General features: G+C 35.5%; 5 protein-coding genes across 6 annotated transcripts in view; 2 read left to right on the plus strand and 3 right to left on the minus strand.

Moving 5' to 3' along the window:
• LOC145680479 (uncharacterized) overlaps positions 1–62,703 on the minus strand; it is a 76,736-nt gene extending 14,033 nt beyond the window's left edge. The window contains exons 1-11 of one of the 2 annotated variants that reach the window (XM_081751052.1): positions 62,539–62,703; positions 58,332–58,451; positions 50,503–50,639; positions 47,980–48,087; positions 46,127–46,244; positions 40,683–40,812; positions 38,967–39,204; positions 36,293–36,502; positions 34,051–34,180; positions 28,147–28,407; positions 3,553–4,904 (exon numbers count right to left, since the gene is read on the minus strand). In XM_081751052.1, the coding sequence (XP_081607178.1) occupies positions 3,553–4,904; positions 28,147–28,407; positions 34,051–34,180; positions 36,293–36,502; positions 38,967–39,204; positions 40,683–40,812; positions 46,127–46,244; positions 47,980–48,087; positions 50,503–50,639; positions 58,332–58,451; positions 62,539–62,541 (2,807 nt within the window). In that variant the 5' untranslated portion in view covers positions 62,542–62,703. Of the gene's footprint in view, positions 1–3,552; positions 4,905–28,146; positions 28,408–34,050; positions 34,181–36,292; positions 36,503–38,966; positions 39,205–40,682; positions 40,813–46,126; positions 46,245–47,979; positions 48,088–50,502; positions 50,640–58,331; positions 58,452–62,538 lie in introns of those variants that run through there. The other variant, XM_081751053.1, reaches the window with a different exon arrangement.
• A 19,706-nt stretch (positions 62,704–82,409) lies between these two features.
• LOC145681451 (uncharacterized) lies at positions 82,410–141,807 on the minus strand. The gene is made up of 5 exons (XM_081753094.1): positions 141,548–141,807; positions 133,971–134,078; positions 96,285–96,386; positions 94,565–94,663; positions 82,410–82,640 (listed from the first exon to the last, which is right to left on the minus strand). The coding sequence occupies exons 1-5, from the start codon at positions 141,647–141,649 to the stop codon at positions 82,557–82,559; spliced, it is 495 nt and encodes a 164-aa protein (XP_081609220.1). The 5' UTR covers positions 141,650–141,807; the 3' UTR covers positions 82,410–82,556.
• LOC145680480 (uncharacterized) lies at positions 106,305–123,605 on the plus strand. The gene is made up of 5 exons (XM_081751054.1): positions 106,305–106,409; positions 113,498–113,697; positions 116,669–116,834; positions 119,283–119,422; positions 123,270–123,605. Exons 1-5 carry the CDS (start codon positions 106,328–106,330, stop codon positions 123,603–123,605), a joined length of 924 nt encoding a protein of 307 aa, XP_081607180.1. The 5' UTR covers positions 106,305–106,327.
• Positions 141,808–160,661: 18,854 nt separating the features above from the next.
• On the minus strand, positions 160,662–224,315 carry LOC145680481 (uncharacterized). The gene is made up of 6 exons (XM_081751055.1): positions 224,179–224,315; positions 206,742–206,973; positions 174,210–174,311; positions 169,227–169,328; positions 166,067–166,165; positions 160,662–160,846 (listed from the first exon to the last, which is right to left on the minus strand). The coding sequence occupies exons 2-6, from the start codon at positions 206,841–206,843 to the stop codon at positions 160,754–160,756; spliced, it is 498 nt and encodes a 165-aa protein (XP_081607181.1). The 5' UTR covers positions 206,844–206,973; positions 224,179–224,315; the 3' UTR covers positions 160,662–160,753.
• Positions 224,316–228,525: 4,210 nt separating this feature from the next.
• LOC145680482 (uncharacterized) lies at positions 228,526–243,542 on the plus strand. The gene is made up of 2 exons (XM_081751056.1): positions 228,526–228,887; positions 240,979–243,542. The coding sequence occupies exon 2, from the start codon at positions 241,096–241,098 to the stop codon at positions 241,864–241,866; it is 771 nt and encodes a 256-aa protein (XP_081607182.1). The 5' UTR covers positions 228,526–228,887; positions 240,979–241,095; the 3' UTR covers positions 241,867–243,542.
• Positions 243,543–272,267: the final 28,725 nt, after the last annotated feature.

Below are 272,267 nucleotides of genomic sequence, written 5' to 3' on the forward strand. Positions count from 1 at the left end.
GTTTCGGAATGGGCGTTCAAATATTCACGACGATGAGCGTAGCGGAGGACCTAGTGTTCAGACGGAGAATCTGGTGGAACGCGTTAACGAGAGAGTGCGATCTAATCGCCAGGTCATACTGATTTCACCAAAGAGTTTCCAAAAGTATCTGTAAAAATAGTGCATTGAATTGTGACTAATAAGTTTGATCATTACAAATTGTGTGCGAGGTGAGTGCCAAAAATGCTGATAGACGCTCGGAAAGAGCAAAGAATGATAGCTGCACGTGACTTAAGTCTGCCAGTGGAGTGGCGGAGGATGAAACCTAGATATCATATGTCACTGTAGCCAATGCAATGGTGGCACTCTGGTTCTCCTCAAACGAAAAAATTCAGTTCACAAAATCATGGCAACCGTGTTTTGGGATCAAAAGGCTGTCTGTAATTCTTTTGAAATTCTTGGAACCATAACGAGGTGTTTATTGCCAAACGCTGAATAATCTGCGACTTATCATCTAAAATCGGCGGAAAGGAATGTTACATTTTGGCATTTTAATCTATGATAACGTCCACCAATACAGAGCTGCTCGTACTGTTGAGAACAGTGTCGGACTGGACAGGGTGGCGAAGCGGAGATCTCCACCTGTGCCCACCCTCTTATGGCGCCCCTTTGTCACAATAAAATATGCTTAGCTGTATTGAACTAAAAAAAAAAAGTTAAAATTCCCATTATTGTCTTTATAATCAATATTAAACCATAGAGTTATTTCAGGTTAGCGTAGATTTTTTTAAAGGCTATAAGCTGTCAAGTCACTGTGTTGTCTTCGTTGTGGGTGCCAGCACTGCCAGATATCCTAAGTGATATGCAGCAACTCGGTATGATCTAGTTTTATCACAAGTGGCCTTGTGACTGCTGATGGCTCATTCTCTAGTTGCGTTATTTGACTGTGGTAGTGTTATAGTATTAGCGTCGAATCTCACCGTAAGCGGCACCTGCGTGTTCCCAGGTAGGAAAATAGATGTTAATTAAGGCAAGAATATTGTGTGTTATTGTTTACAGGTAGTTTATTAATGTTTGGATGGAAACAAATGAAAAGAAATAAACGAGTCACGAAAAACTTAAAAGGCATCAGAAGCTTCGAGTAACACGATGGTGGGCGAAACGTAAGTCTCTTTCAGCCGTGTGCTGTAAGAACGAAGATTCTATTTATGATATCAAGAAGTACGGTTTAATAATCAGTGTACTGCAGAAAATAAGAACATCCAGTGACCTTGATGGAAATACGGCCAGAGCAAGAAGTTTACGGGACAAATGATTGAAGTTCGAAACTCTAATAGCACAAGTTCTTTACACAGAGCTAGTTGAGCTTATAACACCAACTTCAAATTGCCTAAAGTCCCCAAAACATGGACTACTTAACGGTGTGGAAAATGGTTCAAACACTAGCAATAGGTTTGAAGTCACTGAGAGAGAAATTTTCTCATAGGTATGGAAATGTTAAATTGATTTCTGAAAATCTTAACAGAGAATTTGAAGGAAACGAACGTCATCTCAGGGTAGATGTGATTTTGCAACAAAAAGGATTTGGCGTAAACAGCGCTTTTTTATGAAAACTGCTCTGATAAAGACTCGTCTTTGCAAGAAGAAGGACAGTAGAAGAAGTCCCAAGTAGAAAAATTTTACAGAATTTGTGACATCGTTTTTAACAAGTGTTGAGGAAATGATTGCTCAAAGTGAATATTTAATGAAAAATTGTGTCTGTTTGGAGCCAGAAAGATTTGAAGAAATAATGAAAAGTGGATTACCAGACGGAGACTTGTAAACATTAGCAGAAAATACAGGCGTGTGTAAAGAAACCCTGACACGCGAACTAAAATAATTTGTGACCCATTACAAAGATTACTTAAAGAAGCTGAAGGATGCTTCTACAGGGTATCTACTGAGTTAAATTTTCAAAATTTCAGTATATTTCCAGTATATTCAGTATAACTATCAGCAAAATCCCTGTACCTAATACAATGATTTTTAAAGGTTCTTTAGGAATAATCACACTCTTGATGATTTCAGGTTTGTAATTGTTTTACCATCAAAAGAATATTTTAGTTTTAATACATTTACTTAACCTTGTTTTTTTTAATTCAATGATTTTTAAACATTTTTAAAGGACATTCTAACTCCCCTCACAGCCCTCCACTCCATCCATTGCTTTAAATGTCTAATTACAAAATGTATACAACTCTTGCTTTGGAAAAAATTTACAATCTCAATGGATACAAAATTGTTTTAAGACTATTAAAACAATTACAAAAAAGTATTGTTGACAAATTACCAGTTTCATGATTTTTCCAGTATGTGGGTCAAAATTCCAGTATATTTTAAGTATTTACAGTATCATTAAATTCCAGTATAATTCAAGTGTTTCTAGTATCAGTAGACATCCTGTTCTATTAGTGTGGTTCGTGCCCAGTTGATTCTGGAAATGAAGACGAATGGAATGAAAAAAAAAAAAAAAAAAAAACGGAAAGTCTGAATCAGCTGAATCCTCACCGTTGTAGAGAGGGTTGCATATATCGTGCGTTTACACTTTTGTATGAGCTGATTTTAAATGAAGGCATTTATAGCAATTTGTGTTGTTTGTACAAATATGTTGTGGCTCTTCTAACCACCCAGGTAACGTGTGAACACTTATTTTCTAATGTGAAAATCATTAAATCAAAACTGATTTGCCTTTTGAGGCAAAATCTACTGTAAAATTTAATGCTCCTTGATGCTGAATATGTCCAGATTTTCTTGTAGATTACAATGCTATTGGAAGCGAAATAGCAGAAAGCTCAAGAGATTTTAAACGATTACTTAGGCTGTCAAATTTAATATAGTCATACAATTGTACCTAAGTTTTTTTTCCCTCGTGTTTGTGCTGAAATAGGTAGGCTACTGCTAAATTATCTATCCTATATTCATATTTTGGTTGGATGTAATATGCTAGTAGTTTTGTGTGTGTGCTTAAAACGCTGTGAATAAATTAAAAAGACATTTTAAAAGCAAAAAATGTTTACATAAATTTGTCCATGATGCACCCCTCTAAGTTTACATCTCCGCCTAGCTCTGACAGCCCCAGTCCGACACTGGTTGAGAAAATTCAAAGATTTTTATAAAAAAAAACTATTTAACGATCCCCTTTACACCCCCAACCTTGCCTCCAGTGATTTCTTTCTTTCTCTTCACCTGAAAAAGTGACTTACATCGAAGTTTCAACGACAGTGAAGTACTCAAGACATTGGTTTTGGACTGGCCGCATTCTCAGGCGACAGATGATTTTTACACAGAGTACGGAAGTTTGTGCTACGCTACCAGAAATGTCTGGTGACTACATAAAAAAATAGCCAAGGTATGTATATGTATACCAATCACTATAAATTTCTTTTCCCGACACTTTCTTGTTTTTTTTTAAAGATACTGGCCCTTTTTTGACATGTGTCTCGTATAATGGATTAGTTATTTATAGATAAAATTATAGCAATCTAATGCCTTTCCCACCTAAAATATATTTGACTTTTACGTCGAAATACTTACGATAATTCTGTCTTATCAACGGAGTTTCTTCTGGATTTTTCCACTATTGTCTCATCTTCGCTCAGATGTTTTTTTAGATCCATCTTTTCTTTTGATACTAATTTGGAAGAAGCTTGTGATTTGACTTCATTTTGCAAATCTACGCTCATTTTCGATATTTTTCTAGAAAGTACTTCAGATCTTGATTCATTTTGTATATCGATACTCATGTTTGATCCTTGTATAGATTGTATTTGAGATCTTGTTTCCTTTTCTGTCCGTAAACTCGTTGCTGACTCTCTTACGGGTAGTATTCTATTTTGTTGGTTATCTGTATTCGATAAGGAATATTGTTGAAATAACCTATTTTGAAAGTGCATCGAGAGCTGTTCACAGCTTGGCATTTTCTGATAGAGATTATTCACTGATGCTTGTTCAGTGTCATTATCCAAATCTAAAGAGGTGGCATCCGTTAAAGAGGAAACAGATTTTTTTCTTACGAAGTGATTAATTTCGCTCTCGTCGCCCGAGTTGGTTTCATCTGTTTTATGAGCTAACGCAAGTTCTTCAAAGTTTTTAGATTCAGTTGGACTAGCTGTAAAAGTTATATGTTGTTTCTTTCTGCTACTTTCTTTCACTCTACAAGAGTAGTCAGATCTAGAGCTTGGTCCTCTTGATGTCTTGATAGAAGTTGATAATCTGTCACTGTTTTCAGAAGTCAAGGAAATGTTTTTTTTAGGGGATTCTTCTCTCGATCTTCCATGACTCAGTTTCTCTTCCGATTTCAATGATTTTACAGGTGACACAGAAACTTTTCTCTGTTTTAATTCTTCAACTTTTATCAAATTGACCGTTGGATCTGGTGTTGGTGTTCTTGTGGAAATTAGATCCTGCTGATATTGTGATTGAACACTTGTTCTTGTGCGAATGACATCTTCATCATCACTTGATTCATCTACTGTTTTCCAAGTCGAAATGTTACTTGATTGAACATTGAGTTCTTTTTCTGGTCCTACTTTTTTCTCAAAGACTGAATCTTGTTCGTCTTGTACACCTAAGAATTCTTTAGATTTTATTTCCTGTACTGTAACAGGTGTTGAAGGCTTTTCCCTATGACGAGATTGTCTCCGGTGTTTGGGTGATTCTTCTGTATCAACTAAATTTTCACCCGAAGCTGAAAGTTTTATATGATCAGTTCGATTTTGTTTAGGAGTATGACGAGAGGGTAATCTGTCGTCATATTTGTAAAATACTTTAGTAACTGGGGAATAACCATATCGATCATTTAGAACACATTCTGGTTTTCGATCACAATGACATGGTTCAACTTTCCATTCATAGGTACGTGAGGGATTCTTTACGGGAAGTTTGTCCTGAAAATGAAAGTAGTAATACATGTTACATTCTGAAGTGCAGAATGAACCAAGAACATACTGAATATCACATTGAACAGAACACCTAGCTGACCATCAAACTAGTCGCAACTTTGACATGCTAACAGCTATTATATCAACTGCTTACATATTCTTTTGAGGATCAAAAGCAGAAATATAGGTTGCAAAACTACGAGATATCAAGGAGCAAAATACGCATTAGTTTATCAAAATGATAGGACAGGGATAATTTTGACCACTTAAAAGAAAAAAATAGAAATGAAATATATATAATAAGTTGCAAATATAATTTCCTATATTGTAAAATTATACTTACACTTAATCCTATACTGTATATTAGTTAGGCTATATCTTACCATTTCAAAACCATTACATCCTATAAAACCAATTGCTACATTCATTTCTATACAAGATGTTACATGTCACAAAATGATGATTAAATGAATCATAAAGAATAAGTACAATAAAAATGTAAGAATACAAGTACATATACTTGTAACATGTTTCATCTTTACAAGTACATATACTTGGTAACATGTTTCATCTTCATGTAACATCTTTCAGAGTTAACATCTTCTGAAAGATAATTCAATATACTGTATATATATATATATATATATATATATATATATATATATATATATATATATATATATATATATATATATACACCTGAGTTTAAGATTATATCTTAGTCAATCAACTTATCCTCTATACATTGTAACGAAGCTTATGAGTGGTTTAAGCGGTCTTGTAATTAAGAAGTCTATCTGGTATAAAACTTAACTATTAATACGATTTATTAATATTTAAAAACTCAATAAAGTGTGTCCATATCACTAATAACAAGTCTCCATATTAATCATGTCTTTATTCATTGTGCAGAGTGAATTTGTGTATGTTCGAATTATTTTAAATTAATACAAACGAACTAGTAGGTATATTTCAATCGGAAAACTGTTTAGAATATTTAGTTTACTGGCCAAATATAGGTAAACTATCTGATTGTAAGAAAAGAAAATTACATCCATCAACAAAAGAAAATAGTATATTCCATATACAATTTCAATATAATATGTTCTATTTTTTCCTTAAAGGTAGTTAAAAGACTATACTATAAAAATGTTTTTCGGCTGTATTTGTAAAATAAAGTGTGCACAACATACATTTATATGTAAGAAATTGAAGAAATATCTGTTACATTCAACGTTCAATAAAGCTAATTAAAATTATACTTCTGACGTGGCTCAACCCAAATTCTTCCTGTTATACATATACTGAATACGTCAAAAAATACACACACACATTGAACTTTTATAGAAAATTTATTTTCCAACCTACAAAGTTAAATTTTTAAGAAAAGTGTGGCTACATTCAAATTTTAAAAATAAGTGTACTTTATGGTCAAACTGAATGTTCAAAAGGTGGCCTTCAGCATCGACACATTATTGAATACGAGTAACGACTGCTTCTGTACATCGCACCAAAATGTTCAATGGGATTTTTGCGCACACCGTTTGAATCTCATCTCAAAGTGGATATAGGTGACATGATTTACGACGGCACACTTCATCTATTACTGTGCCGCATAAGAAAAAAATTAAGCGGCATAAGGTCTGGGGAGCGTGCAGAAAACTCGATTGGTCTCCTGCGTTCTATCAATTGGGCTGGTAAAGTTTGATCCATATGTGTTCGCACATTCCTATGATAATGCGGCGGGATACCATATTGTTGGTAATAAAACTGGTCATTATCTTATATTGTACGACTGCCAGTGAGAATGTAATCAGCAAGTATTGCTAGGTACTTTTCTCCAATTATACTACCGTCAAAATGAAAAGGTCCAATGGTTCCCCTAGCAGACAAACTACACGAGGTAACCTCGCAACTTTTCCAACAGTAATGTGGAAATTATCTTCGGCCAAGTACCCACCTATTCCTATTGACGGTTCCATTAAGTTTGAATTGTGCTCATCCAACCAAAAAATACTACCCTTAATTTCCGGTTAACGTATGACAATCGTCTGAACTTATTCACAAAAATGTATCCTGAATCTGGGTCGTCGTCATTTAGATGTTGTACCAGCGTTGAAATGTACACATGCATCTTGCAATTTACATTCTTTTCAGCATGCATAGCACACTGCTAACACTTATATCGTTCTCACGCGGCCCTTGTCTTGAAGATTTTTGTGATGAACGGTGAAACTATTCCAGCACCACAATTGAGGATTCAGCGCTTGCAACCTGTGAGGTCGCCGAAAGCGGCCTTTCTTTACATTGCACACTGTTCCATGAACCTCAAATTTGTCTTGTAGAAGAGTGATTTTTACCATTGACGGTGGATCAGTCCCATATTCACGTCTTCATTGTCTCTGAATCGCAGCAACATTCTCAGACTTTCAGTACCACTTGATAACCTGCTTCCGCTCTTCAAAGCTCAAACGTCCGTCCTCCATCTTGATGTTACTCTCTTGTCATTAACTGTTTTGCGCATCTAGACAGACGATTCTGCTGTCATCTACTGAGGAAACATAACATTACTTTTTCTCAGAAACTGAACTTTGTAGGTTGTAAAATAAATTTTCTATGACACTTAAAAGTGTGTATACATTTTTTGACGCACCCGGTGTATAAAACTTGCAGCTAATATTGTATAAGGTTATTTTATTCTACTATAAATGCACATCAAATCGCAATAGGACAACATAAACAATGAACACACATTTACTTGCTAATGGAAATAATATACATTAAAATAGATTATAAACTACTCACATTATTGACAAAGACATTTATAGCTGTTTTTTTCGTACTTTGAAATAAACAAACAAACAATAAGTGAATAAAAACATGACAATAAAGTTGATCTAAATATGTATCATATGACTCCTTTTTATTTGTATACGAATAGTTCAAAATATGTTATTAATTGAAGTTGCTATTTCCATAATTCAATCAATCAACATATTGTAACTATATTAATTTGATTTTCGAAATTTGTCGAGAACATTTTCAAAGAAGTTCGATTTTAGCACTAAGATATCAATACAGACTTTTAAGGCCCTATTGAAATAGTTTATTTGTAAATAACCACACTTAAAATTGTTCACCAAGTCAACAATGTCTATGTTTCAAAAATACTGACTTGACTTAGACTTCCTTTGTAAATTCTGCAAAAGAAAAACATCTTTATTTCATAAACTTTCAATCTTCTTAACTTATTGAACTTGAAATTCCAACAGAATTACGATAAATAAAGGTAGAAACTACTGAAAATATCAAATTGGAAATCTAATACAAATCGAAGATTCGATTCTTGGAAACTATTTGCATTTGATCAAGAAAAGGAGAATGGGACAAAGACATACATAATTAAGTAGGAACAAATATGTTTTCAGATAATGAACATATTTTCTTTGCATTTGAAGAACTGTAAGATACCACCACTAATCGATAAGTAGCATCTTTCAAGCATTTTAATTTACATTACGTCGGTATTTGCACTCACACACACACACACACACACACACACACACACACACACACACACACACACACACACACACTATATATATATATATATATATATATATATATATATATATATATATATATATAATTCCTTAAATAGCTAAATAATTTATTCATCTCAGTGACCATCCTCCATTACTCACCTACAGGTTGCCACCTGCAACTTAACTTGTACAGGTACAATGTGTTTTATGATTTTTTTTACTTTACATATTTATTTAATAAATCACGTTTATATCATTGATTATTGTCTTATATAAATTCCTACAATTCCCACGATGCAAATTAGTGGGCTCGCATAGGGTTTTCCTTTTTGCCAGGAATAACACATGTCACTATTGTATGACAGATTATTTTCTCAGCATACTAGAAGCTCTCCTATTTTCAAGTGGTACCATCTTCTATGTGGTTTTATATGTTCCATTTTCGTACATTGTTTAATTGAGCAAGTGCTTGAAAAGATTATTGTTGTCTGTGCACTGCTCCTCTTCCTCATACGTTCATCATCATCCATTTCGCTATGCGTTTTCCGTAGAAATCCATACAAATGCTATTGTGGTCGACCATCTTTCTTACTATTACTTTTGACGGGGGTGCCGACAACATCCGGGACAGGAAGTGGTAATAAAGGATCCTTGATCAGCTTCGTCACGTAGATCTGGAATCTCGAAGAAGACTGAACCTTTGGCCCAGTGGATAACGCCGCCACATGTGACTATTGCCACGGGAATTTTCAAACTGCAAGCTCTTTGTGAGATTCGAAGTGCATGAAGATGGTTATGAAAATCAGGCAGGTAACGACATCTGTTAGCTTGACTGTGTATTATTTATGAATGTTTTACTCACAGACTGACATGTTTTTGTGTTATAAATAGCATACTGCGTTTAATCTGTATTTATATACTTCATATATTGCAATTGCATATGTCCTCTAGAATAAAGAATAAATAATACTTAATTTTTGAAAGAGTAATGTAACACTCGCTGTCATAGTATTTTTTATTTCTTCTATTGATTGTACAGATATACATAAAAAAAATAGGAAAGCACTTTACCTGCGAACTTGCTCCAAATAATGTTGCAACCAGATATCTAAAGTGATTCCATGCTGTACGAATACTTGCTAGGCACTGAAAGGTAAATAAATAAGTATATACCTAATTCAGAATTAATGGCATTTCCCCCTACCAAAAAATCAAATTTTGAACCACAATATATTTGAATAGAGCTATGTTCCTTAAAAGCTCTTGTTGATTTATGATAGGTATACTTTTGGTAAGTCTGATAATGCGTCATTTATTATTATTATTGATATTTTAGCAATGTAACAGTGTTATGAAAAGTTAGAAAGACCAGAGGCAATTAGTCAGTCGCTCGCTCCGTTTTTATCTGAAGTTTCGTGCACTTAAATGTACTATATAGTAACCGCATTCAAGAGCATTGCTGGTCAACGAGTTTTGAAAGTGTTCTAAAGACATAATAAGAACACACGTGTAACTAAAAGAAAATTTTAGTTTAATAATTGGCAAATACCAAAAAGTAATATTCCAATTTGAGAATAAAGGGGGAACAGCGCGGGTGGAATTTCAAAGAACACACGAAATAGAACGGCATTCTCTTGAAAGACAGCAAAAGCGTTTTGAGCGAAACTACTATTATATCATTTATTACGGTGCTACCCTCGAATGCATTTTACATGGATTCACCTGCCAATCGCACCATACCTAAAGCCTTTTAAAGGTTTAGTTATGAACAATAGACCTAGTAATTCTGGTGCTCTTCAGTGAACACTAAAATAACAGCATCTATTTCTTTACGTTTCGTCGAATTCCAGAAGCATCTCTGGGGTAGCAGGGGAGCACCCCAAGTAGTAAATGCCGTGCCGTGGGAGGAGGGGAGGGGCGATGGCTCCCGGGCGCTGAAGTAAGGGGCGCACAATTCGAGAGGAAAAAAGAAAAGAAGGAAAGAAAAAAGAGAGGAAAAATTACTTGGAATATTTTAGATCAACAGCAGTATTTTTCAATCTAATATTTAATTTGACCAGAAATGGTCCTATAATGTTATTCATGTTAGGAATATGCATGTGCGTACATATATAAAAGGGAAGGGAAAAGTAACAAAAAGTGTTCAAAATCAAGGAAAAGCAGGGTTTATTTTTGAAAATTTTCTTACGCTTCACACTAACCATGGTGGCGCTTCGTGGCTGGTCTGTCGACCTCACTCATATGTACGGGAGCGCCGTCGTATACTATCTCCTCAGGCGCTGATTTTCCATGGCACAGCACTGCAAGTAGTGGGGGATTTATAAAGTTTGGGCTCCTAAGCCAGTCTCAATTCTAGGGCCTTACATTATTATTATTATTATTATTATTATTATTATTATATTAATAATATATATAATAATGTGAATAATGTAGCCTCTAACAACCTTAACTAATTCAAAGTGAGCTCTTTTTTTTTTTTTTTTTTTTTTTTTTTAATCTAGGACATAATCGTGCGCATTAAACTTCAAGATTTATTTTAAGCTTGATGACATGATTTTAATTACAGCCATTTCTCTCGTTTTTGAAATTGTAGTTTTCAGTTATTATATTGCATATGCTTATATTATTCAGAATTGTATTGTAGTAAATTCATGAAATGCGGTGCTGCACACATAAGTTTATTGGTTTGTTGATTTGAGTATTTCTTTTTCAACATCAAGGCCATATGAGACTGGATCTACTGTTTAAACTGCAATGCAACAGATTGGTATTCTATGTTAGTACCCCAAGTGGGAATCGAATTAAGTACCATGTATACAGAAAGCACGCGCGTTGTCCACTCAGCCATTAACGGGCTCTGTAGATAAGTTTATATTTTTATGAAAATTATAAGCATTTGCAAAAGTACGAAGAGCATATAATGATTGAGAAAAATAGGTTCCCTAGTTTCTTTTCAGTGCGTGTACTCTGTATTTTTGAAAATGGTCAAGCGTATATCTGCAAAAAATTATAGTATTAGAACACTGGGTTTCTTCTATTTTTAATAGTGTATTGGACATATAAAACTGTTCAATTGGGACATACTTTTGATATTTGTGTATTTATTTTGCGTTCAAGCGACCACAGTATTGTACAGTTGTACATGCGGTATAGAACATGTCAATATATTTCTATGTGAATAACAAATATACTTCATATACATCTTGTTACTAATAGACCATACATTTTCTTTGTAAAACAACCAGATGGTTTAATACACAGTACAAAAATTATAAGTATACACACTTAACTTATACAGGGGTAGACAAAAAACTAAAAACACTTCATACAGGACACGTAAGTTTGGCCCTCCACTGTACAACACGTGTTGCGGTTGCGATTGTTTTTTGTTTTCAATGTGTCATGTGGATCTTCCTCTTCTGTCAGCAGTAACCAGTTCACTGTGGTCGTGGTGTGAAAGTGGTGCGGTAAAATGGGCGACCTGACAGACTTCCAAAGAGGCATGATCGTTGGTGCCCGTCTGGTTGGAGCTTCAGTGGCAACAGTGGCGAACATTGTGGGGGTATCGAAAGGCACTGTGTCCAATGTCACGAGGGCATACACAATTCATGGGCAAACGATGTCTGCAAAGCACAACAGTGGTCGAAAGACAATCCTGTCAGATAGGGACCGGAGGGCATTAAAACAGATTGTAGCAGCTAAAAAGAAGACCACTGCAATGAAAATTACGTCTGAACTCAATTCCAGGCTCGAAAACAGTGCGACGGGAACTTCATAAAATGAAAACTCATGGCAGGGCCGCTATCGTCAAGCCTCTGGCCACAGCAGTAAATGCGAAGAGGCGAATCCAGTGGTGCAAGGACCACAAGGCGTGGACTCATGAGCAGTGGAAACACGTAATGTGGTCCGATGAATCGACCTTCACCTTTTTCCAACAACCGCTCGTGTTTACGTATGGAGAACACCGTCGCAGGCCTATGATACAGACTGTCTGCTCCCAACTGTAAAGCATGGGGGTGGTTCTGTTACAATATGGGCAGTGATATCGTGGTTTTCTGCAGGTCCCTTCATAGCCCTGCATGTAATGATGAATGCTAAGGCGTAAGAGGCCATTTTGGGGGACCAGGTTCTACCCATGGCCCAAATATTGTTCCCTGATGGTGATGGCATCTACAAAGATGATTTGGCACCTGTCACGCTGCAAAAAAGGTGAAATCATAGTCTGAGGAGCATGACCAGGAGCTATCACACCTCCCCTGGGTCCCACAATTACCAGATCTGAACATCATTGAGCCATTGTGGTCTGAGTTAGAAAGGCGTGTTTGGTCTCATTACCTTCCACCAGCATCCCTTAAGGAACTGGAGCATGTTTTGGAGGAACAATGGTAAAAAATCTACATGCCACGATTCAAGAGCCGTATACGTCAATTCCACGTCGGATCCAAGCTGTTTTGGACGCAAAAGGAGGCTCCACACCATACTAGGTATGATTTTCACACTTTTGCAAACGTTTTAGATTTTTCTGTCCTACCCCTGTCTATAACTGATACATAATCTTACTTACATATCTGCTTGCTGTACTATATACTGTTGTGAACTTCATTACAAAAAGGTAGTTACTAGCTTTTTATTTAATTATGGCTTTAAAAGTTTCTTGTATATGTTCAAAGTATTCAGAGAGAGAATAAAAACAATGTTTCAACAGGTATCGTGTTAGTCTTTCTTTGAAAATTTTTATCTGATTTGAAATCTTTTATATTGTTAGGTAACTTGTTGTAAATTAATATTCCTGTATACTTAAAGCCCTTTTGCTACTATGTGTAGGAATAGCAAAATTTCTTTTCTCTCTAGTATTGTACATATGTGTGTGACTATTGCTCTTAAGTGTCAGTTTGAGATGTTTATTTATGAAAATTGCAATCCGTAATATGTAAAGACAAGGTAATGGAAAAATTTATAGTTTTCTGAATATTTTTTACATGAAGCTCTTGATTTAATACCTTTTATTGTTTGTATTACTTTTTTTTGAATTTTGAATATTATCTGACTTTCGCTGCCGTGCGTTTCAAACTATGATAAATGTTGATATGTTGAATGAAGTTTTCACGCTTTTTAATGTATAGTGTACTTTTCAAAGTTTCTTTTGTAGTATGTTAATGTGCTTATCACACATCATGATGTTATTTATCCGAAGTCTTAGGAATTTAGTTTCATTTACAGCTTTTGTACTTTTATTTTTGATGTGAATGACTGGATTATTTACGTTAATGTTTCGGGAATGATGGAAGTATATTAATGTTGTTTTTTCAATGTTTAATTATAATTTGTTATCTTCAATCCATGAGTTCAATTCCTCTATAGTTTGTCTGATACTGGCTTGCATTTCCCTATCTGTATACTCAGTAAGAGCAAAACTTGTGTCATCAGCGAACATTGTTGGTTTTATAGTTTTAACATACACTGGAAAGTTGAGTTGAGTTGATTTTCAGTTTAACGTCCCTTTCAGCAGCGAGGCTATATGAGACGGGACCTACTGATTAACATGGAATCCGAACATGAGCTTCCGCCAGGAATCGAACCCGGGTCTCCCACGTCAAAGGCGCGTACGCTAACCGCTTAGCCACGAAGGAGATCTATGCTGAAAGTCATTTATAAAAATAATAAAGAGAACTGTCCCTAGAATAGAGCCTTGCTGCACTCCGCATCTTACTCGTTTAACATCCGAACAATAACTGCTGATTGCATCCTACTGATTAATATAGTCAATTACCACTCCTTGACTTCTATCTTCTAAATAACTTTGAAATCATTTAACAATTCCCCTTATATCAATATTATTTAATGAATACTGACGTGACCGCTGTTATATCATAATTTAACAAAATTCTTCCAAATAAAATCACGCGAACTAAGCGATAATAGATAAATGCTACGAAAAACCTTACGAACTTTTCTGTCTTTATGTTCAACCCAATACTGCTTTATGAAAAGAAACTGAGTTAGTTCTGCTATAAATTCTGTCACAAACATTAGTCACGATAGAAAATACAATAATTGAAATAAAAAAGTACCAATGATAGACATTTGTCACCTGAGACACAGGAAAGTGCTGAAACAAGAATTCAATTGAAGTGGCCTCCTTCGGCCTTGACCATGGAATCTATTTTACTAATGGCATCCGCTCTTTCTACCTTTAGCAACACAATTCATCATATTTTTTTTCCATCACTGGTAGACTACTTGCCGAAAAAACTAAGTTTATATATAATATGGTTCTTAGGTAATTTCTTCACCTTGACATTCCTACCAGTGAATTCCTGCTCAGTATTCTTAAACGCATTTGCAGCAGTATAGTTTTATAGTCCTTATGTATTTCGATTGTTTAGCTAACAGAATCTTAACTCTCTGAAAGAATCTTACGATGACACTTGATTTGATTGCGACTTTCGAATGTTTTATTTTCATTCTTCTTCTGTATTCTTAATGAACTCAAAAGGTATATTATCTACCTTTATGTTCTTCATTTCACTGTGTGTTTTTGAACTTGTTCAATGAACCATCCTCGATTACTTCGTTTTCTGTTTTAATGTCTAAAATGTACAGTTTATTCTTGGTGTCATCCTGCTCCTCAATGTATTCTTTCCATCTTCCTCAAACTCAAATAGTTCATTAAACACTCATTTCTATCTTTAGATTCTATATTATCATAGTAGTTGTTCTTTGCTGCCCTTCTACAGTATTCGCATGAAATTTACTCTCATATATAATATTCAAATGTCTCTATCTTTTTAAACTTCTTCTTGTCACCTTCGCTTCTATTGTATATTTCCCTTTCTTTGTAGATTTCCCTTCTTAATTCGCAGATAAACCTTCTATATATCCTTTTCTTCTCTTTTCCAGTCTCCCTTCGTCATGGAAACCAATTACTGCTGGTTAAGCAATGGAAAAATTGTTTGCTTGTAGCCGAGCCTACTTTGACTAACCAAGAAACGTAACTTAAAAAAAAAAAAAAAAAACTTCTTTGAAAGTGACACACGTCAGGCAGACATTCTATAATTACATTAACCTAATGTTTAAGACCAGACATAATTTTAATTTGTTCTGCCTATGTTTTTACTTCTTCCATATAGATCTAAATATTTTCAGCATTGATCCATTTATCTCGTACTAAAATATTTGGGAGGCCGCGTCCCCCTGTCCCCCACTAGAGATGCCCGTGATGGGATCTGTCTTGTGATGGTCCAAACTGCGGCGACGTTTACTGCAGACTTTCCTCTCAAGAACATTCCACAAGTAGTCCTCCGGACAAAGGTCCGGACTGCCAAATGGCCAATTCTCAGCAGTAACACATGCAGAACATTATCCCGTAGCTACTGCTATGTCGTCCATTCCTTGTTAGATGGAATACCCATGGCTTCCCAGCAAACAGCGTGTTGTTCAAAGACCTCACAACATCCTCCAGGATAGTCTGTTGCTAGTTTGTGCCCCAGTTTTCACCTCTTGTGGACAGAAATGAAATGGTGTCACCCCTTGGTATGAAACTTCCCACCACACCATCACTGATGCTGCATTATCTCTCTCTGGACCCAAGGTGTTCGCTCCTTTGCTTCTACCGATTTTCTGGCATAGATTTTCTCTCTCTCTGTTTATTAAATTTTTCCTGCACGATGAAAATCTTTTCATCTTTGAAAAGGATATTTCGTGTCCATTATTTGCATGCCACTGTAGCAGTCGTTTTGCTCTTTGATGCCTGATAGTTTTAAGCCTGTCATTCAAGCGATGACCTGTGGTCCGACGATAGACTCACATATGAAGATCATCCCTGATGACTAGCGACATTGTGTCGAAATCTGTAGCTCTCTGGCCATACTTTTCTGTTTCCGGAGTGGATTCCGGCGTATGCGTTCTCGCACTGTTTTCATCCCCCTGGTGTCTATGCTGACCTTGGACATCCGGATCTTGACTGGTCATTGACAGAGAAAAGTTCGCTGAATATTGTGATGTTACGATAAACAAATCATAACGTTATGTTCAGAGATTGCAGGAGATTGAATATGCCCCTTGGTTCTTTTTACCACACTTGTTTAAGGCAATTACAGTAACCTTGTTCTCCCTGTAGTAACATTCCATCTTTAATATTGAGGTTTCTTCCCCAACTGGTCCGGCTTCACTGTTAGAGAGCTCTCTTACGTCATGGACACAAGCACATGACTGTGCTTTCCTGTGTAGCAGTTGCTGGGACATTTTTTTTTCTGTGACAGAATTTGTAGCAGAACTAAGTATAATCTAATTTTTAGAAATTTCATTTGCGTTTCCGCTGTACTCTTGAATTTTGTTTTACTAGTTCACATTAAAGTTGAGTGGCACAATATTAAATATCATGATCACATGAAACATAGTTTCGACTTACAATAAAGGGAACGAAAGGTACTGTATTAAACAAAAAGAGTAATTTTTCATATGTAGACGCACTGTTATTATAAACGAAGAAAACTTGACTTTCTAGAAAACACTACATGTCCTTCTCGTTAAATTAATCCTATTTTTAATTATAAAGCTTACATCATCAGTATAACTGCCGTGATTTTGATTAGGTTTTGTCTTTCCAAAAGATTCTTCGGGACGCTTTGACATGGCCCGATAATGTCAGTAGCGGCATCGTAGTAAGCTACTACGACATAGTAATTAATTAGGAATTCATTGTTTTCTCTAATTGTTTATTATGTATATCTAAGTATCAAAATTGTTTCCATAGTTCTAAATAATTTAGTTTTCTATCTTGTCACCAAAAAACAAACAATATTTTTATTTGGTTATGTTTATTAATACTACAATCACATCAAATTTGACCTTTTATAAATGCAATAAAACTGATAAGCTTGATACAATCCAAAGACTTGATTGATCTTAAGCTCCGAATTTATCTAAAACGTCGGAATTTGTGAACAACTTGTGTAAGTTTTTATCCTGAAGGTGAATATTATTTTTGGTTGTTTTCAAGATTTTTAAATATTTATCTGCAATTGTAGTTTACATTTGTTCGAAAAAACATCTGTCCTTTATTTAATTTTCGCACAATACAATTATCTATTCTTTATGGTATCCTTGCATATTATTTCATTATTTTATTTATGAACTGAATTTCTGTGACTGATACAGAGAGCAACAAAATTCAGGTATTAGTGGACGATATCATCCAGACGTAATATGATTGTCTAAGTCCTTATGTTACTTCCAATCAAGTTCAAGTAGTTCTTTCTATTCTATATTTCACTTTATCGCACGCTTGAAGAAGCATGTAAGAAATTAAGTCGAATTGTTCTTAATCGCTCTGAAGGATAAAGTATGTTTTAAAAATATACAGTTCCTTTTTATTGGGCCGCTTTGTTAACTTGCACAGAGAAAATTACTTCTTTCGAACCTTGTTAAAATGTTTTGCTATTTTATTCAGCTTGTTATTTTGTTATAGGACTTTGGTTCGAATCTTACTAGTGCAATGATATTATATTATAAAAGTAATCTCACTTAATTCTATTTACATCATTTATTGTATTTGTTAAAATTTTATTGTCTTGCAAAAGATTTAGAAAGAAATTATGTCATGAAGTTCATTCACGCTATTTACGATTCTTAAGTTTTGTTATGAAACAAGATACTGCAAGCTAGTAAAATTACATCAAGAAAACTTACATAATGAGACTGTTAGATAACTGTTACTAAATCAGCATTTCATCCTCAAAATTGTATCAGCGAATGTTTGTAATATTGTAAAATCTCTGTATTCATCTTTCTAGTAACTTCCTGGATTGGCAAAATTCAAAATGTCTGGAATTTGTGTCCTGGAAATTTTAAAGATTTTGGGTCAGCAGAATGTCCTTTCTCAGCCGTGTTCCACTTGCCTGCTGAGGTCGGTGTTGTCTAGAAAATTCTTTGGAAATCTGCAATTTCATGTTCCCGGTTATATAAAATGTTTCCTTCAAAATTAAGGTAGTAGTATAGAAGAACGCCAGTAGTATAGAAGACATTCGCGGAGAAGAACGAGAGACGCGATCTTAAACGTTAACCGTGTAGCATTAATGGAAACACTAAGTTGCTAAATAAGTTGCTTTCCGAAGTATTACGAGCTTCAAAGTGTCGAACCTACAAATCATTATTACGCTATCTTCTAAGTTTGAGTAGTGTTCAAGTATCCGCGATAGATTTTCTGTTATGCGTTTTGATTGACAAGTTCGATACCTTCAAGGACATTTTATATCAACTGGAAGCAGAGCTGCGATGGAAGGTCTTTTGGACGACAAGGGACTAGCAGTACATCAGGCATGACGTTCTTATTTTGGCCAAATTCCTTTATTATTATTCCTCACGAATCCCGGATAGTTAAATCATGACCAATTCAAGCTTTTAAATATCTTAATCTGTACCAACCTGTTCTCAATAAACTGAGTTAACATGAATACACAGTCTTTGTCATTTCTAGAATCAGCTTCTATAATTCTCATTCTAATTAAGTAAGGTTTGCTATTCGTACGATTTTTTGCTCATGTTTCAGGAGCGTATAAGAAAGAGAAATTCCATATATTTGTCTGGTTTCGTCTGGTTTTTACTCAAACGCTACTATCCCCATACATGAATAGAAATAGAGTAAGGCCAGCGAACAATTTATTCTTATTAATTTGTTGAATAATTTCAGAAGATATTTTTCTGTTATTTAGTGTTTGTAGTTAGCGATGATGTTTCTGGTATAATCTTAAAATAAACAAATAAAATAATAAAAAAGAGTGGATTAAATTTCTTTGTAAGTAATCTTTGATTTTGCACTTGACATTTTTTATTTAATAGATCACAAATTGAAGTTCTATCGTCGCGTATTTAAGTTATTTTCTGCATAATTTAGAAAAAGGACGGAGAATTAAAATGTTTAAATAAAAGGTCGATTTTGGAAATTTGTCATATATTAGTTGTGAGTAATGCACAGCAAATACATTAAAAAGAAGACATTCAGGTAATCTTACATAACCTTCAATATTGCTGTTTCGGAGTTTTATGATGTGTATGAACCAAACCGAAATGAATTGCTAGGTATATAATTTTCTTTCGTGGAACCTTGTCTTCTGAACGACAATGCTTCTCCGACCAATTTATTTATAATCTACCAAAATACGTGAAGTAAATTAACCTAAACTTATCTTCTTTCTAGCCCCAACGAAACATCAAAAGTATTCCATGTTAATGCAAAACTATAGTCTCGACTATTTCGAGAGGTGTATATAATAGTTAATAATATTTCTGTTAGTAACTTACAGTAATGATAGTAGTATACACAGTATACAAATACAGTTTTATTAAAATCTTATTGGGCAATGTGATTGGTTTATGATGCTAGGTGATGCGATGTAGGAACGAATTATTAAGTAATGGTAAGTAAAACATTATGAAAGTTGAAGTTGGAAGTGAGTATAACATGACATGCGATAAACTAATAATATAATAAAGTAATTAAATGACGTAATGAAGTAAATGCTAATACAGTTAAATGAAAATAATGACGATACAATATTAAATAATCAACGAGCTATTTAATGATGCATATAAAGTGTTGAGTAAAAAAAATCTAAAGTATAGTTACCTTCAGTTTCGTTTTTATAGATGAACTTAACCTAACTAGCCTGTAATACTACTATCACTACTTACTTTATCACCTTCAAAACACCTTCATTTCTAAAAACTTACTGAATTTAATACACGGAGTACAGTATGTATAGAAAACTAATGATCTCACCTAATTAGCATGCTCTAACCTAATTAAGTAAACTAATGAGTTCGAATATTAACACGAATCTTCTAACTTAAGGTTAGAGGTGAAAACTGTTAATTGTCTAACAAAATACTAAATTATTTATGTATATACTTACCTTTTAAGTTTGATTACTAATTGAATGAATTATGATACTCACGTATCATGTGTAATTAGATTGTCTTACTTTCATGTTGTTTGCACATAAATATGTAAATGTCATGCTACCTAAGTTTTGTTCCAGCTTTGTTATATAGTACTAACATTTTGAATTTTCAGAAATAGTATTTTGTTTATAATGCATTTCTTGTTGTTACGAATATTTTCACGTATAACTTACCGATATGACATTTGTCACACTGTTATTATTTATCCACACACGAGTACTGTCGGGACCAACATCTCTGGATATTGTATACGAAGTCGGATATTTAACTTAATGAGATATGGTAATAAAGTCAGTTAAGATTCCGATGCCCCATTTTCGAAGACTTCTGTTAATATATCCAAGACCAACTGCACACGAAAAATGATTTCAATTGATTTGTTGACATCAGTCTTGTGGCGACAATAGATGGGCCGTAGACTCGTAAACTTTATAACACCGAAAAATCTTAATATGAAATGTACAAAATTCCCACATCGCGACGTTCATAAATATACTTGGACTTCATCAGATGGAAAAACACATAATTACATTGTTAACGTTTTAGTAGATATACGAAGACAGTCTATCATAATTGATGTTCGGTCGTTTGAAGAAGCTGATTGTGTTACTAATCACTACCTGGTAGTAGCAATAATAAGCGAGACATTATCGTTGAATAAAGGAAATATTATACACGTGAAAACGGAAAGGTTCAATTTAAAGCAATTATTGGAGACCCAGGCAAAAAGGGAATATCAAATTGAAGTGACACTCACGTTCTCGGTTTTAGAAGGTTAGGAATGTACTAGAGTTGAGAATGCTTGGGTAGAAATTAGGGATATCATTAAAATTTCAGCAAAAGAAAATTGGATCATGCAGAAATATGTAGGAACAAACCATGGTTCGATTAGAAATGCACTAAATTAACAGAGAAGAGAAAAGAGGCAAAATTGCGTTGACTACAAAATCCGAACGATATAACTACTCAAAATTCCGCTGATATCGCACGGAAAATTCCAAACTTTTGAGAACAGAGGAATGCGATGTTTTTGAAAGCTAAAATTAATTAACTTGAAGATAATAGCAAAAATAAAGAACATCCAGACATTCAAAAGAATATCAACGAATTTGAGAAAGGATATCAATCTCGTGCTTATATATTTAAAAAAAAGTCGATGGAACAATTATCAGTGATACAGATAGCATCTTGAATAGATGGAATGATTTCTTTGACGACTTGCTTAATACGCCGCCAAATATTGATATTCGTGGAGAAAGGGAACGCATACAGCAGAACCGTATATTCCAGAGCATAACGGACCAAACTAGAAATTGCTAAAAATAAATTTTAAAAAATCTCCAGATATAGAAAAATTTTTGGGTGAGTTCATTTTAGCTAGAGAGAAAATACTGTAGAACAAGATACACAAATTCATTCTCCTTATCTGGAGGTAGGAGAAATTGCCACAATAATGGAAAGAATCAATCATTTTTCCAACTCACAAGAGAGGCAACAAAACTGATTGTAACAATTATCGCGGCATCTCCCTTCTGTCAAGATCTTGTAAAATCCTCTCAAACATTCTTGTAGCAAGATTCACCCCATACACAGATGAAATTGTTTGAGATAATCAGTGCCGATTTAGGTAAAATCAATCAACTATCGACAGATATTTACCATGCGACGAATACTCAAAAAGAAATGGGAATACAATAATCTAGTACATCAATCGTTAATTGGTTTTAGAAAGGACTGCCACTCGGTTAGGAGGAAAACATTGTACAACATTCTTATAGAATTTGGAATACCTAAAACCCTAGTTAGATTAAGTAAGATGTGTTTAAATGAATCCTAAAATAAAGACCTAGTAGGCAGATACCTGTCGACGAGTTTTACGTGGAAAATGGTCTGAAACATGGAGATGCGTTGTCACCATTATTACTCAACTTGTTTTCTGGAACATGCTATGAGTAAAATTAAAGATAGCAACCAGAGAATAGAGCTGAATGGTATTTACAAAGTTATGGCGTATGCTGATGATGTAAATCTGATATGAGATGATAGAACAATAGAAAGAAATTTAGAAGTTTTATTAAACGCTTGTATGGACATAGTTTTAGGAGTAAATGCAAAGAAAACTAAATACATGGAAATTCGTCGCGATCGTAAAACTGCAAATTAGGATACGTCAAAATATCAAAACATTTCGATAAAGTGGATCCTTTCAAATATCTAGGATTAATATTAGCAGTCTAAAACCATATTCACGAAGAAATTAAATGTCGACTAAAAGCAAGGAATTCGTGTTATTATTCAGTCAAAATCTCTTGTCATCGCAAATTCTGTCGAGGAATTTGAAGCTTAAAATATATAAAACGATAATCATGCCTATTGTTCTGTATGGTTGCGAAATATGGTCACTTACTCTGAGGGAAGAACACAAATTGAAAGTTTCGAGAATAGAATCCTAATGCGAATATTCGTACTCAAGAGAAACAGGAATGGAATTTAATTGAATTGAATTGATTTTAGTTTAGCGTCTCTTTCAGCAGCGAGGCTATATGAGACGTGGACCTACTGATTAACGTGGAGTTCGAACCACATGAGCTCCCGCCGGGAACTGAACCCGGGTCTCCCACGCCAAAGGCACGTACGCTAACCGCTTTGCCACGAGGAAGCTCAAAACAGGAATGGAGAATGACGGAAACTTCATAATAAGGAACTGCATAATTTGTGCTGTTTACCAAACATTATTAGGGTCATCAAGTCTGGAAAGTTTAGGTGGACAGGTCATGTAGCCAGAATGGAAGAAAGTAGAAAGGCTTTCAAAGTTTTAACTGGAAATCCAATCGGAAAACGACAATTAGGAAGACCTAGATGCAGATGGGAGTACAATATTAAGACGGATCCCGCAGAAGTAGAAACTGGGCCCCGTTTGTGAAGGACGGAAATTAATGGAGATTTTTCGTGAACGCGGTATTAAAGCTCCAGCTTCAATGGGCCACAGAGTTAATTAGTTGTCTCCCAACAATGATGCATATACTACTTATAAGTTCTAGGAGTATCGTCTTCAATTCTCAAGAAATTTTATTATTGAGCAAATAACTTGACTCAGTCGCCAAAACAACATTGAATCTTGATTTTTTCGGAAATTCCTTTGAGATAGTCCTCATTCAACACTACGTGACGTCGAAGGGAAAACTTGATATGAAAATGTAAGTAAGAAAAAAAGAAAATGTTACATTGCAAGGAGGCGTTCTATCAGAAATACTCAAAAACCAAATTTTCCTCAAATTTCAGTTTCAACTTAATCACGTCCTTTGATATAAAAGTTAAAATACTGGATGATCTTTTCTCATCATTTGAGGGTAATAAATTAAATTTCTAGATGTTGCTCTCGATGTGATGTTTTCTTTATGATAGTAGATAGATATGAAGCTCTTTCCTTTAAAATTTTCTTTTAGCGTATAGATACACTACCAATCAATCTTAATAATCTTCCTCTTAACGTAATTGAATTACTTGTTTCCAACTAAAGAAATCATAATAGTTAATACTATGACTAATCTAAGACTTATCATTACAAGACCTCTTTTAAACCACTCAATCACTTTGTCTATCACCAATATGATAACATTTGATTTGATATATCTTTTAAATTCTTACAATGGTTCTTTCTGATTTACTTTAAACAGAACAATTCGTATATTTGTCTTCTACCATGCATATTTAGAGAACTTTTCATACAATATATCAAACATAGAAAACTAACATTATCAATTATTCATCTTCTAAACACGTAAGGAATGATCGTATTACATGTACTGGATATTATTATTATTATTATTATTAGTTCTATTACAGTATTAGGAATTCACACTATTAAAAACTTAGACTTCTTTCACGTAGCATTCAATGTTGATCAACTGCAAACTTCGTACTTTCTGTAAAAGAGTCTTATGTTTACGTCATAATAGATCACATATAATATTTACGTATGACTTGTGTGTCAATGCTGCACTAACAATATTCAGAAAATTAATGCTTCAGGTTTTTCAAATGTTCTATGTGATAATTACGTTGCTTCTCATATCATCTCGTTTAAATTCAAACAAAAGTTAAATGGTTAATTTGTTTCAATTAAACCATGCAATCGAGGATTTTAAATAAGATTTTTGAGTCGTGTCTTGTGCATTTTGTTGAGCACTGCTTTTGACATTTTTATTTTAAACTGTGATGAATATAAATATTTCCGAACATTCAGACATAAGCAGTTATTTCGGTTAATCAGTATCTCTCAACTATAAATGAATAATAAGGCACACAACTATTGCCAAATTAATACAAAATAGGAGTACTGAAATCTCTTATGTGAAATTCATTGCAAAAAATTGAAAATTCTGACATTTTGGAGAATTTTAACTAATATAATCTCAGTATTATTCCACTTAGCTTTATGTGAAAATTGCACCACTGCGCTTAACTTATTCAGCTTCCAGCAAATTCCAGTTTTCCTGCTCTCACCGTTATAGGCAGAATTTTATCGTTCCTCTGCGAATACAATTTTTCTTTCGAAATTTTACACTCAAATCTGATAAACCAATATGGAACCCTTGTGAGAATGGGCATGACATATGAAGGCTTGCAGGTATACAAGCGATATAATCTTCTACTTTATAGAATTTTAAATTTTGTTTAAACACTCATATATTGCGCAATACATTAGCTAACAGTAAATGGATATGTATAGTAGTATAAACATGTTATCAGAAACAGTATAAATATAAAAAATACGAATACTTATGGTAATTGAATAACACAATCTAAAACATCTCTCCGTATGCAGAGTGTAACATATATGCAAGGCCAAACTTTAGAGGTGGATTCCATATGGGAGAACATGTAAAACAGTTCATATGGCCATATGACTGGAAATGCATGGTTACAGAGTTACAATCATTACTCGCCTGATGCTGGGTGGGAAATTGACGAATGTGATGAAGTCACATTCTCTTCACCACTGTTTCTCCGATGATGAGTAGGGAGCCATGAGTGATACCTTAGTGGCACATTTGTGCCCATTGCTCTGAGCTATAGAAGAAACAGAAGAAAAAAAATCAAAAATCATTAACAAAAATTTATACTTTATTTCCGTGTCGTAAAGTCAATGCTACAATGACAAAGCACCCCTACGAATTCAATGACGTAGGTACTCAGACATCACCAAAAATTATTTAAAAACATCATGCAGAAACTACAACCATTTGCAGTAAATGTGCTGCCTCATCGGCACCACACAGCTGATGCACATGTTTATGTTCGAATCTAATTAAGTAGTGTCCTACAGTAAAGTTAAAAATCCCTCTCCTGCCTGAATGCAAGCTTCAACGCGCCACTATATAAAGTCATGAACGTGGTTCCACGTTTATAACGATACAGAATCACTATATGTGATTTTTTGGTTAATTGAACACTACGCCATTGTTCCGTTCTTTGCTTTAGAGACATTACTTGAATCAGTTCAGCACGCTCCCCCGTACGGAATTCACCCCTGAAGTTTGGTCGTGCATATTTTTACACCCTGTACATCGTACAAGAAGGGTTCAGTATGCTCTCTTCTCTATCGTGTAGAATCATAATTTTAATGTAAGTAGAAAGTAGACATGTTGTAATGACTTTATGCCGAAATGCAAGATTCCATACCATGTACTTTGATTTTCTTTACAGTTGGAAATAGAGCATCTGTAAGAACGTGGTAAAAATGGAAACTAGTGAAGTTCGTGCTGTCATAAAGTACTTGAAATTGAAAAACCTGTAGCCAACGGAAATTAATGAGGGCTTGGTACAAACATTAGGACAATCTACTCCATCATATCCCACGGTTATGAGATGATACCGTGAGTTCAGTTCACGCGAAAACAGTCATGCGAAGATGTTCATGCTGGTGGGCACCAGTGACGTGATCACCAAGGGAAACATTGAGAAGATTCTTGGCATGGTTATGGCAGACAGACGAGTCACCAACAGGTATTTAGCTGAGAGTATAGGGTTGCCAACCGGCACAGTTCATTAACCTATCATTTGTGTATGAAGAAAGTTTAGGTACGATGGGTCCTGCGAAACCTCAATGCTGATCAAAAGAGAAACAGAGTGGCGTGTTCAAGGTAACTTTTCGACATGTATTGCGCAGAGCCAGAGGACTTTTTGAGCAGACTTATGACAGAAGACGAACATGGGCCAACTGCTTTGATGCCAAATTCAAAGTGCGATGCAATGGAAGCACAACAGCTCCCAATCCGAAGAAATTTTGTGTTTAATCGCCAATCAGAAAGATTATGGCAACTGTAGTCTGAGATGCTAAGGGGATACTGCATTTAGATTATTTGGAACACGGAACCATAATTATGGCCCAGTATTATGCTGACTTACGGCAAAATTGGAAGCTGCAGTAAAGAGCAAGAGACGAAAAATGTTGACACGTGAAATGCAGCTGCATCAGGAAATTGCTTTCGTCCACAAGTCTGATGATGTTATGTGATGATTCATACAGATAGATTAGAATTGGTGGCTTATACTCCCTATTCACCTGACCTAGCTCCAAGTGACTTTTCAATTGTTTCTATATTTGAAGTAGCATCTCCATGAGTAGATTTTTCAGGATGATAATGTCATCATGGATATTGTGAATGTAGGGTGTCAGGGGGAAAAGGACATCTTCCAACAGAGTATAAATGCGTGGAGCGGCAATGAACAAAGTGCATTAAAAGGGCAGAGGATTGTGTTGAAAAATTATCATATTTTCATTACTGTTATATTTTATTTTCTTGGTGAGTATTAGAGCAAAGAGAACGCCCCTTATATTTCGTACAGAACATGATATGGAATTAAAATCTATCATTCATTTACCTCTTCTGGAAATTAAAAAGGATTTCCGATTATATTTCTTGAGCTCACTCACCATTCTCGGTTGGTAATTCGAAAGTTTAGAAAGATTTCCTTGCCAAACTTGTAGAACAGGAAGTCCTTCTCAGCTTTTTCTTTGCAGTGTAGAGGTGAGTGATAGATCCTTAATATTTTTTAAAATGTAATAATAATAATAATAATAATAATAATAATAATAATAATAATAATAATAATAATAATAATAATAATAATAATAATAATAATAATAATAATAATAATAATAATCGTTTGTGTAAAATCTATCTATAATTCTACATAAAAAACACAAAATATTAATTTTACTTACTTAAAATTCCGATTCCTGAAAATGTCTTACCCTTACTAGTTTTCAACTCTCCTCTGGAGCCTTTGTTACGAAGGAAAAAGATAGGAAAAAATGTAATAAAAACGAAGAAAATAAAAAAGACGGTACTTTTCAAGGTAGGAAGAAAACAAGGTCTATCCTAGTAAATACATTTCTTTTCTATTTTCTTAATGTTTTTATTATATTTTCCCCTATTTTTGTCCTCTATGAGCAAGTTTCCACATGAGAGCCCAAAACTAGAAAGAGTGAGGTATTATTTCAGAAGTCAGAATTTCAAATAAGTAAAAATTGATTGTTAAAATTCTTGAGCGTCCTAGAATTAAAAGAATATAAATTGAATGTTGGATGAAAAACAAAGCTTTCCTTCCTTTGTTTAAATCCTTTTTTGTAATTTTCGTGTTAAGAAAAATAATTGAAAATCAAAGACGAAAATCAGACGATTATTTTGTCTCAGAATTTAAAATAATTATAGGATCCATATTCGCTTACTCACTGTTTCGTCCTGTTTGCAACTTTCATAGTGACAGATTATAGATGATTTTGTGCTGACTAAAGTTGTTTCTTTGTTTTTGTACATTGTCAGGTAATCACAATCTGTAGCCATAAATGGTTCTGACGCAGCGGCAGCTAGCATTGCACAGCAGTGTTGTTCATGTAATTCTTCCTCACGCTGTCTGTTTCCTTCTCTCAATTTTTGTAATAGTTCATATCTATTTCTTGCTAAGTATTTGATAAATTCTTTATAGCAACAATACTAGAAACAAATATAAAAGAAACATTAAAAACAAAAATATACTGTCTAAAACGAATAAAAGAAAAACAGAAATAATGTCTACTACAACAGTTAATTACGAATTTGAAGAGTTACTGCAAGCAATCTTTTTCATAACTTATAAAATTGTAAAGTTCTCATTTTACATGCTCGTTTTATTGAAAAATATTTGAAATATTACTAAATACTTTGGAAAATAACACCAAAATATTATTTTTGTTGTTGACTAGGAGATGTCTCCTGCAAACAAAAGAGGTTTTATGGGTAAAAGATCACAAGTATCCAAAATATTATAAAAAATGAACCGGAATCATTCACTTGTACGTCCTACAGTTATGCCTTATAGTCTAAAGGAGACGGGTGATTAACTAAAGTGAATGTAATGTGGGGGGAAACGGGAGAACCTCTAAAAATTCACGATGCTATTATTTTATTGAGGTAACACTATGTTTGGAATGGTCAATTATGTATGAAATACCATTAAATTAAAACACAGTCACATTTTTTTCGATATGCCCATGTAACGCTCAATACAAGAAGTTTTTTATGCCCCTTGTACTAAGTATTATATAAATATAATATTTTAAAGTTATTCATTCATAGTGTTTGCCCAAGCTCGTAACCGGGAAGGAGGGGGGATGATGATTTCAATTTGTGGAATTATCCATTTTCAATAAATTTAATGTAAGCATATCTTCTGAAAATGTGCACATGTGATCTTTAAGGCAAATATTAAAAAAAAAAAAAGAGTTTCTAACAACAAAACTGTAAAATTCAATGTTCTTACACTTTTTGATCAATGTCAGGGGCGAAAAGCAGAATAGAGGTACACTCTTCGCTTTTCGCATTTTACGACGCATAAGAAGAAGAAGGAAAAGGAATCCTGCATCTTGTTCACAATAATAAACAAACGATACAAAGAGCACTTGTAACATACGTACCTTTCGATTCAATCCTAGGCAAGACGTTTCCATGGGCGGCGATTAGGGGGGCAAAGGGGGGCAGTTGCCCCCGCACTTTTTTTAAGTAACCAATTAATGTATATAGTTTCATTTGAAAATGTAACGATTTTGTATGTGTTACTGATTAATAGGAAAAAATGCTGCCATATAATATTTGCTGTTGCGTGAATACGTATTGGTTGTCTTCCCGTGGAGTAAAGAAAGCTACAGTAATTGCGTTTTAATCGCCACAGAAAATAACCCCAAAAAATAACCTATTGGAGCACAATTTCAGCATGCTTTCATTTCTTCTTACAAGGGCTCGATATGTTAGTGAGCCGCTTTGAAGCTAATCGAAAGAACATTATGCAAAAAAGTAGGGCCTATTTCACAAGTTATTCTTTAATTGCACAAAAATTGACAGTTCCTAAAATGTCTTTTCTTCTTTCTAAAGTAAGGAATATCGATTAAAAAGAGCGTGATAAGAAACAACTTCTACCTTTTCCATTGTTTTGTAGTGTAATATACGAGTGAAGTGTTGTGTTTAAGGATGTACGAGTGTATATACAATAAAATTTAGTAAATTTAACATAATTCTAGGTTTTAAGTTTATTTTGTATAACTGAAGTGTGGATTGTAAGTATTTTTGTGTTTTGATGTGTTCCAAGAAAGTGAAATCTGCACCTAATGGCAACGAACATATTTCAAGAAGTTGCAAAAGCAAATATTACTTTAAATGTCGTAGCATATGCTTGTAGTATTTACTGTCTTTCATTTTCTAAGAGGAATAACATACATTTAATATCATGTGTGGAATTAAATATTAAGTTTTTCATTAATCCTCAGTTTCAATATAACTTTTGCAAAACAAGCATCATTATTCATAACTATGATTAATATTATCCTTTCTATTTATTTGTTTTGCAAATTTATTAAATAATCTGATCACACAATTTTCCAGACAGAATTTTAAGATGTTCATGAGCAAGGAATCAAATCTCTTCTTACACTTTCGTTGTTTAAGAGTACAAAGGGCTAGTATCTACTTGCGTTGTTCTTCTCAATTTACTTAATAAACTATTATATACGATATACGGTATTTTAACTGAAAATATAGTATCCTATTAGTTATACAACCTTTCGTCAAACAAAATGTTAGAAACAACCAGGAAAACTAACATTTATATACAAATATTCATATCATGTCTTGCCCCCTCACTTTTAACGTCCAACCGCCGCCACTGGACGTTTCATATGTTTTGTAGTTGTATCCGTTTACTAAAATTGCTCAGAATAACAGCAATACCTTCTAATTACAGCCTGATATACCAATGCAAGTTCCTTCAGTTCTTTTTGGTGTTGACTAACAATTTATTTGGATAACTCTAGCACATGCTGATTAAGATCATTCTAGCACTTTTGCTGTTTATGAAACTTGCCAACTCGAATAGAGAAACAACGAAAGTGATCAGAGTTATGATGCGTCTTCAACATTTTTCAACAATGTTGTTATAGAGGATGTAATCAATTATAAAAGAGGAATAAATATTACAATGTATTCATAAGAAAGTTTACTTTAGAGTATCTGTATGGTTCAGACTGTTTTACAAAATATCACTCAAATGAACCTGTTATTTTTAAATTTCTGATCGTAATGGTTTAGTAATTAAAAATCCTATTTATTAAAACGCTTAGTACTGGCGACATGTTTTTCATTCTACTAGATCCACTTTTCAAAACAATTATGACGTCACCAATTTAGGTTTACAACTGCTTACTAAATTAAGCATTATATTTTACGAAATCATATTAGGTCTTACTATTTTCAAAGCTAGACATGAATTCAAATACTACTTGAAAATTCGGTGATATGTGACTTGTTGTTCTTGTATATATTATGTGTCATATAATAAAAGCTAGATTTCTCAAAGGAAAAGTGTAAATCGTGTATTATTCTGTCTTGTCTTTCACCATTATATAAATAAATATTATAATCAGAGCTAGGAATTTTATGTGTACACTTTTTCTTTAAGAGCAAACATAAGTTCTTTGAAACTATCTGATGTGTTGATTCCAGTTGGGAATAGAGATAATTTTCCAACACTTTCCCCTTTTATCATTTTATTCCCTTAAATCTGCTTCCGATTGCCTTTTCCCCCCTTTCGTCTTCTTTTACTGGTACTTTTTAAAAATTTGATTCCAAATTTCCCGGTCATCGTAGATTGAGTGCTGTTTCTTGCTAATATGATTGCTGTTTCTTGTGGGAGAAGTTTGACAAGTAGTTTGTGCTTTCTTCCAAAGTGCACCAACTACTTTAATCAAAGATTCATGATTTGTAGACAGATTGGTTTTAAGATTACAAATATGATTGTCTCTGGCATGTTAAAATTAAGGGGGACAATAAGAGCATACAATGATTGAAGGTGTAACTAAAAGTGTGACGTAAGAAGGGATTTAAATCAAGAGTTAATGTGTTTCTTCCTATTTTTATCTTCTAACACAATCTATTAAAATTGTCTGCCACCGAAAGTAGACCACTTGTAAAAAATTTAGAAGTTTTCAAAACTCTTATGCCCAACTAACTAGTTTTATTGTCTTAACCTATTTTTTAAGCTATCTCCAATTATGTAATTTTCTCCTGTACTATTCCGTATTGCCTATTTGTGTTTTTATTACACACTAGTTTTTATTCCATTGTTCTCAACATGCAGATTGCGCACAATTCTAATAGTTTTTCTTTTTCTAATTTTCTCATAGGTAAATGATTGGCATTATTGTTTTCGGTGCAGGAGACACGAGTTCCAGAACTAGGTTTCTTACAGCCTCAGTGCTGAGAGGGAAAGTAAAGGTCCAAAACAACCCATCTACTAATTTTCATAATCTTTTTGTGATGTCTATGTTAGTGCTCTGTACAGCATAATGTTCAATGTTTGACGATCTTTCTTATAACTTTCAATCAGCGGTATATGGCTTTCTCTTATTTTAACTTCTTTTTCTTGACAATATTTCATCATTTCTTATCTTGCTTTTTACTCTACATTCACGTGACAGATCTTTAATAACAATACTACTTTACATACCCAAACTAGTCTCTCGTTTTACTTTCTTCCCTCTGACTAACCTGTCTACCTCATACAGTCTTTCCTTCTGCTCAAATCATTCTTCACCATTCTTGTAAATGGTCTGAATCATGTCAGTGAGATGCAATACTTTGTCGAACACCTTTTCCAATTGCACTATCCTGTTATTTCTCCTACTCTAACTTTCAATTGTTGCTTCATATGCGTCTTCTGAATCTTCGTTATTTGTATACCGTCCAAAGATTCTTTAGGACCTCCCTCAAAATTACACAGTTCATACGGTTAAAATCCTTAATCACAAGAAATGGCTTTAATTGACTTTCTGTCTAAAACAGCAAGCATTCCATGTATTTCCTTCATTTGGTTTTGAAAATCTTTCATCTATTACTCCATGCAAGCTAATTGCAGCTCTAGTGCTCTTTTCCCTTATAAGTAAAAAAAATTAATAAATAAATAAAAAAATAAAAATAAATAAAAATAAAAAAAATCCTCTCGGAGACACAGTGTTCCTTAGATCAATCTCAGGCATGAGATTTTGCGATAAACAGCATCATTTTCTTGGGTTTTCTTGCAGTTTTCTCGTTTCATTTCCACCAATTATTTTACAGTCATTCACTTTTACTAATCATCTGTCTTTTCTAAAACGTAACCATGTGATGTTTAAATTTTTATTTTATTTTTAACTTTCTTATTTCTTTATCCACATTATCTTTCTTTGAATACTGGAAATAGATTCTCATATCTTTTTGTATCTTTTGTATTTCTTCTTTATTGTAAAGCTAACTTATCTACTTTATTCCTCCGTCTATATTCTTAACAGACTAGACATGTTTCTTATCTAATCCTGTTTCTTCACTTCTGATAAGAACTTTATGCTTAAAAGAACAGTGAATACGAAGTTTGCTCCATTTTATATAAATTCTTTTATATACAGGGTGGTCCAAAAGTAGGTATACACCCCTGCATTGATCAAGTATAATATTCTAGTTTACAGGTTTATTTGGTTCGGCTTTTCCGAGCTTAAGATATAAGTAAAAACACATTAAGAACAAATAATAAAGAAAATAAGTCTAACCAGACAAGACGATCACTATCACTCACTTTCATCAAAATGCGTATCCTAAGAGAGAAAGAGAGTTCAAATATTTTCCAGAAATTGATTTTCCCCGAACACTGAAAATGAGTTTCATCAGGTTCTTCCTAAAATTCACTTGGAGAATATTAATTTTGAAATTTTGAACTCGGCAGAGTTTACTCTTTGTAATGAATAGGTATATTTTTTAAAAGTAGTTAAACTGAGGGCAATAATTAGAATATCAAAAGAAATAGTAAAGAAAATGTATTTTTAATATGCTGGATGAATATGCAAAATAGTCTTAGAAATATTGATATCAGATCTAAGGAAAATTGAAATTAATTGTGGAAACTAAGATATAGTGCAAAGAAAGAATCGTCTAAGAAGCTCTTTTGGAAGTATTTTTTACTTGTACTATATATGAAATATTATTTATCAGCGTACTAAGTTAATAGTAGGGGTAACTTTACAAAAAGTAGTTCGTATCATTGTTTTAGATAATAATTTCACATTGAGGAGAAAATAATACCTCAGTTCCTTGTAATTCGGGTTCATCTATTGTATTTCTTGGTGTTGGTTCATTCAGTCCAAGCATTCGAAGGCAATGAAGAAAATCATCGGTTCTTTGAGCTCCATACCTACACTTTATAATAGAATAACTAAAACAAAAAGTTTACAAGATTATAATTTTCAAAAGTAAAAAATTAAACTATTTTCAACAGAAGTTACATAATTTAGCGTAGATAACCAGACCAAGTTACATAATTTAGCGTAGATAACCAGACCAATGTATCTTAACATTACTACAAAAGCATGGGAATAACATGGATCAATGGAAAATTTAGAGGAACTGCTCATTTTGTGTGCAGTAGAAGACGAGAGCAAATAGAATACATGCAATAAATAGAAGAAAAAGGGGTAAGAAAAGATTATAATGCAAAATACAATGAAGCAAAGATGGAACCACTAAAAGCAAAACATGTAGGTATCAATAATTACTAGTATATTTTAAGCAAGAGATAACTAAGAGACCATAACTAAAAGATAACCAAGAGATAACTGCTCGGGTGGGAGGCAGGCCATATAGCCAGAATGGAAGAAAGTAGGAATGTTTTCAAACTTTCTTCCAACTAGAAATCCAATCGGAAAACGACCATTAGGAAGACCTAGATGCAAATAATAATTGGACAAATTTAGCTAGAATTCTATAAATTCATAACAAGCAAATAATTACATATCAAAAATAAATAAATAAAATGAAGATAACATCCACATAATTTTCAGAGAACGTTCTGCACCTTCATGGTTATAATATCATCAACTATCAACATATCTATGGATTATATTACTCTTGCTAGAATTTATTTTCGAAAACGCTATATTGTGGCAATAACGGTAGGCATTAAGGTCCATATGTAAATGAAAATTTAATTAAATTTCACTAAGTTTCTTGCATTAAAAAAAATAACTGTGTACGTTCTAGGTTTGAAACAAAGTGCCTGTCACACTTTAATCATTATCAAATTAGAAACTAATGCAGATAGAAACAGATTGATTGCAATGATAGATAGATACACTCGAAGTTTTGCCTTGTATCAGCACACTTCTAATGTACTCCTTATATTGCACAGAGAATGTCAATAAGATGATTGATATATTTCCACCTTCGGGTCAGCAAGTGGCTATCGCAAGTTTTCAATTCATCAAAGTTCATAACTTTTGACTTATACAAAAAAAAAAAAAAAATCTTCATAGAAAAAGGAACTATGTCAAGTGACACTGGCAGCCAAGAAATTGGGCCACGCCCAATCTACCTCCCGGACGACGTATAAGGTATTATGATACCCCAGTGAGATGGTACTCCATCCTGTTACAAAATTATGCTGAGTTAAAGCTCTTTAATTCGTGGTAACACAAAATTTTCCAACAAATATAAATAATTAACTGATATGATAGTCCATCGTTGGAGCTTAAAAAACGAGTAGGAACAACATATTTCAAAGTGAGAAGCAGACTCATTGGAACAAATTAAAATTGAGAAAATCCTTCAATGCTCATTCTCTATGTAAGCTAGAATCAATTACAAAACAAATACAGAAATATAGTAGTCATCTACCAAGTTTTCAACTCTTAACAATTTCAGATCTCTATCAATAATTTCAAAGAATATCGACAATAACTATGTTCCATTACAAAGTAAACCGGAACTAGATTTACTGAAATAACACATTTCTAGAAGCATTATTACTAGGAGACCATCTAATAAGGGAGATTCTATCTTAAATCGTAGTGAAATGTTTAAATTTCTTTCACTGCGATTCCAGATGGAAACTTCCCTTAACCTAAATAGTTAACGTTCTCATCTGTAATGCGAGTTATCCGAATTAGATTCATGGTGAGAGGTCCTAACGGATGGATCCCACATTAAGCTCATAGAGCCTCGGTATTAAAAGAAATGTCAAGTTACAAAATTAAACAAACAAACAATTTCAGACAATAAAATCAAGTTTAGAGTTTCGATAGCTGTTCCTGCTCTCATCCTCGGTCGATCAATATACAAAGTTTTCTAGTTAGCCAACTAACTGTAATTCTATTATTTGTATTTGCGTTTTATATTCGGTTGATTATAGACAAATACTTATATGTGTTATGTGATTACATTACTTCCTGTACATTGAATGACCGAGGAGGAGAGTCTCTCGAAAACTTATCGCCGGGATAAATACAATGGTAGTGTAAGATTAGTTACCTGTAGAGAATATATTACTTACGCTAAACCATGTTCAATTAATTGTTGAACTACAGGATTTTGACAGACTTGGATAAATTCTTCGTTCTCGTGATTCCTTCTAATATCTACTAACTGCCACGGAAGGATCAGTCCAAATCGTATACATGATATAACTTTTTCTACATACTGTTGACGTCCATTCCAGTCGTAAAATAACCAACGGATAGCAGCCATGAATACCTCCATTTCACTATAAGTGGTGATATATATGTATGCATACTAAAGTTTTTAGTTGAAGTTACAGTTATGAATATTCAAATCAACTAAAGAGGTAGAGGGAATTTCGTAAATTGAAACATACACATAAATTAAACTTATAATACGAATTGCGTATTTAGTCAATTACCAAAACTGTACTAGTAAGAATAATACAATGTGTTTTTTCCTTCTGACTGTGCACAATTGTACATTATGTACATTAAGTCTTTATCTTGAACTAGTAAAATAAGTTAAGATTTTTATAATTTAATTATCCGCATCTGATATCTTTGAATCGCTTATATTTTAATAAACTAATATCTTGTATATTATACATGTGAGATTTAATATGCAGTTAAAAACATCTAGCCTAGCAAAATCTTTATCTCAAAGAAAAGAATCACGATGTGTAAAGTTATTCAAAACCAATATAATAGATACCATTATACAGGATGTAATAAAAGCTTGAGAACACTTTTAAAAAATTATTGTAGCCAAACGAGTAATATTACAAAGTACGTCATTTTAAAGAGTAAACTTGTAAGCTTTTTTTTCAATACTCACTTTTCAAATACTCTATATGGGAACCATGTGTGTGACGAGGCAAATGCCGACGTGACAATTGAACTCTTGCCACACATGGCCCAACATGTCTTCCGAGACTGTGGCTGTTACTTGTTCAATTCTCATTTTGCGTACCATATCACGTGGAAGAGGAGGGACAGACACAAAGTCCTTTACATAATCCCATATACACAATGGATGATATCCAGAGACCTAAAAGGCCATTTTAGAACACTTTGATAGGTTGCTCCACCATGACTAATCCAATGATTGGTAGATCTGCGTTCAGATATGACCTAATATCACGGTGAAAATGTGTGTGTTGGGGTAGGGGGGAGCATATAACTGAAGGACAGAGTTAAGTTCACTGATTCAATGTGCAACAATCGCATTAACCAGTTCTGCACCAAAGGAAGAACTCTTCAGTTACAGTCTGTTCTTCAAAAAAGAAAGGCCCATAAGGTTTTTGGAAAATCTTGCTCATGTTCAATAATGTTATGCGGGTTTTACGTTCCCCAAATTCTACAATTGTGCCTGTTTACTTTCACATTTGCATGAAATGTTGTCTCGCCCAATTATATATAAATAAAAGACATATATATATATATATATAAGCGTAATCATTCACCTGCAACAAAGAGCAAAACTACAATCGCTGGTCTTTATCTTTAGAATATAATTTGCACTAACTGTCATATAGTCTATATGGTTTCATGTTTAATTTTCCACGCAAAACATGCCAAACAGTCATTATTGACATTTCTAACTCACTTGAAGATCTGCGGATAGATTTTCTCGGTCTTCTTGTGGAAGCTTCTCTCACCCGTTTAATGTTATGTGCACACACAAATAACCTGTTTGAACAAACTTTGCATGCCAATTATAGATTGCCTTCCTGGTTGGTGCAGTTTTCTCGTATTTCATCCTAAATTTTCATTGGACATCCGTTACATTCTTTGTTTTGTCAAATTCTAGCATTCAGAAAGTGTCATCTTGGTGATGACATCATCTAGCGATGTTATATGGAACTACACGCATTACCTTCAATGAGAAGAAACTTACAACTTTACTCTTTTAAATGATGTACTTCGTTACTTTCTAATGCTACATGTTTGACTACAGTTTACTTTTTAAAAATGTTTCCGGACTTTTGTTACATGGTGTATTGTAAGCATAGATTCCCCACAAAAGAGAGAAATTCATATTATAGTATATTTCTGAACCAAAGACAATTTAATTTTCTCAATGCCATTCCCAAAAATACGGGGTTATCTTGAATTCGCAATACATGATGTGGAGTTTTACTTTACCGCTTTAGCTTGGAAGGTTTGCAGATTCAGTGAATCCGTTCAGTGAGGAAGACTAAAAGAGGTCTGTATCTGATTTGATTTTTAGTGTAGTTTTAATGTAAGTTCTGAAGATACACCAGTATGTGCTCTAGATATACATGTACTCGTATATAAATATATAGTAATTCTTTATTTAAAATATGGAGTCGCCTTGGATTCAGAAATATACAGTAAATCTTTCGAGAGCTTGCATATAAATAATCCACAAAAACTTCGATTTTATTATTTAGAAGTGAGTACGGGAAAGCTTTCTTCTCAGATTGAGTCTTTCAATAGATTAATTCAATATTATTGCTATATTTACACATATCTTAAAACATTTAACTTTCAAGTAATGATAGGGGAATGCAATCTTAGACAATAAATAGGTACACATGTCAATGAAAGAAAAATATATGAATTTTGATTTTACCTGATTAATTTTTAATATGGAAATATACATACTCTATTAAGCTTTACAAATTAAGTACTTTCAAGCAGGATTCACGATTTAATAGTTGCTAAATTAGAAATGAAAAAGTCTTTTCAATTAAGATATCTTACCTGTGAACAGCAATGTAACTGGATTGAAGGATGGAACAGACGTCCTCAGCTGAGAGCTCTACAAAATCTCTGGAAGTAATGAGCACCAAGAAGAAAATAGTTATTCGAGGTAACATTAATTGTCTAATATCTTTGCAAATGCTTTTAAAATTTTTAGCCTCCATATACAGAAGATAAGCCGTTTCTTCACTGAACAACTCGTTTGAATCAATGAAAATCCAGCACTGTTCCTCTAGTTCTAGAAAGATAATATTCAATAAATAATTGAAGAATATACCAAATCTTTTATTTCACAAATACATATTTTTGTGCAATAGTTTCAAATTTGTTATTTAATTAACAATATTTATATTATTATTGGTACTGGATTTTTATTTTAAAAATGAATTTTACCCTTCATTTGAAATAAAATAAAGAGGTATTATGAATTAGCATATAATTAATCATTGGGAATATTAAATATTATTTCAGTATTTATTTATTTATTTAATTTATTTATTTATTCTAATTAATAAAACCAGTTACACTATTCTTATAGTTTCGAGTCCTGAAAGTATATCCTTATTCTTCCATGAAAATTTATTAAGGTAGTTAATTAATTTCTTGATATGTTATTAGTCCAACATAATTCTTTGTTATTAAAATAAAGAGCAGTAAAAAGTAGCTTCATCTCTCTTAAGTTTTCAAATTAAGATCTTGAATAATTGCCTAAGATCTTAATTGAAGTTATTAAGAATTTAAGTATATTTCTTGTCTTTAAAGGAATTTCTATGTTTGTGGATGTGCTAATGACAATCACATAAAAATATTCTTAAAAATCGTGTAGTGTGTTATCTATCGAGTTACATCTTTTTGGTAGCAGAAAGCTTCCGGAATGTAGAATTGTTTCTTAGAAGTAGCATGCACCATGTAGTAGTACAAGTAGTCACTGTTAGGAGTATTGTGTCACTATTAGGAGTATATGTCACTGTTAGGAGTATGTGTCACTGTTAGAAGTATTGTCAATGTTAGGAGTATTGTGTCACTGTTAGGAGTATTGTGTCAATGTTAAGAGTGTTGTGTCAATGTTATAAGTATTGTTTCACTGTTAAGAGTATTGTGTCAATGTTGTGAGTATGTGTCACTGTTAGGAGTATATTGTCAATGTTAGGAGTATTGTGTCACTGTTATGAGTATTGTGTCACTGTTAGGAGTATTGTGTCAATGTTAGGAGTATGTGTCACTGTTAGGAGTATTGTGTCAATGTAAGGAGTATATTGTCAATGTTAGGAGTATATTGTCACTGTTAGGAGTATTGTGTCAATGTTAGGAGTATATTGTCACTGTTAGGATTGTTATGTCAATGTTAGGAGTATTCTGTCAATGTTAGGAGTATGTGTCACTGTTAGGAGTAGTGTGTCAATGTTAGGAATATATTGTCACTGTTAGGAGTATTGTGTTACTGTTAGGAGTATTGTGTCAATGTTAGGAGTATTGTGTCACTGTTAGAAGTATTGTGTCAATGTTTGGAGTGCGTGTGCTACCGATAGGAGAAGCAAACAAAAATTGATACAACCTGCTAGTTAACAGTGTCTTTTTTACATATATAATAAATCAATAAATAAGCGATTATTTCAGCAGTATAAAAGCTACCAAATGAGATGTGCATTTTAAAATTATCTGAATAGAAATAAGTTATTGATTTGTAAATACAATACACTCCATAAGCCTAGTTACCTTTTATTTTTAGAAATTGTGATGCAATGAGCATTTCCAGGATGTTGGAGCGAGACAGAACCTGATGTTCGTTCTCAGTACACATCATCCAGTAATAAATTGTATCAAAAGCTCGAAGTGTAACTATGTCCTTAAAAATGTAAAAAAAAAAAAAAAAAAAAAAAAAAATTAAAACATAAATTCGACTTTGATCAAATGTTTTGTTTCGCTATTATCTATTATCAAGCAATTATATTAGGTATATTCTAGTATTTAACTTGATGCCTCTTAAAGTATGTTTTCTGGAAGTCTGTCTAGTGTTCGAATTGAAAGGAGAAAGGCTAGAAATTTTCTATTCTATACATTTTGCATTCTCTTACTTTTAGTTTTAGAAAACTGTTTAATTGCGAAAATAATATTCTCACATAGGTTACGCATGTATTATATTTTAAGGACATTTCGGACAATCTTTTTATAAATTTTAATTTGAGAATTCATCTTTTGAAAACGCAGTTTATGCCAATAATGATAATAAATCACCGAAAAAATATTGGAACTCTAGTAAACAACAAACGTTGGTTATAGTGCGTAGAAAATATAATTTTATTTATTTAATGTGGAGATTTACATTCCAGGTTTGATTCTATACGTTAAAAGAGACGATGAGAAATAAACGATGACAATGAAATTAATCGTGAAAGGATAATATACAGGGGGTTTCAAAACAACACCGATAACATTTGGGAGGTGATTCCTAACACCAAGATAAGACAAAAAGTATAGACCAACCTGAGTGCAGAAATACGTCATTTCGGAGTTTTACGCTGCCGAAAACATGAAAAAAAAAAGAACTTTAAAGGTCTATAACTCCAATGTTATGGGACCTCCCGTGGTCGGGTCAAGATTTCACTTTATATGGGCCATTCAAAAATACATGTTTCAGAATCCTGCGGTGCTCACGTAACAATTTTTATAGAGTCAGTTTGGCTACGGGCATATAATTTGAAGTATTCACTAACTACCTCTATAAAAATTGTTGCAGAATGACCGCAGGATTCTGAAACATGGATATCTGGATAGGGCACATACCAGTTCCTAAGTGAAGTCTTTACCCGACTACGGTATGTTCCATAGTATGAGAGCTATGTATATTTAAAGTTAACTTTTTTTCATGTTTTCGGCAGTCTATAACTCCGAAATGACGAATTTCTTCACCCAGGTTAGTCTATATTTTTTTGTCTTATCTTTTAGTCAGGAATTATCTCCCAAACGTTGTCAATGTCGTTTTGAAACATCCTGTATAACACCCATGCGCTGGGACAGGATTCGATCTTGCGACATACCTTATAGATATTACAACTAAAAGAAAATGTAAGTAGATAAGGAATCCGTTTGTGTTTGCACAACAAAAGTATATTAAGTGCTACATCATCTAGAAAAAAGTAACCATTAGGTACACAATACATTGTTGCACTGCACATTTATTATATACATACATGGTGTCTCAAAAGTTCCCTAAGTTCCATAACATGTTATTATCAGAGATACAACAAAATGTAAGAGGGGAAACCGCCTCCAAATATGTTGTTTTCAATCTAAAGTGAAGGAGTTTTTTAAACTGTACAAGCCGTTTGGGCTGTACACTCTTTATGAGCGCAATGTTAAATGCAACGTTGCCATTTACCTGGACCCACAAATAAGTGAATGAAGTTACTGTTTTTTACGCTAACGTGTCGACGGCCAACTCTGTTTTAAACATGCCACCATTCCTGATATTCTTACAAAATTTATTCACCTCCCGGTAAATGGCAACGTTGCATTTTCACTTAACATTGGGCGCATAAAGAGTGTACAGCCTAAACGGCTTGTTCGATTTAAAAAATTCCTTCACTTTAGATTGAAAACATCATATTTGGAGACGGTTTCCCCTCTTATATTTTTGTGTAACTCTGATAATAACAGAGGTACCCTATGTCAGTGGACTTTTGAGACGCCCTATATATATATATATATATATATATATATATAGTGAGCGTGTATCCCCCCTCACTCCAATTCCATTTTAATTTTCCCAGTATATATGGCTACATGTACTGTACGTCGACCCAAACTGTGTTTTAGTTTTATCTTTTTCTATGAGTTGGCAGTCCTGTGAGTGGTGACTTGTGCTTTCTGTTCACCGAACAAAAGGGATGTAATGTGGCCGTGATGCTAAAAAAAAAAAAAAAAAAAAAAAAAAAAAAAAAAAAAAAAAAAAAAAAAATCCGACTGAATCTAAACTAATCGAAGTGCATTTTTATTATTTACAATATTTTAATCATTTTATTATAATAGAAAACACGTCTAAAACCGTTCAATGTATGTATTCTTCGTAAAGAACGTTTTTTATGGATATTTTTAAAATATTTTTCTGGCGTGACTGGCGCAAACTTGCTGACGCTTAGTCTAAAAGGCGCGGGAGTGCGCTTGCCAGTGATGCCAATTGAAGGGAAATTTCCCTTGTCGCAGGGAAATTTTGAGTAAATTTTGAAGAAAACGGAAAAAGGGAAATTGCTTCTAATCTCTCAATATTGCAGGGAAATTTGAACCTCTCTTCAATCATTTATAGATTGAATGTATTTACGTATCTGATTAATCTAATTAAAATTCAGTATAAATTCAACATCCTATTTGTTCCAAAGATAATCCGTTGTACATATTTCACATAAATTCTCACAAGTATCTTGCTTTGCATTCATTAATATTTATCAACAGTACACATCGATCAACATACTCAGTTAAATTCGAAACATTACAACAATGCTTATTTAAAATCTTTTTATCAAACTTAATCTTCCCATTGTTGAATTAAATGCAATGCAATAAGATGAAATATTTCTCAATTAAATTATCACTCCAACTATTATAACAGTTTGGTTTTCCCAATCAGATGTTTTTCCCAACCAGAAAATTGATTGTGAAGAAGATTAATCGATGTAAGAGAAGGAAACCTGCGTATCGTGAATGTAAATATGTATATATGGAAAGTGCGTTTGTGTAAGTTTACAAATTTTCTGGTGACTGCGCGTACAGAATTATAACTTCTTAAGAATTCCGCTTCTCTAAACTTTGATTTAGTTTATATTGTGCTTACGAACATTCCTCGTGTACAGCCAAAGACAGTAGCAGCTAGGTATTCGTTTCAGTAAATATGGGAGTGCTGTTCTTAAGTAAGTACATACAAAAAATATACTTAATATTTTCTTTGTACCTTAGGTTACATTAATATTAAAATCTATCATGATATCTAGGATAAAAATTAAATTTACATAATATTTATTTTATATTCTTTATTGTTTATTTAGGTTGGCCGTCCTGACCGAGGTATTTATAGAGTTTTTCCTCAGTCACACCAGGCAAATGCAGAGATTGTACCTTTAACATAGGTCCTAGCCTACACCTTTCCATATCCTTTCCCCTCCTCTATCGCGACGCCTTAGATACCTAAACAACAAATCAAGTTCAAATTCTGCGTAAGTTCAAAAGAAAACAGTCAGGTATCTGCTTGTATGTGGTTATAAGATTGGGATGAGGGGGTAGAAGCGAAAACGCTTAAAAATACAGTACTTGAGCGGTTTGGATGAAGGGAAATTTTGTCCGGAAAAGGGAAATTCTGAAGCTTGTGAAGGGAAAAATGCTCTGAAGGAATTGGCATCACTGGCGCTTGCTGATGATGGCGGTGTAAGTTGTTCTACATATCTGGTGTCCATTAAAAATATCCAAGATTTCCTTTAGCATCGTTAAATATGTTGTGAATTTGATTATGGAAAGATCCAGTAAAACTTACATAAGTGCTCAATCGTAAAAGTTTCGCAATATCTATGTGCGTGTGTTAAAACAGCGCCTAATATGCAAAATGATGGAACTCCACGATGCATAAGTAAGAAATTCATGAAGGTAAAAAGGTTAATTGTATTTACAGCAGAAAAGCAATAACTGCCACGAAGCCTAAACCATGACTATTCGACGAAAAACAAAAAGTAAGAAAAAATCTTATTGCCAAGAATAACTACATGACCCCCCCCCCCCAATTCATCAATTCACAGTGCAGTAAAGAGTGATCCGAATAAATAGCGAGTGTTAAATGATAGTGCATCGTGAAGTGTAAATTATAGCCGGCATTTACAGTGCATTTCTTCGTGTAAATTCCAAATTAATATGAATATGGGCTGACAAAATAGTAATACATGTTGAATAAATTTCTTAATAAAATGCTGTAATGTTGTAAACGTAAGTACCATACATAAGCTGTGTTGATTGAATAAAATTTATATATTGTATATATTTTGTGTGCAATTACCTTTACAGTATTATCTGCACAATTACTACCGAAATGGTGGATGTCATGTCTAATTACTTGTGTTTGTTCCGCTAATGCCAGCAGGCTTGGCAAGGACGGTGGGTACTCACAGTCGCAACCTCAACTGAAAGTCATTTTGGTTCGAGATCGAACTTGGAGGTTTGCGGGCTTTTCATTTTGGTATTGTTATTTGTGTAGCGAATGTCCTTCTCCCACCAACTGCTAAAATCCACCATAGGCAAGGCGAACTAAATAAGGATCGTATCCAGTGGAGTTATAACAATTACTTATCCTATAAGGAGAACAGGTAAGAACCGAACTAAAATAGGATACTTGGTGTTACGAAACGTCTCCCAAATAAGGACAGTCAAGGATCGAACCAATATATAATCATAAAAATGGCTAGCCCGAACAGGAATCGAACCAAACACGATCTAATCGTGTTATAATATATATATATATATATATATATATATATATATATATATATATATATATATATATAATCGTTCTCTGATTACGTATAATAGCAACAGAAAATGAAAATGGTATAAAATTGCCAAAAAAAAAAAAACATGCGATTAACTATAAAATCATGCATTTTCCTATATGCTCAATTTAGAAGATCCACATGTAGACAACATACTAAATAAAGTTAACAATAAAGATTCCACGAAAGAGGGTTAAAATTAAGCAACTATTAAGATTTAAAGGTACAACTGGAAACTAACACCTATAACATATGAAAGCAATTAAATGTATCTATTTGAATATTTCAATTGAGAATCTGATTCCCAATATTTGCTAGTTGTAACTATAGGATATACATTCAATACTGGAGACAAAAATACTTCACCTTGAATTTGAAGAGAAAAAGACTCATCTTAAGATTTCATTGCTTTCTGAAACTTCGTCCAAGTCATCAACTTCCCTGCTTATTGTTTCATGTAAGTTAGATTCCTTCTATCTTCGCTTCGAATACATAGTAAAATACATCTATCACATTATCTAGTTCTTAAATTAATTGTTTTGTAAATATAATGTCCGTATACATAATTACTGTTATCATAATGATAAATGGTAACTATAACAGTATTGTGAATATTACAAACTTAATGTTACTTACTTCTGGTAAGACGATTTGCGAGTCACGATTTTCCTCGAAATAGGAAGAATAACAGTCAAGAACTATCTTGTGACACATAATTGAGTTATTACCAATGATTACAACACAATCACATTTACTATAATGGATAAAAATTGGAAATATTATAATTTTTAAATTCATTATTAGTATCATGATTATGCTTTAGATATCTCCTTCAAGTTGCGAATACACACTAGAAATACTATAAAATGAAATATTAGTTCTATTGAAAACTAACTATTGTATCAAATACATCTTAAATTCACGTTTTATAACTATCAGGTAATACAAGAAGGAAATTATATTTATTAATGTACATGCTCTTATAATTTTCTTAATAAGTGAGTATTTTAGAGAGCTGCTCAGATTTGGACTCATCTTGTCTATTTAACGAGAACATTATCATTAAACTGTGAACAAAATTTAAAGAAAGAAACGACACAGCCAAAGCATTAAGTTTTACACGATTGACGTTTTGAGAAACAGAGTATGAGGAAGAGAAGGCGAAAAAGAATAACACGAAGTTGCAGGCAAAGATGATTCAAACTGAACTGGTGGTACAATGTTGCACTTAAAAAAAAAAAAGAAAGAAAGAACTTTGTAACTTAGTAAACGGATCTAGACATCAATTGGATAATGCAGCCCTGGATGATCCACTATACAATCTGTGTCTAATATTAAAACACACATATATTAAAGTATATAATTTTTAAAATTAAAACCAATAATACTTTACAAACACTCATTCCTGAGGAAATAATTTAGTTTGAAAATACAAGAAGTGCAAATTTAAATTTCCACGTTTTAACCAGATTTAAAAGTAATGTAGTTCTAAGATTTATTTACAGACATATAATCAGTTTGAACTACAGTAGAGCGTCGATTATCCGAACGTCGGTCAACCGAACGACCGCTTAACCGAACTGTGTACTCGCTCGCACCTGTTACTCTCCCACCCTACCGTCCATCATCCCCCTCTCTCCCAAACCAAGTTTCCCACAGTAGTCGCCGCACTGAGCCACCGCTGGCAGAACATTGCTTCTAATGGGGCCTTTATAAGGCGCTGCTGACCGGCCAAGCCGCCAGTCGCTGTGTTTCAACAATCAGCACACTTCTTTTTATGAATAAATTTACTGTACAGTACTTCTTTTTGGCAAATAAACATGTACAGTTCGATTATCCGAACAAACCAGTTTTCCGAACACCCATGTCCCCCAATTACTTCGGATAATCGACGCTCTATTGTATTTGGTTTCACTCTTTATCCTCAGTCGTCATATACTATATACTATACTTCTCATACACAGACACTATTTCTTATGAGTAATAGAATCATTCACTCGAAACTACAAATTGGGAATTGGTCTACTTGTGTTTTGGTCTACTGCGTCTTAAATTTATCATATACCATTTGCTACATTAACTTCATTCTTTCTATTTTTCATAATAACAAGAAAACATAAATTTGTATTTTTCAACTTCACGCACAAAAGAAGAATGTTAGTTTTACGTTCTCTATAAATGTAAAATGATACTTCAAACTCTTATAAGACGTCAAATGTACTTCCTTTCACGAAACGGAACTTTTCACTTCTTTCCGTTTGGACACTTCTTTTTCCGTAAAATATCTGTATTTCTCAACCTCTTCTTTACCATGAAGATGATTAATAAAATCTACATATTAATCAATTCCTTTGTGCGATTCTACACCTTGAATTACAAATTAAAAAAAAATACGTTTGTGTCGTAAATTTCACGGTTTCTTACATACATACTAAAATGAGTGATTAGTATGATAGCCAATTAGTAACTGATTATGTATTTATACTTACATGCCCTTCAAAAGTTTCTTATATAAGATGTCCAATAGATTTTTCTTTTTCTTCACAGTGACATTCTCCCATTCCCCTCTGGACTTACTATGAAAAGTGATACCTAAGCTGAAAATAAGATTAATGTTTGTTTTCACTAAAAGAAGAATAAAATCAGTTTATTTCAAATCTAACAGGAAAAACACTATAAATCGATAGTATTCTGTTTCTTAACTTATTTTTATCAACAAAGGGGAACTTATTTTTTCCAAATTTTCTAAGGTCTTAAGGTTTTTTTTTTTTTTTTTTTTTAACTACTTGTTGGATTTACGAGATCTGTCGGAAAAGTATCCGACCATGGTCTCGGAAAGCTAACATATTCACCTGACGCTTTCTTTGTCCTAATCCCCTTCAAACTAGTTCCTTCACCGAGTTTGGTAGCCTTTTTGATGTTGGAAACAGGTCTGAAGCCCCTCATCGAGAAGTGCTACGAGAGTAGGAATCGTGTTACACTAGATCTTCTCTCGAGTGCAAAAGCGAGTTTCTTTCTTATACCATTTGATTTCTGGAAAGAGACAAAGTCTTACGATGCTATACTCCGAGAGTAGGGAGCTTGACGAAACATCGAAATTTTGTACTGTGGTGAAACATAAACCCACATGAGCTGCAAGAATGGAATCATTATCGTGGTGTGGGCTTCGGGGCTTTGAAGTCCACAGGTCTGGTCATTTCGGACAAAGAGTGTCACGTAGACGACGGGAAATATCTGAAAAGAAATCCTTTGTATTTGTACGTCCTTCTTGTGCGTACTCATGTTACACATTACCTCAGCAATTGAAAAATACAATCAATATTGGTTTAATTTTGCTACGCACCTGGCAATCTTCTCCGGGTATTTGCGAGCTTTGTCAGGCCTTGGAGAGGTCGGATGTATCCACGGAATTGATTATGACTTCGTTCTTGCGTCCTGTCCGTACACCCATGTCTTTACAATTTTAGCTACGCCGAGACCACAGAAGAGTACCAAACAAAACTACTCCTCTACAGCAGAAGATATAAATGAAAGTAACACCATCTGCAGACTAAAGGCACCATGGACTCCTCTTCCATGACACAAAGCCAACGCACCATTAAATTTAATTTTACAATAATTCATTTTCATTAGTCAACCGTCTCTTTTAGCCTAAAGGGAATAATAATAATAATAATAATAATAATAATAATAATAATAATAATAATAATAATAATAATTTCTTTTGTAGATAAAACCTTCATTTCAAGGGATTGTTCACATTCCATAAGTTTGAATTTAAATGTATATCATGTTAATTTTATATTTATAAAGAAAATTATTATTTTTTGTGCTGATAGGAACCATAGTGCTGATATACGTCAAATCAGTGTAAGAGCATCGCTATACAATGCTCTGCTTTTATTACACTTAAGGTAAATGTGAAAGAGTGCCAATCTAAATAGATGGCAGCACATTTTCCTTATCTTTTGAACGTAACTTTTACGGGATGATTATTTTTAGAATATTTCAACAAATTTCAAGAAATGAATGTTTACTAAATAAGAGAACTGAACCGGTAACCAGTTGATAATCCGTTCAATTTCTGACGAACTTTTTTGTTCATTATTGAGAGATTAATATTTGGAAATATCTTGCTGAATTAAAGTGCTCTCAGCTATAAATGATACAAAATTAACAAAAAGTGCACTCATTATCCTTCATTACTGTGTGAATTTATATATTTTCAATACTGAATTCTAGAATTTGTAAATATTGTCGCTTCCTAATAATACGTTAAACACAGAAAAATGTGTTCTAGCTGATAGCAATTACCACTCCTTTATCTCACTTTATTACGAGAGCAGATTTTCGTATACCCAGCAGGGAAAGAAATTGGCAATCCTACACCAGTTATGTTGGTCTAATGGTTCATTCCAGCTCCACTAGGAAACGGACTATAACCTATCTTCTAGCAGAATGGCAGGGCATTCACACCAACTTAAAAATTGATAACTCTCCAATTAAGTACATAATTGACTGATAAGCTTCCAGTACACATTGTTCAATAAAGTATGAAGAAACAAGTGTTCGCTACCAAAACACTCGCCCGATTCAAAGCTAGGCAATGAACTACACCCACCTTCACGTACAATAGATATTGAGGCAGGGACCTACACATACACATGTACTGCAGAACTGATACAAATTGCAAATTACAATTTTGATAACTTTGTACTTGTACGAAGCAACTAATCAGGAAGAAGACAATAATAGAAAGTTATCGAAATTATACGCTGGAACTAAAGTATTGAACACTACCAAGTCAGATTAAATGCACTTTGAATAAAATGTGTACTTTGCGAATGACTGCGTGTTAGGAATTGATAATTGTCCAATTGAATTTACAATTGACCTACATGTTTAGAGTGTATGTTTTAACAGAAATAAATAGTTTGAGAAGTGACGAGTGTATTATAAAATTATTGAAACATTCGTCCGATTCAAATAAAGAAATAAATTCATGATCTTACTTGGATAAGGGCATTTCATGTCGTATTCCTTGCTCCTCCATGTCAGATGCTTTACCGCTACAGTTATCATCTTGTTTGAAATAATGATACTCTGGTAATAATTCCACATTATCACCACTGTTTGTGGGAAGAGGAAACTGTACAAGAATCATAAAGTTTATAATCACTTATTAAATATTATTGAATTAAAAGATAACTATACAACCATGAGCAATTGAATTAAAGATATCTGGCTAGTATGTAGTACTCATTTTGCTTTGATGACGGCGGCGGTGCGGCATGGTATGGACTCCACAAGAGACTGAAAACTTTGGGGAACCATACTGATCCACGATCGCTACTCAGCCTCCCATAATTCACGAAGATTGGTCGGAGCAGGGTCCAGGGCACATACTTCCCTCTTGACAGCATCTTAGATATGCTCAGTAGGATCGAGATCGGAGCTCTTCGGGGGCCGAGCAAACATCTTCACATCCGCGGAGTGCTCATCGAATCAGCCACAATTCGGAAGCGATAGGCTAAATCGTTGTCTTGTTGTAGCTACATGTTAGTAGAGCACTGGAAGCGAACAAAGCCGTGAATATGATTTGCCAACAGCCCTGTAACGTTCTCGGTAAAAAGGATGTTATCAAATGTATCAAGGGTCCATTCATCTTACATAAACAGTCTTCATACTAGGATACCACCAGAACCGACTTCAACTGTTACCTGCTGGCAAAAAGGATCCGTCTCCTTATGTGGTTATAGACGCACTCGTGCTCGGCAATCAGCATTTACAAACTGCTGCCTCGACTCATCTATCTAGGTGACCTTTTTCCATATTTAGTCATGGTTCCTTGAGACAAGTGTTGAGCAGGGGTACCTCGTGGAACGCTTGCTTATGTATCCCATGACTAAGAAATTGTTCTGGAAGAAATGGATGCTTATAGTTTTTGTTAACTAGCATTCAATTGACGAGTGATCTGTTACACTGTGGCCCATCTATTTGCTCTTGCCATCCGAGCTAGCCAACGGCGACCCCTGTCACCAATGTGTCGCACGCCACAACAGTTAATCATGGCGGCGGTGATTTTGCCTGAATCTACGTATTTACAGTACACTTTTGATAGGTGATCCTTGGAAAGCCCAGTGCCTGCACGACTTCAGAGATGGAGTGACCCTACGTCTGGCCCCTCCAATCTAGTCGCAATTAAATGCGCTGAGATCTCATGTCTTACCCATCTTGTAGTTAACTGTTCCTCATACAGCTCTCGTATGAGGTCTGAAGTCCTTGCTGTTACATGCCACGTCATCCTGTTACATACATCTGACAGAGCACAGCATCATTTCTGCAGAAAGGCAGCTTTTTCCAAATGAAATGAAATGACATCTTTGAGTTTTACGTCCCACTATTATGCCGGTTCGGCTAAAGGAGACAGTGATAAAGAAAAATTAATGAAATGGTTGAATGAAGAAAGTGGGAGGAAACGGAAGAACTCCGAAGAAACCCACACACACAGTGTTTGTCCACCACAAAGTTCACTTGGCGCGAGCTGCGATTGAACTAGGAACTCCATGCACCAGAGGTGAAAGCTCTACACTGAACCACCGCGGCCCCGCAGCTATCTCCAATTCAGTTGGTCATGAGTATATTTAAGTACGTGTATAATTGAAGATCCTATTAGAAAACATCCTTTGTTCAACCGACAATGTTTGTGGTAAATGAAAAATCAGTACTAAATGTAGAAATTTTGTATCCGTATTCTTTAGGTTTGGTAACGCTTTCGAAATAATTTTGTTTGTTCTGCTTGATAATACACACCTATGAAAGAAACTAATTTGCAAAAGGGCAATTTAAAATAAACACAAAACAAACAACGTTTTGTTCATAATCGCTACAATTATAAATAATATCATTATTTACTAGTATAAAGTGAAAACTAATTTATCTTGAATTTAACTTTTTCTGTCTTTACAGAAAACATACACTGAAGTTAGTTCCTCTTAGTTTTCTTTAGAAAAATACATGCTACTTAAAATCATATATATATCAAAATTAGTGGCGATGATTGAGTTGTGCCATGGGAATTGAACTAATGAAGAAAATAGGGGAAGGGTGTTTCTTGCCAAACTAGTTAAGAAACTTACGAACGCGAATATATTTAATATTTAGGACACATCTTTTGCATTTGTTTATTAGTTTCTTCAATCTTTCTCCTATAGTCATTACACAACTATGAACCAATATTTATTTTCTAGTAATTTTAAAATGTCTCTTAAATGTAATGTTACAAGTTATGTGCTTTTGCCATGTTTAAAATTGACTAGTTAAAAAATGTGTCTCTTTTTATTTCAGAATTTTCGAAAGGCATAACTGATTTTTGAAGATTACATTATTGCTGGAATTTTTTTATTATTCATTTTAACGTGTCTTTTTCCTTACCATTATTCATAGTGGAGAATCAATCCAAACTATAAATAACACATTCTTTGAATAGTTCCCACCTAAATAATGAATTCCTCATTACATTATTTTTTTACTAACTGAATTGTTAGCGTCATCGGTTGCAAAAGGCAGAATGTCACGAAAATGCATATATTGATCACTAATTTGTTAGCGTTATCGGGTGCAAAGGGCAGAATATCATAGACATGCATATATCGATTCCAATTGATTTGACAATAGATCACATTAAAATATTATAAATTTTGAAGAAATCATCAAATTGTTTGGAAGCTGCTTAAGTAGTAACGTGTTCCAATTTTAAGAGGCATATAGCCTTAACATAAACGTCAATGTGGTAATGAATCACATTGAGAATAATCTATTTAACTCAACCGGTTTTACGAACACAAGATATCTTTGGTACGCTGATGACAGATTTTCCATTTTTAAAGAGGGTACCTAATTCTAAGAGAAATTTAATTCCATACATCAAAAATAAAGATTACAAAGACACTAAAAATTAATTTGTTAATGGCATTAATTTTTCATAAGCATCTCTACATTTACAAAGAAAAAGATAAATTCCATAAAACAGTTCACAGAAGGATCATCACAGACATTAAATAGTCATGCTTCTTCAGCTGTCTAGTCAAAAACTGAAACAAATATTTGGAAGAATTTCCTTGGAAAGGTTTTAAAATTTTTCAAAATGAACAAGATAAAATGTTCAAATAAAGTATTTAGTTAAAATGTGTATGGACATTATTACGAATAAATAAATAAAGAAAACAATAATTCAAGCATCTCAGACTTTCTTATCAATTTATATTCCTATCAAGGTAATAATTATAAATTACATTATTTGAATAGAACTGATATTATTTCTCAAATCTATAACGATAATAATAATAATAATTGAGAACAACTGAAATACAGCAAAATATAGATTTTGTCATATTCTACCACATTACTTTAACACTATAATACAGTATAGTAAAAGAGATAAATAATGATTTACTTTTTAACATGAATTGATAATTAGATACACTGACAATGTAGATGATTTCAATTCCTAAAACACTGAGACGTCAAAAATTAAAAGTAAAGATAAAAACAACTAAGTTATGTTAAAAATTCTAAAATAAAGTCGAATTTTAAGATACACGTCTATAATAGTTTGTTAAAAGTTTAAGGATTTAAATGTGCTTCCTATTATGTGGTTGCAATAAAACATTTACACTTGCACCATATATTGGAATTTTAAAATTCACATTTTTTAAAACATATAGTCCGAGTTACATTTGTTGTCAAGTTTCTTTTCTACAAATATAGAGTCAATTAATTTTCTCCTGTCAGCCAGTGGTTCCAAATACACTTTAAAATATGTTTTACAGTATTCATACGTGGTGCATTAACTAATCCAGACCTAACTTGAAACAAAGTATTCTAAGAAATCACTTTTGAACCATTTCAAGTTTGTTCACGAGAATATTTGTTAGGCTATTCCAAATTACTGATGCATATTCTAGTTTTGATCTTGCCAGTAATTTATATAAAAGTACATAAGTATCTGACTGACAAAAAACAGACCTGATTAAACAGGTAACCAATTATTTTTCTTGCTTCATTATAAATATTCTGTATATGATCACTATACCGTTACACCTAGATCTTTCATTATGTCAACTTCCTGTATTATAATTCCTTGTATTTCGTATTGACTCACATAGTATTGTGATTTGTTACTGTAGATCATTCACTTAGTTTTTAAACAATTGATATTCATACCGTTATCTTTGCACCATATAATGATTTTTCTTAAGTCTTTTTGTAGCCTAACGTTGTCCTCAACATTGTATTCTACTCTGAAAAGCTTAATGTCATCAGCATATTGGAATGATTTAAAACTGTTGAAAGTCATTAATAAAACTTGAAAATGTAATGGACTTAGAGGAGAACCTTGAGGAACTCTGTTACTTACAGTGGATGAATCTGACAGGACATTTCCACTTTTAATTGGTAATGTTCTACCAGTCAAATAGCTTTCAAAAATTTTAGATACAATGGAGTTATATCTATGTTTGACAGTTTTTTAAAGAGTAATCTATGATCAACCGAATCGAAAGCTTTACTCATGTCAATGTATATAACATCAGTTTGTGATCTACTATTCATTGCATAGTAGGCAAAATTTGTTATTTCACAGAGACTGGTTGCAACTAATTTCCCTTCGTAAAAGCCATGCTTTGATTCTTACAGTATATTTTTACTTTGAAAAACAACTGTTTGTGAATGATAGTTTCAAAACTTTTAGTGAATATGGTCAATAAGATTATTGGCCTGTAGTTGCATGGATTTAACTTGTCATTGTTCTTGTAAATCGGTACCATATGTACATGTTTCCGTTTAGATGGGAATTACCCAGTTCTTAATGAAGTATTGTATTTTTTTAAAGTGTGCTTTAATGATTTAATTAGGAAAGATCCCAGGTCCTGAATATGCTAATGGCCTAAGTTTACCTATTATTTCAGCAACATCATTTTCACATATTACTGAAATTATGTTGTTGCTGTTCAGATTACTAACTACAGCACAATCTAGTGTATTAACTTTTATATTAAAATTATTATGAAATACACCTTTGAAGACTTCATCAATTCAGTAATAGTGGTATCTTTGAACAAAATTCTATTTGGTACATTTTTGTCTTGGAACTTTTTAAAAGTATTCCAAAAGTTCACTTTGTTGACATACTACTTTTCAACTTCTCAAAATAACATTTCTCAAGTTTATTGTACATTCTTTTAACATTTTCTCTTAAAGCAGAACATTTTTCGTAAGTGATTAAATTACCTGTTTTCTTAAATTTTACAAACATTTTTTTAAATTAATTAACATTTTAACTCTTTTTTAATTCAAGGAGCTTTATATTTTCTCTTTCGTACAAAAGCTTTTACGCTACATTTGATTTCAATACATTTTCCAAACAATCATGCAATAATACCGTACTGCTATTTACATTTCCTGAAAACCTTTCGACTTGCATCTCATTTTTAATGTCCTCGTCTAATTTATAGAAGTTTGCTCTTACATAGTCATATACCTCACTTTGAGCTTGAGTGTTATCTGTATTAAAGAAATTTAACTTTTTTGTCAACTTGCCATTCGAATATGAAAGATAGTTGAAATCTATCTACTTTAACTAATGGATTCACATTAAACCATATTGAACATTCAGTAATGTTAGTTGGAACAAGATCCAATGTATTATACGGCAACTGAGAGTCATATGGTTGGTTATACTGCTTGAAGAGAAATATAGACGGCAACTCTAACATCTTCTCAGCTTTTTCTTCTAGATGAGAATGCTTAGTTTTTACGATTTCATTACGCCAATCAATACCTACAGAATTGGAATCCTCAAGAAGCAACGTTTTCAAGTTTTTCTCAATTAAGAACTTATTCAGCCAATCACAATAATTTATAAATTCTTTGGGTGACAAGTTAGGTGAAAGATAATGCAAACCTATTAATATTAGAGGATTATTAGGTATAAATAATTTTACAATAATTACATCTAGGCTGGGAAGCGGTTCCTGTACTAAATCATACATTAATCTTTTATTTATTAACGAAATAATAATAATAATAATAATAATAATAATAATAATAATAATAATAATAATAATAATAATAATAATAATAATAATAATAAAGTAGTGATGGTGGTGGTTGTGTAGTATCAATGGAGCTTTAATTCCTTCGAAAACTATTACGAAAACTCTCGTGGTATGTAAAACATTGTTCTTCAATCTGTTGAATACTACTGAAGTTTAACAAGCCTTTTGTTGTTCTTCACAAACCTACATAGCCATGAGAAAAGACAGAATGGGAGAGACAGCTGCTAAACATAATTTATTTCCTTCTCCTTTCTTTTTCTGCTTAATTTAGTTTATTTTCCTCACTCTTACTTTCGTTTAATTTGGATAAACATTTTTCCTCCCATGTGGGTAAAGTAGGTAATAGTTCAGTTAGTGACACTATCAGAGTAACAAAGAAATATTAATTTATCGTCTAGTTTGATTTCAAGGCACAAATTGCCTACAATATCTTTTCTCCTATTTTAAATTCTGCATGTATCTATTAAATCTAGCAACGGTCTTGAATTCAGTTACCTCGTATCAATGAGTTGGAAAAGTTTCTTATTTACTTGTAATTTACTTACACAATCCTTCGTAGTTTAGGGAATGTAATGCATCAGTAATTAAAAGTATGGAAATATCGGAATACGCACAAAATTGACACTATCACAAGCGATTACAAATACGTACTAATTCAAAGAAATATTTATATTCAAAAACGTACTATAAATAACTCTTCCAACGTCAACGCCTTCTATACTGAGATTTTAGTGGATCCAAAATTATATAACTCACAAATGTTTTGTAATATTCAAAGATTAAAAATAAAATAAAATAAAATGAAATTGAATCGAAAATTGAACTTGGGTCCGAGCCCAGTCGTACATTTTTGTCTTTTTGAACATTATTGAATTCGTACCAGTAGAGGAATTGGTGTAAAAGATAGTTTGTTTCCTTCATTTACCATATCATTTGCCATATAATTTAATAGATTATTTTTGTAAATTAAATTAAAAAATTGTATTTTTGCTTTTGCGCATAGCTCTGCAAGTCATCTGATCAATCACAGAAATCACTTATTCCGTAATAGATTGTTTTATTCTTTCTAAACAAATAAACCGATTTTTCGAGCAGAAGGAACTTCGAAACTATTTATAGAAGGTAAAAATGCTTTTCTAGTTGTTAATATAAACGACATGTTATCTTTACGTAACAACAGCTAATACTATTCAAAAGCCATCATTGTTATTTATATACAACTCTTCGACAGGCAATATTAGGCCAATAGTTTCGTGAATAATGCATTTTTAAGAAAATCTTATATAAGGGCAATAAATATAATGTGAAGTACCGGTATTTGCAGATAAATCTAAACTGTTACAAGTTGTATGTTTTTGATTCAGTACAATGATGATAATATACAGGTTAAAATAAATTAGTAGAATCTGCTGCTGTCAGAAGAAATTCGAGCGAAGTAGCAAAGCGGGAACCCGTAGTTACAGAATCAGTTAGGTCGGAGTAAGTTAATTAAGATATTAAATTGATAAAAATTGTAAGAAAATAACAGTTTGTAAGGAAATTGATACAAAAGTAGCAAACTTTCTGTGGTCTGTTTTCAGAATTTTTGAAGTAATTCGTATGCACTTATACTTCTGTAGTCTATTTTCGTATACTATTACAGTTTCTAGACATCCTAGATATTAGTATAAAGTATAAAATAGTTTAAACGTAATTATTAAATAGTAACAATCGCACTAACGTACCCTTGCAAGTCGCTGTTCGTCATTATTGGGTGAATACATTTTAACAACTGCAGAAGACAATAGTTTCTCCTCACACACATTCACACGCTGATTCAGACCTTTCTCTGAATCTAAAGTTTCCTGTAAGAGAACGAATGAATCATTTGAATAAGAACTGCATGCAGAAAAAAGTATGTATTCAATTTAGTCTTATACCTTGTTACTGTATTTTAATCTGAGTCATGGTTTTTGCTTTAGAGAAAATTGAATTAAATTAGTTCGTCCTGCATCAGCTGTAATTAAACTAGAATTTCTTAAAAGAAAGTCAAGAAATTACTTAAATAATAACCAAAAAATAAAAAAATGTTTGAAACAAGTGTAAGTGAGTTAAAAATTTAAGGAAGCATAGGTCACAGTACATAATTATGAATGATTTTCACTGTCAAACTACTAACAATAATATTGGCTAATAGTAATAGTAGAAATTTCAGTGAAAACGTATACAGACACGTGGAAACATGATGGTCTGTGACATTTTCCAACTTTCTAGTAATCTATGAAATAAGGTTAAACATTCCAATGCAATGCAATGACACATACCAAACAAGCTTCCCCTACCATATGCAGGTGCATCCTCGAAATTAAACTAATTACATACTGTTCTGTGGTTTGATCTCAACCTATTCTACCTAATAACTCAATTTCACTAGAAGTATCTCTTACCATTATATTCACCTGAGCAGCTCAAATATGGCTTAAACTTAAGTGAGCTATCCCAAGTTGATACATTTTATTACAACCAGGGACATAGCCAAAGAGAAAGAACATGTCCCTCTTCGAAATTTTAGTCAAGGACAAAAGTGAAAAGGGGTTAAAAGGATTAAAAGAAAAACTGAGAAAGAGAGAATAAGAGAAATAGAATACAAAATGATAATCCTAATTAAATCTATTCTCAGTTTTAGTATGACAATAGTAGAGTGAAATTAACACCCATAGTTCGTGTTTCTTTAAAAAAAGATTAAGCTGTTACTCTGGAGTAAATAGGTACTTAATCGGGAATAGGACTTTTTTTTGCGCAATTACTCCGAGAAACTCGACTACTCTAAATTTGGGACTACTCTACTCTTAATACACTAAATTTGAGAGAGTAAATTCAAAATCCATTGGTAAAGTGTTAATTCCTGCAAGACAGGACAATAGTGAGGAGGTTGAAATATTTAGTATTTGCTAATGATTCGAGTGAAGATTATAGTTATGATGGAATTCGGCCAGTAATATGAATCAGACAAAAACAAATTTGTTTAAGGATTAACGATGATGCTAAGTTTTCGATTGAATAAAGAACTTGTACCTACTCAGTATCATTGAGCATAAGTTAGAATTTATATCTGACAAGAAATTTATTTCTTGTTTTCTTTGGTGCGATATCGGTTTTACAACAGAAACCTATAGTTCGACAATTTTTTATTGGATCTATATATTTAAGCGTGAATCTTGAATGTCGAATGAGAGTGCGTGATCTTTGATTTTTATAAGTTACTGAGAATTCATTTCCAAATATTAGCTATGATAATATTTAAGAAGGACTGCTCAGAAAAGCACCTCACATTAAGAACATACTTGTGTTCAACTTTTAAAAGCTGTACTAGACGAAGTTGTACTTAATGTTGAATGCTTTGAACGGTAAGTACATATGTTATAGCTAAAACACTTTCAGATCTAAGTGCCGATTCAATTTCACAAGTAATTTACGAGATCATTTAAAAGTACGATATACTATAACAAATAGTGTTGGATAAGGTTATTATTTCATATAGGAAAGCTAATGCAAGAAATGGCAGATAAATTTGGGACACACCTAAATTTTGCCGATACAGGTACCAATTTTTGAACAGGTTTAGCTGAATGCATGAACGATGTTGTTCAAAAATGTGCTTAAAGCATTACGTAGACAAGAAAATAACGAATTGGAATGTTCTTTTATCCTCTGTGATTTTTACATTAATGCTACATAATTATAGCAACAAAGTGCTATAATTAGACTTATAATACAAGTTGATCAAAATGCAATTCTAGAAATTACATGTGAATTCTTTACTAGGTGTAACTGACTAATAATTTTGGAGTTAGATTTCTTTAAAAAAAATTGCGAAAACTTCAATAAATAACGCTCATAGTCTGATGGTTTCCCTATTCCTGTAGAGAAAAGAAGTAAGTTTAAAATGCATGATTTACCACTAAAACTAATTCAATATTTAAAAAAAAAAACAAAACGGCTGTTTCAAATGTAGCATTTTATTTAGACAGTTATATTTTATCAGAGTCAATAAGCTTGGCTTCCTATACTTTCTAAGAGATGTCAGGAAATCAAAATGCAGTAATTATTAACATGCAAAATAGTTAAGATCAATTAACATGTGCAGTTCTCTTTCAGCACATCCATAATTTTTCGTAATGATTGAGAAATAGTACAGCCCGTAACTTTTTTCGCTGGTATTATAAAAATACATAAATTTCATTCAGAAATCAATTACCCAAGAAATAAGTAGATATCAGATATAAAATTCTATACTAATCAAAAGTACATGTATATAATTTGCAGCAGCCAATCTATACTTAAACAAACTATTTTACCTATACTTTTATCAATATATTATCATACACTGAATGAGAATGTAACTCATCTATTCAATAAATAATCAATGCATTTACACTCATTTTTAAATCAGATATATTTGCCTTACGATGAAGAGATCATATATTTACTTTCATTGTTCAAATAAATATTTCTACATAAGTAAAATAAATATAGGCCTTTCTAACTGCAAATAAGAAATCAAAATAATTGTATTACATCGGAAGATAATAGTACTTGTTTCGTAATTCTCAAAAGAATTGGTGAATAAGAAAGAAGTTGCACTTAGGATCTCGTAGGAAAAGATTGTCAAGTTTTAAACTACTGCCTTTCAGATTATCTGAAATACATCCAAATATAACAGTATTCAACATTTATTAATAAATACACTTTTCTGCAAAATCAGTTATACCTTTCCGAGTTATATCAGTTAAATTTCAACCTTTCCAAGACCTTGTTGTTTCATGTATCCAATTTAGATCAGACTAAATAATCGAAGACATTAATTTTGTTGTATTATTTCTTATTTTGCACATACTGCGAATTATACATTAACGATCGATCAGACATTTGGCATTTGCTATGGGAAATGAGAAACTGCAAAGCACTTAGCTGCTCATGGCAATATTGAGATATTGTCGTTCAAACACTGTAAATCCAAGGAACATGTTTAAATTTAGTATTTTGTTTAAATTTAGTCCAAATTCCACAATAATTACAAACTAAAGATGAGAATTCGAATCAAATTACCTTCACTATAGGTTTGGTACACTGGTTTAGGACATGTTAGAATTTGCCTTCCCACAAGAAATTGCAACCACTATATTTCGGTACTAATATATATGAAATATATAAATATTTGACACGTAACCAACTGTCAAAATTACCACTAAAACTTTATTTTCGTATTTGTATAGTCAGTCAGTGACTAAATGTCTGAATATACTAAAAAATACTAAATCTTTATTTTACTCCTAGAAAACCTACATCAAGTAGTTCGTAATGCTAAACCAAAATAGCTTCTCCTTCTCTTACTAGATGGAGTTATATGTATGTCCACTTAAAGATAGGAGATTTACTACAGATAATAATTCTAATTTTTGTTCGATTTTGATAAAAAAAAATAATTTAACTGTTGCAAATAAAAATTATTAAAATGCAGTAGAAATACTCTTTTAAAACATGACAAACTACTTATCTAAATGTAAGAAATTAAACCTAAATAACAGAAACTAACAAAAGCTGTTTAAATGAATTCTATTCTTACTCCTCTCCTCTTACGTAGGTATATGACGTCATCGTAACATGATGGCAACTACCAAATCGTATTATTTTAACTAACACGCAAGTAATGTTAAAGAAATTTGTTAATAATACCAAGCTAAATGTAAGGATAGTAATAATTAAGAAAAGTCTGATTAGACATTAACTTAGAACATCTCAAGTAATTTAAATCGTTTTTCATACATTTACATTCTTTTACTACGTTTCTTAGATTAAGAAACAGTAAGGAGATAACAATTGTTGTGTTCCTAAATTTTCTGAAACTCATTTGAGCAATTAGTCTTGTTTGTAGAATGAATAACAACTTACCATATCTACGTTTAATGTCAGGTTCTCACTCGGCGTAGTGTGAAAGGAAAAGATATTTCGCACATTTCTGCATTCGCTAGCTATGTTTTCGAAGGCTTTGTTACAACTTTTTGATTCACTGGTTGCATCCAGAGCATCGCTTTACATTTGGCAGGTGTTGCTGGGATAACCTAACCTGAAATTATATATATCTATATCTATCTATCTATCTATCTATCTATCTATCTATCTATATATATATATATATATATATATATATATATATATATATATATATATATATATATATATATATATAGATAGATAGATAGATAGATAGATAGATATATGCGACACCTACGTATATATAGTATATGCCTCTCTTATATAGTCAGTATCAGGCCCGTGCTTGGATACAAACGAGGGCGGTGGACAAGCCTAGCAAAAGAGCGCCCATGCAAACATGAATACATGTACGTATTATATATATATATATATATATATATATATATATATATATATATATATATATATATATATATATATATATATATATATATATATAGGGCCGGATTTAGGGGGTACAAAGGTGCACGCGCACCCCCTTTCGTTGTAAATATACACTACCTAAAGTGAGAAGCTAGCAGTGAGGTTTGCAAAATCAATAGTTTAAGTCAATTTTCTGAAGGTTGAAGGAAGAGAATTCATCGAGAGCATTTATAAAGGAATTCCTCATTCACATCACAGATGCCTAAAAACATTGAAACAACTCAAATTTAATTCAAATTTACTGTAGTTATTGCTGCATCCCCCAAGAGAATCCTGGATCCAGCCATATATACGTATATATGTGTTGTAACTTAATTAATGTAGTAAACGTCGAGAGGTGATTGCTGTCCCCGAGATAAAACGGAAAGTATGGACCAACCTAGGTGTAGAAATACCTCAAAGCTATGACCACTTGAACATTTTCAGAAAAAAGCAGAAACAGCCATAACTCAAGAACAAAATGTTGGATCGAAATCGGATAAAAGGAAATGCTCATTATTTTATACATGTGTGATTGATCTATTTTGTGTTTTTGTCTAGTATAGAATAAACTCTCGGAAGAAGAATTTAAATGAAACGAAGTCTTTAACGTATCACGTATCACAGTTATAACTTCTAGGCTAATGGTGATGGATGGTAAATGAATGGTTTCCTGTCCAAGTTACGAGTGTGTGAAAAAATTAACTTTGATCGAGAATAAGTTTATAACGACTGTGCATACGACAGTCAAGAGGCAAAGATCATGTATGATGAATGAGGGTACAATGATTCTTCCCACATGACAACAGTGATTCTCACAAGTTATTGAATAGAATTTGGGCAAAGTAAGCTGCATTAAAGAATTTCTCCCTCCAGTGGCGTATTTAGGAGGGGGAGGGCTTCCGGCCTTAAGATCCACCGAAATCTTACTTACTATAGTAAAGTATACGAAATATCTTGCAGAATTTTCACATTTTCAGGCAAAGCCCCCCCCCCCGAAAGATAGCAAAGCCCTCCCCGAAACAAAATCGTAAATACACCACTGTCTCCCTCGTACTATCTAATTCCGTGGAAGATAATAAAATTACGTGCACAGAAACAATGATATTTGAAACACAAGGTGTTGCGCGTATTACACAATGATACAAAGAAATATTGTTTCAAATTACCGATTTATTCTGTTTCTTACAAAGTATGATAACTGTGAAATAATCAGAGGTACCATGTACAATATTTGTGCAATGCAGTATGAGTACACGAGACAGTTGTGAGGAATAACAGTTCACAGTCTGATATTGTTAACTGTTTACTGCATTACAAATATGACATGGACGAAGCAAAATTTTCCCCGTGTGGTCAAACATACCTGAAGTTTCGGAGATGACTGCCGCAGCTATATTGAATCGAGGAACAAGTTCTTCGGCTATTATGGCTGGTGTTGCATACAAAAGACGTTTCACACACCCTTCCAAAAAATTAAGAGGCGTGAGGTAGGGTAAACGAGGAGGTCATAACACAGGTCCATCTATCCAAATCCAAATATCTGGAAATGTTTCATTTATGTAGGTCTGCATATTCTTGTCAAAATGTGGAGGTGCACTGTCATGCTGGGATCACATCTGCTGTCTTATGTTCAAGGGCACATGTTCTAAATATTTTGGAAGAACATTACGCATAAATAAAAGATACGTACTCCCACACAGGCGGGCCAGTAATAAATAAGGTCCTAACACAAAATTATCCGCACCGCATACTCACAGGAAATTTCTGCTGCTGATCATTCAGTAGAGTTGCATGTGGATTTGTACGCCCTCACATGGCTACTGGTAGTTTCAGGGCGGTCTCCGATCTTTCCCAGTACGCTGTCTTCAAATTAAACTGTCCATATGGTGCGATTTCCCCGGATTTTACGTAGGGGAAATTGAAGAGAACAATGTGTGAAGTTATTCTTCGTATTGATAAAGTTAAGCTATGAAAGAAAGAAATTATCCCACTTATTTACGAATACCACAAGAACACACAAAGCATGGATTTTTCCCCTCGTATTGAAAAGTTACACTTAAAGAAGAAATTAGGCTATCCCAGTTATTTATTTAAAAAAACACACAAAAACATACGAAGCATGAATTTTTTGTTCATGTTAAGTTATAGTAAAAGAAAAAAATAGGTCTTCCTTACTTAAGAAAAGCTCAATAGACACACAACGCATAAAACTTTTCATCAACAAAGTTAGAGTAAAAGAAGAAATTATCACACTTATTATAAAAGCACATAAACTTATGAAGTGACATAATTACAAAACCGGCTTGGGTCTAGGCATTTGTCACATACGAACTGGCCTCCTTCATAAGCTGTGCAATCATGATGCCACCATTCTTCGCACGAATTACACATTATCCAGCTATCATCTGGTGGCTCAACATACTTGCCTTTACACAATGGACATACATATTGCACTACTTTTGAAGTTGAACTTTCAGCGGATGCAAACAATTTCTTCCGTGAGGTTGACTTCTTAGAACCCTTCTCTTTTTCTTCTCGAACAGTACATAGCTCTTTTCGTAGTGTTTCTAATAGCAAAGGACAAATCTCTCTCAGGACCGATGAACAAAATGACTCCAAGAGAACTTTTCACACCTCAACAAATTGATTCAGCAATACAAACAGGTATGTGTTAGCACTATTGACTATTAATCCTAGGCTCTGTTTACACCGTTGAAACGTGAGTAGTGCCCTTGGTGCCATAGGTGCACTAATCAGTCTTGAGCGTGGCTTACCCAAATTCAAAGTTCAAACTCCATACAGGCATACATAGCTTTAGTTAAGCTAAAGAAAGCCTACGTAGCAAACGAATTTAAATAGGTCTACTGTGAAAAACTGGAATTTAAATTTAAGAATAAAATTATTTACAAATTTAAGAGCTGGGGCAAAAGTCCGCGTTCGGATTCTTACCCCACAAAAAAATCGGACTTTTGCCCCATTCGCCCTTGTTTTAATTACAATGAAATGCTGACGTAATAACTGATACCGGGAAAAGGGAAGATAGTGTATATTGTTATTCAAGAAGTGTTTTCATATGAAACAACAATAAAATAAGTCGTGACTTCTCCTACGGACTGTAGTACTATTTCCCATAAAACAAAATATTACTTCAAAGTAAGACAAAATGTAATTTACCTCATTTTATTAACAAATTTCACCACACACCTTAACAGTACACCGCTGTCGTTTAATCTTTCTGCAGCACGAGCAGTGTTGCACAACTCCAACAAGAAGTACCCCAAAACTCCAAAAAGGATTTTTGCCCCCGGACACTCTATTAGATGTGTAAAATTCCTTAGAATATATCATATAAAGTTTAAGAAATCTGTATGAATATGTATCTATAGAAAATTTGTATTCCACAGATTAAAATAATTTGCGTTCCGTAGTTGCAACCTGTAGAGATTAATCTTGTTGATAGTCATGAGTTGGTTGTAGTATGCTAATCACTGTAAATTTTTGAAGTTACTATACTGAATTCCCATATGTAACTGTGAGAGCATTTTGACTGTGATCACAAAGTAGTTCATACAATGTTAAAACTTACAAAGAAACATTTTTAACCAGAACTTGTTTTAGAGAAATTCGTTGGGAAGAATTAAATTTGAACGTGGTTGTACACATAGTCACAGGCGTGCGGAGACCCTTGCATTAGGGGGGAGGGCAAATCAATAGCGGTACTCCTGAAGATATGCAACCACCTTGTATCGTTACTTTCTTCATAATTTAATTTTTATTTTCATTTGCTCGGAGGATGTTAAAGTATATGGGAAGGTGGCGGACCCAGGAGCGACATTTACGATTTTGTTGAAATTCAGGGATTTGGCTAGTCGAGGTTTTAGAAACCTGTTAACCAATTTTAAAATTCCTCATTACAAAAATTTTGGTTGAGTATTTCAAAGTTCAAAGTGTTACTTTGTATAGCGATGATTACAGACGTCTTTCAGGGTCCGTTTTTGTGAAATGTAATCCTTATTAGCTCAAAAAATTATTTTAAAAAATCGAAAAAAAACGTAATGCCAAAACATTAGATGGGGCGAGCGCCCCCACTTACCCCCATGTGCGCACGCCTATGCATAGAGTGTACGAATGGTAACTAATTTGAAACCTAATTTCCATCATGATTGATATATTAATTCATTATGTGAGATTTTATACCTAATATAGCCTACACACTTTTAAAAATGCAGTAATTAAACTAACTTCAGTTTTTCAGTTTCAGTTACCTCCCTTACGGGAGATTTATAAAGGAAGTCCCGGCCTTAGAGCCCTGTGAACTACGTCACTGTATTTGTTTTAATTATAAATTGTTTAAAATACGTACTAAAATGGCACGTGCCAAGATGGCCGAATTTGCCGGTTTTATATATGTTTATCACACTATTAACGTAATAAAGAAGGATGAGCGGCGCATGAACATATTGAAAATGAAAAACAGTATATGAAGATTGTAACAAATAATGAAATTGTCCAAAGTAATGAATTGTAAATAGTAAAAAATTGAATAAAAAATGAGAGCAAAGCTCCCCAATACTTAGTGTTTACGACGCCATGCCATCTCTTATCCTTAATCAACTAATTTTCAGCACATACCACATTAACATATTATTATTATTATTATCTTCTTCTTTTGTACCGTACCCTTATTTCTTTCTTTCATAATCTAAATTGATATTTTATATTTTCAAGTGTAGTTCTGGTGCTAGTTACCTATATCACTAAGCAATATTAATAATTATTTTTATATACTAATAAATTCAATGTAAAAATGGTGCAAATAATTAAAGATGGCGATCTCATTGTGAAGTCTGCAACTTCTGATGAACTGAGAAGAAACTTAAAAATGTAGACGTTAAGTCCAAGATTTGCCTAGATCCTGAAATATTGTTAAATACAAAGTTGCTACTGTATAATCACTTCCGTACGAATTTCATAGCATACAGGTTTACATATGGCGCACCACTTGAAATAATTGTTGACAAACCAACATGAGCTAGGTAGACACAAAAAGGAACGATCGCTAGCTGAGTCGGGGAAGGGTGAAGCAAGTGGGTCCGCGCGACACCGCGGGGGGGGGGGGCTTCGGAAGGTAACAGGCGTATCAGCAATGGTGGGTTTACGTATAAGCGAGCGTCTACTATTAACGCTCCACTTATAAACATAAAGTACAACTTCTGTACACCGTGTACAAATGCACCGCCGGTGGAAAATAGCATCTAAGAGAGTCATCTTTCATATGCACTCGCTTATTTTATTCGTGGTAAAGCACTTGTAATGATTTTACACTAGTAACCCTACACCTGTAAACCTAAAATACAGCTGTATTACTTCGTATTTAATTCTGTCACCTGCAGAAATTTATTCCTTATAAATATGTCTTTTCATGCAAAGTATAAAATTTCACCTGTAAATCTTCCAAAATGTGGTGGATCAAATTACACAAGCACCTTTCATAGCACTAGATGAGTTCTAGTAGCAGGGAATACGCTAAGCAAATTGAGTAATTTATTTTTTGAAAGTGTGTCTAAAGTTGAGGTCGTAGCCAAGATCAACTTCCTAGCTTGATGATAGTGAAAAGATTATGGCCAATTATTGATAATGTTTGTTGATTTTTCTCATAAGTAGCTATGTTCTGTGTTTTTACCCTATAATTTGATGCCAGTTACATGAAAGAAATGGATGACTTACATTCTATTTAACTGAGATCAGTATTTGATTCGTACATCATTATTCAAAGTCAGATGTGTATATGACAATTTTATTAGTACTGCTCGTTTGTATTTGTATAATTTTCACATAAAGATGAGATGATTTAAGATACCAAGTTCCATCCATTACACCAACATAGGTTGTCATCTTCATGTTTTATTTTGTAGAGCATTATTTGAGTAGGTGTGATATTAAGGTGAATCACTAGGTGTTCTCGGTGCTATGCTAAACACTGCTTGAATAGTGCAGCGTTGCCAGGTAGTGTCGAGTGTTTACTGGTGCCATATAATAAAGGAAGTAATCATGGAATTCTGCTTGGATACTTACGGGAGAAATTAGTTTTCAACCCTTACCGCAATTCACAGCTAAGTTCCGCTTTCGAACTGCAACGCTAAAATCCAGGAATTAAACGTACAAATTTGGCAACAACGCATTATGGCGTTCTGCGCAAGTTTCTTCTCAAAATCTATTTCCTTAAATGTAAATTAACATTTAAATAAAATGTGAAACATAACACAAAAAACGGTCAAACAATATATCTATTTCGTAATAAGATCGTTACTTTAAAATACTTTACACATACAAATAAACATTTCATAAAACTGAGCACTAATAGTCAGATCTAACAGCTAGTGATACGTATCTCGTGTGTTCATTGTGAAACGAATCAAATATTTTCTTTTATTTGTTAACTTTTTCGATATCAGAAGCCGCAACCAAATATAATCAGTGTCTTGTATTGTAGCTGGAAAGTAACTCTATCTTATAGTGCAACAATTATAATATGTGACATTTCATTATGCAATAATTAAGGGAACGGGCTAAAATATGTACTGACTTCCGGTGGTGATCCACCTTAAGCCTTAGATGAAAAATTTGCTGTATTTTACAATTTCTGGGTATGCCAAGGAGAGAAGAAGTCAAATTTTCTGAAGTTCCAGTAAAATCTACAGCCGTTTTCGTTCAGTTCAGTTCAGGTAAACATACTTACATTAATGAAATATTTAGTTTTTCATTAGAAATTTAACTCTCACTAGTTTGAAAGTATTTCGTAATGCAGGAGTTTCTTTATTGGGTGCAGATTCACTTTACAAGGGCTTACGTGCTATGTGTATAAACCACTGATATCTACATGTAAAAATCGATAGTCTACATCTAAACAACACATAAGCTATGTAAAAAATGTAGACAATGAAATCTATGTAGGCAATACATAATCAATTTGATACATAATTTTAAAGATTTTTCAATAATATACAATACCTAATTGTTGGAAAAGAGTAAAAACATTTTAATGGTAGAAATTGAGATTTTAAGTTCTTTGCCACTAAATGTATAGTGAAAGAGATTCATTGTAACTTTTGTAACACTCCTGCTCGGGCAAGCATCCGATGTCTTACTTGTGTGGTGCAGACGCGCGTCAATCCGTATGGTTTTCTCTGGATCCATAACCTTTGCAACCCAATCATAAATATTTAATCTTCAGCTGCCGATATCTCATGTATGCGCAACTGTCAAAATTTAAGATGCAATGTCGTCCTTCGGGCTTAGTCTTCGTCCGCGAAGAAGTGAGCATCTGTGGCCCAGTGGATACGCCACCCCATTTTTCTAAAATGGGGAAAATTCTCGCGGTAATGACGTGAGTACATGGAAGGAAAATACAGATCACAACGCGAGGTGAGACTTATGTGTAATCCTCACGTAACATAGTTTATACTATACACATAATTGTACATATTAGTAAATAATCCTAAACAAGATTTTCATAATTTTTTTAAAAATACAAATCTAAAATAATTAATAAATACAGAAAACCTTTAATCATGATTTTCTAGAAATCTACAACTGAAAGTTTGAGTATACAATTCTTCAATTTACATTTTTTTATTCTGAGTGGTATCGAAACTAGAGAATACCACAAGTCATACATAACATAATACTCGTCGTAACATAGTAATATTGAAGACCATTTGTTAACAGGTAAGTATTGTATTTAATTTATAGTATTCTTTTGGAAAATGTTAGGCGTGAGATAAATAGTATGATTTCATACATAGATCTACTTGTGTTCTAATATTATAGTTGATATTAGATATGTTACTGTTGTTCTTTACTAAATATTTATTTTTAGAATTCCTGGATGTCTTCGTTATAGATGATTATGATGATGCCCTGCTGTCGGTAGGTACCACATTTATTTCTTTTTGTACATTAGATAGTATTATTGTTATTATCAAACTTATTTTATATTATTTTAATTATTACTATTTAAATTATTTTATATCATTTAAAATTCCGTAGTTGTACATTCGCTTCATTTCCCTTTCCATGTTTCTTTGTAGCAATGCTTATATTTCCTATATTTTCATTATTTTGCTTTAGTGCATCATATAATTGTCTAATATTTATTTTTCTTCCTTTTAATCATTAGTAATGGCAGCAGTACCGGTTATACAGAACACATCTTCAAGATATAGACACCAGGTTGATCAAATAACAGATATAGTCGATGCATATTTTGTCTTGCATTTGAATTTTTAAAATGAGTATTCTACAGCTAAAACGGCCTGAATATTGTAAATTGATTGATTAAGATGATACGTGAAATTTGGATAAGATTTGTCGAATTATTTATTATGTTCAGAAATTCATAGTGTTGCTTATTCCTGGTGACAAAAGAATATGGGAGAGAGAGAGATCTCTCCCAACCTAAAACTTTTAGAGCAGCATTGTTTTCATCTTAACCTCCTGGTTTCTAAAATCTTCTATAATTTTATGGTTACCTTAGTAATATAAAATTTCTTCTTATTCTGCAAATGCAGGAATCAACATATATGTCTAATTTCACTCCAAAGCACAAATGTTACTTAATTATTTTAAAATAGTATTTAATCGATTCGTGACCTTACCGCTTATATTCGCCAATATTTAATAACGCAAAAGGATCGTTTGATAAAATCGCAAAATAGAATCTCATAGAAGTACATATATCAATTTAATTTTTCTTCTTCGTTTTCTAATGAAAATATCTTCAATTACAGATTAGCAGACATATTACCTACATTCAATTCAAACTAAAAATATTAAACGTTAAACAGATAAAATTGAACAAATAAATAATAATATAAGAAATAAATAATATGTAATGCATCCCGAACAGATAGAGAATAGGGGCGCATTACACTTTATAATTTGCATATAACTCCAAATAAATAGCCGTATTATCTAAATAATGTAGCGCTGTTTATAGTGTCAGGTCAAGTAGGATCTGAACCCTGCAATATGGTAACCTACTGTAGAAAGAGTTTTACTTTTTATTTTCCAACGTAGGTATTGGAAATAAATTTCAGTATGTAGCAAACTGTCATGTGCTTGTTGTTACTTCTAGACTGTGTTATTGTTAATGTAATAGGCCCTACTTGATTCTTAGTTGCAATAGAGAATCTTTTCTTACTTTTCAAAAGGTCAATACAAAGGACATTCCTTTTAAATAATAAAATTGGAGCGAATATACAATAATTACATTTTTTTGCATTACATTTTCTATAAGAATTATAACCGTTTCGGTAACAAAATTTACTATTTCTGATTAACGTTATAATTTCCCCTTAAATTCTGGTGTATTTTCAGATTTTCATACAGGTTGAGAATATGAATTGTAGGGGATATACATAAAAAAAAGTAGTAAGAAAAGACATTATGAATGTGGAATGGTTTACTGTAGATGGCAGTTTTGCTTTGTCATCTGCAGAGTTTGTGGGTACTATACTATGTGCACCTCTCAAAATTTAAGAGAAAAATATCAATGTATCCATATCTTATGAAAGAGAACAGACCTCTATACTCGTCCATATAACCACATAGTTGCCTTCACACTAGGATCTTGTGAGTCGCTCATATGAATCTAGTGTGAAGGCATTGAATACTTCTGAGCCCTCAAAAAATCGTGATACCAAAACAGTAGCCATGCAAGAGCCAGAAGAAGCTGCAGCTTTAATCTTGGCGATAAATTGAAAAAAAAGGAGAAAGAAGATCAGAACAATGTGGATTCATCCTATAAATCGATCAAGACTGGAAGAATATTCATTTTATAGTCTGTTTCCTAAACTGAGAGAAGATGAAAGAAAATTTTTCAGTTACTTCAGGATGTCTATATCTTCGTTTGACAAACTGTATAGTAGTGTAAATTATGCATTTATCAGAGTAACACCAACATGAGAAAAATTTCAACACGGAATATATGTACACTTTTCTCCATTCCAACTGAGTTCACGCTCACGTGTGAAGGACTTCTCATAAGACTGCATGCCATTTTTTTCCCCCGCTAGCAGCCCGCTCGAGCCAGCTACTAGCGGAGTGATCTTCATAGCAGCTCAGAGCCGCGGCTCTTTTACCTAAGCGCATGTGTGAAGGCGTACATTTAAGACAATGTAAAGCTAGCAGCTGTAGCTCACGCGATCAGCGTACAGAATCCTAGTGTGAAGGCAATCTAAAAGTTAATAAAGCACCATCAAAGAAGATAAAATAGGTTAATAATCGACTACGTAGCCTTGCTAATATTTGACATCTTTTTATCCATAAAAGGGAACAAGATGGGCCACACAAATTTACAGTGGTACATATTCAGGTCTTACCGAACATTTATCAGATTTTTTTGCGATTTGCAAATTTAGGGAGTGGGCCAATGTACCCCTCCCAAAATTTTAAAACAGTCATCTATATACCCTAGTCTTATAAACGAGAGTGGACACATGTACACATCCATATAATCGTATAATGTAATAAACCTCACCAAAGGAAATAAATTAGGTCAAAAATCTCCAAATTTTAAATTTTTGATAATTTTATACTCATGAAAGGAAACGAGATGAACCACCCAAATTTACAATAGTATATATTAGAGTCTTAGAGAACATTTACTAATACAGTAATTGATTTTGGTAATTCCCAAATTTAAGTAGTAGTCCTGTGTACCCCCTCTCCCCCAAACTTTAAGATTATAGCATCAATGTGCCCGTCTTTGAAAGGGAATGCACTCCTGTACACACTCATATAACTATGTAAGTTAATAAGGTCTCATCAATGAGAATAAATTAGGTCAATTTACAAAGGGTGGTCCTAAGCATCCCTGGTCAGGGACCATAAATGCTGGACCAGGAAGTCAGGAGGACAAAATTTCGGTCAAGTGCTATCCGTCTTTATTACTTAGGCTCTTTTTCACTCTCTTCTTCATAGGTATTAAATATTGTTGACAAGAGACAGTCCCTGTCGAACTCCCTTTCTAATTACACTCTTTTCTTTATTTCCTCCCTTGTTCCAACACTTACTTGTTGGTTCGTATATAAGTTTCTTATGAATCTCTGATCTTTCCATTTCAACTCTACCTTCTTTAGAACTCCCAACAATAATTCGCAATCCACGCTGTCAAAAGCCTTTTCGAGATCAATAAATATCACATACACCTCCTTTCCTTTTCCCATAAACTTTTCACTTACCATTATTAATGAAATTGTATCTTTCATGCCCTTACCTCTTCTGAACTCTAACTGTTCCACCTCAACTTTTTCATTTGTTCTTCCATATAATCTATTCGAAGCAAACTTCTACTGCATGTGATATGAGACTAATAGTTCTATAATTTTCATATTTTCTGGATTTCGATTTCTTAGCAATTGGTATCTTGATCGTCTTCAGGATATTTTTTGTCCACTCTTTTGTTTCAATATTTTACTGCAGAGTAGAAACAATTCTTTCTTGCCCTTGTCTCCTATATTCTTAATGAATTATATAAGGATATTGTATATCCCGGTTGCTTTTCCATTCCTAATCTCGGATATAGCTTTTTCAAACTCATCACGAAGAAGACTAAATCCCTTATCATCCTTGTATCTATACTTCATTTTCTTCATTATTCAGAAGATGGAAGAAAAAAGGGTTTAGATTTCGAAAACCTATTTAGGGAGGATGTTATGAGAGGAACCCTACAAAAAATATCTCAAATTTACACTGTATAAACTGTATTCTAAGTCAGTTCGGAATTTATTTTCTGAGTTCGGCCTTGATAGCTTCAGATAAAATGCTTAATTTACAACTTATCGTAGATAGCCTATATGATTATTGCGAAGACATATCTATGCATGCGTTATAAATATCAAATATGATGTATAGCCTATCGAGAAGAGTTGTTACATTGGAAACACTTTAACCTACATAAATTGCGGTAAACACATACAGATTTTCATTATACGATACTGAAACAAACAACACTCATTGCACATCAATAATCAATATAATGCTACCTTTTTCAATTGGACATATTCTGCATGACATAAATCTAATCTTTACAAGGTACATTCGCGAACTGTCCCCTCGGAATTCGTGTAAAATTGATCCAAATGCAAAGTTCTCCACGGCCCAATGTGTATTGTACTAAAATTAGCGGCTTATACAGGTAATTTGCATATTTATGGGCCTTCATAAATCTAAAATTCAATCATACACTACTATAATGCTCGGATACAAAATTGATTTTAGTTTCTTTAAATGTAACTGGACATGAATGTAGGCATTTAAGAAACAAATTGAATCAAGCACTGCTTCTTTGACACATGTTATTTACCCCGGCCGCCATCTTGGATTCAACTTTCGGCTTTTCAAATGGTAATAGGTGCAAGTGTTACGTCAAATTCATATACAATTTTCTTGGAAAATTCACTAGTTTAGTGAATTTTACCGTAGCTTGTACCGTTTGGAAGATATTGCGTGTTAAATCCATCCAGGCACTTTGCCAATAAACATTGCAGAGTAATATCAGTTACACTTACGTTTTTGATGTTGACAAATCCAGGGGTGCCCACAAGGGGGGGGCTATGACGCAAACTGCGTCATTGAAATATTTGGGGGGGTAAAATCTATATAAATATGTTTGAGGGTGTAAAAATTAATCGAAAAGACTTTTTTTCATGGAAGAACACCTACGGATAGGCAATTGAGGGGGGGTGCGTCATGGACATGAGGGGGGGTGGGCACCACTGACAAATCAAAACAATATCTAATTGGAATAATACTGTAGGTATAAACAAACACTTTAGAACATTGTGTCACAATCTTATTGTGAAGATATGTGTATTTGGACACACAATGAAGCATTTTATTTCGGACTTTGGGACATTTTATTTTAAAATTCAATGCAGTAAAAAGCATAATCGTTTATTTAAAGTTGAAGCACTTTTCATTTTTTTTCTAAGTTCATTTACTTTTCTTACAAGGAAGTTTTCTTGCTGTTTGTTAATTTCTTCAACACATGTAAGTTCTTAATCAATAAAAACGACAGATTGTTTCTCTGTCAGCATTCCTATCATCACCCCACCTTTGGTTAATCTATGAGCACGCACTTTTCATCGAGATTGAAGAAATAGTCAACGATCCAGGATATTAACCCGGAAGGGACATCGAACAAAACGATTGAGAGACTTTTGGGAAGAGGTAGTCCGGATCGTAGGAGAGATGAGTCAACATGTAGGAGCACGAGCTACATTTCCGAGTTACGAGAAGTTTACCTTGCTCTAACCTTGAGAGCACCTTGTCTTAGCTAACGTTATAGCTATCATCTACGATGGATAATTCGTTAAAGAGCAATTCCGATTTTGATTAAATTTACTGTATTCGCAACGCTAGTTTTTCTGCCCGGGTTTCGTAGACCCTTAATTCACGACCATCTGGACGCCCAGCTGGCCAGAGAGAAGGATGGACGGACATCAATCCACAGGAAGAATCGTCGAGAAGAAAACGCCGAGACCTGAAAATAAGTGCGAGTAAATTAACCAATTCGAAAAGTTATTCCCTTCTCACCGTCTTAAACCGCTTCGACATTACAATCTGTTTCTTTTGTACATGCTCAATTTTATTTGTATGCAACCCAGATTAGATCCTGTGCTTTATGCTCTACCAAATTCAATGTTTACGAAATCCTGGGCGCAACTTGTTAGTTCTGATATCCCCAATTACACCATTAATTAGTGCGTTATCTGAGCTTTCAGACTGACAAGGGGCGACTGCACATTATTACATTTCTGAGTAATTGTTATTACTTCCATGTTATACTATAACAAGGAAGTATTGTTTTACGGTCAAAATGCCTAATGTAAATCCAGATACGACTAAATTTAGGTGAAGACCTATCATTTCCTTATTGACGTCTCTGTGTCTGTATGTATTTACGATCAGAGAACATTTCGTCTACAATAAATCACGTTAGAGATTACATATACACAGAGTGTCCTGCACAACTTTCTGTTTGTTCAATATTCGTAAAGTGCCTGACATTTAACATGCAATACCTTTCAAACGGTACAAGCTACGGTAAAACTCACTACACCAATGAATTTCCGAGAAAATTGTAGGCCTACAATAATTTGATATATCACTTGCAGATATTTCCATTTGAAAAAATGAAAGCTGAATCCAATATTGCGGATCCAAGATTGCGCTCGGGGTGGGTAAGATGTGCCAGAAAAGCAGTACTTGATCCAATTTATTTTGTATATGCCGACATTCATGTCCAGTGACATCTAAAGAAACTAGAAGCACTTTTTTGTCCGAGTGTTATAATGATTGAATTCCGGATACATGAAGGTCCATAAATATACCAAATTACCGGTATGGGCTGCTAAAATTAGTACAATATACATTGGGGTCGGAGAACTTTGTATTTGAATCAATTTTACACGAATCCCAAAGGGACACTTCGCGAATGTATCTTGTAAGAGTAATCACACACATTTAATAGCATGTGAGAAATTAAAAATATAAGTTGTTCATTATTCCCCAACTTCAATATAACTTTAGCAAAACAAGCCTCACTTTTCACTACTGTGATTAATATTATCCTTTTTATTTATTTGTTTTGCAAATTTGTTATTACATAATCTAATCACATAATTTTCCAGACAGAATTTTAAGATGCCGATGAGCAAGGAATCTAATCTCTTCTTACCTTCGTTGTTTAAGAGTACAACGGGCTAGTACGTATTTGTGTTGTTCTTGTCATTTTTTTCAAATAAAATATGAAATACGATATACGGCATCTTAACTGAAAAAGATAGTCTCCTATTAGTTACACAACCTTTCGTCAAAGTGTAGCATCAATCAGGGAAATTAACATTGATATACAAATTTTCAGATTGTCTTGCCCCCACTTTTGTTGAAACTCCGCCATTGCCTGCTGCCAAGGCACGATTTTTTTACCACGTGCCGATTATGCTAATTGTATTGATTGAATTATTGAAGCAAGGGCATCCCCCAGCTTCTGTAAAAATTAAAATATTACTAATCCAGCTACAAGAAGCGTAGCAAGCGTGAAACCCTTTGGAACGCCTGCCTCATTTAGGTTATTAATAGCCTAAATTAAAATTGTACCTACGGATGTTGTAACTTTGTTCTTCCATTTGGAAAAGATTATACCAATATTATGTGCCTTATAGATACGTTTTAAGCTACACTAATGTTGGAAGTGACTTCGTAATTAATGTTTTACAAAATAGTGTAACATCTGTTAGAATTTTTGAGTTAACTCCAGGTGTATATATATGCTGCCATCTATGCAGCATAAATTATACTAGTGATATTCTTTTAGTTTTTATTAACAAGGTTGAGGAAGGGTCAGTGATAAGATTAGTGATAATTTTGAAATAGCGAGTAGATGAAACGCAAGAACTCATTGTTGTGTCAAAAATACGAAGATGTTAGCTAGAACCCTCACTCGGTCTACTGGCTAGCAAGCTTGACTTCGGTTCGCATGGTCTCGGGTTCGATTCCCGGTGCGGGTACAATTGAACGACCAAAGTGGTTCGGATTCCACTATAATCAGTATGCTCACGTCTCCTTTAGTCTAGCAGGCATAATTGTGGGACGTTAAACCAAACCAAACGAAGAGGTTAGCTGAAGATTATAGTGCGTAAAGCTACTCAATTTGCGACAAGTGATCTCCAAGAATAGCAGAACACCTATGATGATGAAGATAGTAATAGTTTGATTATATTCTATGGCTGAGTCAAATATTTCTGGCTACCTAAATAATTAAGATCAATCTAAACGTTGTAATTTAGATGATGAATATAATCAGGTAGATGTACAGTATTGTCACCTTAAAGTGTTCATTTTGTTCCTAAGAGGAAATTTGATATAAATAAAAGAAAGAGTTTGTTTGTGTGTCCGTGTGTCTGCGGCCTGGGAACCAGACGAGTGAATCAAGAGTTATCCAGTCTTTGTCACGGGTACCTTGGGTCAGCCCCAGAAAAAGACGAAGCATTTTTTAAAATTTCGAATCAGGGGGTCTCGGGAGGGTCCTTTACCGGGACATGGAAAAGTAGTAGAAAATGACCGATATTAGTGTCAATTCGTAATTTTCGCTGTCGCTGAGATCAATGGTGAAACTCCGATCACATTAACTTCCAAAATTACCCCATTCGACTGCGGGCCGAGGGTCATCGGGGAAGGGATTAGAATACCGAGATATATAAAAACATTCCAAAATGACCGATATTCGTGTCAAATTCATAGTTTTCGCGATCGCTGAGATGAATGGCGATACTCCCACAGGCGGTGACTTCCAAATATAGCCCTCATCGGGTCCCAGGGAGCGTTTACTGGGATATACCACGTGTAACATAAATGCATGGCCAAAAGTAACGGGGTGAGATAAAATATATATGTAAACAAACTGAACAACGAAAGAAAAAATTTCGGTCATTTTCTACTAGTTTTATACAGGGTGTAACATAAATGCATGGCCAAAACTGACGAGATGATTGTGGACATCCAAATAAGTAAAAATGTTCCTATAAACATGGGTTCGATGCTGCTTTATTTCCAAGATACAGGGTGCTCATATGTCGAGTTCCTTCAATAGCTTACTATAGGAAAGTGAATGGGAACATTCAGCATTATAGGAACAATACAATCAAGAGGAATTATACCTGTGCAAATTATTTTACACTAACATAGAGAATGAAACTAATCAAAATTTGAGGTCATTGGTTTGTCAGTGTTGGCAACCTGGTGCAAAGTAGAATATTATGTTTTCAAATAGCACTAGACGACCACACTTTAGCATATGATTGTTGACATCAAAACTTTCCTAAACATGGGGCACTGTCTTCCGAAGTTTATGTGTGATATAAACGAACGCTGTGGCCTCCATCGAATACCTTTCTCAACTACTTATCTTTGGAAACATGCAATAGTTGTGATCTACAAAACGTTATTTACTATTGTGAGCCGTTAAACCTAATTAACTTCACACTTGGATGCTTTGTCTTTCGAAAACGAAGTGAAATCTGCCCCATGTTTAGGAACTTATTGATGTCAGCAATCATATGCTAATATGTGAATCTCTAGTGCTATTTGAAGACATAACACTTTGTACCAGGTTGACACTGGCAACCCAATGACCTCAAATGTTGATTAGTTTCATTTTATATGTTAGTGTAAATGAATTTGCACAGGCATAATTCCACTTGATTGTATCATTCCTGTAATGCTGAACATTTCCGTCCACTTTCCTATAGTGAGTTATTGGAGGGACTCGACATTTGAACAACCTGTATCTCGGAAACGAAGCAGCATCGAACCCACATTTATAGGAACATTTTTACTTATTTGGATGTCCGCAATCATCTCGTCTCTTTTAGCCATGCATTTATGTTACACCTTGTATAAAAGTAGTAGAAAATAACCGATATTTTATCTGACCTATGCGAAGAATGAGTATTTCAGATTTAAACGTAACCAAGGAAGTTCTGTCGCTTTTTGTGGAGGTCTAAGTTCAATGGGCCCTCACACCGTGAGTTGAATGCGAATGGAGATAAGACGAAGCTCAGTTGGTAGTGTAGGTATATCCAACATACTACGTGGTTGTGGCAGTTCAGTTACACCGTGAACTTGCGTAAAGACAGAGTGAACATGGGCGTCATAAGGGCGAGTATGCTGTACCAGTTCAAACTGGGGTCAACGCCGCTGCAGCGGGGCAGAAGATATGTGAGGCCTTTGGTGAGGATGTCGTGACTACAAGGACAGTGCAGCGGTGGTTTAACAACTTTAAGGACGGTGACGAAACACTCGAAGACGAACCACGTGCCAGAAGACAAACACATGTACAAAATGAAGATCTTTAGGCAGCAATTGAGGCGAACAGTGGCCAGACATGTAAGGGACTGAGACCATAATTCGGTGTGAGTAGAGAAACCATTCGGCAGCACCTCTATCAACTTGGGAAGCACTACAAGTTGGGTTGATTGGTTCCACATGATTTGACTCCGGGCCAGAAGGCAACGCGAGCAGACACCTGTTTCTTTGCTGTCTCATCTGAGGAAGGAGCCATTTCTTGACAGGGTGTTGACATGTGATGAGAAGTGGGTCGAGTACGAGGCTCCACGGCACTGTCGTCATTAGTTAGCATCCCATGAATCGGTTTCAAAAGAGCCAAAACCAGCACCAGCAGAAGAAGGTGCTCCTGTGTGTTTCGTGGATTATTCGCGGCATCGTGCATCAGAAACTGCTACCAGCTGATCAGAGCATCAACGCAACTGGTACTGTTAGCAGTTGAGCCGTGTTCAAGAAAAAACTCTAAACTCTGGAGCCAGCACTTCTGAATCGCAAAGGGGTCCTCCTGTCCATAGGACAACGCTAAGCCCCATGTGGCTAGGATAACCTGGGACACCATTCCACTCCTTGGATGAGAAACACTATTGCATTTGCCATACTCCACTGTCCGATTATCACCTGTTCCATTCCTTGGACAATCACCTTTGAAGACGCCAGTTCAAATCCCTAGTAGAGGTGCAAAATGCACTTGATACATTCTTCGGTTCATGGTCCTCCAAGTTCTAGCGCGATGGAATCCATGGCCTTCCAGAATGTTGACAGAAAGTTGTCGATGCTGATGGGGAATATTTCTGATCTTCCAGGTACGTCTTAGATGATTTATTGATGTTTGAACGTGACGGATGAAAAAGCGACACAACTTTTTTTCTTCATAAGACAAATCCCAATTCTATAAGTCTCCAACTTTAGTAGCAGATGTCCAGACAGTTTTCCACATCTTTCGCATGTAGGCTTTGGATATAAGCTAAATTTATTTACTCTCCAATATTCTTAGTAAAATTGAGGAGTTTGATGCAATAAGGACGTAAGTCTGAAACATGCAGTTGGAGAAAAACGATGTTGAAAATTTAAGTAGTGTTTTTTTTTCTTACATAAAACAGTGTAATATGCAGCACTTTATTCCGATATTGAATTGAAATTTTACCAGCAGGCTAAACAAGCATGGCAAAAGCCACAAAAGCGTTTGATGCTAAAAGGGCGTAAACTTGCTTATGCCCTTATTACACTAAACTCCTCAATTATGGGAAATTTTCTATTTTAAACTCTATTCAAGATTTATTTATGTAGTACTTCAAGGTATGCTCTTTTGCAGTTCTTTTTTATAGAGTAGAATTCAAGTATAAAATCAGTGATAGAACGCGTATCTTTTATGCCGAGATGTATTTCTTTCAAAATAATCCAAACTAACATCATAGAACATACCGTGCATGGTTTAGATTTTCTGTCATTGGATTAGTTTCCAGCTCAAATTTTTATTCAAAGTAAATATGATATTTCCAACCATTCAAAATGAATAAAGTTGCGTAGAAATTACTGTATGTGAATAAAAAGTAACATTACAAATTAATTAAAAATCTTTATTATTACATCACATAGGTTTAAACATGTATATGAGATGGATAGAAGAAATCTATTGTTTCCCATATTTGCCGCATGGCTGTTGGGATTGTTCGTAATGGCATCTGAAAAATACAGAAGAAAAGAACTATTGAGCAACTTATTTTAAAATTTTAAATTAAAAATGAATAATTTCAATCTACTCATTTGTCATTTTGTAGTATATTTTTATTATCAAAGAAGACCATATCGTACATAATTTTTAAGTTGAAAACTACCCATTAAAATGGCTGGGTACAAAAAGTGAAAAATTACCAGGTGAAATAAAATAAAATTTTGACGATCTAAATGTAAGTGTATTTTTTAAATCTTTAATATCTCCTCACTTAGCTTATCATATAGTTTTTCTTTCCCTGTAATTTTCCTGGTATAACATATAAATTAAAGTAAATTAATGAAATTTATTACGTAACAAGTATTCTACAAAGCATCATTTATTAACAGAAAATGTGTAACAACTAATTCGCTTCGCATTATAATTTAAGTTAATAGCGATTACAACAGATCCATAGATTATTGTATTGTAATTTAATGAAGAGAAATTTATTGCTCTATGAAATGCTAATATTTGTGAGAATTGCATTAGAAGATTATATAGTATTACTGTTGGTTGGTAGAAATAAATTTTGATGGAGTACAGTGAACTGGAAACCAATGGTTAAGGAACTTTCTAGTCACCATAAACTTATTTTAACTTAAACTTGTCTTTATGATATGCAAATCAAAATTAATTTCTTCTTGGTAAACAGGAAATAATTGTTTCTGAATGGTATTTGTTCATAGCGGACAACTAAAGGTCGTCTACATTAAATTGTTTAAGGAAGATGTTTATTAACTCTAATCAAGAAAGTACAGGAATAGAGTCGTGAGATTTGAACTAGTAATTTGGAAAACCAGATACTCAAAGATGGAACATCGTTCGTTTTCTATCATCATCCCAATTTGCTGTGGTTGCAATCTTTTCAAAAAGAGTCAAGAACTTTCTGCAGGGGAAAAATCTCCAGAGAAGAAGGGTTGGGGAAGAATTTAGCCAACAAAGACTAATTACTTTCCATATTTAAACGTCTACGGTGATAAGACATTAGAAAAGAAAAGAAATACTCATGTGCTCACACTATATGTTAAAGAGTGGGCACACAAGTGTGCCAAAGCACAAAACACTATACTTACGTGTAAGCATGAAAAAGTTAGTAAGTGGCCATTTATTTTATTTTATTTTAGTTTATTTATTTACTTATTTATTTATTTACCGAAACAATGCACTCATGTTATTGTCAAAAGGTGGAACATGTTAAACCAAGGGAATCACGTCATTTACTTAAAATCTGAGACAACATTAATAGTTCAAGTTCCAAAATAAGTTCTGATCGTTGATATGCATATTGAAATGATTAAATGATTTTCCAGAACACAATTATAGGCAGTTATACATCACAAACAAAATATATTGCAATATTCACCATTTAAGCACATAATGAAGATAATCATAAGAAAATCTAATTGACATTGAGTTAAATAAAATTTTTAGATAGTATAGTGTAAGTTAATTGAACCAGAACAAATGAAAACAGTGGATAAATAAAATATTTCCCTACATCAAAATTATGTTTAGTCATTTATTTGACATGCCAAAATAAGAAAAGAACTGATGATGTACTTATTCAATCACATTGTAGAAGTCACAAAATTGAACTAGCTTTGGAAAATAATCCAAGTTAGCGATGGTAATATAAGTACATTTGCAAAGTGATCAAAATAGTGACGTAAATGATCAAGGCAAACATTTGAAACTTATATTCTCGGAATTGAATTCATTCTTATTTCTGATTGTGTTAAGACCACTAATACTTTGTTAATACTTTGTTGTAAATCACCAGAGAAACAAGAAACTAGCCCCATCGTCGTGTAGGTAGATCCAAGTTTGAGATGATACCGTTAGGAAAATTTCTGTTGTTATACTTTTAGAATAGCGATAAAAACGGTTCTCTACTTTGAGCTTTATAAACATAGTTTTATAATTTTGCTCGCTGGTCTCTTTAAATTAGAAATGTTCCGTTTCTGTGTTATATTTGTACAGCCATTTACAAAAGTATCTCTCCCCTAAGTGCTCTAATTCCATTGCTTGGAGTCTAGGTCATTTGCAGTCGTGGAAACGCCTAGACAGATGCAACCCAACTTACACGTAAATTTTGTCGGCACTGCCAGCTGTTGGTAGCACTGAGGCAAGTCTGTATGCAAGTAAAATTGTGAGTAGATGACGCACGAAACATTTCTCCATTCTGAGATCAATCTCTCTGGTTCAAAGCGTGTTGTCCAATGAATATCATATGTTAATCTCAATATTGCTGTGAATGTAATGTATTATTTCATTATATACTGTAATTCAAAGAAATAAAAACACTGATCACACATGAATCACAAAATGCTTGAAAGTAGACGAAAATATCAAATCTAGAACACCTGCTTGAAAAAGTTTCAGCCTGGCCGGGATTCGAACCCGTGTCTACCGAATAGAGGTTCAATGCGCTAACCACTCACCTACAGTGCCACTTAACTTTCATCAGACTAATACCTAGTTAAAATCGTTTCATGGAAAAATATAAACAAGATACTCAAATATAACAAAAACAAATATAAATAAAAATATAAATAAGAAAATATAAACAACTTATGTGAGTGTCTTAATGACTTACTCGAGATTTCCTTGTTTAACTCAAAAACAAGTTATATAGACGTTCCTCAATGAGGAAAATATCACGAAATGTTCTTGAAGTTGAGGCTACGTCATCGGCAGAGCCGTAACTTGTGGGGGGGGGCAACTTCCCTCCAGAGAAGCTCCGCGCGTTCGAGGGGCCCATTTTGAGACCAAATTTTCTTACTCCATTTACGATACGAACATGAAATTAGAAATAAGCATCTAATAGGGTCGCTACATTACATAAACAAAACAGCACACAAAAGGTAAATAATATGAGCCTGGCAACATAGATTCCAGTGACACTTGTTAAAGAAATTTTCAATTTCGTGGCAACACTAATCCATTTCGCGGCAGGATGTTTTCACTGCCGAAGGAGATCTCTTGCTATCCTTAACGGCATTAAACGAAGACAAGAAAAAAAGAAGAAAAGACAACCGAGTTCGAAAGACCTCGGAAGACTATATTTTTTTCAATTTTTGTTATATCCTTTTACTCGAGATTTCATTTTACTGTCCTAACAAACCAATATGGGTACGTTGTCAGTAAAATAGTTTAGATTGATCGAGCCTTTTGTGGGTAACAACAATATTTCATGTCATGCCCCCCATTATAAAATCCTGGCTAACGAACCAAAATATTTTACCAGTCAAATAGTTTAGAATGACCCAGCTCCTGGTGTGATAACTTCAATATTTCGTCATGGACCCCCGCTATTACGAAATCCTGGCTACGTGCCTGTCTGCCGGCTTGCATTTTCGCGGATTCCAAGAATTTCATATGTCCTCTGATCTTATTGGCCGATACAGATAGGACATCAAGAGTCATGATCTACATATAGCGGAAATTAAGGCCAGTTGCTGTCGGCCCGCGTGGCCGAGCGTATTAGGGAAACACTCTAGTAATCGAAATATTTTTTTGCGTGGGTTCGAACCCTACCCAAGGATTTTTCGAATTTTTATTACACTTTTTTCATTAAAATAGGATTGAAAATAATACTCAAAAAAGTGATTTACTGATTATATTTTTTTAAATTTCCATAACACTTTTTGCATTAAAATAAGCTTGCAGTTTTACTATTTGGAGTAAAATAATAATAATAATAATAATAATAATAATAATAATAATAATAATAATAATAATAATAATAATAATGGTAGTAGTAGCAGCAGCAGTAGTAGTAGTAGTACAGGGATGCAAATAACCACTCGCCCGGGGCGAGTGGTTCATCGATGCGGGTGAGTTACTATTATTTATTTTAAACTGTAAAGACAGGGATGTGGGCTAGGAGCTTTTTTCTTGGGCGAGTAAAATGTTGTTTGTTTATTTGCATCCCTGTAGTAGTAGGAACGGGTTAGAAGCCCCGTTAGGTTCTGTTCTCTTGTTCAAATTTTTCTGTACATTTTACATGACCAACTTTAAACAGCTGGCTAGGGTAGTGCGCGAATACTGAAACTCTTGGGATCGGCGTAAATGCTGCCGGCCTTTCTTCTTTGGAAATTAGAAGTTACAATAAGGAAGAATAGTAGTAATGTAAATCGGGAGCAGTTAAAAACGATGAGGTAGTCTCAACTTGAAGAACGTTTCGTGATATTTTCCTCATTGACGAAGATCTACATAATTTGTTTTTGAGTTAAGGAAGGAAATCTCGAGTAAGTTATTGTGACACTCTTCTTATACGAGCATTAGTATTTTGTATAGTCTTATATGGAATGATTTTACCTAGCTAAAATTTAGATAAAAGGTGAAGTGACGCGGTAGGTAAGTGGTTAGCGTATTGATCTTCTGTTCGGCGAACCTGAGTTCGAATCCCGGCCACGTTGAAACTTTTTCAAATGTTTCGATTTCAATACATACTCATTGTGACAAGAAAGATCTTCTCTCCTCCAGAAAGAAAATGATGTTGGAATGAGGAAAATTGGGGAAGGCCTGTCAATGGAGGGAATCACTTACAAACTTATTTCCAGCAGTTGTTTTAGATTTGATATTTTCAGCTACTTTCAAGCATTTAATGATAAATGCGTGGTCAGTATTTTTATTTCTCTAAACATACAGTATATAAAGAAATAATACATTATACGTAGCAATATTGAAATTAATATATGGTGTTCTTTGGAAAACACGATCCGAACCAAAGAGATTCATCTTAGAATGGAGAACTCTTTCGTTAGTCACATACTTTACAATTTTACCTGCATAAACACCTGGATTAGGGCTACCAATTGCTGTCAGTGTCGAGAAAAGTAACGTGTAAGTTGAGTTGCATCCGTCTAGGCGTTCTCACAACTGCAAATGAACTGGACCCCAAGTAATGGAATTAGAGCACTTAGGGGAGGGAGATACTTTTGTAAGTGGCTTTACGTTAAAAAAAAAATCCTCCTTGAATACGATGAAAAAATATCTTCACCAGCTTAATTTTCAGAATTTCCTTTTTCTTCTTCTTCTTCTTCTTCTTCTTTTTTTTTGTCAGTATGTCCGCCTTTTGCACGGATAACAACGGCGACGCGTCTTGGCATGGACGCAATGATCCTTGATAGGTCGCTGGTGAGAGTTGGAACCACATGTGCACACACAGATCACCTAATTCTGTAAATTCCGGGGAGAGGGCGATGCGCTCTGAAAGATTTTCGAGACATTCAAGTTGAAAAATAAGTTTGTCTCGAGTCGTCTCTAATTTTACAAAGTGTGTGTCTACTCGAATTCGAGTCGAGTCGAGTCGAGATTCGAAACTTGTCATGTGCGCATCCCTAGTTTTTCTTAATGAAAAATAAATGCTTTTTAAACTATCGTAGGATTTATGTGTTTGTGGAAACGAAATATTTCTCTACCTGCAGCGAAAACACTAATGTCTCTATTCCATTACAAATAAACCTTGAAGACGTGTTACAGAATTTTCTTAGATTCCCTTTCCTCAGCGAAATGATAATCGAGTATTAATATTAGGAAGAAAGTGGTATATAATGTAGATATGCAACGATTCTTAACTTAACGTTTGTAGAATACTCACGAACCAACGTTGAGTAGATTTTAGTCCTGAGTAGGTAAACCTAAAGATACGCCAAATTCTAAAGAGGGTCTGAGTGCTTCTAACTTGTTCTAACTTGCTACAGATATGTATTTTAGAAGAGTACGAAAGAGATTAGGTTGTTGGGGAAGGACGTTTTCGATTAATTTTCGATATTTTAAGCTGCTTCGGAGATATGCACCATTTTCAATCGATAGCCAGAATTTCATACTGCGGTAGCTTTTTGTGTAAATATTATTTTCATCCGGGACTGCAGCGATCGGACAGAGTCATGAAGCTTGATCTAGATCGACGAATTTCAGCATCCAACAGAAAGGGAGAGTATATCTCGGTCATTAACCTCCATCAATCAAATTTTGCCAGTGTAGTCTCTCGTGCTATATGGAGAGCATTTCCCGAGGGTACAGTGTTTTGTACTGCCGCAAAGTTTCGTTTTGTTTATTTTTGTTGTTGTTCTTGTTTTATATTGTTGCTGTTATTATTGTTACCATTTAATTCGAATAATTGCTAGTATTTGTATTATAGTTCTTTAAGTTTTCTTTGTTTTTGTCACTATTTCACCATGTCTTCTAAGTTTTGCAACATTGTTGATATACTTTCACGTTTTCTTACGTGTGCTTTCGGAAGACAGCTTCACAAATCGTACCGAATTCTTCCAATGTATCACACATGAGGCAAAGCAGTTTCATGATTGGTGTAGAGTCCAGACTTCACGAGTCCTCGCAGTCACTATTACACCTTTTCCGACCTCCAGCTTATTGGCAACAAGTGGGCGTCAAAGCCGCAACTAAGAACCGATCCCAGTCCCGCGCTGGCAGTTCGAGAAAGAAACCACTGCCGCGGTCGCTGTATATACTATTTTAATCCCTCAGCTTTGCTGGTGCCCGTTCTAACAGTTGCTTATAAATAACACTATAAGGTCGTATTAATTTAGTCACGTGCAGTTGTTTCACATTTATAGTCCAAAACTTCAACAAACTAAATTACTTTTGTTTAACTTTGTTACTGCATGCAAACAACAAACATGCGAGATGTGATATTTTCTTTTTCTTGTTCTCTTTTTAAATTTATCTCTTATAGATGCTTTTGAAGTATATGACGGAAAGTAAAGACACCAACGACCAATACCACATATAAACCTTGCAATATACAGTATATTCACATTTTTATATTCCACATCAATTTTTATTAAAGTCTGAGTTGCATTAAGGAGAAGAGCGCACTGTCACTGAGCTCCACTGGTTTAATCCCAGCTCATGATAAAAATAAATAAATAAACTTATGATAAACACATGTACAGTTCTCTTTAAAGATTTTTTGTAGAAAATATTAAACTGTGTGGACGACTTCCACTTCCGAGTTGTAAAACATTGCCCAGAAATTGAAAAAAAAAAAAAAAAAAAAACGCCTCCAACAGGGGGAACCTACTTTCTGGACGTTTCTGTAATCATACGATTAATTCTTTTGGTCATGCCGTAAAAAACAAGGTCAAAAATTAACAGTTTAAACTCTCTAAAATGTGATGTGTACATATAGTGTATGGGTTTTAAGACATAAGGCTTAGGTCTTAAGGTTTTAAGTGGTACAAAAAAAAGTGACGTTGAACCGCTATTTCTGTATTACTCAATCTATTTCATACAACAATTCTCTTTGATTACATCCGACCCCATAAGTAATTTCCACTTTGTAACAGCGTTTTTGATTATTTCTTCTTATCATTCTCAGTTGTATTTGTGTGGAAGCCAGTGGTGAAAAAAATAAACGGTTTTTCGGCGTTAAGTTTTTAGAAAAACCGAAACAGATTTTTGTAAACTTTCAAACAAACGTATTTTCAAAACCGGTTCAGTCTTAAGAAATAAAAAAATCATAAACACAATTAATCCCTTTCCTACTGAGCTAGACATTGTCGCAGTTTTGAAATCACACCAGGTTCTGATTTCATAATAACCTTCATTTTGAATATGAAATTTCATTTTTTTAAAATTTCAATATGCAATATCAACACTTTTGTTTAATATTCATTGCTTGATTTGATAATAAGCAATGAAATAAAAACATGTCTATCAAAATAAGAAATTTAGAATACTTTTTTAAAAAATATTTTCCCGCTATTCGTATTTGTCTTTTTTAGCTTGTTTACGTGAGTCATATGCATTCCTTTCGCGGCCCTCTAGGATTCCCGGTCCCAAGTTGAAAACCACGTGTTAAAATATCAACAAATATGAAGTGCATCCAAGTTATAACACCTTCAATTTTCTCAGGACTGATAACAGATAGAAACGTGCGGTTTGTTTTAAAATATGCGAACACTCGTTGTCTAACGCATGTCAGAAATGGCAATACAGTACGGTACACAGAACTCTACCAGCAGCGGTGAGAATGATGACTGTTTTTGATACATACTATACTTATAAAATGGCGACGTTTTCATTACAGGAACAACGTGTAATCATTCATTTTCTTCATTTGCGTGGTGTGGCACCGCTTGAAATTCATCGCCAGTTAGCTGACAAGGGAACCTTCCGAAAATGATAGTTGCAGTGAAAGATGTGACCTATGCCAATTGAAAGATCTGTAACAGAGATGTTCATTCCCAAAAAATTAGCTGCCCATAGCAATAGGCTCAAGAAATATAAGGGGTGGAAGTTCGGGAAACAGCAAGGTTGGACAAGGGGGAAAAATGCAAATTCCGCAAAAAAAAAAAAGGGGGGGGCATGGCAAAATACAATGCTGACAAGTGATGTATAGAAAGAGACTTGTCACAATAGGGAACAAATGAAGGCCACTGGGGTTAACAGTGTTGCCAACTGCAATGAAAAGTACATGTTTTGCAAAGAGCACTATATGAAGTGAGTGCAATATTCAGGGTCAATCTGTCATGTAGAACATAAGATATGACATGTATAATCGGAAAAGACGGAGTTGGCCATAATGCGCCACATTTGATCATGAACTGTGCATATTAGAATGAACAAAACAAGAATGCACCAACTATGCAAAAACCGACGTACCTAGAGTCGAAAAGAAAAACGATTTCCAAAGTTGGCAACACTGGCCATGAAAATCCAGACAATTCTAATATAGTTAGGCCACTCGCTTCACAAAAAGAAAATTCCGGCAACAGGCATTAGCCTTCGCATCATTTGTACATACTCGTCCACATTGTACGTGTAATTCTTCGATGAGACTTTGGTCCAAACAGAAGATACATTTGCAGTGAGCACAGCGGAATACTGCCAATCCGTTACACATGATACAATGATCGACTGTGAATGTCTTGAAACAGTACTCTAGAGGTGTCGGAACCTTTTGTGGTCTTTCTACCACATATACACACCTGTAGAAAGCAAACATAATCAAAAGCTTGATCTGTTGTGTGTTGCTGTCTGCAGTACTATCACCGCCTATATGATATATCCAAAGTGTCCCACCTAACTCTGCGACTGAAATAGCTTCAAAGCAAAAAAAAAAAAAAAAATATATATATATATATATATATATATATATATATATATATATATATATATATATATATATGACACATCCAGTTGTGCAGGAATGTACCCATGTCAGCGGGCGACAAACTTCTGTGAGACTCAAGTGCCCCCAAGTTCCCTATCATAGGGTTCCAGGGGCCAACTTCAAAATTTCAAATAGCACCATCGGTCGAGTTATATTTCTTTCGATAAATCTTGGAATATGCAACAACGCATATCAGAAATATTTACTATATGGGATTTCAAAATGGCCGCCAAAATATCTGCTCGGTGACAAGAACAACGTGCATTTTTGGAGGTCATTTTGAAACCCGTGCTTCATATAGCAAATGTTTCTTATAGGCGGTGTTGTATCTATCCAGAGAAATTTCATCCGCCCCCTGTTCTCATTTGAAATGTTGCGGTTGACCGCTCGAGCCTTATGATGGGGGCCCTGGGGGACTTGATTCTTACAAAGTTTTCTTGGCCCTCGACATGAGTACATTCCTGTGCAATTGGATTTGCAACATCTATTATCGCTTCGCAGCAATTCGAGATCACAATGTTCAATGCCATGTTAAGACACAACATATATTTGTGGCGGCCATTTTGAAAAGCATGCTTCATATAGCAAATGTCTCCTATAGGTGTTGCTGCACATTCCATGATCTATCGAGAGAGTTACCACTCGGTCCCTGTTACCATTTGAAAGTTTGAAGTTGGTTCCTGGGGCCCTATGATGGGGATCCTGGGGGCACTTGCTTCTCACAGACTTTTATCACCCCCTGATATTGGTACATTCCTGCAGAACTGGATCCGTCACATTTTTGTTCGTTTCGCAAATCATTCAGGTCACAAAGTTTGGTGGGACACCCTGTATATTCCCATATACGACCCAACCATGACATAATGTTCACTATTTCTATTATCGGTTGTTGGCTCAACCCAACCATTTCTTGTTCGCCGACTTGACATTGCCTCAATCACTCTAGCATTGATGCATTCCAAGTGATGCCTGTTGCCGGAATTTTCTTTTTGTGAATCGAGTGGCCTAACTACATTAGAATTGTCTGGATTTTCATGGCCAGTGTTGCCAACTTTGGAACTCGTTTTTCTTTTCGATTCTAGGTACGTCGGTTTTCCGCATAGTCGGTGCATTCTTGTTTTGTTCATTCTAATATGCACAGCTCGTGATCAAAGTGGCGCATTATGGCCAACTCCGTCTTTCCCGTATTTTTTGTACTTCTGTTTTTTTCTATTTTTTGTTAGATTGTACCACTGATTATACATGCCATATCTTATGTTCTACATGACAGGTTGACCCTGAATATTGCACTCACTTCATATAGTGCTCTTTGCAAAACATGTACTTTTCATTGCAGTTGGCAACACTGTTAACCCCACTGGTGGCCTTCATTTTTTCCCTACTGTGGCAAGTCTCTTTCTTTACATCACCTGTCAACATTGTATTTTGCCGTGTCCCCCTGTTTTTGCGGAATTTGCACTTTTCCTCCTTGTCCAACCTTGCTGTTTCCCAAACTTCCACCCCTTATATTTCTTGAACCTATTGCTATGGGCAGCTAATTTTTTGGGAATGAACATCTCTGTTACAGCTCTTTCAATTGGAATAGGCCACATCTTTCACTGCAACTATCATTTTCGGAAGGTTCCCTTGTGAGACATAGATGTGTAATGGATGTGTCTAATGTGCGTTTGTGGGTGCGACAGTTCAAAGAAGGCAGAACGTCGTGTGACATCAAACCGAGACAATCTCGGCCTCGTACAAGCAAGTCTGACGACAGTGTGCACAGATCCTATGGAAATACCAACTTTGGAGGCAATGTGTTCACAGTCATTCGTCAATCCTCCAAAAACAACTTTCTCCACTCGTTCGATCATGTCGTCAAACCGGCTTGTGCAAGGCCGAGATTGTCTTGATTTGTTGTCACACGACGTTCTGCCTTCTTTGAACTGTCGCACCCACAAACGCACATTAGATGCATCCATGACACCATCATCACATGTCTCACTCAACTGGCGATGGATTTCAAGCAGTGCTACGGAAATGGAGGAAACGGCAAGTATCGTAAATATAAAAAATAATCACTCTCACCGCTACCACTAGAATTTTGTGTGCTGTACGGTGCTGTCATTTCTGTCACGCATTGACAACAAGTGCTCGCGTATTTTGAAACAAATACCCGTTTCGATCAGTCCTGATAAAAAAAAAAATGGAGATGTTATAACTTGAATGCATCCCATACTACTAATTCATTCTTTTCGCTTTTTTTTTAAAAAAAAGTAACTAGTTTTAACAATACTTAAGAAGAATACTTATATATATATATATATATATATATATATATATATATATATATATATATATATATATATATATATAACAATACTTATATATATAAACAGTCGAGTCATTAGCTTTACTTTCTTTTTCTTCTTCTTAAGTATTGTTAAAACTAGTTACTTTTTTTAAAAAAAAAAAGCGAAAAGAATGAATTAGTAGTATGGGATGCATTCAAGTTATAACATCTCCATTTTTTTTATCAGGACTGATCGAAACGGGTATATATATATATATATATATAAATGTTACTTATCAATCTATCCCGAAGAGAAATTTTCTCGTAGCTGGGACTGAAACTTCTTGAACAACTTACTGACAAGGAAACGTTAATGGTATTGCACTTAATGTTACATAATGAAAATTGGCACATTAATGGAGATTTATGAATAAAAATAAAAATATCTAAATAGGTACTATGTAGCAGAACATACACCAAATAATCCTTTAAGAATTTCTCCTTGCCTGAAGTACAAGTTATCCAGCTTCTTCCAGAAGGCATCAACTTTCTCCCGTAAATCTTTCATTCCTCTCTGCAAGAAAATGAACAGCGTTAAATTAACTAATAATGTTATATTGGATATTAGACAAATTGGCTATTTCTAATTCTTATATATAGGGTTGAGCGGTGGTCGGAAGTGGAGACGTAAAATTAATCGAATACGAGCGATATTAGTGTCCAACCCTTAGTTTTAGGAGTTGTTGAGATAAATAATGGCATTCTCGACACTGTTTAAGTACAAATTCAATGCTGACTCTCCTCATTCCGTTTACGTGCAAGTCAGTCCCCATCGGAGTGCGGCTTAAAAGGGATGAAAGTCGGCATTTTGGATTTTTGTCGTTACATAAATTTTCCATCACATTGAAAGTGATATTGCCTGTTATTTATGATTGCATCACGAGGAAATGGCGGAGTAGTTTGAAATGAAATTTTGAGGTAGACGTGTTTTTAATTTATGTAAAAACACATTACGAACGTGTCAAGTTAGGAGAATGAAACTCGGTATTAAGGAAAAGTGGTTCCATGTCCCAGCATTTTTGAAAATTTACGTTTTAGAGGGAGGAAGAGGCATTTTCTATAATTTCATTTCTTCATATTGAAAGCAATGTTTCCTGTAGTTTGTGAATCCATCACGGGGAAACAGTTCAACAGTTAGAAAAGAATTTTGAAATATGTGTAGTATCTACTTTGGACTAAGATTTAATCATGCTACTTTGATTAAAGAGTGTACCCTAAGGGAGGAAAAACATATCCTAAGAATATATATTACATTGAAATTGATGTTGACTAAACTTTGTAATTTGTGGTCGCATAAGAGGAAACAGTTCAACAGTTTGAAATTAATTTTTGAATATAGTTAGTGCTTACCTCAAGCTGGGATTTTATCATGTAAGTTCGATTAATGAGCATGGATTTACCTTTCTGACTGCGGCAAACGGACAGCCATCATGTACCGAGAGAAAGACGCCAAGAACTTCAGAAGGTAGGCCCGTGTCTGTAAAGAACCCTTGCCAAAAGGGTTCATTGTTGTTACTGGCTACTGCTACGGAGGTAAATTGAAGATTCGTAGGGAGGCGAAGAACTGCAAAATAAATTCGCAGTATTTTCAGGAGCAGATGATGCGGCCGATCTACCAGCATGAGATTCCAACAATGTACGGAAATGACATCAATCTGGTGTGCATTCACATGGACAAGGCCTCATCACATACCTCACGATCGTCCCTCGCATTCTACAGAGAGATGAAGGAGGCAAGTGGTATACAGGTGATACCTTTCAATGAGGTACCTGTTAAATCTCCAGATGTAAGTCCTATGGACTATTGTGGATTTGGATTGAGGATGTGGGATTTGGAAAAACAGCGTGTGACAACTGGAAGGACTTCGGAAAGCTGTGCAAAGGGAATGGAACAAGATTCCCCTCCCAGTTCTTCAGAGAAGCCTATTACAGTGGAAATACGCTGTCGGGCTATTGTTAGAAACAAAGGGAAACACATCGAGCACTTACGGTCCTGGCACCATGGAATCTTCTAAATTTTTAGGTAAGTCGAAATTAGCCAAATGTAGAGTGAACAATCTCTGTATACAGTATAATACAGGACAAGTAAAATGTAAATAAAAGTAGAAGAGATTTTAACAAATATATCAACTTACCTCTGTGTCAAACTCTTTGTAAAATGGAAGTATTAGCATATCGTACAAATCTAATGCCATTGTGATAAGATGTCTGGTGTATCTATAAAGGTAGACCAAAGCCTGGAAAAACAAAATATAGTACGATAAGCATTATCTCTTTCGCTTCTCTACAACCATAAATAATGTTGAAATGTTTGAGCGGCGTATAATTGTCATATTCCCATGCAGAAAGCACATTTTCGAATCCAGTGATCCGTTAATAAGTAGCAAACAATAATAATAATAATAATAATAATAATAATAATAATAATAATAATAATAATTTTAATAATAATAATAATAATAATAATAATAATAATAATAATAATAATAGAATAAAAATAAAAGAGAACTTTACACTGAAATTGTTTTCTCTGGACTTTGATATTACTGAGCAGGTGTTCCACAATACTATAGCATATATTATATACGAATGCCTTATATATATACACCGCAAAAACACTTCGGACTTCATAAAAGCATAATAAATACAGAAAATTCAGGTGAAAAGATATATTATCGTATCACATATAATCAAAATGCATACATTAGTACGGAGTCACGTTGCTTTTACTTTTGAGAATCATTTGAATGCGCCTGCGCATGGAATCACTAAGACTTCGGAAGTAATTTAAGCCTATGTCAATACACCACATTTTCTTCAATTCTGTTTGGAAAGCTTCTTCTGTCCCAAGAATACCTTCATGGGACGCCAACAATTTTTGATTGGATGGTTATTCCCAGGCCATTCTAACATTTTGATATGTTATTCTTCAAGAAAATTTGCTACCTTTTTACCCTTGTGACAAGGAGCGTTATCATGCATTAAAAAATCACATTTCTGAATGTGGAGTGTTCACTAAATATTCCTTAAGAACTGTACAATATGAATGTATATATTTGTAACTTCACTCAAGTACAATAACAATGTTAAAAACGGTGTTCATACTAGTGGACTGTAAGGCTTGATTCGTACACCACATGAATGCAACCAAATATAAATTCACTGTATTTAATGATTACAACTTCAGTTTGCACAGAAAAATAATACACGAGAATAAACATGTTCACAAGGTCTTTAGTTGTAAATGATTGTAATTCGATGGCTTACTGTTTGTGCTATATTGTGTGATGTTCGAACATGATATATGGTCCACCAAAACTGCATGTTCTTGCTGCCTCACTCACACTCTATTCACCAAACAATAGAAAAGCGTTAAGCAACTTGAACACTGTTGCCAGCTAAAGGCACACTCACTGTAAAACACACAAATAATCCCAAACATACTCCCTCCTGTTGGTCAGCTAAGGTCTGACCAAATAAAACAAAATGATACATATAAAAAACGAAACAAACACAAAACTTGAAGAACTGTACTTATTTTTTAGATTACTCAAATCTCAATTCTAATCCTTGTTATATGGTAATGCAACTAGTTTGTTGGTGGAACGTTTATATGTTCCAGTTGTAGTACGAACCGTCACTACACGAACTAAGAAATCCTTTCCTGGGAACACTCTTTCAATGATGCCCAATTTCCACTGCAATGCAGGAACGTTGTCTTAAATCAGCAAAACTACATCTCCGACCTTGAGATTGTGTTGCGGTGAAGTTGTCTTAGAGCGTTGTTGAAGACCATGTAAATAATCTCGGGACCATCTCTTCCAAATGTGTTGTTTTAGTTATTGTATCTTCTGCCAACGAGATAAGCGGTTGTGTGGTAGATCGGTGAGGTTAGGCTCTGGTAAAGTTGTAAGTGCTTCTCCAATTAAAAAAAATGTCCAGGGGTGAGAACACTGATGTCGTTAGGCTCGCTTGATAGCACTGTAAGTGGTCGAGAGTTGAGACAGGCCTCAATCTGTGTGAGTAATGTTGCAAACTCTTCATATGTTAACACTGCACCCTTTGTAATACGAACTAGATGGTATTTCATTGATTTTATACCGGCTTCCCATAGTCCTCCAAAATGCGGCGAACTTGGTGGTATGAAGTGCCACTGAATTCCTTCGGTCGATGTAAAATCATGAACTTGAGAACTAAAAGGATCTGATGAAAACAGCTGATACAATTCTTTCAATTCGTTGTTGGCTCCAACGAAATTTGTGCCATTGTCGCTGTATATATTGAGACATCTTCCTCGTCTGGCTATGAATCTGCGTAAAGCTGCTATGAATGACTGCGCACTAAGATCTGTTACCAATTCCAGATGTATTGCCTTGGTGGATAAACAAACAAATAACGCAACATATGCCTTACGTACAGATCTATTTCTAACTGCTCCTGATTTTATGTAAAACGCTCCAGCGTAGTCCACGCCTACGTTTAGGAATGGTCTGGCTTGCTGCACACGAGCTGCTGGCAACTGTCCCATAAGTTGTTTTGAACCACTGGCCTTTAACTTGAAACATGTGAAGCAATGATGGATCACTTGTTTTACTACCTGTTTGCACCTGATGATCCAATATTTCTGGCGTAGTGATGATATTAATAATTGGGGTCCAGCATGAAGTAATCTTAAGTGTTCTGCTTCAACTATAAGTTTTGTCAAGTGTTGGTTTGAAGGCAGAACTATTTGATGTTTGGCGTCAAACGGAAGCTGACTATTCTCCAATCTTCCTCCAACTCGGATCATGCCTTCACTATCTAAAAATGTATGTAAATTGTTCAATTTACTTCTTGACGGAACAATGTTTCCATTACGAAGATGCTGCAATTCGCTGTGAAACCCAATTTCTTGTGTCCATTTGATGCAAACACGGAGCGCTGTGTGGAGTTCTTGTACTGAAAGACCTTCTGTTAGTTTGTTTTGCTTGTGTCTGATGTTATGAACAAAACGTCTACAATATGCTATTGTCCTAACTAACCTTGACAATTTTGAGAATCTTGTTATGGTTCCATTGCACCAATTGTCTAAAGTGACTGTCAATGTTATGGTTCCCTTACTCTCTGGAACTTGATCTGGTTGCAATGAATCCTTACTTGTCACTGCCCAATTAGGTTCTAAACTAGAAAGCCTGAATTGTCCTTTATGGAAACTGCATCTATTCCTCTTGAAATCAAGTCTCCAGGATTGTCTGAAGAAGTTACATGTTTCCAACAGCTAACGTCAGTTAAGTCTTGAATTTGAGCCATTCTGTTAGCCACGAAAGGTTTCCATTTATTACACGGAGAAGCTAGCCGTGCCAACACGATTTGGGAGTCGGTCCATAAATGGACGCTACTTATGTTCAATTTTAAAATTGGTAAAATCTTGTGAACTAACTTTGCCAAAACAACTGCTGCGCATAACTCCAGACGTGGGAGAGTGATTTTCTTGACTGGGGCCACACGTGATTTAGCACATAATAACTTAACTGATATTTCTCCTTGTTGATTGATCGATCGCATATAAATGCAAGCTCCAAATGCGCTTTGAGAAGCATCTGAAAAACCATGGATCTGAGTCTCCGCTGTTTCCTTCAACGAGTACAAATCTGTCAAATTTAATCTGATTGATTAATGGAAATTGCTTGTACAATTGAGTCCATTTCCTTGCTAATTCCATTGGTATATTGTCGTCCCATTGAACCTTTTGCCGCCACAATTCTTGCAAAAATATTTTGTATGAAATGACAACTGGTGAAATTATTCCTAATGGATCGAATATAGTGGCAATGATGGAAGCAATCTGGCGTTTAGTGATGCACTCTTGAACCTTCATTGGTGACGTCTTGCTTTCAACGAGAAATATATCCTTGTCTGGATGCCATGACAATCCTAATGCCTTGACGCCTTGGCCCTCATGGAACTGGATTGGACGCTGCACTTCTCGAAGCTCTGGCGAGATGGATTCCAATAACCTTGGATCATTCGAACTCCATTTCCTAAGTGGGGGCCGCGGTGGTTCAGTGGTAGAGCGTTCACATCTGGTGCATGGGGTCCCGGGTTCAAACCCTGCTCCCGCCAAGTGAACTTTGTGGTGGACAAACACCGTGTGCGTGGGTTTTCTCGGGGTTCTCCCGTTTCCTCCCACTTTCTTCATTCCACCATTTCATTCATTTCTCATAATCACCGTCTCCTTTAGCCTAACCGGCATAACCGTGGGACGTAAAACTCAAAGATTTCATTTTCATTTTTTCCATTTCCTAAGTATAAAACCTCCCTTTCCCAGTAACTCTATCAATTGCTTCTGTACCTCTAGAGCTTGCTGTATGTTGCTCATGCCACTACAAACATCGTCAATATAGAAATCTCGACGTAATATTTCTGCTGCTACAGGGTAACTGTGTTCTTCTTCGTCTGCTAATTGCTGTAGGCATCTTGTGGCCACAAATGAAGCACATACCGTACCATACGTTAGTGTTTTCAACTCAAAAACTTGAATCGGATCATTTCTAGATCTTCTCCACAATATACGTTGTAATGGCGTGTCTTCTGGATGAACATTTACCATGCGATACATCTTAGCGATATCTGCAGTGAATACTACCGAATGAGTTCTAAAGCGCAAAATGATAGAAAACAAATCTTGCTGTATTGTAGGACCAACTAAGAGAATGTCGTTGAGGCTTTTTCCGCTGTCAGATTTTGCTGAAGCATCAAACACTACACGGAGCTTTGTTATAGAGCTTGTGGGCTTAAAAACTGCATGATGTGGCAAATAGTATGCAACGCTGACGTCCTCCTTTTTACTCTCATCTATCCTTACCATGTGACCAAGATCTTCATATTCTTGCATGAATTCCGTATATTTAGTTTCAAAGTCCGGGTGTTGATCGAATCTTCTTTCCAATTGCTTTAATCTAACCAATGCCTGCTGATAAGAATCGCCTAAAACTGTACGGTCTTCAAGCAAAGGCAATCGTACAATGAAACGCCCTGTATGATCTCTTGTTGTATTCTGAACGAAATGTCGCTCACATGCAAGCTCTTCGCTTGATCTAGGTGTAACAGTAATTTCTTCTAGTTCCCAGAATTTTTGAAGTTGTTGCTGTAGATCTATGTTTGTCTTCACAAAACATGTTGTTAATAGAATATGGGGGTCACGTTCTTGAAGAATGCGTCCTGCCACGATCCATCGCAATTCTGTCTCCTGAAGGATTGGAAAATCACCTGGCCGTGTTTTGTGTCCTGACTTCATAATTATCTAGAATACTTCCGCACCTAAAAGAATATTTATGTCTCCAGGCGTATTAAAAGTAGGATCTGCTAGAACAGTGTCCTTGGGAATGTTCCAATCGTCATAATTCTTTCTTCCGGTAGTTTACTTGTAATGTGAGGGAGAACTGAACAACTTATATTCAATGAAAATGTGTTAACACATGAATGGATACAAATATCTACAGAGTACTTTGTATTAGAAATTGCTTGATTTATACCTTGAATTGGAGTATACTGTCTATACCGTTTGATGTTCAATTGTTGCACAAAATTCTCTGTTATGAAATTGGTCTGACTAGCACTGTCTAGAAGCGCGCGACAAGAAACCAAATTTCCCTTGTTATCCCTTACTTTTACTATTGCAGTAGATAACAACACTCTTGCGTTAGGCTTAGCCTTTAATGCACAATATGACACTTGCCCTAAATTTTCACTGGAATCTGAGTTGTTACTACGCTCTTGCACCACGGCACTGCTTACACTTGGAAACCGCACTGATTTGTCTTTTGTTACGTCTACATGCAATAATGTATTGTGCTTTTCGGAACACTTTTTACAACCTCTTGATTTACAATTCTTCAAAAAATGATTACTTTTCAAACAATTCATGCATAATTTATTTTTACGAATGCACTCTAATTTTTGGCTGTGTCCCGCATTCACAAAAGACGAACAAGAATATAAGGGATGCTGGCTATTACAAAATTCACATGCATTTGAAAATGTTGATAAATAAATTTTTTGGTGACTGAATACTTTTTGTTTGCTTGTTGTGTACGCTACTACCCTGCTTCACACCATCAATACTAGTTCTCATGTTCTCAAGCACCTGACAACGTTTCTCGAGAAACGAAAAGAATTCTGATAAAGCAGGAAAATTAGAAATCGTATTTTGAAGCTCCCATTACTTTCTAGTAGTTGCATCTAATTTTGATACAAAGTGTTGGGTCAAAATTACGTCTGTGAGGTTTACGTTTGGCTCAAGTGCTTGTAGCGCATTTATATTGCTAGTAGCTGTATTTATAAAAGCGCGAAGTTCACTTACATTTTCTTTATACACTGGCTTGATTTGTAGTATTTCGTGAATGTAAGAAGAAGCAATTAGCTTTTTATTTGAATACCTGTCAACGAGTAATTGCCATGCTACTGAATAATTTGTTTCGGTAATTGGTAAATTTTCAATTAGGTTTAACGCTTCGCCCTTAAGAGAAGTTCGGAGATACTGAAACTTCTGTATTGTGGAAATGTCTTTATTCTCGTGAATAAGAGATATAAAAGTGTCCTTATATGATAACCAATGTTTACAATTCCCGTCAAATGCAGGCAACTGTATGACCGGTAATTTAACTTGTGCGCTACTGCTAGTGCTATTATTAACAGCTGATTCTTTATTTCCATGCTTTAAAACAAGTGCTTGCATTTGAGCCTCTAAAGAAAAATACACAGTTTCAATTTCTGCACGAACGTTTTCTGCTTCCGCTTCGGGTTCGATTTGATCAATTTCAATAGTATCTTGCACCTCCTGCAACTTTGACCAGACGTTATTTAGATGTTTTAAGCGTGCACGTATTTCTTCTATATTGCCTTCATTTGGATCAAAGGCCTGAACAAAAGTGTTTATTCTAGTTAACTGGCCTCTGTATGCAGATCTTTGCCTTAAAAGACGCTGGTGTGATTCACTCATGATTAAATGCTACGCAGAAATATGAAGAAGAAAAAAACTACTTACCTGAAGATGATGTTTTCTTCTTTTTTTTACCTATGAAATATACTCCAGAAGCCTGGTCCTGGTACAACAGCTGTCCGCCTACACAAAAAACGTGATTATTGTCCAACGTACGTGATAGCACCACATATAGGCCGACACAAACACATTTCTCTTCACAACAGCACAGAACAATTCTCAGAAATCTTCGCACTCATCCGGCCCGGAGGACCAAATGTACAATATGAATGTATATATTTGTAACTTCACTCAAGTACAATAACAATTTTAAAAACGATGTTCATACTAGTGGACTGTAAGGCTTGATTCGTACACCACATGAATGCAACCAAATATAAATTCACTGTATTTAATGATTACAACTTCAGTTTGCACAGAAAAATAATACACAAGAATAAACATGTTCACAAGGTCTTTAGTTGTAAATGATTGTAATTCGATGGCTTACTGTTTGTGCTATATTGTATGATGTTCGACCATGATATATGGTCCACCAAAACTGCATGTTCTTGCTGCCTCACTCACACTCTATTCACCAAACAATAGAAAAGCGTTAAGCAACTTGAACACTGTTGCCAGCTAAAGGCACACTCACTGTAAAACACACAAATAATCCCAAACAAGAACGTTGATATATTTGTCTGCGTTCATCGTCACATTTTGTGGTGACATCTCCACCCTTTCACCTGAAAAACATCCCGACATCATTACAGACTATCGGTTGGAACTACCTAGTGTATAATTTGGGTCATATCGACCTGAAGTGATAGATGTCGAATCTTAACAGCTCCCGTTCGGAACAGTTGGAATGTGCACTCATCCGAAAACATGACTTTACCTCCACTATGCTGGCGTCCAGTGTGCAATTTCTTTGCAAAAGAAAGACGTTGTTTCTTCATGCGGTCGGCGTGTGAAGACTTCTTAGCAACAGTATGACACAGCAAATCAAGGAGTTTCTGCAAACGGTGCTGAATCTTACGAATTCCCACGCTTTCCAACAGACTCGGGTGCGTTTCTTTAAGTTCTGTCTCCATTATTTCTCTCATTAGGAGAGTGTCTGTAGATTTCGTTGTTTTCCTTGGCTTCCCATTACCGAATTTGTTCTTCGGAACCGCAGCCAGACTCAGTCCTTTGGCTGCTGCCACAACCTTCTTATGATTGATTTTACATGACCTGTTCTTTTTCGTATCGTTTTTATGGGGATGTTTTCATTTCGTCATGCAATAATACTAGCTTTTCTCACACTTCTACAGTACTTTATCTGTGTTGGGCATTTTGTGATGCCAGTAAAGTAGTAAAATATCAAACCCTAAGTGCACTACACAGAAACACATCAATTTATAACACACACTACAACAAAAAAATTATTCTTTTTGTGTCAACCAACTAGGGATGCGCACGAGTCGAGTCGAGTCGAGATTTAAGTCTGTCTCGACTCGACTCGAATTCGAGACGAGACATCTTGAAATTCAAGTCGAGACAAATACGAACATATCAGCCAGAACATTATGACTACCTATCTAATTGTCAGTATGTCCACTTTAGCACCGATAATAACGGCGACGGGTCTTGGCATGAACGCAGTGCCCCTTGGTAGGACTCTGGAGAGAGTTGGCACCACATGTGCACACATAGGTCACATCCCCATGCCATAAACGTCGCCAACACCTAGTGGACCACTTGGTGGTAAATGTCGATCGTCGCTATAGCGACTCGTCGAAGGACTGCCGCTAGTGTACCACTAGCGGCAGGGTTTCATCGAGTCGAAAGAGATATCTAGAGTCGGAGTATTGAAGTTACCACCGCATAGCAGCGAGGACTTCATTTAGTCCGCACTTCTCCGATTTGTCGCGGAGAATCGCGAAGGGACCAACACGAACTATCGCCAGTAATGTACATGCGGTTATTATATATTATTTTTTCCTGACGAATTGTTCCTAAAGTGAGCTACGGGGGTCAAGAGTAATCCCTGCCTCTACATCATGAAGTGAAAAATTTTGAGATGAGTGCGTATAATTCTATTAATTTAGATGACAACTGTAGCCGATCATTTGAAAGTGAATATTTGAGAACCATGAAATAAATAAATAGACGCGCATCATTTTGTTATACAATTACATGGCGAACGGACTTTATCTGATCTCAAACGGTTATCGTCGAATATACATAGTTACAGGAGCACTCCGATTAGCCAAATTAAAAATACCTCAAGGATTTATGCCTCTACAAACGGCTTTTTCTTCATCGCCTCCGTGGCCAAATCGGAAGAGCACGCACCTAGTAATCCAAAGGTTGGTGGTTCGCGCCCACACCGGGACTTTTTTTTTTTTTTTACAGTTTTTGAGACTCTCCTTAATGTAAAATAAGTTACGCATATAGGCGATTTAACATTTTGGAGGAGTAATCTAGTTGTTCATTGGTGTTTTGTCGCGTCTCTGCCGCTGGCGGGCAGCTGGTGGTATAATTTTCAAAACGGAAGTGGGACCTCCATGGATCGTCGCTGCGGGGCTGCCAATTTTTGGCAAGATATCTCTAGTTGCCCATTGGTGGTGCACCGAAGCTTACGGCATGGGGATAGTTCCCGTAAATTCCGGGAAGGGGGGCTATGTGCTCTGACGTCACGTTCAATCACATCCCAGGTGTGTTCGATTGGGTGCGGATCTGGCGAGTTGGGGGGCCAGCACATCACTTGGAACTCGTACCTGTATTCCTTGAACCACTCCATCACACTCTTGGCCTTGTGACATGGTGCATTATCGTGTCGAAAAATGCCACTACCGTTGGGAAACATGTTCGTCATGAAGGGGTGTATGTAGTCTGCAACACTCTAAAAAATGGTATAGCTGAATTGACAATAAAAGCATTGTTGATGAGTATTGCTAATTGGTAAATTAATATTGACTATAGTATAGTTGATGTATAAATACTGATTTGTTATTTATACAACACCTATTTTTTTGGTATGGCTGTGGTAAGAAAAAAATATTGCTAATATTAGTATGGTTAATAATATCATGCATATTGTTTATATAACCAGATTATTTAGTATTGCTAAAATAGCAATAGCATTATGGTTAGAATGGCTATCACAATATAAAACTCTTGTTATGGCAACTATGCGAAATCCCGCCTTTTACGAGTTGTCATGTAGCCGCCATGATAGATTCTATAGTTAATATGAATTACGAAACTATGTTAAAAGACTGGGGTTTAGAAACCCTAATAATGAAATTTCAAGGTAAGTGGATAGTCAGTAAGTTTCAATATGTAAATTGAAGATATGTATTTCTAAATGTTTATTTGAATTGTATTGCACACAAGCAACAAAATTCCCTTGTACGAAATAGTGTATTATTAAGCATTTATGACGCTTCCAAAATATTATTTTTATTATCACCAAATCAAAATACTTTAAAATAGAGACACGATGTGTTCACGCAATTGAGGGTAAGTTTAGAGTTTCTAGCCCGTTTTTACTCGGAATAACGATATTAGAACCTGTTTCAGTCAGTGTTCTAGTCTAACTAAAGTCTTACCAGGTAACCTAAACTAACCTAACCTAACAATTTTTAAGGTTTTAACTGCATTTTCGTAGGTTGGAAACTGGAGGGGCAAATCTAAACGTAAGCCCGAAAATGTACAGATGAAATTATATAAGGTGTAATAATGATTTAAGACTTCTTGTAAGATGTTTGTGTGAAAAGTTGAGAGAAAGGTTATTATTAATGTGAGAGTTCGTACTATTTGGAAGAGGCTTAAGCTTTTGCAGAACGATTCGATGCTTGAGGATCATAGTGATCCTATGTTGATTATTCTACGTTGAGTTTTACTTAATTGGGCATTTATTCCGTAGTTGGACGTCCGATACTTTTCTACCAAAATTGCGTAAAAGCTATTAAAATGTATAATTTTTCAATTTCGCGAGTTGGGAGAAAGTGTAGGTTAGGTTAGGTTACGTTAGGATCTATAATAGAAGTACCCTTCGACGGGAGCTTCACGAAATTCAACACTGTCAGTTCACATCCCGTACAGCGATTCGGTATATTACCCGCAATATTGATATTATGAATGCTCGTTACTTTCCCACAATGCAACTATTCGGTTGCCTTGCGCGAGGTAGTTCTCTTCGCTCGCTTAGTAGTCCCATGTTTATAACCAATTATATATAACAAATAGAGAGAGTGTTGTTGTATTATCTTTATATATTATCAAGCACACAAACGATCAAATTATACGTATCTTCCGTGCAAGTTTCAAAATTTTGCTGAAAACGGACGTCCAACTTTGGACCCCTTAATTGTTATACTTTGTGCCCTTATTAATTTCTACAAACAGTACAGATGGGATCAAGAATTTTAATAATAATTCACCCTTAATTTTTACTAATTAATGCTGAACAAGCGACAGCGAGTGAAAGTATGGTTAGATAGGCTAGTTTAGGTATTTGTAGCAAAAAGAAAACACGATAGGTTATGATTTAATGCTTTTTAAGTGTGCTTCTGTCGCTTTCAAATTATTACAGAAGGCCTTTCTCTTTGTGTTACACTAAGTGACACCACCTTTGCACTTTTAATTTAATTCATGATGGTGATGTCAAACTTCAAAGCACATAAATAACAGGTTTTGCAGAAACCATTTTCTTTTTAAATCCGATATTTTGTTTGAGCCAGTTCATTTTTTTAAATATATTTAGGTTAAATTAAAGTGGAGTAAACAAAGTCCCTATTTAAAACTAAGTAAAGGTGGGGCGCTGATTGGATTGAGTGCTCGGTTTTGACCTCAAGAAGTGATCTAACCCGATCAGACTCGGTCAGAGGTCAACTAATTCCTCAAATGATGTACCAGTAGTTCATAAATTATTTACCAGTCAGCCCATTCAGCAGTACTGAAGCTTGACCTAAGTTTAACCATTCAGTACCTTCGTACAAGGGACCATGATCTAATGAAACTAATATATAAGCTTAGTTGATCTCACAGTTTACTGAAATTAGTCAAGTATTCATAATGATTTTGTATGTGATTGTTCCCACGAAAGGGAGCTTATTTAGCTTTGGGGTTAACTGGTGTATCACCGGAACAGTTTTAGAAAATTTGCCGCGTCAGTTGGAAATTTTTTTTTTTTTTTTTTTTTGTTTGTTTGTTTATGAGCAAGAATGAGTGAAAGTCATGTAAGGGGAATAGTAAAAATGAAGAAATTGGTTATTTTTGATGTTGTAAGCGACACTGTATGTGGAGGTGGATGGACCATTTCGCGGAGAGATATAGTTGTTATGATGTAGTGGCGCGAAGAGGAGTATGAAAATAGCTCGTGTATGTCAAGGCTGTCACATGTCGTGTGTTACGTACATAGAACTGTTCAAAAATAACGAGCGACAGTTGTTGAAATTTTGTGAAAGACCAGTATACTGAAAAGGTTGACGGTGTGTGGAAAATGTGGAAATGAATTGAAAATACAGAAAGGAAAGGGAGCGTATTATTTTACAGCGTCAGGGAAGAAGGAAAACTATTTAGAGGGCTATTTAGCTGAGTACTTGTTTAAGGAAAGAAAACCCCAAGAAACTCTTGTTCACGATTTTGAAGGTGTGACTTCTGTTTTTGCAAGTAAAGCATTATTAGTATGGCAATTGCTATTGAAATGTATATGATTGCGGAAACCAGATGTTTTCAGTACCCTCGCTTACGCGTGTACACATCGTCGCTGACGCGCCTGCTCCTTTCGGGCACACTACCGCGCTGGTCCGCTACTCCACCCTACCTTGGCTCGGTTAGATATCATTCGTGCACTTAGTGGCCACCTAGCACAAGTTGGTTTGTGTTTTTTGCACTGTAGTTTTTTATGCCCTTATCCTAATGCGAGGTAATCTAATGTAAGTTAATGTAGTCCAACGAAATATAACCGTATACAGTACATTTTGGTACTTTTTTTCGATTTTAATACTGGTCCGGCGATGCGGCAGTAATGCCTTAGCTTTGTAATAAGCGAGAAGAAAATATAAACGTCATAGAAATTACAAGGTTCTAGAACACATGTCCCACTTCCCATTTAGCTGTAATAAAAACAGAAAACAACGTATCCTGCGGTCTTCTAACCCGCTTTCACTTGCTGACGCTCGCTAGCAATATTCTGTGAAATAAAATTTAAATTTTGGTACAGAAAGGAACCAACCTTGCTAATCTATATGGGGAACCTGTGTTCTAGAACTTCTCCTTAGCAATTATCTGGTTCACACGTTGCATTAGAGCGTACGTTAAGTTAGGATAAAAGCCGGAAGTTTCAAACTTTTCATCGTGCCATTAACTGACAAAACAATGGAACTGGCGGTTGACGTGTGAAGTTGAAACTTGGCATACATATAGCCTTCAGAGAAAAATATACAGGATTTTTTTTTCTTTTTAGTAGGTGAAAAGGAAGAATGAGTAAAAATCCCATCTTATTTCGGTGTACTTTAAAAAAAAAAAGTCTTAGGAAATTGTATTTGAGTAAAAACTTTACATTCGGTATTCATGTAGGGTTTTCATAAAATTAACTAAGTAAATCACCAAAACTATACATTTCCTAGTTCAGTGAGGTTGTTTGGGAAAGTGAAAAATCTTCCTTTGTTATTTATATGGAGATACCTTCTACAGCCCAAAATTATTAAGTTAAATGATGTAGCCCGAAGGTTAGAGTGATGCAGTTTGGCATGTTTGTAGCCTTCTGGAAGTAACTCACAAAAAATATCAAAAGTAAATATTTTTAGTTTTTAGGGTAATTCTAAAATAAAAAGAAAGATTTCCGGTGCTATTTAAATGTATGTTTGTTTTGGACATAAAATCTCATGTTTTAGGTAATTGAAATTGGAACAAAAGTTTGAAATTCGGTATGCTTGCAAGCTTTTGATAGCGATATGCAAGTTATTGACCAAACATAATATCTAGTTATAGAGGGATTTTTTAATTTTTTTATTTTTATTTATTTATATATTGTTTATTTTAGAAAACTGAAAACTCACAGTTATTTAATATCATATCTTCTACATCTCAAAATGCTTAGACTTTTCCTGAACATCTGCGGATGCCATTTGGCATACTTGTGGGTTTATAAGGTGCGAGACCTCCAGCTAGCCGAAGGCTAGTCTTCAGTAACACGCACAGCTGCTGCACATGTTGGAATTGGAAGTCATCGATTGCGAGGAAAACAGAGCTAGTTGACATTTGCCTTCGAGTTTGACCGGGTTACTGTTTTTTTCTAAAGCGTTCACCTCCGGTGCTTGGGGTCCCTGGTTCGATCCCAGCTCGCGCCGTGTGGACTTTGTGGTGGACAAACACCGTGCTCGTGGGTTTTCTCGGGGTTCTCCCGTTTCCTCCTACTCTTCATTCCACCATTTCAGTCATCTCTCATCATCACCGTCTCCTTTAGCCTAACCGGCATAACCGTGGGACGTAAAACTTAGAGATTTCATTTTTGTTTTTTCTAAAGGGGTTGAAATCGAGCTCAATAGCACCAGTACCCTCAAATTACTTTATTCCTTTTTTTAAAAAAAAAAATAGTAGGGGTCATCGTTATTACACTTTAAACTTTATTTGTTGAGATTACATATTAATGAAAATGTCTGGTCCATATATACTTATTCAACAGTGAGGTTATGAAGGACGGGAAATACAGTTTAAGGTTGGACCTGAATCACTACTCGGTTTACATCCAAGAGAAATTGTTCTTCACCTGGACTTGAACTCGGGATCCCTTGATTAGGAAGGCGATGAGTTTATAGACTAAACCTTAGGACATGTGATAGAAATATGTTTAACCGATTTGCATACTTGTGCATATTTTCCGTCACTTCAGGACAACTGCATAAGTGAAATCACTTTACAGACTTAAAATTGAAATAAGGGGACACGGTGGCTCAGTGGTAGAGCGTTCACCTCTGGTGCGTGGGGTCCCTCGTTCGATCCCAGCTCGCGCCAGTGGGCCGTCTGTCGGACAACACCGTGTGCGTAGGTTTTTCGGGGTTCTCCCATTTCCTCCTACTTTCTCCATTCCACCATTTCAGTCATTACTCATCATCACCGTCTCTCTTAGCTTCGGTGTATAAACGTGGCACGTTAAACTAAATATTTCATTTCATAATTTATATAAATGGACAATTTCAAAAGATTATACAGATTACAGAAGATTACTTTAATTCAAGTAGTTCACTGCATCCGAAGTACAGCGTCCTAATTTAAATTGCTTAGAAGTGAATAAAGATGCTAATAATTTGTGTTCACTCTGGCTGTGAACCATTTATTTTATAGTTTTGGCTTAAACCAATTGGATTTTTTAAAAATTTAAACCATCACACCAACCAACTCTGATAGATAATAATCAAAAATACACACAGCTAGTTTTGTGACTGCTTCCTTGAGTTAGTTACGTTTTAATTATATTCGTTTCGTGCCTATTCATTATTGAGGGATTTACATATCCAGATAGTTTTGTGACCTCTGGCGTAGGGTAGTTACGGTTAGGTTATGCTCGTATTGGGCTGTTGCGTTTTGGGCTACCAGATAGAGATCTCACTTCCGAACCATAGTGCAGTCCAACTCTAAATGCAGTAAGATGTATTATTTCTACACTGCTTCTTACCGGGACACTAGCTCTTGTATACGGATCTTGAACAATCTTCTTGTATTTTACTGGAGTTCTATTTTCCTTTCATATACCTCCAAACTTCCTGACTTGGTACTCTTTCTTACGTCTTTGCCCATTCAGTAAATACTGCATCCTTATTGCTTTCCCTGACGCTTTTCCATTGTTTGCTTTAATAAGATTGCATCTACGGGCGTCGTTAGCGTGACGGGGACATGCCCCTCCGTAATTTTCTGTGTCGTGTATAAAGTTACCAGCTGGCCAGTATTTTATTTTTTTATTATTATTATTTGCACTGCATGAGTTACGGTATATCATTAATTTATTTCGATAAAATTAAACCAAATCATAATATGTAATTAGAAAATAACTTGCACATGTGAGATATATCATGTGTCCCCCCCCTTAATATTTAAGAGCTAATGACGCCACTGATTGTATCAGTTGTACTCATCTGTAGCATGGATTCAACTGTTGTTTTTCTTTCTAAATCTTCATCGTCCAAGTGTTTATTGTATGTGGCATCAGCTTGATTCCTCGGTAATTTTCACAATTTTGTACATCTTCCTTCTCTTTGTATATAGATACAGTACTACTCTCTCTCTCTCTCTCTCTCTCTCTCCCCACTGACTTGGCATTTTTCTCTTGTCTGTAAACTGTTTTCATTAGATCCCATAGTATGCGGTAGGACAACTTCTGGTCCTAAGCACCCATGTTTTAGCTTGTAGTTGCTTTCCCTGTCTTCATTTTCTTTAAAGCATATTCTACCTCTTCTCAGCTTATTTCTGAGATCACAATAACTGTAACTCCCAAGATTTGGTGTTCCATTACAAAAGACCTGTCTTTGGTTTTCTTAATTTAGCAGCTGTTTCTTTGTTGATTCTTCTCCATCAACATACAGGGCATAACTGTGGTAGATGAAGCTAGATGTTTATACTTCATTCCTGTTTACTCAATTAAAGATATTTTTGCAATAGTAATTATGCTTTCCTCATTAGCATTGACAGATCCTTCATTCCATTCACATATTGAAGTCATCAAAAGTAAGATTTTCCGAAAGACCAAACAAATGAAGAAATAATATCAAGAGAAAAGGCACAGAACAGTACCTCCTTAGTTCTACTTTGCCTCTTCAGGACAGACCTTCAGTTATTTGTATCCCAACTTCCAAGTAGGATAAATACTTTTTGTACATGCAATAACTAAGCTGTATTTCCGAATAGTTTTTTTTTTTTTTTTTTTTTTAAAGAGCCATTTGGCTTAAAGAAGCTGACCCACAACTGAAAGATAGGAATATGGGAAAGATGTCGCTCAGGACCTATATTTTAAGATGCTAACCGGTTTGAATAACATTGAAGAACATAGCTAAGACGTGACAAAAAGTTGAACATATTTGTATAATCTGCCTAATTTTATCATGTCGTTTTATAAAATTAAATTGAAAGAATGAAGAGTTGCAGGATTCATTTTTTTCTTATTTCAGGGAAGTTTTATTCATATTTATTTATTTCCTTAGAGCTTCTTCACATCCAGTTTGTTTTGCCTAGCGCTTGTGGTGTGAGGAGTGACGGATTCGATTCCCGAAAGGAGCTCAAAATTTATGTTCACCCAGCATCGTGTACCTTAGATTCCGACATAATCTTTATATTGTTCGTTAAATAGGAGCTTTGTGCAATGTGTGTATTTTATTGAACAAATATTTGTTATTATTTCAGAGGAAGAAATCGATGATGAGGCATTCGAAAATTTAACTGTAGATGCAATAAAGGAATTAATTCCTAAAGTTGGACCACGAATGAAATTTATATCAAAATATAAATTGTACAAGGAACAGAAGATGAAATCTCCTACTTCTTCATCCCCTGTGTCTTTCCTGTCACACAGCTCAGAAGGCAGTACCTTTAGTGATAGCGAGGTAGAAATAACTGATATCTTATTATTTTTCTCAAATATAATCGTACTTTGTTATCATTGTACCTGTAATACCGTATTCATAGGTGTATTGTCAACCGTATTACGATTTTAATCGGTAGAGAAAGTGTTGGGTATAATACTCACTATTTTTTTCAGCAAACTGTTTTACTTGTAAATATAAACACCTTACAGTGCCCAAATTAAAATATACGCGCCTTTGGCGTGGGAGACCGGGGTTCGATTCCCGGCGGGAGCTCATGAGGTTCGGATTCCTCGTTAATCAGTAGGTCCACTTCTCATATAGCCTCGCTGCTGAACGGGACGTTAAACTCAAATTAACCCAAATTAAAATATCTTGGTAACAGTTTCAATGTACTTCTGACACCATCCTCAAATAGAGGAATAGAATGAGAAAAGGCTACCACTATTTTCCCATTCTATTCCCTCTCTGAAGATGGTGTCAGGAATATACCGAAACTGTCAGGAAGATGTAATTTTAATTATTACACTTTAATGTTTTAAAATTTGTCTTTTGCGTTCAGTTACTTATGGTACTTGCATTTTGTAAGGATTAGTCCGTGTCAATGTGTAAGTGTAAAAGTTGATGCTTCGCAAAAGAAAGAAAAAAATGAAAACAATTTTGTACGTTTAATTCACTCGTAAAAAATATTAGCAAGCTTTTTCCAAACCCAGTCATACTATTACTAACTCAGAACAAAACAAGGAAACTAATGATTTAAATCTTTTCTTTGTTACCCTCCTAGTTTCTTCAAACTCGAGTGCACATACGAGGTCTTCAGTGCTTGTGTGGTTAGTGACGCGCCTTTGGCGCGATAGACCCGGGTTTGATTCCCGGCGGAAGCTCATGTTCCGATCCGACATTAAGCTGTAGGTTCACGTCTCATATAGCCTCGCTACTGAACGAGACGCTAAACTTAAACCAAGAAATCGAATGCACATACTTTCTTCAACGGCAGTAAATTAATATTCTGAACGAAACGTTAAATTGTAATCCATTTCAGATGATTCCAGGAAGAAAAAAATCCGTAAAAGAGACAATGTTTAAAAATATAATAATTATCCATGTAATAATGTTTGCAATTTAATACTTAAATTATAGCGCACAGTGCAGCAGTTTTACATGTATTTAAAGATAGCAGAAAAATGTAAATGTAAACTTAATTGTAAGTTTGGTAAATGAAAGAGATAAAAGAACTTACGAGTACGAATATCATATTGAGAGCCCTAAATGTAGCGAAAGTCCCGAAATGACGGTTTGATTTGATTCTCTAACAGGTTCTTCTAGTCTTAATAAATATATCTCTGTTTCACCAAGGTATATCTCTGTCCTTAACTGCATTCGACTTGATAGATACCAGATTGTTTCAGAGGGTCAATCCTCTGAGAAATATATTACCTTTATATTATTTTATGGAAGTGTAATTCCGTATCACAGAACGAACTGTACTTAAAGGAAAATGAAAAAAAAAAAACGCGTAACAAAATTTAATGAGTTAAAAAAAATCATGAACATAAGGGTCTTATGCTGATGCTATATATAAATTGCGAACACGGCAGTTTTTCTTTGCAAAAAAAGCACCTAGCATGAGGCGAGAGAGTTTATAAGTGTTTTTCGGTGTATGAAGTTGTACCCTGTCTTGCACTATGTTTCGGAGTTTTTCGGTTCTAATTTTTTCCTGTGAGTAAGCTGATGGACGAGATGGTGCATCTTGTAGCAGGTAGAACGTTTAGTAATTCTGAGAAAATCAACCGGATTTTCAGTACACCAAATCCTGTATAGATTCAGAAATAATGAAAAATCAGAGTGAAAAAGTGCGAGTGGGCCGAAAATAGATCTTTTGTCTTCGACGTACAATGCCAATAAATTAACCTCTACGCTAACCAGCCCGCTCCCCGATCAGCCCCACATCCTCACTCTTGTTGATAATGTTCCTATGAAAACATTTAATAGTTTATTTTAATATACAAATATACCAGCATCAGCGGCAGAAGGTTCAGAATTATGTAAGCTTACGTTAAAGACACGTTTTTGTGTAATTAAAAACCAACCAGTTACCAGAAATTAGATAAAATACACGTGCAGTACATGCGCGCAAAGATTTAAGAAAGAAAAAAAAGCTTGTAAGAGCTTTCACCTTTTATGGCTTTGTTAGGCAGGAAGAGAAAGACGAAAGTGGAAGAAGAAAGATACAGAGTAAGACGAGTTACGCCGTATTTCTGGGGGGGGCGCGGTGACTCAGTGGTAGAGCGTTCACCTCCGGTGCTTGGGGTCCCGGGTTCAAACCCTGCTCCCGCCGTGTGGACTTTGTGGTGGACAAACACCGTGCTCGTGGGTTTTCTCGGGTTCTCCCACTTTCTTCATTCCACCATTTCATTCATCTCTCATCATTACCGTCTCTTTTAGCCTAACCGGCATAACCGTGAGACGTAAAACTCAAAGATTTCATTTCATTTTGCCATATTTCTGCTAGGTGCTATGGTGGTCATGTGATCACGTGACTGCTGTCAAGTACTCATACGAGAAAATAGAGAACCTTGTGGAGAAATCACTGTTGGTATAGGTGCGGTCCTTGTGTCTTTCTCTATTTCTTATTCCACTTTCGTCTTTGCGTCCCTGTATGACGACTCCATAAATGCGAAAGCGCTTGGAAGTTTGTTTTATATTTGCGTGTATTTTATCAGTTCCACTCTAAGTAATTGTTTTTTACATGCCTACTTTGGGATTTCTTTTTCAATCAGACATAGTATTTTCTGAAAATGGATACTATAGTGGGGTGAATGCCATTGATGTTCATAACTTGATTAAAAACGCTCTGTTGAAACAAAGATTATTTAATGAACTTCAAAGAAAACTATACTACCAAACTTTTGTATAAAGAGAAGAAAGCATAGAACATTATATCATCAAACAGCGTTAGGTATATGTGACAACAATTTCTTTTACTTTTCAGATCGACATTGATTTTGGCCAGTTATATCCTGGGAAAGATATAACATTTTTTTCAACGTGGAGTGCAGACTTAAAGAAGATTCAGCATATACTTACCACGACCAAACAAACAACAAATGACGGAGCCACATTAGTAGAACTTTTGCTGCAGGAGAACATCAGGGAAGGTAATTATTTTTCTTATTAAGGGGATCTTCTACCTCTTCGCTTATGTTTCTAACTTCCCATTTGAAAACATGTAAATTTTAATATGGTAATTTCTAACAAAGTATTGTAGGTAATGACTTGAAATTTTTAATACAAATAGACAAGACCCATATAAATCCAACCACGGTCTCCAATTTACGTTACATGCGTTAGATTAATTGCAATATATTCTTCAGTAAGTTTGGCAACAGAGAATAAAAAGTATGCTGCAGAGGGAAGAGGGCTGACCATCTGTTTGCTTGTTAGCTGCTTTAAAAAGGACGCTCTTACCAGAAAAATCACGTTGTGATTCTCACTTCTCAGTGGTTAGAATGGTCTGGACTGGAAGAGCCCAAAACCACTTCTTTCTTCCTTTCACGGTTTGTTTGTTTCTTCCACCCCCTGCTGTCACAAGAAGACAACTTGTTTCGGAAAGCATTTTGAATTAGTAGCGAAAAGCCAAACGAATGACACCACGGACGGATTAAAGGGAGGGGCGGTCACTCCCTCCGAGAACATTTGAATACTTTGAATAATCGGAGTAAGAAACTAGAAATTGCGTAATCTAATAAGAAAAGTTTGTTCAAATATACAAATCAAGACGCATTTTAAGTGTCACAGCATTGTACTCTCATCCCCTCCCCTCCAAATTCCCTTCTGAAGAAGTTCTCTTTTGTTTCTCTGTTCCATATTAGCCTTTACACTTACACTTTCATTATCCAGTATTGATTTTTACCATACCATCTGCACAGAAGGCGAATAAGGTTTACGAGTCCTTCCTGCCCCCTTTTTTAAAAATTGCTAATTATAATAAAATTTATCGAAGTGCATGGAAGTAAGTTGTGACTGTGGAGAAATGGTGTACACATTGTTTATTATTTCATTAAGTATTGTTCACTATAATTATTAAAACGCAACACTGTTCAGCCTACTCCCGTAAGCAAAGAAAAGATCAATTACAGCTGCTCCCGCAATTTTCCCTTGTCTCCTTTTAGTCGTAAGTCCGAGCAGAATAAATCAAAATCTAGAAGAAAAATAAATGATAATTGTAAATCGACAACATATCGAGCACTTAAAAAAGCTCTGTTATTCTTTTGTTTCATTATTGAGCTCAGATCACGAGAAATATTTCAACTGCTGTGTAGTAATTGAACATTTTTCGTTTAATCTCCCAAAGAGTCTGAAATACTGACTTCAGTGACCAGTTTACATCCCTGAAATCAGTATTTACTTGAATAACAGTATATGAAGAAGATAGATTCAGTAGGGTTAATAAGCAGATATGAAATCCCTTTTGTAGCAATGAATGAAACTAATGTTTAGAATTTGTGACGAAAGAGCTTTTCCGCAGCGTGTAGTCTTTAACTTGTTGTTAATTGCCTATTTTGATTCATTAAGCTGTTCAATTTATCTCTTTTTATCCGTATCTGTTGCAACTTCCCAAAGAGAAATACATACGTTGACTTTAACCTTTGGTTCTTGAAATAATATACTTCATGTACAGCTTTTATACACGTACTTATAGGCGATAGATAAGTATCGTATTAAGATTAGTTTTCACCATTATTTGGACCCAATATTTGCATATAAGAAACATCGCATTATCCCTTTGCCGAATCTGGGTGTAATTACAAAAGATGATACTTTTTGTGTGTGTTTTTTTTCAGACTGCTGTCCATTGCTTACAAAATGTAATTTCCTTTTTTCTTTGATTATTGACTTAAAGTAATATACAGTATTCATTGCGTATCACAGAGCAAACCTCTGCAGGTATGAGAATGAATGCAGTAAGAAAGTTAGCACTTACATTCAAATAAATTAGTATAAAGTGGTCCAAAAGTGGGCGTACCCCCCTTTAGTTTCAACAGTATAGTGTTAGTTATGGTAGAATGTCTGTACACAGCTACCTTGAAGTCGTAAGAGTCGTAAGAGTCGTAAACAAAGGTTGATCACCATCCATGTCATAACACAACTGAATTCTGCACAAAGTTCTGGCAGATGTTTTGCGGAGATACTCCGGAGTCAACGAGGGTGAAGGCGTGTTCCACAGCTGCTCGTAATTCCCGCGTTGTGTGATATCGAGTGTTTCTTACGTGTTGCTTCATGAAAGCCCAGGGAGCATTGTCTGATATCGTCAGATCGGGACTTCTTGGAGGCCTGGCAAAGAGCTGGATGCACAACCTCTTCCAATCCAGCGGCCAGGAACTGATCTGATAACTGTTACCAAGCAGAAAACAAATGGACAGCAATGTTGCCAGACAATGCAAAGGAATGTTACCAGACAATGCCAAGCAGTGTTACCAAACAAATGTAGGTAAAACCAAAAACCGTCAGAAAATACCAATTAGAGGTACGCCCACTTCCGGACCTCGCTGTATAAGCGTAAATTAATTACCTACAAATGTTCTTGATATTTCATTCTTTTCCAGATGCCAGAACAGTCGTAATATTAATACTTCTTGGAAGATATTTCCCATCTGTGACCACGTGTATCAAAAGGAAAGACGGAGGTGGATTATGGAAACCTTCCAAATACGAGGCACAGCAAGGATTCCTTTTTCATGTCAGAGTATGTACCATTATGTAATATAATGTATTAATATCTACACTTGATTACCACGAAATATGTCATTAACATTTAATTAGTGATTGGAGAATGGAGAACATTGCACGAAACCTTATCGAACAAACAAACAAACAAAAAAAAATCAGCTTTTCTGGAAAAACTGCTATGCTCAAACAAAAATATTGTGTAAGCAAACACCATTTTCATCAAACCACGATCCACTCTGACTCACCACGTGTCACCATGATCTACTGATCTACTTCGACCTACTGACCGAATATGTCGAGAGTGGATCAAAGTGGAATGTTTTATATTGAGGACTACAATGAGTCAGTTGTTACTGTTGGGTTAGGGTAGTCATACGTAACAGTGGAACATGGAAATGTAACCCAAGATCCACTAAAGTATACTCAAAATTATCCCCACGTGATCCATAGCCACTGACCCGCTCCATCTTTGATGTGCACTCAATTGATATGATTACCATACCATATCAAGAGGATCATATTGGTGGTACATGGAAACAAAAAAGTTTGTTTAAGAAAAGGCCCCCTCGGGACAGCACGCCCTTGGTGGAGTGAGCTATCAACCATATTTTGCAATATACATGACTCTTCTTCATGCAATTAGTAAAGCATATATCGGTGTATGTGACGCGATTTGTATCTTACGAAGATATCGTGAACCTAAGTTGTGTAGATAGAAAGGAATATGCATAAAATAGGAAAACACAATATTTATTAGTCGCTAACGCCCTCGCCTTTGGTGCGAGCGGTTCTGGGTTCGATTCCCGGTGGGATCACTCGATCAAAGAAGTGTAACAGCTTTTTCAGGCCAATCATCCTGAGTGTTTTTTCCTGGGTTGGGTGAGTTTTTTTTGTTTTTTAATCGCCTCGGATAATATAAACACAGTGAACGATGCTAAAAATGCCGGGATGGTACCTAACACACAGGTCCCAGACCGCTTCCTTCCCCATCCATTCCTTTCTTTCTTCCCCTCTCTCGGATTGTGTGCTCTCCGAGGGACGACATCCCTCAAACGTGACGAACTTAAGGCCGACCTAAAAGTTACTCCTTCGTTGCTAGTACACTTATCTCCTTTGTTGGGCGACTGCGTTCGATTTCCCGGGAGGAAGGGGGAGGGGATTTTAGGATGTTATTCGTATTTTCGGTTCCACTGTAGGTTTATGCCTTATGAAGTTCCCGTGATGAAACCCTATATTCCAATAACAATAGTAAACGTAAAAATGCTGTAAAACTTTCGGTGAATGCTATGTAAACTTTCTAAAACATAAGTAGAGGTTAAATATGTTTATGGTCATGGATAAAATGTTTACTTGGCTCAAAACAGCTTTTTCCCAGTGCCTTTAAAAATGTTCTTCATTCAACCCTTCAAATATTGGAACTATGATAGCACTCCTTTCTTCATTTTATGGCATAAATAAGTAAGAAGTGTTTATACTCGAGGTAATGATATGTGTGTAATATCAATCTTATAAAAATACTAAACAGCACGTAGGGGAACGGCACCAACCTTTTCGCGATCATTATTTTAAAAACTAATTCATTGATATTGTAGCATCCTTGCTTTTCAAATTTCCGCAAAGGTTTTTCTTTCTTCTTCCTGGAGATTTGTAACGTCAAGAATTGCGGTCATTGACGTACAGGATCTAAATTTATCTTTAAAATATCCGTGCTTACTTTATGTCTGGATGTGATTCCAAGTTTGCCACATTTAATTGAAATATTTAGTACTGTAAATGTAAACCATTAAGTGTAAGCTTAGGACAATTTTATTGATGTCGCAGTTATCTATTCACGTAACTACTGTCAAGTTTATAAGTGCAATAATTCAGATTGTTTTCTTTGTGATTATTCTCAAACCTTATACTAAAGGGTAGATTCCTCTAAGGAACTTTACTTAATTTTTCCAGAACTTTTCTTAATTGCATCGGATAATACAAACACAATGAACGGTATTAAAAATGTACAACTCAAGGGGTATACAGGCACGTAGCCAGGATTTCGTGAAGGGGGGGGTCCGAGGCATGAAATACTGTGGTCATCAAACCACAGGCTCGATCATTCTAAACTATTTTATTGAAACATATATTGGTTCGTTTAGCCTGGATTTTCTAATGAGGGGGGGGGGGGGTAACATGAAGTACTAAAGGCCCAGGAGCTCGATCAATCTAATTACTTCACTGGCAACATATATTGGTTTGTTAGAAGAATAAAATGAGAATATGTTATTAAGTATTTTAATAAACTATGAAGAAATGTCGAGTAAAATAAAAAAACGTATTTAAAAATATTTTACAATATTTACGTCCTTCCTCTCTTCATCCAAATATAAGAATTTTCCTTTTATTATGACTTCAACTATTACAGGGTGTTTCTAAACAATACCGACAACGTTTGGGAGATGAGTACTGATATCAAGATGAGACAAAAAGTGTAGACCAACCTGGGTGCACAAAGGCTTCCTTTCGGAGTTATAGGTTCCCGAGAACATGAAAAACTGAACTTTTAAGGCACATAGCTCGAAAAGTATGGGACCTATGTGCCCTTGCAAATTTCCCTGTTTCAGAATCCTGCGGTACCTCCGCAACAATTTTTATAGAGGTAGTTGGTGAGTACTTCAAATTATATGCCCGTAACCAGACCTCCTCTATAAAAATTGTTGTGGAAGTACCTCAGGATTCTGAAACATGCATTTTTGGATAGGGCACATAATAGTTCCTAAAGGAAGTCTTGACCCGACCACGATAGGTCCTATAATTGTGAGGCTATGGATCTTTAAAGTTAATTCTTTCATGTTTTCGCAGCCTAAAGTCCGAAAGGAAGCATTTGTGCACCCATATAGGTCTATACTTTTTGTCTTATTCTAGTGTCAGGAATCACCTCCCAAACATTATCGATGTTGTTTTGAAACACCCTGTATAAAAAGTACATTTTCACTATTATAAAAAGTACATACTCAATAATGTCTTGCAAAATATTTCTCAATATCTGCATTCCTTTCTCTGTTGAATCAAGTGTTAACAGAACTTTCTTTCCTCATAAATTTTTGTTTTTATTTTTCTGTCAACTACTGTCTGTTCCAAATGACAGGATAAAGGAGCAGTAGAAAATTGTTTTTGAAATAACATATTTGATACTGCAGAGAAGCGATAACAAAATATTAGGGTCTATTTTATATATATAAAAAAAAGTCCACGCTGTTACACAACAGCACTATGCTTCGGAAGCTTGAATTCTCCCAGACTAGTAGCAGAAATTCTGAGAATTCCGTAACTTTTCTAGAAATTTCAAATTCCCTGACTCTGCGAGGATATCTCGCTCACCTCAGCACCATATATTGCAAGTAATACAAATCTCCTAATAGGAAAGAGTAACCAAAAGCTTTCTGTAGTGTTTTTGTTTTTATTTTTAACGCTGATCCTTTCTTTTTCTCATTTTACTTTGTTTTATCCTTCCTTATTTTTTTCATTTCTGGTCTCGAAGGGGGGGGTCCGGACCCCCCGGACCCCCCCCTTGGCTACGTGCCTGGGGTATAATAATACATTCGAAATACTGTCATATTAACCTATATTAGTTTTCAAGACATTTCATATCGCGTAGAAGTGACTCGCGTCAATTATGACCTCATTACATTACATTTCTAGTATAGAAGAATGCCTGAAAACAGTTGGTAGCAGTTTAATTGCATTGCTATATATATTATTGGTGCACCTCGTGTTTAAAATACAAGCTCATTTTAATTATACGTGTATTTGTAGTTTTTGGAATTTGATAACGTGTTAATAGGTGTGTAACGTGATAATAATTCTGTGTACATGACTTACAGGAAGCGTCCGATCTTCAAACAGAGTTAGAAAGGCATCATCTAAAGATGCAGCGCTTTGGATGTAGTGTGCAGCCCATGCCCGTCGTTGTCGCTTCAAAAATAGATGAACCTCAAGCCTTCTACGTGAGTATTGAGGATAATCTCTACAGAGTTGAAACTCCACTGAAAGCAATCGATAGCACATTCAAGACGTTTCAAGTACTGGATGCAGAATATCCGAAGGAATCGGAACAGGTGTGGACATTTGTGCAGAAACATATGTACAAAATTGAAAATGACTGCGACAAGAATTTTCCTTCAGTGAACACGCTTATCTCTGAAATATCAAAGGTGTAATGGCGGGAAAGGTTGTTTTCCGTTAATCATTTAGTTTGTAAAATAGTTTTTTCATGTATATACGTTCTTTTTAGTTTGTAAGAAGATGCCTAAGTGTTTTGTTTGTCATAGTGACTTAAGAACGAGTCAGTCTCTGTTACTTCATTTAAAATTTTGTCACAAATTAGGTGCCATGAGCCCCTTTCGTTGTGGGGAATCGTTGTGTGGACGCGAATTTGATAACGCCAATTCATTCCGCAAACACTTGCTGAAACACGAAAGAACAAGTACGGGTGGTGATGGGAACCAGCCTTTTCGTGGATACCAAAATGAGGTGTGTCACATCAATGTTGAGAGACAGTTGACTGATAATGGTGATATACCAATTGAAACTTCTGTGGAAAGCCTTTCTCTTGAAGATTACCGTGAGGCTGTAAAGGAGGAAGCCCTTCTTTTTATTACTAAACTGTATAGTCAATGTAACTTAACCAGAACTCATATACAAAACCTTTGCGACTGGGTACACGGGTTTATGGGCGGTAGTGTGATGCAACTGCTAAGAGAGAAAATTTTACAAACGCTTCGAGGAAATCATGTTGATGATAATACAGTAACTGAAGTAATGAACATGTTTAGTATAATATCCAGTCCATTTTATAGCTTGGAAACCGAATATAGGCGATTTGGCATGTTAGAGACAATGGGCAGGTTGATAAAACCAATTGATTATGTTATTGGACAGAAATTATCTTCAAAGAGAAAGAAAGGCGAGGTTTCGGTGGAAACATTACAAGTGCTTGGAAAGTTTGTGCCTATGCGAAAAATGCTTAAACGATTTTTGGAGTTACCGAATGTTCTGTCAACGTTACTCCACTTCAAGAACAGTGCAGAACAAGAGACTGAAGTACTTTTCAGTAGTGTGCAAGGACTGCATTGGAGAAACGAGGTAACGGTTTCTGATGATCGTTTGATATTACCTTTATTTCTTTACTTTGACGATTACGAAATTAACAATCCTTTAAGTGGGCATGCTGGTACAAAAAAGATAGGGGTAGTTTATTATACAATTGCATGTATTCCACCGGAGTTTTTCGCGAAACTAGAGAACATATTTCTCGCCTTACTCTTTCATTCAAATGATAGAAAAACTTTCGGTAATAAAGCAACCTTTTCAATTCTTATTGAAGAGTTGCGTTTCCTAGAATGTGAAGGTATATGTGTAATGTATAATGGTTTAGAAGTACAGATTTATTTTAAGTTGTGTGTTATTACAGGTGACAATCTTGGATTGAATTCCGTTCTTGGCTTTACAGAGTCATTTTCTGCTAAGTACCCTTGCAGGTTTTGCCTTACATCAAAAACAGATTTACAGGCGCAGTCAAGAGAAAACGTCCGGAATTTGCGGGACGTTGAGAATTATGAACTACATGTAATTCTCGGAGATGCTTCACAGACAGGAGTAAAAGAGAATAGCACTTGGAACATGTTGCCGAGTTTTCATGTTACCAAAAATTACAGTGTGGACGTGATGCATGATCTTTTGGAAGGGGTGGGGAACTATGATATGATGCATATTTTGAAGTACTACATCAACGAAACACGTCTTTTCACAATGGATATTTTAAACAGTAGGATTTCGGCCTTTGCAAGCATGTCAGATGACGTAAATAAGCCGGCACCTTTATCTTCTGAAAATCTTGAAAAGAATAAATTAAACTTGTCTGCTGCTGAAATGTTATTTCTCATAAGGTACTTTGGTTTGATAATGGGTGACTTAATCCCCGAGGAAAATATCGTTTGGAAATTTTATATTCTGCTAAGAGAAATAACAGTCATATTAACATCAAAAGTTATTCACGTAAACACTTCTGAATTACTTTGTACATTAATTGAAGAACATCATGAGATATACAAATCTTTTTTTCAGGATACATTAAAACCTAAGCATCATCATATGGTTCACTATCCACGTTTAATGCGACATATAGGACCACTTGTTTTCACATGGTGTATGAGGTATGAATCCAAACACCAACCGTCCAAGATTGCTGCCCGTATTGCTTATTGTCGAAAGAATGTTCTAGAAACTATAGGTTTGAAACACCAATTGCAGATATGTTATAAGTTCTTTCAGAAAAACGGTTTTCATATTCAACAAGAAACTGGACCTGGAGCAAAGATATACCTTTCACAAGATCAGAATTTTCCATTGTTTTCAATGTGTTTACCTCCTTCGTTGTTGAAACTTTGTCGGTCAGTAGCTTGGTGCATATACAACGGATTTGTGTTCAAGTGTTGCATGGTAGCGTTCGAAATTCATGAAGATGGTTTAAACTTTTATAATATAAAAAAAATTTTGTTAGACGAAGAGTCGCACATTTTCCTTCTATGTAAGAAAATGAAAACAGTTGGCTATGACAGTCACTACTGTGCATATCATTTGTCTTTCACGCAAGAGTGGATCTGCATACCAGTAAATTTGAATTTTGCATGGCCTCCTACGTATTATAAGATAATCGATAATGACAACATATATGTTTCTGTTTCGGTATGATTTTGTGTTGCATGTGGGGCAGTGTTTTCTAACATAATCGTAATAGGGCTCGAGCATAAGAAAATGTTTCTTAATCCATGTGATTTTCAGTCAAACAATATTATATCCACTAGCAAAGCATTTGCAATGAAGCATACATTCCTGTACTACTAGATGTTTTGCCTGCATGGTCCTATGGCCACCGAAGTAGGAACTAAACTTTTAAAAAACATGGTTGGTTCTATGTAAATTTTATACTGATTTTTTGTTCGGAATAGAAAAAGGTTACATATCGAGTGTAAGGAAAAGATCGCACAGCTTGGACAGAATCTGACTCTACAGCTGAAATGAAACGAAAATGTCTTACGATATTTTGTCCTCCGAGGTTCCCTTTTGAAGTGACAGACGGGTAAAATTTGGACTATGAGGTAACACCTTGCGGTACTCTGTAGAAACACGTGATATCGGCTTTGGAGTTTAGTTTAAACTTCTTCGTTATCTAAGGTTTTTTAAATCAGTTTTTTTTTTTATTTTAACAACAAAATGGCTAGATTTGAAACGGCATGTTTTGTCATGATCTGGGCACAGAAAGCTTCTTTTTGTACGACATTTATTCAATTTGACATTTTAAATGTACGTTTTCATCTCTTCACATTTTCCCGCCACATTTCAGACCTTTTGCTGCATCCCATATTCCATACTTTTATTTTTAAAAAAAGAAGAAGAAAAAGAAAAATGACAAAGAGCTTTGAAGTTAGGTACCTTCGTTTGAAGTACGGCACTTTCCTCTACTCCACGATAAACACCATTCCAAAGTCGCTGCTATCAAGTGTTGTTACGGACAACCCGTGCGATATTGCCATATCGACCAAAGTTTACCGGTCTCTCCCTTCCAAAAGGGGGCCTTAAAGGGCAACTTTATAAAGACATTTTCGTATCGTTTTAGCTGTAGAATCAAGTCTGTCTGCCTGTACTACCTTTTCCTTACACCCGATATATATAAAACCGCTTTGGAAAAGGAATCCGTGTACCCAGTCGCAAAAGTTTGTATGGGTTCGGGTTCCTTCATAAGAATGTAACTTGGATTTGCTAATGAAAAGGATTTAGTGTTACCGAAATGGGTTTAAAACAAAAGTTAAGCAATATTGCGTGAAAGGAAGGTAAATCGTTGTCTGCCATTTTTAATTCTAAGTATTTTTTTTTTAATTGGGAAGGATGTCATGTGACACTAAGTTTAAACTACTAAAAATATATTTATGAAAGCAGTTTTTAATGGGTTTCTGCAATTCTAATATAAATGTGTCAAAGTCAAGAACCGTATCTTGGGAAGGTGTCCGTCTTAAGAAAAACATATGATGCCATTAAATTCCGATTAATATTATATGGTAGTATGATGTGTCGTACGTCGAAAAGAATAGCTTTTATTGATTGCAAATACATTGCTAGTGGTCATAATATTTCTTCATTCAAAATCTCACTGAATTACATAAACCATTTACTATAACCTTTACTGAGTTCAAACTACACTTTGTTCTAATTTTAGAGTTGAAAATATGCTATTGGACGTAAGATTGAATCTAGGACGTCAGCCTGACGATTCCTGTTCTGATCCTTGGTGCACTAACAAAATTTTTACTCCTTAAAATGTAGATACTTGCAGGAGCTGCCCCAATTTCTTTGTTATACATTTTGTCTCCTCATTTTATTTTAAACTTATAAAAATAAGGAAAGTTTCTAGGAGAAATCGAATACTATTAAGGAATGAAAACCACAGGCCTGACTTCGCGAAAATCAAATGCCATTAACTCTTAAGAGATAGGTACGGAAACATGTAGCGAACCTATGATAGAACATGAATCAGTAGATATTCTTTCGTATTGTAACGTTTATATTAGGTGTTACGAAACGTTACGCTAACGATGGTTCTAATTATTGTCCCTTGTATTTAAGTATTTTATTTGTTCTTGTGCCTTTTCTTACAAGTCTTATTACTGCTTAGCAAATACTTTCGTATTATTGTTAGATGCAAATAATGCATATTGTACCAAGAAAATAATTTCAGAAAATGTAAAATAATAATAATTACTTCTAACGAAAATTTTCGTCGTGAAATTGTGTCGTTTGTAATCCAGTCTGTGTGGGCATTTAATGTAAATTTTTGTTTGCGTTTATCATGTTAAATAATGTCTTGTGTATGATGGGGTACTCAGTTTCCGCAGTGTCTGTACAGTAAAATTCCGGCAAATGGCTCCTCGTGCATCACTTGGTGGTCAATGCTTAAGCGACTTGGTGCTAGAAGATCACGTTTAATTTTTGCATATATTTCCACTCGTGTGTTTCGTGATGGCAGTTTCGCTTGAGTGTTGTATACTGTTAAATCCTCGGCCCTTGAAGTTGATTTCCATTCTGAAGAAGAAGAAAATGTTACACGGTGCAGAGTTGGGTAAATCCGATGGAAAGTTAGTAGTATAATTTTTTTCACAGTCTTTACAGCAAGTCTCTACACAGCCTTTACAGTAATCCTCCCATGTTCTCTTCGTGGTACAAAATCCTATGCCGATTGACGGGTATCCTGAACGGACATTATTTTCAACCGATGTTCTGTCACTTTTAACATGCTCTTACGTTTGACCATGGCCTAAAGCATCTTTTCCAAATGTTGACTTCAACATTTCATGTGTTTCTGAAGCAGATTTTCTAGCTTTACCTAGTTTCATAAATTTCGTCACCTTCAATTTCGCTGTTACTCAGCGCATAACTGGGGAAAGATACGCTTAAAAACTAAATGCGACTTCCTAGGACAAAGCCGCTTAGGGCACTGACTCACAAAGGATGTACGAGGAATTGCTTGGTGGTGTTTAATCATTCTAGCTTAAACTTCACGAGCTGCAAAACTATTCTGAAAACTTTTCAGTACTCCGTTATATACGGTACACTTTAGAAAGAAAGAAAAAAAATTGAGAGAATAAATGACATTAGAAATACGCACTACCAACTCCAAAAAGCTTTTTGAAAAATATGTAATAATAAAATGATAAGGAAAATTCAGTTAACATAGCGAAACACTAATTCAGTTCAATCTTCTACGCTTTATTTTATGCATGTTTCCGTATTATTTATCAAACGTAGGAAGAAACACATTTATTATGATGTAGGTATTGACACTAAAGAACTACATGGTAGTTACAAAATTTTCCATTTAAAAAAAGCAGTCTTGTAACAAGTTTTAATAACACTGTTATTTAGTAACATCCACATTTTATAAAATACGTGTAAAAATATTAAGAAAGAAATGTAAATCAAAAGTATGTGGTATATTTTCATTGCATTGATTAAAAGATTTATATACTTTCGTAACTGCATTATTGTAAAGTTCCTTTTTTGGTATTACTGTGCTGCATTTCTAATTTTTCTGTAATGTATACTTGATTAAAGGAAAATAAAAGTAGTTGTTATAAATGCTGTGTAATTTCTGATCTACATTGCATACCACCTCAGTTCCATTGTTATAGAAACAACACTGCATGGTTACGATAGCTATAAACACACCACCTTGATTCTGCTTCATATCAAACTTCACAGAAGATAAGACAAAAGTATTATTAGAAACATTTCCATTATCCATTTAAAGAAGTATTGAAATGGTTACTGGAACTGTTTCTAATAATACCTTTGTCTTATCTTCTGTGAAGTTTAATATGAAGCAGAATCAAGGTGGTGTGTTTATGCGTGTTGTTTCTATAACAATTCCGAAATTGTTCCACACACTATGCTAGATTGTTCTGTCAACAATCTAGCATGGTAACAGCAAACATACTTTATCTTCAATATTACAATACGGCATGGCTACCATAGCAATATAATATGGTTATAGTACCTATGCAGGTTGTTCCATCTACCATCTTACATGGCTGCTTCAACAAGACGTTCTTGTTCACATAGCCATACCGTATTGTAGATATAGTCATATAATATTGCAACTACAGCAATATAGTATGGTTACATGAAGTATAAAATTTGGTGCAGCTACCCTGCTATATGGTTGTCTCAATAAGACAGTATTGTTAAAATAGCCATACGGTATTGTAGGTACTGTAATTTAGTCTTGCAAATACAACAATATATAATGGTTACAATGACTATACGGTATGGTTGTCCACCTGTTGTCCAACTATCTAGTATCTTTGCAATACCTATACGGTATAGTATTCGAACGAATATGGTATTGTAGGCAGAGCTATAAAGGTATAGTTGGGATGTAGCTGTATTGTAATCTGCATGGTAATATTGACTATTAACTCCGATTATAGTTAAATTTACAATACAGAAATATGGTACTATTGCACATATGTATGGTAACAATAACCCGGATTTAGTAGCCATACCTGTATGCTATTACTGGCCATAAGCATAGCTGTCCCTATATAAGCAATACTATTCTGGTATTATTAACCATTTAATGGTTATGCCAACTATACCATTTTTTAGGGTGAAGCAGTGTGCGATACGCCTAGGCAGTCATGGTGCCTTGCTCGAGCTTCACTAGACACATGGATGCTCACGTGAATGTTCCCCAGAACATAATTAAGCCACCGCCAGCTTGTCTCCGTCCCTCAGTACAGGTGTCAAGAAGCTGTTCCCTTGGAACACGACGAATTCGCACCCTTCCACCGTCATGATGAAGAAGGTATCGGATTTATCACAAAATGGAACGCTCTGCCACTGCGCCAAGAGACAGTGGCGATGGTCACATGCTCGTTTCAGTTGTAGTTGCAAATGTCGTGGTGTTAACATTCGCACATGGATGGGTCGTCGGCTGCGGAGGCCCATCGTTAAGAGTATTCGGTGCACTGTGTTGAGACACACTTGTACTTTGCCCAACATTATAGTCTGATGTTAGTTCCGTCACAGTTCGCTGCCTGTCGTGTTTTATCAGTCTGCCCAGCCTACGTAGTTCGACATCTGTAACGAGGTGGGGGCGTCCAACCACTAGACGTTTGGACGTCGTTTTCCCTTGGTTTCGCCACTTGTTGAAGACACTCATCACAGCACTCATCAAATACCCGACAAGTCCTGCAGTTTCCGAAATTCTCGTGCCGACTTTCTGGGCCATTACAACCTGCCCTCGGTCAAACTCTGATAGATCGCGCGCCTTCCCCATTCTACACAAGGCCAGCACTCTCACTGATACTACATGCACCGTACGTGTGTCTCACTAGTAGGCATTCCTCGGCAGGTGACGCTGCTATCGCCTGGACGGGTTTATATCGATAGTAGGCAGGTGGTCACAGTGTTCTGGCTGATCGATGTATCTAATCTAATATAAATAAAATAAAGAGTTTGATTGTGTGTTTGTCTGTCTCTGTGTGCGGTCTGGGGACCAGACGAGTGGACAGAGTTACCAAATTTTGGTCAGGGGTACCTTGGCCCGGGCCCCAGATCAGGACGAAGCGTTTTTTCTTAAAAATTCGAACCAGAGGGTCTAAGGAGGGTTTTTACGGGACCGGCCTGGGGTCTGACCTGTGAGTTATCAAATTTTGGTTACGGGTACCTTGGTCCAGGCTACAGGCCAAGACGAAGCGTTTTTCTTTTTAATTCGAACCAGAGGAGTCTCAGGGAGGCGTTTACCGGGACATGTAAAAGTGGTAGAAAATGACCGATATTACTGTCGAAGTCATAGTTTTCGCGTTCGCTGAAATCAGTGGTGAAACTCTGATCGCATTAACTTTCAAATTCACCCTGTTCGGGCCGGGGGTCACTGGGGCGCGGATACTGAGACATGTAAAAGTAATCCAAAATGACCAATATTAGCGTCAATTCCATAGTTTTCGCGGTCGCTGAGATCAATGGTGACACTTCCAATAGTTTATTCTTGTTTGTTTATTTTTGTTTGTTTTGTTCTTGTGCTGTAGTTCCTTTGTTCTTTCCTTTTTCCCTTTTCCTTTTCACCTTTTTCTTTCAAACATGGATATCCAATAAAGATAAGAAAACAAAAAAATGGCAATGATGATAACTGTTCCGGTCAACAGTTTCAGATGCCGGAGCGGTCAACAATTTCAGGCCTGAGCCAAAGAAAAAGAAACTTCCAATAGCGAATACTTGCAAATTCTGCTACCATTGTATGAGGGCCAGAGGTCAGCGGGGGGAGAGGGATACCAAGACAGGTAAAATAGCCCAAAATGACCGATATTAGTGTCAAATCCATAGTTTTTGCGGTCGCTGAAATGAATGGTGATACCCCCACAGGCGCCGACTTCCAAATACAGTCCCCATGCGAAGAATGGGTATATTCAGCTAGTAATAAATAAATTTAAAATGTGGGAAATTTTCAACATTCAGATTAAATTTCTGGAATTTTCACAAGTTATGACAAGAAGCAACTGACTTGGACAAGACAACGGACAGTTGGTGAGGCAATCTTTTTTCTGGTTTTTGATGTGTGCGGCTTTGACGTTAACAAATATTGAAAGCCTTGTGGAATTTTGATGTTTGGTGCTCATCAGTCGCGCTTCCATTTTCCCCTAATTTTTCCAGTTCCTGATTATTAACAATACGTTGCGCTGTTCGAATACATGTTCGCTTTTTCATTCAATCCAACTCAAGCCGCTTCAGATACTATGTAGTTGTATTTATTTACGAAGAATTAATTGCGCATCAGAAATACTCTCCGACAGAAAAATTCTGCGTGCTCGAAAGATTAACTATTAAGTTTATGCGTTCTCTACATTTCTAAAGTAATAAACGCTGGAATTGGTTTCAAGCTGTTTCTGAGTGAATACTTTCTTCAAAATAATATTAAAAATTAGAAGAAAAATTTTCGAGATATTCAAGTCGAGTCGAGATTTTTACGTTCAGTCTCGACTCGAAAATTCGAGTCGAAAAATACGTTTGTTTCGACTCGTCTCGAATTTTGCAGAGTGTGTCTCGACTCGAGTTTCGAGTCGAGATTCGAGACATGCCTCGGTTCGAGCGCATCCCTACAACCAACAATATAAAATGAAATGAACTCGCGTATCAGTAGTAATACACTATTGTCAAATACGACATAATCTGTATTCGAAACAAAACAACACTAGATACAAGATTACAAAGTGATAAATCTCTTACTACGCAGTTTTGACATAACGTCTGAAGTGTTTTCGCAACGAGTATATATATATATATATATATATATATATATATATATATATATATATATATATATATATATATATATATATATATATATCCAGAAAACACATAATTATGAAAACACTGGAAATACATTAGCATTTCTCTTCTCCGTTGCATCTTTTTAATATATATATATATATATATATATATATATATATATAGCCTGAAGGGGCCTACACTACATTGCCTTAATGACTGAACACTTCTAAGAACTTGCTCATTTTTTGCTCATAAGGGGTTAGTATGTCGTATTCCCACTATTCGCCATGATGACAACCTCGACCCTTCTAGGAAGACTTTCAAGATGCTCTAGATTTCAGCGGGTATTGTCTTCCATTCTTCCTATAAAAAAACAAACAGTGCTTTTGTGTTTTTAGGTCATTGTGGTCGGGCCCTAAACTAGTGCTTTAACTAATCCCAAAGACATTAAACAGGATTGAGGCCGGGGCTTTGGCCGACCAGTCGAGTACTTGCATCTTTATCTCCTCAAACACCTCTGTGATGGTGTGAACTGTATGGGTGTTGACATAGGCATGTTCAAAAGCAACTTGTATCAGCAAGTTCTTAGTATAGTTATATTTTATCAACTTGCTTTCTGGTTAGTACTTTTAGGGTATAGTGTTTTTCCTTCAGAAAATAAATGTAGTATCTTTTTAACTAGTAATTTTCAATCTACTTACATCAATAGACGATAGGTATAGTTCTGAAAGAGATTCTATAAAGAATTCTCTCTTCTGACGTTCTATTTCTGATCCGTTTTGTGTATCCACAATTAACTCGTGCGAAACCTAATAAAGACACAAACACAAAGAATTAAAATAATTAGAGCACAGTAAACATAGTCTATCACCTCGTCCCTCTCAAGACGAAGAGGCGTATCTAAAAAATTATCGAAAATGAGTTATGACTACCTTCTTGATCGTCTCGTCGAGCTCTACGTGATGGTATAACTGGCGTATTTCAACGAGCTTTAGTTGCTTAGTTATACGTATAGTTTTACCAAAAGGGCGTACGCGAAATCGAGGGAAACTATCACGAGACAAAGAGGCGTATCTCAAGATTCGCCTATTCATCTTGTTCTTGGAGCGCGTTCAGTTGTTGTTTTATGAGATACGCCCATTTTACCTACTTCTACGTTGTTATATTTTCGTAGTTTGTAAGTAGTTTTATGTCAGTTACAGTGTTTTGGAACATAAAATAGCTTGCTTGTGAGATTTGTTTCCCGTATCAGTTAAATATTTGTTCCTGAACCCTAAACGAACTTGAATTTGCTGCTTTTCTTTTCTTTTCTTTCTTTCTTTTATTTTTCTTTAAGGAAGAGAAGGTGTTGACATTATTATAAATCGAGCTAGCATTTTTATACTTGCCTTCAAAAGGCATGCTAAAAATTTGAAACAAAGATGCAATTGTACTACCAGTACAAAACTAGGTAGGAAATGTAATTCGTTCTCAAAAAGTTTAAAGAAAAAAAAAAAAGAATTCTACGGAATTGACAACACCCAAAGGCAACGTGAATACATTGCTCGGTACGTAAACCATAAAGACAATAAACAAATGACTTGCAAGAAAGTCAATGAATAATTACTATTTCCTCCCCAAACAGAGAAATCAGATTCCTGTATGTAAGACAATGTTTTTAAATACTTTAAGTATATCAGAAAAAGTCGTGAGAACTGCGTTGGAAAAGAAAGTACAGTTGTTGCCTAACATAAGCGGGGAAGCCGGGCAATAAAAATGGTGGAAGAAGATAGACGAAGAAGGGAACCAATTTAGGAACATTTATCAAGATTTCCTCGCATGAAGTCTCATTATTGCCAGAAAATTCGAAAAGGGACAACCTACACTTTGATTTGAACAAACCAAAAGTGATGGATATGTTCAATACCAGTCATTTGCAAAATGAATATCACTCCATCAGTTTCAAACAATTCGTTCCTTCTGTTACGGAATTGCATGTGTCAGGATCGTACAGGAACCCACTATTACTATCAAATGAGAAATTCAAAGATCTAATGGCCCAGTGCCACAGGGCAACGCCTGTTGTGAAATCTCCAGACCATGTATTGTTTTATGAATCTTTACTCCACTGAAAAACAGTCAAAAAATGTTTGTGTTCATGAGTATTGAGTTATTGTAAGACTCTTTATTATTATTTCAATTATTATGGTCAAAAATGAATACTTTTTTAAAAAATATATCATTAGACATTTAGAACTAAACAGAAACTTCAAACAGTTCTTGTAATTTTAGATATTTATTCCTTGAGAATTTTGTTCTTTTTTTGTTTTATTGTTTTTGGGATATTTGCACGTAAGACAGCACGAAACTAATAAATATTCCCTATATTAACCTGTATATCATAACAAAAAAAAAAAAAAAAAAAAAAAGAAAGCTAAAATAAAAGCCCATACTCTACGTTAGAAATCAATTCCATAATTCAACTAGGTTGCGTAACTCAGCAGAATTACCACGCAACTGATTTCGTTCACACGACAAAAAGACGTATCTCATTTTCTTAAACAAATGAGGGGTTAATGTTTAAAATATTCGAAGCTTACAATATTATTTTGTAAGAGTTGTCCTTACTGAAGTTACGCAAGTTGGAATCATTTCGGTAAGTTTTAGACTGAAGAAATCATAAACTGAAGAAATACTGCAAAAACTTTAAAACGTTCTCCTGAAAAATGTGATAAAATTAGATACGCCCCTTCGTCTCGAGAGGGACGACCTAATATGATGAATATCCTTAAAAATTTTGTCTCATAATAATTTTCCTTTTTATAAATGGTTATCTATTTTTATAAAATTAATAGAACAAACAGAAACAGATTAAAGTATATACATACTGTTGTTTATAAAAATTACAAAGCCATGAAAGATACATGTGAGTAGAATAATACTTTTGACAAAGCCATGAAAGATACATGTGAGTAGAATAATACTTTTGACAAAGCCATGAAAGATACATGTGAGTAGAATAATACTTTTATCATAGATCCATTACATGACTCTATACTACAGAAACTATTAAAATTTCAGAAATGTACAAATCTTAAACCATGATAAATTAAAATGTTATATACCTTTCACATGCTGTAATCAGAGCCTCTATACCCGCAACCAGTAAGCTGCTGCCATCTGAATACCAGGAATCTGAATACCTGGGATCCGGGAGACAAATAGGCCCTTTACCAAGAGTTATGGTAGCAAGAGATTAAGAGCTTAAGAGCTACTGCGCGTGTTGGGACCTCGTATGTAGTGGCATTGAATCACAGGCATTGTGTTTGTTTCTGAGGAAATCTCCTGTTATGCTGTTTGTATGCCGATTTAAGACATTGACACTGTTTGCTGGAATATCGTGACGAATAAGATGAAAACCAGTTATTTATACAATTTCGATCCATGTCAAGAGATCGTGCAGAGTAGGAACGTAGTGATACTCTCATTCTCCAAAGAAGACTTGTATATTCCAGGATACAAGTGACCGGAAATAAATATACATGCGGAGTTTTCCAAAGGATGGGTATGATCTTGGCACATGGAACTTCTCTGGTGTAACCATCACTGGCGAGATTGCCCTCAGTGCGTAACAATTGAGATTATGTCTTGTATTAAATGCTCTACACGTTATCAAACTCCCATTCGGACGTTATAACTTCGACAAAACATGACTCACTATTGAACAGATTGAAGGAGAACTGTTTCCAAAAACACGACTTCTTGACTAAGCACCAAAGCGGATGTTAATGCAACGACGTGGTCGATTAACCTCTACGCAAATTCAATATTGCCGCCAGTCCAGTGTTAAGTAGACGTCACCGGACCGTTGACACAGAGTAGCATATACCCATTTGTGTATGCCAGCGTCGAGCTAACACTGGGGACAACAATATACAGACAATCAGAGACATGCGGACAAGTCATTAAGTCATTACATGGTGTAGTCACATTGTGCGGTCCACTGCTTGATTCTCACTGCATATGGTTCTCTTCTATCCATTGCATCTACACGTGTACCAACGTCGTAGTGAGTTTTCATGTACGAGCAGACTTTCACAGTACAAGAAGCCTCTTTCCTGTTGGCTGGCTTCGCGATAAATTCGAATGCTGTCGTCTCTTTGACGTCGATGAGGAACAGTGACGCTTACAATTAGAGGTCTGCACTGGCCGAAATTTTTAGCCCGGGCCCGGCCCATGAATTTATAATGAAAGGTCCGACCCGAGTCCGAAATATGTTTTAGCATTTAGGACCAAGCCCGGCCCGAGCTTGTGTGATAATCAAATGAGCCCGAAATACAGAAACTTTATAATTTACGCAAAATTGCATTTTTATTTACAGCAATTAGAAGTTTATTTTTGCAGCTGTGCTTTAAAAGTTCTCCAGAAAGAATGGTCCAAACGTCCAATGAATGTCGTTGTACAGTACATTTACAAAGTTAGGCCCTAGAAATATGGTTGTATATTTAAAAATTTACAGCCAAAGCCCGGCTGGGCCCGACTTCTACCTTACTTCAGTACCTAAATGCTACATAAACCGCTCTCTGCATGTGCAAGAGCCACCCGGCTGAAACTGTAATCCTTCATATAAAGCGGTATATATATATATATATATAAAAGGTGGACCAAGATCATGTTTAACATTTTTGCCGCCTCGTCCCATTAGAAAATGCCGTTCCCCCAATATCGATGATTGGCGAAAAAAATATCTGTAACTTCCAGAACTGGACTATGAAAAAAACGAATTCGAGAAAATTTGTTGCCCCTCGTGACGTAACTAGAGGGGCAAACGGGGCTTGTGCCCCGGGTGCCTAAGTGGGAGGGCGTAAAATTGGGTAAACATTTAGGGGAGCGTTTATGGTTTGGTTGGTCAGGGGGACGCTAAGGTGAGTTTTTGCCCCGGGCGACAACTAGCGTAATTGCGCCGCTGGCTGCCGCATCAAAATTCCTACCCTTAGCCATGGACCATATTGGACAATGCGTAAATAGACCATGCAATGGACCACCTAACATTACGTGTCCTTGTAATTTCTTTATTAATTGTTTTTTTTTTTTTTTTTTTTTTTTAAACCTTTTGTATGAAGCAAATATCGAGAGAAGGATCCAGCAATAGAGCCTTTCTGGCGCTGCTGTCAATGTGTGTTTTCCTGTACCTCCCTCGAAAGAGGACGGACAAGTTGCTGCAGTCGAGATCTTTCAATTTTTCATGCGGCAGCGTTGCCACAATGGATTATTTCATGGACTTGGCTGTGCTCTGTCTTGTTAATCATTCTAAGTAGCCTGCGATCTTCACTCGTCAAGACCAAATGACTGAATGACAAATTTGCAACACAGCTGAGGTCATTCACTTCTTTCCCCTAAACAAAGGAAGGGTTTCTTCCGTAAGAGAGTGGCAGAGGTGGGGTCGAATTATAGTTGGCATATTTTCCGAGGGCACACCTGAGATAGACAGGCTCTAGTACGATTGATGTTAATGAGATCCCGTGCTTCGATTTGATGCGAAAGATTCGCAATCCACGCAGAAGTTGCAGCCTAGAAGACAAAGCACTTTTCCTGTCAGAATTATGCTGCAGTAATGGCTCCAACATACCAAGCAGCGACTCAAAAGATTGCTTACGAAACTCAGACGGTTCTTTGAAATCATTGTCGCTATACATCGCAAATGGGTTTCTTCTCTCTATTAAAATCCTTATTCTTGGGTTGCCTACTTCTTCCTACATCTCCATATATTCTTCATAGTCCTGGTAATCCATAGTATTCGATATTTAACACATAGTAGAAACCAAAGAACACACCTTACTCTCTAACTTTACTCCTACTACTGCTTAGGAGTAAATTTTGGCCCTATTTCCTCCTTAAGATACTAATGTAGTAGCGTACTCTTTGATAGTGATATCCACCAGTTAGTAAAAAATGAAATGAAATCTTTGAGTTTTACGTCCATGGTTATGCCGGTTAGGCTAAAGGAGACGGTGATGATGAATAATGAATGAAATGGTGGAATGAAGAAAGTGGGAGGAAACAGGAGAACCCCGAGAAAACCCACGCACACGGTGTTTTTCCACCACAAAGTTCACTTGGCGGGGTCTGGGATCGAACACGGGACCCCAAGCACCAGAAGTGAACGCTCTACCACTGAGCCACCGCGGCCCCTCCACCAGTTAGTAATTTACTCCTGTAGTAATTTAGGCTACTACTTTAGTTGAGTACTCTCGGCTGGAAGTCGCCGATTTCCTTCTCTCTTAGTAACTTACTAGTTTAGTTTCACTTACTCTTGGTTGGTGCTCACCACAGAATGTGTTGCTTATTTATTTATCTGAATTCCAGATGCAGGGATGCCTATTTACACGGGAATAATTAACAATCAATAATAATGGATATCAAACTGGAAATCAGCAAGGACCTTTATGGAATTGTGGGAAACTATAGATTCGACTTCATAAGCATTCTAAACTAAGTAATAAACAGTTTAGACGATAGTTTTGTACGAAAGTAATAAAACCACTGTAAATAATAAATTAAAGTGGGCCGAGAAAAATCATTTGAGCTCGATATTTTAACGTTCTTTAAAATGTTGTCTTTTACATCCTTCTTACGGAAAAAATAAACTTTCTCTCGAAATTTAATTTTAAGTTATTAAATAAAGTATTATTCAAAGTCATAATCAACTATCAGTAGCGTACGCAGAAATTTACTTCGGGGGGTCCAAACTCAACATGAGGGTATTTTATATGAAAATTCCTAAAATTGGCCCTACAATTAGGCTAAATTTTCATAAAAGTCGAATTTTAGGGGTAGTCCGAACCATTAGGAGCCACCCCTGCATACGTCCCTGTCAACTGTTATATTTTGTATTAGATATATTAATCCAAGAAAACATTTCCTCGAATTCATTGAAATTTACAGAGTTTGCAATACTTTTCGGAAGAGATAGTTAAAAAGCAACCTTTCTTAGAGGTACTATATTAAAATGTCGAACTTATAATAAAGTATTGTTTTTGATCCACTGTATGAACATCCATCTAAATCAGGTAAATTCATAATAAGTCGAATTGAATCTAAAATAGAGATATAACGCATCTATTTTAAATGCTTACACATAAAAAGATAGTCCTATGGTTTCATCTAACACACTTGAACAGGAATATTTCCATGGCCGGAAATAACGTTGAACCGTTCTGAATAGTCTAAAATGAAAATTGAGGAGTTTGATATAATAACGGCGTAAGGGAGTTTACACCCATTTGGCATCAAACGCATTTGTGGCTTTTGCCATGCTTGTTTAGGCTCCTGGTAACATTTCAATTCAATATCGGAATAAAATGCTGCATATTACATTGTTTTATGTAAGAAAAAAAGTTACTTAAATTTTCAACATCGTTTTTCTCCAACTGCATGTTTCAGACTTACGCCCTTATTGCATCAAACTCCTCAATTAGATCCTCTAACAGCCTACAAGAAAATTTCCCTTATTGACCAAATTTTCCCTTTTCTTATAAAAATTTTCCCTAGTTTGTTGAGTGTCTAATACCTATGACAGAAGTTATCTGATAAGATTGGTTTAACTATATTAAGGGAAGTGCCAACCACATTTGTTTTGTTCATTTGCTTTTTGCTTTCTTTCTTTCTTACTCTTTTACTTTTTCCTTCACTTTTTACCAGAGAAATATGCACAAATACACCCAGACAATAATGGGTGGTTGGGTGGATATTATACTACGTTGAACACATACACTATTGACATTCTATTGGTTTATTTCTGAAGAACAAAGAATTTTTTAAGGATTTATGTTGGTCAACTAGTCAGCACGAGAATTTCCCGGATTTTCACGTTTAATCGAAAAATCCCTTTTTCACTTTTTGCTAAATTTACCTACGAAATTACCCTTGATTAGGAAAATTTCCCTTAAACTACGAACACTGCCCTCCAGATAACGAAATATGATCTGTTTAATTATTTCTCCCTCAAAATCAAAAATATATTTATTTGGTTGATAAAATTTAAATGGAAACGAACATGTTATTGTGCCTTGTTAAATGAAAGTTATTGTCTAATCCTGATCGTTATTCCTTATAATCCTTATTCCTATTTCTTATTCACATGGAACGTCCCTGTCCCTGTGGTTTAAATCCCATACTACATCGTAAATCCATTGTTCCAATAAGCCTCGAAGCTGGACATGAAAGTTGAAGTCCAAACAAATGAAACTGAAAATTAGGTTGAATTATTTGATACAGAGTAGACAATACAAAAACATACCTGTTTTGGTAGCTCATCTGTATTCACCACTTTTCCATCAATCGAATGTTGTCCGATACTTAGCAGTATCAAAAGTGATGCAACAGATATTAATCGTAACATATTCTTAAATGTATAAGCCTATATCTAAATTAAACAAATGCTACGCAAAGATGAAACAAGATTTCTACATTATTTTTATGTCAAATACAATAGTTATGACAACCATCCAGTAACAACAGAAATAATTGTCCGTGTAAAAATGTTAAAGATATCAAGACCTCGATTGCGTTACACTTATTGTTTTAAAATTGTATTCTTTGTGATATAACGGTTTCAGAATGCATAATTAGTTTATACGTAGTATGTTATTAGCAACACAAATGACTGAGTTTAGACAATATCATTCTTAGGGTGAACATTTTCATATCGTGTGTCTTTTCACCTGCCCTTTTGACATTACTCTTCCTTCATCAAATAAATTATTCACTTTTTTCTATGGTACTGATGTGGTTTTATGAATATATTGTGCATTGTCGTAATTAATTCTAACTGTAGCAAAGCAAATAGAATTTTCGAAATACCTTTCCATCTGATTTCTTCTATATGTCAATTGAAAGCTGTAATATTTTTTCATGAGAATATGAGACACCTGCGATCTACCCTTTTCCCCTTAAGTTTCCAATACAAGACATTTTTGGGAAAGATTTTCACTGCATTATTTGAAGTGGATACAAAGAAGTAACGAACAACCTGTAGTACAATCTGTTCTCAGTGGCGGATCTAGCCCGGGGCTGTGGGGGCCTAGGCCTCCCAGTTTTTTGAGTGACAAAAATAATTTTAGATATTAATATATTCTTGAAAGTTTATAGTAAACTTTTGATATACCTATCATAGTCTGAGTTCTGGCTGCCCCCCTATTCTTCCTTCAAAATCCGCTACTGTCTATTCTCAGGAAACTTTATGCTTCTGGAGAACTCCTATGAGCGTTTTACATTTACAAGAGATTTTTCATCTGAATACGCTTCAAATTTGAAGGAAAAAAGTGCATTTCCGTTTACGCATTCTTGTTGTTACAAAATTGGAACACTTCACTTCTGATAAAGTGAAGTGATATAACTCAGCTCGTGCACTTAATCGAAGATTGTAGATCCTCTTGACTGCAAACGAAGAACTGCAGCTCTGAGGTGCGAGTCTAGTCTATTGGTTTACTCGCTATGAAATCAGAGAGAGTGGTGTAGTGATAGCTTGCTCCAAGATGTTTCATGTTACGTCTTGTTATTCATTTACTAATAGCAGGATTCCCAGACGATAAGCTAATATTGAAACAGTAGAAATGGGACGGGTCTAAAATACGGGACATTTGCATGTCCCGAGTAAATTTACGGGTACACGGAACACTCAAGTCCAAAGTCGGGGCTGTTCCGTGTTTTACGGGACATATAATAGGCTTAGTCAATTGTCTGTTCATTTATACCGTGCTAGAATTGATGCGAGATCTCGGTTCTTTGTGAGTTGAGCTTTTTTTTTTTACTCAACACAGAGGCTACAAAGGACAGGGCCTATTATTAATGTTAGCTCCTAACCGTAACTAGGACTTGAATTCGGTGCAGTTGATGGATGCATAGACCAGTGATACCAATCTGGAATCTAATAAAATCCCATCTCGAATTTCCAGTTTGCTCTTAAATTTTCCACCCGCTATACTTACTACAAAATTTTCAAAATTTACAAAATATAACAATTAAAATTATTGTATGTCACTTACTTTCTTCAATATTTGAGAGAATTGTTCGTAAATTTCTATCTTCTAAGCTCCTAATAAGTATTTTCCTTGATTAAAAGAGATTATTGAAATTGTTAATGAAAAAAGGGACATTTTGTTATCAGAAAATAGGTTTTCCATCACGCTTGTGTGTCATAATCTTTTACTAAATTTAGTGAAACTAGACAAACTTGATTCTTCAATTATTTCTTGTAGGACGTTTCAGTAATTGGCTGATTGTCGTTTGAATGGTTTGATAATCTATTTTTCTCCGTTCGATTTTTTTTTTAAACTCCAGAGTACAATTTACGTTCCTTGTTATTTGTTTGTTTTTGAGACTTACAATTTTCTGCATAAATCACTGTCACACTTATATGCACTTTCCAAGAATAAAATTTGATAACTAGCACTAATTTCACATTTATTCATGCGTCATTAGCCTCTTCGCACTGATAAAGAATTTTGTTTGCTTCGATAAAGTAAATATTTGAAAAATTCCACATATTTTGCCAAGTTTGACGAAAATTTCTTTTATCCCTATTCGAAAAATTAATATAAAAAATTCCACAAAATAAGACTTTTCCCACGGGTTCGTATCACTGGCACAGATCTTCATGCAAGATCAACTCTCACAGTATAGGCCGTTTTCCACTATGATATCTCGCCTCCAAGACAGCGATTATTTCAGAGATTGTTTCAAGGGATGGCATTTGGGGAAATTTCCCCTCGTAGCTGTGAAATCTCCCCAGAGCATTTCTCGTATCGTTCTCAACTTGAGTTACCAGTATTTTGTAGTACTACTTTCAGCCCCTGTTTATTCGATTTTCCCTAGAGGATATCTTCTGAAATCACCACTAGCTGGATTATAAGAGACGCCACTAGACTCAACGTGGATCTTATTAATATAACTCTCAAGTATCCCGCTACATTTTATGATGATAATGTCCTACTCTACCTCTATGTTCAATACACGATAAAAACATTTGTGTTCATACTCTAAAAGAAAGATAATTTTACACATATAATCCGATTCAAACAAAGCACAAGAGAAATGTACACAACCCAGAACGAAATTTCACCCAGGAAAACCAGATGAAAACATTATAATTATTGTTATTATTATTTTTATTGTTTGACTAACATACTTGCAAGGATATGTTTACCACAAATAAATCCGCGAGTGTAGTGATACAAGGGACCGAAAGTTTTAACAGTGCTTCAATACATGCAATACTTTTTCAATGTTGCGGTTTATATGGTATAATTAGCTTGATATTCGTTGTTTAAGCTTAAAATACGTAATTGATTATAGAGTTGTAAATCATTATATGAATGATTCATTTCAGAACCATTCCTGTAGTAAGGATGATGTATTGTGTGTACCAATGTAGACTTACGTCTCATATACTTTAGTGCTAGAAAGGGACGTTAAAATCTGATCAAACTAAATCTTGCACAACCGCCATTCCAGTGTACTGCAGTAGCATAGGGCGTTCTTGGAATAAATACATTTTTTTAGTAATTGGCTTATCCCTGAGCCATATGCCTCTCCCAAATGCAGGTGGCCTTATAGTCCACCTAAGAGGGATTATCCACTAGAAATTGTACAAGAGTTAATAAAGGACTTTACACGCAAAAAAAAGAAAGGTTACTAGTAAACAAGAAAAAGGTGGACAGTAACCAAGTTAGTTTGTCAATATATAGACAACAGAGTCGTGTGTCCCAGCAGCCAAGCCAAAAAGGTTAACGAGAGAAGGTGATCGTAACCTTGCGTTACAGGTTAACATTGCTAGGTTACAGTGTAATAACTCACAGGAGTACTCTAACCGATCACGTAGTTACCACTATCAATCAGAGCCTGTAACCGGTAACCTTGTTAGTATGTTGGAATAACCGACTGCTCAGTTAACGAAACAGGGTGCGACAACTTTCTAACCGTGTATTTTGATTAGTATAACTTATTTAATAAATAACAGTAACAGATATTCACTCAGCCACGAGCACATCAAAAAATACAATACTAAAATAGATAATAACTACCTAAATTTATTTTCAGTTGTACACTCTGTAAAGAAAAAATAGCGACACCTCAATTCTCAAACTAACTTACACAGAAAACCATAGTTGCAGCCCATTAGAAGAGGAATAGAAGGAAATGAAGAGTGGGATAATTCATTTGCGTTATCTGTGACACCTGTGGTGTAGGACATCGCTTGTCAATTGTTTGTGTATCAGTAGTATTTTCGATAGATGGCACTGAGTGCGTCTCGTAAATTATTGTAGTAAGAATTCTGCATTGCATTTGTGATGTGTAGGCTGAGGTAAATAGCATTTTATGATTGTTCTTTGCTTTCTCATTGTTTGGACAGTGTGTCAAGTGGTGCAGTGTTGTTTGTATGTGATATTGTTGCTACATGTGGACTGTAAACAAATAAGATGGGTAAGAAATGTGAGTTGTGGCAAATCTCTAAAGGAATAGATGGAATTCTGAAAATCCTTCATTCTACGGCAGGAAGAGTAATTCAGAAGTGGAAACAGCATAACAAATCGTCCCTTCGCCAACAGTGTGAAAGAAAAAACAAAGCATCACCCAGAGCAGACTGTTAAATAAAATCAATTGCTCCGCAGATTTAATGAGTGATTTCCCCAAAAATCGCTTTTGTAGTTTGACATGATCTTGGAACTGCAGTTACTTGTACAACTGTATTGTCTTGACTGTATGAAGAGGATATTATAAAGAAAAACCGCGTAGAAAGTCGAAACTGACAAAACACAGAGGACTTCAACATGTAGTTTTGTGAGTCGATATGCAACTTGGACTTATGACAACTGAAAGCATGTCGTTTTCTTCATTGAAAAGAAGTTTAGAATAGTGGGAAACGATAGTGGTGTGAAGTTGTGGATACGAACAAGCAAGGAACTTGACAAGGATTTTGTTTAAGAGATTCAAATATTCAGTTACTGAGTGATGATATGGGCATGGTTCACCGTTAAAGACGTCAGAACGACGGATATATGTGAAGGATCGTTTGATGCACGAAAATATCTTCAAATTCTGGTACGTAAAGTTCTTACAACAGCTAAAGATGACTTTTCTGAAGAAAATATGGACTACTTCCTTTCCCAGGACGATAATGCTTCATGTCACCGAGCCAAAATTGTTAATACGTGGTTCAAGAATATGACTATTTAGAGACTCGTGTGGCCTACAAACTCACCCGACATGAATCCAGTTGAAAATTTGTGGATCAATATGAGTAGAAATTTCAATAGACAACTATCTCAAATAGAATGGAATTCAAGGAACAGATAATGCGGGTGTTATTCCGTGATATCGAGGTTGCATTTTGCAATAGCTTTGTTACCAATGCGGGAAGCCCATGGTGCACATACAAAATACTAGTTTGGTGTATCGTACTTCTCGATGTTTGCACACAATATGTCTTACCCTAAAGAAATTCCATTTCTTGTTTTCTGCTATTGTTGTTGATCTTTTTCAGTTCTATGAATTACTCTTCCTACAAACGATTTTGCTCAAAACACACATAGATACTTATATATGCATATAAATTCACTAAATTCATGTCAAAAGCCTGAAATTCTGACGCAAGTATTAAGAATGAACTGCTCATTAGGAATCTGCATTGTAATATTGTCAGGAATTCATGTAAAAATTCATATTGATTAAAGTATGTTGAGAAAACCATATTAGAGCAAGTGTCGCTATTTTTTCTTTACAGAGTGTAGTATGTACTTTTTTTTTCGTCATCCCGTTTAAAGGGTAACGCCCTATTTTTTTCTAGCCGTAGCTAGCACCCACCCAAAGGGTTACGCCCTTTATTTGGGAAGCGGAGTTAATAGGAACTGCAGGTGTAGGTTAATTGTCATGAGGCAAAAGAGATTTTATTAACTTTATTATATCGAAGTTCATTCAAATGAAAGGACATTATGGCCGTTAACCATAATCATAAGGACAGGAAAACATATTAACAATGGCGAGCATTTCACCAGGAGAGTGTGAGAGCAGAAAAATGTTGAGAAATGAAACAATGAGGTGCACTTGACGTCACAACACAACACAGAGAGGAGTGTTAGAGAGACGAATGAATTATCTTCTGTCCAGGGGCTACTCTGGACGTAATGGAGACGAGTGGAGCCCTGTTAGTGCGGTGAAATCACTGTGCAACATAAGATGGAATGATATATGGTGGGGGATTGCAATGAGAAAGTCTTCAAGAAGTTGAAAGTCGGGACTATTTGGTGGGAGAACCTAGTGGTACAGAGTAAACAGCAGAGAGAGTGGAGAATGCCGGAGAATGGTTTTAGGTTTGCGAAGAGTGGCTTCGTGGTGCATAGCATCAAAAAGCAATGGATGGTGATTCTGGAATCGCTTCGTAACGTACCGGAGTCGGAGGTCTTCTAGGTGATATAGGAGGTGTGGGAAAGGTGTTCTCTCATATAAGTCGCGTGTAGGGCTTGGAAATTTAATTCTAAAGGCAAGGCGTAGGTAACGCCCTATTTTTTTTTTGCTAGCCGTAGCTAGCACCCACCCAAAGGGTTATGCCCTTTATTTGGGATGTGAAGTTACTATTAAATTTTGATTTGGGGGTATTTTCGAGGGGCAAGGAGGTTTTATATAATCTTTATTACTATTAAGTGCATTTAAGTACAGGTCATTATGGCCGTTAACCATAATCATCAGGAAGGGTTAGGAATACTGTCTTTTAATTCATTATGACATTAGTGATAGCAAAGCAGTGATGCAGGATGAATCCATGAGGTGCACTAGACAACACAACACAACATAAACAGGGTTAGAGAGACGAATGTAGGTTATCTTCTGTCCAGGGGCTACTCTGGACGCAATGAAGACGAGGGGGAGCCCTATTAGTATTGGAAGGTCACAGTGCAACATATGATGGAGTGATGTATGGGGGTGGAGTAGGAACGAGAAAATCTTCTAGAAGTAGTAGATCGGGACTATTTGGCGGAAGAACATGATGGTACAAAGTAAAGAGCAGGGAGAGTGGAGAATGTCGGAGAGTAACAGAGGGCTTACGAAGAGTGGCTTCGTGGTGCATTGCATCAAAGAGCAGTGAATGGTGGTTCTGGAATCGCTTCGCAACGTACCTGAGCCGGAGATCTTCGAGATGATAAAGTATGTGGTGAAAAGGCGTTCTGTCGTATAAGTCTCTGGTGGGGCTCGGTAATTTAATGCGAAACGCAAGGCGTAGGGCGTAACACTCAAGAATCTGGAGTCGGCGGTAATATGACTCAGGTGCGGAGAGCCAAGCTGTAAAACCATAAGTTAAAAGGGGTCTGAGAAAAGTTTTGTACGTGTTTAGAAGAATGTGAGATTTTAAACCCCAGGTTGTCCCAGTGAGGCGGCGGAGGAGGTTCAGGCGGTTAGTAGCTTTGAGAATGATACCTTTGAGATGTGCAGACCATTTGAGATGAGAGTCAAAGGTAATACCAAGATACGTCACTGTGGGACTAGCAGTAAGGGGTGTACCGTCAATCGTGACGTGGAGGTTGGATGGATTTCGATGTACATGACTGCGCTTGCCTGGTGGCAGAAAGACTATTGCTTGGGTCTTGTTTGCATTAAGTTTGAGACGCCACGTTTCACACCACTGAAGGAAATCATTTATGGCCGCTTGAAGGATGCGGTTAATATGTTGAAGAGTATTACCTATCGCCAAGAAAGCCGTATCGTCTGCATACTGAAATATACTGACATGTGGAGGAAGGGCAGGAAAGTCTGCAACATACAGTAAGTAAAGCAGCGGCGAGAGGGCAGAGCCTTGGGGAACACCAGAGTGGATAAACACAGGGTGAGAGAGAGTATCATTAATGGAAACGTAAGTGAGACGGCTAGAGAGAAAATGGTACACGAAGCGAATATAGCAGAATGGAAGTCTGAAGGAAAATAGTTTGTATAGAAGGCCTAGATGCCAGACTTTATCAAAAGCCTTTTCTAAATCGAAAAGGACGAGACAGGAAGGCTTGGATTGGTTAAACTGAGCAGTGATGAATGTGGTAAGACGTAGGAGTTGATCATTAATGCTATAATTCGGTCGGAATCCTGCTTGATGTATAGGAATGAGGTTGTGATCGGCGAGATGTGTGTGGAGGCGTGAGACTAGAATTCGTTCAAGCATCTTACTGAAAACAAGGGTTAGTTGAATAGGTCGATAGGAGGACACAGATGGAGCTGGTTTGTTCGGTTTCAGGAACATTAAAGTTTTGGATGTTTTCCAATCGTTAGGGATAAACCCAGTGCGAAGAATGAATGTGAAAATGAGAGATAATAGATAGTGGAGAATGTACGGTCCCTCTTTGATATGGCGATATGTGATTGAGTCCAGTCCGGGAGCTGTATTACGTTTACGGGCAACGATAGTGGTAATTTCTGTGACGGTGATAGGAACTGTCAACGGCGAATCGTCTGGCAGAACATGTTGAACATTTGGTTGAAATGAGGGTGAGTCAAGATTTAGTCGAGCTGTAGGATGAGGACGGAGTGAGAGAGTAGGTCCAAGGGGCGTGAAGACGTCTTGGAGTTGGGTAGCAAAAGCATTGGCTTTTTCTTCGTCAGTGAGTAAGGGCGTATCGTTAACAATTAGTGGGTAAGATGTGCGGGTGTTTTTACCGGTGAGCTGATGAAATCTTTTCCAGTATTGTGTGGGGTGTGCTGTATCAGATAGATTATTGCAAGCTTTTATCCAGTTTCTGGTCTTGTATGCAATGATGTAATTATGGACTGCCCGTTGGTATTGGCGATGTTGCCGAAGCGATTCCAGGTTTCCTGTGTGAGTGAAATCTCGGTAGAACTGGCGGGAGCGGCGTATTAAAGGGAGATATTGTGGAGGTAGCTTAGGTCTGTAGGAAGTAATTGGCGTCTGAGGATGCCTGGTGTATACTGTCGATGATGGTATGCAGGGTATGATAAAGTTCTGTTTCTGTGGTAGGAGCTGGTACAGATTCAAGCCTATTGGAAAGAAATTCTTTATATTGTGGCCAATTCGCACGATCGAAACGTGCTACTGAGCGGGGAGGAGCTGGTTGAGGTAATTGAGGAGGTCCTTGAAATTGAAGAGTAAGTTTGACAGGGACATGATCGCTCCCCAAAGGATCAAGTACAGTCAGGGTAAGCTTAGTAAGAAGATTGGCCGAAGTTATGACTATATCTGGGGTTGTATTGGAGGATGGTCGTGTCGGCTTAGGGAGAGTGTGAAAGAATCCTGTCGTGTGGGTCTGAATACAATGGAGAAAAGTGAGCTTTTGGTGATCGGAACGGCTGTGGTAGTTAATGTCGGCCATGATAATGTAACTGCGAAAGTGGTCTGATATATATTGAAAAAAACTTAAAGGAATAGGTTGGCCGGGTCGGATATAAATGGTAGCAACAGTGATGTAGCATTGTTTGAAATATAAAGTGGAAATGAGATGTTCAGGCAGCGTTCGGTCACCAGTAGTATGTAAGCGATGAGAAATAGATGGGGGAAACCAATAGCTACACCGCCATTGGCACGGCAAGCTGGAACGGCATTATCATGGTGAAGAAGGTGATAGGATAGAACTTTACAGGAGAGTTTCGGCGTGAGGAATGTCTCATTAAGCAGAAAACAATGGATATGTTCCTCAAGGAGCAGCTGTTCGAACAGAGGCTTGTGTTTATGGAGGGAGCGAATGTTCAGAAATAAAAAGTGAACGGCCATAATGAAGAGAAATGAAGGTAGATGGTGAAAGAGATTATACTGCAGATTCATGAATAGTAGAACAAAAGTGAGCATAGTTGTTGGAATAGGTGCCAGTGAAATTAACATGCAGAATGGTTTTAGCGGCGAGTTGTACTTGTTGGAGAATGTGCTGACGGAGGAAAGGATGAATATTCTGTAAGGTGACTGTAAGAAATGAAAGAAATTGATCGATGGTAATCGGTTGGTGGGCCGAGCTGGGAGGCGGTGTGGTAGAATCAGTACTATGTATCCGGATTGGAACAGTGAGTTCTGGTTTGAGTAAGTCTGCCGCAGGTTTAGCCTTACACTTGTAACTGTATGTGGGATGCTGGTCTGGGCAGGTTGAACGTTGAGGTGCATTCTGTAGATTAGTGCAAGACTTAGTCGAATGGGGGCCAGCACAATATCCGCATTTGAAGGGGTTCTTGCAATCATTAGTATGGTGCGAATTATAGGCCTGGCAGCGCTCACAACGGACAGGAAGGGGGTAGGTGAGCGAGAAGGTTCTACTCGATGTCGTTTTAAGAAAATGAATGCACCATTATGAAGAAGGTCATCTACCGTCTCTTGACTATTAGTGAGAACACGGACCATGTAAGTTGATCCCGATGTGTTCTTAATGCGAATACATTTAATGATTGAATGGCCATCAAGTTTTAGTTCGTCAGCTATCTCGGCATCTGTATATTGTGGATCGACTCCTCGGATGACAACAGACAGAGCTGGAGACTTGCGAGGAGGTGGAGGCTGCTTTGCCTGATTCGATGTAAGCTTCTGAATGTTAGCAGAGGCGCCGAAGATCTCGAAAGAGTAAGTGTTTCGAAGGGTAGAGGCCATGTTTGGATCGGTCGAGCGAATAATAATACCATTCTTGGTAGGTATTAGTTGTTTAACGTCTGAGCGTGGAACATACTTAAGCAGACGTAGGTAGATTTGCTTTAGATCATGGTACTTCGCGTCGTAATTTGTAAGTAGAAAAGAGTGAACGACTGGCTTAGATGGTGGTACTTTATCAGCGGTCTCGGTCTCCATGTTACTAGATGTTGCTGAGGACTCACTCAAGGTATGATGACGCTTGGTTGGTGGTGTCATCTGAAGCGCAGCAGCAAAACTAGCAACGGTTGAAGAGGGAGCCGTTGGACTACTCGGTTCTGACTCTTGGCGGGCTTTCCGTTTGTCGATCTTTGCCGCCGTCAGAGATGGACCCTGAGCAACAACAGAAGGTAGACCAGTATGACCGGAGAGTTGTCCAGAAGCCATAGCGAAGGTCGTCTACAAGGTTACAGGTTTGAAGAAGACCACCCGTTTGGATAGTGGTCTAGGTGGGCCAAAGAGGCTATCAACCTGCGTAGGTATCTGATGAGTTGGGCTAGATAAGTCTCTCAACCGATACACACAGGAATCAAGCTTCAGTGACCAGGAGTAAGGATAGGATATAACAAAAATCGTCACTAAGCTCTAGTAGCGCTTCAGAGCAATGCTAAGCAGAGCCCTGGGAAGTGATGTAACGCCCTATTTTTTTAACAAGAGTTTCATTCCCATCCAATCCTTCTTTGTGGCCAGAGATATTTTCAACTTTTTTTTGAATTAGATGACATGGAGAATGATTTCAGGCTATAGAATAATGTGGATTGAAGTAAGGAACTAATAGCAAATCATGTTGACGAGGATGTGTAAGAGGTGGCTATTGCGTTAAAATGTTTCTTTGGTACATGTGCGGAGGTTATGAGAAATATATATGTGGATTTCGGTGGTAGATACGGCGGTCAGGATTATACTGATCTATGGCCTCGGTGCATTCGTATATTGCTAACAGATGATCCAGCGGTGGGTAGGCATAGCGTGGTACAGCAGGAACTTGGTCTAACAGCTCATGGACAATGGGATGTGCCAATTGGATTCGTGTCGCTATGTAGCGTTGGCGTAGATGGTAGAGGTGTGGCAAAATAGTTGGAAATTGCGCACGACGATATATTTCAGCAGTGGGAGTGTCGAAAGCGAGAGAGTAGGCCAGACGTAAAGCATGTCTTTCGAGAACTTTTAGACGTTCATAGTAGGTTGGTGCTGCTGATAACCAGGCAAGATGTCCATACGTGAGTGCTGGGCGTACGAATACTTTATATGTTAGCAGTAGAAGTTTTGTATTAAGACCCCACGTGGTGCCTTTAAGGCTTCGTAAAAGGTTCAAACGGCGCCGGATATTAGCTTCCAATTGTTTTAGATGAGGCTTCCAAGTAAGATGTTTGTCGAATTACTCCCAGATATTTGAGACTGTTTTGAATTGGGATTGGAGAGTCAAAAAGTGTTAAATGTAGACGTTCCGGATTGCGATTGTTACAGTATTTATTGCGTTTGAGCCCAAAGAGAGTCATTTGAGTCTTAGTTGAATTCAGCTTGAGCTTCCATTTTAGGCACCATGTAACTAGTTTGTCCAAAGCTGGTTGTAGGAGTTGATTAATGCGATCCACAGAAGATCCCAATGCTACATAAGCGGTATCATCAGCAAATTGTAAGGCATATAGTGGGGGCTGAGGTTGAGGCATGTCGGCTACATAAAGAATATATAATAGAGGAGATAAAACAGATCCTTGGGGCACGCCGGCGCGGAGTTGAAAGATGCGTGACTTTGCCCTGTTGATCTGAACGAAAGCCTGGCGGTGATGTAGAAAATTGGCTATTAATCGGACATAGCTGTGAGGAAGCAGACGTTTGAGTTTGTAAATTAACCCCTCATGCCAAACAGTATCAAACGCTCTTTCAATATCAAAGGAGATCAAAACAGATGGTAAACGCTTATTAAAATGGTTGACAAGCAGTGTAGAAAGTTTGAGTAATTGATCAGCAGTGCTATAGAGTGGACGGAATCCAGCTTGAATAATTGGTAGTTTGTTCGTGATTTGTAGATAGTGATGTAGCCGTTTTACCAGAAGGCGTTCTAGTGTCTTGCTAAACACGTTAGTAAGGCTAATGGGTCTGTAAGATGACACAACAGTTGGATCTTTGCGAGGTTTTAGAAAGACCACAATTTTAGCAAGTTTCCATGTAGTTGGAAAATAGCCCGTAGATAAAATAGTTGTATACAAAGAAGCAAGTAAGACTAGAAACGTCACAGGTGCCTTAAGCAGTTGACGATACGTAATTGAGTCTGCTCCCGGAGCTGTGTTGCGACGGCATTTAAGAACAGCTGTAATATCATCTGATGTTATTGGAGCAGTGAGCTGATTTGTGGGATAACGCCCTACCCTTATAAGCAGGGTGGAAAAAAATCATGATTTTTTTCAAAAAAATCATTTTTGTTGATTTTTTTGATTTAAATCGATTTTTTTGATTTAAATCAAATCTTTTTCTTCGTATAATACAAGTCGCGAACTAAAGAAAAACATTAGGAATTAGTATTAAATGTTAATTATGCTATTTAAGTGAAAGTATTGGGTTTTAACTTTGAATTAATTCCTAATCGTTAACCTATTTCAATCCCAAACAATGTTTCTTAAGCATTAAGGAAAAAGTACAGCAATGTATATCAACATAACACTTTTCTTTTCACGAAAGTTACTGATATTTGGCAGGGGTATATTTTTAAACAATTGGAACTAGCTAGCGGCACGAAATACACATAAAGTACATAAATTTCGCCTGAAATGAACTAATTCTAGTTAATGAAACCCGGAGGTTCAATGCCATGTTCACAAAAGTTTCCTGACTTCTATCCTTAGTCAACTGAATCCCGTTTCTATTTTGTATTCTTATTTCTGCGAGATCCATCTTAATATTGTCCTCCCATCTGTGCGTAGGTCTTCCTAATGGTCGTTTTCGGATTGGACTTCCAGTTAAAACTTTGAAAGCGTTCCTACTTTCTTCCATTCTCGCTACATGTCCTGCCCACCTGAGCCTCAAAGATTTGATGACCCTAACAATGTTTGGTGAACGATATAAATTATGCAGTTCCTCATCATTAAGTTTTCGCCATTCCTCATTTCCGTTCCTTTTGGTTCCGAATATTCGTTTCAGGATTTTCTCAAATACTTTCAGTCTGCGTTCTTCACTCAGCGTAAGCGACCATGTTTCACAACCACACAGCACAACGCATAATTATCGTTTTATATATTTTAAAGCTTCAAATTCCTCCACAGAATTCGCGACGATAAGAGATTTTGAACTGAATAATAACACGAATTCCCTGCTTTTAGTCGATATTTAATTTTGGGGGCGCGATGGCTCAGTGGTAGAGCGTTCACCTCCGGTGCTTGGGGTCCTGGTTCGATCCCAGCTCGCGCCGCGTGGACTTTGTGGTGGAAAAACACCGTGCTCATTGGTTTTCTTGGGGTTCTCCCGTTTCCTCCCACTTTCTTCATTCCACCATTTCACTCATCTCTCATCATCACCGTCTCCTTTAGCCTAACCGGCATAAGCGTGGGACGTAAAACTTAAAATTTCATTTCATTTTTTCGATATTTAATTTTTTCGTGAATATCGTTTTCTGATCCTATATATTAGCCGATGGCAGAACTTTCTTTGTCTTTGTGATGAGCTTTTGTAAGTCAAAAATTTTCTGTAGGAATTCCAAAATAATAATAATAAAAAAAAATCAAGATGATCAGTTCCAGCAGAAGAAACACTTGTGATTGTTAAAAATATGCTTTATGTGACGTGAAAAACAGTTTAAATGCGAGTTGTCCGTGCATTTAAGACATCTATACATAGCAGGCACGTTTTTATACTTTTCTGTTGGCTATTTTATTTCCTCTGACAATTTTTCCTGCACAGGCGCGGCAAATTTTCTGCGATCACATCGCAGATCGCGGCATGTTCTGCAATGGGGTCAAGTATCCACTTTATCAAAAGTATTATTCGATATTTTAACGCATCCAAAATTTGTCGTATTACGATCCCGAGGAACCTCTATGTATTTAATACGTAAATTTCGCCCAAAATTTTAATTTTTTTTTTTTCGCAGAGGGGATCGGACCTCTCTAAATACTATGTGGAAACAAACAAATAGACGTGGACACAAAAAAGTTTTCATCTTAAATGTCCATGGTGATTTCCCCGTTGGAATAGAAATTTTAAAACCCTGTGTTACAAAGAGAAGAAAGCAGGGTTCATCCGTTACCCGTTCAAATGGGATTTTCCCTGATCGTTCTTACATGATACTCGTTTTCATACTATGCTTACATACATTTGAGTCTCACTGTATTATGATTATTATATCTTCCATAATTGAAATAACAGAAGAGAAACGGGATTTTACTTACTTTCACTTTAAATTAATTCATTTCGAAATTTGATTTAAATCAACGATTTTTATTAAAAAAATCAAGTGATTTAAATCTTGATTAAAATCGTGATTTAAATCAGACTGATTTAAATCAATTCACCCTGCTTATAAGCCACCAATATCACAAGTGTTTAACAACTAACAGTGAGAATTTGTTTGAGTGATACTCTTCCCTATAAGCAAAGACGTAAAAGGATTTTGATATTTGTACCGTAAAGCAACGTAAAACGCATTATGTTTCCTGATCACATTACAAAATTATTGTCACGAGTGTGTGAATTATTTGACGACAATTACATAACTAGTAGTGCTACCATCTAGTGTGGATATTTGTACTAGAAACATGTCACATAACATTTTATTCATTTAAATTTCAGAATATGCATAAACCTCCGTAAATAAACTTTCCTTCACATTTCTCTATTAATTTATGTAGAATCCATATTTTAATAACTGTTTTCCTATTCCTTCGGATGTATTCATAATTTTTAAAACTTTTCGTTCTTAAAATTGCAAATGGCGACCTTGCTGTTTGTACTTCTAGTAATGCAGTGTTACCAGTAAACAAGTTTCGGAAGTTAAATTTGCCTTGTGTGAAAATCGGTTGGTAACAACACAGTGTTTTAAATTAAATTAACCTTCTTGAATTGGTTACCTTCTTCTAACCTATTTTATAGGTTAATAGCAACCAAACACTGGATTGTTTCTACACATTTTCTAGTAACCTTTCTTGATTGATTACCGGCGACCTCGTAAAATTAACCTTTTCTGTCTCAGAAGGGTTGTTACAAATTATTAACTGGTTCTAGCAGCTAAATTGTCCATTAACCCCCACTAGGTTACCACTTATTTTTCTCAGTGTAATTCCTCTGACAAGATGATAAAATTTAACCAAGGACCAGGTGACATCTAAATACCAAAATAATAGGATTAATGAGGAGAACAAAGGCCAAGGCTACACCTTGCAAATGTTAAAATGTGTGCTTGGAAGAACCTGATTTTATTCTAAATTTTCACCAGTTTTCATTTAAAAAAATGGAACTGGTACAATTTAATCTCTTCCTCGAAATCATGCCACTCTCGGGAAATCAATATGAATGCAGGGAGATTATTTTGACATGCTTTATCTAAGATGGTACATATACCTATGCTAAATTTTGACAGGACCTGGTGCTACTTTAGTTGCCCCTTATGATCATTTAGTTCAGTGGTTCCCAACTTTGTGTACTTGGGGCCCCCTTCGTAAACACTGTATACTTCATGCACCTCTTTCTTATGACAAGGACAAAATGTCAAACATATAGCGTCTGTGAAGCTTGCTAAAGCTTAATTTAAATTGTCATTATAAGTGGTGCTTTAGTCATAAATTCACAGGTTATTTCTGTCAGTATTTTTACCTCACTTGGTCGCTTTTTACACCAAAAGGGAGAGCCACTAATTTAGTTAGTATGTTCTAAATTCATGTCCACCCGCGATCAGCACATATATAGAGGGTCGTAAGTTCCGATGACCAATCTAAAGAAGCACAAAAACAAATGAACCATAGTATACTACAGTACAAGCCTTAGACTCTTTCCACATATTCATATTTCCCATCTGTGTTGATACTATTATAGTAACAGAACATCATATTTCCTATCCCTGAACCAGAGAATAATGCCATCTATAGCGACATTTCCGAAGCTTTGACCGCGAATGATTTTCTCGACAAAGTTAATTATTATGGTCAATCTGTCAATATCTTCAGGGATAACAGTGACTTTAACGGTAGCCAAAATATTAAGCCAGAGGAACCGAAGTAACATTGGGGGCGCTAGCTTAAGTTCATCTTACATTCATACGGTACATCCTATAAATGAATAATTGAAAGTTTCACTGTTATATAAATTTATCCCCATTTTCTTAATTGTACGTAATTATGGAATACCTTTTAAACCAACTAATATCATGATACCAGCTGCCAGGTATGCGAATACAGTTTGTTCCTTTCATCTACAGTCAATGATACCTAAATTCACTAACTCGTCGTGACCACGGAACATTGGACCTTTAACGAAAACTAGTTCACATTTTTATAGCTGAAGAATAGTTTACATATGAAAACATTACCTCTCCTTAAATATGGTACTCATTAAAGAAGAATCAATTTTTTTGCCTATTTAATTTCTTGGTATATTGGTATGTCAATATGTCAAGAAGTGTGACACGGATAAGCATAAATTGGTGTAATACCTCGTCAGGAACAAGAATGAATACAGAAGGTTGTTCGCTGTATATCTGACCATTTTCGATTCGGTGCTACCACCTGGCGTATCACGCTAGAACTATGGGTTTGCTGGCGGGGGCAGCGTTGTGTCTGACCTTGTAGGTGTGTGAGTGTTATCAAATGGCGCCGAAAATCAACTGGCATTGGGAGGCTTACGTAATTGCCCTTTTCCATGCTAAGTTTTCGTACGTACGTATTGTGAAACAGTGTCGGTAGAATAAGTTAATACTCGGAGTGACTACTGCAAAAACTGTTGTGCTGCGTTATACGTAACAGGCTCTCCTTGCGAAGCATTCACTTACGAAACCACCAGGGGAAGGGCTGCAACAAAGTGACATCCAGTGCTAAAGGGGATCCGTTGATTGGTGTGCCAAGAAAACCCACGGACGCAACATGATATTGGTTACAGATTCCAGGTCGCACCATCAACTGGGAACAAAACAATTTGCAAGCGCCTCAGGTTGAAATGTATGAGAAAGGCCCGTGTACACCATCTGCTACCGTGTCACATTGCCGAAAGAAAGACGAACTACAGGAAACTGTATGAATTTCCTGCAGTACCTGGCGGGTTCCGGATGAAAGAAAGTTGTAGCAATAGATGAATCGTATGTCCCTCTCACTGCTCGTGGCCACATTCGGACGATCACGTACCGTGGCATTGACGGCAATGGGGAGCAGCAACTTTGTTCGTCAGTGCAGGGAAAGTTTTCCTCGTGGCTTTATTACGGAATTCGGATATGAAGGTAAGTTGCTGATACGCAAGGTGGACAAGAACGTGAAGGTGAATGCAAGACACTTCCAAGAATCCATTCTGACACCTATCTGTGGGTGAGACATCCCACAATTGTATGGGATGGACGCGAACCAGATGATGATCCATATGGAGAAGGCCTCGAGTCATGCCGCCAAAACATCACTACTTTCTCTTTTCTCAGAAAATGGCAGAGGAATTAGGAATTCGTGTCATTTTGTTTGAAAGCATTCTTGTGAAAAGTCCAGATTCCAGTCCAATGGACTTTTGAGCATTTGGACTGTTGCAATGACGCGTTCAACGTTGCCGCCCGCGAACCCTGGAAGGTCTATGAAAAGCGTGCAGGGAGAAATGGGACTGAATTTCCATGTCTGTTCTGCGCCGGAGCTTGCAGCAATGAAAACTGCGATGCCGTGTGATAGTCCACAATGCTGGGGGTCCAACAGAACATGATCGGTATTGGCGGAGCGATATCTCTTTCAGGTTTTGCTTGGGTAGGAGGCAAGACTCTGTGATATAAATAGATTGTCATGTTCTTCATTAGTTATTGATTAAAATGTATATCTACCTCGAACTCATGGGGTTAAATACCTCCTCCTAAAGTCTTCAAATTACGCCACTGGACAATTGCTTTGCTCGTTGCTGTGTTTTTTAAAATTTTATTCGATCTTCAGTGCTGGAAGAAAGTATGTGGAAGGTGGCAAGCACCCAAGTCCAAATAGAGCTGATAGAACAACTAAATTGATTTACTAAGTTCGAGGTTCCACTTTGAATGACCTCAATACAAGTCTGAGGGTAATATCAAATCTCCTAAGAGATTAATATGGACACTGTTCGCCGAATAATAACGAAACAGTTAAACGAAAACTCCTTGAATTGCACTGGAAGCAGCACTGAACGCTCTATACCATTCAAAAACATGGCAACGAGAAATGCAATTTTTCCCATAATTTTTTTGTCGAAATCTCTAGTGTTCCCGTAGGAGATTTCTTTTAAACTCTTCCAGAACTTAATATTCATTTTTTTCTACTGCTGAAACGATTACGAAATATCGCAACATCAATCTATAGGACTACTTATGAGCGTCACACGCCGTACAGAGGACCCTAGAAAGTTCGAAATTTCTGCGTGTTTCCACGGTCATACGAAATATTCACCCCTATTCCATGGCAAATACTTCCATGGCATAAATTGGTAACTTCTCAAAAACTAAATCAGTCTTCTTTTGTAATTGCCTCACTGTGTATAATTAATTTTTACGAGACAATTTATTGCAAAAACGTTACACACTTTAAGAAAAAGTCTAGTAAAACTATAAAGTTTTTATTATGTCGTACAGTAAATTACATACAAAAATTATAAGAAAATATTTCTTTATTCTTCTATAATTTCTTGGCATATAAAAATGGATCGTTCTATCATGTACTAGAAGTCCAAAACATGAATGTGAGTAGGGTACCACCATCCAACGAAATTCCAAAGCTCATGCCAAAATGTTTCCATGGTGCTAATTGCAGGCTGTAAAACAGAATAATATTTATTAAAACACACACACACACAAAATAAACATATTGTGTTTGTATATTTCTTGGAGAAAGTCAAGACTGGAATGCAGAGATTCGTTCCGCATACAACGGCATTCTAGGGATGTAATGATATTTCACATTATTATTTGATGTTAATAGGAAATTGTTCTGAAGGAGTTGTGAAAAAAAAAAAAAAAAAAAAAAAACAGGAGTCTCGATGAATCCTTTGAACTTTTAACTTAACGACACCTAACTGCTGCTTCTTTAGCAAATGAACAACTTCTGGTTCTATAGATAAATAACTGAGAATAGAAATGTAACTTCTTAAACTATACATTTTACTGTATACATTTTACTGTCAGTTTTACTGTAAATTTGAGATTGAATTAAAAAGCAAAATTATAAATTTGTTCATCAAGACTTTTTTCATTCTGCCCAAATATTATAGATATGTAGTAAAATATTGTGCAATCCTCGGAAATAGTCATTTTACTCTGTGAGGGAGAAACTAAGATAAAACTAGCCAGAAATCATGTTCGTTACCTTTTCCATGCTCTCAAAATTCAGCTTCTGTCCAGCAAAAGTAATTTGAACTGCACTATTAAAACATCCGGAATTGTTATATATCTAGTTTTATCGTAATTTTGAAGAATCTTTTAACCAAAATAATGTTTCAGCTTACGATACTTCCAAGATTACTGATCAGCAATCATATGAAAAAAAAAAAAAAATCATTGCTGGAATGATAGCCTGGTTACGGTAATTTAAATGTACTTTGGCAGTTGATATACTTAATAAGATCTTTTCCAAGTTTTTTTTTTTTTTAATTTTATTTAATAGGTTTTCTTACACAATTTCAGTTCAGTATTTGCTTTTTGCACTTTACTAATTATACTTCAGGTGTATAACGTACCTTACTACTGCTAAAAGCAGAAAGATTGCACAATGTCTACTGTAGAATAATAGAAATTGCGTAATGGGGCGTTTACACTTATGGGGAGTTTACACTTGGTCGATTTAGTCGCACGGCTAAATCGACTCGTTGTATTTGCGACTAAATCGAAGCAACTAGGCCGAATCAGATCGATGGATGTGTTCAATTGTTTCAACCGAAATTGAATGCTGCTTGTCGACTCGCTCTTCTCTGGTCGATTCGAAATCGACTGGCAATTTTAAAGATGTCCAAGCAAGCAGTAATTGGTACAATTTGAGATGTTATAGCAGAAGAAAATAGAACTTCTTTCAATTCAGTTGCCAGTCGATTAGTCGCCTTCGATCAACAAGCGATTAAATTGATGTCCGGTTTACACGGTCGATTAAGTTGAAAGTGACGTCAATTCAACTGAATCGAACGCAAATCGACTAAGTGTAAACGCCCCATTAGTCCATTTGCGTTCGATTCAGTTGAATTGACGTCACTTTCAACTTAATCGACCGTGTAAACGGGACTTCAACTTAATCGCTTGTTGATCGAAGGCGACTAATCGACTGGCAACTGAATTAAAAGACGTTCTATTTTCTGTGGTTGAAATAATTGAACACATCCATCAATCTGATTCGGCCTAGTTGCTTCGATTTAGTGGCAAATGCAGCGAGTCGATTTAGTCGTGCGACTAAATCGACTAAGTGTAAACGCCCATAAGACTGATTTCCATTTAAAATCACTATCGACTACCTAGTCTCAACCCCAGACGTTCAGCAAATCAAGGGTTCACATGCCTGTTTCCATGACAACACTACATTAAAACATATAGAAATCTAAACATATACAAGACTATGAATGTAATCCGCCTCTTTTTAATAATAATCGAAGTTTCTGAGTGAATAGTTTTGAAAACATTTATCACAATTAACGAAATCGAATATTTAGAATACGGCAATAAAATAATATAAATTTACATAATTAAAAGAATTTTCCTAAATATATGCATTACAACGGGTAACAAACCCATTGATCATTAGCAACACTACACCCACATATAAGCTAGTTGAATAACGACATGACTAACTAATTCACGTAAATGAAAACCTTGAAAAATTAAATTATTATTATTATTATACGAAATTTGCAACAAACTATTATAATCCGTATATCTGGAATCTAAGACGCCCTCGAATTCAAGACGCACATCTTGCTTCAGCACTTTCACTGTCTAAACACAAACTTCCACTATCATTTTGTATGTGGTTTGGTATGCGATTCCAAGACGCACCCCTCATTTTATACCTGAAATTTTGGCAGAAAAGTGCTGTTTTGTCTATGTTTAGACGGCTGCCTATCTTGTTTATTTTAAGCTGGATTTGTAAGTGACAGAAACAGACCACTATTTCTTCTTATTTGTTTTTATTTTAAACCATCTTTCGAGCTCCCTCTATAAAGTGTTAAATTGTTATAACGTATAGTAAAATCGCTCGAACCATCCCCACGCGGCTACAAAGGAAGCGGAACACAATTGAAGGAAACCGCGTGTTTCTTTGTTACATGGGAGGGATAATTCAACATGTCCTTCCAGTTGAGGGTGGCCTGCCAGTTGACCTGCTGAAAAAGAAAGCGATGTTGCAATTTTCACCCTCTTGCTTACTGTTCTTCAGTAGTCTTCGCAGAAAGACAGATTTATCTAGTTCTTTTTTTCGTTACTTTTGTTTTCATTGCATCCTCCTTCCGTCTCCTTTAGCTTGGAGGGCATAATTCTGGGGCGTTAAACTGAAATATTTAATTTAATTTGAATTCGTTGTAATGAAAAGAAAAAAGAAATCAATCATTAGTTTCATGATATGTGCTTATATTACTCTTAAATATAGCATATTGTTAATATTATGTAACTTCCATAACGATAACGCTTGTACGAACCAAACATGTTAAGTAGTTCGCCCCTGTCCTCCACCCCGCAAGGCAATGCCGCAGAAGCCTGATGAGAAAAAAATACCATCTTTCTTTGCCGCTCCCAGAAATCCGTCCTTGACCACCCCTGTCCATACTATTATACTGAATTCCTTTAATGATTGTTGTGTTTTATTATTATTATTATTATTATTATTATTATTATTATTATTATTATTATTATTATTATTATTGTTATTGTTGTTGTTGTTGTTGTTGTTATATAATGTATCCATCGATAATAAAAGTTTAACGATGGCAACAACGTATTACTTCGACACCGAACACGTGCCGTTTATGGCTTATTTGGAGTGTTATTTATGAGGGTGGTTATGGCAAATTTTCTGCTTGAGTACAAAGGAAGCCGGTTGGGGACGAATAGAACGTCTCGACTATACCCTTGAAGAACATTAGTATATATATATTGTACCTATGTGTCTCCATCAGAATAAAAAAAGACCCCCCATAACGAAAAGTTGATCTGTATTGGCAATTCTATCACTTTTATGTTTTTCGCGAGAGTGACAAGTACTTTTACATGTCCCGGTAAACGCCCCCCCCCCTCTACCTGAGACACCCTGGTTCGATTAAAAAAAAAACGCTTCGTCTTGGTCTGGGGCCTAGACCAAGGTACCCGTGACCAAATTTTGGTGACTCGGTCCACTCGTCTGATCCCCAGGCCGCACACATACACAAAGACAGACAATCACACAAACAAACTCTATTTTATTTATATTAGATTCTTCGCTGCTAAATATGGTATTGAGCATTCCATCAACTTCAGTTTTTTTATATAAAAAAAAAACATTCATTGAGTGCCCTGAAAAGAGTGAAAACTTACTTAACGAACAGCATGACAAATTACGAACACTTCCTGAATTACGGACATTCTGAATTACGGACACTTACAGTAAAGAACTTGGTGTGGAAGCTTTGTAGGATACTTGAATCCAAAGAAAGAGCTATTAATATTTTCGCCGAAATGAACAACAGGGTATGGAGTTCATTTACAAGACTGTAAGATATTAGGTAAGGTAGGCCCTATTTGGTATTAGGTTAGGTGTTGTAACGTGTTTTACTTCTATCGTTTTTTTTTTTAGCTCATTTCTAAGGTATTTAGCAAATGCCCTAATGCCTCATTTCTAGCAAATGTGGTACCATTCAGAAATCTATACTTCGGAAAAAGAAATACTATACTCCAAATTTCATTAATTATAAAATGTTATACTTAAAGGAACAGTAAACATTCATTGCAAATAGTATTGAAAACTCAAACATTAATACTATATTTATGAATTATCAGAGGTCATCTTACTTGGAATAGTGATTAGTGTATATCAGCATCCTTTATACAGTACGAAATATCAGAATACCCTATATATATATATATATATATATATATATATATATATATATGTGTGTGTGTGTGTGTGTGTGTCTGCGTGTCTGTGTGTGTGTTTGTGTCTGTCTACCCAGCTCTTTACAGCACGCTTCCCCACTGTATACGTAGTATCTAGATACGCAACGTTCTACTCATACTATGAAGCCGTTAAAACAGATTAACTTGGTGTAGCTCACCGAGAATGGATGCAAGGATAGGGCAGTCCCAAAAGATGAATCCAAGATCATTCTGGAGAGTAATCTTAATATTTGTACATCTTGTGAGGACCGTGCCAAATATGTGCAACAAGATTGTTTCGGCGATTTTGGGGTAGAATCACGTTAGGGTCACGAATACCCCTGCATTTGCTCACGCAGGGAACTGTGATGAGTGCGAATTATTGGAACTTTATCCTGCAACATGTGCTACCCTTCCGTGGCCCTAGGTTTTGATTAATGGATGACAATGTCCATCCACATAGAGCACAGGAATACATTCAAAACAAGAATATCTCGCATATGGTGTGACCACCACTTCCCCGGATCTTAATCCGATTAAACATGTCTCAGACGCACTTGGACATTAAATTGCAACCCGAAATCCATCATCCCAGAGTCTGAATGATACCTGATGGATGCTTTTGCAAAGTAGGCTGCACTGCCACAGAAACTGATGGATTGCCTCATTCACAATAGGAGAACACGCTATGCAACCGGTATTGCCGTTCGGGATGATCCCACCCAATACTGAATGTTTCTGGCCATATCAAACAAGACCGATGTTCAATCGACAGGATAATCCCACACGAGATCCGCGATTTGCATTGGTTGATCGTCTTCACCCCTTGTTTCACTTTCCCGTGATGCCCCTTAACTTCTGATCGCGAGTATAATTCAAACTAGAGTGCTTTTCTTACTCTGGAATAAAATAAAATGTAATTTTATTTTTACCGTAAATCCATCAATAATGACTGCAGCTTGTTCATAGTAGGCACGATGTAGTAAGCTCCAATAATATTCCAACTTTTCTTTCACTTTTGCAAAACCTTCCTGTAAATATGAAATACCAAATTATGTGAAACTCAACAGTTAATTGCTAATTTAATTTCACAGATTATTTGATGCAATACCACGAATTTCATTTCTATTTATTTCCTTCAGCAATCAAGTGATTTCTTCTCATACTGTATTGACCACTGGATTGATTAATTTGAGTTTATAATTCGCCTTCAACGCCAAAGTTATATGACATCTGTGCTTAAAAGTAGGATAGGATCCACTATAGTGATTTATCCGAGGTTTTAAACTTAAATAGATTCGAACTACTTTGAGTAGTCGATCAGTTTCATATAGCCTTAATGCTGAAGACAAACCTGAAATTTATATTAATAAATTAATCAATGCTGAAAAAATAATTTATTAGAGGAAATAAATATAGAAATAGCATTAGTGGAGATTAGCTTTACCTTTAAAATAGAACAGAATACAGAATGTTATCAATATTATACAATCAAATAGAGAAAGACTTAAGTTTCAAAGCTGGCTAAGGTAAAGCAATAAAAGTAAAATCTATGTATATACAATTCCCCAAGATTTTGTATTTAGAATTGCTTTTAGCTTATATACTACTTAGTCGTACATGATCGTAAACCATCTGTTGAATTATCAAATTATTTGTGAATTTTGGCAAAGAGTGTAATTTGTACCCATGCTTCGGTGTGTTTTCGAAAACAACAAATTCCTTTACCATCATAACATAAATGCTTTAATGCACGACTTATCATCCAAGAAAGAAATATTTCAATTGCGGATGAATAGTAAGTACAACTGGACACTTGAATCAGGATAGTAATTCAGTTAGCAATAACATAAATCACAAAAATGCAGTTGGTACTCAAAGAAAACCAACTGTTTCTTCAGAAGATCAATATCTATGGAAGAGGAAAAACAGGAAAATGTATGTTAATAATAAAACTTCTCACTCACTGGTGATAAGAAGAAGTTAGTTTTTGTAACTGATTCATTTACAGTTCGCAAGTGGTCCTAATATTATTTCGAATGCTGACAATTTTGACAATAAAATTTGGTTTCGTTTGTAATTCCATTTTTCTTAATTACTTTGGATACGTAGATTAAAATGAAAACAAGCATTCATAACAAATACGTAACTTCATGAGCTTACAAAACAGAGTGAAAAGACTGTTCTTTTCCCCGATGTTTCTTTAGGAAGCATGGAAGAAACAAAATGCACTTTCGGAGGGTTTGATAATTCTGTTTCGTTTTGTTTCCTCGCCCAACGATCTATACCTTGTTGGCTGTCACTATACGTGATTTAAAGTCACAAGTTGTCTGTTTAGATTGTTTAGAACATATTTAATAAGGTATCTTTTCATTCTTCTGTTTCCAGATTGACATTGTGTGTCTGAGGTGCCAGAAGTGAGTATAGAAACCAGGGCGATTCAGTTCCTATTCACCATTACATTTGTAGATTGTTGAAATATTTTATATGTCGTGTGCAATATTGTATTTACTGTATTGTTCGTCATGGAGAGTGAAGTGCGGAAAAGACGTTCAATTGATAGGCTGCGTGGGAGAGAACGTCAACTAGTGCCGCAAGTGTTTAAGTGGAAGCAGCGAAAGTGATTAAAAGGTATTTAGGATGCGTATTTTCCCCTTTTATTTTAAATTTACAAATCTTTCGTTAATATTCAAAAATGCATTTATAATTTCTATTATAGTGCAATGGTTCATTTAGACCTCCTGGAATTTGTTAAATATCATACTGATGTTCCGCGGAGGAAATCGGATCTAAACCATCGGAAGTGGGGAGCAGCCGCCTTCACAATATACTTTACGATGTAACTTTTGTTTGACAAACGTAATTGTATTTGCGGATATTTTGCGTTTTCGCAATACAGACGAATGAGCGTTTTCGTACTAATATTTTCTCGTCACATATCACTATCACACTACTCCAGTTTTCACTCTTATCCAACTTCAGTAGCAGTAGCTTACACATTGCTATTCCTTAGTTTATCGTACAATCATTACAGGAAATTTCTGTGTGAAACTGTTTAGTTTGTCATTTATTTCAATCATATGTTTTCTATTCGTTTCATATGTTCTCTCGATTTCGTATTGCTCTTATCGAAATTTTATTGCAACGATTTATAAACCATCATAAAGGGAAACCTCTAACACGCAATTATAAGACTGTTGTTTCGTACCCTCCAATTAGCCGTTCCAAGTAAATTTGACTGAATGGAATGACAAAAAGGTTAAAAATATATGAATTTAAGAAAGGCTTTATTTACAGACTCTGTCACTTTCTGTCTTTCTTGTTCTTTCTTCGGAAGAAAACATACGGCGGAAGAAATGTGGCAACAGCGCGCTGCTTTACTCTGTACTGTAATCTTAGAATGAGACACTCTATAGATAGGGCTCAATTCAGGCATGCTTTCGGTGATAGATGGGTCAAGTATCTCCCCAATCCAAATCTAATCACATACTTAGTTCAATGTCCCCCGGTTTACCATGTAAAATAGAAAGATTAATGATTAATATAAATAAATAATTAGGAAGAAATTGGTAAAATGGAAACATTGAAAAGAAACGGGAGAGTTTGGAGCAAACATATGGACAAAATGTCCAGAACAAGCCCAAAATCATACAAGGAATCTTTATACCAAAAGATTAGCAATCTACCAACTGAACTACTGCTTCCCCAAATACCTTCTCGAAACGAACTACCTATAACGCAATATATATTTAATATAACATTGTGTATTGTAAATTAGAAAATATAGCCCAGAAAGGAATGCCGGGGTTTAATACTGAAAGGCAGGCATCCTTCTAGTTATCTTATTTAACAAACAAAATTAAATATATAAGAAAAAACTAAATTCTTACTAATAATTTACCTTCGTTATAATGAATAAGATAACATCTACCTCCACAACTAACTCAAGAAATCGCTTCTAACATTTGCATTTAAGCACTATAGTCCTGCAATTAAACTTTGAAAACAAGTCTTTCTAAAGTTTGAAACTCAGTCCTTTTTTTAAATTTATGAAACGTCACATCATGGAATTTTATGTTCATTTTTATTTACCTTTGTATCCAGGTCATGTAGGAAAGGCATGGCCAGCATTTTGGCATATTCGAAGAGCATTTTTATCATAACCTGAGAGTATCTTAGAAGATGAAGAAGCCACTTTAAAAATGAGATAAATATTTTGTTAGTTTGCAACGTATTAGACTGTACACATCATGACAACACACAGCATTAGTTGATCATGTTGAGGGCACTATTCTATAACAATTGTTTTTTTATAGTGAAGGGGGTGTTATAAGCCAATATCTCGCGAACTATACATCAAATAAGAAAAATGTTACGTACAATACAGAGGGGCTTAAAAATGGGTCAAACAGGACCATTTTGGGGGGCCATCTTGAAAACGATGCCTCATATCAAAAATTGTTTCCTACAAAAAAAGTTCAATTTTCCAAGCTCTTCCGAATGAGGTATCACTCGACCTATGTTCCCATTTGAAAATTTCCCGTACACCCCCTCCCCCAAAATGGGGGGCGAGGGAAGCCTCATGTTTGACCCATTTTTTAGGCCCCTCTGTATTGTACATTGACTCTTAACATTTTTCTTATTTGATGTATAGTTCGCGAGATATTGGCTTGTAACACTTATTTTGACTCACCCTGGGGCGGGTATATATATATATATATATATATATATATATATATATATATATATATATATAGGGGAGGGTGGGTGTACTAGCACACAAGTTATAAATGACGTAATATTATCGGAACAAAACACAATAACAGAATGTTTTATACACGTATGGAAAGCTTGAACCTTCTGCCATATTATACAACAAAAAGGGAAATAAAACAATTAGACATCTTGATGATAGACCTTATTTAATGTCGACATGGGAAGTCCACTTTGCCCACCTAATAAGCGATCAAACTGGAACGTACAAGTATTTAGGGTAAAAACCATTGTTTGTTGAGATAACGTTGCGAATTTACTTAAGAGATTAGTTGCGCAACTATTACCTTTGAAGAACAAATTATGAACTTACAGATTTGTAAGACTCTGTTTACAATACATTTGTAAGAAATTAAATATAAAACATGGAAGCAGCTTTTGCATATATGTCTATTCAAAGTTCCACTTTGCCCGCCATCTGTTATTCCTCTTTGTCCGCGTCACCACAGTTTACATTTTATATCCTTCCAGATCAAGATTTTCATCAATTCACAAAACAATTTCATCTATTTCTTCTATGAATGATGCCGTACTCACCTGATTGCAAAATACGTATTTCCGTTGAATATTCAGGAACTAACTCTTTTCTTCCTGGCCTTCTGAAAACTTGTCTTTTCATGTCACACGTTTTCTCTCTATTACTCATGCGCAACACAACACGTGGAATTTTCCATTTCGTCATAGCTCATGACACTTGCTCCTCTTCAGTGATACCACCTGTGTCTTGATGTACAGCATTATGTTCCTGAAAATGACAAATTCCACTTTCCCCGCATGTTTCACTGTACCCGCCCCTCCCCTATATATATATATTATAGATAGCAATTATTGTAGATAATGCCTTCAAGATGATCAACAGGTGCTATATGACTAATTTTATAAATTAATTATAATAAAATCATTATAATAAAATCTTTAAAAAAGCAAAAAGTATATGCAATGATAAATTTTAATTCTACAAGTTGAACCTTAACACATTTTTTTCTATTAACAAATGAATCACTTTCAATACTTACCTAAGCATTCTGTCAATATATATATAGTTATTTATTTGAAAAGGACGCTCTCAATTTAAATCAATTTTACATTGTATTTTTTGCCATATTATAATATGAATTTCCGGTGGGACCACTCGGTCGAAAAAGTGTAAAACGCGGTTTTCCTGGGTTTTCCTCATTCAAACCAGGCAAATGCCGGGGTGGTACCTAACTTATAGATTCCAGGCCGCTTCCTTACATAGGGCTAAGTTATTACAAAACAAATAAGTTATTAAAAATAAATACGAAGATTATTTAAAAAGTAGTTAATAAGGAACAAAGACAACACGATAAGTTATCAATTAACGCTGAGTTCATTTTTCTAGTCGCTGCCTTAACCTAGATTTTTGGGTAATTCAAATTCTGGTCACACCGTAATTTCTATGGATGGCAACACTGAAAATTCTTCCGATTCGTATTTTCGGACGTAGAATAACATTATCTATTATTGAGGTAAGTTACGTTTCATAATTTCTTTTCATTTACGAAAAACTGGTAAAAGAAAAAAATGTTAACTTTTGAAAAATATTTAGTACTCTGCCCCCTTAGTATCAACCCATCTTGGGGACAACAGGAAGAGACGCATGGCATAAGTAAAATTGTCAGATTTACCCACGTTCAAACAACAATGTATCGAAAAACTTTTTAACGTGTAGTTATTTTTGCAGTAGGTAAATGACGAATGGCTTTTACGATAACGATACGAAAACGGTAAGCTAATTCTTTGCCAGTTAACCTTCTTGCGATATGGTAATAGAATTCATTGACGTAGGACCTCATTCCATAACGATTTGCGTAAACGGTTCGCAATATTTCCATTTGTGTTCACGATAATCGGATCACGCAGTTAGGGCCTACAATTGTAGAACTTTTAAGTTGCGTTTTGCAAATTTTGCTAAGACCGATACAGAATGGGGTCCCTTGTGACCTATGTGAATGATTCAGTGAATGTTTTCCTTGCCTTCTTCCTCTTTTTGTTATGTGATCTAGTTAATATTTTTATTGTTATTGTTGCTATACTGTAATTAGCGCTGTTGGTTAAACTTCCAATTTTTACAAGTGCTGCGAATACTTCAAATTCTGTTGTGCTAGTTTTGGATACAATGGGCCTAATTCTGTGCCAGTATTCACAAAAAAAAAAAAGAAAAAAAAGAAAACAAAGAAAGAAAGAAAGAAAGGAGTGTGTAACGTAACACAAAACATTCATAAATCAATTATAATGACCATGTGTATGTATTATAGCAAACTAAAACATGAGTTTTGCGTTGCGTTCTGTTACTACAAACCATTAATTGTGAAGCCCAATGACTGCAAAGTCTTCACAGAATAATAAAGGGCGAAGAAAGAAAGGAAAACCTCTTTTAATTGGTGGAAACCGATTCTTAAAAGTTTATATTTGAAGCCAGGCAGTGAAGGAAGGTATTAAACCTATTTCAAAATTAAATTAATATACGCCACAGGATGTTCTACTCAGATTCTATATTTATCTTTCCCATGGTGCATTCTGTCCTGACTTTGTTTTTGTGGATGATAACATGCGTTCATACAGAACTGCCTGAGCTACAGGAACACTGGAGAGTGAAGACATTGACCGTGCGAAGCCTTTGGAGGTCGAAATTGAGAAGACATCCAATGTTACTTGAACTACATATGCACCATTTTGTTGGATGGCCCTATGTCATTTTTCCTGTATCATTTCGTCGCTATAGAACTCCTGAAATTGTGATACGTGAGTTCCACGGGGCTCTTTTGAAACTAGCGTAACACTATTCGGAGAGTTCTGCAAAGGCTGAGACAAATGATAACTTTACGGTTCCAGGTCCGGGTTATATACTGGGTGCATTAAAATCTCCCAGCCAAATCCTCTTAATTACTGACATGTCGTTAAAGATGTATACTGTCTGGCTTTGTAAGCGTTTGGTGATGGATGTTGAGGTCATTGAAAATTCATGACTTGCTATGTACTGGTCTTACTCGATCCTTGCCCAAATATCTTCCACTTATTCTCTCATTGGTCCCTCATTCCGAGGAGTATCTTGGACTTCGAAATTTAAAGAACGAAAGCGAATGAACCATCTTTTGTTTGTGGATTTTGATCATATCTTACTCGTAAATGACACACATTTATTCACAGGCCTGCTTACCGCTTGCACTTCTATCGAAATAAAATTTTACTCGTAAGTGTAGCATATTTTTCAGAACTTTCACTCATCTTCATGATGCTTTACATCTGATTACAAGAATGCCAAAAATTTTTGCAGATTAGCTTTAACTGTCAACTGTCCGCTACGACTCATTCACCTTGAGATTGGAACACTAATGCCATCTCATGCTCAAGAGGCTCAATAATTTTGTTTTTTATTTATTTATTTATTATTATTATTATTATTATTATTATTATTATTATTATTATTATTATTATTATTATTATTATTATTATTATTATTATTATTATTGCCATTAGCCAATTCCTCAGATCTAAACACCATTTCAAAAGACGAATAGTGAAGAGGAATGCTTCACCTTGGTTCTTCGACACTCTCAAAACTATCCATAAGGATGAATGGGGAAAGCTACACCAATTTCTCCTGAACACTCTAATCGACAGTATGCCAAGCAGATGTGTAGGATATTGTGCTATTAGGCGTAGTCATATGTCTGACAAAAGTGATCAGAGATCTGCACTCATGATAACTTGCATTTTATGCACCCTCTCCTTATTGTTCAGAAATTCCTTTTTCGGTTTATCATATTCTGATTCTTTTAATGACGAATAATCGCAGTGATCTTCTAACAAGAAGTTGAACCATATGTACTCATATGTTGATCACTACATTTACAAGGATCATGTTCCCAAAACTAATGAGTTAATGTTTCTTTATTCTCCAACAATTGTCAAGTAGTGTATATCTTAAGAAGAAAACACCAGTTTAGCTAGGTAAAATATATTTGATCGTACCGTACTTTGTTACATCAGGGGTGCCCACAGAGGGGAACTATGACGCAAACTGCGTCATTGAAATATTTGTGGAGGTAAAAATCTATATAAATATGTTTGAGGGGGTGTAAAAATTAATCTAAAAGAAGATTTTTTCATGGAAGAACACTTACGGATAGATGATTGGGGGGTGCGTCATGGACATAAGGGGGCACCAGTGGTTACATACATATTATTACTGTATGTTAAAACTTCTTTCAATAAATATTAAATTCAAAAATACTATAAATAGAAAATAAATTAGTAAAATAGATTTATATACCGTACATTTATGCCTTCCATCCAGACAGTTATAAGTGTCTGCACAAACAATCTCTTCGGTCGTAATAACTGTTTATCAACATTGGCAGTATTTGTGTAATTTCTTAGCTGTGAAAAGTACAAAAAGTAACATGTTGAACATATTTTTTGTTATGAATTAATTGAGCAAGAAACCTAGTGTTTTTTTAAGAATCAAAATAGCGTTAAATTATTTAAACTTACCTAAGATTTTAATTTTTCTAAGTAGTATATAAAAAAAGATTCTACGTTACAACTGTTTCGAATCTATTTAAAACTCAACTTTAATTGCCTTCAAACCGATATATTACTTTTTTTTCACCACACTTCAGATTTCTAATGTACACTCATGTCCAAAATTATTGTCGCATGTCTACAATTCGCTCGGTATTTCTTATAATGTTAGTATGTGTGTAGTCGGCAAAGACTAGCATGTGGCAAATTTCATATCAAAAGAGCAGTGAATAAGAACAATAAAAGTAAAACAAAACTTTCTTGTCCATTTAGCAACATTTTATTTTACTCATTCTAATTTTCCTATTTATAATTCTTTTCCTATGAAATTTTCCACAAATATACATTTCCCAATTATACACATAGTATCAGTATTAAAAGTGTCCTGCAACATCATTATCAAATTAGCTATATTCTTACAAGTTATAGATATGCGACAATCATTTTGGACATGAGTGTACCATAAACCGCTGATTTTGCCGGTTTTGATAAATATGAGGTAATCATCAGTAGTCAATGCAGTTTTCAATGTTATGACTGAGTTTTTCCAAGCTCGTGGTTTCTGGAAATCTACCAAACTGCAAATTCCTAGAAGTGGGAAGTCGTCACTGCTGTGTAAACGTGTTTATTTAGCACAAAGTCCCTTTTAATGCAAGTAAGATCGAACCAGAGATCCCAAGAACTACCGTTGAATCACCGCTGTTCTGTGTCCCCAACTAATTTTCGAGCTTGGAGTTAATAAAAATTTTGGTATGTTATGTATGCTTATATGAATGTTATTAACTTCAACACATATATAATTTGTGGGGTGAGTGTTTTTTTTTTTTTTTTTCCTAAACTTAAAAGGGAGAAGCTTGAAAGCGATGAATAAACAAGCTTCAGAGAAAGTCGTGGCTCCTAGATGATTTGTTTATGCATAGAAACTGATTCGAACTATTTTCTTGTTTAGCTCAGAGCTTTTTTTTTCTTCTTCTTTTTCAAATTGATCGGTATAGGTTGTATTGTGTAACACAACTTTCAGCTCTCAGAATTATTTACTATTCTCCTTCCCGTTAGCTCATTCAAAAAATTCATACCTACACACATATAAACTCATTGACACATCCAAACACTATATTGCTTCAATATCTGCAGGGCCGGTTCTAGACATATCTTACGTGTAAGCAAGCAATATTTAGGTGCTCTCACCTAAATGATAATAAAAGAGTAGAAAGTTGTAATGGATAAAAATTCTTCAAATAATTGCAAATTTCTTCAATATCTGTAATCTACTTGTGAATATTATCCAAAAATAGTGAATTATTAATACTGAACAAAGTTCCAAGTTTAATAGTTAATAGCAATTTTATTAAACAAACACAAGACACAACTAATATATATGTATATAAAATATGTATTTTGACAAGTACAATTGAAACATAAACGGCCAACAGAATAAAACTCATGAGTTTAAAAACGAACATTAACACAGGTTTGATTTTGACAAAAGAGAGATGCTCTTATGCTTCATTAAAACCATATTTACATAGTATTTTCTAGTGATACGTTATGGTAATTAGCTTAATTTCTTGTTTTCTCTGTTACTGAAAAGTTCATGTAATAAAGACACTTTTCTGGCTTTCAATTTCGCAAAATCTCTTATTATTAGAGATGCAAAAAAGCCGGCTTTTTTGAATCGATGGTTTTTTTTACATAAAAAGTCGGTTTTTTTGGGAAAAAAACGAGAATTTTGGAAATTTTGGCTTTTTTCAACTTCATGATTTTTCTATCTAAATAGCTTTCTTATAGTATATTCTATAGTTAGATAAGAATTCCATGACCTGAATGTGATATTTCGCTCTGAAATTCACCATCAAGATGGATGGAGCACATGTTTTACGAACTAAAGCTAACATGAAGAATGTAGTATTTGAGGGTAATTTTAGAGGCTATTTAACTTTATTTTAACTTTTGAGTTATCGACATCTTTTTTCTTCTCTAGTTTGTCATCCGTGTTTCATTTCTAAGAGCTTTTAGTACTCTAGCTTCTAGCGCAAAAGTTAAACTTGCCCGTTTTTCTATTTATCCGTCAAAGTGTACGTTTTTCAATATATCCGTCAAACCGTACTTCCACATTTCTGTTATACTGTAGCTGTGAAGTGATTTAGCAATAATTTTCCGGACACAGCCTTGAATACCAATTTATACAAATAATCAGTAGCGGATTTAGAAAAGTACTTTAGGAGGGTTTTTTCTGATTGTTTCGTTTCCTAAAAAGTCCTAATTTTATTTGGGAAGTGCTTGAAGTTTATGAGTATAGGCATAACTAATATTTCGTTTCGTTTATATGTTTAGCAATAATCTTCCGGATACAACTTTAAAAATCATTTTATACTGAGAATCAGTGGCGGATTTAGAAAAGTATTTTGGGAAGGGTTTCTTACTAATGTTTAGTTTTTTTAAACATTCGTAATTTTTATTTGACGGGAGCTTAAAGTTTATGAGTAAAGGCATAAATAATAGATATTTTGTTTGTTGCAGACATTCCGTAACTTTGTGGAACGGGCTTCAGTCCAAAAGACCGCCCCCCTAACCTTCGCAAAACCGTCACTGCTGGTAATTAGTAATAATAACGATTTAAAAACAATAAAAAAGAAAGTCGCCCAACTCACAGTACACGCACTATTTCTACATTCACAGATGGAATGAAGAAAAGCTTTGTCAGAATGGTCGAATGCTGGTTGAATCCCGGACTTTCCGATAGAAGCGCAAAAGCTAATCACTCAGTTATGTTTGTTGTGCAGTTGTATTTAGCTTAACTTAAATATATTCCGTAGTCTTTTTTTGGGGGGGGAGGAGTTCCGTAATGTTATGTTGAATCCCTCTTGTTAAAAATTCAGAAAACTTAAGGATTGGGTAAACTGTGATGGTGGTTCTATAAAACTTAACTGTAGAATTTCAAGAATATACAGAACCAAAAGCTCTAGATGTGCAGCCTTTAAGTGTATCATATAAATCTAAGTATTTCTCTTATGTTTTATTTTAATTTTATTTTGTTTCAAAAAGAGGGTATGGAATATTTTGAAATAAAAATACTACATACTATTTTGCTAGTTATTTGTGTATTCTTTAAAAAGAAGTGTTTACTTTTAGGGTTGGCTGGTTTACACCAACTTTTTTTTTTTTTTAATAACTGGTTTAAACCACAAAAATAAAAAGAATGAAAAATGCGAATCGTGTGAACTTCATGGTGACGTTTCCAGATATCAAACCACTTGCAATAGTTTAATTTCCCTTTCACCTTTTAATCAAGGTGTCCCATGTTCAATTCTCGGTCGAACCACAAACCTTCTTTCATGCGTAACCCAAGTAGCGGTTCGGATGTCAGTTTAAGCGAAAGTCTTCTCCTTGATAACCTCGGTATTTCGTAAGGATGTTAAGCCTAAATATACGAAACAAAACAAATTGTATATTTCTGCATGCCTAAATGCGTGTTGTTTTATAAAGAAGCCAATATTGCTTAAATATATTGATAGAAATTGGCAAAATTTATCGATTGCCTACGTAGCTTCCAACATTAGCTTGGATTGGACTTTCAATGATATCTACGTACCGGTACTAAATTTGTAATTTAATACCTCAGTTTTAGCGTACTAATTATGGTACGTTGACCTTTAAATTTTACATGCAAAGCAATAACAGGATTTTCCCGTTATTGTCTTACATTTCAAGTAACGACGGGATTTTCCCAATGACTAGGGTGGGAGATTCTCAACTTCAGAAATTTACTGACCGCACTTCTTTAAGCTTATGGGAGTTCTTTACTGACCGCATAACCCCCCTGTTGCATAATAACATCAAGGCGAAACAAACTTATTTCTGTGAATATGTAATATAAATACATAAAGCAAAAAATCTAAGTCAAAAAAGCCTGGTTTAAACCAAAAAAGCCTGGTTTAAACATCCCCCCAAAAACGGGTTTTTGACATTTTCTAAAACAACCACGGTTCTTGCCAACTCTGCTTACTTTTGTATATAGGAAATTAAAAAATTCTTATTATATACATTGGTTAATCCTGTGGAATTCATAATGTAAATATGTTGAAGAAAAATTGTTTGAAATATTTTTTCGAAATTCATAGTTTATTTTCGATGTTTTATATTATTATCAGCATCAACCACTAATTAAATGATTTTTTGTGTTATAGAGAAGCGATACAAAGTCTGTTTTATCAATTTAAAGCAGTATTTTGAAAAAAGCCCAAAATTTCCCAAGCAAAAAAGCAAAGCAGAAAAAAACGAGTTTTTTTCCTAAAAAGCCGGTTTTTTTTTTCGAGCCCTTGCATCTCTACTTATTATTGCATCCGTATCCATTTCATTGAGCAGTCATTTTTATGCCCATCAAAGCTAGTCCATTTAATCGTTCTTGCCATATAGTTCATCTCAAATATTTTTTTATTAATTTTAGCTGAACTTGTTTAATACACAACAAATGACATAATTGTGTACTTTAATCGATATTTAATTTGTCTTTGATCCAGTGAAAAGTCTTCGAACTTCAAAATCAGGTTCTCCCCGCAAAAATTCTTTTCATGGCCCATTTGGCCTATAAAAATATTAAGTCCTTTCATGGCTCTTTCGAACATAGACGTCCAAAATCAGGCAATGATTAACAACGTGAACACAAGCGGTGGCGCACCCAAGATTTCTCTTCCGAGCCCGAAGATTTTTCGGAGTACCGTACAAAATGCAAGTAATTTTGTGTATTTGCCCCCTGAAATTGTGCTAATTTTCTTAAAAATTAAAAGTTCTGCGGGATCCAAACTCTCGCACCACCTTCGTCGGTACACCCCTGAACACAAGTAACGAAAAATCAAAACTCTACTTTGCATTAGTACTATTACCAAAATTTTACACTATTGCCCCCTTCCCTAGACCAATGGACAAAAAAAACATAGTAGCTTGAACTTCGATAACGTGCATTTCATTTACACTGACCTTTCTTACCCCTTAACTCTGGTTATTGAACCGAAGCACTATGCGGGGACAATGTTTATGAGAAGGTGGTGCACCATTGAAGACTTAATAATGCCACCCGATTCATAAGCAACATGTGCAATTGACTTCCTTTCGTTCGTTGATCCATTTCCCTCTCAAAGACATTTGATAATGATGTTCCCTAACAAGATCGCGGAAGAGTTGTTGGGAGAGGAATGAAGAGTCTGAGCATATTGTGGGAAGAATGCCACTGTCTTTAGTCGTACTGCCGTAGTACTTAACATAACACCTATTGAAAAAGCTAAATTTCCCTACATTTTATCTCATATCCGTAAAATGTCATTTTTCCTTTTTTTTTTTTTTTTTTTTTTAATCTTTCCTATTCTCCCTGCGTCACGGGAAATTTTCCTCAAACTAGTACCACTTGTAAGTGTGGAATTGGCTCCAATTGATGTACGAGTCCTTTCTTTTTCAGCATAACATTTTCTCTAATAACAAAATTCAATAACATCTAAAACAAAATTCATTTTCTAGTTTGGCTCCCTCATTATCTGGCGCCTTCTGCGAACACGTAGTTCGCAGGATTCAAGATCTGGCTCTGAATATCTGTGAATTACACAAGTATTATTATGATATAACACAGTGTTTGTATTTGACGACACAAAAATGTCAAGTAGAGAGTAACAATTAATTGCATTGCTGAGTTTTGTTTTCCCGCTCTGTCTCTCTCATAACTATAATTCCCTGGTTGAACTAATATATAATGCCTACATAACTATATTTTTCCCTAATCTATCTCGGTTAGCATCGACATTTTCAGCGTAACAAGTTGAATGTCATTGGTTATTTTGTTGCGGTGTCCAGTGTGATCACCCAGCAAAAATATTTCGTACTAACCTATGCAGAAAAAAGTACAAGATCAGGGGAAGGGAGTACTAAAATTTTATCTGCTAACATGTCACCGTATTTATGACATTTTATGATATTAACATATTATTACAAGGTTTCCGGCAGCTTCCCTCCACTGTGGGTGGAGGAATGACCCTCACATTCTTGAAAGAACCTCCAACTTTAATTTTTTGGGTAAAAATTGGATGCAAACCGTGCAAATCACTTGCACCCTCCAATTTTTGACTTCACACCACCAGCCTGAAAATTCTGGTGGAATTCTTGCTTAACTGTCGTATTAGAACTCACCGTAAAACCACTAATGTTACACTAGTATGACAGTATAGAGCAGCGTTTCCCAACCTTTTTCAACTTGCGGCACACTACAGGTGTAATTTGAATTCTCGCGGCACACTCATATATTATTATTATTATTATTATTATTATTATTATTATTTGTAAATATAAAATTCCGTGGTAATTTTTTTCTGTGATTACTGATATCCTTTTCACAGAAAAGAAAGGTGGATTACTTGTTTTCCTCCGTGGTAAATCATTATGCTTATTTTTCATTCTAATTTAAAAATAGAAAACAATTACAATGAAGTATAGCACTCAGGTTTTTAAAAATACGCTTTCTTTTTCGAAAACTGTATCCAAACTGTATTAAGAAGGAAGATCGGGGGTCGAAAGGATTGAATGATATTTTAAAATTTCAAGTTACGAAATAATCTGCAACAATAAAAATGTACAGAATATTAACAGGGTATGAAACTTAAAATTGTAGATTCATAGTAATGTGAAACACAGATATACATTTTTCCTCATAAATATAATGTGAGACTCAATGTCTTGCAATTTGATTGTAATAGAATTAGTTTAATAATTTTGTTTCGATTTCCTCGCGGCACACCAGCGGCCCACCGGTTGGGAAACGCTGGTATAGAGGATTTCGGGAAAAAACAAGAAATATAAAATGGGCTTATTTAGAAAATCGAGTTTTAATTCCTCAATAGCGTATTGTTTAAACGGATCACCAAATATGTAAAATTATTTACTGTGGTTATTTATTAGTTGGAGGAGTCGACCGGACGGCATCTATGTCCCACTTCCGCTCTTGTAAATACCGCTGTTGAAAAAAAAGTCAGAATAACTTACCAGGAGCAGTGAGATTTTCGTACATTGCTAAATTTTCATGTGATTCCTTTTTCTATCCCAAATGTATTTATGAGAAAAGAAGAGGAGGAGAAAAGTACTAGATTTGTTGGTGAATCTACCAGTGTGCCGGAGCTATGCCATCAGTTAATAGTTTAGAATAATCTCTAAAATACTCATTGAATAAATGTGACAATTGCGGATAAAACTGATGCACAACATGGTACTTAACTGCGAAATTATGGTTGAATTTAAATAAAATTCAAATGTTTTAACTTTGAGAATGACTAGTTGGGGGAAAAGTGTGAGAGAGAAATAGATTATGAGTGAAAGATAAAGGATGAGCACTAGCCTGACATTCCGATGAGACTGGTGTCTTCCTGATCATCTGAATGATGAATGGGTTTCCCTAGAGGAGCCTAGATATACTAGTCAGCAAACAACTGGATTTTAATCCTGCTGAACTGCCAGGGGCGGCGAGTTCTCTCGTTACGATACGTCTCCGATGATGTTCTCCTACACCTTCATTCCACTAGTCAGATATTCGACTCTATTTGAATCTGCAGCGATGAACTAACGGAATGGTACTCCCAGAACATGGAGTTGGTTGTTCTCCAATGGAGCGACGTGCCTTCCACGACGATCCTGCACCTTCCTAAACCTTCTGGCAAATACCCCCTGTCGATACGTCCTCAGTGTTTTTGCTTAATCGAAAAACGATGAGTCTGACATTCAATGAATTAGGAAATGTCAGGCTAGGCGGAAAAGAACGCGGAAAAGCAAGAAGGAAACTAGTCGCGTTTATTGACAATTTCAGAAACAACAATTAACAAATACATGCTTATTCAAGCTGTCTGGCAATGTACAACATTAATAAAAGTTTTGTTTCGTTGGATTTTAAGTGTTCATAATTCTATCGTTGATAAATATAATTTAATAAAGTAATTCAATTTGGCGAATTAAGTTAAAAGTTTATACTATTATCACATGGTCACTTCACATCTAATACACAACTACTTCACACTATAAGACTAAAATATTATAAAAGGTACTAGATCTAGTACAAAAGTACTAGCGGTGGTCACACTGGTGGTGTCATTCTTTTACACATAAATTAACTTGTGACTGTCTGGAAAACTTTTAAGTCAGTGTTTTATGATTATGATTTTAAAATGAATAATAAACATAACTAACTTTTAAATTCAACATACACATAGTTGCCTGTGTGTTTCTTAAGCTTTGGATCATGGGGTTTTTATTTCTTCTACAGGGTGTCCAATATACAACGCAATCCGGAGTTTGGGATAGTATAACTTTTGAAATTAAAGTGATACATAAATAATGATTATACCAAAATGAAGCCTTGTTCATGCATATATTTTTAAACTAGGAAGCAACGACTGAAGTACACTAGGAACCACACAGTGTTGCCAGATGTAACCGAAGGTGTAAATCTTTTTTTTTTTTTTTTTTTTTTTTGTTTTGCAAAACATGTAAATTGACTCATAGTTCATACGTGTGGATGTTCCGTCATTAATTTTCAGTTTGTTTAGTTGGAGTAGCTTGGAAACTATGGAGCAGAAAAAAATCATTTCCACCGATAACTAATAGGATGAGGCCTCTGTAAAGGGGAACTAGGTAAATCGTAGTTTTCATAAAATAACACTCTGAATTGGCAACATTGCTGATGTTTCAGTGCATCAAAAGGTGTGTTAAGGATCTGTCTACATTATGCAATTCCTGAAAACAATGAAAAAGAAACTTTGAAATTATCATGATAAAACTTCTACTTACATGCACCCGGCAACACTGCTATTCATTTCTATGGGGTACTTAAAGCAAAAGGTATACAAGAACAATTCTCGAACTATATTACCTGACCAGGATATTAGTGCGGTTTTTCGTGGAGGGCGCTAGTGTAGTGTTTACATCAGTTTCTAGGTAAGCGCGGTGGGACAGGGGAACGGAGAGCATCACTCTGCAGTGTATCCAACGATTTTCAAAAGTTGCAGTTTACATGTTATAAGTAGCCTAATCTGTTTCGCTTAATAAAGAACTCCATAAATTATATAGTTGTTATTGAATGCAGTAATGGTTATTCCTGCAGTAATGCAGATGTATTGTGGATAATGGCATATGCATGGAAATTAACAATTTAAGAACAAGATAGCATACAAGTGAGTTTCTACCGTGTATTAAGTAGATTATATAAAAAAAAAATTGATTACATTTTATTTGATTTCATTATAAAACAGTAGAAACTTGTAAAACTCAGTAATAAGATGTAATGACTAAAATATTAATTATGGGTTGGTAGCTTAGATACTTGCGCAATATCTTGTAACTGTAAGTTTAAATCAAGTTAAGGCTCGCGATGCTTGTATTTGTTTTAATGTAGGTCTATCGATTGACAACTAAATTATTTTCTTGAGTTGTAGCCAAGAAAGAATTCCGATACGTTTCCACTCGAGAACTGTGGAAGTTCTCTCCGGTGGTCTATTGGCTAGCGCATGTGTCTTTGTTGTACGTGGTTCTCTGAGAGCCCAACAATTAATTTTACAATGTTTCACTTTCATTAATCATCTGTCTCCTCTAGCATAAAGAGCATAATCATGGGACGTTAAACTAAAGAAATTTCATTTCATTGTTTCGATTAATGTGAACCCTTTGGGGGAAAAGGAAGTGAAGAAATGTTTCTTAATTTTTTAAAGGGCTACGGGATTGGATAGCTTGTCTTTCGGGATTGCCTTGTAAAACCTGATTACAATGTATCTTTCTTTTAGGATTATAATCGTAATCCAGCCTTTTGGTAAATGTGAAATAAAAGTATCAATAAAACATCAGCGTATGGGTAATGTAAGCATAAATATCATTGGTTCAATACACAATAAATTCACAACTTTTATTTATGAGTATAGAAATTCCCTTTGAACTCCCTCTGAATTTCTTTCAGACCCTAGGTCTCTTGTGACAAAGAATTAATTCTATTATCTGTTTTCATACACAATATAATTTTGAAACTTGGGAGCCTAGTGTTGTCTTTGCGTCTGTAATACGTAATCATTTGTCGATTCACTTCAGAAGACTGAGTTTAGCCCGTGAGCATAAGTTGCATATAGTTCAAACATATCAGATGTACGGTCTTGTTTAACAAATCCTGTGTGCACATATGAAATTCAAAGACAAAGGTAATCAATCGCCTTTAAACAGCTATATTTTTATTTGAAGTGTAAGTACTAAAATGTGCTACGTAGATTTCCGGCCAATTGTTTCATCGCCGGTATCTTTGAGCAATGAGATAGCAGTGGAAGACAAACTTCGTTCTTCTAACTTGATATTTTGAAAAACTTACGCAAGTGGTTTTGTTACTTAAATACATATCTATTCACTCTAATCAATTTCAAAAGTACCATTAACTTTATAATAACATAATGAATGTAAGAGTTACCCTGAAAATGTATTTTGTATTTCTTTTTTAATATGAAATTCATTTTTTCTGAATTTCACGAGCTATAAGAAATCAATTATCAGGCTCCCCACTTTAAATTTTAATCGCTCCCCTACCGCCTCAATGTAACATTGGGTTTATTTCTTTTAAATATTTTTTTTTTTCAAAATATGGTAGAAATACTGGATTTTTAAATTACCAAACCATGCTAAATAATGACAGGTTAGATATCAGAGAAAGTTATCTTTATCTACCTTCTTAATTAGGGGCGGATCCAAATCTCCTTCGGAGGCGGTTAGATTATCAGTTTCTCTCTCACCAGTCTTTTGCAGCACATCAATTCGAAGCAATTGATAGCAATTTCGAAGACGCCTTATCTCAAAACTACAGAATAGAACTTGCTTTAAACAATGAAAGCGCAGTTGCCAAAGTATAACTTTGATTCACAAAGATGTACTTCGAGGTTTCGTTAACAGATGAATTAGGAATTCCTTACACTCTAATGCTACGAAGTTCTCAGTGTTCCTTTGTACTACACTGAGGTTAGTTTATTCGCAAGTTATTGTCATATTAATATGGAGGGTGTATGTACTTTTTTTTTTTTCAGTCCCTTAAAATGTTCTGAAAATAACTTCCATAACTTTTGAAATTGTGTTTGTCTTAACTTGAACATATGCGTGAAGTGGTTTATTATGAACAGGGCAAAAACAACTGTGATAGATTAATTACAAGTGATCCGGTTAGAAACACTGTTGTTTGTATTTTAGTTCCAAAATCGGCCGCCCGCACTCGTTCGCTGGTGGACTAATACAAGACCTGGAAACCAATACTTGCTGTGCCATTGAGAATATTAACACTTCTACTCTTCGTAAAGTTGCTTCCAACATGGTGAAACGTGTGAACCAGTGTTTGAATCAAAACAGGGGACACTTCCAGCATCTACTGTAGAGCTGATAACTCATTGCGTGGTAGTAGCAGTGTTGCCGGGTGCATGTAAGTACAAGTTTTATCATGATAATTTCAAAGTTTCTTTTTCATTGTTTTCAGGAATTGCATAATGTAGACAGATCGTTAACACACCTTTTGATGCACTGAAACATCAGCAATGTTGCCAATTCACAATGTTAATTTATGAAAACCACGATTTTCCTAGTTCCTCCTTACAGAGGCCTCACCCGATTAGTTATCGGTGGAAATGAAAAATTCTTTTTACTGCTTCATAGTTTCCAAGCTACTCCAACTAAACAAACTGAAAATTAACGACAGAACATCCATACGTATGAGCTATGAGTCAATTTACATGTTTTGCAAAAAAAATTGATTTACACCTTCGGTTACATCTGGCAACACTCTGTGGTTCCTAGTATGCTTCAATCGTTGCATCCTAGTTTAAAAATATATGCATGAACAAGGCTTCATTTTGGTATAACCATTATTTGTGTATCACTTCAGGTCCACAAGCTCTCTTATCCCAAACTCCGGGTTGCATTGTATATTGGACACCCTATATTCTGAAGTTAAAAAATTGATCCCTTATAAGCTCGTTTTTGATGTTATATACATAAGATGTAGGAGCAATAAGTATAACACTACACATGATACCATGGGAAACTACTTCAAAGAAGACTACAACTATCCGTATATATTTGCCCCATCATTAATTATCATTTGCTTCTTGTTGCTTGATTTGATGACATGCGAAGGAATTGGCAAGGAACTTCTCTTCTGAAATCTATTTATATCCCCTTGAGTTACAAGCCTAAATGCAGGTTATACCTCACTTGTTTTCAGGTACATACTAACTGAAATCTGGATTGATTTTCTCTCTAGGAAATACTTCGTTCCGGCTGTTTTTGAGATAAATGTTTTTCACGTCGGAAGGTCAATACTGGTCTCATTTAACTCACCACAATTTTCTGGAATGCGAAAACAATACAAATCAATTGTATCATTCTGTAAACTATTGAACTGATAGTAATATCGGACTCGAAATTAATTACTGTGATATGTCGTTCTATGTACTGGTACGTATGAAACTTAATAGACAGATATGGGCCCTTGAGGTAGAGGTCTGCACGGGCTCGGGCTTAAGCCCGACTCGGCCCGCGGGCCAGACTCGGGCCTAGAAAGCACATATCACTTCGGGCTCGGGCCGAAAACTTTCAAATATACCATCATATTTCTTGGGCCTAACTTTGTAAATATACTGTAAACGATATTTATTGGACTCTTCTATCTAGAGAACTTTAAAATCACAACTGCAAAATTAAATATGTAATTGCTGTAAATAAAAATAGAATTTTGCGTTAATTATATTGCGTTAGTACAAGTTTCTATAATTCGGGCTTATTTCGGGCTCATTTGATTATTACACAAGCTTGGGCATGGCTCGGACCTAAATGCTAGAACATATTTCATACTCGGGTCGGACCTCATATTATAAATTCACGGGCCGGGCCGAGGAGGGCCCGTGCAGACCTCTACCTTGAGGATATTCGCCTTGATTTTATAGTGTGGTTCTTTTCTTATTCTACAATTGACATCTTGCGCTCCATGTTATTAATATGAAGTTTCCCTGCATGCACTAGTGGGATATCACCCAATGTTCAATCTTTATATATATATATATATATATATATATATATATATATATATATATATATATATATATATATATATATATATATATATATATATATATCAATAGAACAGCATGTTCTTGCTCGCACTTCCCTTCCACATAATTTCCTTGTAGTAACTGAATAAACTAAGTTATAGGCGCAAGGGAAATAACACTATATCTTCTTTCAGGGAGAGCTTAGACACAGTGATTATACCCTATGCCTTGTAACATTCTTCCTTCGATTTAGTGAACTTTAATGTAGCCACATGGGGGTGCGGTGACTCAGTGGTAGAATGCTCACCTCCGGTGCTTGGGGTCCTTGGTTCGATCCCAGCTCGCGCCGTGTGGACTTTGTGGTGGACAAACACCGTACTCATGGGTTTTCTCGGAGTTCTCCCGTTTCCTCCCACATTCTTCATTCCACCATTTCATTCATTTCTCATAATCACCGTCTCCTTTAGCCTAGGGTGACCAACCGTCCCGTAAAAACGGGATTGTCCCGTTTTTTCACTACCATTCCCGGTGTCACGAAAAATTCTCCCGGGACGCCAAAATGTCCCGTATTTACATACATTGGGTACGAAAATCTTTCGAATCGCTAAAATTTCCTAATTTATATTATTATTTTCTATGTGATTATATTGGAATATGTCTAATTACTGAGCAACGTCATTACAACGTTTGCGATATTGGATGTGGGGGCTACACTGTTTTCCCTCCTAGGCCTCCACCTCTAAGACTCCCACTTTGCAGACGACAGTGCAAAAGGCTGAAAATCTCAAAAACAAACTGTTTTTACTCCCTGTTTCGGGCGGTGGAAGGTTGAGGCGCTGTCATCAGTACAGTACAGTGTTTCCGTGATTTGACTAAGATGTAACATAATTGGCGCAAAACCCGGAGGATGAGGGGGACATGTCCCCATCCAATCTTGGAACTGGAGGAGATTGTCAGCCCCAATAATTAGATGATTTTTTTTTTTTTTTTTTTTTTTTTTTTAATGTGACGACTTGTGTCCGATTGCCACAAAGGAAAGTGAGATGAAATTGATGTCCCCCAGAATAAGACTCTAATTTGCCCGCCTCCCAATGTTGAAGACAACTGCTCTCCTGATTCTCCACAGCATTGTTGAACATCGCTTGAAAAAAAAAAAAAAAAAAAAAAAAGATTGTGGGTACGATCTTACCCGTTCCCCCTCTCCCCAATGTTGACGACAGATTTGCGCCGCTGTGTAACACATTATGAAAGGGGAACAAAGGCACAGAACTATAAACGTGAAAGTAAAAAGAAAACTAGTTGTAAGTAAAATAATGTTGTAAGTAAAATAATGTTTAAAAGTAAGAAAATGCAAATAAAAGAAGTTGGAATCAGATGCTGACAGTAATTATTAATCCTGTGGGTGACAGATTTGAGCGCCCATATATTTTTAGTAATGTTTTCAAATATTTCATGTATTGTTAGCTGCTGATAGTTACTTGTTATCTAATTAATTCCACGACCTTTTCAATAGGTTTAAAAAGAAAAAGGATAAATTTGCACTTTTTGTGAGAGATACAAAGAGAGAGAGAGAGGAAGAGAGAGAGAAAGAGAGAGAGAGAGAGAGAATGGAGAGGCTAAAAAAATATTTTTAAGAGAGCAACCTATCCAGAAATAAAAGGTGTCCCGTTTTTTCTAGTTGACGATTTGGTCACCCTACTTTAGCCTAACCGGCATAATCGTGGGACGTAAAACTTTCATTTAATTTATATTTAATGTAGCCACGATTGTGTGCATAATTCCTGAGTAGTTAATACGATCAATAACTGTGCCTGTTCTCGAACTTCCACCTGCGAGATCAGAGACGGGATAAAGTTATGAATAAGTTTAATGTTAACATCCTTAGTGAAAGTTCCACCCACACTCCGACGTATTATTTCACACTGAACAATAAGATCAAAATAGTATGGATGACTAAATCAATCCCAGGCTTCAATATCAAACTCATGTCCTTCTCTGAATCTTTCAGATTATAGAATATATATCGATTGGGTGGAAAAGACTGTAATTCATAAATCTCAATACCTTCCATGGTCATAGTTTTTAATAGGAAGCTATTTATATCGTATCTTCACTACTTCTATTATTCATATCATACTTGTAAGAGGGCACCAAACGTAATATTTCATTTGTTGCCCTGATCTTAACCCTAGAATGGCAAGCATTCGTAAATTTTACGAAGCGCGTTAAACTTTTGGTGGGTACTAATTAATTGTTGCGTTGACAACTCTGACAGTCCGGCTATTCCCGCCCCGTGCTGTCTCAAGGTCAGTGTGGTGGCAGCTTCCGCTAGAGTCCGTTCCTTACCCCTGATCTGAAGGCGTAGTCGTGAAAATTACGAATGCTTGCCAGTAGTGTTACTTTTTCTTAGCTAACTTTTTTTATTTTGTTTTGGTGGTTGTGCGGTGAAAACGTTTTAAATATTCCATAGTTTTAGACAGGACATGGCGTTAAGTTCATCTGAAATAGCCAAATTGTTAGACGATGAGTCTCTAATAACATCTACTGAGGAATCCGAGGAAAGTGGCAGTGAATTACATGATAACATTTTGTCTTATTCTGGGTCAGATGATTACGAACCGTCCTCAGATGGTCCGTCTTTTATCCTCAATGCACGATACTGGAACGACTCTGCCATCTGGTAAACCTGTTATTGTTCACCACTATAATGAAACAAAGGGGGGTGTTAATGCACTCGACCAGATGTGCAACACAACATCATGTTCAAGAAAGACAAAGCGATGGCCGCTTTGTGTGTTCTTTGGCATGTTAAACATTGCTGGCATAAATTCTTGGGTTATTCGAAATGAGATTTTGAGAACAAAGAAGGAAAAACCAGTATCAAGAAAGATTTCTCCGTGAGCTCTACACCCAACTACTAACTCCCTGGCTGGAGCGGAGGCGGAACTTGCCAAAAATCCACGGTCCATTAGGACAATGATAACCAACGTTCTGTGCCTTCCAGAAGAGGTCCCTGCTCTTCCCCGGCAAGGAAATAAAAGACTGATATGCAAGATTTGTCCTTATCAAAAAAGACGCATGACTGCAAACTATTGTGATCAATGCCGACATCCGTTTTGCGCCGTGCATCGAGGTATGGTGTGTGTCGCATGCACGGAAGAAAGTTAAATTTCAAATGTAGACTTTGCGTACTCTGTTTCCAAGTTATATTACAATTTTATGTCCAAGACTTAGCATTATTACTGTACTTAGTAATTTTGAGCAAATTACGCATAATTTGTCAAGTTAAACATATATTTAGTTTACATATATTTTCATTTACATTTTTCTTTATCATTATGAAATACTTTTTCATGTTGAAATACTTCTATAATGTATTCTTTTACTTAGGGCATATAGCAACGGTATCTTATTGAGTACTAAATAAGCTTTCAGAATATGTATAAAATATTTAGTTTTTTTTTCCATAACCTTACCCAAATTTGATTTTATAATATAGTCGTAATATTTACTAATGCTTGCCAATAGTGCTTCTTTTAGCATGCTTGCCATTCTAGGGTTAATGCCACGTATATGAATCTCTTGAAAGGGAAAGATAACGGGAAATGTCGTTTGAGAACAATTGACCAAAGGAACTCTGTAAGCGATTAAGACGTGGCTTTAATGTCGGTTTCTTTATGTACACTTCAAGCATTCTTCGAGTTTTGCAACAGCATTTTCAAAGTCTAATTTACTAGAAATTTAGGGAAAATTATCATCTTGATCTGCATCCTTCTAGAAACCTAGCGGATTCCCAATATTTCCTAGATTGAGTTAAGTACCTGTTGGAGTTACCTCCATTCTATGTGTTTCTCATTCAACAACACATTGGACGAAAAAGTTATCTCTAAAGTGGATGTATTGTACTGTTTTAGTGTAGCCAATAGTGTCTCGAACTTATTCACGGGAATTCGGAGACCTCATAAGGTGGCAGCTACCTAATGTCATTACGAAGCGTTTTATGTTCTCCCTTAAACGACTCTATACTCGACTGAATGTTTGTAGTGAGCTCGTTAAGTTCGTCATGTGTTGGGTTTTAAGTTATATAGCTTATTGCAAGGAGTTGACTGATGAATTTAATGTTCACATTAGTTAATGCTCAAGGCTTTTACGAAGGATTGCAATAAAGCTTTGAACCTCCATGCTGGGGATAAATTGATTCTGCAGAGGCTTTAAATCATTCTCAAGACCTTGAATAATGGCATGGACCTCATTCATATCCCTTTTGGATCTTCATAACACACATACTTCTTGTGTTGGGAAAATGAATTTAGCAATTCAACACTTAGATGAGTTGTTACATTTCATCTATAAGGGTTGAATGGGAATGGAATGAAGTGAAGTGTTTTGTTTTGGAATAAATAAAGACATTCGTATATATATTACTAACCTCAATAATATTCATTATGATGTTTGTATGTTTATTATATCGTATATTTCATGGTTTTATGTATTTAGTAATTCATTTTCGTTCATTATTTCAATTTTATTACTTATTTCTGATGTATATTTTGCTGTCTGCCATATTATTTATTATACATGGTTTTTGTTTCACACTCAATACGGTAGACGAGTGTATTTTCTTCAGGGGTGGTGGTATTATTTTGATTTTTGGCAATATTATTTGTGACCGTCAGCCCGGCCACAAAACTACGTTTTTGGACGAACAGTGTATTCCTTCTTTAACTTTTATTCATGCAATGAAATCATTATTTTACTCATAGAAAAGAAAAGCTATTTTCCTTGCTGGTGAGAACTTCAACTCTTTCTTTATCTGCAGGTGTTCTTTAGTCGCTCTTATCGTTTCTGACGGTGGAACAAAGAACTTGTTGTTTTTCCATACAACGCTTATCGTCTGGACAAAGTGCTTCGTAGCAGCAAGCTCATTTTTTTCTTTCCCTAAAAATAGTTACCAACTTATAGTTTTCGTTACCATGACTGTTCCATATATATTTTCTTCACAACAACATTTATTAAGATTGGGAATACTTTTGGACCTGAAGTTGATACTGTGCGTGAACGAATTTCCGTCGTCTGTCATGTTCCCACATACTCATATTACGTCATCCTTCCCACCGTGAAAACAGTGTTCCTGGCTCGCAGGAGTCGTAGGTGAAATGACTCATTCACACAATTACCAACGTTCGCTCCTTTCCACTGAACTGTTTTACGTATAACAGTAGTGTATAAAAATCTAATAGCCATGGAAAGAATCTACTAGTTCAGACTGCAACACTTTTTTCAACTATCACTTCCAAGTTTCACTCCCACGGGACTGAAACAAATGTTGCCAGTGTCCTCCCTTATAACGTCGTCATATTGGTATTGTGTATGAGTGCAGAGATAGAAGAAGACAATCTAGCATAAATGACGTCCGGTCGTTTAGAGGGGCTGATTGTGACACTGATCACTACCTGGTAGTAGCGATAATACGGGAGAGATTATCGTTCAATAAAGGTAATACTCAATGTCCGAAAACGGAGAGATTTAATTTAAAGAAATTAGAAGAGAGCCATGTAAGAAAGGAATACCAGATTGAAGTTTCGAATAGATTCTCGGGTTAGAAGACTCGGAATGCACTAGTGTTGAGGATACTTGGATTGAAATTAGAGATAGCATTAAAAGTTCAGCAATAGAAAAATTGGGACACGCGGAAATACATAGGAACAAACCATGGTTCGACCAAGAATGCATTAAACTAGCAGAGAAGAGAAAACAGGCAAAATTACGGTGGCTACAAAATCCGAATGAAATAACTACACAAAATTTCGCAGATATCCGGCGGGAAACTTCCAAAACTTTTAGAACAAAGAAACGCGATTTTTTGAAAGCTAAAATTAAGGAACTTGAAGATAATAGTAAAAATAAAAATATTCGTGACATGTATAAGGGGATAGGCGAATTTAAGAAAGGCTATCAACCTCGTGCTTATATATTAAAGAAAGCTGACGGAACAGTTCTCACTGATACGGATAGCCTCTTAAATAGATGGAAAGATTTCTTTGACGATTTGCTGAACACGCAGCCAAAAACTAATGCGCGTGGAGAAAAGGAGATACACACCGCAGAACCGTATATTCCAGAACCCAATCGAATAGAAGTAGAAGCCGCTATAAAGAAATTAAAGAAACACAAATCTCCGGGTGTGGATGAAATTCCGGCTGAGTTAATTTTAGCTGGAGGCGAAAAATTGTGGAACAAGATACACAAACTCATTCTCCTTATCTGGAACAAGGAAGAATTGCCACAAGAGTGGAAAGAATCAATCATTGTTCCAATTCACAAGAAAGGCGAAAAAACTGACTGTAATAATTATCGAGGCATTTCTCTTCTGTCAACATCCTATAAAATCCTTTCAAATATTCTATTAGCAAGATTGACCCCATACGCAGATGAAATTATTGGAGATTATCAGTGCGGATTTAGACGAAATCGATCAACTATCGACCAAATATTTACCATTCGCCAAATACTCGAAAAAAAAAGTGGGAATACAATATCCCGGTACATTAACTATTTATTGATTTTAGAAAGGCTTACGACTCGGTTAGGAGAGAAACATTGTACAACGTTCTTACAGAACTTGGAATACCGAGAAAGCTAATTGGATTAATTAAGATATGCTTAAGTGAATCCCAAAGTAAAGTCCGGGTAGGAAAATTTTTGTCCACGAGCTTTCACGTCGAAAATGGCCTGAAACAAGGAGATGCGTTGTCGCCATTATTATTTAACTTTGTGCTGGAATACGCTATAAGGAAAATCAAAGATAGCAACCAGGGCCTACAGTTGAACGGTATTCACCAGGTGATGGCATATGTTGATTATGTAAATTTAATAGGGGATGATAGGAGAACAGTAGAAACAAAAAGCAGAGATCTTATTAAATGCTTGCAGGGACATGGGTTTAGAAGTAAATGCAGAGAAAACTAAATACATGGAAGTGCGTCGGGACCGTAATACGGCAAACTGTGAGGGCGTTAAAATATTAAATAATACTTTTGATAAAGTGGATACTTTCAAATATTTAGGATCAATATTAACAGATGAAAATCATATTCACGAAGAAATTAAATGTCGACTAAAAGCAGGGAATTCGTGTTACTATTCGGTTCAAAATCTCTTGTCGTCGCGAATTCTGTCGAAGAATTTGAAGCTTAAAATATATAAAACGATAATCATGCCTGTTGTTCTGTATGGTTGCGAAACATGGTCACTTACTCTGAGGGAAGAACATAGACTGAAAGTATTTGAGAACAGGATCCTGAGAAGAATATTCGGACCCAAAAGGAACGGGAATGGGGAATGGCGGAAACTTCATAACGAGGAACTACATAGTTTATACGGTTTACCCAACATTGTTAGGGTCGTCAAGTCTAGGAGGCTTAGGTGGGCAGGTCATGTAGCTAGAATGGAAGAAAGTAGAAACGCTTTCAAAGTCTTGACTGGAAGACCCATAGGGAAACGACCATTAGGAAGACCTAGGCGCAGATGGGAGGATAATATTAAGATGGATCTCGCAGAGATAGGAATACAAAGTAGAAACTGGATGCAATTAGCTAAGGATAGAAGTCAGTGGAGAGCTTTTGTGAACGCGGCACTGAACCTGCGGGTTCCATAGGCCATAGAGTTAGTTAGTTAGTTGGGCCATTCCATCGTCACGGGCAGGACATTTACACTACATTTTTGATGCTTTAAAGTTGAATATTTCTAAAAGTACAACATAAATTCTGCTAATTGTATTATATATGAGCAGTACAGACTTGGGAGCATATGTAGCTGATGTTTTCAGTATTTTTTTCTGTTTAGAGTAGAAAATATTAATTCCTAATTGTCTGTCACGGGTGGGGACAAAAAAGAGAAGTGACTTTCGACACACCAAGTGAATGTTACAAAACTCTGTGAATTCTTGGCTCAAAATGTTTTTATTTAAACGGAAATGTATAAATGATGAAATTTTTAAACAAACTTCACATAATAGAATTTGCCAAATATTTATTTAATGAATAAACTAAACTTTACTGTGTCACGGGCAGGACACATGGTTGTCACGGGCAGGACACCGTGTGAATCAACACACAACATCTCAATAAGAATGATTTCAAAAATGAAATAAAATGGAAAATAAGTTAATATCTGCTGTTCTGTTATAGCATTTTACATAAATAATTATATTTACTTTAGTTGAGGCTCGCTTTTACCACATAAAAATAATAATATGTTGTACACTTATTTCTCACCACCTACACTTTAGGAAATGGTTTTATTTGCCCATTTACACCCACCTTGTAGGGAAATTCGTAAAAAACACTGTCTAACAGTATATAAAATAGGTGCTGGTATCCAGTGCCCGTGCCGTGGAAAATCAGCGCCCGGGGCGAGAGTATACGACGCGTCGCGACGGCGCCCCCGTAAATATGAGTGAGATCGACAGACCAGCCGCAAAGCGTCACCATGGTTGGCGCGATGCATAAGAAAATTTTCAAAAATAAACTCTACTTTTCCTTGAGTTTGAGCACTTTTTAATACTGTTTTCCTTCCATTTTCATATATATATATATATATATATATATATATATATATATATATATATATATATATATATATATATATATATATATATTCCTCCTGAATTTTGCGCCCCCTTACTTTGACGCCCGGGGCCATAACCACGCTCGCCCCCCTCCCCCCGGGGCACAGCACTGCTGGTATCAAAGGTATTATTTGATCGAAATGCACGTAAGACACATCTTCAACAGTCTTGAAAATTTTACCGCAATCGCTTACGGTCTTCATACGAATTTCATTGACTTCTTCGTCCTCTTCTACTGGGCTTTGTGAGATAGTTGCATGTCTGTTTTCTTTTTCTGTCCACTAGAGAAAAATTCCAGCAACAAATATGTTTATTGTGCCATATCTTCAACAGCTGGTCTAACACAAGTCTTGTTAACATGCACAAGCCTTGTAAGTCGTCCCTCAGGATACCTTCATGGCTTTTGGAGTCACCATTTTCAGAATCTGAATAAAAGTCTATTAGACATTTAAAGATTTTATACGGATGAAGCTCTAATTTAAAAGTTCGACGAACTACCAAATTTTCACTGTCAAATTGCAGGAATAACTGTTTTGATTGGGGACATTCAATTGACAAGAGCATTTTCCCGTCTTTTATTCAAAGCGTCTTTTTTTTTTTTTTTTCTCAATTTCTGCTGATGATAATAGTAAAACAGATATATTTTGAAACGAAGAGTTTAAAGCTGCTACGAAATTAGCAGCACATTCTACAATTATTTTGTTTTGTTTCATAAAGTTCCATACTGGCCGTTTTGTACGTACTTCAATCCCATCTACTGCTCCCTTGAAACGAACAGAAAGGTGACACTAATGATAATATTTATTCGACATTTATTTTAAGTTAAAACATCATACTGACAGTAATACATAATCCTCTATTTAAGTAAATAATGTTCATGCTTAGAAAACTTTATTTTAGTACACATGGAATAATTTTCTATCTTGAATAACCAATGTACACAAACTATCCCACCAGTGGCATGCCCACTGTCACGGGCAGGACAAGTTTTCAAATTGAAATAAATCGAAATATATTATTAGCATTAGTCCAAAATTTGGTAAACGTGAAGTACACGTGAAAATTGTTACTTCTACTAAGTACGAACCACATTCACAAATTTAGTAATTCAGTACAATAACTTTTGGTAGTTTTCTGTCACGGGCAGGACACTCAAGTTGACGTTTATATCTTTAATGATATTATAAACAATTTTTATCCTGTAAACACTATTTCAACTGCAGCTTGTAGCAAAAAGAATCATCTTGAATAGCTCGAAGTTACTTCAGCCAAACATGCACAATATACCGCAAAATGTTGCCGATAACAAGAATAAAAATTTTCCTCCCAGCTGACATGTTACAAATTCACAACTCAGACTTAAAATTTTACGTGAATTCTAAGTATAAATAAGTTTTTCTTTGTGAAAAAGTAAATTTCGTTCTATTTACTTCATATATACGTAGAAATGCATTGATTTTAACAGTTTTCGAAAATTTGGGTTCAGGCTCACTTTCGCGTGGAATGGCCCAGTTAGTATGAGTGCAGAAAACTTTAACATTTCTTTATTATTTTGTATAATGCATTACCAACCCTGAGAATAGCGAACGGGTTGTTCCCAAGCGTGAGTAGAAGCGGGGAGTGAGCCCAAGACATCGTAGGAAGAAACAACGAATAATCAGGAAGAAACAACGAATAATCAGGAAGAACATTTTGTCACCATACTAATATAACCGAGTGCCACGAAAACTTAAATATGTAAAAAGAATTTGACTTTCGTGTGAAGTTAACAAGTGAACGAATATCTTCTGGACATGTAGCATTTCTTTGGAGTCAAGAAATGTCATCAATCAGTGCTTCACGTATCTTCCCATTCCCCTGGTCATAATTACGCAGTAAAAGTCTCATCTCAGAGCGAATAGTAAATTTATAGTGCAAGCGATATTAAATACAAGGGCTATGTTTCTAGTGTTTTTATATAGTGTGCGCATATTTATCATGCAGCATTAAGTGTTTTATTTTTCATTATTTCGTTTATTTGATTGCATCATTGTAACTTCTTCTGTTTGAGCATTTAGCTCTATAAAGTGAAAATTTTGTGTTGTTAATATATATATTTCTTATTTCACTCCGTATCCATGTATATGCGTGTTTAATAAATAAGAATTCACCTAAGGAAATATTATCGTCTTCATTCATGTGTGTATGAATCCCTGCGAGCAGTCGGCTTGCCAGTTACGTATATGTATACGTATGCATACGTAAAAGTAAGTATAATACAACCTGAGTCTCAAAAGCACCAACGTTGCTCATGCCAAATCACTTGTCATATTTTAATATTATCAATCTGCGCCTGAACAGAGTATGAGCCTGGACCAGAATTGTTATCAGCTGTTTTCTTAGGGAGTTCTTCGGAAGCCAGCACCCAAGGGAAACGATAGGTAGCATATTTTAAATTGTAATTTCTGTGTATAGCAGCGACTCAGGACACTGAACTAGGAAACAGGAAAATATAAAAGATGAAACAAAATCAAAAGAGAAGAATACAAATGCAAACGCATATATTTTGTTAGGCGGAAATATTGAGAAACAACCGACGTAATTTCCTGCGTGTTTTCAAGGAACGCTTAGTAGAGTACATGAGTTGTCAAAATTTCGTCTTACGCACACACATTGAGCAAGCTGAGAGTCATTCGATGGCAAAACCATAAAGAAAGTAACCAATTCAAGAATGGGAAAACAATGAAATAAGGAAGCGTTGATCCCATATAAAATATTAAGATTTGGATGTTTCCGGATCTTTGGAATTGTCTATTATGGTGGAACGAAAAAAAAAAATCTGATTTTCGAGTATCGAATTCTAATAGGGCTCGAAAGTTGTGTATCCGCATGTTAATCAATGGGAAAATAACGAAAATTATCACACTTTGGACCTTCAGTTTGCGCAAACGGCCTAACCTTAAAAAAATATTTAAAAAACACCAAAATTTACCTTTACGCAAGAAATATACATATTACTTTTTTTTTTAATTTCTATAGCCTCTAAGTATTTTATTTTAGTTGCGTGAGGTCATGTTTGTTAATAATTCGTTAATGTGAGTGATTTTATACGTTTTATTTTCATAATGATTTTGCAGCCCCTCGTCCATTCCTCAACGCTTACTTCTGCATGAAATGGCCCAAGACCCATTACGAGGAGGTGGTTGTAATTCGAGTTCCACCCACACCATACCCAACCATCCTGTAATGCGCCACTAAAATATACCTGTGCCTAGCGCATTACTAGATGTTCGTGAACTACAACTTGGATTTTAATCCGTATCCCAGAATTTAAAATTTGGATTACAATTGGTTTTTGATCTGCATCTCAAGATGTTGAAAATGAAAGTACAGAAAAATAATAAATTGTTTTCGAAACGAAAAAGATATATATATATATGTGTACTAGCAGCGTTCACCCCGCTTCGCTGCGGTCACCCCGGAACGCAATAAACTTTGTTACTTAGATAATTTTTACTTTTTCGCTTTCAAGTGATATGATAAAAACCATAGAAGATTGCAGTAAATCTTAACATTATATCGCCTGTCATTTATGTTAACCCGCCCCGCTTCGCTGCGGTCATCCCGGTGCTGGCATATTGTAAAAGTGTCTGTAAAAATAAGCAAATCAATTAAAAAATTTTAAACAGAAGATTCAAGCTATTTTCCGCTCTATATCGCCTGTCACTTATGTTAACCCGCCGAGTGACACGGTCATGCGGGTTGCATATAAATACGTTTATTTTTACCTATGATGAACTAATAACAAAGGATTTGTACGTTATGGACACTTGAATGGTCAATTATCTCAAGACACTGGTAATTAAAAATTAAAGTGATATGATAAAAACCATCTAGGGTCCAAATCCTAATAACCCCCCAAAAATGAAAGAAATTGGTTCAGCCGTATTAGCGTGATGAGCGGACAAAGAATTGTACGTTCTCTTTTATATATATAGATTAACATAGGGATTTAGAAGTTGGTGCATATTTTTGGAAAATATCGTATTAACCTTCGAAAGCCGAGTTTGAAATATTAAAATAACATAGCAGGTAAAACAGTAAATAATTATAAAATTTTATTGAGAAGGAAGGAATAATTAATAAAATGAATTGCTAAAGTTTAAACTATTCGGGAGAGATTCTTCTCTCTCCCCTATCATCTTTTGCCACCATATTATCTTCCAAATGATTTATTCCGGAATATAAAAATAACCAAAGTAATTCCAAATTTCATGTATACTATTAAATTCTACGACTATTTGAAATGTCAATTTAGAAGTTCTCTAAATTATGCAATATCATTTATTTACTAGTATATTACTGTCTATCGAAGCATGCAGAAACAGAATTGAAGAATCTTTAAACTTAATGATTACTGTACAATTTACGGACCAATTGACTCAAAGTAGATGATGTTTGCTCAAAGTGGTAGATATGGAAGCTTCGTAGTATAGTACGACGGTATATATTATTTAAAAATAATAAAATATGATTTGGTATTTATTAACGTATAAAGGAAAACGAATTATTTGCTGAATGAGTTATTATGAATGTATTAATAAAATGGTAATTGTGTTATTAAGTAAAGAAGAATAAGAAGTTACTAATAAAAAAAATAAAGAAAATATATATAAGGATCGGTCGAATGAAGAATAGTGAATAATAGTAATAACCGCGTACTTCCTTTGCTTCCGAAACATACCTGTGTTTAAAGCATTAATGGTTTTCTTGCAAATCGAAGAAAATATAAGAGTATTTAATCTGTATCTAACTGAGTCTGTGAAAGTCCGTTCTCCTTACTGTTCAGAAGAAGAATACATGATAATAAATACGGAGATTTGTCGATAGAATTTGTATCTGTATCATTGATGATAAACAGATTTAAACAAAATTACGTTACTTGAGTTTTAATTATAATTATTATAATTACAGATTGTATATTAATGTAACTCATTAATACATTTTTATATACTTTGGTACTGCACTATTCATACTTTCACAAACGTTAACTCTCATGTCTCCTAGAATCTGTTCATCTTCTAAGTTTCAATTTCCCTAAGCCATTTTGAGCGAGGGTGGCGACTCCGTTGCATCGGGCCAAAGCTTAGCTCAGTTCTCACGAAGGAATCTCGGAAGTTTCATCGTAGGACTGCGCTAATTAAAAAGGAAGCTGTTTCAATCGAAAAGAACCTAGGAACTGTTTTCGAAGTCATTGAATTGCAAGGAAGTTGGGACCCAAACTAACACCTTATAGACGTCTACTTGCAGAACACGACAGCGTTTAACAGTTAATACAGAGGTTCGTATCCAGCTAAAATCAATATTTAACATCTTGTAAAAACAGTACATTATAGTATTACCGTGTAACTTGGCAACTTCCAACCAGGGATTGGAAGTTGATGTGGTGCATTACAATCCTACCAATTAGGGTGTGCTAAATTTTGTTGATTTAGTCAAGGATTTAGCCTTAAAATAAGATTTTTTAAAAATCAAATTTTGGCATTGTGAGTCTTGAGAATAAAGTAGCTCTAATGTAGCCATCTCTGTTTTTTCTGTCCCAAAACTTTTCCTACAGACAAATTTGACACATCTTTTAACTGAATAAGTATGGCGTAGAAAATTTAAGAAGTCAAACTCATGACCAGATTTGTCATACATAAGTGATAAGATGTCATACATAAGTTTCTGTTGTCAAGCTTTCAGGCACTGGAGGGGGAGACAGCTTACGTTTTCTCAAATCTATCAGCTCACTGCAGTCCGTGACATTAAAATTTATTGAAGGTGCCATAAAAGTTCTTATAGAGCAATTCAAACAGAAAAGTGTGCCCCAGATGTGTCCATAAGTGATCCTGGACCTTTCAGTCACTCTATAGCTGACATGTGCAAACCTGGTCTTACGGTTGTACGTTTCTCAAACAAATCCTACTAACGAACTCAAAGTGTTTGTAAACTACATGATAAAGACATATTCCTCTGTCTGGTTCGACAAAAAGAGATATCAGTTAGTGAATTATGGACCTAAACATATTTTGAAGGTAGTCAAACAACAAGACATTTGTCAAACAACATTAAAAGAATCATCGATCCTGTGATTGAGAGAAACGCGTTCTTCTCTCATCTAGAGAATATATTGTTGGCTATGACAGTGGATGAGAGAGAACACGTACGAGAATTGGGTTATAGGAGAATGCTAGAGGCAAGAAATCAAGATCTGAAGGGAAATTTTATAGAACTTTTATGTCATCTTGAATAAATTTTGATTCCACGAACAACAGTGAACTCATAGATTGAAGAATATAAAAGCTGTCTCTCCTCCAGTGCTTGAAAGCTTGTCAACAGAAACTGACAAATCTGGTCATGAGCTTGACTTCTCAAATTTTCCATGCCATAATCCGGCAGTTGAAAGATGTGTCGAACTTGTCACAGAGTCTGTAGGAAAACAGAGATGGTTACATTAGAGCTACTTTGTTCTCAAGACTCACAATGCCATAATTTGATTTTTTTTTAAATCTGATAATAAGGCTAAATGCTTGACTAAATCAACATACTTTAGCACACTCTAATTGGTAGGATGGTTCGGTAGGGTGTGGGTAGAACTCGCATTAAAGCCACCCCCTCGTGATGGGTTCTGGGTCATTTCATGAAGAAGAAAGCGTTGAGAAATGGGCGAGGAGCTGCAAAATCATTGTGAAAAATAAAATGTATAAAATCACTCACATTAACGAATTATTTAACAAACATGACCTCATACAACTAAAATAAAGTACTTCGAAGCTATAGAAATGAAAAAAGTATTATGTATATTTCTTGAGTAAAGCCCGATTTTGGTGTTTTTTATATATATATTTTTTTTTTAAACTTTCGGCCGTTTGCGCGAATTGAAGATCCAAAGTGTGATTTTCTCATTGCTTTCCATTGATTAACACGCGAATACGCAACTTTTGAGTCCTATTAGAATTCGATACTCGAAAATTTGATTTTTTTGCTCCGTACTATTGTCTGTCGTTCCGGGTCTTCCTCTGCAGTCTTTTAGCTGCCAGTTTTGCTGCCAGCCTTGGTTTTCCGTCTGTAGTCTGATTCGATCATCTATTGACTGAGGCTGTTAGTAGTCAGTTAAACTATTTCGATTTACTTCAAGACCAACTATGACTATACATCACTTCAGAGAGGAGAGACGAGAAAGCCTCAACTTTGTTCGAGTTAATCACAGCAGAGTCCATGGAAGTATAAAGGTTCATTGCCGCCGATCACAAGCTCTACTTCAGATGTACAAGAGGTACGTGGGAAAGAAATCACACCACCTCCATGTAAGTCTAGCACATATGTGTATTGCTCTCATTAGCAAGTTGTGAATTCTGCTAGAACTTCTTGAAAACACACCCATACACATACATCAACCTGATGGGTCTTACATTAATTTTTTTATGCATTGTTTTTATTTGGATACACTATATACTAAAGCCAAATGAGTTTAGGCTGATTCATTTTCACTACCTACAAAAGAGTGTGAGTGGAGAATCGCTTCGTCACACTGGCATTGAAAATTGATTTAGTTTTTCTCGCCCCTAAATCATACCAGAGGGAAGTGAAAAGAAAATATGGCTATATAAATGTAGCTCTTGTAGAAGACAGGTGCCTCGGTAAATGTTAATATTATTTACAATAGCAGAACAATGCACATAATTTGTTTACACATTAAATGAAGCGTATGAGAAATATAGCAATTGTTTTTGCTAGATCTGTAAGTAGAGGAGACTGGGGAGATATGAGACAAAATTTACTTAAGATATTTTTTCTTCCAAACAAATAATCATATTCGTATGAAAAGCAGTGTGATGATAGTATATTGTAACTCTACTTATATATTTACTTTGTATAGATCGGTATCAACAAAAAAGTTGTTTGGAATTATGTTGGGTGGTAGAAAGTGTATCATTCCTCCCTACGTAAGGGAGGACTGAGACAGATAGTTGGGAGGTGTGAGACATAGTATATTGTGCCATATAAAAACCTTGTTTTACTATATCGACATAAATTTGGAATTTATTTAAATTGTATAATACATCATATATTAAGTACAATTTTATTGAAACGTATTAAGAGAATACCTCAAGAAAGAAAACTGAAACATGACGTTTTAATTCGTTTAAAAATTATAGTAGGAAAAAACACAAGTAAAATCAATTTATATCTTTATTGTATGATGACTCCGTGGCTAAGTGGTTAGCGTACGCGCCTTTGGCGTGGGAGATCCGGGTTCGATTCCCGGCGGGAGCTCATGTGGTTCGGATTCCACGTTAATCAGTAGGTCCACGTCTCATATAGCCTCGCTGCTGAAAGGGACGCTAAACTAAAATCAACTCAACTTTATTGTATGATAAAAGTTTAACCTAATGTATCATTTGCATATATCCCAATTAAACATAAGACGTAATATCGTAAGATACAATTTAGAATAAAAAGGAAACTTCCAAGACAATGCTTTCAATACAATATGGTCTGATAATAAAAGTAGAAAAAAAACTTCAGAAAGCGCAGATAACCTTAATACAAGTGAACATAATCAAGAGATATAGAAAATCTGTAGTAGCTTTTTTCCAACCGACTAATTTTTCCTGAACTCAGAGAAGGTAGCAATATGCATGTAAATCACAAAAGGAAATACTTCAATGTCAGGAACATCAGGATAACAAAACTTATTACCAGTTTTACGCTGTAGGAAACGTAATTCTAACTCTTCATTTTCAGGAAAAAATTGAGAGTCACATCCAACATAATGCACCAATGAACTCCTTGTAAAGAATTTTAAAAGAGTAATATACAGAAATGTCTAATGACTGGAGTTTGTGACTGGTATGAGGTGGAAAGATTAATAAAATGACTCCATTAGTGTGTGTGTGTGTGTGAGAGAGAGAGAGTTTCTCTCGAAGTACCAGGTGAAGGACCCAAGAGCATGTATTCTTTGAAATGGACTCGGAAAATAAAGAAAGGATGCATGCTGTTTCCAGTTGCATTTACTACAAACACGAAATGACCAAAGAGCCTCTTTTAGCGCTGGTGGCTTTTCCTACTTGTTTACTTCCTCTTTTATCAATTACTTTTACTGGTTGTTGATAAGTTGTTATTTCTGTTTTATCTGCGTTCCAAAATTGATGTGGTTGAAGCTTTTCTTTCTTCAGAGCTTGTTCTAGATTTACATAAAAATTTGCCATCTCTTCTTTATTAAAAGCCGAAGAACGTGCAACACTTATTCCTGTCGCAGTTCTTCGGATGTCTGTGCATGAGTCCTAAATACCAATCATATAATGCTATTTTTTTTCCCTTGGTGCCATTGCTTTTGCGTATTCATGTGCCACTTGATGTGCTGCTGAGACTGAGAGGCCATAATTTGCATTTCATGCTGTAATTAGATTATTTTCGAAAAATTGCTCTTCCCGCTCAGAGAAAATGTATGAAGCTTTCCGATCAGGAAAAAATGAAACACTTATCGTTTTCCCCTCATATACTGTATTCGTTTGTCAATTGCATACTTTCGTGTAGTTTTGAGCAAATCTACTCCAGAAATAACTCGCGTGCTGGTATTCCCATAATATGCGATCAGTATGCAAATAATACAATGCAAACAGATAGTGGAAAATAAACTAGATTTTTGTCAACTATCTTCAGATATATTTTAGGGAGGCTTGAGATACACTGAACCGGGAGGAATGAGACGTCTCAAAGCTTCCCCTACCTTAATGTCTCAAAACTCCCTTTCCTGCCCATTCCTTAAAAACCTTTCTGTACAAACACACTCGCAATAGCAAAGTGGCTTTATATCTCCCCAATTAAAAATAAAACATCCACTTTAATGGTCATGCAGAAACAGAAAATAAATTCTAATAAACTACGTGTCGAAAGCATTTTATTGGCTAGACAGGAAAAATACAAACATAGCTCCAAATCGTTTCTTCTGTTTTCTTGAAAGACAAATTGGTCATCGCCAAATCAACACAGTTCAACAAGTGAAGCACGAAATACGCTCTTATTCAGTTTAAGGATAATGTCAGTGTTGCAAACAACAAAGAATAAAGGTCAATGTATCACCCTCCCTTGTCTCATACCTCTCTAGTCTCCTCTACTTATACTATACTGGAATACTATACTATACTTGTTTTATTCTTAAAATCTTTATAAAGTCTATTAATTCTGTGAAGAAGGAATTGTATCTTAAATGTTAACCTTGATATGTTTCAACAATCATCAAAAGTTTCTTATCATCTATGAATTAAAAGGTTCATACTATGAATACATACTTTCATACTATGAATTAAAAGGTTCATTCATCCACTAATCACTTCATTTTGACGTAAGAATCGCTGTCGCCAATATCACAATCAAATACAACTTTCTTATTCCCCTACTACTTTCACAGTTTACTATACCTTCAAATAAATTCCTAATATAAAAAGGAACTGTAGGACCTCTACATAGAACCGGCCGAAATTTATTTTCATGTTGTTAACGTCTTTTCTTTATAGACGAAATCGAAAATATTATTAGTACACTTACCTTTGCAATATTTTCTGCATTAGCAAGTGTGCTTTCAGATGCTTTGATTTTTACGATTACAGATAACAGTAGGCACATTAAAGTAAAGGTATGAAGCATCATTTTGTTTCCACAACTAGATCGAAATCACCTACTTCGCATAAAAGCCATCATGAGTATTGTGTTGTAACTTCTTTAAAATAAGATTTATTTATTCCAAGTCTGTTGTTAAACAGTGCCTGTAATAATTTATCTAGAATTAGGAAGAAAAAAATATGTAAGATGAGAAATTTCATAAATAGAACACAAAGTTCACAAGAAACTGATATCAAGTAATACACATAATATTTTCAGGGTTAAATAATCGTTATTCTCTCCCATTGTTCTGGAATGACATCTAATATGGATAATATAAATGAAAATGTTCATTATCAGGTAACCATATGAGAGATACGTAGACATTAGTGAACCTAAGATCTCAAACATCTTATTTCTATCATGGACTTTAATTGATATAGGCTTAGAGGATAAAAGTGTTACGTAACAAATTGAATATGACAGGAAAATTGACTTTCACAACTTTGTCCGTTAACATACTGCCTTCATCATTTCTAAATCTCTGCACTCAGACGAAGACTCACTAAATAATGTTCAGTAGCATGATTAACATATAGCACGTGCATGAGCTACCAGAATGCAACGTTTCAAAAAAATGTAACAACACCTTTATCCTCCAAGCGCTTCAATTGTTTTTCTACTTTTCTGTCATATGGATATATCATATTTTTTCTACAGTCAACGACAAGAGCAAATACTCGTCTATGAAATTTCTTCTCAGTATCTTCGAGAAATAAGGTAGATTTGTGTACCGTTCCTGAAACTTGCAACCTTTCAAACATAAAAATTTCTACTAAAGTAAATGTCTCCATTCTCATCTTATTGATTAAAGATATTGTTCCTAGTAGCTAAAGACACACTTCTCGTCATACTTGGCATTTTGGTTAGTTACTGTGTCTGTTTCCCTCTCTCTATTTTGGGTTAAATACTAGAAGCCAGTTTCTCTATGTTATAATCTATAATAAAATGTAGTAGAAGGTCACGAACCTTCGATTCTACCGGTATATGTACCCTTACATCTAATATGAACTGCCAGCATGGATCAAATTTCGAACGCCGTGGTTCTTATTTTGGGACTACCCCTTCATCGTATTTAAATTACAGGGCATTTTCAAAATTTTAAATAAAAGTAGCGGACCATGGATGTGTTTCTAATCTTGACATCAAATGGTATGATGGAAACAAGGTTAGGTCATTTCTGTTCTTGGTGATTACTTTATGATGGCAATTTCTGTAGATCATTGTTCTTGGGGAAAGTTGAGATTGCTCCTAATAGAAGGAGTTCATTGAGGAAAATTGATGAAGAGAACACTATTTTAAATAGAACACTAAAATAATTATACTATAAAATGTGTATCTTCCATATCCCTTACAAAATATAACTAGATTTCGTACCTGTGCTTGAGAGAACCGTAGCACATACGTTCCCGCCTAAAATCGAACTCGTAATTACCCACTGATACGGTGGATGGTTGTCCATCTTAATACCATCTACATGAGACCAGGACCTAGCTTAATATTGGATTCGAACCATGTTGAGAACCGAATTTAGATACCTAGCTTTTGCTCTTTAATTTGAACTAGGTTTTCTCATCCTGTTCATCCCAGTAATGAGAGCTGGACCTACAACGTAACACATGATTCGATCCACATTACTATTTATTTGAAATATAAATTGTTTGTCCTACATCGTGTTTCCTTAATTTTCTAATCTGAATTGAAGTTTAGGGTCTCATGCAACAGCTATGACATATGAAATGTGTCCCTACATCTTAATATGGAACCGAAAAGCGTCGACAAGGGAACTTAAATATATCTCGTTGGTTCTTTAATCTGGACTAAATTTTATCCTTCCTTTGAACATCATAACTTATAAGACAGGATTGTATAGAATAATTCTCTCTCTTAGAAAATAATGAGATGAAATTTTTGAGTTTTACGTCGCACGGTTATGCCGGCTAGGCTAAAGCAGACGGTGAGAAATGAAAGAAATGGTAGAATGAAGAAAGTGGGAGGAAACGGGAGAACCCCGATAAATCTACGCGCATGGTGTTTGCTCACCACAAAGTTCACTTGGCGGGGGCTGGAATCGAACCCGGGACCCCTAGCACCAAAGGTGAACGCTCTACCACTAAGAAACCGCGGCTCCCGCCTCTTAGAAACTTTTTTTTATGGAAGTAAGGTACGAAGGGTAGTATTAATTGAAAACAAAATCTTATGTGAAAAGAAAATACCACCAGGAATCGAACTTAGATATCTAGTAGAAATTCTCTAATCTAGACTAAATTTTAAAATTCCATTCATCACCGTGATCGTATGAGACATGGCCCTACAACTTAGCGAGTGATCTGAGCAACATTAGTTTTTATTTGTGGTTATCTGGTATAATTTCTTTAATGTACTAGGAAGGAATTGGTGTTTAGCGTCCTTGTCAGCACAGAGGCTAAATGATAACATGAACCTACAACTTATTATTTGAATGTTCATAATTTTTTAAGTACGTAATATTAAATATTACTTAAGCTGGAGAAACTTTGTTTTGAATGACTAAAATCAATTATTCAGTGGTTAATATTTGAAACCCACGTTAGTTGTAAAAATATACTGCAAATGGATTGTACTTTAGCGCCTTGTTCAGCACCGAGGTGATATGAGATGTGGATCTACACTTTAAAGTGGAATCCGAACCTGCACAATACGCCTGCCTTCATTTAGACCCAAATTAATTCAATCTCCTCATAATTCAAATTCTTATTATAACTAACTCTAATTGAATATTTATTTGTAAATTAACTTTCATAATGAAGAAATAAACTCAATAACAAATTAGGAAAATAAATGGTTGTAAAATACGAACAAACGAAGTTAAAATTATAGTTGTTTCACGATGTTTCACGAATATTCTTGCAAAACAAATTCTACAGATCTCAATAATTGATTTAGATCAAAAATGCTATACTATGTTTGTCTGGAACTGTCATTCACTTCATTGTGCTGGCACCTTATGCAGTTCACGTGAAAAAATGTTGAAGAGCATACAATAATTCGGTTGTCATAAGCTGGTCCTAATAGGGTGTACGATTTCACGTCTGTTAAACAACTTATGTAAGTAGCGAAGCACAAGTATAAACTAAGATTACAGGTCTAACGTTACAAGCACTGTTAATGTACTGTGGTAAATAGCCGTCTGCGGTGCTCTAACACTCAGAAGGTATTACGTAGTTAAAGTAGATCTTTGTCCTTAACAATTAGCGAACAACATAACAGTATATTCAAGCTATGAATTATGAATGAACATGTAATTTGCTGTTACTTTGTCAAATTTCACTCTGGTGACATAACGTTGCAAAATAAATTTCTTGAGCATTGATGTAACGTGTTCTCATTGGGTCTTCATAAATACCATGAGTTAAACATGTATGGTGGCTCGAACAGTTTTTAGTGCGAAGACCACTTTCATCACTTGATTTTAAAAAAATGACAACTGTGATGATTTTTCGGATAAAAGAAATTCTTGCTGAAGATAGATGAAAGTCAAATCACCCCGCACGATATGATATTTTTTCATAAAATTTCAGTAGATTTATTGAAAACTAAACAAAAGTGAAGTCAACATTGAAACGAATAATGTAAAACATTCAGAGATCTTACAAAATACTGTAACCTGTGAAATAAAATGAATGTTTGAGTAACATTGTCTTTCCTTGGCTTATCTAAGGTTAAATATGATCTCTTTGTGACTTTCTGCTTATATCAATCGCTTTGTAGATACTAAACGGTATCTTCTACACGATTTTTATTCGTTGCAGAGGCATGGATTTTTTTATTTATTTTTATTTTTATTTTTTTTATTTTTTATTTATTTATTTATTTATTTTTTTGCCGTTTGCTACACAGACATTTTTCAAACAAACTAAAACACTTGTAGAATGCCTTACTTAGTTCTCAACCAACCAACCTTAACTGTATTGTTTGCTGTCTAACGTTGTAGGATGTGAATATTGTAAGTGTGAATGCACTTTTGTTACCGGTAATACACACATCTATAATCCTTATGCCAAATTTAAACCTTGTTCTTGCTGATATTATTGAACCTAGAAACAACGAATGAAGTTCGTTAGTGTACATACCAGATATAACTTAAATATTTTATTTTACAATCCATGGAAAATGACTCGCAAATACATATATGGACATGCGAACGGCAGTAGGTGTGGCAGCTCCATATTTACATTCTAAAGAAAGAATTGTTCATTTTTGCGAACTAATGAAATCGTGTTTTCTTCAAGTTATGTTGTGTATTGGCAACACTGCAGATATTCGAGTAGAACAACATTTACATAATTTGTTACTATTTAAAACGTGAAATTACTGAATTTAAAAATAACATTGGAAAGTTTAGTGAAAATAATGTTACTCTGGGTGGCACAACTAGAGCCTTTCTATCTCAACAATGCCCCTTCTGGCGCTGCTGTCGATATGTAATTTCCCGTACCTTCCTCGAAAGAGGAGGGACAATTTGTTGCGGCCGAGATCTTTCAATTGTTAGATGCGGACGCGTTGCCAAAATGAATTATTTCACGGACTTCACTATCCTCTATCTTGTTAGCTATTCTAAGTAGCCTACGATCTTCACTCGTCAAGACAAAACGACTGAATGACAAATTGACAACACAGCTCAGATCATTCACTTCTTTCCCCTAAGCAAAGGGAGGGTTTCTTCCGTAAGAGGGTGGCAGGGGTGGGGTCGAATTATAGTTCGCATAGTTTCCGAGGGCATAGGTGGAATAGACAGGCTCTACTATAGGAACATTACCTCCAGTTGGATACACGAGCAATCGAATATTGACATATGACCCACGCAAGCAGCAATTCTGCAGAACAACATCCAATTCTTGCAGCTCCAATTGTAAAGGAAACTTTATCACTTAATTGCGTAACATGTGTGTTGGGGTTCAACTGACATTGCACATGTGGTTATGTTGGATAACACACACAACAGATTTCAAACATAACTACATTAAAACTACTATCAACATTCTCTCTACATTCAGAGACACGTACTCTGTAGTGCGAATTTTGTTCGAATCGAATGGTGCACAAAGGATGCTTTAAAAACGATATTATGAGAACTTTTTGCACAAAGGACTCCAGCCCGGGTTGATATAGTCAAGACGCTTCTCGCTTTTGTAAGTGCGAAAACACCCGAGCTGAGTACTGATGAATCAGGACAATGATAATATGTAATTGATAATATGTGTGCAACCTGATGTGCCATAAAAAGATTATTCATGTCAAAAACACGCATCACTCTGCGCTTTTCTTTATTGAAACAATTCTCTACAACATTCTATATTCGATTTTTTTCTTCATGTCCAAATAATTGCCTAGGGATTGATAATATACGTGCAAATTGACACGTGCCTTAAAAAAGACTATTCGTGCCAAAACCACATATCATACCGTGCTTTTCTTTCTTGAAACGATTCTCTAAGACATCTTATACTTGAATTTTTGTGCATCATTCATAAGTAACTGCATATAGATTGATACTTTGCGTCCAACTGATATATTATATAAATTATTATATTCGTGTAAAAAAAAAAGAGAGAGAGAGAGAGAACACACACCAACATGTACTAAACGGCGTGACAAACATCTTGACATTTGAAGGCGGCGCTCCAAGTTCCCTTTAAATGCTGCTAGCACTGAGAGACCAGCGGTATTGCCACGTTTATCTTGTATACATCCACGTCTATCCTTTGCCACCTGATCGCGCTGTAGTTCGTCTGCTTAGCTATAGCCACACTCCTTAGCACTCGGCAACATCGCGTCAGAGCTTGCATTTTATTCGTTTAGCTGAAATGCCAAGGTGTTTGCCACAGGCTTTAACTGGCTAGTAGAAGCAAGAATTTTATGTACTTCGTGTCAGGCAAGATCTGAAGCTGTGGAGCCGACGCAACTTACCTGTGCTATGTGGCCACTACAAACAAAAGTTATATTTATTCCGCGTCAGGGCAGGGTAAAGCTGAGTAAACCGTGCCGGAGTGCGTCTCTGGCAGCATTCGGAGAAACGATTATTCATGCAATTAAACACGCAACAACCTGCGCTAGGTGACAACAGCAAGCTGCAAGTTAAGTCGAGTATTCTTGTATGTTGTATTAACTACTATATTAGTGTTATTTTCCCGTTGTTTTAGCGTGTATAACTCTCGTGTACAGAATGAAATTGCTGTGAACATTACTGTAACTCAGTGGGGTAGCGGGCTTCCTCAAAAGGATTATGACAATGTAATTTGGTACTTTGATGTTTGTAATTTTTTCTGTTTGTAATTGCCTTCGATGTACTCTATTTCAAAAAACAAAATATGCCACTAAACAGTTCCTAGACAAGCTATGTTCGCCAACGTCGTTTTTATTCTTTAAAAACGTTTGCATTTTGCGGTGTGTGGAAATCGAGTTTTCTAGAAATTCCTGCTGTTCAAAGGGAAGAAAGGAAAAAGAGGATGGTCCTATATGCATATGGCGACCTTGAAGTTATTGTTCTACTGTTTTACATAGCAATGATCACATTTTCATGTTTCTTCTTTGACCCAAAGCCTTTGCAGACTGAGCCAGGCAATACTGAAAAGGCTCGATTCCTTTCTGATCATAAAAGGAGATTCCGAAAAAAAATTACTTTACGTTAGTTGAAGGTTTAATGGTTAGGCTATTCGAGAACGCGTTTTTGATGCGTTACCCCCCGGAGCGAACGCGACCTAGGTGGCTATTCGGTAAATTTATTTTCACCAGAGTTATAAATCATAATGTGAGCCAGTCGGGGTTTCCAGGTCTTTTTTGCCATTTCCAGGTCTATAATAGCAGAGTTCCAACACTCTGCACAAAGCATCTTTCAAACAGCTGTCTATTACTAAAATCCCCTTCCCTAGTAACACGTCTCTTCTTTTTTTCTTACTTTAGACATCTTTTAAATAGCAGGCTGTCTATTGTTCCGAAACGCACCAAGTACGCTCGAGCTGACGTTTTCTCTGCGTTTTTATTGCTTTCGCGTTTGCAGTGCATTGTGATTAGCCATCCACATTTAAATACATGGTCAGCATATTCCAAGCGTACACAGGAGGAATAAAAACACCTTGCGAACGCTTCAAATAGTCACCCTGTTAAATACATGGTCAGCGTATTCCAAGCGAACACATGTGGTTTCATGCAGGTGGAAAATATTTGAGGAAAAATTGTTAACAGGAGAAAGTAAAAAACAATAGTAAAGACTTGTAACGTGTGACTATCTCACAGCAATCTTTGATGTTTGATCAATTAGAGCAGTTAAGAAGATTTGCTTGAGTTAGACATGATCGGGGTGCCGAAATAAGAACTTTCTTTGCAATTGCAAAACGTTGCAAAACGTTTTGCAAAATGGTTAAAGCGGAAAAAAAGACAATTGTGTTAATTTCGGGGAGGAAAGCGTGTAAGCAAAGAACCCCCCCCCAAAAAAAAACGGAGAAAAATCTAAACAGGATATTAATTCAGAGAAAGACTCGAAAAACGTTTTAGAAATATGGCTAGGATGAAAAAAAGATAGTAGTAGTGTTAATTTAGGCGAAGAAAATATTCAAAAACAGCAATCGAGAAACAACGAAGAAATATCTTTTAAAAAAAACTTAAAAAAACTACTTTAGAGAAAGTTGTATTATTATTATTATTATTATTATTATTATTATTATTATTATTAAAACTAAACATTCTGGTGCAACAAACGCATATATATCATAACTATATATAGAACAACATGAACTGACATAAAATAAACGGGTACTTCTGGTTGACGTTGAAAGTTGAAATTTGGCATGATTGTAGCTTTCCGGGACTAACCCAAACAAAAACTGCCAAAAGTGAATATTTGCAATTTTTAGAGGGCATAAAGGGGGATGAAGAAATTCCTCATGTTATTTAAAATGGCCTTTTTTGACCTTATAATCTCATGTTTTAGGTACTTGGAATTGTAATAGAAACTTGAAATTCGATATACTTGTACGTTTTTGTTATCGTTAATTAAGTAAATCAGTAAAAATGAAAATTTCCAGCTTTAGAGTGGTTTTATGGGAACTGAAAAATCTTCCCATGTTATTTATATGGGACACCTTTTATATTCCAAAACTATTGAGCACTTCCTGTAGGACAATAATCCTTAAATTTGACATGATTGTAGCTTCTTGGGACTAACCGACAGGAAAATTGCCAAAAGTGAACCTTTTTTTTTTAATTTTTAGGGGGTCGTAAAGGAGGGATGAAAAAATTCCCCATGTTATTTAAATAGGCTCAGTTTTGGACCTATAATCTCATATCTTAGGTACCAGAACTGGAATAAAATCCTGAGATTCGGTATGCTTGTACGTTTACTTAGCGTTACCTAAATAAATCACTTTAAAAAATCCAACTGTAGATTGGTTTTATGGGGAACTGAAAAATCTATATTATAAAATTAAAAGTGATTTTGTTTGTGACTCAATTTCTTGAACCACACAACCAATGTCGATCAAATTTTCAACATTGATGAAGTTCGGACCTGAGATAATTTTTATCATATCACTTTGAAGGTGCAACTTAAGGGAGAGGAAGAGCGAGAGGCGTGTAAAAATGATCGAAAATGGCCAATGTTATTGTCAAATCCATAGTTTTCGGAGAGTCTGAGATGAATAGTCCCTACCCGTTTAAATCCAAACTCAGCCCGCAACTTGCGGCAGGAGGAGGGAAGAGATATACAAAATTGATAAAAAATGACCAATATCAGTGTCGAATCCATAGTTTTCGGGGGTCAGTGAGATGATCAGTGACACTTCCGATACCGGGATCGCAACATGTATAAACGTATATATATATATATATATATATATATATATATATATATATATATATATATATATATGTGTGTGTGTGTGTGTGTGTGTGTGTGTTTGTGTCTGTGTGTGACTTGGGTCTAAAAGGGCATATATCAAAAAATACTATTTTGAGAAAAACGAATTTAAAGTTTCTTACATTTTTTTTTTTTTTTGAAAATATTTCAAACATACTTGCAAATAGAAAATTCATACTTTCACCAATGAAAGATATGTTTATGCCCTATCGGATACTTGCATTTTCCTGAATATATCTCAGCTTATCTCCGAGATATCCTTTGACATTGGCCCTTTGGATCTTGAAACTCTACCAGTATTTGAACAATGATATTGGCCATTTATTGAAAGTTTAAACTTTGAGCTTGCTTACAAATTATGTTTTGAGCATAACACATTCCGCTATATTACGCCAATGCCATGAAAATTATGTAGCTAATCTTCTCCTTGAAGTGAAACATCAAGCATATAAGTGAAATTTTAACGGGTGTTCCCTTATTGTATTACAAGTCCCAAAACAACGCTAGAAAGTTGTTAACGATAAATAGCCTATATCAAAATTTAGTTGTACTCGGAAAATGGCTAGAAATGGCTGAAAGCAAAAAGCACATAATTATAAAAGCTACTAATGTTTTTTTTTTTTTTTTTAATTGTGGCTAACCAGATTTTCAAAATGGCCAGATCTACCCACGAAATGCCAACCCTATGCAATGTTCACAAAATATACACTTTTAACCATGATTGTTCACTATGAAGCAGATTGTTGTCAGATTTACACTCACAGACACAAAAACACAACATTATTACCTTATTTCCCTTTAGCTGTCACAGAAAAGACTGTCTTTCAAGTCAAACAAATAAGTACAAAGTTTGAACATTGGCCTCAAAAGAGTTTCCAAAACAATAGATCACAAAATTTCAATTCTCTCTTTAGCCGCGTCAAAATATTAACAATATTGGATCAAAAAAGGTCAGTGTTCACTTTGGTCCTAACACACACTATCTTTACTATATTGAATGAAGGGCAATGGATACTTTGGCCTTTTCTAAACACAGAAATACTTCATCCTCAGCAAGGGCCTATAACATTATTTGCTAAATTATTCTAAAACTACTCCATGTTGACATTTGCCCTTCTTACACACAACAAAATACACATTTAGAGACATTCAAAATGCCGAAAATCTCATTTTCGCCAAAAATTGACATTGGCCTTTTTCGACCCAAGCCACACACACACACACACACACATATATATATATATATATATATATATATATATATATATATATATATATATTCGCGAATCAGGATATGATCTAGGGGGACTAAACCATAGTTTGCCCCTTTATCCAGTGTATACCTGAGCGTCAAGATAGCCCTATATCTTTCCCCTTGGATCAGCGCCTGTATATTACAGCCAAATCCATAGTTTTCGGGGTCGCTTTGATGAACAATGACACTTCCGATGCCGTTCAAATCCAAATACAGCCACTCAACATAGGAAGGAGGAGTGAGGAGACGTATGATAATGATCAAAAATGATTGTTATCAGGGAGTGCTTTAGTAATAGTACAAAGTGACTGAGTAACGGAACATATTAATATTTTTCTTAATTTAACCTAGCGAAAAGGGTAACTGATGTTTATATATATATATATATATATATATATATATGTGAAAGGATTATATACAAACACCCTAGGTAGTATGTCACGTCAAATTGTGGTATCACTAATTTTTTGACGCCATTTTGTATTTTTATCACGTGACTTCGATCACATTCGGGATTTGTTGACTTAAAATGTGTGAGACTCCGGCTAGAATGGGGCAATTTAAATAATTTTGGCACTAAACGAAAGGCAATGAAATGCTCTAGTACATTTGAAGCCAACAAGTCCCGAACGTGACCGAATTCACATGATCACGACCCAAAATGGCGCCCATAAAATTAATGATACCACAGTTTGATGTAACATCTCATGTTTTGACACCAAAGTTTGGTAAAATGTGGTATATATGAACACCTTAGGTAGTATGTCACGTCAAATTGTGGTATCACTAATTTATGGACACCATCTTTGTGTTTGGATCACGTGACTTTGGTCACATTCGTCGTTTAGTCGTTGAGTTGAAATACGCATAACTACGGTTAGAATGGAGCAATTTAATAATGTTTACACCAAATGAGAAGTAATGAAACGCTCTACAGAAGCGGTATTACACAAAAACTACTGCGTTGCGTCTTAGTAGATGCATGCGAGTAGATATTGTTTTTTTTATCAATATAATGAACTGTTAATGAAGGCTGGAGAACGTAACCGAAAATGAGTTTCTACAGGACTAGGAGTTAGGATTACATTAAAAAAAAAAAAAAAAAAAAAAAAAACACCAATTCCAAAACAGTGGTCGAAATGTATTGCAAATACTTAAAATAAGGTGAATCTCTGTGGATGTCTGACTAACACTTGGTGCAAAATGGCACAAGGGAAGCTTCAGAGAAAGGACAGAAGATAGTTAATGGTAGCAGATTCAGGAATGGGAAAAGAACAGTGCAGTCAACTGGAGGACACTGTAAGTAATTGCCGGTTCTAACATCGGATCATGAAGAAGCATATACACGTTTACTTCTACATGCTACACAGGCATCTAAGGCCCTCAAAAAATTCGTGATTAAATCCTCTGACACAGATGTAACTGTACTATGCACTGCACATTTCAGCGAAATTGAATATGAAGAATTATGGTTTCGTACAAGAACAAAAGATAAACTGCGGTACATTCCGATACACAAGTTGGATGTTGATTTGGGTCTTATACTACGCGATACACTATTACCCTTCAATGCACTGACTGGCTTTGACTTCACAAGTTCGTTCACAGTAATTGGAAAGAAAAGATTCTTCAAAATGCCTTTAAAAGGTGTTTGCAAGTTGGGTATGAATATAACACTCACTGAATATACTATTTCAGCATGTGAATCATTCGTGTGTAAGTTGTTCACAAAAAGTGAGAAACCTCAAACTGATGCTCTATGATACTTGTTATTTTACTGCCTTCAACAACAGATGGTGTGCTGCAACACCCGAAGCGTACAAATTATCAATCTTATATCTGGAAGAAGGCATTATTTCAAGCCAAGATCTCCCGTCACCTGAAGAACACGTCTGGCGCAAGTACGATGGTGTTCTAAATCCGTGTGGATGATAAAAGAATCAACACCAAATGAACTAATTGATCTTACAGTGTGTCACTGTTTCAAACTACGTTGTGTAATGAGAGACTGACCACGCATGGAAAAAAATCTTTCGTGTACGGAAGCATGTTCTTGTATGGCAAATGAAGAATGCAAAAACCCACATACACACATATATGGACGTTTAAATGACTCGGGTAGTGATGAGGATGACATTTTGACATTTAAGAAGTTATCAGTAGTACAGTAGAAATGTAGAACTAGTGCAAGTAGTGAAGTTTAAAGTGTAAAGGTGAATAAAATCATAAAATAATGAAATTTTTTAATGTAGAGCATTTCATTACTTCTCATTTGGTGTAAACATTATTTATATTGCTCCATTCTAACCGGAGTTATGCACATTTTAACCTAACGACTCCCGAACTTGATCAAAACACAAAATGATGTCCATAAAATTAGTAATATCACAATTTGACGTTACATTGTAATGTGCCATTACAGTTAAGGTAATGAAATTTTTGTTTGGAGGGACCCAATACTTTTCGAACGTACCGCGTACTATTCTGTTAGCTTCAGAATAATCTAATAGAAATTATATTTCGGGGAATAATATCTTTATTTATACATTATTTTATTTTAAACCCTGTATATGGGCATTTCAAATGGATGAGTGTTGAAATTATACCCTTTAATGCTATACGGAAACATAGGACAGCAATTGGACAGAAATTCTTGAAATTATCCACCAGTCTGATATTTGGCAGAATAATTTAGACCCCGTTCGTCCCTCTGACATGCCCATATCCTCCCAAAATCCGATTTCATCCAATTTTTACTATTTTCTATTCTCTTTATATTTTCCGCCGCCAAAACTCTTTGTTCTGATTGGAACTGTTTCCGACTCTCTAGTATTAAGCCGCGTTTCTTGTCATTCTCTACCTGGAAAAGCATTAAGCAACACCACGTTTTTTTGCTCCAAGAATATTTTGGTTTTCTTCAGTAGTAAGCACCAGAAATCAGGTAACAATGCATGAATTAGTTAAATAGACTCGTTGGAAGCAGAAAGGCGTGTTGAACAGTAAAATTCTGCAGTGAAAACAGTCAACAAATAGTGAGATATGGACTTCGACCCAAGGAATGCCATGTTCGTAAACGTTAATAGTGATGGACAGGATTCATCGTAGTTTGTAATCTTTTCAAAAACACTCTGAAGATTAGTGTTTATCTTGATAACTCCCATTATCCTCAAAATTTTCCTGTTAGGTTATGATAGGCCTATCCTAATATAGCTTTGTCTGCATATGTAGTAAATGTGATTTATTTTTATCAACATGGCGGTAGGTGTAGATTTCTTCGTGGTTAAATTTATTACTATAATGTCAGGGTAAGTTAGAACAGGGACTCTCCTTTATTTCCTGAACGTCCAACACATTATGGCCTAAATAAAGAATCAAAAAGGGTTTTTTCCCTTCAGGAAACGGACCCTTACCATTAGTAGTTTCAATATATCCTTTCTGGGGCATTGAAAGTAATTCTGCAATTAGAAAACCATGATTTAATTAATAGGAGGGCAATTGGGCTCTGATTATTCCTTCTCCTTTTCATAGTGCATAGAGACGGTTTAGGATGGTGAAGTTCAGTAATTTGTTTGATTTATGTGTAGTTGAGCTGTGTGATAAGATGATTTAACAATTGTAGTGATATGTATTGATACTTACTTTCTTAGTTTATGTGGGATGTAGCATGTATATGTGTGTAATTTAGTACGTTGACTGTAGAAGTGATGTGTGAGTGAAAGTATGATTCATTTCTTTACGGACAGTGTATTGTTTAACTAGTCATCTTTTATGATCAGTTTAAATGGATAAAATTTAATTCGCCACGCAAATTCATAGTAATCCTGTATTGTAATTCATAGTAGATTGCTTATATTTAACGATGACCGAGTACAAAGTTTATTTAATAGTGCAAAGTTAGTTTTCGTACTATCAATGCCATCTCGTGTCGGGTTGAGAACTATTCGCCGCTAGGTTTTTGTTACTCCAAAACTTAATGATTTAGTTGATACGAAAATCACCCTTCTTTTTTAATTATTGATGCTTAAATATTAGTTCTAGTCCATATGAATAGGTATTTAGACGAATTACATTATAAATGAACGTTCCTGAAAAGCACAGTCATTTATATAGTCCAGTAATCGAATTATTAATAACAGTAAACTTTGCTTTTTCCCTTAACCTGTAGTTTGTCTATATGGCTTTATTTTGTTCAAACTCTCTCTCCGTTGTTTTCTGTGAACGATCGCATTGTTGACATTTTCCGAAAATATAATTGCATGTAGTTAAGAGGATAGTTAATGATATTGAATTTTCATTGCATACCAAATAATTCGAAGCCGTAAAGTGAAATATACTGTGGTTTGTTTTGAAAGAATTTAATATCGGTTTATACAAGCTCACGCGTATTGATTAGCGTACTATAGTAATGTGCTGATTTTAATATATATATATATATAATAAGACTGCTTTGAACAGTCTTGGTCGTAATTGTTGAGTATAGGGTGTCCGACGTTATAGAAAAATGAATAAATATATAAGTGAGAAATGATAATATTAATGATATATATATAGTGAGAGTGAATAGATAATAGGACACCCACGCATGTATGTGCCCAGTTGCAAACTTTACTACAAGGTATTGATTGTATTTATATAATAATAAATACATTAGTATATTAATCATTACGTTAGAATATTGTGTGAGAATGTATTATTATTATTATTATTATTATTATTAGTTCTTTTCTTGGCTGATTTAAATGTGTGTTTGATCTCCATTATAAAAATTCAAATACTGGATAAAGGTTATTTAACGTTTGGAAATAACAGGCAAAAAAATAAATTAAAACTTCTCGTCACCTGGGCTTGGTTAGGGCAACTCCCACTTGCGTAGTTGCCTGGATCCAGGGCAGGGTAGTATGAGGGAGCATGTATCTCTTCAGGATCATTTCAGAAATGATCTTCAAGTAATAATATTCGAGTATGAATAACCTTTTTAATAACTATTCATGTTCCTTTATCATATTTTCATAATTACCCAGTAATCCTTTATATCTAGTTCCTTTTTCCTTTCTCCTTTCCCGCTTCCTCTTTTCCTCCTTCCTGCTATCTTTCTTTTCTTTCTCAATCTTTCTTTCCTCTTTCTAATAAAACTGAACAGAAGAGAAGCAAGCACGACGACTTGTTTCTCTTCAACATACAACCTAGAATGTTCATATACACCATATTCTATGAAACTGTAATGTCAAACCTTAGATGTAACGTCAAATTGTGGTATCAATAACTTTATGAGCGCCATTTTGGGTCGCGATCACCTGAATTTGGTCACGTTCAGGACTTGTTGGCTTCAAATGTAGTAGAGCATTTCGTTGTCTTTCATTTGGAGCCAAAGTTATTTAAATCGCCCCATTCTAGCCGGAGTGTCTCATATTTTAAACTAACGACTCTCGAACGTGACGGAATTCACGTGATAAAAACACAAAATGGCTTCCATAAAATTAGTGATACCACAATGTGACGTGACATACTACCTAGGGCGTTCATATATACGACATTTTACCAAACTGTGATGTCAAACATGAGATGTAACATCAAATTGTGGTATCATTAAATTTATGGGCGCCATTTTGAGTCGTGATCACGTGAATTCGGTCACGTTCAGGACTTGTTGGCTTCAAATTTAGTAGAGCATTTCATTGTCTTCCATTTGATGCCAAAATTATTTAAATCTTTCCATTCTAATCGGAATTTCGCACATTTTAAGCCAACGACTCCCGAATGTGACCGAAGTCACGCGACAAAAACACAAAATTTGAGTCCAAAAATTAATGACACCACAATTTGACGTGACATCAACCGGGGTATTAAACTTTAGATGTAGTGTGAGTTGTGCCAATTTCGTTTCTAGAGGCCTTTTAGATATCAGCTCCTTGACTATATGTACATATGAACATCTAAACTCGCCAAACAAAAATCCTAGCTACGCTACTGCTGTAACTACTCAGAATTAACAACGGGTATACAAGTTCGCACTTGTAATGGTTTCAGAGTAGAATTCTACTCTTGTAAACATAAAATACATTGAGCATTAATACTTCGCCGGTGTAAATTCAAATTTAATATTGTTCTCATTCATATACATTCAATCATTTTAACTGTACAATTACTATTTTCATGATGATCTATTATAAATCTATTATAAACTTACACTGTAATTTCAAATTTCTTTCATATTGCTATTCTGAATACATATTATTTTGCTGTTATTTAACGGAATTGTATTTCGTTTGGGGACATTAAGTTTCCTCTAAAGATCAATGAAAACACAACTATCCACTTCAATGTTATTACGTTACGCTATAATATGTCTGAATAATTAACTTACATAATAAATGAGAAAATTATAAAACTTAAGAACTTGAACAGGTCAAATAGTTTATTGCACATGCGTAGTCATGAGGTTGATGTCCAAAGTGCGGAGGTCTGTCTTCATTAATACGAACAATGTGGAATTCAAGTTTAAATATTTTGTTCTCACAGACATAATTAAATACAAAATCATTTTCGTTATTCTTGTTCTTTCTAAAATGTGTATTAACACCTCATTTAATCTGTTATTTAAAATTAAAAAAAAAATACTGCTTCTATAGGCATTTCCCACATTGAAAACTGCAACGCTTCGATTCCAGACAACACTTATTCTAGCAAGTTTGGACGAACAATTCCAGCATGTTTTCGTCGGTCTTTGCAATTTCCAGTAACAATTAGATTCAGCAAAGGCACTCCCAAGCCACAGTCGACGGTACGGACAGAACGAAAAGTTCAGATTTCCCTGCTCCATCAGGCGGCTAATAATTTTGTAAATTAGGCAAAATAATAATAATAAAAAAATACAGAATCGTTTGCAGAAGATTCTTCCAAGGAGCCATGTCAGTCCACTCTAATGAAAAAGGCCCCACCAACATTGGACCGAAGTCATCCCAAGTAGCAAGGGTAGATATGTGTGTCTCATGGAATCTACAGGACGCTAACATGTTTTAAAAAGTTTCAATAAAATGAAGTAGAAAACTATGTGTTTTTATAGATAAATATTCCTGTACATCCTTGGAATTTGCTACATTCAAAATTTCAAGAATTAAGTAAGATATTTACCAAACGGATGTTTTTATTGCACAAAAATAAAATAAACTACTGACCTGTTACTTGTGGAATATCTTGGAACCAACATCTCCCAAAAATAAAATTCAATAAATCATCAACAATTTAGAAAGAGACCTTGATGTATAACTCTTTGCTCAAGCTACTGTTGCATAACAAAATATCTACAAAGCTGACCTCACAGAAAGCATTGTATTTAAACAAGAGTAGTGAAATATATGAATGTAAGGTTAACATTTGAATAAATATCTAATGGTAATTTCTAACGAGTTAACTAAAAGTTCGCGAGAGCATATAGAAACAGATTAAATAGTAGCATAATGTAAAGAGAACCCTGTTTTTTTCGACAATAAGTTATTCATTAATGAAGATTTTGCAACTAAATTTTCAATACCCTTGTTTCGCGTAAACACAGATAATATCATACTTAGGATTTCATGCAGTGTCGGTCTTGCTTTGACGCGATTGACTCAAGTCACTAAGCTTAAAAAAAAAAAAAAAAAAAAAAAAAAAAAAAAAAAAAAACGCATATGATACTTTTACTACAAGAACACTGTTCTTCGCACGGGAAGAATATATACAGGGTGTTCATTTATTATGTAGCCAAAATCCACTGGTGAAATCCTCACACCTAAACAATTTAAAAAATCCATACGAACATAGGGCGAAAACAGCGTTGTTTCAAAGTTACGAGTTGCCGAAATACCTATGTTTCAGAGTTGGGTTGCACCGACACACATGATTTTAGAAAGAGAGGAGGAAGAGCGGAACATATGCCACAGCTCCCTCTATAAAATCCGTTGCGCCGATACTTCCCAACTTTAAAACATGGTTATTTGGGTAGACAGTGTACTAGTTCCTCTACTATACCCTATTTCTTTAACCGCTTCTGATACCTCTCATAGTTTTCGAGCTAGGCAGCCTGCATAGTAAAAAATGGTTGTGTTAATTCAACTCAATTTTAAGACAGGGAAGTGGTTCCAGTGTGACTACCACTATGCGCTGTTAGTTCAACACAGACCCTGCGGTGTTGGCGTTTAATATAGGGGATGTTACGTCTTTAACACACAACCGGCGTTGAGCGATGCTAAATTCGGATCTGTGTTAGTATTTCGGTGTTAATTCGACACCATGCCAGGGTCGGTGGTGTAGAAAAAAGTGTTGAGTGTTACTTGTGGCGGTGTTGCACCAACACGAAGAAAGTAACACAGTGTGTAGTGTGTTAATTATTTTGTATTAATATTACACCATGTCAAGTATCAATATAACACAGTCCCTGTGTTACTTCAACATCATTTTCTTATTATTTCAACACACAATCTGTGACATAATTCAAGGTCAGACCACCAGATTAACACCGTTTTTGGTGTTAATTCAACTTCAGTTCTGTTACTACGACACCTATTTCAGTGTTGAAATAACTTCGTGTGTGGTGTTGATGTAACCATTTTTCTGTGTTGGAAAACCATGTGGTGTGCATGCTTACGCTTATCGAAGATTCCAATTTTAAAATAAGAATAGTAAACTACAGAACACTTCATATAGAAAATCTTCATAAAAAATTTTGTCGTCCTTCCCAACATTTGTTGTAATGTATTTCTTAATGGTGCGAAACACAACCTTCACCAATATCTTGTTCAAGAATCATAGGAAACTCTTACCTATATCCTTATAATATGTTTGCCTCTTAATCGTGATTCTACTTGTTTTCCGCCATTTTTGAAGCACAGTCCTCGGTCTTGACTGGTGAGCTCTAGTGCAGTGTAGAAATGACAAAGTGATACGATGTTGTTTCTCGCTGTTGACATATTTCTTCAGAAACATTATGTAAAACAATTGAAAACACATCGTGCGGTTTGCATGTTGAAATTTTGCGTATACCTGGATTTGTTTAAGTATTTCTTTCTACTGTTTTTCTGGAGCTTCAATCCATTAGCCTTTACAATTAGATGCCAACATATTTGGCAATCACGCAGAAAACAACACCGAAGATTTTACACTTGACTTTATTTAACACACAGGTTGTGTGTGATTTCAACTATGGCATTTGACACATAACTCCAAATGGAGAGTGAGTTGTTCTAACCACCTGTTTGTGTTATATTTTAACACAATCGTGTTAACACATAGGCATGTCGTTGAAATAACACAACGATTTTTACAATGTGAAAGTTACAATTTTCTCGATTTCGGCATCTCGTAACTTTGAAGCAACGCCGTTTTTTTATCTATGTTCATATGCACTTTTCTAATTGTTTAGGTATGAAGATTTCACCAGTGAATTTTGGCTACATAATAAATGAACACTATATATATATATATATATATAAAGTTGCGGGACTGAATGTGGATTTAAACAGGATCGAAAGTGTCACTGTTCATCTCAGCGATCCTGAAAACTGCGGATTCGGCGCTAATATCGGTCATTTTTGATCATTTTTATACATATCTGCCCCTCCCTCAAGTTGCTGGGCTGAATTTGGATTTAAATAGCATCGGAAGTGTCACTGTTCGCCTCAGCGACACCGAAAACTATGGATCAGATGCTAATATCGGTCATTTTCGATCATTTTTTAAATATCTGCCTCCTTCCCCTCCCTCAACCCTTTCAGCAGATACCCTCACAATTGTGAGTTCTACTTTCATTGTTAAAAAAAAAAAAAAAAAAAAAAAAAAAAAAAAAACAACAATCAAAGGATTTTAGGACACAAATTAGCTACAAGCACATTTGCACATTTGTGAGTGTCTGAATGACAAGTTGTCAGGTACTGAATTGCCATCTGTTGAGTATATTGAAAATCACAACGTTTATGAGTAGTGTGTTTTGCCGAGTTGAAGAAAATCCTCGAGAACCATAGTTTTGGAGGTCTATTACTCATCGCCTGAAGTGCATTTGGTAAGTATATATGCTTTCCATTGTGAATCAAGATCTATTTCTTCATTAGGGCAATTTGTTATGTCTACAAGGTAATTATCAAATTGGTGGGAACGTCGTAAATTTCGGCCATCACAATTGTAAGGGTAGCCAGTAAGGACAGACTTTTTTGTTTCAGAAATCTAGATATTTCTATTTCCTTTGTTTAAGAGAAAGCAGATTTTGGTGTCTTTTGAAAACAACAGAATCAATATTGTTTTTATTCTTCGGAGACTTTTCTTTAATTATGCTACTAGTACAAATTCAGTAATTTTATTTAAAATCTTATTTGTGTAAAATTTTGTTTGTTTTAGACAGTCGGACAAAAAGTAATACAAATAATGTTTAATTGGGTCTTAGCACTGTATTGTTATTTCTTCTCCGTAATAGTAGTATTCGAGGTCTTCTCACCTAGTTGCTTTTCATTTGCATATAGTAAATATTTCCTCATTCACACGACTATTGCAACTTGAAACTGTGATCACCGTAATAGTAACACAGTAACAGTAGTACAAGAAAGGGACTTAATGGTTACTAGATGGTTTGACAACAAAGCAGTCAAAATGTTGGGTTTTGGGGAAGTAGACAGTAGAGAAAGATACAACAAGAAAGAGGAAAACTACGACAAAGTAACTCGGACAGAAGTTGTGAACACAGACAAAGGATATACAGACCGCAAACTCCGCGGCAAACTGGAAATTTCAGGAACAGTAGCGCCTACGCACCAACGACGACGGAACTAATCAGTCGATCTGACGCCACCTTCGAGGCTTTGTCTCACTGGGCGCGGGTTAGGATACTAGCACGTGGTGGAAGAGTGGCTGCGAGTGTGTGCTTTGCCATTGTGTGAATTTAGTTTGTCTTTATTGTAGTTTGTGCTACTAATTTAAAGTCGAGCTAGAAAATGGCAACCAGGATCCAGGAATCTAGACACAATACCAGAAGTTGTCTGGTTTGTGGAAAATTGAAGAGAGAAAATTGAACAGCTTTTTATGTTGACGTATTTTGCAGAACTTGGGCATTTTCAGTGAACTCGAAAAAAAAGGGAAAAAAGAAAAATCTGATTTATATATATATATATATATATATATATATATATATATATATATATATATATATATATATATATATATATATATATATATATATAAAGCTGGAAAGGAATGTCAAATCCAGAGGCAGTACAAGAAAAGCTGAACACAATCATTCTGCACTGCGTCTAACACTTGTGATTCAAAGCAGACGAAAACAATCCCTGGTTACTATGACAACCCATGACGTCACGTTCACAGACCGATGGCAGCGCCATCTCACTCGGGACGACACATCGTTCCGCCCACCCGAGCGCTGATTGGCTCTTTCGCTGTGCAGACGATAAAAACTTATTTCAATTGCAGATATTGGAAGTTTGCGGTCTGTATATCCTTTGTCTGTGGTTGTGAATCTGTGCAATAGAAGTGTGGGGGGAGTTGCCAAGATAGATCAGCTCATGTCCTATTACAAAATTCATTTGAAATCTAAAAAGTGGTACCTACTTGTCATTTTCCATTTTATTGATATGGCAGTGTGTAACTCATGGTTAGAATACAAAAAGAACTCCTTTGCATGCCACGTTCCAGAAAACCATTGAGATAATATCTAGACCTAGAGGTGCCCTAATGCGAGATCTTTGATGGTATCGAACTCGCAAAAATCGAATCGATCCGCCATATTGTGCAGGGAAAAAGAGATAATGATAAGTTATGTTTGTGTTATGTGTTGATTATCTGTGTTATGAAGAGAAATTTATGAAGAATGAATAAACTTTCTTTGGAATTTCATAATATTTCAAAGGTAAGTTATTTTCTTTCCTTTAAGGTTTCAATAAGGCCTATGTTTAGCAGAAGGGGTCCAGATCTTTTCTGTAAATAAATGTTACTATTTTGGTAATTTCTGTTCACATTCGGTTAGTTTAGGGTAGGGTTGGTTAGTTTAAGTTAGGTTAGGCTAGTTTAGGTTACGTTAGGTTAGTTTAGTTTATGTTATATTAGTGTAAGAGTCCCACATAATTTTCAAAAAAATGATAGAATTTCCTTATTTCTACTAATATTAGGTTAGTTTAGGTTAGTTCAGGTTAGCTTACGTTAATTTATATTAGGTTAGGTTAGATTTGGTTACGTTATGTTACGTCTAAGTACTTGCATCACTCATTTCTCCTGTAAATTTTGTGTTTTTTACGTGCTTCTGGACCCCTTGTACTAAACATACTCCTTAAATAAATAATAAAACGTGATTGTGTAGGTACTACCATGAGCAAAATAAATGACGCGTCTCTTTATTTTGAAGTTTTTTTGAAAATATCTCCGTTTTCTTTATATGTTCGAAATTTCGTAAGGTTTCCCCAGCAGGAAACGTTAATAACAAGTCCGTTTTAAATATTTGTGTTAGATATTAGCTTAAAATAAATAAATTAGAAGCAAAAAACATTAAATCGACCGAAATTACGAGAATTACCAACTCTGCTAAAGTGGGAAATTTTCAAGAACTCGAGGGAATTCTGCAGTTCTACACGAAGCAACGACATCTATGTCATTGAGAGAAATGCGGATTAGATCTACAAACGAAACTTTTAACGAAACATTTCTAATATGTCCTATTACGTGCATTATCTGCAAACTTCAAATATATGAAACTATGCCAAGTATTAGAGTTTAGATAGAGCAAATAGTGGAAATTACCTATGGAAAAGGACGAATTGGTAGCACGATCGTAATGAAAAATCATCTTCACCGTAGAACATGTTCAGTTTGCGTAAGAAAACAAATAGCTCAGTTAGTTAAAGCAACGAGTCTGTATACCGAAGGTAGCTGGTTCGAACCCCCACAAAAGTGCAACTGTCGTTTTTATTACTGTGGTCATTTTATTTATTTTTTATGTGGGAAAGACTCAAATTGTAACATATGTGTAAAACTCATGACGATACCAAAAAAAAAAAAAAATGTTGTCGCACTTGCATTAGTGTCCCTAATTTTGTTTGTAAACAGTTTCGTAATTATTTTCCCTGTGCTCACTGCTCACAATATGCTCGCTGGTGCATAATGAATGTTTCCCAGTAAAAGCTAATTCTAATTTGGAGATTTTTATAAAGTTTCACAATGTTTATCATTAAATAATCTTCTATCTACTTTTTTGGACACTTTGATATCAGAGTTCCCTATTAAATGTTTAATTTTCCCTAGATGTTTCATTACGGAATAGTTTTATAGTGTATTTGTCTTGAATTGAAATTGTTTTGAATTTACCCCATGAGGTAAGTAGCCCGAAGGAGGAGAACTGAAGTAGCTGATATTCTACGTAAAAGCAACCAATTTTAGATTGATGACGCTTCTTACCTTCAGCACATAATCTTTACGTTAGAGACTCAGAGAGAAAAATCCTTTTTTTTTTCCTCCCGTTTGACCACTCATCTTAAAGCTCTACATGTAATGATTCGTGACACATAATTTCGTCTCTCCAAAGATATTCATATAATAATAATAATAATAATAATAATAATAATAATAATAATAATAATAATAATAATAATTATTATTATTATTATTATTATTATTATTATTATTATTATTATTATTCCTGAATATGCCACCCTTACATCATGTAGTAACCTTAGACAACTTAGTTTAAAGTGCTTTCTTTAGTAATTATTTTGGCAACCACGTAACAAAATTTAAACTGTAGGAGGAGCACGACGTTTTATTTTGCTCCTCTATTTTCAGCACCTCCCAAAAGAAAGTATTTAATTTCTGACAAGCAGGGCAGACAAAATGAATAAGGAATATATCCTTTCCTCCGTGAGTGGAATATCACGTAGCATATTTTTTTATTCTACCGAAGATGACTCTAGACGGCTATGATTAGTTAACAAAAGAAATACGTAATATATTTATAGCGTCGTTTGGCTGTAATATTACCGCTTCTTTATTTGTTCGAAGGCGCCCTACACAACCAAGAGTGACAAAAAAAAAAAAAAGGAAAAGTGTCTAAAGATTATAAAACACTTTATATTTTGTCAGAAGCATGGCAGTGTATGCACAGCATTGCTTTCGTTAACAAGTGTTTCACCCTTGAGTCGCTTATAAAATTAGCCAGAATAAACTTTTGCCGATCGTTGCTCTAGAGGGATTTGTCCAGGATGGTTTGGTGTCGAACGATGAGTATGTTCATTGCAACACCGTTAAAGAAATATCAAACTTTCTGAAAGGAACTTACTTAGGAAATATCAGATCCTCCTTATACTTAGCCAGAGCCCATTCCGAAATATTGCATCTGGTGTTCTGGGTGAAAGTTCTATGGAACTATTAGAAAAATATATATTCCCGTTTCCACGCTGATGGTAGAATTTCTGCAACAGTTATTGAATTACGTTCGAAGCATTGGCGTAAATAGGGCCCCTACAACTCTGTGGCGTGGGGACCGCACAAGCTGCAAAGTCAAAAAATATATAGAAAGTACGCAGGGACGGACCAGGCCAAATTTTCACCTGGGCAAAGTGACTTTATGGCGCCCTCCCCCCTAGTATTAGCCTATATTTTACATTTTATCCTAGTGTTTTTAATAGTTTAAACCCATTTTTCAAAAAGACAGTCATTACCTAGAAAAACTTCACAAAGAATATGGCCTGCTATAAACAATACGAACACCGCCCCCCCAGCTTGGTCTAGTGGCTAGTACGCCTGCCTTCTGTGGTCCCGGGTCCAATTCCCGGTGGGTTACTGTTGAACGATAAACGTGGTTCGGATTTCACTATAATCAGTATCCACATCTCCTTTGGCCATTAAGGCATAACTGTGGAACACTAAACTCAAGCAAAGAAACAAACAATACTTACTCCCCCTCCACTCTTTATTCTACATGCCATCTCTCCATTTGTCGATACAGTCCCCTTAGTGCTATGAAACTCTTCTTCCATGGTGAAATGGAAAAAGATTATGTAATTGCCGCTACTTTACAAGAATATAAACCAAAAAAGTCAGTAGGAAACACATTATAAAATTTACTTTTTGAGGCTCGTTTTGGCGTCCCTCTGACTCTGGCGCCCCGGGCAGTGGCCCGGGTTGACCCGCCCAAGGTCCGGCCCTGAAAGTATGGACGCATAACTAAGGGCTGCGGACGTGAGGCTAACCTTCATCTTATGCGACTGATGTTTGAAATGTTCAGTAACTGATGGGTTAGTAAAATAATTTCGACGGTTACTGATATTTAAAGTTTAGCTAAGACAAAGTTACCTAACCAAATACATTTGATATCGCGATGTTACAATTTGATTTTTCCTCACATAAAAAAAGAGAAAAACAATAGTAATAAAAACTCTTACTCGTATTAGGCTCCAACTAACAACCTAATTCGTACAGACTAGTTCCTCTGACCAACTGAGTTTCGATTTCTTACGCGAAACAAGTCTGTTATATTACGAGGCATGCTTTTCATTATGATCGTGCTGTTAATTTATTCTTTCGATAGGTAATTTCCACTCTTTGCTTTACCTATATAAATAAATGTATGGATTCATATATTAAGTGTCTTTGGGTAATGTGTGTAATAATTTCGCGACAAATATACTTGCTTAAATGTATTGTATGCTATGATTTGCCCTGATTGTCTGTTCATATGGTGGTTGGAAAACACACGTCAAAACTATTCGAAGTAATACCAACACAGCTTAAGAACAGGTACTAAACTGAATCATCACTCGATTGACCTTGAGGGCAAAAAACAAAAAAAGGTTGCTATAAACGAAAGTTCAGCATGCATTTCTGTGGAGCTCTGTTCAGTATCACGGTTCTCTGGCAAACACGTTTGTTCTTAGGAGTATATATTACAAACCTAACCTTTCGATAGAGCGCAATTGCAGAGAACCAAAGTAAAGGAATTCTTGCCCTTGTTAAGTTGGGGTACCACCATGTGCAATAAAAAATATCCCGCCTCCTTGAAGTGATACTTTATCGAAAATAACTCGTTTTCCTTTACATATTCGAAGTTTCTGAGGGTTTCAAAATGAGGAAACATTACTGACAAACAAGGACGCATTTAGGGGTGGGTTCAGGGGGTCCGGACCCCCTCTGAAATCCCAACTTTTCTGTAAATTTAACCTAAATTTGGGGGTTATTTTTTAAAAAATATTATAATTTATCCTAATATTGAAGTCGGACCCCGCAGATAACTTTGGACCCCTCCCGAAATAAATTCCTGCATACGTGCTTGCTGACAAATATATTTTCAATATATTCGTTAAATAATAAAGTAAAATAACTAAATTAGGAGCAAAAGGCTTCAACACGGTCCAACTTTTGTCCACTGCCAATATTGTTAGAAGGGATATTAATAGCAAAAACTCCTCGTCAATGCTGAACCTTGGAACTTTACAAGCATATTTTCGAAACACACTAAGGCCTAGCCAGAAAGCATTGTAAGCGAGTTACGTTTGGCAACATCGCACGGAAACAAATGAATGCTGAATTGCATTGTAACCCGTTCCTACTACTACTATTTTTACTACTAACTTCGCTATGGATCTGTATAGTACAAGGGCAAACTTATTTTAATGAAAATTTTAAAATAAATAATTGTTAAATCACTTTTTGAATACTATTTTAAATCTTTTTTTAACGAAAGAAGTGTTATAAACTTTTTTAAAAATAATGAAAATAATTGTCCTTAGGAAGGATTTGAACCCACGCCAAAACCAACCTTCCTTTCTAGCATGCTGCGCTAGCTCACTCAGCTACGAGAGCCGACAGCACTTAGCGTTTACTTTGTGCTATATTCACGTCATGACTCGTGATGTCACCAACAGGATCACGATATAGACGTCATTATTTTTCCTACATTGCAGAGTCCCCCGAGAATTGATCATTGTCTACTCGGACTGGAATTGTCATTTGGAAAAAACACTTGAATATGAAGCCAAAAGTTCCTTTAAAATAGACGAAAACTTCGAAAGTTTTAAGAATTTTAATATTTTTGCCTTTTCCCATAAGGGGGTCATAGCCTCTACACCGAAAAGCCCCCCAAGATTTGATCATTGACCACTCGGACTGAAATTCTCATTTGGAACCAAAACTTTAATATGAAGTAAAAAATTAAACTTTTACATCAATTTGAACTGACTGGGTTCCGGTTAACCACACCATTATGTTTAGTTTAGTTAAGTGGTAATTTGTGACACCTGCACATCAACAAAAGAATCCTTCACTTCACCGCTTCCCCCCCACTCAGGAATCCGTGCTGGATCAGCCACTAAAATCAATAGACACTTTTCCTATTCTTTTTGTCACCCTTGGTTGTGTAGGAGCTCCCTCGAACAAATAAAGAAGCGGTAATATTACAATCAAGGGGAGCTATGTATTAGGTATCTCTTTAGTTACTTACCCCTAACCGCACAGGGTTATCTTCAGTAGAATTAAAAATGCTACGTGATATTCCAATTATTAAAGGGGGAGAGGGTGATATAAATATATTTTCTTATTCATTTTGTCTGCCCTGCTTATCAGAAATTACGTAACGTTGTCCCTGTTTGTCAGTAACGTTGTCCTTGTCTGTTGGGAGGGTACTGAAATGAGAGGGGCAAAAAACCGTCGTGCCGCCTCCCACATGGTTGCTCAAATTATTACAAAAAAAGCATTTTAAACTAAGATGTCTAAGGTTACTACATTAGGTAAGTATGCCATCATGGGCCGCGATTAGGGGGACAAAGGGGGCATTTGCCCCCCCCCCCACTTTTTTGAAGTAACCCATTAATGTATATAGTTTCATTTGGAAATCTAAAGTTTTTGTATTATTACTGTCTCATAGAAAAAATGGTGCCATATAATATTTGTCATTGTGTGAGTATATATTGGTTGTTTTCCCGTGAAGTTAAGAAAGCAACAGGAATTGCGTTTTAATTGTCACGGAAAACATCCCCAAAATTAACCTATTGAAGCACAACAATTCCAGCATACTTTCAATTCAGTGGTATAGAAGCAAAACCTGATAAATCCATTATTCAATTTTGTCATGAAACGAAGAAGTGACGCCCTTATGCTTCAGAATTGTTGAACATTTTTTTTTTTTTTTTTAGTGATCAATAAACAAATGAGTGAAATCAACAACTAAACAAAAAAGTTGTTCAGAAATTCTGAAAACATGAGGGCGTAACTTTTTCTTCGTTCCCAGATAAAAATCAAAAACGAATTTAGAAGGTTTTGCTTCTATACAACCTTCTTACAACGGCTCGATATGTTAGTCAGCCGCTTTGAAACTAATTGAAAGAACATTTGCAAAAAAAAAAAAAAAAAAAAAAAAAGTATTTCACAAGGAATTCTTTAATTGCATAAAAATTGACAGTTCCTAGAATGTCTTTTCTTCTTTCTAAAGTAAGGAATATTGATTAAAAAGAGCGTATAAAGAAACAACTTCTACCTTTTCCTTGTTTTGTAGTGTAATATACAAGTGAAGTGGTGTGTTTAGGGGTGTACGAGTGTATACACAATTAGATTTAGTAAATTCAACATAATTCTAGGTTTTAGAATTATTTTGTATAACCGGAGTGTGAAATGATTCTAAGTGTGGTTGTGTTTTGATGTATTCCAAGTGAGTTAAAACTGCACCTAATGGCAACGAACATGTTTCGAGAAGCTGCACAAGCAAATACGTGTATTGCTTTAAATGTCGTAGCAAATGTTTGTTGTATTTACTGGCTTTCATTTTCCAAGAGTAATAACATTCATTTAAAAGCATACGTGGAATTAAAAATTAAGTTGTTCATTAAACCCCAGTTTCAATATTACTTCTACATAGCATACCTCATTATTCATTACTATGATTAATATTATCCTTTCTATTTATTTGTTTTGTAAATTTGTTATTAAATAATCTGATTACACAATTTTCCAGACAGAATGTTAAGTGAAACAAATGAAATGAAAGTTTTGAGTTTTATGTCCCACGCTTATGCCGACTAGGCTAAAGGAGACGGTGAAGATGAGAAATACTGTAAATGAAATGGTGGAATGAAGAAAGTGGGAGGAAACGGGAGAAACCGAGAAAACCCACGCACACGGTGTTTGTCCCCCACAAGGCCCACTTGGCGGGAGCAGGGTTTGGACCAGGAACCCCATGCACCAGAGGTGAACGATCTACCACTGAGCCACCGCGATCCCCAGAATTTTAAGATGTTCATGAGCAAGGAATCAAATCTCTTCTTACACCTTTGTTGTTTAAGAGTACAAAGGGCTAGTGCCTACTTCTGTTGCTCTTGTCAATTTATTTAATAAAATATAAAAATACGATATACGGTATTTTAACCGAAAAAGATAGTATCCTATTAGTTATACAACCTTTCGTCAAACAAAGTGTTGGAAACAACCAGGGAAACTAACAGTGATATACAAATATTCAGATCATGTCTTGCCCCCCCCCACTTTTAACGTCCTATATCCGCCACTGTATGGCATATTCAGAATTATTATTATTATTATTATTATTATTATTATTATTATTATTATTATTATTATGTGAATGTCTTTGGAGCACCGAAATTGTGTAAGACGAACCATGGTATGTAGAGGTGGTTTAAGATGGGTGGTCATAGGGGAGGAAAAAACAGGGTTTTTCTCTCTGACTCTCTAATGTAAAGATTATGTGCTGAAGGTAAGAAGCATCATCATTCTACAATAGGTTGCTTTTACGTAGAATATCAGCTACTTCGGTTCTCCTCCTTCGGGCTACTTACCTCATGTGCTAAATTCAAAACAATTTCAATTCAAAACAAATACATTGTAAAACTTTCCCGTAATGAAACATCTAGGGAAAATTAAACATTTAATAGGGAAATATGTTATCAAAATGTCCAAACAAGTAGATAGAAGATTATTTAATGATAAACATTGTGAAACTTTATAAAAATCTCCAAATTAGAATTAACGTTTACTGGAAAGCATTCGTTATACACCAGCGAGCATATTGTGAGCAGTGAGCACAGGGAAAATAATTACGAAACTGTTTACAAACAAAAATTAGGGTCACTAATGCAAGTGCGACAACATTTTTTCTTTTCTTTCTTTCTTTTTTTTTTTTTTTTTTGGTATCGTCATGAGCTTTACACATATGTTACAATTTGATTCTTTCCCACATAAAAAATTAAATCAAATAACCATAATAATAAAAGTCACAATTGCACTTCTATGGGGGTTCGAACCAGCTACCTGCGGCATACAGACTCACTGCTTTAACTAACTGAGCTATTTATTTTCTTACGCAAACTGAACATGTTCTACGGTGAAGATGATTTTTCATTACGATCGTGCTACCAATTCGTCCTTTTCCATAGGTAATTTCCACTATTTGCTCTATCTAAACGCTAATACTTGGCATAGTTTCATATATTTGAAGTTTGCAGATAATGCACGTAATAGGACATATTAGAAATGTTTCGTTAAAAGTTTCGTTTGTAGATCTAATCCGCATTTCTCTCAATGACATCGATGTCGTTGCTTCGTGTTGAACTGCAGAATTCCCTCGAGTTCTTGAAAATTTCCCACTTTAGCAGAGTTGGTAATTCTCGTAATTTCGGTCGATTTAATGTTTTTTGCTTCTAATTTATTTATTTTAAGCTAATATCTAACACAAATATTTAAAACGGACTTGTTATTAACGTTTCCTGCTGGGGAAACTTTCCGAAATTTCGAACATATAAAGAAAACGGAGATATTTTCAAAAAACTTCAAAATAAAGAGACGCGTCATTTATTTTGCTCATGGTAGTACTTGTAATAATATTGGGTGAATAGGCATATGCATTGCATTTAGACTGTCAAAAAGCTCGTAAAGAGTACTACCTAGAGAATTGTCAAACTGATATTAAGTTTGCTTACTTATTAAATTGTATGTTTATGAGTTGTTGGTAATTTTGCCAAAATTATAGAACCTACATGTGTTCTGTGACACCTTGGCAAGGAAATTATATGGTTGTAGAGGGAGTAGGCCTACTTTGTCTGTTAAAAATTGCTAATGATGTCAATTACTGGATAAAATAATCGTCACTCAGTGTTAAAAGCAGCAATATCTCTTATACAAGTCTCAGGTTATTTATCGATATTCTGTACAAAAAAAAAGTTATTTGTAAATGGGTTCACGTTCACTTTAGCAGACGGTTCTACCAAATTTTTGCACATTTCTTACATTTTGAGGATATATTAGAGCTTTGTATTTCTTTTAGCGGAGCATGCACTGAATTAGGAGCTCCATTACTAATTGTAGATTGACTTCAAGAGGGTTCTGTATAAGTACAGTGTGGACGTATGGCATAAAAACTGGGCAAGGTTGTAGAATACAGGTCCCCCTCTCATTTAGCTGTAATAAAGACAAATCAACGTGCCCTGCGGGGCTCTAACCCGCCTCCACTCTCTGGCGCTCGCTCAGCAATACTCTGTGAATTAAAATTTAGAGTGGTACAGAAAGGAATCAACCTTGCTACTAACCTATATGGGGACCTGTGTTCTATAACCCTCCCTTGCATAGCATTTGTGCCTTTTAGTGGCCACCTAGCACAAGTTAGGGCTATTGTTTAGACTTGGGGGGAGCAGCTTTTTCACCTACTTTTTTGCGATATTTTATTCCGATTCGGTTTCATTCCGGTCGTTGTATGGTGTCATACCTTAAATTAGGATCCATAGCATATGTAGTAGTAGTAGTAAAAGGTGAGACGGCCCGTAGGGGTTCGTTAGGTTCTGTTCTCGATATGAAATGGGCAATCACTACCACTTACCTTTATAGTTGGAACAGGTCCCATACTGCCTACATAAAATTCTATACGATACTGTCTTGATTACTTGAACACCACTATCAACTCGTGTCTCCTGTAAATTATAGAGGTCTGTTGTGTTTTGTCATTATGGCCCCCCAATACTAAACATTTACCCAGGTTCGTGTTTTATGCGTTGCAGTTTTTAGGGAATGTTCTAGAACACAGGTTCCCCCGGCAAGTCTTTACTTTGACTCCAACTGTGACTTTAATCGGTTCTTATAGGTTTAGTAACATTGTGGCCCTTGTACTTATAGTATAATTCTTAACTTCGTATAGTAACATTGTGGCCTTTGTACTTATAGTATAATTCTTAACAGAAGTCACAGTTGGAGTCAAAGTAAAAATTTGCCGTTCCCCCATAAAAATTAGTAAACTTACCTAGGTTGATTCCTTTCTGTACCAAAGTTTAAATTTTAATTCACAGAGTGTTGCCGAGCGAGCGCCAGCGGGCTAGAACCCCGCCGGGTACGTTGTTTTCTGTCTTTATTACAGCTAAATGGAAGGGGGATCTGTATTATAGAACCTTGCCGCTATGCAACCGAGTCTGAGTAGGAGCGCAGCAAGGGGGCCCGAGAGACAGCGAGAGGGTGCTTCCGTAGGATGCAGGCGCGTCAGCGACAGAGGGTATACGCATAAACGAAGACAATGGAAGAGGACACTTACACATACAATACTTTCACTATAACTAAAAATTCTATCAATATGCTGTGCACTGCTAGTAATTACTTATATTTACACTTTCATTCCCTCACGAAAAATGTTTCACCTCTCAATTTTCTATTTGGTAGAACCGTCTGCTTGAATAAACCCTTTATATTTCATGTACAGTATTATATATATGTTTGTATTGGTGGTATTTGTTAGTTCAAAATCACAGGCTTACTTACCGAGGATTTACCTTCAAAAATAATAATTTCTGATTCAGTGTTGTAAAGCGTAGAACGGATAACATAAAGGGTTGTTGCATTTGGTATTGTTCAAAATTATGGTAATTTTTAGGCAATTTTTCCAAGTTTGCCTTCCACAGATTTTCTTGACATGAACCACTTTTCTTTCATCTGCACCATTTGAGGGATTAAACTGAGTTAAATACCTCAAGAGCAGAGCGCTGAAAAAAATATGACAAGTAATACAGTATATGGCAGAGGCGTAGATAACTATCCCTTCATATGTATACCATTAGTAAGTTTAGTATTTTCTAAAACGTAAAGGACCAAAATGTTACTTATTGGCAAGTTTCGCAGGGTTGTTGTGAAGTTAACGCACTTCTCACATATAGCATTACCTATGGTTTGGTATTACAAATTAGAGAGCTCCCAACTGGGGGGTCCGCAGCATTATTTATACGCATAAACAATAGTCGGGGTTAAACACGTCTTACTTCTACTACTCTCACCCACTACACGCTTATAAGACATTTGAGGTCCTTCACTCTTCGACAGGGTTGACAGTGTAAATCATAATAATGTAGCAGTTTTTAAACTGTGTTGGAATATTTTTTCTTGAAGAACACTGGCAACACTAGTCGATCTTAACGCCACTACTGGCTATAAAGCGAAACAGTAGGGCATCGTAGCTCAGTGGTACTCTTAAAGGTAGGGTCCCTAGTTCAAACCTTAACCAATTCAAACTTGAGCTTTTAGTGGACAACAACGTGCTCTCAGGTTTCCTCCCACATTCTCATTTCACCAATTCTTTCATCATTCTCATTCACATCCTCAGAAAAAACCAGGTTTTTCCGGGTTGCACTCCTTAAAACCCACCTGTATTTTTGATATTTTGGTTAGTATATTATTGATACAACTAAGCTGATCTCATTGGAAGTGATTTTTACTAAATTTTGGACAAATACATGAGTAAATAAAGCTGCATTTTCGAAAAAAAAAAAAAAAAGTGCTCAGAAAGTATCCGTAATTAAACGCATAAAGTATCGGAAGTGAACTTCCAACAATAAAACCATTTATTTTACGAAACATAAATTTAATTTGAAAATTTCGCAAAATCTCATGGCACCTATATAGACGTAATTATAATTTTTATGTATTTATTTATTGTTTTTTAAAAATATCAACACTCATTGATTTTTGTGACATTGTTTCAGGCAACAAAAAAGTGGAAATCTCCAAACGTCCGATGTGTAGATTTTAAATATTAGAGCATTCAGCGTGAGATTATTCAATCAAGCAAGTTAATTCCCAGACAAGTCGACAATCGTAATATGGTGTTGGAGTCGTGTAACACAACTTTACCTACCTTAAAGCAGCCTTCCCATGGTGTTTCTAATGTTGATACGCAGTCACTTGATCCTTCTTGCAGTGGAACGGAGTTAACACCACGAAAAAAACTGTTGAAAATGAAGTTGTTTGAAACAGAAACCAAATGTATGGAATCCAGAAAGATGAAAGCAATGTACTTGAAGAAGAAACGTCTTAGAGAAAAATGTGCAAGTATTCAGGATATTGTGCAAAATCTTAGAGAGAAGTGTATGATAACAGAAGGTACTTTAGAAATGTTGTTAAAATCAGTACCCCTCAGTGTTGAAGGTAATGCAGGGGTGAAGTCGCTCATTCGTCCGTCGGGTAGCAAAAAATTTGATCCGGCTCTCCGAAGTTTTGCGTTAACACTTGATTTCTATTCTCCAGCTTCATATGCATATGTTCGTAAAACATTTAACTGTGTGTTACCGCATCCACGGACTTTTAAAAAATGGTACTCTTCAGTGAGTGGAAATCCTGGACTATGTGAAGAAGCCTTCAATGCAATGAAAGAAAAGGTGCAAATAGCGAAACAACAGAACAAATGCATTCAAGTGTCATTAGTTGTAGATGATATGGCAATAAAACAACATGTCGAATTTACTGGAGAAGAATCGTTGGGTTACCTAGATTGCCAGAAGAAAAAAAGCTGCGGTCTATATGGTTGTGGCTTTGAACGATTCGTGGAAAATTTCTTGTGCATATTACTTCATAGATTCTTTGAACAAAAGTGAACGTGCAAATATTACGCGTAAATGCGTCAACAGATTGTATGAAATAGAAGTTGAAGTTCAAGCATTAACATTTTATGGAGCTTCATCAAATTTCAGTGGTGTTCATGAAAGTAATGAAGCACCAGCTGTTTATCCTTGTCATGTATGTACTGATAGAAGTAACGATAGCTATGCATTGTAAGTCCTTTATTTTCTTGTTGATATAATATATTATAGGATGTTTGTGGTACTCACGAAATAACAGAAACAAGAGCTTTTCCTTCACGTATATACTAATAGAAGTGCTGGTACCAGCATATATACCAATGATAATAGCTATGCATTGTATATTCCTTATTTTTTGCTGATATAAGAATGCATTGTTTATTGAATGATCTGATTCAATTTCTTATGCTTTTCGAAATGATATTGCTAGTGTAAATTTTTCATTAACTGGTGACCTTGACATGTAGAATTCAAGAAAGGTTAATCAAGAATATTACAAGGACTAACTATTTGTATACTTATTATTAAGCTATTTTTAGTTATTTTTTTTCTTTAAATTGATAGATCTTATGAAGTGTAGGTCAATCTTATGTAAAAACAAAAAATCAAATCTCATAGAAAGGAAGTTGGTAAAGATTTTTAAAGCCTATTGACTGTCATGAAAACCGAAAGTGTTCATGGAAGCAAATATGTCGTATAAATTCAAAGTTCGAGTATTAAAGGGTGAACCTATGTAACTTCTTAAGGCTCGAATTTTGTAAAATCTGTTCATAGTACGCATCTGCATCACAAAATGTACCTACTGACCAAACGTAATGATTCTAGCTACGGTGGTTTTCGCTGCTCGTTGATCAGTGCGTAAATCCCCCAGGTACCCTTTGAGGCTTTGTAAAATCTGTTCTTAATACGTCTGTACATTATGAAAGGAACCTAATGCCCAAATTTCGTGGTTCTAGCATCAGTGGTTTTCTCTGCTTGTTGATCAGTGTGTAAATTCTGTCCACCCCTACTTATTTACCTCCTAAGAGTTCGATTTTTGCAAAATCCATTTTCAGTACGCCTTTACATTATAAAATGAACATACTGTTCACATTTCATAATTCTAGCTTAAGTGCTTTTTGCAGGGGGTTGATCATTGAGTGAATGTGTGAACAAATCTGTGAATCTGTATTTCGCTTTTATATGTTTAGATGTAGATGGTTTATTGAACGCTTCATACAAGAATTGGTGTAAAGCATTAGAAAACGTCTAAATTGACAAAAGAATGTAAAAATGCTTTAATTGTGGGGTTCTTTCTGTGACTTTCTTTTGCATTTATGACATTTGCTTGCTTTCATGAACGCTCATTAATAATGACTTTAATAGGCGAAAAAGGCCAATCTCCCCATTTAATGTGGAGAATATGTGACAAGTATAAGACATTATATTCTGCTCTAAGAGCGACTACATTTCTGTATTTCTTGTATTTCTGAAGCATTGTATATATAAATGTACTCAAACCTAAATGAATAACTTAATAATGAATATAACTATTATGAAAAGTAAATTATGTATTCGTTTATTGACGCATATGAATTACTTCTATGAACCAAGTTCATGGAAATACATTTGCCAATTTGGCTTCTTCTAGTCGCTTTGATAGAAACAAAATGTAATTACAATGAATGAATTGCTATGACAGTATTTAGTCAGTAGTGAGTGTAGTAACTGAAATGAACGAAAAATCTGCGCCGCTCATGAAAATGCTATGGAATGCATAACGTACTGTAATAGTATACAGATATTGCAGAATCATGTATGGTACTCAATTCAGATTACTGCATTGTGTGTGAAAATAAGCATTGATTGCCAACGGGTAAATCCTGGGTTCGTTATTCAAATATGTGAAAGTAACATTCAGTTTTCTAAGAGTAATCCTCATGGTTACTAGGGACCTAATTCCTGTCTTCACTTAATTATTACGTCATTATGTTGGGATTGGGCTTCGTAGTGTTTGTAAAGTTAAAAAGGCTGAAGTTGTCTCCGTGAGTTCCTGTTCTATGACAATCTAATACAAGGTAGGAAATTTCAATAAAGGAAGAAGGGTATTACCTCATAGCGATAGTATGATTTTTGCCTACGAAATTCTTAAAATAGCAACGAATTCAGATAAAGGGTACCTGCGACGGATGTAAAAGTGCGATTATTTCTCATTTCTTAGTTTTTATATATATCCCGGATCGGAAAATAACGACCTTTGCTCGCTTCGCATACAGACTCAGGATACTCTATTTCTTTTTTTCACACTGAATCCGAATGTCCATGATTTTCTCTGTTTGAAGTGAGATGGCCTTACCATATTACGCGCCTGTCGGTACAGGAATTCTTCCAGTAAGTAGTCCATGGATTCAGTCCTCAAAACTTTCAATATTTAGCATGGGGGCGCATATTACTGCCTGTTATGCATTTAATGTTCAAAATTTACTACGTATTAGGGCAGATTTTATAGCGTTTAATGTTGTGTACAATAGCCCTCTACGTGAAATGTTTTATTAATTCAGCATTTGAATCGTTTATTTATGGAACAACGTTAACTTTAGAGACGACATTTAGGTGATTTTTCAATTAAATGGAATGAACCGTCTTCGGGAGAATATTTAGGCACGTTCATATAGAAACCTATCTTTTATTTATGAAAGAACGTAACTACATTTTTGTCAGAAAGTTAGTTATGAGTTTCAGATCATTATCCTGGTAAAAAAAAAAAATGATTCTTTTTAAAATTATTTGTAAAATTATTTTTCTCTCTTGAAAACGCTTTGTCTCTGTAGTCTTTGTTTCATAAATTAACGATTCGAACACAAAATCAGAGGACTGAATTAAAAACACATTAAGGAGCTACTGTACACAATATTAAACGCTGTGAATTTGCTTTGAAAAGAAAAGGAAAGTTTTGAACATTAAATACAGAAACATGCAATAATATACCCCCTCTCCGAGATGTTCCTTTTTTTTTTTTTTTTTTTTTGTATGAACTACTTAGGAGAGGAATTACTGCACCGAGACACTTCTGCCTTATTTAGTTTCTTAGATTTAAAGGAAGGTCCACAGTGCAAGTGAGTCACTTACCCTTCTGCTCACAAAGAGTTTGGACATCGCTTGATTTCCTGTGGAACGGATTTTCCATATCCTTCCCACTCCCCTCACCTCATGACTCGAGATGCCTACATACGGGCATGCTGAAGGAAGCAATTTTCCTAACAGATAACTTCCTACCACTATACCGGAGTTAAGAGAAAAGATTCGTCCATTTTTTTTTTTTTTTTTTTTTTTTTTTTGGTCATTCTAGCAAACCGTGTTCACTAACATGTTCATCGATCTACAGGACCTCTATGAAGAAAATGTGCGACATAATGTCCAACATTTTGAACACATGATATACAGGAACGATTCCTTGTAAATTTACAATATGTATTGAGTAACCTTTAGTTGACATCCATTTGCCAACGTTTCAACGATGTGATTTCAGTACTGTTTGTTTTGCCGCATACAGTAGAACAAGATGTTAAAGTTTGTGATGTTTAGTTACAATGAAGCCTACTTTGCATTTTTTTAAAAGAATAGATTTTACAATTGATTGCAGTGAAAACAATATTGAAAAGGTATTGAACATATATATTACCGTCCTATGAAAACGTCTGACAATCACAAAAAAAAAAAAAAAAAAAAAAACGATATGGACGCCGAATAGCCAAAAATGGACATTGTGAGTAGCAATGATTTGTACGATAATGTTTGCTCTGCGTGAAGTTATAAAACATAAAATTTCGAACAACAAATAGTTACAAATGTACTGAAAGAAGTTTATTTAATGTGGTAAATTTCTTAAGAATATAGTAATCAATAACCGATATTAAAACTTCACATTGTTTGTTAGAATATTTGGCGCTGCAATATTACAAATATTTGCGCTATGCTTACTTTCAAAATAGTTATCATAGTATGAATGCACAGGGATAAAGTTGGAATAAAGACTACAGTCAAATTAGCAATACAAACTGATCAGTCATTAGAACAATCATTGTCACGAGGTGGATCCGGTGACAGAGAACGTTCCTGCTTTTCACATAATACGCACGCACAAGCATCAATATATTGAAGCCTTTGTGTGACACATACACATGGACACTCCTCTGTTCTAAACGTGTTGGTCTCTGTGCAAGAACAGCTAACCATTTCCAATAATTCTTAAGTAATATTTTCTGTTGTCCATTTTATTTGGGCCACTCACCACTTGTACATTAACACTAAAGATGCATTTCCTGATTTAAATGTTTCACTGCTTTTCCTGCGAGGATTTCTTTTTGGAATATAGGTACAGTCAACATATCCTACAACTGTAGGAAAACTAGCCATTTGATGAAATTGAACATGAACTGTCCTCAAACAATCAGGAATAGGGAATCAATCACATACATCAGGCGACGAGCAAAGACTGTTGATACTTTCCTCACAAGCTGGCAAATTGTTGGGTGGCTCATGAAATTGGTTATCTTCAATGTGTATCTGTAAAACAAGCACAGAAATACGTTATATTAAAAAAAAATCAAGAATATTCTTTTTGGAATCTTCTTTGCTAATTTAGCAACTTCAAAATTTATTCAGATGATAAAACTGAAGATGATTCAGATGCACCTTTCCCGTGAGAAACAACGCTACCTATAATTAGGGATTGTAGGGACGAATAGATGGAAAATGGTAAAATAAATTTATAATAAAATCCCTTTTGGAGCAGCCTCATTGCCGTTAAGTTTAACAACTCTAATTTACAGTTTTTTTGTTTATTATCTGTAAAATAAATTAAATTAATCAGAAAATGAAAATTATAACTAAGTTTCTTAGATTATGTTATTTTGCATCAAATGCTGTAGCTAAGACTCACCTACATAATTTTATCAATTATCAATTATGAAAATACAATGGGAGAGTACGAAGAAATACCTACCTGTATATTCTTTTACAGGAGAAATGAATAATGCAAGTACTCAGATGTAACATAACGTAACCTAACATAAACTTACCTAATATTAGAAGAAATAAGCGAAATTCTATCATTTTTTGGAAAATTTTACAGGACCTCTACACTAATATAACACAAACTAAACTAACCTAACCTATCCTATACTAACCGAATGTGAACAGAAATTACCAAAATTGTAACATTTTTTAGAGGAAAGAGCTGGACCCGTTCTGCTAAACATAGGCCGAAACAATTTATAAGATCCATTTCCGGACCAAAAGAAGTCATAATTAATGAATTCAAACATTTATACTTAATCTGGAATAGTACCAAATTGTGAAAATTTTACATTGTGTACAATTAGTGCCTGCCTAACCTAATCTTGTGTCTACTTCGGTAGCAAATCGTAAACATTTTACATTTTATGTAATTAGTGTCTGCTTCCGAATTGCATTATACTTTTTGGCTAAAGACAACAAAACACTACCTTCTTAATCTAATGATACGAACGTGCCGATATATTGGGATACAAGTTGAGCACGTAAATAATTTCCTTCTGCCAATTTAATTTTACACAAACACATACCAATATCAAGTATAAGATTGTTTACACAAGTAATGAATTTTGGTAATAGACTATATATAAGGTCCTACTTCCCTTTCTTTTCATGTTCCTGAGTTGAATGATTTTCTGACTTAACCTTATGCAGCACCCATACGTATGGTTCTTATGTTATTGTATCTTGCACTAGATGTATTACAAGGGACTGCTGTGAAAATTAAGTTATTCTAACCTAAACCAGCCTAACCTATTTTGTTACTGCAGGTAATTTTTAAAATAATATGTAGTTATTGTGTTAAGAAGTTTGCTGTAAACTTGAAACTATAAATTATACTTGGGATTTTTTTACACATAGGCTAAATGAAAATTATGATTAGAGCAATTTAAATATAGTATACAACGCCATGAAGTGAACGTTTCTTGGTTCAAAAACTGTGACGAAAAAGTTAAAACGAAAGGTCCAAAGAGAGAAGTACGAGAATAAGTTCTACGATCCATAGAGAATACAACTGTAAAAATTGCCAGAAAAGTAAAGGAAAATGAATGAAACTACTCATACTTAGTGTGTAGAATGAATATTTGTTATTTTTGTCACTATGTTACTGTTATTAAATTAGCATAAAAGTTAAAATCAAGACGCATAGTTGACTTACCTGTATCTCTCAAAGAATTGATTATCGTTATACAGTTCCAGTGGATTTATCGTTTTCCATGTGCCTCGTATGTCTTGACGCATCATTAGTCATCGCAAAGTAATATTTTTGTTTTAATATTGTTCTTCCACATTCAACAAAATCCATGCCAGAAAACGAATAACTATTAACTCAAGGAAGGCTTAAAATTGGTCGATACCTTGACCTATCTAATCCTTGTACATTGTATACAAATAGAGTTCGATATGTTCGTTTTCTTTGTTTACATATATCAGCTGACTGTAAATTGCGGAATACGCCATCTTGGGAAGGGATATCTCGAATCGAACGCTACAATCGAGAGTTCGCTCGAATCAACACTGCGACATAGGGAAGGGCACCTCTAGGTCTATATATTATCTCAATGCAGAAAACAAAATCATGAGTCTTCTTCTCTTCGTGATGTGTTTCGTCGAAGCTTTAATGCTTTCTCTGTTGACACCAAAAAAGGAGGAAGACCTAATACCGACGAAGGGCAAGAAAAAACTGAGTCAAAGAATTCAGCAGAAAAACATTCGCCACTACCAGTGCATGATGTTTGGTACGATTGTCTCTCTCACTGGGCAATACTACAGAAACTCAAAACCCCTCTTTGTTGTAGAATGGAAGGATGCAAAAAGAGATCTAGAGTTTTATGCAGTAAGTGCAATGTATTCTTATGTTTGACAAAAGACAGCAACTGTTCCCAACGATTTCACAACAAACAGGTTTGAAATAACTGTTACAATGGCATGCCTCTGGAGTGATCTAGAGTATCTACCACATTCAATTCGAGATACAACTTTTCAATGTGTGGTGAGCACACTCTAGTTGTTTATAAATAGTTTTCAACTCTAGAGCCATGCTAAGAGATAAATCGGTTCTCTTCAAAATATGTGCACCTTCTGCACTGCAATCACATATGTTATATGTTAGAGGTAGAAAATACCGTAGTTCAAACATCGATATTATGAAACCATTTTTGAATAAAGTGTACTAATGTAAGCCAAAACTGCTGAAAATTTATTTATTTACAAATACACAACTCGAAAGAGTTTAAGTATCAAATGTGAGGGTATAGTTTCTTAGGCACAATATAACTTTTTCAGGATATTTTTTCCTTATTATGTTAATATGACTAACAAAAACTCCAGAAACAACAATAGATTTTTTTTGGCCCCGAAAACAGATTTAGCAGTGCAAGGGTTAAGTTCTACCGTCAAAGTGACATGATAAAAAAAAAATCGCAGGTCCGAATCTCATCTTCGTTGAAAACTTGATCGAGATCGGTCGGGTGGTTCAAAAGTTATTAAGTTTTATTTATTCTAATATGCTCCCCCTCCCCCTCCCCTAAGTTCTATCGTCAAAGTGAAAAGATAAAAACCATCCCAGGAACAAACCTCAGCAATGTTGAAGAAAATTTCATCGAAATCGGTCAGGTGGTTCAAGAAGTACGAAGTCACAAACATAATGACTTTTAATTTTACATATTAGATTTGTCATCAAATACTCGTTATATTAACCATTCTGATGTTGAAAACTTAACTACTAGGAACAGATTCTTCTGCACTGTGATTCCTATTGGTGACTCGATCTCTTCTCTTCTAGGAAGGCGATTCCCTTCAGAAGTTGTTCGGAGATGGAGAATGGTAAGAGCGATCGGTGTTACCCTGGTTACCATACAGGGTTGAAACCCTACTCTTAAATTTCTGGCTTTTCCTGTTCTGAGTCGTAGAATCTTCTACATTTCAGTTGAGAACAGTGTTATCTGTTTAATTCTAGCCGTTACCAGTAGACAATCGCTGGTGAAATTGTCATAATAAGCATTTCATATTCCGAGGAAAATGTAGAATGATCTACAGGGTTATATTTTCTCTACACTGATTTGCAAGGTCTCCAGATCAGCATGCAATATGGCAGTGGTTCCAAGATGGTGTGTCGCGGCACATTGATGTGTCGCACGATCTTCTAGGGTATGTCTCGAACTATGAGATAACTTGTGGGAAGGCAGGGGGCAATTGCCCCCCTCCAGGGAAGCTCCTCGCCGTTCGAGGAGGGCCCATTTTAAGACAAAAGTTTCTCACTCCATATACGACACGAAAATGAAATTTTAAATGAAACATCAAAAAGTTTCACTACGTTACATAAATAAAACAGCATACAAAAGGTAAATAAAACAAAAATGAGTCGTGGACCCATTTCAGTAAAAAATGTCTACTATTAGGGGCCCTAGAAATAATGTTTATTTGTATGAAATTTGTCCATATTGTCCTCTTAATTAATTTGTTATGTATCTAACGGGCCCTGGGGCGTAACTAATGGCCCCGCAGACCTTGCAGTGCGGGAGGGCCCTCAGGCTCCGGGGGCTCATAAAAAGTAAGAGAAAGATGGAAATAGAGGCCCAAGAATTAGAAAAACAACTTTTTTTAGGGGGCCCAAATAGCGTATTAATGCTTCCCCTCGAAAACTCTAAGTTACGTCGCTGTACATAAAATTCATTTTCAAACAGACTGTAGGCTATCAGTCAACGTCTCTAGCGGCAGCAATAATACCTTTACTTAGTACTACATAAAGTCACTATTTTATGGAAATTTGTAATCTTACAATATCATAATTTATATTATTATTAGTGAAAAATAAAAATAATATCACAATGTCGTGCATGTTCAATAAACTGTGTTGTCAGTCAAAAAAGGTTGTGAAGAACTGTTTTATGGGATATGTGATGGAAAGGCTTCTGAACACCAGTCGAGCTCCGGCAATAGCATTACCGCGCTACGCCCAAATCTACGGCAGTTCTTGTGAATCAAACCCGGGGTTGAGTAGTCTAATTACACTTAAAAAAAAAAAAAAAAAGAAGAAGAAGTTTTCTACGTGACGCTTAAAATATGTATACGTATGGGCTCTCGTTGGATTTTGCAATTTCATAAACTGCCATAATGATTTCGTAAGGTAGTTTACCTACATAAATCTGCAAATAAATATTGTGATTTCCACGCAAGATTATGTTTAAAAAGCATTTCTTAATGTTTTACGTTTTAAATCCAAAGTTTTGAGCCAGAGAGGACATGGTGAAATGAAGGATGATTAGAGGCATGAGTTTTATGCAAGTTGCGTAATCGCGAAAGCTTTCCGACAAAGCCAAAAGTTGGTTTTTCAGCGAACTACGTCAGATTGAGTAAGGAAATAGGTACTTTGAAGTCACGAAAAAAATGTGATAACTTACATTTTGAGCGAAATATGCCACAAAACGCGATAAATTGAGAATCTAAAAATGTCAAATTCAGTTGTTAAAATACAGAAATAAAAAGTACAGTTTACCAAGCAATCTTTTCCTTTTGCAACTGACAACGCTGATTATTACTACCGTTTCAACTTCATAGTTGGTATTGTGGAATGTGGAACATTCAGCATCGTGGTAACATTGTTTAAAAGATATGGGGGAAAGTTCCTTTTAAAGTTGCTATACCTTGAGAAAAGAAAAGCAGGAATTGAATGAAACATATGAAAGCCTTGGAAAATTATTTGTTCCCTCATTTGTTGGGTGCCTCTCAAATCCTGATATAAGGACTTTGTGCAAGCTTTTTGTTCACATACCAGGATTAACAAAGGAAATTGCAATGTATAACCCTTTGAATGCTGATTTCCATAAGAGTTTGAAGGAAGTTAGGATGTATAGTCAAGATAGCAATGTCACTGTGGTTGATATTTTACTTGCACAGAGAACCAAAGGGAGGAAAATTTAAGTTTCAGTAACTTGTGCCTGTCTGCAATATGGCTTCCAAAATAACGAACACTGATTGTGAAAGGTTTTGCTTCAAAATACAGTTTGGTAATCAATGATAGAAGGCTACAAATGAAAGAAGAAAATGTAGAAACATGTAATATGTTGCACTCTTCATCACAATAATAATTTGCAAACGAGATATACAAGAAGATATATATATATATATATATATATATATATATATATATATATATATATATATATATATATATATGTGTGTGTGTGTGTGTGTGTGTGTGTGTGTGTGTGTGTGTTTCCTTTTTTGCATGTGTATGTGTTTTTGGTTTATAGCTGGTGTTTTGTAATGGCAATCGTGGAGATACTGTGCTAGTATATTTTAAGTTTTTGGACTTGTAAGAGAAGAAAGAAGTAATTTGTTGTTAGTAACTGCATAAACAATAACTTCATTGTCCAATGTAGTATTATTGTTTATTACTTATATTGGGCCTATATTAGAGTTTGTGTAATTTATATTAGAGTTTGTATATTAGAGCTTGTAAAATAATTTACCTAGCGACAAAATGAGAAATTTTATATGTCAAAATACGACAAAATATGAAATTTTTAATTTCAAATGCGAAATGCTAAATTTCAAATTGCGAAAAACTCCTGCCTAGGGATGATTGTACAACAACGATGTTTCCTTTTAATGTTTATGTGATCTCGTAATCTCCGCGTTTGACGGCTTTCTGCACTCAAAAACGCTCCACACTTTCTGTCGGCTGATATCTCGGTTTCAGTTTTCAATGCTTATTCACTCCACAATCTGTAACTTGGGTAATAAAGTTAAAAAAAAAAAAAAAAAAATGTAGTTACACACTATACATGTTATTTTTCACAACCTCTGTTATTTACAACCTCTGGAATTGCATATTGTGTTCTGCCTTTGACTGTGTTCTCTTGAATGGTTTTAATTTTTCAAAAAGAAAAATAGACTTTCACATCAGAGTAAAAGAAAGTAGCTTTCTAAGTGACGTAAATTACGTAAAAGCATAATATTAGTACTGGGGTACTTAATGGTACTCGGCTCTTAATGGGTGAGAGCTGGCACGTGGTCTGATCACATGCTATGACGTAATAGGAATCTATGCACTCTAATTTTTGCCAGTAGGTTTTTTGGACCACCCCTAAATTTGGAGAGGGTTACATAGGAATGTACCCAGCTAAAATCAAGAAACTGTAAAAATTAAAAAATATGTAGTGTCTAATTGATTAGGAAAAACGGCTACCATGATGGAAGAGTAAGGAAAAGACCATATGTTAGCAAGAAAAATCGTGCTCTTAGACGTAAGTTTGCTAAGTAGAATCTGAATGACCCGTCTGTGGCTTTTCTTCACATTCTTGTGATGCCATCCGAACCAAATAAGTTTATTTTTGTCTCGTCTGACCAGATGACACTATCCCAAAATTTCTTAACGCGTTTTCGTTACCATTTGGCTACACATTTTTTTATTGTATACATTTAATTATGTAGGAGGCTAAAGGGTTAACCCGTTAGCCCCCATCGAACCAAATTTGATCGGAATTGTGTCAGAACGTTTCATCGTCGTTTGATCGTGTTTGATTGCCAAAAATTATCGTTTGATCGCCACGTGTATTGACGTCTATTAGAAGCAGTCACTAATCAAAACGCGAATTGACGTAATACAATTAATTATGTAGGAGGCTAAAGGGTTAACCTATTAGCCCCTATCGAACCAAATTTGATCGGAAATGTGTCAGATCAAACGACGATGAAACTATCTGACTCAATTCCGATCAGATTTGGTTCGATGGGGGCAAACATGTTAACTTGTTAGCCCCCTTACATAATTACTTGTATTACATCAATACGTGTGGCGATCAAACAAGATCTGGCTCAATTCCAATCAAATTTGCTTACATGGGGGAGGGCTAACAGGTCACCAGTGTGTTTCCCACCTACTAAACAACGTGTAGTCATATGGGTGCCAGAGACCACCATAAGATTTATAGATACTTATCCCTCCATTTTGTGACTATCTTATACTTAAACCAAATGCAATAAAAGCTTTATATTGCACTAGATGAGTAACATTCGTTGAGTAGTTTTTTTTTTTTTTTTTGCAGGTATTATTAAACGATTAAGAACATCGGCGCAAATCTGTCATCAACATTCGGGGGGGGGGGGGGACGGGTAAGACCGTTCCCATATTTATATATATACTGTATATATATATATATATATATATATATATATATATATATATATATATATATATATATATATATATATATAAGCGATGTTCAAAAAATTTATGAAGTTGAAAAACAATGCTATGGAGGATTAGGGAGCAGAACTGTCTTCAGTGGCGTATTTAGGAGGTTATCGGACTGGCCTCAAGCTGCCCCCGAAATAAATTTGTTTGTTGTTCGCATTCCACGCACAACAATAATCCTTCTTACCATTTCTAAGAATGTCATTGACTTTCCATTTTCTTATGCTCTTTGTTCAGAAATGATACTGTATTTGTCAAATTTCACTCCATGTAAGAACTGCGTCCTTTTGTTCTTTCTTTCGTCCTTTCTACTTTTCTGTTTCTTTTTCTTGATGTTACTTTCTTTCATTTCGCTTATCATACTTTATCAGTCAGTTGTGATTGAAGTCGGCCGTCATCAGTAACACCAAATAGCCCAGTCAATAAAGGTTTTTGCAAGGAAAAAATTTGGGTAAAGCTGATTTTCTCCCAAGTGATAGACCACTATGAGGGGAACATTTTCCCAAAAGTCCCCGCCCCTCCCTTTGGAGCTTCTCCCCCCACGCCGCCTCAAAGTTAAAAAATGGGCGTTTTAGAAAAAAGGCCATATCTTCAAAACTAATAGACATATTGACATGCTTCTTTCCTTCTCGTAATCTGTGAAATGTGCTCTACAATTTCGTATTCCTTAAAGTTTTTCATAAAACTAATGGTTTCTTGGCAATTTTAACCTAAATAGTAAAAAATGAAAAAATCGCCCGCGCCATTTTGTTTTTCCTCTTATATTTCCTTAGTGAGTTGTGATATGGAAAAATGTTTCAAATAAATCTTAAAGAGCATAAAATTATCTTTCCAACGGTGTATACATTGTGGGGGTTACTCTTAAAATTAACCATGTAGCGAGGTCAGTTTGAAGACGAGCGGGCTCAAATTTTCGCCTCAAATATCAGTCACTATGTTTCATTTCGAAAGAAAAAAAAATAATAACAAAGCTTTTTTTTTTTAAAAAAAAAAAAATAAACCACTGCATTGCTAGAAAAGCATTTTTGTTTAGTCCTGCCTCTCCTGTGAAGCTTTAACCCTTACTCTATCCCCATTACCATTCCAAATTTAAAAATAAGCGTTTCTGACAAAGGGCATTATCTCCAAAACTAGTCAACACACTGATAATTTTCACATTCTGTTTTATTCTTAAAAAATGATAAAATTATTTTATTTTATTTTCTATATTTTTATAAATCTAATAATTTCTAGATAAACAAATAAACTATAAAAATTTGAAATATTTTGTTTGCTCTTCCTTTCCCTATTTTTTGCCTTGGATCTCCTCAGTCAATTTGCGTATGAAATTTTATCTATAACATTTTTTATTATGTTTACATCTTAATTTTGAACATGTCCGCTATGCTTACTGCAGTATTTTCAACTTAGTCTTTCGTAGCTATACAGTATACTATTTAATTTTCGGATGATGATTCTACAAGTTCTTCCTCGGAATAGAAATGTGAATTTAGGCAAGACAGCCCATACAGTGCTCACACATTGCAGAGCAATCTATTTTAGTTATTTTACATTTACAGTATTGCCTACATCCTTGCTTACATGGAACATGATATTATGTACAGAAGCTCGTCTGGTGCAAATAGCTTGGATGTGGGAATAGGTTTCAATGTCTTTTTGGAGCGTCCGTTTTCTTTAATTAATTCTATCCTCCAACCCCATTCTGTGTCAGGAAGTTTATTTCCTAACCATTTCTGTACTTGCAAAAATACTCTGAGCGAATGTTCATTACACGCTTCAGAAGTTGGAGGTAGTTTGGCCAGGTCAAAGTTAGATCTTAGTGAACTTTTCTTTGTGAAAGACAAAAATCTGTGGTATCGGGCTTCATTCAAATTTGAGTATTTTCCCAAATCATTCAAAGCCAAAACTAATTTTTCACCTGCAGATAATATTTCTCCTTTAGATTTTGAAATATCCAAAAACACTCTGGCCCAGTTTTGAAATTCCGGTGATTTGAGCATATCTATTACTTTTAATTTTCCCATGCCATAAAAACACGATGTTGTGTCACATCCTGTAAACGCATGACAGAACAAAAGTAGTTGCCGGCAATCTCCAAACTTTTCAATCAATGTTTCGATCCTGAAGTACCGTGTGTTCGGAGTCACACCACCTTTCTCTTTACAGAAGTAAACAGAATCACTTTCTTTCTCAGGAGACAAAGCAGTAAGTAAGACTACCAGGTCAGTATCAGATCCTACAACAATAACTTTTGGAGCAGTTTTCAACTGTTGAATGGCCGTCATTACAATGTCAACATCTGCGTCTTCCTCTGCTGTAATTACAGTCAATCCCCGTTTCACGAGTTCAGACCCCAGAGCCAGCGACAATCTCTTCTTATTTTTTCCATTACCTAAGAACTGGTCTTTTTCCGTGGCACAGACTGTGTTTTGACAAAAAATTATGTCTTATGAAGATTTTTTCGCCGCTCTCCTGTTTTGTTCTTCATTTTTCGTGGTAGGCTTACTAGGCTAACCATCAAAAACAACGATAGATTTTGACCATATTTATTAAGAACATGTGTACAATAGTTCTCTAAGACAGCTTCAAAGGTACAACTTTTTGGCCATGGCAGATGGTGAAGAAGAAACCCTTCGTCTACAATATATGTTGCATCCTTTACATCTAGTTCTTCGATGATTCCTTCTTCAGGATGATTTCGAAGAGAAACTTCGTCAAACAGAGCTAGTGGGCGTACTGCCAATTCATATTCGAAATATGTCTTTAATTTGCTGGCGCTATCACAGGCACACAATATCCGATTAAAAAGCTGTTGAGAATTGATATTGACCTCTTTTGATCTTACTCTTGCTGACTTCTGTGCTGCCTGTGTCTTCACCATATCTTTTCTGTGCAGTTCTTGGAAATTTTTACCTTTTAATTTTGTTCATGGTAGGCAAACCGACATCGTATGCTTGATCACAGTTTATTGAATCATCACAAACAAACCCAGTGGCCAAAGAGACCAGTTCACCAGACAACTTTGTAAAAGGATTGTGTTCTTGTAACCAAGCTGTAAACTTCTGTAAGTCTGACAAGTCTTTCTTTCTGGATTCTCCTAGTTACACGTGCTGTTCGCTAAACTGCATTACTGTTCCGAAAAAATCTTCTACAGCCTCATGGCTGTAAGTAAGGCTATATGCTCGGACAGCTCTTGCGTATGCGTGACCATTCAAATGTGGTTCACAGTTAGTTTACCGTAAACTGTAGCCCATATGTCTTCCAAACCACTCCCCTCCGTTATCTTTCCAATAGCACCCATAAAAGACATTAATAGATGGAATTCTCCTAGCCTCAGAATAATTTTTGACACTTCACTGTTGGGATTTGCTGACGCTACAATTTCAGCCGCCTTTAAAAACAATGGTTCATCGAACGTAACAATACAGGCACGGCGTTGCTTCTGACATTGTTCTGCAGCATACCTGAGAGCAGAGAAAATTGTTGATGGATTGCTAGGATCCATGTTTATAAAGGGAATACCTAATATATATGTATCCTCACAATCTTCTCTTCTACTCATTACGGAGGTCATGAATCCATTCCATCCAGGCTGCATATCTGCGCCTGCAATCCACAAAATATTCATTGGAATATGGGGTGTACCGTTCGACATTCAATTCCTCTGGTAACTTTCAAGTCATTAAAATCTTCCACAAAAATATTGGAGAGCCCACTACGGTGACTTCCTTTGGCATACGAAAGAATACGAATAGTTTCAGTATTAAATGTTCCCAACGCAGTTCGCTTCACCTCCACTTCTGTTTTAACACATTTACTTAGTGTTATGCATTTTATCCCTTCATGATATTTGAGGCGAAAATTTGAGCCCGCTCGTCATCAAACTTACCTCGCTACATGGTTAATTTTAAGAGTAACCCCCACAATATATACACCGTTGGAAAGATAATTTTATGCTCCTTAAGATTTATTTGAAACATTTTTCCATATCGCAACTCACTAAGGAAATATAAGAGGAAAAACAAAATGGTGCGGGCGATTTTTTTCATTTTTTACTATTTAGGTTAAAATTGCCAAGAAACCATTACTTTTATGAAAAACTTTAAGGAATACGAAATTGTAGAGCACATTTCACAGATTACGAGAAAAAAAGAAGCATGTCAATATGTCCATTAGTTTTGAAGATATGGCCTTTTTTCTAAAACGCCCATTTTTTAACTTTGAGGGGGCGTGGGGGGAGAAGCTCCAGGGGGAGGGGCGGGGACTTTTGGGAAAATGTTCCTCTCATAGTGGTCTATCACTTGGGAGAAAATCAGCTTTACCCAAATTTTTTCCGAACTTTGATGTTTTTTGACCTTCATTGACTGGGCTAAAAACTAAGAGGAGTTGATAAGCGAAACTGGTGTTCCACACCAACTTGCGCGGATATCAACACGACAGAATTTTGGTTATTATAACAAAGGAAAAATTATATCGGTTAGTTATTTTTAAAAGAAGGAGATGTTTGAATTAAAGAAAATCAAACGTTGGAATAATTAGCCCGGGAAATTAGGAAGGCCAAGAGGATGCTTTCTTTTTCTTGTGTAAATAGAATAATGGGTTAGATTCACTCCTAAATTTTTGTATCATATCATATATGATTTATCGTTCTGTAATTCTTGCCATTATAACTTCAATTTATGCATAAATTAAAATATATTTAATTCTCAAACTCAGATGGGCAATTGCCCACTTCCTTCCTTGTGTTGAACATAGCCCCTCGAAACAAAATCCTAAATACGCCATTCGTTGTCTTCAACGTTGGGCGATGGGCAGGTTTGAGGCTTATTCTAGAGAAAGGAGATGAAACTCACATTACGGTAGATGAATCTGATTTCTGAGGTGAACCTGTTGTAGAGTATATTATATATTAGGCGATGTAGATGAAGTAGTAGTACATATCAGTATTACATATCACTGCCGTGAACACATTCTAAAATCTGAATACATGCATATTTATAATTGGTATGTTTCTAATTAGTTATCCACAAAGATCAACGTTAAAATTATTTTATAATAATATAAATAAATACTTCCCCAAAACTATGAAGAAAGAATATCAATACTAGCAGAGAACAGAAAACAGGCAAAATTACGTTTGCTACAAAATCCGAATGAAATAATTACACAAAATTTCATAGACATCAGGCGGGAAACTTCCAAAACTTTTAGAAAAAAGAAACGCGATTTTTTGAAACCTAAAATTAAGGAACTTGAAGATAATAGTGAAAATAAAAACATTCGGGACATGTATAAAGGGATCAACGAATTTAAGAAAGGCTATCAACCTCGTGCTTATATTAAAGGAAGCTGATTTAACAGTTATCACTGATACAGATAGCCTCTTAAATAGATGGAAAGATTTCTTTGACGGTTTGTTAACACGCAGCCAAAAACCAATGTACGGGGAGAAAGGGAGATACGTGCCGCAGAACCGTATGTTCTAGAACCCAACCAAATAGAAGTAGAAATCGCTATAAAGAAATTAAAGAAACACAAATCTCCGGGTGTAAACGAAATTCCGGCTGAGTTAATTTTACCTGGAGGCGAAAAATTGTGGAACAAGATAGACAAATTCATCCTCCTTATCTACAACAAGGAAGAATTGCCACAAGAGTGGAAAGAATCAATCATTGTTCCAATTTACAAGAAAGGTGACACAACTGATTGCAATAATTACCGAGGAATTTCTCTTCTGTCAACATCCTATAAAATCCTTTCAAACATTCTATTAGCAAGATTGACCCCATACGCAGATGAAATTATTGGAGATAATCAGTGCGGATAGAGACGAAATCGATCAACTATCGACCAAATATTTACCATTCGCCAAATACTCGAAAAGAAGTGGGAATACAATATCCCGGTACATCAACTATTTATTGATTTTTAGAAAGGCTTACAACTCGGTTAGGAGAGAAATATTGTAGAACGTTCTTACAGAATTTGGAATACCGAAAAAGCTAATTAGATTAATTAAGGCATGTTTAAATGAATTCCAAAGTAAAGTCCGGGTAGGGAAATTTTTGGCCACGAGCTTTCACGTCGAGAATGGCCTGAAACAAGGAGATGCGTTGTCGCCATTATTATTCAACTTTGCCCTGTAATACGCTATAAGGAAAATCAAAGATAGCAACCAGGGAGTAGTAGGGGCCGGCGTTGGCGCGAATGACTCATCCTCACTCTCTTTTATGACCGGGATTTTTGAAATTTATTCCCTTTTACGGCTAAGATGAGTGCTTTGGTTCCTCGATTCTGATTGGCTGAGAGAGGTCACGTGACGTTAGGCCCCGCCCACGCGGGAAATTTAAATTTTTAGGTCACGTGATATGACGTCAGGAGTCACCCCGCGGGGGAAATCCCTCACCCGGGATTTTTGAAATTTGTTCCCTTTTATGGCTAAGATGAGTGATTCTGATTGGTTGACAGCTGTCACGTGATCTTAGACCCCTGGGATATTTGAAAATTCGTTCCCTTTTACGGTAAGATGAATCCTTTGGTACCACGATGCTGATTGGCTGATAGAGGTCACGTGATCTTAGGCTCAGGGATTTTTTTTAAAATTCGTTCCCTTTTATGGGTAAGATGAGTGGTTTGGTACCTTGAATTTGATTGGCTGACAGAGGTCACGTGATCTTAGACCCAGGGTTTTGAAATTTGGGTATCCTCTTTGATGAGTACTTTGGTACTACGATACTGATTGGCTGATAGAGGTTACATGATCTTAGACCCGCTACACGATGAACAGGTCACATGGTATGACGTCATGTTTTACCCTTGCGGGGAAATCCATTACTAATTCGTTTCCTTTTACGGGTAAGATGAGTGCTTTGGTACCTGAGGTCACGTGATTTTAGGTCCTAGGATTTTTGAAATTAGGGTGTCCTTTCTGATGTATACTTTGGTATCTCGATTCTGATTGGTTGATAGAGGTCACATGATTTTAGACCCGCCACACGGTGAACAGATTACATGGGAAATCCCCTCACTCATTTGTTTCATTTTATGTGTAAGATGAGTACTTTGGTACCACGATTTTGATTGGGTTGATAGAAGTCACATGATCTTAGCCCCAGCCCATGCGGGAAATTCAGAGTGATATGATGGCGATCCACCCTTGACCAGGGATTTTAAAATTTAGTTCCCTTTTTATGGTTATGCGTAAAGTTCCCATGAAGGGTTCAACCTCCTCCTTAAATAACACTTTTTGGTATCATGATATTGTACTGAAGTTTACATTAAATATTATCATTCTCTTTGACAGATAAGATGATTACCAGCTTTCTTACCTTGATGGAGATCCTGTCCTTGAATTAGTAGCCTATGTCTCTGGAAGTAACAATGGTGAAAGAGGGGTGTCGCTTGTAGATTTCTTATAACACATTGTTGTGAGTTTAAGCGATTTTTTAAACGCTCAGTAAGCGCTTCATTAATGGAAACAGTGTTGCCAGATTTTTCTTACCGAAACTGCTCCGATTCTTTTCGAAACGGTTCCGCAGAGTGCAAAAAAATTTTAAACTAAAAATTTTTCGAACTAAAAAAATTTCAAAACTAAAAAATTTTCAAACAAAAAATTTTCAAACAAAAAATTTTCGAACTAAAAATTTTGAAACAAAAAAGTTTCAAACAAAAAATTTTCGAACCCAAAAAAAAATTTCGAACAAAAAAAAATTGAAACAAAATTTTGTCGAACTAAAACATTTTTTAAAAACAAAAGTTTCGAACTAAAGATGTAAATCACATCTAAAAATTTTCAAATCAAACTTTTTATCGAACTAAACTTTTAAAATTTTCGAACTAGAAATTTAAACCAAGTTTTAGAAAAATCCTAAGAAATGTTTCTCCAGGAATCGAACTCAGGTCTTTCAAACCAAAGATGTGTATGCTAGCCGTTTAGCTATGAATGAATTCGGTTTTAATCGTGGTTGGTGGGTTTCGAACCATGGTTCTTGAAAAGGATACACATATACTTTAAGAAAATAAATCTGGCAGTGTAATGTGGATTAAAATAAAATGCTGATAGACTTCTTTGTGTGTAGACATAGAAGTACATATGATTGAAAATGCAAACGTCAGCGGATCGCATTACTTTTGTTTTACTACGAACGTGTCAGCATGATTCATGAAAAAAGCAAACATTGACATTCTCGTATGGAATATGAGGAAAATGAAATGTCGTCACAGTTACGACAAGTAGTGACATGATCCTGGCAGAAGGGAATTGGCATCGGAATTGCGATACTAGATGTTGTAACTATTGAGAAACATGAATGACGTCACGATCGATTGTTACACATCGTTTTGGTTCGTGATTCATGACAAAAGCAGCGAGCGTTTTGATTGGTTCGTTGTGATGTCATTTTATAAATTTCCTCGTTTCTGATTGGTTGATGATGACGTCGTTTTCACAACGACCTAAATAAAAATCTAAATTTCATTTTTCAAATCCTACATCGCTCTCAACTGTCAAGTGAGAAGGTAGACTTTTTTAGAAGTGTCTTCATTTAAACTTTACTGCACCGACTTTTTGTTCATTGAATTTGAGGTAAGTTCAGTGAGATTTTATTTTTCACACAAGATTCGAAAATCATTTTTATTTTATATTTGTGGGGGTGGATCACTCATACACTGTTTTACTTTTAGTACGAAATATTTAGACTATGAAGGAATTAGTGGAATGGGAAAGTGGGAGTACGAATCAGGAACCTCCACACATTAGAAGTAAGCACGATAAATGATATGGTTTAACGTCCCTTCAGCTTAATGTTGAATGTGAACACCCGTCGGGAATTGAACCATGGCCAGAAAATGTGTGCCCTTAGTTTGAAAAGAATACATTACAAAATTTTGAAAACAACACCTGAGAATAATATTGTTCGATACCCTTTGAAACCATTATTTTATTTTAGCGTCCCCTTCAGCTTAACGTGATATTCAAGCAACCGCCCGGGATTGAACCTGGGCCAGAGGTGTGTACGTCAACCATTTAGCTTAGTTTTGAAAGAATGTATGATAACGCATGAGAATATTAAATTTCAGAAAAGGTTTGACAGCGATCCGATGTGAAAAGCAAACCTCACCGCAGATTGAACCAGGACCTTCCACATCCGAAGCATGTACGCTAACCGCTTAGCCACGAGTGCATGAATATTTGGTTAAAAAGTTTTACGCTATACAGATTTTGTTTTGACAATTACGTATGTGTATCGTTAATGTTCGGTGAATCTCTTCAACTTGCAAACGCATCATTTAAAGGTCGTTGTGAGTAGAAAAAAATGCTGACGCGTATTTTGTCACGTCTCAGTACTGTTGAAACATTCATTCATGCATTCTTTCTATCACTATAGAATGGTAGGTCAGTTACATGCTGATGTAATGGTCTCGAGTTTGACAGCAATAAAACACACATTTCAGTAACATAATTATTTTTAAAAAAAACTTTGATTTCTAGTACACGTGCTTTCATAATGAGACTCTGAACGTCACCGCCAGGGAATCAAACTCAGGACCTTTACATGAATTGCTTAGTTAAGAATTTATCATGAATGTTATGATTTCCTGTTTATCAGGTGATTAAGATTTTTCTTTCTTCTTTTCTTTTGTAGTAAATTCACGCTGCACAATTCCTTTTTTCCCATTACATATTTGTTTTACCGTAATTGTATCTGTTTGTTTGTTTTCATTTTTAACCATGGCCGAATCGGGTTTTACTGTTTGTAATGAAATCACTCGTCATTATAGATGATTTATGTACGTTTATGTATTATGAGGTGTGTACGTCAACCATTTAGCTTAGTTTTGAAAAGAATGTATGATAACGCGTGAGAATATTAAATTACAGAAAAGGCTTGACATGCCCCCGACGTGGAAAGCAAACCCACCGAGGATTGAACCAGGGCAGTCCACGTCCGAACCATGTACGCTAACCGCTTAGTCACAATAATAAAAAAAAAAATACGCTATACAGATTTTGTTTCGACAATTACGTATGCGTAACGTTAATGTTCGATGAGTCTCTTCAACTTGCAAACACATCATTTAAAGGTCGTTGTGAGTGGAAAAAAAAATGCTTACGCGTGCTTGTCACATCTCAGCACTGATGAAACATTCATTCATTTCATGCATTCTTTTTACCACTATAGAATGATAGGTCAGTTACATGCTGATGTAATGGTCTCGAGTTTGACAACAATAAAACACTCATTTCAGTAACATAATTATTTAAAAAACTTTGATATCTAGTACACGTGCTTTCATAATGAGATTCTGAACGTCACCGCTAGGGAATCAAACTCAGGACCTTTACATGAATTACTTAGTTAAGAATTTATCATGAATGTTATGATTTTCTGTTTATCAGGTGATTAAGATTTTTCTTTCTTCTTTTCTTTTGTAGTAAATTCACGGTGGTCAATTCCTTTTTTCCCTTACACATTTATCGCAATTGTACCTGTTTGTTTGTTTTCTCCTTTTATTAACCATGGCCGAATCGGGTTTTACTGTTCGCAATGAAATCACTCGTCATTATAGACGATTTAACATTGAGGGCAGAATGCTCGAAGTTCAATTCAACGCACCACCCGTAGGAACCGATATCATACAGTATGTACATAACAGTTTCCAAGCAATGCTAGACCATTTATTAGCCAATGTCGACGAAGAGGCGATGGTTGGTTTATCAGTAATATCACCACGGAACACGAATAAGCCATTTTGGGTGAGTTTTCGCCAAGCCCGAAACCTGACACTCGAGACGATGTGGGCCTCGTTTGAAAGAGTTTTACAAAGTAACAATGCATTTCTCCTGCACGAACCATTCACCGTTCATTTTCATCGTGTGGATATTCCACGTGGCTACGGCGGCGGTTTGCGGCAAGGAGTACTGGAGAACGAAGAGTTATTACGTACCAAGCGAGGGATTGTACGTGTAAGAAATCAAGATTCAAGGTGCTTGGCGTACGCCCTTGTTATTGCTATTGGCCTGAAGGCATACAAGAATGTAGATATGCAACGATATTGGCAATATCAACGCCAATCGAAATGTATTGTGGACCAAGAAGTCGATGCGTTATGTTCAAATGCAGGAGTCAATTTGGATCATGGTGCCAGTGTAAATGAAATTCGGCAATTCCAATTATACCTCAAAGAATATAAAATTACTGTGTATACCAGTTTCACAGGCCATGACATCATGTACGAGGGGCCCAACGACGAAAATCGCACTCCCATAAATTTGATTTGTTTGGCTGGCCATTTTGACATCATCCAATCCTTAACTGCTTGTTTTGCAACCAATTTCTACTGTGAAGCGTGCCATAAAAAGTATGATCATCGTAACAGACATGTGAAAAATTGTCCTGTAACATGCTCCAAATGCTTACAGAGACCTCTATGCGACAAGAACCAAACACCGATATTATGCAACGACTGTAATCGTCAATTTTACGGCGAAGAATGTTTTAACAATCATCGTAATGCTTCATATCATCAAGGGGAACCTGTATGCAAAATGGTGAAGCAATGTACTAAATACTACAGAGTTTATTCTTTTGTACGAAGTGGACAACGCATTCATGATTGTAATGAGATCTTTTGCAATGTTTGTAAGAAGATTGTTCCGGGATCACATCAATGTTTTATGCTTCCTGATCGACAATGCTTGAAACCTGGTGTTCCTTCGCTCATGCACGCAAAGAAAGCCTTGTTGATATTCTATGATATAGAATCTATGCAGGACACGAATATTGGCGATAATACATATGTACACGTTCCAAATTTATTGGTTGCACAACAAGTATGTTATGCATGTGTTGAAAACGATAATATCGAGCAGTCTTGCAGTACGTGTGGTCAGCGCCAGCATATTTTCCAAGGAGACGATCCAGTTTATGATTTTCTCCAGTACTTGCGGGAACGTCGTCCCAATATAAATAGGATTTTCTGTCTTGCTCATAACTCGAAGGGATACGATGGACATTTCATCCTAAAGACCATGGTCGAACAATGCCAATGGAGACCTGACGTTATATTAAATGGAACCAAGATACTGAGTTTAACCTTGAATAATCTGACGTTCATTGACTCTTTGAACTTCTTGCCTATGGCATTAAGTAAATTGTCAAAAGCGTTCAATTTACCCGCAACCAAAGGCTACTTCCCGCATTTCTTCAACACCAAGGAGAATCAATCGTATATTGGACCACTTCCAGAAACAAAGTATTATGGTGCAAATGAAATGGCCGTCGAAGACAGGAACAAGTTCATGCATTGGTACAACGATCATCGTAATGACACGTTTGATTTCCAGAAAGAAATTATCAAGTATTGTATTCAAGATGTCAATGTACTGCGACAAGCATGCGTTTCGTTTATGACGTCATTTGAAGTAGAAACCAAAGTGAATCCCTTCTTGGAGACGATCACGATTGCCAGTGCCTCCAATTTAGTATTCCGCCGGAATTTCCTTAAACCTAACACCATTGGAATTCTACCGGCACATGGCTATCGATGGAGAAGTACGCAATCGATCGCTGCAATGCAATGGCTGGCCTACATTGAAAAAACCGAAGAAAAACAAATCTTACATGCGGCCCGACAAAAAGAAGTGTTTATTGCGGGATTCCATGTTGATGGTTACTACCAAGATCCTGAGACGTTAGAGGAGCACGTCTACGAGCATGCCGGCTGCTTTTATCACGGGTGTAAAGTATGTTTTACTACAGGCCGTAATCAGCCCATCTATGGCAATCCAGAAGACACCATGGAATTCCGTTATGAACGAACGCAACGCAAAAATGCAAGACTGCGTGAATTGGGGTACATTGTACATGAAATGTGGGAGTGCGAATTTAATCAGTTCTTAAAACAAAATCCTGCAATGGCGACGTATCTGAAGAATCACCCGTACATGAACCGCAGACCATTAAATCCAAGAGATAGCTTTTTTGGAGGAAGGACCAATTGCGTGAAATTGTACCACCAAGTCGACGAAAAAGCAGGAGAAGTAATAAAATATTTCGATATTGTTTCACTTTATCCTTACATCAATAAGTGTGCTAAATACCCTGTAGGCCATCCTAGAATTTATCTACAGGGTGATGAAAATATACCACCAATAAATAAAGTCAATGGTCTGATCAAAATGACGATATTACCAAGTCGCCATCTTTATCATGGTCTCCTGCCTTACCGATGCAACAAGAAACTACTCTTTCCACTGTGTGCTGCGTGTGCCGAAGAAATGAACCCAGACCCTACAGCAACGTGTACGCACAACGATCAGGAGCGGTGCCTCACTGGAACATGGGTATCATATGAAATACAGAAAGCAATAGAATTAGGATATCAACCGGTGGAAATTTTTGAAATTTGGGATTATGACATTGAACAATATGATCCCATCACGAAAACAGGTGGCTTGTTCACGGAATATATCAATACGTTTCTGAAATCGAAAATGGAAGCTTCTGGCTGGCCCAGTTCCTGTGTGACCGAAGAAGACAAATCAAAATTCATACAAAACGTCCTGGAGCGTGAAGGTATTGCATTGGATCCGACCAAAATTGAAAATAATCCTGCACGAAGAAGTTTATCTAAGCTTTGTGTGAACGCTCTTTGGGGAAAACTTTCGCAAAGATCAAACTTTAGCCAGACCACAATTATTAATCGGCCGGAAGAATTTTATGAAAAACTCACTTCCCCCGACATTAAACTCCATCAAATTGTACCCATCAATGATACGATGTTGTATGCGTTCTGGGAGTACAATGAACATGTGCCTGTTCAAAACCGAAACACCAATGTCGTGTTAGGTGCATTTACAACATGTCAGGCACGTCTGGAATTGTACAAGTACCTGGAAATGTTGCAGGAACGTGTTTTATATTTCGACACGGATTCTGTGATATTTACAGAAAAGCCCGGGGAGCCAACCATTGAACCTTCAACGTACTTGGGATGCTTATCGGACGAGATGGAGTCTTATGGACCACGAGCATACATCAAGACATTTGTCAGTGGAGGACCAAAAAATTACAGCCTAGAAATATACAATCCGGACACCAACATCACCAGCTACATATGTAAAATTAGAGGATTTACATTAAACTACAATGCAGGACAACAATTAAATTTCAATACGCTAAAAGAAATGATTACAAATCAATGCCGTGGACAAGTCACCATCACTATCCCCCATAAAATATGCAGGAACAAAGACCATACCATCGTCACACGCAAAGAAGAAAAAATGTACAGTATCCAGTACACAAAACGTCGATTTAAAGAACTCAATTCCTATGATACGGTTCCGTACGGGTATGTTAAAAAACAGAAGATGGAACTGGAAAAAGAAGATGAAGAAGAAAAAAAACTGTAAACACCCAATGAGGCCGCCATTTCTTTTTTTCCTTTTCCTTTTTTCCCTCCTTGACCACAAAGCAGCAACACCAAGAAGAAAAAAAATGAAGTACCCACAAGAGTTCATAAACCATCAACACCACCATCTGTGGAAGAAATGTAGTCATCTCGTACCCAAGGGGAAATCTTGACCATAAAGCAGCAACACCTAGAAAAATGCAGTACCCAGAAGAGTTCATAAACATCCATCAGTGGTAGAAAAGCTGTCATCTTGTACCCGAGGATGAAGATGAGCCTAAACAGATCCATCATTTACGAGTAAGTTTTATTTCTCTTACCAATATTGACTCGTTTTTATTGTTTCAGGAAAAAAGAAATTCATAAAGTAATCCGTTGTTTCTTCTTTTTCTTTACAGGATACGTCTACAAGATTCGAAGATGATGACACGTCCAACATATTCATTAATTAGATCCTGCATTTATTATGTTAATAAATTGTATGAGAAGACCACATACCTTTCGTTAAAATACAACAAGTTGAAAAAAAATATGTTTTATTATTTCTTGAAACCCTGAACACTTGTTTTCAAATCATGGTAATCTTGAAATTTTAAGGTGGAAAATATATCCAAGATTTGGTTTAAATGATTTTGTTCGAAAAATTAATTAAAGAATTTTATAGTGTCCAAATTTTGGTTTTTAATTTAGTTAAAAAAAATTGATTTGAAAATTTTCAAATGTGGTTTACATCTTTAGTTCAAAACTTGATTTTAAAAATTGGTTCGAAATTTTTTTTAATTTTTTAGTTCGAAAAATTTTGATTTGAAAATTTAGTTCGAAAGTTTTTAGTTTAGTTTGTTTTTTCGTTCGAAATATTTTTCATTAATTTTTTTTAGTTCGAAATTTTTTGGGTTCGAAAATTTTTAAAATTCTTTTTAGTTCGAAAATTTTTTTAATTTGAAAATTTAGTTCGAAAGCTTTTAGTTTAAAATTTTTTGTTCGAAAAATTTGTTTAAATTTTTTAGTTCGAAATTTTTTTGAAATTTTTGTTTCAAAATTTTTAGTTCGAAAATTTTTTGTTTTAAAATTTTTAGTTTTGAAATTTTTTTAGTTCGAAAAAATTTTAGTTTAAAATTTCTTGCACTCTGCGGAACCGTTTCGAAAAGAATCGGAGCAGTTTAGGTAAGAAAAAATCTGGCAACACTGTTTCCATTAATGAAGCGCTTACTGAGCAATAAATCGCTTAAACTCACAACAATGTGTTATAAGAAATCTACATGCGACAAGAACGGGACCCTCTTTCATCATTAGAGAATAAATGTATCCTTTTAGAGACACGCTAATTCAAGTACAGGATCTTCATACGTAAACATACAAGGTAACAGCCATCTTGCACATAAAAGGAAACGATAATATTTAAGATGAACTTCAGTACAGTAACAATAAAAGGGAACAAAATTCTAAAATCCCTGGTCAAGGGTGGATCGCCATCATATCACTCTGAATTTCCCGCATGGGCTGGGGCTAAGATCATGTGACTTCTATCAACCCAATCAAAATCGTGGTACCAAAGTACTCATCTTACACATAAAATGAAACAAATGAGTGAGGGGATTTCCCATGTAATCTGTTCACCGTGTGGCGGGTCTAAAATCATGTGACCTCTATCAACCAATCAGAATCGAGATACCAAAGTATACATCAGAAAGGACACCCTAATTTCAAAAATCCTAGGACCTAAAATCACGTGACCTCAGGTACCAAAGCACTCATCTTACCCGTAAAAGGAAACGAATTAGTAATGGATTTCCCCGCAAGGGTAAAACATGACGTCATACCATGTGACCTGTTCATCGTGTAGCGGGTCTAAGATCATGTAACCTCTATCAGCCAATCAGTATCGTAGTACCAAAGTACTCATCAAAGAGGATACCCAAATTTCAAAACCCTGGGTCTAAGATCACGTGACCTCTGTCAGCCAATCAAATTCAAGGTACCAAAGCACTCATCTTACCCATAAAAGGGAACGAATTTTAAAAAAAATCCCTGAGCCTAAGATCACGTGACCTCTATCAGCCAATCAGCATCGTGGTACCAAAGGATTCATCTTACCGTAAAAGGGAACGAATTTTCAAATATCCCAGGGGTCTAAGATCACGTGACAGCTGTCAACCAATCAGAATCACTCATCTTAGCCATAAAAGGGAACAAATTTCAAAAATCCCGGGTGAGGGATTTCCCCCGCGGGGTGACTCCTGACGTCATATCACGTGACCTAAAAATTTAAATTTCCCGCGTGGGCGGGGCCTAACGTCACGTGACCTCTCTCAGCCAATCAGAATCGAGGTACCAAAGCACTCATCTTAGCCGTAAAAGGGAATAAATTTCAAAAATCCCGGTCATAAAAGAGAGTGAGGATGAGTCATTCGCGCCAACGCCGGCCCCTACTACTCAGGGCCTAGAGTTGAACGGAGTTCACCAGGTTATGCGTAGGCTGATGATGTAAATTTAATAGGGGATGATATGAGAATAATAGAAAGAAATGCAGAGAAAACTAAATACATGGAAGTGCGTCGGGGACCTTAACACGGCAAATTATGAATGCGTTAAAATATTAAATAATACTTTTGATAAAGTGGATACTTTCAAAAATCTAGGATCAATATTAACAGAGGAAAATCATATTCACGAAGAAATTAACTATCGACTTGAAACAGGGAATTCGTGTTCTTATTCAGTTCAAAATCTCTTGTCGTCGCGAATTCTGTCGAGGAATTTGAAGCTTATAAAACGATAATCACGCCTGTTGTTCTGTATGGTTTCGAAACATGGTAGCTTACTCGGAGGGAAGAACAGACTGAAAATATTTGAAAACAAAATCCTCAGACGAATATTCGGATCCAAGAGGAACGGGAATGGGGAATGGTGAAAACTTCATAACGAGGAACTACATAAATCATACGGCTTACCAAACATTAAGGTCATCAAGTCTAGGAGGCTTAGGTGGGCAGGACATATAGCCAGGATGGAAGAAAGTAGGAACGCTTTCAAAGTGTTAGCGGTAAGACGAATCGGAAAACGACCATTAGGAAGACCTAGGCGCAGATGGGAAGACAATATTAAGATGGATCTCGCAAAAATAGGAATGCAAAGTAGAAACTGGATCCAGTTGGCTAAGGATAGAAGTCAATGGAGAGCTTTTGTGAACGCGGCATTGAACCTCTGGGTTCCATAGGCTATAGAGTTAGTTAGCTTACGAAGCATGAGTAGATGCCTAGGCTGATACTACAAATAGATGAAATGCCCATTTACTGAAAAGATGGGTTCTACCAGTAGCGTAGCCAGGATGTGTGTTTGGGGGGGGGGGCAAGTGCTGTTATAGGTACATATAGAAAAATTACAAACAAAAAATATATAAACATAAAAATATATAAAAAATTACAAACATCAAAGTACTAAAGTACATTGTCGGACCTCTTTGGGGGGGCGGCCCCTCCGCCCCCCCTTCGCTACGCCACTGGGTTCTACTGACATTGGGTAGTCTATATACTCTTCGTGTTCTAGGGGAGAGGAGGAGATAAGATTTCACATCAGGTTGCGTCACACACAGTCGAACACCTTCATTTTCATTAAAAATGGAAAAAAACCAAGAGAAACCAATTTCATCTCACTTTTCTTTTGTGGCAGTCGGACACAAATCGTCACACTTATCTGCAAAAAGCACTTTTCAAATCGGATTATTGGGAAAGCCTCCAGTTCCAAT

This window comes from Thermobia domestica, chromosome 3 (assembly GCF_964235325.1).
Source record: "Thermobia domestica chromosome 3, izTheDome1.hap1.1, whole genome shotgun sequence".
Lineage (NCBI taxonomy): Eukaryota > Metazoa > Arthropoda > Insecta > Zygentoma > Lepismatidae > Thermobia > Thermobia domestica.

Excerpts from the sequence above, each read along its gene's own strand:
- LOC145680480 (XM_081751054.1), top strand. The coding sequence starts at position 106,328 with ATGATAGATTCTATAGTTAATATGAATTACGAAACTATGTTAAAAGAC. Across the intron at positions 113,698-116,668 it reads GTACCTTTAGTGATAGCGAG|ATCGACATTGATTTTGGCCA; the intron begins GTAGAAATAACT and ends TTTACTTTTCAG. Across the intron at positions 116,835-119,282 it reads GCAGGAGAACATCAGGGAAG|ATGCCAGAACAGTCGTAATA; the intron begins GTAATTATTTTT and ends ATTCTTTTCCAG.
- LOC145680482 (XM_081751056.1), top strand. The coding sequence starts at position 241,096 with ATGGTGTTGGAGTCGTGTAACACAACTTTACCTACCTTAAAGCAGCCT.
- LOC145680481 (XM_081751055.1), bottom strand. The coding sequence starts at position 206,843 with ATGATGCTTCATACCTTTACTTTAATGTGCCTACTGTTATCTGTAATC. Across the intron at positions 169,329-174,209 it reads TCTGGATGGAAGGCATAAAT|TGGCTTCTTCATCTTCTAAG; the intron begins GTACGGTATATA and ends TCATTTTTAAAG. Across the intron at positions 166,166-169,226 it reads TACATGACCTGGATACAAAG|GAAGGTTTTGCAAAAGTGAA; the intron begins GTAAATAAAAAT and ends TCATATTTACAG.
- LOC145681451 (XM_081753094.1), bottom strand. The coding sequence starts at position 141,649 with ATGTTACGATTAATATCTGTTGCATCACTTTTGATACTGCTAAGTATC. Across the intron at positions 134,079-141,547 it reads CAGATGAGCTACCAAAACAG|GTTTCGCACGAGTTAATTGT; the intron begins GTATGTTTTTGT and ends TGTCTTTATTAG. Across the intron at positions 82,641-94,564 it reads TTCTTAAAGGATTATTTGGT|ATGCCATTACGAACAATCCC; the intron begins GTATGTTCTGCT and ends TGTATTTTTCAG.